The following is a 288,358-nucleotide window of genomic DNA, read 5'->3' as shown; positions in this document are numbered from 1 at the left end:
ACCAGGTACTTCATATGTTTTTAGGCTAAGAATTTTCTACATTCATGCATTTTCAAACGGAAATAATTGAAAAAATTTTAGACTGATCTCGAAGTAATCTTTAGCATAAGACATTCAGTTTTGGGTATCGGTACCCAGTTCTGTTTTGCAGAAAAAAATTTAGGTTAAAAATGTAACAAATATTAAAATAAACAGTGAGGCAATATGTTTAACGTTAAACTAAGAGAGAGTAAATTGCGCTGCGTCTCTCTATCAACACTCTCTCTATCAGCACCCTCTCTATCAACACTCTTTCTCTCTATCAACACTCTCTCTATCAACACTCTCTCTATCAACACTCTATCAACTCTCTCTCTATCAACATTCTCTCTATCAACTCTCTCTCTATCAACACTCTCTCTATCAACACTCTCTCTATCAACACTCTCTATCAACACTCTCTCTATCAACACTCTCTCTATCAACACTCTCTCTATCAACACTCTCTCTATCAACACTCTCTCTATCAACACTCTCTCTATCAACACTCTCTCTATCAACACACTCTCTCTATCAACACTCTCTCTATCGACACTCTCTCTATCGACACTCTCTCTATCGACACTCTCTCTATCGACACTCTCTCTATCGACACTCTCTCTATCGACACTCTCTCTATCAACACTCTCTCTATCAACACTCTCTCTCATTCAATTCTCTCTCTATCGACACTCTCTATCGGCACTCTCTATCGACACTCTCTATCGGCACTCTCTATCGACACTCTCTATCGACACTCTCTATCAACACTCTTTATCAACATTTGTATATCTAGGAACCATCAATCTCTTTCTTTGAGGTAAAGTCGTAATAGTCACCTCGTTTGTTCATTAATTTGGTTGTTTTTAAGCATCTCCATGTAATGTGTTTGTTTCATCGCCATGTGCAGCCAATTATCTGCGGTATTTATTCCGGAGTTTTTTTTATGTTTTCTTTGTAGAATGACTTGAGGAATCCTAGCATATTTTTGTAGGATTGTTTGGTCTAACAGAAAACATGTATTTAACTGAATAAGGCTCATATGTAGAGGTTCCGATATGTTAAACACTACCGATATAAACACTTTCCTAAAAATCATAAGGACATCTAATATAAACTGTGAGGCAATTTGCCTACAAACAGTAATTCTGTTATAATGTTTAGAAACTGCAGATGAGTCTTATGATATCACAGCTCAGAGGTAGATTTGAGCGATCAGAAGTCATGTTTTTTGACTACAGATAACATAATATAACCTACAACAGCAGGTTGTAGCAGGTTCACTTTGATTGTCTCTTTAGTGGTGGCTCCAATTCCTAGGATAAAAACAATGAATCCCGTTTAGCTAATCTTCGATTTCCTTGAATTTACCAAGAGGAGATAACTCTCCAAGATTCAGAATTTTAGAGAGTTATTTTTATTCAAGCTAAGCTTCATCTGTTATATGTGTTGCTATGTGTATCTAGTAATTTTCTATATATGCTATATGTATCGAGTAATTAGCTATCTATGCTATATTTATTTGTTTGCTAGTCAACACTGAGCACCGTTCAAGAGGCTGAGGGCTCATCAGAACTCGTTACCCCGTCCTTCTCGCAATACACACTCTACTTTGCTGTCGTACCGGTCGTCACTTTGTTGATCGTTGCTCTTGTCGCTCTTTTGGTAAGTTCCTGCAGACGTATTGAGCTTGGGGAGGGATTAGGGAGGTTACTGTAGCCCTAGTCTATCACTGGGTTTCCATGCTTTGAATTGATTTGGAGTTGACCGCTTTGCATCTTACCTTTCCAACAATTCAGGTTGCACTTCATCGATTGTTCTTAGACTAGCGATGTACTCCTCAAAATAGAAATTATTAAAGTAGACTCACTTTCAGTTCATGGTCACTAAACAATTCACATTTCGTACAATTGTCACACTATCTCAGTCATGATTCCTGCTGAGTATTTTCTTTTTGTTTTCTTTATTTTTGTCTATATTACAAAACAGTAAGAGAATTTACTACTTACTATACAGTTATTACTTCAGAGGTCAGAGGTCACATGAATGATAGTCTTTTTTATGATGATGAGTTTTATATTGAATTGAATAGGACAAAAGCCTTTATTTGAAAACAAGATGAAAGAGTGATCTACATACCGTAAAACCTGTATTTGAACGCCACCTTTATTTGAAAAGTTTTGCTTTGCTAAAAAATTATTTGGACACTAATATTGACTAGCTTAACTGTGCAGATGACGGGTTGAGGTCAGAAAACACCGTGGAAGCGATGGAACAGTCAGAAGGTTTCACGGAAGGTTTCAGAAGGAAGGTTTCAATAAAGGTTTCACGATAGATACATTAGTCAAAACAAATAAATACATCACAGGATGTTGTAACCACAAACTATAATAAAATAATGTACATAAAAAAGTAATTACCTCATCATTGTCATATGAACAATCTGTCATAGGCAATAGTAGTTGGAAAAGTAGTGTGATGAAACGCGCTGAACTTTTTTGCCTCCACTGGAGAGAGCTTTTTACTGGGTATTATCGATTCGAAACCATCTGCAGTGAGCATTTCTGTCCGTCGAATTCTAGATAGTCTCACTGCGAATGCCTTCACACAGATTTTACCGTTTCTATGACCCAGGAAACCCACTACATGTAGTCCGGTGTGTGGCAGTAGCTGGACTGTTCGTGTTTTGTGTTTCTGATCTACTAGCAATTTTAATCATACAGTTGTTGTATATTATCATTCAGTATCTCCTTGCAAGCCTTATTGTCTATAGTAAAGCCTTATTGTCTATAGTAAAGCCGTATTGTCTATAGTAAAGCCTTATTGTCTATAGTAAAGCCTTATTGTCTATAGTAAAGCCTTATTGTCTATAGTAGTCTTATTGTCTATAGTAAAGCCTTATTGTTTATAGTAAAGCTTTATTGTCTATAGTAAAGCCTTATTGTCTATAGTAAAGCCTTATTGTCTATAGTAAAGCCTTATTGTCTATAGTAACGCCTTATTGTCTATAGTAAAGCCTTATTGTCTATAGTAAAGCCTTATTGTCTATAGTAAAGCCTGATTGTCTATGGTAAAGCCTTATTGTCTATAGTAAAGCCTTATTGTCTATAGTAAAGCCTTATTGTCTATAGTAAAGCCTTATTGTCTATAATAAAGCCTTATTGTCTATAGTAAAGCCTTATTGTCTCTAGTAAAGCCTTATTGTCTATAGTAAAGCCTTATTGTCTATAATAAAGCCTTATTGTCTATAGTAAAGCCTTATTGTCTTTAGTAAAGCCTTATTGTCTATTATAGTAAAGCCTTATTGTCTATAGTAAAGCCTTATTGTCTATAGTAAAGCCTTATTGTTTATAGTAAAGCCTTATTGTCTATAGTAAAGCCTTATTGTCTATAGTAAAGCCTGATTGTCTATGGTAAAGCCGTATTGTCTATAGTAAAGCCTTATTGTCTATAGTAAAGCCTTATTGTCTGTAGTAAAGTCTTATTGTCTATAGTAAAGCCTTATTGTCTTTAGTAAAGCCTTATTGTTTATAGTAAAGCCTTATTGTCTATAGTGAAGCCTGATTGTCTATAGTGAAGCCTGATTGTCTATGGTAAAGCCTTATTGTCTATAGTAAAGCCTTATTGTCTATAGTACAGCCTTATTGTCCATAGTAAAGCAGTATTGTCTATAGTAAAGCCTTATTGGCATATAGTAAAGCCTTATTGTCTATAGTAAAGTCTTATTGTCTATAGTAAAGCCTTATTGTCTATAGTAAAGCCTTATTGTCTATAGTAAAGCCTTATTGTCTATAGTAAAGCCTTATTGTCTATAGTAAAGCATCGTATAACAAGAGAATTTGATCGTTTGTCTTTAATTAAATAGATCTTAGTAAATTTTACTGTCCCTAATTACAATAAATGTGTTTTACCAACTTCACTGAGCAGATAACTCCTTGAATATACATGTACATGGTAAGATGAGGACCTTGTTGCGCGCAAAGTTTGCCCAAAATAGGATTGAACATTTACTATAAAATGTTTTTGAATTCTCTGTATCTAATGAAATTACACCATGAGTTCATGTGTGGTTACATATTGTTTAGTAGAAAAGACAGTTTGAGCTTTTTTACAAAGTAATTGCATGCATTGGTATGGAAAGGGAAATTTTCATCATTTACATAAAAGGAAAATTGCATTATCAAGTTGGACCATTTACAAATGAGCTGCCTTTTTGACCAATCACTGGTGTAGTCATAGATATATAAACCTTTTATATATCTATGGTTTATATATCTATGGTTTATATATCTATGGTTTATATATCTATGGGTTTAGCGCTCTCTTCTAATAAGGTACACCAACTATGCAGAGTTTTATTGTGGAGCTTGTTTAAATACAAGGCTATTTGTACTGTGTATTACCTAATATAACTCTGACATGTCATATGACAGTGTCGACGTCGAGCACTCCGATCAGGACAGTGTTGTAATAAACTGGGTTCAATGAAGATTCCTCTGATCAGAGGGAACGTTGAATATAGGAATATCTATACTTGATCGGTTTATTTTTATTATCTGCTAAAATGACAGCGTGGCCATATTTACAAGTCCATTGAAGCCTTTTTTCTGCAGGTTCATCTGGTCGTACGCAAATATCGAGCAGCATATGCCCATCGGCTTATGCCCACCTTTCAATTTCACTCAGACGAAGTTGGCTGGGAATCTGATCTGCTCGACGATACGGACCCACCATTTGTTAGAGATAACCAGCGACCAATCGTTAGAGGAACATTAAACATAGATGGTAGCGGAGGGTCGGATCGAAATGCTTTAGCGATCTGACTCGACCAAGGGAGGCAACTCTCACACCGAGACATTATAAATGTCCTTTTTATATTCTTTTACATGAAAATGAAAATCTCAAATTCTCCTTTTTATTGCTCTTTCACATTTCTCTCACAAAATCTCACCAATTGCTACAGTATTGTGTTGTTTGAATTGGCCATGTTATTTCTTGCTTTTATCTATGTTTGCCATCAATGAGTTTTATTTCTAGACAAAATCTTACTCTATACCATTTCAAGATGTTTACCTACAGTCTATGGACATATGTAGTCTCTAGTCACTGAGATATCTCTGTAGTTGGCCTCTCAGTTTTACAATACTAATATCGCCTACTAGACATTCTCTCATTCCATTGACATCGAATATGCTGCCAGTCTGATGAATGATTTTTTACTAACTAGATTGCATCTTTAACTAAAAGTGCTGAATAATAGAAAATTCTGAGCTACATTGCACTGCGTGACTTTAGAGTAAATGTATTTCACTTGACCTTGACATTGCATTATTTTTCATAGAATGGTTGTTTGCTTCCTTTCTTAAGCAAACAGTAGGACAGTACAACAAAACAACAAAATGAATATTGTGAATGACCTTTTGTTACTGGTTATTTCCTACTATTGTTAAACACGCTGCAGCCTGGACTTATGGGTAATAGATCCATCTTGCAGCCCATTTCTGTGAGATATTGGAAAGGTAGCTTCTCTGGAATAATAAAGTTAGTTCTTTGCAATGCCTGAGTTTCTATCTAATAACTTCAAGGAATGCATCTATACTACAGTCAGGCGAAAAGGTACTGATGTCTGAGTGCAGTTCTAACATGTAAACCATGTTGTATAACCGTTTTTAGATTATGATTCTGAGTTCAAATAATATTTTATTACAATAATTTCAAAGTGCATCTGCCATATCAGATGAGAAAAGAATACATAGAGTGAGCTGACAGGGACAATATTGAAAGAGTAATATGGTCATACTAACCACCAGTACTAGCGACTAAAAACAAACTGCACTCAGATTATGAGAGCAGCAATTGTGGCAGCCTAACTTATGACTGTTGGATAAGATCTATCCAAGTACACCTTGTGGATGTGTCATAGTTATGGTTGCCTGACTGTTATCCAGTCAAAGATTCTGTTCCAGAAGCCCTTGGCAGGTTCCCATTGATGGATACCATCAGCCACAGCTACAACATAGTATGATGTGAGGGGTTGTGCAGGTGATAGAGAAACTAGAAGATTAATAGAGTATTAATGCGTGCATGAAATGATCAACCATTGTAAAACTATCGGCTTCAGAAAAATGAAACCTTGCAAGTTCAGATTAATCTCAAATATTTTTACCTTTTTATCCAAATATCTAAAAGGCAACCTTACTAGGGCACAATAATTATAAAATGAGTCGCTTTCCGTACATACAAATATACCCAACTTGTTTAGAGCTCATCTGATAAAAATCTACGAATTAGTATCAGCTCTGCCATTCCCTCAATACTTCATAGCAAATGTTGAGGTTTTTCACTCCGGAATGACAAAGAGGTAAAAAAATAAACGGCAGTAGCCGCAGCCTAAACTGCAAGACTCTTGCTAGAAAGTAAGGAGCTTACCAGCAAAAGTATAGCTAGCCGTGGACTGTCGGTAGGGAGAGCTGCCGGCATCAGTAGGTAGAGAGTCTGTCCATGGCACATCCTCAGGCTGAACATCCTTGGCAAACTGCAAAGAGCCACAGAATGTTGAAACAAAATCAGTGAATGATAACAGCGGCAATTATTATTCGACCTTGTCTGCTGTGAATACACAATATGATACAAGCTTATGCTTACAGCTTTAATTTCACGAACTGATGACTCCTTACTATAATAAGAACTGTGTATGTCTGTCCGTCCAAAGCCACCCTAAGAGCTTTATGAAAAAAACAGATTGCACTGCATGAGACTCCAACCCGGTTACTCAGATTCAAAGCCAAGTGCACTGCCACTGCACCACCCGATCACCTTTCCATATACGTGTCTATATTACATACATATTACATACAATGATCTTTTATGGCACACAGGCCTGCCAGCGTACTAGCATTTAACAATAATAATTTGTCTGCTTTCATTACTTTCGTTTCAGAAAACATCATTTTCAATTTTCAACACACTTATATTTGTGGTGGTCTGTCTATAAACTATTTGATAAACAGGAATTGAGAGGTTGTAAAAATTAAATTATCACTAACCAATCCAAATGATTGTGGACTGATGAAGCTCCAGGCTTTCCCTCCGTTCTGTGACAGCATATACGTCCCAGTGCGACTCACGCCAAAGACATAATTCTTCTCAGTGTTGAATCCTATCAGGTTCCAGAGCCTCTCATCCATAGCTAGATAGAAGAGTTCAGAATTACTAACACATCACCTATACAGTGGTATCCTCTCAGTTGATGGTAGAATTACTAACGCAAACATGCCTGAATAATATGAACCAAACTATCTTTCCTGAAAAGACAAGCATGTATATTTTTGAGTGAGCGGTAGCATTACTGAGGGATCCCATATTTGACAGCAAAATGACTAACATGTCAATATTTACATGGTAAGTCTTGGTAATGACTAACATGTCAATATTTACATGGCAAGTCTTGGTAATGACTAACATGTCAATATTTACATGGTAAGTCTTGGTAATGACTAACATGTCTATATTTACATGGTAAGTCTCTGTAATGACTAGCATGTCAATATTTACATGGTAAGTCTTGGTAATGACTAACATGTCAATATTTCCATGGTCAAGTCTTGGTAATGACTAACATGTCAATATTTACATAATACAGCGCACCCTCAAAATACGATTTTGATTTGTTCCAAGGTTGGTATCATATGGTGAAAGATTTGTGTGTAGGGGTATAGAAACCATAGTAATGATATAATGCCGCTGTCCCCTGGTAAAAATCGTCAAAATTTTATGTAAGTGCTGTACATATTAAAAATTAATAACAAAATATTATGTTAACTTTAGTAACTATATTTACCTACAGTAACTTTATTGTATTTAGTGGTTATGATCTGCAATAAAATGGAACATTATAATGTATCATAGGGAGTTCTTCCTTTCAAGAAAGACGTATGTATAACATCAACTTTGAAATCGCCTCAAATAAGTTTAACTTACTACGCATGCACACACACGCACACAGACAGGTTTTAGTATGTATTTTCAATTATTTACTGAATTTCAACTTTTTATACCTGAAATTTTATCACCTATCAGTTTCTGTCTTCGCTTTCACTGTAACTTTCAGCAAACCTGTTTAAAACGTTTTTCAGCCTAATTCGACAAGAAAACCCGAACAATGCTGTTTTAGTAATGAAGTGAATTTTTGTTCGCAGATTAATGGAAGTTGTATGACCAGTAGACCTTGGGTACAAAAGGATTGCGACTTCAACTTTGCTACTGGTTTCATAGAAAAAATATTATCGTTTTACACACAAAAATTGCTCAATTCAGAGGAATCAGTCATCGCGTCTCTTTCCGGTGCTGTGAAAATATTTTCGGCGACCAGCATTTTATCGTCTTTCTTATTTTAACGTGAGTAATAACACCGACTGCCAAATTTGAACTCGGATAAAAAGTTTGCTGAATTTGTATAATGAAGAAAGATTCGAATGGTAAGGTGAAAAATCATCACGCTTCACTTCGTAAGGTAAAAAATCATATATCAGGGTAATCATATCCTGAGGGTGCACTGTATATCAGGGTAATCATATCCTGAGGGTGCACTGTATATCAGGGTAATCATATCCTGAGGGTGCACTGTATATCAGAGTAATCATATCCTGAGGGTGCACTGTATATCAGAGTAATCATATCCTGAGGGTGCACTGTATATCAGAGTAATCATATCCTGAGGGTGCACTGTATATCAGGGTAATCATATCCTGAGGGTGCACTGTATATCAGGGTAATCATATCCTGAGGGTGCACTGTATATCAGAGTAATCATATCCTGAGGGTGCACTGTATATCAGGGTAATCATATCCTGAGGGTGCACTGTATATCAGGGTAATCATATCCTGAGGGTGCACTGTATATCAGGGTAATCATATCCTGAGGGTGCACTGTATATCAGGGTAATCATATCCTGAGGGTGCACTGTATATCAGAGTAATCATATCCTGAGGGTGCACTGTATATCAGGGTAATCATATCCTGAGGGTGCACTGTATATCAGAGTAATCATATCCTGAGGGTGCACTGTATATCAGAGTAATCATATCCTGAGGGTGCACTGTAATTCCTGATAATGAATAACGTGTCAGTTTTAAGAAGATATTGCGAACTTAACTAGTGTATCGATAGATACACTAATAACCTGTATAGATGCATTTGCCGTTTAAAAAAGATCAAATAGTCTGCACACATCGGCTACACCATCCATGCTTACCAAATAACAAGCTAATTCAGTGAGACTTTAGCTATTACCACAGACTCACCTTTCCACAGGCCAGAGTGTAGGTCCTTGACATGGCAGTTTGAGGGCAGTTTAGTCTGAGGCTTACAATCGCAGATGAACAAATACTGAGTGGTAGCTAAGAACTGCCTCGGCGTAACCTCATACTCTGTGAAAATTGAAGGCATATATTGGCATGTTGAGAGAGAAGCCAATCAGAGTGAAAAGCAGTAATGACTATAATTTACTTCTCAACACAAACTTGAATAACAAAATAGATAAATTATTTGAATAAAAAAATCTCTAGAATTCAGAGTAAACAAACTAAGCTTGCTTAAGTCTATTCCTTTCCAATTAGTAATATCTAAATTATTATTTACTACCTGGCACCTTGGCCTCAACAGTTCGTCTCAGGGAGTCCTTGTAGCACCCATATATTTCCAGATTTACTTTTATAGATGCCGGAGAGGGAAAGTTGATCCTAGAGGTGGAACAATAACAGTATTTTAAAAGCTGTTTTGTCTGAACCACATTTTCTGCTATACAAGTGCCAAAAATTGACTGGCTAAAAGCCTGTTCTTAGCTGAGAGGTAAAAGGAATGATGACAGTAGCAATCGTCGCATTGCGCAAAAAGGTTTTTAAGAGAAACAACTTTATTCTGATCAGTAAGTTAAGTATTAAATTTCACTCTATTTATTCGTCTGTACGCAAATAGTAGCAAAGGTCAAAGACAAACCTAAATTATTATCATCATTGCTAAGCAGCTGACTACCAACTCAGCTAATAGAAAACTTCATGTATTCTGTTAGTAATGTGTTGTTACTGCTATTACTACTACTTTCATAGTCAGAGTTTTTATTCAAGACAAACTAATATTATAAGTTAATTAAAAAACAAATTCTGTTTACTAATCATATCAATTTTATTAAGCATTTGTAAAGATATCAGGTCAATCATGCTGTGCTGTCTCTTACCACCTACCTTGTCATACTGCAGGTAAAATTGTTAATGCCAGCTAAGTCCATCGCTAAGAGACATTAATTTGCTTTTATAGAACATATTGAATATCTGATAAATGACTGCAAAATTTTATAATGTTGGCATAAAAACAGCCAATTTTGTTTTAAAACTAAAACTACAGTATTGTATCAGCAGCTGTGGAATGCATAGTCAGCAGAGCTTGAAAGTTCCAGGTCAAAGATAGCAGACCATGGAAAGAAAATTCCAATTTTGCGTTGCATAAATTATGAGTTTTTAGTCATATAAGTTTTTTTAAATATCTTGTTTCATTGGCCTATGATACAACAGACAAATAGATTTGGCCAATCAGAATGCGGTGAATCTGATTATCCGATTTGTTTGTTAAAAACTCTCTGAGTAAATGATCCGTTTTGTATCTGAGGTTCCCATTTACTGAGACCAAGTCTGTTAGTTATGAGATTTCATGCACAGACTGTAAAATTCTTGTTCACAATGGAACACTCAGAGTATGATGCATCCTCAGATCTGAAGGATGAGCTCACCTGAGGTGACTGGCCCTTTTATGAACAATGATTCGAGCTCCTGATGAGTAAGGAAAGGCGACTACCTCTCCTCGGATAGGTCGTGAATTCAATCCAACAGGGCTCCAAGCAATTCCATCTCGACTTGTATAAACGGCAGCGGTGAAGTTGGCAGCTGCTGCCACATTGATAGCAACAGAAGTGATGAAGTGCATAGCTAGCAAGTCAACCTCGACATATCTCTCAGGGTGATAGCTGTCATGTGGCTGCCTGGTACCCAGAGCCACAACTGTGATGTAAACAATAACATTAATGCAATGCGCGATAACTCCAGACAGAGTATAATCGATATTTAAACAAGATAGATAAAAATATGTATTTTGTCATTTCAAGAACTTGCTGCATCCTGTTTCACCTAGTCGTTCTTGTCAAAGTAGTTGTGTTGTGACAATACAAATCTAATGCTTTATTAGGAGAAGTGCTTACACGAAGGAGGTCGGATGTCTTCGATCAACGCTCCATCTGCTAAAGGAGAGATTTTAATTTGTTCCGTTTCTATTCTATTCCTGCTGCCTAGCTTCACTCCTAGTGGTTCGATAGCCAGCCCACAATCTGCAATCAACCCTGGTGAAGTGAAGAAAGTGGCTAAGTAATATTATGAAATGGCTTCGGCAGTTGCCATTCACATAGCAATTGAAATGTTTAAAATGGCTGTGGAAATATTCAGTGAATATGGTGATTAAATCAAGAATAACTACTGAGAATTTTATACGTTCAATTTTAATCATAAATGAGTCATTTTAGGGCCTCTAACCGGAGTTTGACTGGGAGGCTATTTACGTCACTAGACTAGAACATAAATCTAGAAAGACTATTTATATGTCGTGTAAGAATACGCCGGTGGACTGCCTCCTATTACCACTTTGGATCCAGCTCCTATTTCAGTATACATCACAAAAACAAGATTCGCATAAAATACAACAAGCAAGGCTACTGCTGAACAATAGGGTAGAAGTGAGCAATTTAGTCATCTTCCAACCTCTCATCTGCCGCGGGAATTGAGATGTAAGATAGGCAGAGCACGGTGTAGCACGCATGGGTGGACTACTACCCTCGTAAGAGTTGTTTTCTCTTGCATATGATGTGTATGTGACGGTCCACGGGATCTCAATTTTACTTGTGTTGAAAGTCATATTCATGTAGGGAATTATCTCCACGAGAACAGACAACTCTATTGCTGAATAACAAGTGAGCTCGGCCACCTACAAACATGATGGTAACATTTAAAAAAAAAAAAAATGTGTACAGCACATGGTAATGTTTATCAACAAATTTTTTTCTTTGTGCAGTAATTATAGCTGGTATGAGTAGCTGGTATGAGTTGCTGGTATGAGTTGCTAGTATGAGTGGCTGGTATGAGTGGCTGGTATGAGTAGCTGATATGAGTGGCTGGTATGAGTGGCTGGTATGAGTGGCTGGTATGAGTAGCTGATATGAGTGGCTGGTATGAGTGGCTGGTATGAGTGGCTGGTATGAGTAGCTGATATGAGTGGCTGGTATGAGTGGCTGGTATACTTACTGTCACTGTGACAGTGTGCTCTTGCTTTTCTATCCCGGGTGACAGGACTGCAGGTGCTCCAAACTGCTGTGCATCCGCTAAACCAATGAATCCCACAAAAGGTGGTAAGAATGTTGTGAGCTGCAACAAATTGAATTAGTGATTGAGAGTTATCTTCACCACCATGGGGTTACTCTGGCAGAAGAAGTCAAGAGTTAAACCGAACTGGCATATAATAAGAACTCTTACCTTGATGGAGGTAGCGATGGCTGAGGAGTGGTTGGAGTGGCTGATAGGATAAGAGATGAGCAGATAGTCGCTGAAAGTAACACCATGATGGCAGTGTAATAACCAGCAGTGACTAGAGATAAATATATACTATGTTATTGCATAATATGTATTAGTGAGTCACATTCACAGCATGTATAAGTTTTTATTGGCAAAAGAATGAATTTTGTTGTAGCACGAAAAAAAGAGGAAAATGAAAAGACAAAAATCAGGAACTATTAAGTGAATTGAGCAGACATGTTTTAAAAGTTGGTAATCTAACAGTATTGCTGAGAAGTTGTAATAATGAATTGAAGGTTGTAGTAACAGAAAGTTTGTAAACTGAAACATACGACTGTTGATGCATGTAACAGTAACACCGATTACTAGTTAATTATTAGCATTAGCAACCTTGTCATTGATCTTGAAAAAGTTTCAATTGATGCATAACAAACCTAAAACTTGTGCTAAGGAAGACTTCAATCATTAAATATCAACCCTAAGAATAACCTACCCATTGGTTAGAGGAGCGGAGCAGTTGGATGTAGAATCTACATGTAAGTCGGGCTTCTCCGTACCGAGCCGCAGTGTAGGTACACTTATCTGACTACCGGCCGTATTCTGATTAATATTGTACGTGATAGCGGTGACAATGACATCACTGGAAGTCACGGAATCGACTAGCCGAGCATGCAGTCGAAATCTGATAAGGTCATCGGATATGTCAGGGCTTGTGCCTAAGACAGATAGGATGATTCCCTATTCGTATATCAGTAGCAACAGAAATAGTTTGACTTGGTGACTAGGGGATAACGTACCGATGTTGCTGGTTGCTCCAATGTTAAATACAACACTCTTCGTTTGCACAGAGCCAGGAATGTATATCACTTCACCTTCTATGACTCCACCATCTAGCATAACGTCATCGACATTTGTGCCTATAATTGTTTTTCATTATGTCATAAACAGAAGACGCAGCAGCTCAGCATAGTGTGATGTTAACAACTTACTGCAGGTGTGGAGTGATATCAGAGTTTAAACTCACGAAAAGCAACAATGATTGGAGTTTGAACCAAAGCAATAAATGGTTGATCTTTTTGTGACTCACCAGCTGACTCTATGGAAAGGTGGAGGAAGTGAAAGCTAGAGCCAAGCTGGTCTACTTCCACCTGCAGGTAAACGGTAGAGGAGGGAGGCACAACTCCAATGATATCCACGCTAAATGTATCACCAACATTGACTCCAGCTGCTGCCTGGCCTGCATCTTCTGTCATATTCACCTGTTAACACGTGTCAAATGTGTTCGTATTCGAACAGTAAAGATAAAAGCTATAGCAGATGATACAGTTGCTGTGAATTAAGCTCCATGTATTTACTTGGTGGCGCTCCACTGACATTCCTAATGTCTGTATACAACATACTTGTATAATAGGTAAGTGTACTTGTGGCAGTGAGGTTCTTAGTAGGTACGACAGTTACACAGCCAATAAGAAATCACAGGAAAATCAGAGGCAGAGGTAAGTTCTGGAAGTAAGAATTGAATCTAGAAAGTTACTTGAGACGAAGGTATAAAGCTACCCAAATCTATGTACTTTGCTAAATTGTAACAAAAACACCAGTTTAACGTAAAGTAATGTGCTAGAAGAGGTGGTAGTAATGGATGTGGTAGTAATCACTATTATTTTTTATCCTATGTGTTCATGTTTATGACTAGGTTACACCAGGTTAGTAAATAGCATCAACTAAGAATACAGATTCAAACACTTTCTAAGTCAAGACTTTGGGTCTGTTGTGTCTTGTAGCACTTGTACCGGGTGTTATCAACTGTTGCAATGTTTGAACTGCTGTTGTTAACAGTTATTGCCAAACTTCAAAGCACCTTGAATGTCCTGTCAGAATGTCCTGTCAGAATGTCCTGTCAGAATGTCACTTTGAACTTTATAGTTACTCTATAAAGCATCTTTAAATATTTCAAAAGTGAAAAGATTAACTTCTTATTTTTGCCTAATTTAAAGGTATAACAAAATTCTACCATTTTTGCTATATTGGATTATATCAACTTGCATGCAAATAAAACAAAAATTTATGCTTCGTTGCAGCGTAAATTTCATGAAAAACATTTTGCTTTTTAAAGATGGTAGCAACTTTGAAGATGAACAGCCTATGCATTTTTTGATGAGCAGTCCCTGTTACAAAGGTATAAGGAAGTCTCTAGTTGTAATCTCATCAACTATTAGAAACAATAGTGCTACAGATATGAATTACAATAAAATATCCAACAACAATTTGAGATCGGAAGCAAGTAATACCGAAAGCCCGGTCACATTGGAGAGACAGCAATAGGCAGCAGGATTTGTAACTCGAGTCAGATTGATTGCTGTCGCCACAATCTCAATACCATCTACTTCTACAGACAGAATGAAACTGGAGAGGTTGGCAGAAGAGGAATGTCTCATTCTAGCCTCTCCCTCTAAGGAGATCTACAACAGCGTATGCACTGATTGGCTGTTGTAAAGTTCTATCTTCGTCATGCATTCTTGTACAATGAGAATTTTCTCGACTAGCATACTACTAGAAATTCCCCTGTCATACAGCCCAAAACGAAAATGATATTGGAAAAAAGAAAGGGTACTACTGGTTGAGCAATATTGTTGTTGTTGTTGGTTGCGATATTGGGCACAGCCGTAGCATCATTAACAAAATCTGATGACAATGACGATTACTTGTCAGTACTACTACGTTAATTACAGAAACCTTCGGCAATTGGACAATGCCATAGACTGGTGAAATGTGCACATTTTTCTCGTGAAATGCGCACGACTTAATGGCTCTACTCTCTGTCGCACGACTTTATCGGCGTTTCTTTGGCTGGTCTTAATTTTGATTAAAAAAAGCTTGTGAGGTTTTGATGACAATTTTAGGCCAAATTTATCTGTCTATTCGTGTATTATCCGATCAGATGGGTAAGTTTTAGGATATTGTCTAAACTTTTCAAAGACTTAGTAACATATTTGAATAGGTTTAGATGTGTTTTGTATCGTTATTATACTTAAACGACTCCATAGAAAAATTGTTAAATTTGTTGATGAGATTTTGGTACAAGGGTTTGGGACGGCAGTAGATGAATAATTTTTGGGAGTTGTGTGCACATATGCATTTATCATAAAGCTCCCAAACACTCGCTTCGCTCGTCTATGGTAGTAAGAAAAAAGCTCACAATAGACAGCTACTTGTTGAACCCAACTTGCCCACATTACCCAAACTTATTGAACAAGAAAAAAAAGAAATATCTCTGCCCAAACAGAACTTCTTCAAAAGATTTTTGTTAAGAGATGAATAGCTCATGAGTTACGGCTAGTAGTTAGTTTTACCCAGTTAAGTCACACTCACCTCAAACACCTCCTGGCTAGTATTGGGAGTAAGGAGGCAGACATATCCTAGATGAAGTGATAGCTCTGTTGTCAAATCTTTACCAAGTGGCCTACAAGAAATCATGCTAACATGATCTGACTGTACAATCTGGTAACTTAGAGCAGCAGTTAGCCAAAGTTCAACAGTGACTATGAGACCATCAGTAATGTTAGAAGTCGCAGCAGGTTAAGAATGCAAGAAGGTAGTTTAGCTATTTATGCTAGAAACTTGAAAAATAGAAACAAATTTGGTTACAAAAACATTTGACAAGAATATGACAAAATAAATTATAAAATTTATAACATGACTGACAATATTAAGTAAAATAAGGGGTCAAGAGGTTAAAAGATTTTCTTAAATAACTGGTCGCAAGTGGATTGGACACCAAAGAATCGCTTACAGCAATTAGTTAAGGGAATGGTGTAAACAAGCTGCTGACAAGAAGGAATACGGTTTGGCAGATCAGTTATCATGGATCCAACAGAAACGTTCTACAATGTTTGAAAACTACCATTATATATCCAGGATTTTGTTTATACTATACAGTGAACCTACTTTGGTAAGACATTGCTCTCCAGCTTTGGTGTGTCTAAACACAAGAAAGCCTCATCAGTATTTGCCAGTTTGAGAGAGAGGATATCCCACAAATCACCAACCGCTCCATCACCTACACTAAACCTGATAGCTAAAATAAACAGAGTCCGTAACTTAGCAAAAAAGGCTGGTTTATATGAGTGGCTATTGTTAAAAAAATAATTACATCTATCTCAATAACACAATCGGCATTTTACATAGCAGAAACAACCAAACCTCGTCTCTTGTAAACAGGTTAGTTGTCTGTGCACCGCAGTTGTCTCCACCATGAGATGATAACTGCAGCTGAATAAATTGTATATAAACAATGCGTGTACTGTTCTTTTAGCAATAATGTTAAACCACATACCTAATAAGTTGAGGATCTAGCAAGAGGTAAAAACATAGGCCTCAATAACAATCTTTAAATGACCTTGGTACCAGCATTTGACTTTGCATAGTATACAACAAATGTGTCAAGCGTGAAACCAAACAAAAAATCTAGCAGCAAAAGGGTGTCGATTACAAAGATTTAATGCTATAAAATTAAACAAACAATGTAAAAAAACACAAAACCTTACAAACAAAAAGCTAATCACAGAAAAACAAACACCTCAAACGTCAGAACATACCAGAGCATGTCAACGTTTGTTTACCTATTCTATATACACATGACAAGAAAACGAAAGTGTATAAAATAAGGGAAATAATGTCTGTTGTCCTTACAGATATTTAAAGCAGTCAGATAGTATCTCTTGTCAAATAGAAGACTCCATCGATACCTCACAGCCTCCCCTGACATAAACTCTGTGCTGGGATGCTCAGTATTTCCTCCTGAAGTAAGCCTCGCAGAACGTATGCTGAGTGGAGCAGGTGAGAGGGTCTGAAACAATATAACTATCACTAGTATTCTAGTTTAGTAGTTTACTATACAAACAGAAAAGTTATAACTTATAACTTGAGGGTAGAACACAGATGATATAGAGATGAACTGTGATGGTAGAACACAGATAATATGGAGATGAACTGTGATGGTAGAACACAGATTATATAGAGATGAATTGTGATGGTAGAACACAGATTATATGGAGATGAACTGTGATGGTAGAACACAGATTATATAGAGATGAACTGTGATGGTAGAACACAGATTATATAGAGATGAACTGTGATGGTAGAACACAGATTATATGGAAATGAACTATGATGGTAGAACACAGATTATATAGAGATGAACTGTGATGGTAGAACACAGATTATATGAAGATGAACTGTGATGGTAGAACACAGTTTATATGGAGATGAACTGTGATGGTAGAAAACAGATTATATGGAGATGAACTGTGATGGTAGAACACAGATTATATGGAGATGCACTCTGATGGTAGAACACAAATTATATAGAGATGAACATTAATGGTAGAACGCAGATTATATAGAGATGAACTGTGATGGTAGAACACAGATTATATAGAGATGAACTGTGATGGTAGAACACAGATTATATAGAGATGAACTATGATGGTAGAACACAGATTATATGGAGATGAACTGTGATGGTACAACACAGATTATATAGAGATGAACTGTGATGGTAGAACGTAGATTATATGGAGATGAACTGTGATGGTAGAACACAGATTATATAGAGATGAACTGTGATGGTAGAACACAGATTATATAGAGATGAACTGTGATGGTAGAATACAGATTATATGGAGATGAACTATGATGGTAGAACACAGATTATATAGAGATGAACATTAATGGTAGAACGCAGATTATATAGAGATGAACTGTGATGGTAGAACACAGATTATATAGAGACGAACTGTGATGGTAGAACACAGATTATATGGAGATGAACTGTGATGGTAGAACACAGATTATATAGAAATGAACTGCGATGGTAGAACACAGATTATATGGAGATGAACTGTGATGGTAGAACACAGATTATATGAAGATGAACTGTGATGGTAGAACACAGTTTATATGGAGATGAACTGTGATGGTAGAACACAGATTATATGGAAATGAACTATGATGGTAGAACACAGATTATATAGAGATGAACTGTGATGGTAGAACACAGATTATATGAAGATGAACTGTGATGGTAGAACACAGTTTATTTGGAGATGAACTGTGATGGTAGAACACAGATTATATGGAAATGAACTATGATGGTAGAACACAGATTATATAGAGATGAACATTAATGGTAGAACGCAGATTATATAGAGATGAACTGTGATGGTAGAACACAGATTATATAGAGATGAACTGTGATGGTAGAACACAGATTATATGGAGATGAACTATGATGGTAGAACACAGATAATATGGAGATGAACTGTGATGGTAGAACACAGATTATATAGAGACGAACTGTGATGGTAGAACACAGATTATATGGAGATGAACTGTGATGGTAGAACACAGATTATATAGAAATGAACTGCGATGGTAGAACACAGATTATATGGAGATGAACTGTGATGGTAGAACACAGATTATATGAAGATGAACTGTGATGGTAGAACACAGATTATATGGAAATGAACTATGATGGTAGAACACAGATTATATAGAGATGAACATTAATGGTAGAACGCAGATTATATAGAGATGAACTGTGATGGTAGAACACAGATTATATAGAGATGAACATTAATGGTAGAACGCAGATTATATAGAGATGAACTGTGATGGTAGAACACAGATTATATAGAGATGAACTGTGATGGTAGAACACAGATTATATGGAGATGAACTATGATGGTAGAACACAGATAATATGGAGATGAACTGTGATGGTAGAACACAGATTATATAGAGATGAACTGTGATGGTAGAACACAGATTATATGGAGATGAACTATGATGGTAGAACACAGATTATATAGAGATGAACATTAATGGTAGAACGCAGATTATATAGAGATGAACTGTGATGGTAGAACACAGATTATATAGAGACGAACTGTGATGGTAGAACACAGATTATATGAAGATGAACTGTGATGGTAGAACACAGATTATATGGAGATGAACTGTGATGGTAGAAAACAGATTATATGGAGATGAACTGTGATGGTAGAACACAGATTATATGGAGATGCACTCTGATGGTAGAACACAGATTATATAGAGATGAACATTAATGGTAGAACGCAGATTATATAGAGATGAACTGTGATGGTAGAACACAGATTATATGGAGATGCACTCTGATGGTAGAACACAGATTATATAGAGATGAACATTAATGGTAGAACGCAGATTATATAGAAATGAACTGCGATGGTAGAACACAGATTATATGGAAATGAACTATGATGGTAGAACACAGATTATATAGAGATGAACTGTGATGGTAGAACACAGATTATATGAAGATGAACTGTGATGGTAGAACACAGTTTATATGGAGATGAACTGTGATGGTAGAAAACAGATTATATGGAGATGAACTGTGATGGTAGAACACAGATTATATGGAGATGCACTCTGATGGTAGAACACAGATTATATAGAGATGAACATTAATGGTAGAACGCAGATTATATAGAGATGAACTGTGATGGTAGAACACAGATTATATGGAGATGCACTCTGATGGTAGAACACAGATTATATAGAGATGAACATTAATGGTAGAACGCAGATTATATAGAAATGAACTGCGATGGTAGAACACAGATTATATGGAAATGAACTATGATGGTAGAACACAGATTATATAGAGATGAACTGTGATGGTAGAACACAGATTATATGAAGATGAACTGTGATGGTAGAACACAGTTTATATGGAGATGAACTGTGATGGTAGAAAACAGATTATATGGAGATGAACTGTGATGGTAGAACACAGATTATATGGAGATGCACTCTGATGGTAGAACACAGATTATATAGAGATGAACATTAATGGTAGAACGCAGATTATATAGAGATGAACTGTGATGGTAGAACACAGATTATATAGAGATGAACTGTGATGGTAGAACACAGATTATATAGAGATGAACAATGATGGTAGAACACAGATTATATGGAGATGAACTTTGATGGTACAACACAGATTATATAGAGATGAACTGTGATGGTAGAACGTAGATTATATGGAGATGAACTGTGATGGTAGAACACAGATTATATAGAGATGAACTGTGATGGTAGAACACAGATTATATAGAGATGAACTGTGATGGTAGAACACAGATTATATGGAGATGAACTATGATGGTAGAACACAGATTATATAGAGATGAACATTAATGGTAGAACGCAGATTATATAGAGATGAACTGTGATGGTAGAACACAGATTATATAGAGACGAACTGTGATGGTAGAACACAGATTATATGGAGATGAACTGTGATGGTAGAACACAGATTATATAGAAATGAACTGCGATGGTAGAACACAGATTATATGGAGATGAACTGTGATGGTAGAACACAGATTATATGAAGATGAACTGTGATGGTAGAACACAGTTTATATGGAGATGAACTGTGATGGTAGAACACAGATTATATGGAAATGAACTATGATGGTAGAACACAGATTATATAGAGATGAACTGTGATGGTAGAACACAGATTATATGAAGATGAACTGTGATGGTAGAACACAGTTTATTTGGAGATGAACTGTGATGGTAGAACACAGATTATATGGAAATGAACTATGATGGTAGAACACAGATTATATAGAGATGAACATTAATGGTAGAACGCAGATTATATAGAGATGAACTGTGATGGTAGAACACAGATTATATAGAGATGAACTGTGATGGTAGAACACAGATTATATGGAGATGAACTATGATGGTAGAACACAGATAATATGGAGATGAACTGTGATGGTAGAACACAGATTATATAGAGATGAACTGTGATGGTAGAACACAGATTATATGGAGATGAACTATGATGGTAGAACACAGATTATATAGAGATGAACATTAATGGTAGAACGCAGATTATATAGAGATGAACTGTGATGGTAGAACACAGATTATATAGAGACGAACTGTGATGGTAGAACACAGATTATATAGAGACGAACTGTGATGGTAGAACACAGATTATATGGAGATGAACTGTGATGGTAGAACACAGATTATATAGAAATGAACTGCGATGGTAGAACACAGATTATATGGAGATGAACTGTGATGGTAGAACACAGATTATATGAAGATGAACTGTGATGGTAGAACACAGATTATATGGAAATGAACTATGATGGTAGAACACAGATTATATAGAGATGAACATTAATGGTAGAACGCAGATTATATAGAGATGAACTGTGATGGTAGAACACAGATTATATAGAGATGAACATTAATGGTAGAACGCAGATTATATAGAGATGAACTGTGATGGTAGAACACAGATTATATAGAGATGAACTGTGATGGTAGAACACAGATTATATGGAGATGAACTATGATGGTAGAACACAGATAATATGGAGATGAACTGTGATGGTAGAACACAGATTATATAGAGATGAACTGTGATGGTAGAACACAGATTATATGGAGATGAACTATGATGGTAGAACACAGATTATATAGAGATGAACATTAATGGTAGAACGCAGATTATATAGAGATGAACTGTGATGGTAGAACACAGATTATATAGAGACGAACTGTGATGGTAGAACACAGATTATATGGAGATGAACTGTGATGGTAGAACACAGATTATATAGAAATGAACTGCGATGGTAGAACACAGATTATATGGAGATGAACTGTGATGGTAGAACACAGATTATATGAAGATGAACTGTGATGGTAGAACACAGTTTATATGGAGATGAACTGTGATGGTAGAACACAGATTATATGGAAATGAACTATGATGGTAGAACACAGATTATATAGAGATGAACTGTGATGGTAGAACACAGATTATATGAAGATGAACTGTGATGGTAGAACACAGTTTATTTGGAGATGAACTGTGATGGTAGAACACAGATTATATGGAAATGAACTATGATGGTAGAACACAGATTATATAGAGATGAACATTAATGGTAGAACGCAGATTATATAGAGATGAACTGTGATGGTAGAACACAGATTATATAGAGATGAACTGTGATGGTAGAACACAGATTATATGGAGATGAACTATGATGGTAGAACACAGATAATATGGAGATGAACTGTGATGGTAGAACACAGATTATATAGAGATGAACTGTGATGGTAGAACACAGATTATATGGAGATGAACTGTGATGGTAGAACGTAGATTATATGGAGATGAACTGTGATGGTAGAACACAGATTATATGGAGATGAACTATGATGGTAGAACACAGATTATATAGAGATGAACTGTGATGGTAGAACACAGATTATATAGAGATGAACTGTGATGGTAGAACGTAGATTATATGGAGATGAACTGTGATGGTAGAACACAGATTATATAGAGATGAACATTAATGGTAGAACGCAGATTATATAGAGGTGAACTGTGATGGTAGAACACAGATTATATAGAGATGAACTGTGATGGTAGAACACAGATTATATGGAGATGAACTATGATGGTAGAACACAGATTATATAGAGATGAACATTAATGGTAGAACGCAGATTATATAGAGATGAACTGTGATGGTAGAACACAGATTATATAAAGACGAACTGTGATGGTAGAACACAGATTATATGGAGATGAACTGTGATGGTAGAACACAGATTATATGGAGATGAACTATGATGGTAGAACACAGATTATATAGAGATGAACTGTGATGGTAGAACGTAGATTATATGGAGATGAACTGTGATGGTAGAACACAGATTATATAGAGATGAACTGTGATGGTAGAACACAGATTATATGGAGATGAACTGTGATGGTAGAACACAGATTATATAGAGATGAACATTAATGGTAGAACGCAGATTATATAGAGATGAACTGTGATGGTAGAACACAGATTATATAAAGACGAACTGTGATGGTAGAACACAGATTATATGGAGATGAACTGTGATGGTAGAACACAGATTATATAGAAATGAACTGCGATGGTAGAACACAGATTATATGGAGATGAACTGTGATGGTAGAACACAGATTATATGAAGATGAACTGTGATGGTAGAACACAGTTTATATGGAGATGAACTGTGATGGTAGAACACAGATTATATGGAAATGAACTATGATGGTAGAACACAGATTATATAGAGATGAACTGTGATGGTAGAACACAGATTATATGAAGATGAACTGTGATGGTAGAACACAGTTTATTTGGAGATGAACTGTGATGGTAGAACACAGATTATATGGAAGTGAACTATGATGGTAGAACACAGATTATATGGAGATGAACTGTGATGGTAGAACACAGATTATATGGAGATGAACTATGATGGTAGAACACAGATTATATAGAGATGAACTGTGATGGTAGAACACCGATTATATAGAGATGAACTGTGATGGTAGAACACAGATTATATGAAGATGAACTATGATGGTAGAACACAGATTATATAGAGATGAACTGTGATGGTAGAACACCGATTATATAGAGATGAACTGTGATGGTAGAACACAGATTATATGGAGATGAACTGTGATGGTAGAACACAGATTATATAGAGATGAACTATGATGGTAGAACACAGATTATATAGAGATGAACTGTAATGGTGGAACACAGATTATATAGAGATGAACTGTGGTGGTAGAACACAGATTATATAGAGATGAACTGTGATGGTAGAACACAGATTATATAGAGATGAACTGTGATGGTAGAACACAGATTATATAGAGATGAACTGTGATGGTAGAACACAGATTATATAGAGATGAACTGTGATGGTAGAACACAGATTATATAGAGATGAACTGTGATGGTAGAACACAGATTATATAGAGATGAACTGTGATGGTAGAACACAGATCAGGTACAAAAGCTTAGTATCTAATCAATTAAGAAATTCTTTTGGCATCACTTTATAGTTCTCAAATACAGGTATAAGGGAAGCATGCTGAGTGCATCATCTCATCTGCTGCCCCTCAACCAATCAAAGAGTAAATGTACTGACACATTTCAAACAGTAAAAATCGTAAATAGTAAAATCTTTGAGAACATGATTGAAACACAAAGTTATAAGAAAGATTCATAAACCACCTACTCCGTGCGGTGGAGCTGAGGTAATAGTGAGTGGTAGACTAGAGACTTTAGTCGCATTGCTATTGGTCAGTCGGAAAGCAAGGTTGTACAAATCAGCAATGCCAGCTGTTTCCTGTATGTAGAAGGTCACTTCAAGGCCATCCGAGTCAGCAGCCACAGCGTCGGAGGGTGCTAGTAGTAAATAGATTACTACAATTATTCTCATGCATAATAAGTCTATAGAATGGAGTACCAGTGTAGACGATAATCACTTTTCGACCAATACAAATGCAGGAAACATAGAAGTACCTATGAGGCAATATAACTACCCTAGTTAGCACACTTGGGAATAGACTCTAAAGTCTCTTCAGAAACTTTGCTCAAGTAACAAGCTTGCTGATTGGTTGCACTTTGTGTAGAATGACAATGAATGATGCACAAGCATGTGTACAAGCTTGTTTATTAACTTATAACCTACAATAATAGGGTATCTAAGAGGTTGTCTCCTCTTTAAATACTTACTTTGCTCAAACTGATCACTCAGTTGTACACTCAGAAGGCGTCCGTCTGCACTAGTAGTCTTGTTAACTATCCTCACACCACAAGCATTGTTGAGTGCTCCGATCATGCTGACTTTAGCATCGCAAACCTTAAGGTGATCCGTCTGGGTGCTCAGGCTTATTGTATAGCTCACCCTCCCTCCAACCACTGGTTCTAGCCTCAGAACTAAAGCTTTCAGCTGACCACCAACACCCACTGGAGAAGTTGGCAGTGACATCTCGGGTAAAGGAAACTGAAAAGAGAGCATACTGTGTTTACCGGAGGTATTTCAAAATCATAGTCTTCAGTTTGCTTCTACTCATTCTGGTTTCGCTGCTAGTATGCCAAAGCACTCTAAGGTCACTTTAAGGTCACTCTAAGGTCAATTTAAGGTCACTCTAAACACCAATCTCCAATGCAGATGATCTCGGATTATGTTTAATTGCGCTTTCTATGATGCTATGCCAGGTAAAATCATTTGAATTTACAAAAGAGGTATGAGAGAGAGCACCTAGGAAGTTACCTCCTCATGATGTACTCACCACTCAACTTTCTACTACGTATATCTGGTGTCTGGTGAGAATATCCTTTAAAACTATAAGACTTATCATCAACAGAGCAATGAGACAAGAAATAATAAACAAATGGAACCAATAAAACAGCTGAATTTATGAGAAAAAGCTGGTGTGTGCCATACATAGAGAAATGGTTATACTTTAAATGTATAAAAATGTATAAACACAGGTCTGAGAGAAGCCAAAAAAAGCAATTGGATTCTGCTCTGTGTAGCAAACCAACAGTGCAAAGTGTTAGCAGTACAAAGTTCACATCAGTCTTCATTGGAAATATTCGTCAATTCTTACTACCTACATGGACATTGGTAAATCTTGCTGAAGTACTAAACTGGATGTTACTAAAAACTAGCAGTGCGAGTTGGAATATTCACGTTCTAGAACATTCTGATGAACATGGTTTTAATGGGTATTATCAGAACATGTAGCTAACTGTAAAAGCTAGAAGATTCATATTCTAGAACATTCCGACAAAAAGCTTTCGATTGGTTAATGTCAAATGAATTCTGGAAACTAGCGAACAAACAAAAAGAGCTGCAATTACTAAAAATTAAAAACATAAATATGTCAAAAAAAAAGAAAAAAACTGTCACTTTAGCTTGCAAAAGATGCCTGTTCATTCCGTTCTTTGCCATAGAAGAGAGAAAGCACAGTGATTTATACAAAGTTTACTAAAGCACAGCAGATGTCTACTCACATTGTCACCAGTTACGCTGTCGATTGAGGTCAAGCCGACCCACATTTGACTGTTGGAAATTGAGAGTCCTACGTAGGAGAAGTATTTGTTACTGCTGTTGAACTGATGATCGCATGACATTTTATAGCGCGCTTCAAACTCTATCATGTTGTCCGGATCATAATCGAAGGACTTTGAGCCAAGTTCTCCAAGATTATACAACGTATGGAGACGTACGGATGTTCCAGTCATACTACAAGTGTAAGTCAAAACTGTGTAAGTACAAGTGTAAGTCGAAACTGTGTAAGTACAAGCGTAAGTCGGAACTGACATCGCAATCAGCACTCAATTACTTGTTTTGGACCATCAACCTTGTTTTTGTTTAGAACAGCGTATGTTCTTTCACTGCCAGACATATCAACTCATTTGACTAACTTTACTAGATGCTGAATGGTTCAACTCCTTCATGTATCCCTGATATGTTTCAATTCTCAAGAACCAGATATCCACATCGTGATGATTGTATTTAGTACTTACCAACAGATACACTTAACAATTATATTGCTAATTCCTTTAATCTTTAATCTTTAGTCAAAAGAGATAAGATGTAGTTTATTAGTGATATTATGTAATATTAGTTTCAAGCCTTCCTTGTACAAATTGTTGTGTTTATGTCACCCGATACTGATAGGTTTTTATTTATTCAGTTCTTCAGCACCATATGTAAAACATTTTTTCTATAAAAATAATTATGGACTACCTAAAAAAAGTACATATATACATTATACTTTCATATATACTTACATATAAAAAATATATATACTTATATATAACTTATGTGATAGGAACAAATTGCATACAAGCAATAACAATTATTTTGAAAATATCATTGCCAGCTGCTTTAACAATCATCCACCTAATATCCATTTTCTTAGCAGAGAAAGGCATTTTAAACACTATTCGTCAAACTATTTATTCAATTTTAATGGCTAACTGTTGCCTTTTTTCCATTTTTTTGTTTTTGTTTTACTATCATTGTATGGCCTAATTTGAAAAACATTTCTATTTTTGAAATGAAATTATTGCCAATAAAGTACTATATATATAAATAACAGAAATAAATTATAACTATTACTTTACTAGCAACTAACCCGCTATCATTGGTTTTGCTGCGTATCACTGAGTCATTGGAGAGGCAGACATAGTTGTCTCCGATGCTGACAACCTCAACCCTGCATTATAAACTTACAGAGTGATCAAGGTTACACTAAGTAGCAACATTAACTCTCGCTCATGAAATACTCCTCTTCTCAAGTAGTTTCTGGCATATTCCAAGTAGCATCGGTGTACGCCCACTAGTTTTGATAAATGTCAGCTGATATATCACATCACATTTAACACGTGCCAAATAGTATCTGACACATGCTACATGACATTTGACACAGGCTACCTATTGTCTGACAAAGATCACACAGTATCTGACATATGTCATATGGCATCTGACATATGTCAAATGACATTTGACAAATATCATGTGACACATGACATCTGACATATGGCATGTGACATATGATAGGTGTTATAACACATTATAAAAGAAAGGCAGTGATTGTTCTCTACATCCCCTGCAATTTTCTAAGACTTGAAACTGCTATTTAAAATATTAAGACCATATTCTTGGTAATGACCACACAATTACTACCCAATGATATAGCATTGAAGTTTTAGTAAAACCAACCTCTTACTAGCAAGTACCTGAAAGGGTACATTAAATACGAAACAAGAAGAGCAAGCGAAGCAACATACGATTTGACACTAAAGATGGACCCGTTGCTGGTGATGCCGTCGTCTTGAATCTCTAACGTAAGATTAGCAAAGTTCATTCGAGGATGAATGAAAAGACTAAAAGGTACGGTAAACTGCTGTCCTGGCTCTGCTAAGACTGATCCATTCGCAGGTAACTTTACTTTGATATTCTCCCCCTACAAGAGGCCATGAATTTGTGACTTGAAGCCTGAGAATAGCTACTAGCTATAGTTATTATATTTATTATAGTAATTATAATATAATTATTATAATAATACTGATATACTATACTATATAAACTAGTATATATACTGTATATACTAGTAGTATATATTATATATATTATATACTATTATATACCAATAGTGTATAATATATACTGATAATACTCTAGTATTATTAGTATATATTATATATTATATAATACTATATACTATAATATATTATATTAAATATAATAATTATTACATTTTTATAACTATTACAGTTGTTATAGTTATCATAGTTATTACATTTATTATATTTATTGTAGTTAACATATTTATTATAATACATATTAGGTTTACACTGATTTTGTATGAAAGTCACACCAAGTTACATCAGTTAAAAAGGTGAACAATAACCTTACATGAAACTTTAAAAATGACTGCAAAAACTCTTAAAAGCAAATTTGACTTCTCATGATATCTAAAATATGATTATGTTTATAGAACATACACATTTCTTTTCTTACAGCTGCAGCCACTATCCTGGGATTGCAATTTTTTGTAGCTAAGACTCTAATGAAGTCAGAATTAACACTGACTAATGAGCTCTAAGGAACACAGATCATATATCTTAATACGCAGAGCAAACGATTCCCAACAATGTGGGAATATTACTAGACTTGGCCCCACGGATGTTCAGTTAGGATACTGACTAGCACAGGTAAATAGTTGGAAGTATGGATGGCGTCAGCAACTATTTCAATAGACTCCTGTGAAACCCAGATGCTGTATTCAGCAATGTTGATGCCGGTGTAAATGGTTGCATTAGATGGCACCACATTTTTCTCTAGCAGCTTGTAATACATCTCCATTCTGTAGAATGAAAAGATAAAATATACAATACAGGCAGAATATATGTACATGTAAATACAGCTTGATGAGTGGAGACACTTTTTAATGATTGCACAGACTCGTCAGAAAGTAGAGACACATGTAGATGAATAGAGATGCGTGTTGACATGTGTCAACACATGTCAACACTCGTCAACACATGTCCACACTCGTCGAGACATGTCAACACTTGTCAACACATGTCTACACTCGTTGACACATGTCAACACTCGTCAACACATGTCCACACTCGTTGCCACATGTCCACACTTGTCGACACATGTCAACACTCGTCAACACATGTCCACTATCGTTGACACATATCAACACTTGTTGACATGTGATAGCTTTATTTTAGCAAAAATAAAAAACTGAAAACAGCTGTTCACAGTGCTTTTTAAAACTATAAAAAGTGAAATGGGTAACCACTATCATACTAAGGATTTCAGCAAAAATACTCTCTCACCTAACACTGTTGGACACATTTATGTCAGTATAGAAGCCGGTATTGAGGACTAAACCAAGGTCCTGCTGCAGCTGATTGACATATTCATCCTGATTATCATAGAATTTGACAGGAGTAACAGGTGCTATTCCACAAGGTATGTTATCTCCACACTCCAAGACTTTTGCACCGCACACTTCCAGCCTGTGGTACAGATATTCGAAAGACTGAAAGGCGTGTATTGAATAACACTCAGTTTTAGTGATGACATCAAAATACTATCCATATTTCAATAACTACGTGCTAGAGACGACTATTTCAGCAAAATGAATGTGTAAAGCCAGGAACAGATAACTTCAAAAACTTTTGTGTTTATTGAGCAGTTGATAAACTGATAGGATGTAAAAGAGGGGTTAGAGATGGATGACATAGACGGATGACATAGACGTATGACATAAACGTATGACATAGACGGATGACATAGACGGATGACATAGACGTATGACATAGACGGATGTTTCAATCGATGGGAGGGCATGAAAAGGAAGGAGTCACACAAATGATGTAATGCAGAGAAAGCAATGAACATCCATAAACCAGCATGTAGCAATTGTTTCAGTCCGTACTTGGGTATGTTGTCTTTGTTAGACGTGTTCAGGCTAGTCATTGTCTCGATGATATAGTGAAAGTTTGTAGACTTGACCGTATCAAACTGTAAAGACTGTACAAGTACATCGCTGGGTGACAATGTCTCCATAGAAAATGATGAACTTGCGTGTGGAAATCCAGGCTATGAAATATAAATCAGTTACATTACATTAGAAATATTACATTAGAAACTAAGCATTTTACTACTGACTGAAATTCACAAAGTTTGCAGAAATGCAGAAGTGTTAAATCAGTAAAAATTTGCTCTATAGATGTTAGTACTCAGTATTTAGACTCGTGTATGCTGATCATAATATCCTAGAGCCTTTGGAACAGGTTCAGAAAGTTGTGCCACATTTTCAATTGCTTAGTAAATACCATCAAATATTATTATTTGTTATCGTTATCCTGCTAATAATAAATCCAGTTACTTCTCTAAAACTGATCAGAGGAGACTGTAATAATTGTAATGTACTGCCACACATTGTGCCAACTAAATTAGCATGGGATAAAATGAACACAGTGCAAGAGAAACAAAACCATAACCTTTTCATAGTCAGCACAATAAAGCAGCTAATAAAGATCACATGTGACTTGTTTTCTGCTGTCGAATGCTTCCTTTGTGATGTAATTAAAGTGAAACTATTCCTATACATTGAATTGCTTAACTAAAGAAATAAATTGAGATCAACACGCCCAAAATGCTGTCCAAAATTTTAACAAAACTTATCACCGTGCAAACCTATTGAGAAAGAACCCAGCCTAATGTAGCTCTGATTAGACAGACCAATGCTATCCTGTTATTAGAAATATGATATTATTAGTGGAATGGCCACGTTGCACGGGTATTAAAAGTCAGCTTATAAGCAGTGCCAGCAATGCCACACTTATAAACTCAGCTTATAAATAATGCCACTTGCCATTAGCCTGGCACAATGTCAATGGCTAATTTAAGTAAGCTAGTTATCTACGGCTCTTACTAATACATAGAATGACGTTGCGTCGTAATGGAGAGCGGTAGCATATTTTCACCCACATAGCGACATATATCGCCCAATGAATTCATCAATCCAGCGTGGCTCATTTGTTTAGCATATTGTCTGTGAAAAGGAGGTTCCGAGATCAAATCTTCTGCGACACGGACTCTTCATTCCACGATTTTAATAGCTATAACTGGACATACCAAAGAACAGATACACAAACTTGGAGATTTATATAGATGGGTTTCAGATGAAATGAGGTCAACATACCCCATAAAGCACACTAAAACTAGGCAATATTATTAATTAGCTAAAGAACCTCCATACTACATAATGAGTTACTTTATATGACAGGAAGTAATGACGAGGATTCAACTACAGATATCGCTACAAACCTTGACCACTTATTAAAGAAAGAGATACACTTACGAAGGTGCCGGACCCATTGCTCGAGCTGGTGATGTTGGTGATACTGATTTCTAACTCAGCAAGGAATGACCAGGTATGCATCTGTGTAGATATGCATAGCATCGTTGACTCGCCAATGAAACTCGTTTCATTGGCAACCTTGACAGCTATCAGAAGCCTTATAAGGTTTTCTGGATCAGTCTCGTTTCCAGTGAAGTCTGTGATAAAAGCCAAGCGACACAGAAATAACTACACTGAATAACTAGGCCATACTTTGCAAGAACAGGATGTTTTAAAAGTGAACAGACACCAAATTCTAGTAGATTCTATTAGAAAGTGTCAGTATTTTTCTATCATATGCAATTATGTTTGATGTTTGAGGTGATCTGACTGGAGGCATGTCTGAGGTGATCTGACTGGCAGCATGTCTAAGGTGATCTGACTGGCAGCATGTTTCAGGAATAAAATCGACAAAACTTGATTGCGGTTGAAATACTCAGATGAGGTGAAAGTGCAATCATGATGTCTATATTTGGAAAAAGGCCGGCAAAGAAATGGCTCCAACAATCAGCTACATTTTGCATGAAGATTCTCCAATTTAATCTTTCCAAGCTCGATAGACAGTCAGACAGGGCAATACAACTCTTTAAAGAATGATAGCGGTAGTCACCATTTTAACAGAAATTATCAAAGGCGCAATGGTTAGTGGTAAATGGTGATTATATAGATTATCCATGGATTATCAGAGTTGATTCTATATTTACTCGAATCTTTATACTTTGATCTGATATCAAATGTAGACTTGATTTTATTTTGAAAGTTGAAAGAGTTTCATAGCTTGAAATGGAACTAGACAACTGGTAAAAGATGACCTCAACTTCAGTAAATTTACAGGAAGAACAGCGTGTACAATTCCACTCTCATACAGTTTAGAAAGAGATTATACCATGCGCTTAGCTAAATGATATTATTATCTTCAAACAAATACTTGATGAACAGGCTGATCATACCTGGGCCAACATTGAGAACGTCATGTAAAGTGAAAACAATATCATGTGTAGCATTTTCTGGTTTCCCTGTCATCTCAGTTATATTCGCAGATTTGAAGTTCACGAATCGGTAGTTTTCTCCCATGGAAGCAATGCTCATGTTGCAGATGTATAAAATGGACTGAGTAAAGTTGCCATCTGGAGGGCAAGCACCCACTCCCCGAGAAGTTGATACTTTGAACTCAAGCTATATTATAGATAAACAACATCTGTGTGAAACAGTTGATACACTGTACTATGAGTGATATAAAACCAGTACAACTATTGGTACAACTAGTATACTGTACAATTGATGGAACTACAGTAACAGTTATGTGTGGATCAACTAGTATACTGTACAATTGATAGAAATATAGTAACAGCTATGTGTGGCTCAACTAGTATACGGTAAAACTGATAGAAATATAGTAACAGCTATGTATGTATACCAGTTGATGGGTTGATCAACTGGTTATACAGTCATACCTCAACATGCAAGCTTAATGTGCTCCAGGAATGAGCTCGTATGTCAGCTGTCTTGAACTCAAATCAATTTTTCCTATATAAAATAAGTAACTACAAATTGATTGATTGCCATCTTCTAAAAAAACCCTTCAACGACAAAATATTACTATGGAAAAATATGTTTTTAATTGTGCTAACACACAACCTACGCCCACAAAGTAACAAATACTTATTTAGTGGCTATGATCTGCGACAAAATGTAAAATTTATGTACTGTTTGGAGTTCTTACTTGTGAAAAAAGGTGGTAGCGGCTAACGGTGGTGTAGCAGAGGCTTCATGGCAAAACATTTGGTACCCTTATGTGAAGCCACGCAACATAATACATATATTAATACTAATTCAGATAAATGTAGCTTACTATGCACACACTTAAAAATGCATTTTGATTTTACACCTTACTAAATTCTAATATTGTCTTCATGTTAATTTTTTATTATCTTCTACCGGCTTTCAAATCCTTTTTAATCTGACAAAAAAGACCAAACGATGCTGTTCAAACCTGCCCAAATATCTGTTAGTCTGCCGAACCCGCTCAAATCTGTCTCGCATCTCAAGGAAAAAATTTGCTCGCAATTTGTCTCATTTCTTGAAATTTTTGTATGTTGGGACACTCGCGTGTCGAGGTATGACTGTACTACGACTGATAAGAATGCAGTAAGAATTCTCAAACAGATACTTATATCATTCAATAATCTAAAATATCTTAAAACTATAAATAAAAAACTCAACATGTTGCCGAAACTCCAATAGAACTTTCTATCAGCTGAGTTAATTACATAGTCTTAACAGCCATATTAGGATATGTACTAATATAATCATTTGCTAGAACCTTCTAGAAAGGGCCAAAATGTTAATAATTTAACCATTTATACAGGATGATAAACTCCGAGCTTTCATTCGAGGAGGCGTATAGATCTCTCATAGCTGCTAAAACTGTTAATGATAATATGTATTTCTCAGTGAATGTTAGTTTTAACAAATCACTGGCATCTTATGGGTGGACTACAATAGCACCCAAACTTACATCAAACAGTCTCACTTAGAGATGGACTACAATAGCACTCAAACTTACATCAAACAGTCTCACATAGGGATGGACTACAATAGCACCCAAACTTACATCAAACAGTCTCACTTAGGGGTGGACTACAGTAGCACCCAAACTTACATCAAACAGTCTCACTTAGGGGTGGACTACAGTAGCACCCAAACTTACATCAAACAGTCTCACTTAGGGATGGACTACAATAGCACCCAAACTTACATCAAACAGTCTTGCTGGAATGTAACAGTCAACAGTGATTGCAGCAGAGTCTCCGATCCCAATGGAGTCTGGAGCAGTTACATTAACTGTAGCCTGTTGGTCTGTTGAAGTCTGCATAACATAAATTGATCTTTATATTTGAATTTAAATACCTCAAAAGGTATATTAATTTCAACTTCAAGTTTCAAATACCTTAAAAGGTATATTAACTTCAACTTTAAGTTGCAAATACCTTAAAAGGTATATTAATTTCAACTTCAAGTTTCAAATACTTAATATACAAGACAGATTATTGTATAATAAAATCACAAGATATCTGCTAGAGCCTCATTCAAATATATACAAACAGAGCGTCTATCACGATATATATAAATACTGTACATACATTCACACTAAATAAAGTGTCAGGCTTTAAATTTAGCCTATATTATTCTTGCCTTCACTAGATATACTGTACACGTATATATGTACACCTTCACTAGATACACTTTACATGTATATATGTACACCTTCACTAGATATACCACACACGTATATATGTACACCTATACTAGATATACTGTACACGTACATATGTACACCTTCACTAGATACACTTTACATGTATATATGTACACCTTCACTAGATATAGCATACATGTATATATGTACACCATCCCTTGATGTACCGTATACTTATATATGTACATGTATACCTTCACTAGATATAGCATACATGTATATATGTACACCTTCCCTTAATATACAGTATACTTATATATGTACACCTCAACTAAATATACCACAAACATATATATGTACACCTTCCCTTGATATACCGTATACTTGTATACGCACACTTTCACTAGATATACCACACACATATATATATATGTACACCTTCACTAGATATACTGTTAACGTATATATGTACACCTTCACTAGAAATATCATACATGTATATATGTACAACTTCACTAAATATACTGTACAGGTATATATGTGCACCTCCACTTGATATGCTGTACATATATATATGTACACCTTCACTTGATTTTCCCTGTATAGTCATATATGTCCACCGGCACTAGATATATCGTACATGTATATATGTACACCAGCACTAGATATATCGTACATGTATCTTGTATAAAGCGCTGTGAGAAGTAAACATCATTTAATGTTATATGCCGCTGTGATTGGCTGAACAACTACATTATAAAGTTTCACACAGAATACACAGCACAGCACGTCGTTAATGTATTGAGCTTTCTTTTGAAATCACATTTACTATTTAAGCATTGCTAATTATATTCTACTTACCTTTATAAAGTATACACTGTACTTACTATTCTAAAGTTCACGCTAGAGGACATCAAAGTGATAGTACTGACATATATAATACACAGAGACATCTTTTACAGCACACAATCTGTACAAATTATTAGACCCTTAAAACAGTATTAACTTTTGTATACTGATGTATAAGTATGAGTGAAAGTGGTGGTAACTGCTACAGCAGGTAGAAAAATTTAAATATAAAATGGCAGAAGAACAGGATATAGAGATTCATCATGATACGAAAATTCCCAACGACGCAACTTACAAGAGGAAATATAATTTACAAGAAATACAAAATACACGTACATACAATATAATATACATCAAGGAGCAATACGCTGTTTAAGCCAGCAGAGCGAGACAACGCCCACCTTATTGGGAATAGAGGTAAGAACAGTGTATGGGTCAGCAGTAAGCCAGATCTTTGTTTCATTATCAAAGAGCAGACCGCAGACAGCACTACAAACAGTAACAAGCACCTGTGCCACCCGTAAAGAGTCAGCAGTATGGTGAACATATAATATGCATAAAGTGGGCACCCTGCTACCCGCTGCACCACTTTCTCTGCGGTCTCATTAAGAACGAAGTGAGCAACTTCCTTAGATAGTCATACAAGCAGGTCTATTCACTGATCAAACTCCCTAAGAGAGAGTCGCCTGCTCGTTGTACTATGATACTATCGGCATAATAGGAAATGAACACACATAAATAAGAACTGTACAGATTCCCGAACTACCTTGCGTGTGAATTATCTATATTATATATATAACGTTATGCAATACCTATATAACATATATAACGTTATGCAATACCTATATAACATATATAACGTTATGCAATACCTATATAACATATATAACGTTATGCAATACCTATATAACATATATAACGTTATGCAATACCTATATAACATACATATATAACGTTATGCAATACCTATATAACATATATAACGTTATGCAATACCTATATAACATATCAAGGACTTACACGACTTCATTGTCCTCCATGTTGTTTGGCAGATTAATTGCTAGGATATCATAATGGATAGAGAGGCTGACATCCTCTATAGCAGTGTTATTACAAGCATTCGTCACAGTTCCGAGGTTTATGCTCACCGACTCATCCTAGAGATAAGAGAAATATGTTATCTTTAGGACTTATCTGTTAGGAGTTAGCTATGTCAGACTTCAGAATAGGCCAGGAATAATGTACGCAATGAATTAGATAGGAATATAGAGTTAGTTACCAGCAGGTCATTGGCTTGTAAGGAAGCGAAGACTGAGTTCTTGTTGACATCCTCCACAGGTCCAGAGGAGAGGGATAAGCAGCTACCGAGACTTGTCACTGTAGCCTGACTTATGCCCATATATGACGTATCATTGCCCAGCAAAAATATCTATGAAAATGTGAGCATAAATTGTTATCTTTCTATTAAGACTAGTGAGCATCTTCTCATGTTTACCCTTAATCATAGATGCCTTGCTTGGAGTTATCCTTTTTATGTTACTTTCACTTGGATTTATTCTCTATATGTTATTTTTACTTAAGAGTCTATCTTCTATGTATCATTTTCACTGATATGCAAATGGTTAGACAACTCCTCTATTAACTAGAAGATGATCTGCAGACAAATCTAGTGAGGTAATTTAAGCATTTATTAAACCCATTTGTTACAGAAACATAGAATATTTACGAAAACTTCATGTCACAGTTATCAACACTAGTACCCTGGTAGTCACAGTTATCAACACTAGTACCCTGGTAGTCTATTGTGTCACAGTTATCAACACTAGTACCCTGGTAGTCACAGTTATCAACACTAGTACCCTGGTAGTCTATTGTGTCAGAGTTATCAACACTAGTACCCTGGTAGTCACAGTTATCAACACTAATACCCTGGTAGTCTATTGTGTCACATTTATCAACACTAGTACCCTGGTAGTCACAGTTATCAACACTTATACCCTGGTAGTCACAGTTATCAACACTAGTACCCTGGTAGTCACAGTTATCAACACTAGTACCCTGGTAGTCACAGTTATCAACACTAGTACCCTGGTAGTCTATTGTGTCACATTTATCAACACTAGTACCCTGATAGTCACAGTTATCAACACTAATACCCTGGTAGTCACAGTTATCAACACTAGTACCCTGGTAGTCACAGTTATCAACACTAGTACCCTGGTAGTCTATTGTGCCGTGTCACAGTTATCAACACTAGTACCCTGGTAATCTATTGTGCCGTGTAAGATCAGCAGGTGTGTCGATAAAGCACAGAGAATAAGTATGTGTACAACTATTCTGAAATACCGAAAGGTGGTTGATTAGCGCAGGTTTAAGAGTGTCTGGCTACAAGCTGAATGTTGTAAGTTCGAGTCATGCACAAGTTATCTTTCATCCTAACCTTTAACCCTGGTTTCGGACCAACAGACACGATTTGCATTATAGTGAAAATTGCAAGATTGACTGAAAATTCAAGCCCGCTATTAACAAGGCCTCTATTACTATGTTACCACGTACCATTTTGTACACTAATTACCATTCAAGCTACCATAACTCTTCTACATAGTAGCATATGTGCCCCAAATGCAAACCCCTTGCAAAAAGGGTACCTAAAGTGCCCTTAAACCGCCACAATAAAACAGCAAATGCAAGGAGAAAAGGCTAGCTTGCAGCTAGTATCACAAAACAACCAACTAAAAACAAATAGATACAAATGGCTCGTGAACAACACATTAACAGGATATCTTTTCTGGGTGCTCTGTCAGACGTAGAACAAGGCAGTAGAGTTAAAGGATGAGATTATGGTTACAAACGAACCTCAGCTGTGATTTGAGTCGTGTTTAAAGGAGGAAATGTCACGGTTATTACAGCCTGATGAATTTCTCCGAGTCTCAACTCTGTCTTGTTGTTAGTCAACACGGCTATGGTGAGGTCATCGACTGGTGCAGATCCTGCTGCCTGGATAATGATCAAAGTCATCAGAACTCGGAAAAAAGAGTAACACAGTCTTGTAATGAACTCACAACAAACTAGCAGTAGAAACGGTCAAACTAGTAGTAGAAAAACTCAAACTAGTAGTAGAAACACTCAAACTAGTAGTAGAAAGACACACCCTCTTTTGTCTGCTGTGAACATCAGAGGGTTCCACAAGATCTTCCTGCGAAGTATAACCTCCGATAATCTCATTGTCAAAAGACTTCAGCCTGCCGTCCACTCTTGGAGGGTCCTGAAAACAATTATAATATCTCCACATCTAGTCCATGTCTTAGCATCCATCACGTTACACAAGAATTAATCTGGTTCAAACACACAAGAGGTCAACAAGGGGTCGCAATGGTTGAACATCGTGATATGTTGTACATTATGCAGAAAAGATTGTCTCACAGTTTGTGCCTTCTGAAACACTGCTAGATAAAACTAAATGCTGCGATACAAGTTACTTGACATCGTGGCGAGACTGTACTTAATGGTGCCATTTTGTTGAGTCAAAATAAACACGAAATTGGCTGTTTAAAATTGAGTATGACATATATGTAATATATGTTTTTAATACAATAATTATCAATATTAAACAAAATATTCAATTCAATTACACTTTTATGTTATCAAAATAAAACTTTATATCCAAGTCAGTAAATAGAAAAAACGAAACAAATAATAACACTCATTTTCATACAACAATCTACCTTAAATACAGATACCCCTCTTAAACCATTATTTAAAATAATGCATATTTGAAAAATTTATTTACATGTAGAACACTACATCATTCAGTCTCAGAATATATATGGTTATTAAAGTTTTTTCCCAAAATACTAAAAAAGGGTGTATATAAAGTTTATATTCTATGAGACGTCAAATAGACCAAGAGCAGTCCAAACACAGTTTTTGAACTGTTCCAAGTTCAAAAAACAGATTCAAGATTTGTTGCTTCCAAAGCTGGTTAAACAATTTTTACTCGAACGTACAGCGAGATCAGCCGAGGAAACCTGATGATGTGACAGATTATTTACTATCAGTTAATTTATATTTAGAAAGCTGATGCTATTGCTGATGCTAGTCCTATGATAGCGCTATGCTAGCGCTATGCTAGCGCTATGCTAGCATAGCGCTAGCATAGCGCTATCATAGGACTAGCATCATAGGACTAGCATAGCGCTAACATAGCGCTATGTTAGCGCTATGCTAGCGATATGCTAGTGATATGCTTCATTATATTTAGTATTCTACCATCGCACGCACACGTGTTCACTGTGTGGTTTACAAAATACAGACAATATCATGTTTGCTGTTTACAGGTAGCATATTATTACATGTTCATTTTTTAGTAGACTAAAACACCGGCTATTTCTACACTTTTCTATTTGACACTAAAATCTGAAGAAACTAAACTAAGATGTGAAGTGCTACAGATATGACAACTCCCTAGATATGACAACTCCCTAGTCCAGCATTATCTTTTGATAGAGCATCGAAAAATATCACTAATTTATATATTACCTGCTCTCTTGATATACAGCTTGCGGAATAGAATAAATTGTTGCCAAATATTCATTTTCTTGTCTTACAACGATCAAAAACTGTTTACATTAATTGTAATGAGAGTATTGTTTCATATATTGAGCAAACTGCCTTTCAAACAGACCTTTGGAGCGAATTGGAGACCATAACCAAGGCTATACTGTATTCAGATTTCTGTACAAACCCACTTGCTCACCTCATCATTAAACTGAGTGGAGATTACAACGATCTCTAGTGTCATCGTATTAAACAGAGAGCTTTGGAAAGTCGAATTGGAGTCGTGGTCCCTGTTAGCTGCAGCCACAATGATGTCTACAATCAGTTAATGTTATGGTATCTACTCTGGATTATATTATAGCCTTATTGAACATAATATCATTCAGGTCTTTGTGCAATAGATAATCATTACCACCTGCTATCAAGCTTCATGAAGGATGGATGGTTCGACTGACTTACCATAGCTGACACTCGCAGCAGGTGCTTTTAGAAAGCTGATTATTCCCGTGCCTTCATCTATTTTAAGAGGAATACTGTTTGCATCTAACATGTAGTATTCAATTTCTCCGCAAAGACAAGGACCATCAAGAGCGCATATGTCAAGGTCAAACGCGGTGACCTGATAGATGTTGTCAAGATTAGAATGTTCGTCAACATAAACCGTCACATGTGATTCGTCAAACATTGGGACATGATCATTCTCTAGAAATAGATCAAAAGTCAATGAATTCAAAGTAATACTCAGATGGAGGTGTGCATATAGGTCATGCGAGGTCATAAAGGTCACGGCTCGCAACTGACTTCCAATAGATCACAGACTCATAGACGTAGAACAGATATTCAACTATGATTGCTGAAGCTGGTTGTTAAGCCAGTCAAGGCCATTCAGCATGATTACTATTGATATCATTGAAACATGTGTAAGTTCAAGGTTACCAGTCACCCTCAGTGCTCTTCATTGTATCACATGTTCACCATCAACTAATCGTAATGCCTACCTTTGATATTGTTAAACTCTATGATTTTAGATCTATTTGTATCTTATGATAATCGAGTTAGCTCTATGCCATGCTAGGGTCTAATGAATACAACCCTAAAACTATACACACTCTCACTCTGCGTTGGACAAGCAGATTTCAGTGTTAAATAACGAGGTTAAGATATAAAGTTTTAGAATTCAAGGAAGACAACCCCTAAAAGGCTTGTGATACTGGTTACTACTAAACTGATAGCCTAAGAAGACGTACTGTAGGTGCTGCACTGCTCATCAGTATAACAGTTGTCACAGAGGCAGCCTTCTCCAGCCTCAGAGCATACACCATGAATACATGCCACATTCCTACAATGCAAAGACATTCTGTGCAAAGTGCTTGTTTTAGTATATTGAAGCCGATAAGCATTATCAATAAGTCACGATTCGAATTATAAACCAAACTTCAATTCAACACTATACTAGTATGTCTCAGAGCAAATGCTAGCCCTACTTGTCAATACTTGCCATTATTGACAGGTGTCTTATGGTTCATATAGAGCATATATGAGTTCCATACCTTAGACAAAGGTCACGAGAGCAGCTGTATGCAAGTAGACACGTGATTGGCTCATCGTGTTCTTGATTTTTCCCTGCAAGTAGAATGAACCCTGATTTATGAATAATACTAAAAACGCTATAAGTTGTACAAAAAGGTAAGAAAGCATCTTAAAATTTTAAAAAATTTAAAAGATGGTTTTCCATAATTAAAATCAACTAGCAGAACTTCTGATATTGACCAATAGAAGTGGGAAGATTCTAATAATCACCAACTAGAGTGACCATCATAAGCCTACAGGAAATAATCACCAACTAGAGTGACCATCATAAGCCTACAGGAAATACGCATCGCTGTCAAATAAATGCCTCTGTTCATCAGTATATTAACTCTAAGTTAGTTAGTAGCTTAATTTTCCCCATTTAACCCTTCTATGTCATAGACATCAACCCTTCTATGTCATAGACATCAACCCTTCTATGTCATAGATGTCAACCCTTCCATGCCATAGATGTCAATTATCAAGAATTGATTCAATTTGACTGCTAAAATATTCCTAAAGTACATGTAAATTATAATAAACAATTATTTCCATTTATACAGATAACCTCGTAGTACCAAACGCAGAGAAGAGAGAGACACTAGGCTCTACTGTAATTATCCAAATTAGGATAGCAGGTTCAGCTAAAGCCTACGATGCCATTACAAACAGGTAAAGTATGGATAAGATAAACCAAAGCACTGACTCACCTTGGTAACCCTTCAGCAGCAAACAGAATATCAAAGCTAACCATAGTTTCTCCATCTGCAAGAACAAAAGAAATACATATCACATGCTATTTTTGAAAGTGAGTGATTTTAGGCAGTAGCAATAGCGTGTTGTACAAGGCCTACCTTGAGTCTAGGATCACGAGTTGCGACCAGCACAGATGCCTACCTGAAGTCATCTGACTCTCAACAATTTCACTCGAATAAGTATAGTTGCTAAACGGATATTGATCAGTTTCTATGCCATGAAAGAAAATGAATCGATGACCTCATCAAGTGAGATTTCCATTTCAGACTAATCGACTAAAGCTCAACCGTTACTTGATTAAAATGGAAGCAATTTCAGAGATGAGAGAACTTACCAGAAATTTAAAACAAAGGTTTTCTTTTGTTGTTGTAGATGAAATGTCTTGCTCGAGCTATAGCTGCTTGGATACCGTACAATGCATTTACTGGAGCCACCATTTTGTCATCAGCATCTCATCAGCCTATTACGTGGCGTGTAACGCTCATGAATCGATATAGCAGAAACATTTTATTTCTTGCTGATACAAAATAACAGCAAAGAGCATCAATTTGTGCCGCAATTTGACTCACCTTATTCACTGTATTGATAATCCTCGAAAAAAGCCATGCATATAATTTACTGATCATGGATAGGCTGAGGAGCTTTACTTACTAGCTAGTTTAACCCTGTAGCAACAGAAATGGCCAGCTGACAATAACAAGTTAGTTCAACTGATTTGTAGACTAAGAATTTGTTACAGAATTTATATTCAAGCTGCAAGTGAATGATAACGTAACTGTTGAACTAACAAAATCAAAAACTGACAACGAATCAGCAGACAGCAAACATATAACCTAATTAGGATAATATATAACTTTGTTATTATTTGGAAAGCGTACTAAGAATATTTATCAATCCATAATAGACTGTGTTCCTCAAATCAGGAACAAATCTATGTAACTTTAAGTTACTAGTCAACAATCACAACTTTCTGGCCAGCTAAACTTTAATCATAACCTTGGTATATGGGCTCTGCATGAGGGCTGCGTGAGGGCTGCATATTTGCTCCTGGCAGTCCTGAGGCTAATGAAGTGTTTTTAATTCTCTCTCTCTAAACAGTTAAAAATACGTACACAACATAAAGATACGCAAATGTAAAAACAGGAGGCCGAAAACTCATTAAAAAATAGGTACTGTTGGATATTTGATTTTAATCAATAGAAAAATGAATAGGGAAATTTACACTATTACCAAGAGGATGCAACTCGTAACTAAAGAAAGAACAAATTAAACCTGAGCCACTTCAGCAGCTCTAGGCCCACTGTGCCGGGTGGGAGGGGTACACCATTGAACCTCACCAAACAGATCAAAACCAGCAGTCACGCTAGACTAGAGTCTGATTGCAGTTACACTTCTAAATAGATAGTGACAGCAGTATCGAGTAATGACACCATTTGCTAGGTTCCGACACTTCTAGACAGGTGGTGACAACGATGCGCAAGTGTCCAGTTATCACAGATGAAGCGGTCAGAAACATCAGCTGGACATAGATGAAGCGGATGAAGTGAATTGAAGCAGAAAGGTTAGGGTGTTGGGTGTCGTGACATCAGCTACAAGAATCTGCTGCCCAGAGACCAGTTCCAGCTCTATAAGTAAACGTATTAAGGCATACAGGAAATTACAAGTGCAATGATAACTGTGGAAACCTCGAGTGAACTTCCCAGCATTCCCTGCAAGTAACAAATTCACAAAGCCAAGAACAGGTTTGCCGATACGCATGGTAGCAAATATCAACTTGAGTAATTTTTAAATGTGGGAATGTCTGAAATTCATGAAAGGTTCTCAAAGCATTTAAATCAAAGGAAACTAATCAAGGATTGTCGCCTAGAATAAATTTACATAAACGAGAGTGTGACTAGCTAGTGAAAACATTGGCAGTAAAACTTTCTTAAATATTCATTACTAATTGCCTTCTTCTCGCTAAGATAACAGACTGTGTGGAGTTGTCAACCAGCAGAATAGTTTGGCATTGGCAAATTGGCATTAACCATGAACTTACACAAAACTGTAGTAGATTCTATCAGACAGTTTTGGTACTTTTCTATCATTTGTGATTGTTTTTGATGTTTGAGATGATCTGACTGCCAGGATGTTTCAAAATTAAAATTGATAAAACTTGGTAGCAGTTAAAACACCCAAATCAAGCGAAAGTGCGATTATGACGCCTGTAGTTACAAATAGACCTACAGAATAGATACTCATAAAGCTGCATTTGAACGCAATAGCCTATTTCAATTCTAGCAACGATAGCAGCTAGTCACATCATTTCAGCACGTATTTTAATGTTGAAACATCCTGGCAGTCAGATCACCTCAAATATCAACAACAACCGCAAATGATAAAAATGCTGACAGTTTCTGATAAAATCTGCTAAAATGTTGTGTGAATTCATTTTTAACTTTAAAGCAATAATTTTATTGGCAGGAGCAGGTGGCCGCATGTTTGGATCTCTACTCGTACGGTAAGGGCTGATCTGTAGCTCATAGGGGCAACCTGTAGTTCAGAGGGCCAACCTGTAGTTCAGAGGACAAACCTGTAGTTCAGAGGACAAACCTGTAGTTCAGAGGACAAACCTGTAGTTCAGAGGGTCAACCTGTAGTTAGGAGGTGCAACCTGTAGTTTAGAGAGACAACCTGTAGTTCAGAGAGTCAACCTGTAGTTCGGAGGCCAACCTGTAGTTCAGAGGGCCAACCTGTAGTTCAGATGACCAACCTGTAGTTCAGAGAGTCAACCTGTAGTTCAGAGGACCAACCTGTAGTTCAGAGGGTCAACCTGTAGTTCAGAGGGTCAACCTGCAGTTCAGAGGGTCAACCTGTAGTTCAGAGGGTCAACCTGTAGTTCAGATGACAACCTGTCGTTCGGAGGCCAACCTGTAGTTCAGAGGGCCAACCTGTAGTTCAGATGACCAACCTGTAGTTCAGAGAGTCAACCTGTAGTTCAGAGGACCAACCTGTAGTTCAGAGGGTCAACCTGTAGTTCAGAGGGTCAACCTGCAGTTCAGAGGGTCAACCTGCAGTTCAGAGGGTCAACCTGTAGTTCAGAGGGTCAACCTGTAGTTCAGATGACAACCTGTCGTTCGGGGGCCAACCTGTAGTTCAGAGGGTCAACCTGTAGATCAGAGGGTCAACCTGTAGTTCAGAGTGTCAACCTGTAGTTCAGAGGGCCAACCTGTAGTTAAGACCTAGTTTAGCATGTGGTTTAGCAATGCATGAGAAGGGTGATGCAAAGTAGCTCTTTGGCAGCATACTCACTATACAACTAGCTATAGACATGTGTTGCTATTCCATACCTTGGAGAGTCTTTTTCAGGTTTGGTTTGGTGGCCATCTTGAGTGAGGGAACCGTTTGCATGTAGAGAGTCTTTGGCTTGCCGTTGACTATTGTTCGTAAACCTGGTGCCTTCATTTGGCTTCAAGTAAAAACATAAAAAATAGACATAGCCATGGCAATGAGTAAACAAAGCAGAGATCACTATGTATTACTGGTTAGTAACTAGTAATATTTCCACCGCTATAAATAACTTTGAAACACTAGAAGGATATGGAAGAGTAACAGCTGAGACTACTTCCTCTTTGGAAGCAAACACTTTTATTCATTTATGAGTGCATTAAAAGTAATGCGTACAAAATCCTTTTAAAGAAGACATATAGGATACTGACAATTTTATGTTTTAGTAAGATTGTATTATGGTATAAGCTCTATAATTAGTCCAGGACAACTATAATTAGACCAGGACAACTATAATTAGACCAGGACAACTATAATTAGACAAGGACAACTATAATTAGACCAGGACAACTATAATTAGACCAGGACAACTATAATTAGACAAGGACAACTATAATTAGACCAGGACAACTATAATTAGACCAGGACAACTATAATTAGACCAGGACAACTATAATTAGACCAGGACAACTATAATTAGACAAGGACAACTATAATCAGACCAGGACAACTATAATTAGACCAGGACAACTATAATTAGACCAGGACAACTATAATTAGACCAGGACAACTATAATTAGACCAGGACAACTATAATTAGACAAGGGCAACTATAATTAGACCAGGACAACTATAATTAGACCAGGACAACTATAATTAGACCAGGACAACTATAATTAGACCAGGACAACTATAATTAGACCAGGACAACTATAATTAGACCAGGACAACTATAATTAGACAAGGGCAACTATAATTAGACCAGGACAACTATAATTAGACCAGGGCAACTATAATTAGACCAGGACAACTATAATTAGACCAGGACAACTATAATTAGACCAGGACAACTATAATTAGACCAGGACAACTATAATTAGACCAGGACAACTATAATTAGACCAGGACAACTATAATTAGACCAGGACAACTATAATTAGACCAGGACAACTATAATTGGACCAGGACTATAATTAGACCAGGACAACTATAATTAGACCAGGACAACTATAATTAGACAAGGACAACTATAATTAGACCAGGACAACTATAATTAGACCAGGACAACTATAATTAGACCAGGACAACTAGAGAGGGGTTGAGCCATGATAAAGCATCAAAGAAATCACTGATCATACTTTTTGTACAAAATGAATAGTCTCACATTGATAAAAATATATATATATATTTTTATATATATAACTTATGAGATTCTTTATGGTGAGATTATGACCTCAATTGATTAATCATTTGCAGTATTTTTATATGGGTATTTTTATATTTTATACATTTTCTTTAAAAAAAAATATAAATATAGATATATTTTTACAAAAATATATATGTTTCTATATATATATATAGATATATTTTTACAAAAATATATATGTTTCTATATATATATATATATATTTTTATAAAAATGTATATGTCTCTATATATATATATATATATATATATATATATATATATATATATATATATATATATATACAGTCAAACATGGATAACTCGAACTTCAAGGGACCGAGCAAAAGTGTTCGAATTATCAGAGCGTTCAAGTTATCAGAGCACTGTCACAAGTCCATATATTTACTTATTTATTAGTAGATACATGTACATATACAAACTATAATATAAATCAAAAGCACAAATGGCTTGTTTCAAATTAAATGCTTCTAATGTAAAGTTTAAAACGTTTTTATCAAAAAGTATAGAGATTTTTCTATCACTTGAGATTGGTTTGTTGTTTGAGGTGATGTTATTGCCAGGACGTTTTTTTAGATTGACATTGGCAAAACTTGATCGTTGTTGAAATGCTCAAAAGAAAAGACATCTTTTTCTTTTGAGCGTTTTACCCACGATCAATTTTGCCGACTTTTCTTGAAGTTTATGCAACTTCAAGAAAAAGTTACCAAAGAAAAATCCCTTAGTTTACCTGGGATTCGTTAAGAGCAACACTCCGAGGCAGTTCAATTAAAAGTTTTACGAGGCTTAACGGTACATTGTATATCACTCACGCTTTTTGAATGGATACTTATTGAATGTACACACGTATTCTGTGTTTAGGTCAAACGATGAATAGTTTTTTTTAGCTAAGACAACGTATACGTTTAATAAAAACAATTTTAAGACGTTTTAAACATTCAACATTCCAACGTTGATTCAACACGGAATCAACGTCGGAAAACTATTCGTCACGGGCTAGCCGGGTCACGCACTGAAGGATTTTCGCCACGCACATACAAAACAACATGCTGTTTTTGTTTTGTATGCGCGTGGCGAATATCCTTGCGCGCGTGACCCGGCAAGCCCGTGCTATTATTCGTATAGCAGTATAAATCAAATTTGACCAAACCATTAGAAAAGTCGTTGACAAAATTATTTTGCCGATGGTGGTAATAACAACGCTTATGAATTACGAAAATATGAGGTTTACCTCTATGGCTTTGAATAAAGTTATTTTCTAAAGCGATAACAACCGTTTCGGTAGCCGTTGGGCAAAAAAACAGTTCGAATTAACAGTGTTGAGTTCGAGTTATCTATAGCAATTTATCATTACGTGGGAACGGACCAAAGAAACTGTTCGAATTAACCATGTTTTCGAGCTATCCGTGGCCGAGTTATCCATGTTTGACTGTATATATATATATATATATATATATAGAAATTTATATATATATATAGAAATTTATATATATATATAGAAATTTATATATATATAGAAATTTATATATTTTTGTAAAAATATATATCTATATTTATATATATATTTTTATAAAAAAAATATATAAAATACCCATATAAAACTACTGCAAATGATTAATCAATGTGAGGTCATAATCTCACCATAAAGAACCTCATAAGTTCTTGCACATATCTAGCAGGTAAGTTTACCAGTGACCACACGATTGGTACGTTACTATTGGCTACTTACTAAGTAGGACTCTCTATGAGAAAGTCCACAATTTCCTGAAGTTTTGTCTGACCAGAAAAATGCAGAGGCACTGGCTTGTTTGAGCAGACGAGACAATCTGATTTCTTCTCCGCCTCAAATTTATGAGTGTAGACGCCGGAGAGGTCATTGAAGTTCAGATAGTTGTTCAAGGGAAGACGACAGCTGAATTACATTATAAAAAGTGGATACAGATGCAAATGACAGAGGAAAATTACTAAGATATTTAATAACTATATAAAAATGAAGAAATGTTAGAAATTTTACAAAAACAACTGTCTGTTATGTTACGGCTCTTAATCCAGTCAAACTGTTAGCTCTGACACCTGTCTTAACCTGTCTTAAGCTCTGACACCACGATTGTCTTAAACAACTCAAGGAGAGACCCTGGTGCATGCGACCAAATGTTGCTGATGCTGATATTTTTTGAGCCAAAGGTAAGATATGCCAAATAAACCTGACAAAAAGAAAAAGGCAGAAAGAATCGGAAAAAAATCATTAAAGATACATAAGAATCACGATAGAGAACTGTTAAAGGGGAAGCAATACGTACTTTGTAGATATTTTGAGCACTTCTGTTGTACACGCCGCCGCAATAACAGCATTAGTCGAGGCCACCGCTGGAATAATCCTTTTTACTACTCCTATAAAAGTAGGCAGTGTCAGACAACTCCGACAATTCAGTATATACTAAGATACGTGTAAAACTTTTAGCAATTGTGTAATTTGAGTAATTATGAGTAGGAACAATGAACAAAATTAAAAAACATTGAAAGAGAGATAAAGAGATAAAATAGCAAATAGGAAGGCATGTATATTAAAAACCATTTTCTGAAGTGAAAGATAGAGCTTTATATCAGTAGAGTGATCTCAACAAGGAACCTTGGGTTAAACGATGAGTGACTCCCGTAATGTTGAATTCATCAGCTCTCTGTTTAGACTTTTCCAAAATCCATAAAATGTGATCAGGGTTATCACCGTCTATACCCACATTCTCTCCAAACGGTTTCTCTTGTGGCCAGAGCAGCACTTTGACATATTCAATGCAATGCACTGGTAACCTAGGTGTGTGGGCTATGGTGCACATTGGGTAGTTGACCTGTAAATACCATGTAGTGCACATTGGTTAGTTGACCTGTAAATACCATGTAGTGCACATTGGTTAGTTGACCTGTAAACACCATGTAGTGTATATTGGGTAGTTGGAGTTGAAGAGGATATTGCAGTTGTACCTGGGGAGGATATAGATCTAGTGTACATTCGAGACAGGCAGAAATTCCTGGAAGAACGACTCGGATATTCCCCTTAAAACCCTCTGTTCCACCGTCTACCATCGGTATAATAGATGTCATGTCAAGAGTACCAGAGTCATCATATCGCAGCAGACCGACCTGCATATGAAATATGCAGCACTATCACATGACATACCGAGTATTATCAGATAGTAAAATGAGTAGCACCAGGGAGCATATAGAGTACTACCAGAGAGTGCATAGAGTGCTAGCAGATAGTATATAGAGTACTAGCAGATAGTATATATAGTACTATCAGAGAGTATATAGATTACTACCAGAGAGTATATAGAGTACTAGCAGATAGTATATAGAGTACCAGCAGATAGTATATAGAGTACTACCAGAGAGTGCATAGAGTACTAGCAGATAGTATATATAGTACTATCAGAGAGTATATAGAGTACTAGCAGATAGTATACAAAGTATTACTAGAGAGTATATAGAGTACTACCAGAGAGTATATAGAGTACTACCAGAGAGTATATAGAGTACTAGCAGAGAGTATATAGAGTACTACTAGAGAGTATATAGAGTACTAGCAGAGAGTATATAGAGTATTACTAGAGAGTATATAGAGTACTAGCAGAGAGTATATACAGTACTGACGGATAGTAGCAAGATTGCTAACGCAGAGTACGTGTACATGAAGGGTTTTCCGAGAGCATATAGATTGTGACCATACAGTTGATAAAGAACTAGGATAGAGAATGTAACTTATGGCTCAACTCACCAGCATACTGTTCAGCCACCGTCGAGCCACTATAGAGTCAAGACCGCAGACGACGATATGAAACTCTGGGAAAAGAACCAGGAATAATGTTCTGGAGAGGTATAATGCAATAAAATGCCATAAACGCTGGATGATTAATACCGTCGCCTGTAGTCGGAGTTAAAACTCAAAAATCAACTAAACTAAGCAAATATTTTAGGTCCTTATTCTGTGCTAACAAAAATAGACCTGGTAAATCAAATCACTTTTTTATTTTTTACGAATGAGGTAAACAAAACATAAAAATTAAATTTGCAAACATCTCATATATCTACCATCTCATAGCTGGTCCAATATGAAGAGACGTGAAATCAGCTACAGCTAACGTAAATTGATTTTTGCCAACTGGTTCAGCTTATTCCATCTCTGAGGTCTACTAAAGGTCAACTAAACCATATCATTACGTGTTTCATACCAAACAATCATTAACAAAATATTATTTCAACACAATCACCTAAACACATAGAATTGATATGAACAATATAATAAATAATGAAGTTAACTATGCCGAAAAGTAATGCTCAATTTTTATTAAAAGAATTATCCCCAAAACAGGTTTAGTCACCATTACTTTTAAAAAAGAAAAAAATTGATTGGTGATAATTATTACTATTATTATGGTGATAACTATTACTATTATTACTACCAATATAACTATATCCTACTATGACTAGAAATTACATAGCAAACAGTGAATTTTAAACGCTTGACACAAAAAGATATATACTTTAAATTAGTTATAAAACTTTTAGGTTAAAAGTAGTGATGCTCCCGTTTTAGATGAGAAAACTGTTTTATGCCTTATGGCCATGCATTATGGCAGCAGCCCATCACTGGCATGCATGGCCTTGACTAGTCCCACTTACGACTGTAAAAGCTTTCATCAAAGTCTTCAATCCTATTACAATGTGCTTTCACCTGACAGCCCTCTACTCTACCATTGACGAAAGCAGCTGCTACATCCGCTTTAGCCTTCCCAACATCTTCCTTCCTGTGTAGAAAAACAGCAGGGTCAAGGTCAGGAATATACACCACATCACTACATTGAAGTAGGCATTTTACTGGAAGACTAAAGCATCTCTTGTTGGAAAATCAGCTGCTAGCCTTCTATGGTGAAGTTTCGGTTGAATGACAAATGTAGCGAGGTGATATAAGAATAATTATAGCTCATGAAGTGAGCCCTGGTAAGTTCTAGAGATCACAGCGATTACAATCCACAGCTGTGTATGCTAGGATGTTATTACTATTAGTTACCACTGAGTACTAGTAGTTACTACCGATTACTAGTAGTTACTACCGATTACTAGTAGTTGCTACCGAGTACTAGTAGTTACTACCGATTACTAGTAGTTACTACCGATTACTAATAGTTACTACCGATTACTAGAAGTTACTACCGATTACTTGTAGTTATTACCGATTACTAGTAGTTACTACCGATTACTAGTAGTTACTACCGATTACTAGAAGTTACTACCGATTACTTGTAGTTACTGCTGATTACTAACTGTTACTACAGATTACCAGTAATCACTATCGAATACTAGTAATTACTACCGATTAATAGTAGTTACTACCAATTACAAGTAGTTATTACTGATTACTAGTAGTTACTATCAAGTACCAATAATAACTAACCAATTACTAGTAGTTAGTACCGTAGACTAATATTTACTACCGATTATTAGTAGTTACTGTTACTATTGATCACAGCTGGCTACTGGTAATCACTACAGACTAATGATTATTACTATTAAGCTAAATAATAGTGTATATCATGAGCCACTACAACTGTCAAGTCTACCAGTTGTATATCAGCTGCTACTAACTTAATATGATATGTATTATATCAGGCTCCTATCTATAGCTAGGTAACCTCGGCTGTGGTAACTGGCAGTCCAGCCCACTTTTATCTGAACAGCAACATTAGTAGTATGGCAACTAGTAACGTTGAATTAATTAACTTCATGGCAATAGACCTAAACAAAAACTGTCTGTTGAGGTTGGAAAGATCTATGGTGTCCATATCTATGACGGATATGTCTGTGAAACCAGACAAAGCCAAATCTTTGAGCAGTTCACAACCAAGACCTCCTGCTCCGATGACAAGAACCTTGCAATTGCTCTGCAAGAAAGGGAGTGTTTCTGAAGATGGCTCAAAGTCTGGATGTACAAATGGAGAATTTCTTTCCAGGAGTTTGCTAATGTCTCGCCACCGCCCTGTCATTGTCTCAGGCTACAATAGATAAACTGTATATTATGCCTCAGGCTACAATAAATAATCTAGATATTGTACCTCAAGCTACAATAGATAAACTGTATATTATACCACAGGCTACAATAAATAATCTAGATATTGTACCTCAAGCTACAATAGATCATCTGGATATGACACCTCAGGCTAAAATAGACAAACTGGATATTAAACCTTTGTGAAATAAAGGTTAACCATTTTGTCGTGCTTCATTTTCATGGTACTAGAAGGGTCACCATTGCTTCCAAAAATGTACTCAGGCGTACACTTGTCTAATACTATAGCTTCATCATTCTCTTCATAAAAGGGTCTTCTTTGGAGACAGTCATGTGTTTTTCTAACAACTAATTTTAGCATAAGCTAGAATCCCTAAGAAATGTGGTCGTTGCTGTCAGAATTTTATACTCTCGTTCAGTTTCTTTTTCATTCACACTTTCTTATTTATTTTGCTTGGCAAACACTAGTTTTAAACTTTTGGGGTTTGCTTATAAATAGTAGTTACATGTACGACTAATTAAAATCAGAAACATGTTACTAACATCACTATATGTTAAAATCAATAGACAAGCCATGATCTCGGTAGACGTTAGAGATTGTACTTTTTAGTACAAACAAAGATTATTAGAATAAAATCGAAATCCAGATTTAGCTTAAGACGGCTTAATCTAATATATATAGACTATATTTGACTCTAAACGAACTGAAAGTACTCTGTTGTACGGAAATACTGCGAAAACAACATACCGATAGGGAATGCAGCCAAACCACAGGATAAGCATATAATACGTACAAGCAGCCAGACACCTAGAAGATGTCAAAAGATCCAATAATTGGAAACGTCAAAAAAAATTAGAAACTTCAGAATTGGAAGAAATCAGCCATGGAAACTGCATCAACACCGCCTGTGAAAACCGCCAAAGGGAAGTGGAAGAAATTAAACCTATCAACCACCATCACCAGAAAACCATCAAAGAAACATTAGAAACGAATCAAATGAGTACACACATCAGATTATAGATCTGCCACCCCTGTCAAACATGACCTAGATACCAGGAGTAAGTCACGAGCTCCACCCTACATGTCAACACCATGTGCACCAGCTGAAGACTTCACAACGCGAACAAGATATCTTCACACTTTTGGCGTAAAGCATTGAATCTTAACACTCAACCTACACCCACAGGCTAGCCATCCCACATGCCAGACTTCTATAAAAGAGGACAGCTCCAATGACTCAGAGCTCTAGCTTGAGCTCTGGCTCTCTCTCTCTCTCTCTTCCCAAAGGCCTCCTTGGACACTTTCCCATCTGCCTGTTGAGGAGTCTCCCTCTCTCTCCTCCCCCCTCTAGAGCCTCATTATCCTCCACCAGCTGAGCCTCTTCTACGCCACTATCTCAACTGCTGACACTCTCTACCTATGGCCTCTCACGACTCTCGTTTGACTGTCAAAACTCACAGCTGTACAGGACTGATCAACAAGCATACACGACCGTTCGAGTAAGGATGTAACTTTTATTAGCTCTTTTAACATTTTGTCATTAATATTATTGTTTTAGAATTTTGTTAGTTATGTATTTCATTGTTTGACTTATAGAATAAAAAAGTAACTTTGACTGGTAAATATTAATATTGCTTACAATAGCTCTACACCTTCACTTGTACCTGAACCAGTAATAATCAAATTAGTTCCCATAAGCTAAGCAAAAGTGCACAAACTAAACATAGTCAAAATAGAATAATATGACAAAGCAATTCAACACTGATGTTGTGTGTGTATTCAGATTAGTTATGCATAACATAATTTCTCCACAACCACACATAACAACTTTTCCAGAATAGTAAAACAAAATAGAAACGCATATATGGCCACGAATATTGAAAAAGAAAGAACAAACTTGAAAAATAGACAAAAAATTAATTTGCTCTCTCAGAGAATAAAATACAAGGCTGGTCACAAAAGGTTTAGTAGTTGGTAGTACATTTAATATCACAGGTGTCCTTTAGCGGGATATTGCCGAAGCCGAGGCCGGGCCGTAGTCTACACACACAAAAAACAACATGTTGTTTTTTGTGTGTAGACTACGGCCCGGCCTCGGCTACATCCCGCTAAAGGACACCTGTGATCAATATACATGTACAATGATAATGTGAAAAGAATTATTAAACCTGATATCGTCTCCGATATACAAAACAAAATTTCTAACATGCATTGTTATTAAATATTCAATATGCACTTGAAATTGTAAACTAACTTGTGTGTTGTATGAATTATTAGTATAAACTATGATGTAAATGGCCTTCGCTGATACATTAAGAAAAAAAGGTTTATAATGGAAACGCTAAAATTAGTTTATTTACTTTTGCATTAAAACGGAGAATACGCAAAACCCCTATAAGCTCCTAAAGACACACCTTGTCGGTCTAACGCTAAATAAGCTTTTTCATTGGTGCGGCACTGTTTAGACACATTCCTATATTACAGGTTTTGCTTCTAATTTGGTAGGTCTGTGTAGCGTTTTATAGGAAACTCTAAAACTTCTGTTATTGTGGAAATAGACAAAGAGGGAGGATAACTTTACTGATGTGCTTTTTGTTTGCTTTATTCCTTTCTTTATTGCAATATTCAAGCCTGAAAATAGGCCTAGAAATAGGCTAAATACGTTTAAAACCTAACATGAGAAAGAAATTGCATTCACAGTGATACAAACATTACTTGCTGATATAATACTATATATGAGATAGGAAAGCTTATGAGTGTTCGAAACTTCAAACATACAATGTGTAAATAGCATACTGTAAACAAAGGGAAATTGTCCACTTAAAAGATAATCGTGAAACAATTATATCTCAAAAGTATATAATATAAAACTGGCCTGTGCTCTCTCTCATCTATATTTTCCGATTACCTCATGTATATTGTTACTAATTGCTCTTTTATTGTTGACAATAGTTTTCTGTTACTTATTGCTGCCAAATATGGTCATAAGTTGCTAATTTCACTACATCCTAGTAGTATTCTGTTTGTCAGTTGCTGACCTAAATTCAGTTGATTCTTCTTCTTCTTTCCTTGTCACAGAAAAACTAAAGCACATGTCAAAAAATACCACCCAGAATTAGTCTCTCAGTATTACGATTGGATAACCTCATGGTACCATACTCCAACCCGGCCAATCAGACTGACCAAGGGTCAGCAGCTAGATAGGCATTCGGAGCAATTGGTCAGGGCACAGCTAGGTAACTGTGAAATAGATTTCATAGTGAAGCTAGTTGATGAGTCAAACATTTTTGTGGTCTACAATTCTTTTACCTCTGGCAGCTCTAGTCGTTGCTACTAAATTCATCTACACTCCCACCTAAATTTATCTCAAAATTAACAACACTGTTTTGGTTCAAGTTTGTGATTATATATTTACAGGCATAATATAATTACATGTGATTATATAATATTTTATAATATGTGATTATAATAGCTCATAAACTATCAGCAACGAAACAAAAGCATTCTAACATCTATAATATATATAAACTGAATGCTAAACACGATTAACTTAAGGATGTTGTGAAGACATTGTCTCTTGTTTCAGTAGAACGACGACCTTGTTAACTGGTCGGCGGAGAACAGTCGGTTCCGTTATTCTCTTTCCCATGCTGTCCACAAATATGTTTGATAACTGCACCTCAATGTTCCTAACCAATCCATCAGTGCCCAGTAAGGTAGAAATGATCCTTCCTGCCTTTCAGTCACATCGAGCAGCCTGATTGTCAACTAACATCACTATGTTTCCTGTCTTCAAGTTTTCCCTTTCCTTAGTCCATTTTGGTTTTTGCGTGACAAAGTCCTAAATACTCCGACTTCCACATTGGCCAAAATTCTTGAGCAATAGCCTGAGCAACTTTCCACCGCTTGTTCCCATACACTGCTTCTTTTGGAAACTCGGCTGGAGGTAGTGCTCCCTCATTGCCCTTCATGTTGAGTAGAAGGTTAGGAGTGATAATCTGTTCATCTGGGGAGTTTATTAAAGTGGCCGTCAGAGGACGGCTATTGATAACATTGGCAGCTTCATGAAAAGCTGTTTGAAGTGTCTTTGTATGCATTCGCCCCTTGTACTTCAGAGCGATTGCTGAAAGTACTGCTCGAGCGGACCTGATCATCCGCTCCGTGGCACCTCCCTGGTTACTAGCAAGTGGTGCATTAAATTTCCATTCGATGTTGCTGGTGAGCAGATAATTTTGGAGATTACCCGCATTCCATTCCTTTTCCAATTCATTACTAGCGCCAACAAAATTGGTTCCATTATCAGATGTGATGGTTTTAATTGGTCCGCGAATGGCAATGATACATCTCAAGGCTTGAATCAGGTTGTCAGTTGAGAGATCATCAAGTACTTCAATGTGCACAGCCCTTGAATACATGCATGTCACCATCAGACCCCATCGCTTCAACTCTGTTCTTCTTTCCCTTATATTAAGAGGTCCGCATACATCCAACCCAACATGAGTGAATGGAGGCGTGGCCTCTACCCTTTCCAGGGTAATTGTCCCATCAGCTGTGGCTGGGGGAGCTTTTTTAGTCTGTTTACTGCAAAGAAAATAATACAAAATTAAAAGTTTTTTTCCGTTTTTAGATTCATGTTTGCGAAATTGTGTTTAGTTCTGTTTTTATTTTAAGATTGGCTTGTATTTATTTTTGAAACTCAAAAAAGTAAAGCTATTTGGTTGTATAATACACGTAGGTTTAGTTTTATACGAAGCAAAAGTATGTATGCACTATATTTATTGTGGAACTGTTGAAATAATAAATTGTGGAACTGTTGAAATAATAAATTGTGGAGCTGTTGAAATAATAAACCATCAAAATTGCAAAGATATTAACTCGAAAACTAGCTTAATATGTTATGAGAGTTGTTTACAAGTGGGTTGCATAAGCTTGTTGGTGGCTATGAATAAGTGTATAATAATAAAAGGGTGCTGGAAAAGACTGTTCCTCTGTCCTTCAGGATAATAAGCCACGTAATATAGAATAATATAGTAAAATATACACTTTTTATAGATGATGGTGTCAGTTGGTTGATCGTAGAGCATAGTGAGAATTCAAAGTTACCCATTCAAGCAGGCATACTGTATTCTGTCGGTAGGCTTTAAAATGGACATAGCACATTTTGTATTGTTCCTAGCATGCGCGTTTGTGACAAAATTATTTGGAGCACCTACAAGTCATGATCAAATGTAGGTGGTTTGTTTAGACAAGAAATGATGAGCATCAAAGAGGATTTCCCAATTTACCCAGACAGCGCATCCCAGCAGAAAAGAAGATACATGTAATAAGAAAGATAATGAAAGCTAATGGTGTAATATATTTTGATATATCTATACATAAAAACTTCATGCACTGACATGTGATTTTCTTTTACCAACAATGCGATGGCTAGTAGAAAAACCCAAATGCTTTTTTGACAACAACAATATAGAACATTTTACAATCTTAAGTTTACAGTAGCAAATAGGCGGTTTTGTGGAAAAACTGAAGTCAAAATTTAATATATTGAACTATGCCTTTTCTACCCACATTCTACATGTCATGAAAATAGCAACTAAGTTGCAGAATGATAATTATTGTAACAATGACAACTATTGTCATGTCATTGCTTTTCACATACATTGATGCAGCCAGTGTTGTCCTTTACCAGATAGAAAATTGAAAACTCTAAGGCTTAGTATTTCTAAACGATATGATCGTGTGTATCAATCTTTAGCTGGTCAGATGAAGAGCTCTAACAAATTGGTTCTGATTTAATGAGTACAATTATTAAATTTACATATACAAAGTTCATGAGTTAATTGTCACGTAGATATTCATAATGTTGTTCTTTTTTATATATGCATTATATGAGTATTATATGTTATATATTTATGTATTATATAAGTATTGTATTTTATATATTTTCATTCAGGTGGTCTATCATTTACCCTCTAGCATCTGTCATGGTCAACAGTGCTATGGAGATCAGAATGAGTCGCAGAGGCGCAATCTCTCCTTTAGAGTTTCTCAAAATTTATAACGTTCTATTGTTGGTGCATTATTATTGGCCCACTCTCGTAGTAGGTGTCCAAAACATTGCCCACTTGTTTTGTAATCACATAGTTTAGTAAGTGCCAATGCTTGGCCTTGGATGGATCCCTGTCGTCTTAGGATAATCCATGTACTTGAGGATGGTGTCGATGATAATGACTTCATGCTCTGAGTAGAAAGCAAGTAGAAGTTTGCCGTTAGAGTTAAATTTTCTTTGACCTTGATATCTGATAACTCTGCCAACTCCGGTGATTACACCAACCCTCGCATCATAGTCACCTGCAATAAACGGCTTATCTGTGTCAGGGATGGTTTTTATCCCATGTCTCAACTGATTGTAAAATTCTTCCTTGAATTCGTGAGCATTGCTCATAATGGAAGCATAGGTGCTTATGACAGACAAGTATGCATTTTTCTTTAGTGGCAGCCACAAAGCCATGATCCTGTCTCTCACTGCGATTGGGTCTTGTTCCATCTCCTTGGTTATGTCATTTCAGATGGCAAAGCCACCCTCAGTCTCTTCGTTCATGTTCTTTTCTGTTACTTTAGTAGAATGTGTAGACTGTTCACCAAACTCCCTGAGATCGTTAGACAAGTCTTGCAAAGTACTGAGGAATCAATCTGATATCGTTAAAGTTTTCTCGCCTGTCATTATTTTTTGGCGGTTTGAGCGATTTCTGTCAAGAAGTATCCTTACATTCCATTCTACAATTTTTAAGATGGGCTTGTCATTTTTCTGTTTGCTTTTTAGCTTGTTTTTCAATGGGTGCCGGAGTGAGAGTACCACAGCGCCAACATTTTTAAGCCGGGTGTCATTCGAGCCATTATGATTAGTATCGAATTGAGTCATTTCCATTGAAACTGCGTGTAAAAAAGTATTAAGGAACACAGATTTTGCATTACCAGAGTCCCTCTCTTGGCAGTACAGAGATGTAATTTAGCGGACAGAAACAGGTCCAGATCTGTTTCTGGACCTGTTTCTGGCATCTTTGGTCTGATGCAGTAGCTAGCCAAATGATAAGTTTATCTATTGTGTTTATCTATATGAGTGTGACGACAACACACTTTCTGAGAAGTCTAGTCATTCTTTGTTGGGTATTTTACTTCGTTCCAACAGGATGCTCAGATTCCAAATCCAACTTTGAGCTGGTGTTGCCAGTTTAGTCACCGTAAATCCATGATGCAGGTTGTATTGGGCTTCATGAATATCTGAAAGCAGGTACAAGGACCTCACCACTCAACTGATAAATAATATGTAATAGATGACTGTTAGCTCAGCCAGTCAATGGACACTCATAATATAGCAGCCTTAGCCGAGAATTTCAAGAAATCAACAATTGGAATAATTTCTTTTTTCAGACATTTATGTCATGTCATTATAATCATTTTATTGCATTATATTATATGCCATTTTATCAGTGAATCCTATTCACTGGAATAATATTATCTTTAGTTTGTACAAACATGAAATAGCGTTTGTGCTTTCACCTCTATACTCAAGTCATAGTTCATATAGAATGTAAATGATAGCTGGACATCAAGTTGTATACTCAAGTCATAGTTCATATAGAATGTAAATATGATAGCTGTACATCAAGTTGTATACTCAAGTCATAGTTCATATAGAATGTAAATATGATAGCTGTACATCAAGTTGTATACTCAAGTCATAGTTCATATAGAATGTAAATGATAGCTGCACATCAAGTTGTATACTCAAGTCATAGTTCATATAGAATGGAAATGATAGCTGTACATCAAGTTGTATACTCAAGTCATAGTTCATATAGAATGTAAATATGATAGCTGTACATCAAGTTGTATACTCAAGTCATAGTTCATATAGAATGTAAATATGATAGCTGTACATCAAGTTGTATACTCAAGTCATAGTTCATATAGAATGTAAATATGATAGCTGTACATCAAGTTGTATACTCAAGTCATAGTTCATATAGAATGTAAATGATAGCTGTACATCAAGTTGTATACTCAAGTCATAGTTCATATAGAATGTAAATATGATAGCTGTACATCAAGTTGCTATATTTTAGCAGAACAGCTGGTGCATCGTGATCACAGCATCATACAGCAGGAAATGATCGAACTAGCGGGAAATATCCTAGAAGGGGTGAGTGAGCAAAGAATAACTTGAAGCTTACATGTTGAGAACATAATAGCTCGTATCTTCATCGCATATGATATTTATTACATTGCATTCAGGGGGGACAAATCTTAAGGAATGCTACTGCTCTGAGTTGCATTCTGGGAAAGCCTATTAAAATCACAGATATCAGAGCCAATAGATCAAAACCAGGCCTGCGGTGGGTATCATTTAGTTGTTTCCTTACATGTTGTTGAGTTATATAGACAGCTCTATCACTGCATCCGCCTATAAAAACAGCTACGCAGTCTACTTTTCTTCTATTGGTAATAGACAGATATCTGATCATTATACCAAAGCAGATATTCATGATCTAGATACCTATGCAGATATCAAAGCATTATATTAATGCTTTGAGCATGCTGTTAGTAGTCTACTACTTTGTCAGGCCCCAACACCTCTGTGGCATACAGCTGTTGGGTGATATGAGTCATGCAAAACTGTCAGGAGACCAAGTCAACTCATGTGTTGTCGAACTACAGCCATCGGGCCAAGTACATGGAGGTATTTACTCGAAGGAAGTCGGCACTGCAGGGTGAGTTGTCTTTGTTTGCCAAGTAACTTTGACCTTCACATATTGCTGCAGATTGAATGTTACTTAAACAAGCTTCTATCTTGGAAACTTTGTACTATCATTCTTCTTTACTGAGGTCTGTAACTCTAAGGCAGAGTTACAAACCTCCATCTTCAGTAGTGGCAGACTAAGACAAGTACTTGTTAAACTGACAAGTAAGACATCCTTGTTTGAGAAGATTTGGATACATACATATTCCATGTATTACATACATAATACATATTCCTATAGTATTTGAATAAAAACCACAGGTTTTAGAATTTTACTCTTTATATTTTATTCTTAAAACTAATTCGCAAGTGGAATGCTTATATTATTAGCTATATTTCAGTCAGCCACCATTATCACTTGTTAATCATCTATAATACATACTGCATCGCTTTTGCAGGAGTCTTGTTCTCTTGCTGCAATCATCTTTACCCGTAGCCCTGTTCTCTGACCAAGCCTGTGATTTAACCTTGGGTGGGGGAACTAATGCGGAAAGTGCCCCTCCCATAGACTACTTCACCACTGTATTTCTTCCAATAGCACAGCAAATAGGACTGCGTGTTGACTGTCAGCTACTCAAAAGGTATTCCTTCGTGTGATTGTCTCCCTTGCCTAGCAGTTAATTGCTACACTCACCGGTTTCTTATCTCCTTCTCATTCGCCTTACAGAGGATTTTATCCCAAAGGAGGTGGAAAAGTTCGAGTTTGTATTGAGCCTATCAAATGTCTCAAGCCAATAGTTCTTCTTGATCGTGGGGAGATAATCAAAGTAGAAGGAATTTCTTATGTGTCTGGACAACTCCCAGTTAAGGTATGACTTTTCTTTTTATCCAGATTAGAAAAGTCTATGGTTAATTGGAGCTAAAGCTTTGTGCTGGGGTATTTCAGCTGGTGCTGCGTTCTTGGGGCCCTCCTAGTATGACTATCTGATGACCTATCCTGTAGGTTGAATAATATCAATCATTACTATAATAGGAGCGTTATTAGAAAAGATTACATCACTCAGGAATTGAACTCGGATTCTTGGATTACTATCTAACCGTTCTACCAACTGTGCTACCCTGCAACCTGTGTATGTCTAAGAATAATTGTGCACATAGCTATTACATGTGGCAATGACTGCCAGCACACTAATATGGTTAACTATGGTTAGCAACTAATTATTGAAGTTTTCTTAACAATAGACATAATTTTTGGCGTTACCTAAATTAACTGCGAGCTAAAGCAGTGGTAAGCTGGTAATGTTGCCTGTATGTGGAGACAACTACCAACATGCCTTATATTTCAAAAGTTGGTCATGTTCTTTGAGGACATCACATTAGAAAAATGTTTTATTTTTATTATTTGGGCGCACCTGTCCAGTCATGCCACTGTCAAACATTATGCTCATGCTATGTTTTAAACTGTCAACAGTAAACAATGGTCTGCATTTAGTAGCACCAAAAATCATCATTCCTTTGAAATGTTTCATTTTAACCATGTGTTAGTTCACCATTTGAAATACTTTGTTTCAACTTGCCTTGCATGAACTTATGGTATACAAAAATATCTACTTTCTACCCATTCATAGAACATTCTAGTAGCCTTAGTCTGAACTGCACGGGATTCTACGTTTCACATGGTTTGTGCATGTTCTACAGCTCATTTCATTTGATTCACCTCATAAATTCATATCGTTGCAGAGTGAGACTTGTCTACAAGTATATCGAGCTTCATTTTAAATTTTCATTTTAAGACTCATATTATGTTCACCGTTTCTACAAATTCTGGTTTATAAAAACTGCATGGAGATGTTTTGAAGACTATACGAAGGTCAGAGGGACAGCAAAAAATCATTTTATGACAGCACAAGTTGATCGAGCTTGATTTTTCTGATTTATAAACGGGACAAATATGAAAGCTCTTTAGTAATTCTAATGTGTACTTAAGATGGTGGTTTTCAATTTTTCGCTGACTTCTTTATTTTTTGTAATACAAAGAAGTTATATTGAAAACACTCTTTGGCTAGGTTCTACGATGGCTATCGGGGTTTATGGCAACTCTATTGAGACCCATTATTCTACAGTATCCATATTTATCTGTGACATTGTAATGTTCTACCACTCCTGTTCCGGTAGTACTGCAAACTCCTCTATATATTGTTGATAAGCTTGTCACCCAAGTGTCAGTTATCAAACGAGTGACACAATTCATCTCCATGACACTCTTCTACAGGTAGCTCAGCAATCAGCCGCTGCAGCCAGCAAGCACCTGCAGAAGCATCTGCCGAAGAGTGTGTCGATATCAGTAGCTGCTAGATATGAGTCGGCGTCTCAAGCAACAGCGACTGGCAGCGGTGTTTTCCTTGCTGCCTACACAACAACTGGTTGTATTTTTGGTGGAACAAGCATCGGGAAACGAGGAAAGGCTGCTGAACAAGTAGCCAGAGAAGCTGCCGATGAGCTGCTGGTTGCAGTTCAGCAGCTCGGCTGTGTTGATGAGCACCTGCAGGATCAAGTGAGTGCAGTTGCTTTCTGTGTAGGCGTATAGCTAAGAGTTGTATTTAGTTTAGATCTTCTGAAGACTAGGAGAGTTATCCACTCTCTTTAACATTCCTTGAGAAAGGGAAAAATTTGCTTTATAACATTTATGTCTAAGGATTATTCTAGTTTTGCTAAGATTTTTAAATTTATTACTTAATTTACTATACATGTATTAGTGTGTCTATTTTGCTGTATTACAAGTATAAATTTATTAATTTATTTTGTTCATATTGTCTTTGATTTGTATTTCATTAAAATGTTTATCCGTTGCTTGTGCTGTTAGGCTAATGACACGGTAAAAGCGGGAAAATATTTTTTAATTTTAATTGATATATTAATTGATTTTAGTTGATATTAAAATCAATTAATATTGATATAGTAATTGATTTTAGTTTATATTTTAATATCAATTTTTAAAATCTTTTTAATAACTCTTTTAATAATAATTGAGATATTAATTGATTCCCTTTATTAATACACAAATATATTCTTCTCTATATCGTTCTAGAAACCTTTTCTACTTTCAGACTGAGAGTTGGTTATTGTGTCTTGTGATATAAAGTCTGGTCTACCAAACTTGGAGCTAGTCAACCGCTAGTTTGTTTACCGATAAAAGAATAATCAACTTTTTGCATTTTATTAATCAATTGATAATTCTAATCTGAATATTACGTGTATAAAATGATTTCTATGCCTTTCAAAAAACAATTACTGTGGTGTTGCTAGTATCACTTACATCGCAGGAGCAGGCAACTTTCTTCAGAGGTGACATGATGTGATACATATTATGAATGCCAGTCTCTATAAATTGCCTTCTAAGGTTATCAACCTAGTCATTCACCTTCTTTTATACGTTTCATTCTCTCTTCAGTGTAATCATTTGAATTGAATTTGAATCATTTGAATTGATTTTATGACTTTTACCAACCGTCAGCAGTTTAGTGTCTGATATTACTGAGCTCCAAATTATGCCGGTTATAGGCCCAGATTTACCTTCTAGTTGACTGCATATAGCTATAATTATGGCTACATAGTTTGCCCATCAAACATGCCTGATTCATATGTTTTATTCACCTCATAAATTCATATCATTGCAAAGTTAGACTAGTGTACAAGTATATTGAGCTTGTATTATAATCTTTCATTTTAAAACTGATATTAGGAGATGATTTGAAGGCTATATGAAGGTCAAAGGAGCAGCAAATAAATCACTCAATGTTAGCACAGGTTGATTAAGCTTGCTTTTTCTGATTTATAAAAGGAACAAATCCTAGAGAAATTCTGCTCTTCCTTCTCTTATCCTTGTCAATCCTTGATCATTCACAGTGGCGCTACTACTACTACAGTAGCTCTACTATGTGCTGCCTGAAGTGGCGCTACTATGTGCTGCCTGAAGCAATTCTGTAACTAACCAGCTTGTCATCTATTCATTTTAGCTGATAATCTTCATGGCTCTAGCCTCAGGTCAATCAAAGGTGAGGTGTGGGCCACTCACGCTTCACACGGAGACAGCCATTCATATAGCTAAAAAGCTAACAGGGGTAAGGATTTGATATGTAACTGAGATGTAAGTCATTATTTCCTGACAAATTAATAATATTGATATTTAGGAAGCTTCCACCAGACTATTCATTTTTCATTCACGCTGCAGACTTTTTAGTGTCCGCATATGTTCCGCTAACATGACTGTGTTTCATGGGTGGATAATTCCTGTTAGCATGGTTATGTTCTCTAAGTAGATATCTCCTGTTACCATGGTTATGTTGTGTAGGTAATATCTTTTGTTAATGTGGTTATGTTGTGTAGTTAGTATCTTCTGTTAATGTGGTTATGTTGTGTAGGTGGATAGCTCATATTAACATGGTTATGTTCTGTAAGGTAAATATCTTCTATTAACGTGGTTGTGTTCTGTAAGGTAGATATCTTCTGTTAACGTGGTTGTGTTCTGTAAGTTAGACATCTTCTGTTAACGTGGTTGTGTTCTGTAAGGTAGATATCTCCTGTTAACGTGTTTGTGTTCGGTAAGGTAGATATCTTCTGTTAACGTGGTTGTGTTTTGTAAGGTAGATATCTTCTGTTAACGTGGTTGTGTTCTGTAAGGTAGACATCTTCTGTTAACGTGGTTGAGTTCTGTATGATAGATATCTTCTGTTAACGTGGTTGTGTTCTGTAAGGTAGACATCTTCTGTTAATGTAGTTGTGTTCTGTAAGGTAGACATCTTCTGTTAACGTGGTTGTGTTCTGTAAGGTAGACATCTTCCGTTAATGTGGTTGTGTTCTGTAAGGTAGATATCTTCTATTAACATGGTTGTGTTCTGTAAGGTAGATATCTTCTATTAACGTGGTTGTGTTCTGTAAGGTAGATATTTTCTGTTAACGTGGTTGTGTTCTGTAAGGTAGATATTTTCTGTTAACGTGGTTGTGTTCTGTATGATAAATATCTTCTGTTAACGTGGTTGTGTTCTGTATGGTAGACATCTTCTGTTAACGTAGTTGTGTTCTGTAAGGTAGACATCTTCTGTTAACGTGGTTGTGTTCTGTAAGGTAGATATCTTCTGCTAACGTGTTTGTGTAGGTGGATATCTTTTTGCACCATATTTGAGCTATTTACACTCAGTTTAGTTGTTACTGTACCAATTAATCATGCTCGGTAGTGATGCTTTTTAAAATGTTCGGCGTTTAAACTTCCTAGGCTATTACATTTACATAGCGTATAGGCGATGTTTACCGTATGTTTGAGTCAGTAGACTGCACTGCAAGTAACACACGATTGGCCAGTGATGTGTAGGTATGTATAAACTATTGCTGATGTAAGTTACCACAGTGTGAATATTTTACTGTAGGTGGAGTTTGAGATTGCACCTCAAGAAGATGGCACAGTGGTAATTAGCTGTGATGGTATCGCTTTTCAAAACTCTCACCTTTGACCTATATAACACCGGCGAGTCGAATATAAGTTATTTTATCAAGTATGTACTTTGCCTTTCAAACTGTTTTGCATCGAATTATTTTTAAAGCGCAAAAATTAGATTAGTACGTAGTTTCAACTAGGAGGTTCTTATCCCTGCTTGGTAAGAGGTTTTCATCTTTGCTAGCGGCCAGTGACTACTGGATATTCAACCAGTTGTATGCCAGTGACTGTCAGTCATATTGTAGGTGATTACACCTGCTACTACTTATTAATAGCTACTATTGCGAGTTACTAGTATAGTAGGTAGATAGCAGTAACTAGCAGTACTGGTAATTATCGGTACTACTAATGACTATCGGTACTACTGGTAACTATTGGTACTACTAATAACTATCAGTACTACTGGTAACTATTGGTACTACTAATAACTATCGGTACTACTAGTAGCTATCGGTACTACTAGTAACTATCGGTACTACTGCTCACACTGCACATGCTACTAATGTAATGTGAGGTGGCAAAGCTTAGTATGTGGATAGGTTGAATTTAGACAGAAAAGTCTGCCATCAGCCCCTTTTTAATTAATTAAGATATAAAGAAGCTATCAAGACTGAAACCTCCACTTTTACACATACAACATAAAATCGGAGCAAATATTTAGTATATTTTTTAGTATATTTTTTTTTTATTTAGTATATTTTTTAGTATATGACCTTTGAAATCTACTAAAGCATGGCAGTTTTTTATGGAAAAGTAAAGAGGTTGGTGCAAATTAATAATACATGTAAAAAGAAAATGAATGATAGAAAATGTACATGTATACGGACTAAATTAATTTCAACTAATAAGTTATGAACTTCTGGTTATCTATATCTAACATCGAACCCGCTCACTGGCAAACCTAAACCTCCATTATATGTTTATCTAACATAAGCTAGCACGAAGAGGTCTTTTGTTGATTATAACTCTATTAATTTAGTTTTTACATTTAGTTTTGTATAATCTTATACAAGTTTATATAATATAATCTTTTATTTTTTTTGCTATCTGTGATTTGCTTTAGTATTAATTGTTATGATAGCGTTTTAAACTGAAGAGTTAATTAAACACACTAAAATGTATTGATTGAACATGAAAGATTGATTGAAGGATATAAGTTTACTGTACGCGGTATAAATGTATGATTAGTAAGACCATTGTTGCCTTAACTAAGGTATGTATAAAGCTACCGAAGGCACACTCTTTTTTTGGCGCCTTCTCAGGCAGATCGGTTTATTTTGTGATTTAATAGCGTGTTGTTTGCTTTTTTACCTTACTATCTCTTACAGGTACTGGACGGAGTTGTCTGCTCTTTGATCTCTAACCTAAATGAGCATGAAATAGTCAAACTTCTTCAAATCAATGTGGAAGATAGTAACTCGATTGATAGTAATTCCATTGTATCTGATACCGTCCTTGCATCACTCACTATTAACCAAAGGAATATCTGAGCTAACTGTCATCTACATATAATGTATTGGTTAAGTGGTGAAGTACTTGTACCTGCTATCAGAGTCATGAAGAACAATACAAACTGCATCATGGGTCAGTTATTGACTAATTGCTGTTGTATGTTTTTCTTCTTTCTATTTTTATCCGTAAGACTCAAACACTGTAATTGCTATTCTATTTCTATATGCATAACATTTCTCAGGGCTATGACGTATTGTCATATGTACGAATATGACAAAGAAGCAAGTTCAGTATAGATATAGGAGTTGTATACACTTGAAAGTTTCTATGTTTGAGTTTAGTACATGGTGCATTCATTGTAATGCTATGTTTGAGATTTGTAAGATTTTAGGTATGACCACCATAAATTTTTTCCATTTAGAATGAGTCACTAACAATCAACAATCTTGGTGTTTAGTTACACTAGTGCTTGCAGGTAAAATGAAGCCATCTTCTACGTGTTGTAATATATTTTCTGATTTGTGCGCCAAAGATTTTTTTGGTAAATTGCAAATACATTCAAAATGTGTCATCCACTCATTTTTTACTCAACTTTGTATTTCAACCATAGATGTTGGCTATTGTAAAGTAATCCACTGCGACCCTCCATTACTCCAAGGAACCACACCAGTTTGAGTATGTAAGGCAAATATATTTAATAGATACAGTTACAAGTTCGTATACAATAAGCTGCATAGAAAAGCCTTCCTCATGCTCTGGCTTGCTTCGCTCATCCACACTGTTTTATACAAATGTTGTAAATAGGCTCCGAACCTTTTCCCAGGGAACATGACTCCGTTAACAGGTCAGCCTTCTCAGAGCCAGCTCGGTAGCAAATGATTGATGCATCTGCCAGGTCGGTCTTTTATCTGCCAACTCGGTCATAGGTCTGTCTTCATCTCTGCCAGCTCGGAGATCGGCCCGGCGTGCCCTCCAACCAATGTGGCTGTACTTCTGGCCAAATCGTGGGCTGCCTCGGTAACTCTTTGGCTTGGCCTGTCGAGGCCTATTTGAGTCTCTAGCTGCTTTGAGGGGCCGAGCCAGCTTCTGCATCCTCAGCCGGTCGCGATGGCTCTCTTCCGTCCTGGGCCCAGCTATCGCCTGCTGTTACATTCTCCTCCCCATTAGAGGCCATGGGGACCTCTAAGTCACAGCCAGGAGGAGTGATAGCTGCCTGGCTGCTAATGGTGCCTGGCCCAGTACTCTAGCCTGCGGACCTCCTGCTCGACAAAGTCCCTGTCATCTGGGCCAAACCTCCGAGTCCGAATCAGGTTAGCCATCACCCTGGCCAACTCACTCCAGTGTCAGCTTTCCTCCCGTAATTGCCAGGCCTTCCTTTCTTGCCCATTATATAGCAACTGGTCAGCTGTCTGACAGCCCAGAATCCAGGCGGGCCTGCCCTGAGATGGGCCTGGCATTGATGGTAGACTGACTGGCGTGGCTGGTTCAGCAATTATTGGCTCCTCTGCTGACAACCGAGTCGGTGGAGACATGTAAGCTGTTGCAAATGAGTCCGCTACAACCCTCTACTACTCTACAAGGAACAACACCACTTCGACTGTGAAAGGCAAATATATATTTTTCCAAATAATATGTATGTAACTAATATAATGCCCCCGGTGTTGCACGGGTATTAAAAATTAGCTTATAAACAGTGAGAGGTAAGGTAGTAGTTGCCATTAGACTGGTGCATTGCCAATGGCTAATTTGAGTAAGCTTACTAATAGGAGCTGTGAGAGCAAACATAAAATTATGTTGCGCTGTAATGGAGAGCACTAGCGTATTTTCACTCACATAGCGACATATATTGCCCAATGAAACCATCAATCTTGTGTAGCCTAATTGGTAAGGTATTTGCCTAGTGAATGGGAGGTTCTGACATCGAATCCTCTGCGCTACAGATTCTTCATTCTAATATTTTTCTAGCTATAGCTGGACAAACTGAAGTACACACAGACAAACAAACTTTGAAATTCATGTGAATAAATACATTTAGCAGCATGAATACAATAAATGCATGTAGTGAGTCTTTTCAGTGCTCTGATTTGCTTGGCTAATCCCCAGGGTTGATACTCCCCCAAAAGGCCCATGAGGTTCGGCCCAAAATCACGTTTTAGGGGGGGTTTTCAGATCATGGGAAGCTGTCAGTGAATTGCTACTTTAGGGAGGGGTTTTCACAGCCAAGCCAGTGAATGGGCCCGTAAAAAATATTTATATAGCTTCTGAATCATATTGGATGTTTAGCGGGGCGTGGAACCTGGGCGCCCCCTAGGGAACTCCCAGTGTTTAGGGGGTGTATTTCAAATTGACCAACCAGGTGATTGGGTGTACAATATCCAAGTCTGGGCCTAGCCAGGTGGGTGTTTCTTTCAGAGTATCAGCCCTGGGGCTAATCCAGGCAAATCAGAGGCTACGCCTTGAAAGGCCGACTCGGTAACAGATCATCCCTTTGAGAGAATGTTGGTCTCTCATCTACGGTCTACGGACGGGTATAACTGGAGTATCTCAGAACCTACATGCAACCTCAGAACCTCTATGTATGCATGCATACATAGAGGTTCTGAGGTTGCATGTAGGTTCTGAGATACACCAGTTATACCCGTCCCTCATCTACCGGCTTGGTCGTAGGTCGTCTTTCATTTGCACGCCCGGCCGTAGGTCGTCTTTCATTTGCAGGCCCGGTCGTAGGTCGTCTTTCATTTGCAGGCCCGGTCGTAGGTCGTCTTTCATTTGCAGGCCCGGTCGTAGGTCAGTCTTCATTTGTGTCGGCTGTACTTTTTGACTAGGTCGTTGGCCGTCTTGGTCTCTTCTTGCCTCAGCCCTGCGGTCAGATCTAAAAAAGATAACGATTTGTGAGTTTCTAGCCGCAATTCCTAACTCGGTTGCGGAATGTACACAAAAATAAATTTTGGCGCTAACAATATACCTGCACGTTGACAAGGTCGTTTCTACGGAACTACAAAACTGCTAATGCTAGTTGTACTGCCTAGTTGTAGTAGGCTGTTGTTGCAAATGGTTTTTAGTATACTCTTGAATAGAGCTTGTACATTGATAATATTATTACAAACTATTACGTATGTACTACATTGCAAAGCAGTTATTTTATATGACTACAGCAAGTTTTGGCTTGCCCACAAAACAGTTATACTTTTTCTTCTAATTACAATACAAATAGGAACCTGACTTTTCAGCAATTATTAGCCTAGCTACAAAACAGTTATATTTCTATTAAATACATATTGGAACCTGACTTTACAGCAAATATTATCCCAGCTACAAAACAGTTATATTTCTATTTAATACATGTTAGAACCTGACTTTTCAGCAATTATTAGCCCAGCTACAAAACAGTTATATTTTTATTAAATGCATATTGGAACCTGACTTTTCAGCAATTATTAGCCTAGCTACAAAGCAGTTATATTTCTATTAAATACATGTTAGAGCCTGACTTTTCAGCAATTATTAGCCTAGCTACAAAACAGTTATATTTCTATTAAATATATATTGGAACCTGACTTTTCAGCAAATATTAGCCTAGCTACAAAACAGTTATATTTCTATTAAATACATGTTAGAGCCTGACTTAGCAATTATTAGCCCGGCTACAAAAGTTATATTTCTATTAAATACATATTGGAACCTGAATTTTCAGCAAATATTAGCCTAGCTACAAAACAGTTATATTTCTATTAAATACGTTAGAACCTAACTTTTCAGCAATTATTAGCCTCGCTACAAAACAGTTATCTTATTTCAACTTCATGGACTTGAACAGCAAGTATTAGCCTGGCTAAATAAGAGTTATGACTTCATACAAACTAAAGCTTAGAGTTATGAGAAGGTATTATCATTGTATGTTGTATGTAAAAGTTATATATTGTTTAGATTTACATAGCATCTCTCAACGAAATACAATATGTACCAAATAGAAAAACCGTTGAAAAAGTTGAATACACTAAGTTGCAAAATTGTATAACGAAAAGGTACACACTGAGTACAGCTGAGTGCACACTGCCTTGATGTAGATTCCACTAATGCAAACAAACTGACTAGAAATACAGGATGGCTAAACTATATACATGTAAATGTATGCAACATAAAAGCTAATAAAACAGTAGTTACTATTGGATCAGGGCATCAAATACCAGGGAATACACTATAATAGTCCGGTGTGAACAAACAATAAAATTTTGTTTTAAAACATATTGAAGATATGCCAGTTATCCGCATACATATGTACATTGGAAAGCATAACAGAAAAACATGTTTAGCTATGCATAATGGATTTGTCCGTACCATAATATGCTGGAGATGGCCTACTATTGTCATCTTCTTCAGTCAACTTCTTACACCATGACTCGTAAGCTTCTAGTAGAGCTGGACTCAGTCTAATGAGTTGCCGACTAATGACCTGATAATCAGAGCTAGTCTCTTTAAGATAATATAAAATGGTCTCATTTACCATCTGAATACCATCATACATTCCAGATATATGCTCCTGTCGACAATGTTCGTAATCTTCGGCTGGAACTACATTAAATACACCATAACTAGTATGGTGTGTTTTATAGCGCTTCAGGTACTTGATTTTATAATACATAAGCTGAGCATCTAGTGAGACAGCAGAAAATTCCACAGGGTTTTCTGTAAGCTTCTTGCCATTCCAGTTAGTAGCTTCATCATCTTCTGTTGTCATGAAACAATTCACTGCTCTTTCTCTGGTGGATTCTTCCTTGGCTATTACACAAATAAATAGAGAAAGTTGCGGACTACTTCACAAAGTTTTGATCTAGTTAACCCTTTGCTTACGAAATCCGTAAAAGCCTGGAATACGAGCATTGTCTCAGCGTACGGATCCCGAAAATCCCGAAATAATCCGGCCTTCGATAGACCTTTTTAAAATATATTATTTATTAAAAAAGCAGCATTAAAATTTAAAATTAGTAATTTGATCAATTTCCGTTGGCTTTGTAATACTGTTGTGAGGCTATAAGTAATCCCTAATACGCATGTGCAAGCAATACACTCTGCAAAGATGTGATCTTTTATGGAAATCTATTCATCATGAACGCACGCGGTTGTTCAAGCTCTGCTAAAAAAAGTTTGTTTAGAGGAAGACATCGACTGGTTTCGAAGTGAAGAAGAGGATATCAGGTCGGAAGAATGTGGGGAAGGCGATGAAAGTGAAAAATAAGATCAACAGGGTGAATTGGATTGCGAAAGTGAGAGTGAAACGGCCGGTGATGAAACCGGGAGTATTTACGGATTTTAAAGAGGAGCTGACTTAAAACCCCAAAAATTACATTTTGCTGACAGCTTGGCAGGAGTAAGTTCGAATTTTTAAACAGGTAAGTATTGTTAATATTTAAAGCTTTCTATAACATCGGCCATTATAAATGTTATATTTAACGAAACGAATAAATATGGCCTCCAAAAACATTGCGATGCTTCGGAGCCTGTTGATGGTAAAGATATTTGGCGAGTTATTTATTTAGTTTTGCATATAAGTATTTTCAAAAAGCCTACTCTGTTGTCTTACTGGTCCACAATCCTTTATTATTTACGCTGACTTTTAATAAAATTAAAAATGGAAAGAAAAATAGAAGCAAGTTTACTTGCTACTGTGCATTTTGCTGACAATTTTGAACAGCCTGCTAGCAATAAATTTTTCAAGTTAGAAGATGTTTGTGCCATGATATGCGACCGGTTATATTCTGTTTTGCTGCCTAATAAATTCATATCTATAGCTGAAAGCTTGCTGGCTTGGAAAGGACGACTTAGACAACCAGTTTCTTTGCAAACTCTTGCAAACATATGACACCGTGCAGATGCTTATCATAAACCATGTTCACAGAGTTATTGCTTCCAAAAATGTATTTGTTATCAATGTTTTATGATAGAAAGGTGGCAACTTTGACACATCACAATTTTGATAGAAATATTCAGACGTATTATTTATACAACATTGTCAATTACCTTTATCAATAGGAAAATACAATTGAAAATGGTGTATAAAAAGAAATTAATAGCTTCAACAAATTGAGACTTTTGCTGGAAAGCATTTGCAAGCTATCTGCATAGAAAAAATATCAGCTTGTAGAGAAATTTCTCAGCTTTCATATTATGCAGTTTTTATGCAGTCATGTCGAAGGCTCAAATCGCCCTAATAATTGCCTCTGTACGCTGGTATTTTCCCGGCCGTAAGCGCGCCGTAGCCAAAGGGTTAAGAACATGCATTAGATATATATAAAGCAGGTAATGTCTGTTACAGACATTACCTGTACAAATAGTATAGTGTTGGTATCTACAGTAGATACCAACACTATCCTATTTAAAGATATCAGAATAGTATTCTCATGCTCTAGATTGGTGAACACAGTAAAATAATTTTTATGTATTAACATGATACAAATATAAAACTTGTTAGCCTGTATGTGGCTTACATCTTCAACCTACCTGCTTCAATAGAGAGCCTGATACCCGCCAATGCTCGACCATCTTCCTAACATAAATAAAGACAACTGGTTAAAAACGAAATTCAATGCAAAAATGTTAAAAAGTTGTTAGTTCAGGTGGAGAAAATTAAACCAAATAAGTGAGGAAGTATCTTAACATATATTTACATACAAGATATACAGATGTGCTAAATCTGCTGGGAATAGTTATTGTTTCACATACCTTTATACTTGCCAATAATTCTTTACGGTATGTGGAACGATTTAAAGACATATCACCATCTTTTCTATTTTTTAGCTCAGAACGATTCAACCTATCGTTGCGCATGCTGAAAATATTAATAACATTATAAAAATACAGATTCTTAGAATTATTTTTTAATAAGTTTACAACAACAAAAATGTGCCGAATATCTAGAAAGTTCAAGATTATTGCATAACCCCCTACAAGGAATCACACTAATTTTGCTGAAAAAACATTGTGGTTAACAGTGAAAATTGACAGAATAGGACTAGGTTTCCTAGTAATAGTTAATGTGTAGGAAAATAATCCAACCAGACGTTTCCTGCTGATAATTGTTGAAGTCTTGAGACCTCTACGAATGAGAGTGTCACTCACCTTGATAACATACAGTCCACAGCTTACACAATCTTTCTGTTGCATGGCCGCCATCTCACTATCTGTCACAGCATAATCAGCAAACCTCTCATCAACAGAAACAAGCTTCCTGCAAATATTGTTGCTAACAGTGAGTTTTTGGATTAAACCATTTATGCTAGAATGCAAAGGCAATAACTGTTGCTTTTTGTAAGATTTACTGACAAACCTAGTGAAGTATTTCATGCTCACCTTTTTTCAATGGTCTGTTGTCCTTTGTAAGAAAGAGAGTCCATTAAATGAATTTTCCCAAGTTTCCTATCTACCAGCTGCAAACAGAGTACCATATACAACTTGTATATAAAGCTATGCAGGCTAATGCAAGTTGCATGTTATAGATACACGCAGAGCCAGTATTCCTGTGCCAGCTATGCCAGCTGTTACACGCTATATAAAAGATGTCCTGTTTTAAATTTTTAAAACAATTATAATAACTATGCACAGCCATGCAACACTAATTGTTCTCAAAATTAATATCTTGACATAGTCTTTTAGTATAAAAGTGCAGCATAAGAATGCTAAGCATTATGGAGTAGTGACTTTGCTCAGAATCATGTCTTGGTACTATAACAATGTCAGCAGGCTGGTCTAATGCGTTAGTGAGACTATCATAGATTAGTAGAGCATAAAACTGAAAATAAACATTTGATACACATAAAAAAGTTAACGAATAATACAATATGGCAAGATCTTTTTTACTGCGTTAAGCGTTGCATAATAAGTTTATAAAATATATATTTTGTTGATGTAACAAAAATTATGATAAAATTAATCCCATGATGAACTTTTACTGCTGATTAAATAAAATAGAGGTATTTGGACAGCATCACGTCACATCAACTTTAGATCACAACCTCAGAAAGACATACCTTGATTGTTGATTTCGACTTGGAAATCGCCAGTTTTATGCCAACATCTAACACCTAAAATAAGTAAAAGAAAATCTAAAACAGTCCAATATTTCGAAGGAAAATTACAATTAGAAATTTAACAAACTGCACTAGAAGACACTGTTGCAACACAAACTGTCATCAAGAACGTAGTTGCTTATAAAACATCTGTCTAGGATCATATTTTTTCAATGTATTATGTTTTTATCACTCTTTTATATATATACCTTATATTTCTAGTATCTAAAATAAATCTAGGCCTTTCCAGCACCAGCAAAACACCAGTAACCATTCTTTAATGCCAGTAATCATTCTTAATTTTCAAGAAGAAGAATTTTGACTGTAAGCATGTAGCACGTTGCTGGCCCCACGATGCCGCTTGCTTTAGAAATGCAAAAAAGAAACAAATATTGCCCGCTAGAGCAGGACGTTTAACACTGATGTCAAAGGTTTGTTTTAAAAGCTATACAAAACTATTTTTTCACGTCCATGGTACTACTGATTACTTATAATCGCCAACACAGCTACACAGTTTTCAAACCGAGTTAGGAACTGCGAGCTAGAAACTCACAAATCGTTATCTTTTTTAGATCTGACCCAGCCCTGCAGGGCCTATCCGAGTGTTTAGCGGAGCTAAAAAGTTAGAACCTAAGTAGCCGAGCCGGCCTCAGCATCGCTATCTCCTACCGTTACACTGTTACCACTTCTTCAAAGTAACAGTCTTACTACTAGCAACAACTGAAAACTTTGTACGTATCATATTGTGATGAAGCTATAAATGCATATACAGAAACTGAGCACGTCTAGAAAGTATGAAGTAGTTACCTAGACTTATTACGTAGTATTAGAAACGTATTTTTATTCGCGAGCTCTAGCTTTTGACCTTATTACACTTGCCGAACGAAGACTGGCGTTGAAGGCGCATGAGCCGGGTTTTCGAGTTGTTAACGGTGTAGATAACTCCTAGGGTAGCGTTGTTGCTCACGATTGCGACATTCGCTGTTCCAATTGAGTTGTGTTTTTGTCCTGAAGAGGGCGTTTTATTTCCGAGAAGCTACATGTAGGTGGACTTCATTCTTGAAATCGATATAATTTGCATTTCATGAACAACATTTATCTAATTCGTTTGCAAGCTTCAATCTGGAATTGCATAAACCAGACGTACATCGTGATAACTTTTCCCATAGCTATTGCATTACTAGGTTTTGTTGAATGTAGGCCTACACGTTTTTACATTCAGAAACAAAATAGTGAACAAAAATTTGCTGGCTTTAGTTTCACAATTTAACGGTCATTTATACCTCTAATGCAATATGAACGGATTATTATATGTCGTTCACTTGTCAAGGTTGTGTTTAGGCTGGGTCTACACAGGCTTGGTATCGTTACCTGTAAGTGGAATTCGGTTGCTCACCGATTGCTTGCGTAACTAGTTTCGTGATAAATTTTGTTGTACGGGTATAAGTATAGATGTTAGTGTCAGTTTAGTAGTTCAGTAACTTTAAGACTGTTAAGTGAACCGTGTTAGCAGTCCTAGAGATACATGAACCTGTATTGTGTCACAGCAACGCTATACACTTTATTATCATTGCATTAAAATTCCCCACTAAACTCATACAGCACAAATATACGAGAGAAAGGAAACAAAAGCTATGCAATCGTACAAAGAGAACCCAGAGAGAGGGTTACCCATCACAGTTACTCAAAGTATCTATCTATGCAAAGAAACAATTACAATGCACGGAAACCATGACGACTTACACAACACATTCATTCACAGATATATCTCAAGCCCAAGTGATAATAACTTATTCAGTTCAGAAAAGAGTGTAATAAAAAAGTGGATGATAAGTACGACACTGAGTTTCCACCATTGTCGTTGCAGGACAAAACCCTTAAAATGGAAATGATAGCCCTGAAAAGGGCCGAGGTGGTTGGTGGGACTACTGGCACTCAGGAATCAGTTTTCACTGGTGAGACTAGTGGCCCGAGAGGGTAACTGTTGTCCCCGATTTGGTCTACCGGTGGGCAGACGATCTTGGGCTCCATTTCATGCCGTGGAGTAGGGCAGGCGTCACGGGCTGGCCTCCAGTACGGCCGTCAGTCCTGCCGTGGCCTTGTGTAGCGTTGCCCTCAATGATGGTGTTGGCGACGGAGTGAACACGCCCTCGGTCTCTAGGGGTTTGGTTTGGGTGGACTGTGTTTTTCGGTGCTCAGCAGAGACGTGTGCTTGCAGGAGAGGCTGGGTGGTGAACACCTCATCACGAGAGGAGCGGCGGTGTCTGTGTACGCAGGCGTGCCTCTGTAGGTCACGCTCCTTGTTGCAAGAAAGATTGCAGAAAGTACACGAGTGCTTTATGCTTGTAAGAGCGAATGAACTGTCAATCAGTGTGTGCCCGTATTTATAGACAGTCAGCATGCGTAAGAGAGTTGATGACGTTTTTTCTAAGCCTATAATCCGGCAGCTTCAAATTGCTGACTCAATGGATCTATATTACGTTCGTCGCAATTCAGACAAATTTGAATAGTCATTTATAAGGCGCACGCTTAACACTTGTCCACTGTAGAGTATATGTATGTGTTATACTAGCAATTTTTTATGTTAACCATTTATTACCATATTGTTCTAAGATTTGCATGTTATTATACAAACACTAAAAAAATTATTAATACTCGTATTGCGTGATTAGTTAGTGACAAATGTTATCGTTTTTGTATTCGAAATATGTTATTGTGGAATTGGTTGACCTGATTACTGTGCAGCCAATCAATTGTAGATTTTTCCCTGAGATTGCTATATAACCTGTCAGTTTTATCATTTCTGGTGTGTTACTGCGTGGTACTGAGAGATATAACACCAATAAAGATACTGCGTTCTTTACAATAAGCTCTGCTTGAGTTTCAAAAGCAAATACATTTGTAGTGTATAACATTCTTTTGACTGTTTCTGACTTTAGCATTGTGATATTAGCCAGCGTATCATAGCTGCATTCACTATAAGTGCTATTGACCGAACATCAAGAATTATTGCGCTTGGCTTGCTAGGGTGTAATGGTTGAGAAAAGACACCATCGAGTCTGTTTATCGGCTCACTCTTGAGTCTGTTTATCGACTCACTCTCGAGTCTGTTTATCGGCTCACTCTCGAGTCTGTTTATCGGCTCACCCACGAGTCTGTTATCGGCTCACCATCGTGTCTGTTCATCGGCTCACCCACGAGTTTGTCTATCGGCTCACCATCGAGTCTGTTTATCGGCTCACTCTTGAGCCTGTTTATCGGCTCACCCGCGAGTCTGTGTATCGGCTCACCCACGAGTCTGTTTATTGGCTCACCCACGAGTCTGTTTATCAACTCATCGAGTTTGCGTAAACTCGTTCTTGAGTTGGGAGTTGTCTATCCTTGTCGAGTAAAATTTACTTTAAGAGTACGACAACAACAATAAGACAAAAACACAATTATAATATGACACACTCACTCAATTATAAATACATTTAACTACAGTATATGATTTAGCTGTTTACAGCTACAAATTGAGGGAAGAACACCCTAACTCGTAAGTATCTCGCAAGTTAAAATGGAAAATATAGCCGCAAATATTGATAAACTATGCAGGAAGTTTATTTTTATCTTGATAATGCCAGACATAGCAAGAGGCGGTTGTTAAAAGTACAGGTCAGCTTAACGAGGCATTTAGTTGGTTTGTAAACCACAGCCTAGCCACTATTCCACATGTCACAGAAACTACTGCTGATGTTGCATGTTACAGCAATTATGACCTAATACTAATAATGACTTACTGTAACTTGAACCAAAGATCAATCACAGGCATGTTGGTCTACAAAGCCTATTCTTTACAGTGAACTGTATGCTTGGTAGCTTGAAAGTTACTTTTAATTTTGAAGTAAAATATGGAGTGTCTGTTAATGTATTATCATGACTAATACATGAACAAAAGAGGAAATCAGTTTTGTTATGAAGGTTTGTTAAAATATTATGCTAGGACAGATTAATAGAATCATGCACAAAGGACAGATGTACTGTTAGTCATAGTCCAGCATATACTAGACTTCAGCTCATCACCTTTCCACTGATGCAATACATAGTTAGCTAATGACATGTATTGTAGGTACCTCAGCACAATTAAATAGAACTTCCATTTTGCTATGTTTACGGTGACTGTGCAGAAGGTGTCCAAGTCAAATAAATTTATTCTGTTGAGAATTAGCAATAATGCATATCAACTACCCAAATTCTTCTTGCAACTATAAAAATACGATATAATGAAAAAACAATAGATAACTAGACATTCACACTCATGATAGAATACATTTGGTACCCATGTTTATTGTCATGCAAAAGTTTAAGCAAATTCACTCCACCAACTCTCTTTTTTGCTGCTGCCTTTCCAAAATATAAAATTGTCAAGGCTGTCAGCATTCATCATTTAAATAGAGCACATTTTTAAAGTACATAAGCCCATAGTAATTCACAATTTATAATATTTATCTTGAAATAATAAAGATTCTCAACATTATTTAAATAGAAATATCATGGCTTGCGCGCATTATCTAGCGATTTGGAATCAGCAGTTGATGAAACTCCAACAACCCATGCGAAATATGTGATTATTATCAGAAAATAAGTCTAAGCATGAAAATATACGTATATCGGTCACACTCCATATTCCAATCAGACAAGTGTTTAGTAGATGTGTCGCCTAACATCGAAACCCAGATTTTTTTTATGCAGTCTGATCTTAGGACAACTTTTACAGTCTAACTGGGTCTTTCCAGTTCCACGTGACAAAGACTCCTCTGACATCACTGCTAGCCAAAGGAATATCTTTGTTTTAACAGTAGTTTTCAGTAAGCTATCTCACTAAAAAATATAACTACCTGGTTATACATGCATTTGTTCACGAACTTGTTAACAAATTGTTATAGAAGTCATTGTACCAAATCATGTCTGAGCTTCTGTACTAGAATATCGAAGTGCGTAGTTTTGAGAAATGGAACTATTCCTCCTAGTCAAGTAACGCAACTTTGTACACTAGTATAATTGCCTTTACTAGTTTTGTTGTGTTTAGAGCAAATACCTGGAACAAGCGGTGCTCTAGTATTAGATTTATACCAAAGGTTTCAAGTGCACATGTATATTCAACATATTAGTTTGTGGGTGGGCACAATGTTTCAGGCTTACTGTTTTATGCTAGTTACCACTTTGATCTAATTCAAAGTTGTGTATGTTTTACTTTGCTACACAACGGTAAACTCTTCACCGTTCAATACACAAGGTGCTGCTCAATGCATAAAACCTTTTAAAAATGATCTTTCATAATGCTGATCATTTGGCATGGCCCCAGCACTTCAGTGATCAGTGGCGTCTGATTTAGACTTACTTTTAGTAGTGTTATAATTTGTTGTTCAAGTACACACTCTAGTATATGTGCTTAGTTTTATACATTCTTACATACTTTTATATTTATATTTGCTAAAAACTCATTGTGCTCGTTTAGGAGCTGTAAAGTGAATGTGAGCAGTAAAGAATCACTAGTTACTACTACTGTTTTAGCAGGGAGCTGTACGCAGTAAAGGAGGTCAAGATGAGTTGGTAAATATGGGAGCAAAGTCTAGCAAAGATGGCTGCGGTTATACACCAGTTGAAGATGAGAGCAGTTTTAAATACTCACATCGGTCTGGTAGTTTAAAGTCTAAAGATGGCAGCCATATCAACTCTACAGGTACGCAGTTTCTCTTTCTTTATATTCTATCAAGTCTATAGGGACGCAGTTTCTCTTTCTTTATATTCTATCAAGTCTATAGGTACGCAGTTTCTCTTTCTTTATATTCTATCAAGTCTATAGGTACACAGTTTTTCTTTCTTCTATATTCTATCAAGTCTACAGGTACAGTATTTCAGTTGTGCAACAGGGGCCATAGACTATTTAATAGAACTCACTCTAGTTACCCATTTGTGTACTTATCTATGGTAGGAAGTGCTCTCAGGGTCTGGTACCGACACACCGGAGAAGCCGAGGTGAGTCGTGTGCCTCGTACCAAAGACACTGTGTTTAAGACGTACAATGACTGGCAAGAGATCCAGAAAGAGATCGGAGACCACTGCATCACACACATGTACATATGGAGTGGAGTCGTGCCCTCATTTCCTGACTTAGCTCCTAAGCTTGAGCAGCTTAACATTTATGGGTTGACAGATTCTTCTCAGCTTGACAGGTACACAGTCTAGTATCATCAACTATTTGGTAACGTAGTAGCGCATAGACTGATCGTGTATGTACCCCATGTCATAGCACTCTATAGGCTGCTCCTGCTGACATAAAACAAGTGGAGTGTAGGCCAAACACTTATGTGAATTGCAGTTTCACTGACTAGTTCTGTTAGTCAGTCACCAAAATTCTTATGCTACCCGCTTAATTCTATTTCTAGTTGTTTGTAGTACCGTAGTACTGTGACAGTCCGGTGGGCCGTGAGAGATTGACGTGGGTAACGTCTGCAGAATTATTGCCAGTTGTAGCAAGGTGATAGAGTGCCTGGCTGATAAGCTGAGTACCTGAGTTTGACTCCTGTCGGATGAATGTTTTTCCTAACGTTAGAGCGTTGTTTCAGACAGACAAATGCGGTTCTTATTATAGTAAAGAGTCCAATATGACCAAAAATATAATATTTTAGGGCTGTCTTTTTTGAAAATTACTTAGTCAACAAGGGAGACATTCTTCACTGGGGGGCTTTTAAAACAATATCTGTACCATACTTACATTAACATGAAAAACATTTAATTCTTAGGTTTATGCATATATTAATCTATATATACATTATATATATATAGATTACATATATAGTGTATATATACACTATATATACACTATATAGTGTATATATAGTGTATATGTATATAAATCTCTGTGTTTGTCTGCTAGTTATGTTGTGTATTCAGATATAACGATAACGTTTGAGGAACGGAAAATTTGCCACCCACCGGATTCGAACTCTCATCCTCCAGGTCTGCGCAGTCAGGCGTTTTATCCACTAAACGAAGTGGCTGCATTGCAATAAAAAGGAATAATTGTGGTGCTACTTATTACATCGGGAAAAAACACAAGCTTGAACGTTACACTAGCACGTAACGTAACACAAGCTGGTTTCACGGCTCTTATTATAGTAACATTTCTAGCTTACAAGCTGAAGTTACTAGCTCAAGTTACTCAAATTAGTCAAACAGGTAATTTTCCCATTGGCTAATTAGTCAACTCAGCCAATGGCCACCACATTACCTGCCACTGGGCATTCATCTAGTTTTACTATGTAAATCGGTAGCGTGTGTTGGACTAGTCATCAAGAATATGCACAACATCTATCAATAATTTCAAAGACCTTTTTTCCAGTTGAAATAAAATGTGTACAAAATGAATAAACACGCAAGACTGATGAGTGTGTAACGTAATATTAGTAATAATAAATGTAATATTAGTAATAATAAATGTAATAGCTATGCAAATAATTTAATGATTTAATAATCATTGACAGCGAGATTGTGTCGCATAGATGTTTTTGTCAAGTAATGTTTTTGTCAAGTAATGTTTTTGTCCTTTGAGAAATTGTTTCAATTTTCTTGTAGACAGTTTGCAGCGATTGATTATTTTATCAGTGTCTGTAAGTGCAACATTATGGTATTTCGACCTTGAATTCACCATCTGTCTGTTTGTGTTGTAGTCTCACTGAGCTGGAGCATTTGCATGTGCTAAACCTGAGTGATAGTAACTTCTCTGCTGGCCTTCCAGAGGTCATTTCACAGTTGACTGGCCTCACTCAGCTCTATCTGAATAGCTGTAAGCTGACAAATCTGCCACGCAGGTAATGGATTGTTTTCCTTGGCAGTTTTATAATAAGGCATTGTCAGGTTTAGTTGGGTGAAACCAAATGTTAGAGCTGTAATTCATTCTTATGTTTCAACGCTTCCCGTGGTACACAGGCTAAACATATCTCCATCTTTATTTTCACTGTAAAATAGCATGGTCAATGTGTGGGATCAAATTGAACATTACCACCCTTACAGAACCAATTATGGTAAATGTAGGTGAGAGCAGCAGGTAAATTAAGACTAGCTGAGATGAATGACTTCAAGTGATAATTGTAAGCGATGATGTGAAGTGATGGTGAGGCACAACTTTGCAGCTATTTTGGTTGTGTTTTTGCTAAGTAAATCAATCATCATAGGCATATGATGGTTGGATTACATTTGTGAAACTAGTAAAAGCTACTATCAAGAAACAAAAGGAATTATTAATTTATTTAATTGTCTTCAAATAGTTGACACGCTGATCTACTAGAGTTGAAATAGTTGATACACTGCTTTACTAGAGTTGAAATAGTTGATACTCTGCTATGCTAGAGTTGAAATAGTTGATACACTGCTCTACTAGAGTTGAAATAGTTGTACACTGCTCTACTAGAGTTGAAATAGTTGGTACACTGCTCTACTAGAGCTGAAATAGTTGTACACTGATCTACTAGAGTTGAAATAGTTGATACACTGCTCTACTAGAGTTGAAATAGTTGATACACTGCCCTACTAGAGTTGAAATAGTTGTACACTGCTCTACTAGAGTTGAAATAGTTGATACACTGCTCTACTAGAGTTGAAATAGTTGTACACTGCTCTACTAGAGTTGAAATAGTTGGTACACTGCTCTACTAGAGCTGAAATAGTTGTACACTGATCTACTAGAGTTGAAATAGTTGATACACTGCTCTACTAGAGTTGAAATAGTTGGTACACTGCTCTACTAGAGTTGAAATAGTTGTACACTGATCTACTAGAGTTGAAATAGTTGTACACTGATCTACTAGAGTTGAAATAGTTGATACACTGCTCTACTAGAGTTGAAATAGTTGATACACTGCTCTACTAGAGTTGAAATAATTGTACACTGCTCTACTAGAGTTGAAATAATTGTACACTGCTCTACCAGAGTTGAAATAGTTGTACACTGCTCTACTAGAGTTGAAATAGCTGTACACTGCTCTACTTGAGTTGAAATAGTTGTACACTGCTCTACTAGAGTTGAAATAGTTGTACACTGCTCTACTAGAGTTGAAATAATTGTACACTGCTCTACCAGAGTTGAAATAGTTGATACACTGCTCTACTAGAGTAGAAATAGTTGATACACTGCTCTACTAGAGTTGAAATAGTTGATACATTGCTCTACTAGAGTTGAAATAGTTGATACACTGCTCTACTAGAGTTGAAATAGTTGATACACTGCTCTACTAGAGTTGAAATAGTTGATACACTGCTCTACTAGAGTAGAAATAGTTGATACACTGCTCTACTAGAGTTGAAATAGTTGATACATTGCTCTACTAGAGTTGAAATAGTTGATACACTGCTCTACTAGAGTTGAAATAGTTGATACACTGCTCTACCAGAGTTGAAATAGTTGAGCTGCAAAACGATATTGAACACATCTATGGTATACAGTGGCACTATAGTGGCATGTGTTGATATCTATGGTATACAGTGGCACTATAGTGGCATGTGTTGATATCTATGGTACACAGTGGCTCTATGGTGGCATGTGTTGATATCTATGGTACACAGTGGCTCTATGGTGGCATGTGTTGATATCTATGGTACACAGTGGCTCTATGGTGGCATGTGTTGATATCTATGGTACACAGTGGCACTATGGTGGCATGTGTTGATATCTGTGGTACACAGTGGCTCTATGGTGGCATGTGTTGACATCTATGGTACACAGTGGCACTATGGTGACAGCTATTTGCATCAAAAAAAAATTTCAACTTTATACGGGGACTTATTATTTTTACTATTGAAATATAATTAGAATGGATGAAACTGGTGTTGCAGTAGCCATGTTTTCTATATTATCTCACAATTAGCGATGAAGGTCAAATGTGTGTTTTGATGATAGTCACTCGTAACACGATTTCATGGAAGCTTCTCGTATGGCAGGTTTCTATAATACTATTTAATTCCATCTCATAGAATGAAGGCGCTGAACAAGTTGGAAGTTCTGAGTCTAGAATACAACAACTTTTCTAAGGGGATACCTCCTGTTATATCTCAGCTCACAACTCTCAGGAAACTCTATCTTAGCGGTTGTCTCCTCACGAGTCTACCACAAAGGTAACCTGTTATAACAGCAATTAACAGTATTGTATGAGGTTATATCTATTTTCTGTTAACTATAACTTTATATAATCTTAAGTATCTTTCATCATCCATTAGGATGAGTAATTGGGGCTAGATTATAGCATGATATTCATCAACAAGAATTCTATTTCGATGTGAAAATGGCTGACAAAGATTGGCAGATACAAAGATTGTATCTGCCAATCTTTGTAACTGTCAATCTTTGTATCAAGATTGGCAGTTACAAAGATTGTAACTGTAGTATATTGGAGCAAATATTGTACACATATTGTAGCCATAGTGTATTGGAGCAAATATTGTACACATACTGTAACTGTAGTCGATTGAAGCAAATATTGTACACATATGAAAACCGTAGTATATTAGAGCAAATATTGTACACATATTGTAACCGTAGTATATTTTAGACCAGCTTAACAATTATTACTCGTAATGGTTAACAGTGCTAGTTATTAACCCCAAGCAAGCGTTTTCAGTGTGAGTATATTAACCAATGTAATGACTATTTACTCAATGAATCTATTGTATTGCGCGTAGCTTAATGGTTAAGTTTGCTGCTTCTCGATCTGGAGAGCCCGAGATCAAATCCAGTGCTGTGTGAATTTTTCATTGTTAGATTTTAATTACTATAACCGGACACACGGTTTAACAGAAATATATAAAAACAAACAGTGAGATTTATATCTATAGATGTAAAAGACTAAATGCATATGTAATAATTAAGTTAATAAATTAATAATCAAAGGAAAACAGCTGTGGTTTCTACCTTTCAGACACGCACGGGAATGTAAGTGTAGGGTTGGCAATGCCATACGTTCATATGATCTGTACTATTTTATTTTCACTTATTGATTCCTATCAGCTTTTTTACATACAAAATGTTTACGCATCAAGAAATTTCAGATGTCATATGTTACTATGTATGTCAAGACAAGCGCTTGCTAAAGTTTTATGTATGTCTACAAAATCATATATAAGGTCAATGATAAGTTGGGGTTTGATTGTATTTTATCATTTTGTAGTGCCAGTATTTGCATTTTCACAGTATAGAGCACTAAATGGCGGCGATTTTATATTCTGTACGCTGCAATCTTTTACGAAACAGTCTTGGTTAGTACGGTGGCATACAATCAGTAGGTCAGTGGTTCGAATCACAGAAGGACCATCGGTGGTGTTAGGAAAGGCATTCAGCCACAAATGCTCTTGTGCCAAATCTCACTCGCAATTGGTCACAATATATTCTGTACCAGGATACACCATTTACGGTGGTGACCTCTAAATGGGAAATGCCGAAAGAACAAGAAAGAAATAGCACAACTTTCAAGTTTTATACACAAAACCAACTGATCTCCCCTCTCCAATTTCCTGTTAGTAAGAGTCAGTGACTGAGTAGGGCATAAAATCACTCACAGAGGTTAATGAATTTCTTGTTACAGTCTGCTAGAGCGATTCTTGACATCCGTCAGCGTTGAGGTAATACTACAAGTACCTGCTTATACCTTTCTGCTTGAGCTAAAGCCTTTAATCTCACTCACCTCACTGCAGCCTTGAGAGCACACCATTGCCTTAAAATCATCCCATAAACATAAAGCCCTCTGACATTCATGCAATCATCCTACGACCACGAAACCATGTGACAACCGTGAGGATCTTATCCCACTATAAAAACATACCACAGCTGTGTTTTTAAATTACAGCCATACATTTACTCAACAGTTATAAAACCGTATTGCAGCCAAGTCATGAAATCACACCCTGGTCAAGCGATTACACCCTAATCATGTTATCACACCCTAGTCATCTGATCATACCCTAACCATGTGGTCACACCTTAGTCGAGCGATCACACCCTAATCATGTGATCACACCTTAATTATGGTACGAAACCCTAGTCATGCGATCTCATCTTAGTCATGTGATCACAAGATGACACCTTAGTCATGAGATCAAACTTAGTCATGAGATCAAACCTAGTCATGAGATCACGCCTAGTCATGAGATCACATCTTAGTCATGCGGTCACACAACTGTCACAAGACTGTACCTTCATAATCAGGCTTTTATACTGCTATTGTGTTCAGGTTTCCGCTACCCAAAGCTTAGCTCGTGTTATGTATTACCATTAGCTGATATATTGCAGCCTCTCTCAAGTCACACAACTCCGGCTGCTCAAGTTAAGTGGAAATTTTTTCCGCAAAAAACTTCCGAGTGTTGTCGGTGAGCTGGTGAATCTACAGCAGCTCTACGCTGGATCTAACGAAATGCAAGATTTACCAAACAAGTGAGTAGAGTGAGTAGATGCAGTCAGCCACTGCATTACAGGAAACCTAGAAACATACATGTAGGTATTCATTTCTAGATGAAATCTCAAGTCGTACAAATGTTACCTTGAACATGAAAGTAAACATTCGCCCTTGAATAGACTATTGAATATTTCAGTGGGTACAGACTTGTCAGATTACCGCAAGCAATCGTTTTTTGACGTCATCAAGCCGTTTGCACATGCGCTCGTTCACGAAAAAGCCGCCATATTCGTAGAAAACGATCATTAATTTTTTATTTAATAGTACTTTTTGGTGTTGTTTTTATACTATCATTAAAAAATTGCAAACAAAAGCATCGTTTTCAAACATTTATTGCAAAAGCTTCATGTTTTTAACGATAAAATTGTCTATAAAAATGGCCGACAACGATAAAATGACGTCACGAAAAAACGAAGGATACTTGCTGCATTTCGTTATGCAAATGAATAGGCTGTAAGGGCTGATAATAGTTTAATAGTCCTCTAATAGTTTTTCTAATAAATTTTTTATTACAAGGTTGCAATAATAATGTTTTCATAGTTTACTCGGTTTCTGGCTATGAAATGTATACATGTGCACATTTTACTGCACACAGTGGTTCATAAATCAATACTTTTTTTAATTTGACAAAAATTCATAAATCTTATTGATTGCATCTCCTTACTGGTCTCGTTAGGTCATGTTCAATATGTCAACATCGTGTTGTTAAACAGATTCTTATGGAGAATCACCAAATTTCAGATCATTTAGAGCAGAAGTTTGCAATTTGCTAAATGTACATGTGTATTTAGTGTCAGCTAGAAAAACAACTACAGTTTTGACCAGTCATTTAATGAGATATAAAAATAATTAGTTTAAAAAATGTTATTCCTAGTTCCTAAATGGGTCAACCAATCACGATCTATTTCTGGAGTAATGATCTTTTGCTCTCAGTGCGTGCAGAACAATTTAGTGGTAGATTTGTGCACAGACGTCGATACATTGGGACTTACTCAAGATTGGACTGGAATGGCAAACACCGCGCGCACACTGCGAGAATATTTCAATTTTGGAAGTCTACAAATTATTAGAAATGATCAGAGGAGATGCAGGGAAAATTAGTCCTTTACGTGGCATGGCAATGATATAGCCTTATTCATTAGGATAACTGGGAACTTCAGCTATCAGTTTCACACAAAAGTTCTGTACATAAGGTTTAAACAATGTTAATTTATTGGTTAGTTACCCTAAACATAGACACCCAAATATTTTTATGCGTCAGATCATTAGTAGAGTAGTTATGCTGATGCCTAGTTTGCAGTCGTCCTTTGCTTTCAGTTGGATATTTGAACCTCGCATGTGGTAGTCTTTCAATCATAGAACCACTTCAGGCCGTGCTTACCGCCAGTGCTAAGAGGTTGCGGGTAGTGCTTATGGTTTCCTTATATTGTAGTTTGGCAGCGCTGACACAACTAGAAGTTCTCAGTCTAAACACCTGCTCTTTCTCTCAAGGCATTCCGCCTGTAATCGGTCAGCTCTGTTCTCTCAGAAAACTTTTTCTAAAGAACAACAATCTAAGAGATCTGCCCTCAAGGTTGGCTCATCTGTAACTTGTACGAATTGTTTTCTGTTCAACCTAACACAGGTTCATATATTTACAGAATATAAAATGCTTGGCTTGTGTTAAAACAGTCTTTTATTTTAGCTTTTCTGCCCTCAAAAAATTGGAGTTCTTAGCGCTTAACAGGAATATCTTCTCTTCCGGTTTACCTAGCGTGATAGAAAAACTCCAAAGTTTACGGGAATTGCAGCTTGATCGTTGTTTGTTGAAAGATATGCCAAATGGGTAAGCATATTTCTCCTTGTCTGTATGAGTCAGTATTATGTTATATATCAATTTGGAATGCAGTCACACTCAACTGTACTCTAAATGTTTTAGCATATGAAATGCTATTCTTTGAACACCAATTTTGGACTGCTGCCATGCTTGACTGTTGTAGTCTTGAAGGACACGACAAGTTGAAATGTCTGTACCTGAAGGACAACCACTTCAGAAGTGTGCCGGAAGTGCTCTACAAACTGAAAGCCCTCGAGACGCTGGACTTGTCACATAACGTCTGGCTCAGGACGATAGATGATGCCATCGCACTGCTGCCAAATTTGACCAAATTGTTGGTTCAGAGGTGTGATCGGTTGGAGTATCCTCCATACGCTGTCTGTAGACAAGGTCTGTCAGCCATAAAAACCTACTTCACAGACCTACATACAGCCGCTGGATCTGCGGTTGCTGCAATACCTGTAGCCATTGTTGGAAATCCTCTCTCTGGAAAAACCAGCATTGTAAGAAGTCTGCAGACAAGCAAGCGATGTTTAACATTCCGTCAGGAGAGCTCTTTGTTAGATGAGGCAACAAAAGTCTTCAAGATTGAGGATTTAGATTTGCAGAGCTCTCAAGTGAAATTGATAGACTATGGTGGGCATGAAGTGTACCATATGGCATATCAATTAATCATACAGGAGCGTTGTTTGCCTCTCATAGTTGTCAACATGCAAGAGTTCTCCCAGTTGCTCTCCCATCGAGGCCCTCATGAGGCTACTAAACGGGTCTGTTTTGACTGGTTGTCCCATTTGTATCTTGCTTGTCCCCGACTCGGTTCTCCCCTCCTTGTTCTCACTCACTTAGATCAACTTCAAGATGGAGAAGCTGATCTGCTCACAAGCCTTCTTCTGGAAACTTCCGAATCGCTTCGAGCTGAGTTGCTCGAAGAAGAGAGCCAGTACTCGAGTGATTTTAAGGGTGGTTTGCGCGAGATCTCATACTTATTTGATGTAGATCAGGCTATGTTTAACACAGAGGAAATTTTTACTTTTGATAATGATCTCGACCAAGCTTCTAACATCGCATGTTTGAAAACTCAAATAGATTCTCGTTGTACAGCATTTCAAATTGTCATACCTCATTCATGGGCACTGCTAGCAGAGTTTATTGAGAGAGAAGGCGATCAACCATATCTGCTGTTGTCGAGTATCCAGTCAGAGTTTGAGTCTCTCGATTGCTTTGTGATCCTCAGATACATGCACAATGCCGGCAAAATTTTATGGTTTGAAAATCTTACGGGTCTCTCACAGTATATCTTTCATAGGATCTCAGAAATCACAGACATGATCGCCGTGTTGTTTCATCATGCTTCTGAGGACCTTTGGAAAGAAGATGTCGCCAAGTTTACTATGTTTTCTCATAAGGGTCAAGTGATCAGAAAGCATAAATATGAAACACTGATTCAAAACTTATCGGAGAGTGGCATGTTGGATGAGGCTCTGCTTGCTCATTTGTTGCATTGTCACACTCAGTTTCCTTTCGATGTAGCCCTTCAGCTTCTAAAATGTTTCTACATTGTTCATGGGCCGATCAAGAAAGATGACAGAGAGACGTATGTTGTTCCGTATTTTGCACACAACTTTCTAGACAAATCATGGAAAACTGACGGTGACATACAGTTGCGATTGGACATCGTACTAGCTGGGTTAACTCTACCCAAGTACGTTTATCAGCTGATGAGTGTAGCGGTGTTAAACTCTAACCTAGAGCAGTTCGATACCTTGATTGTAGCCAAGAATGGCGTCACCGTGCAGCAAGAGGTTTGTGCCACACATATGGTTCACAACTACAATACTAAGAAAGTAACCCTTCAGGTGTCAACCTCAGTCGAACTTCTTGCAGTGTCTTGGAATCGTCTGATCATTACTGCTAAGAAAGTAATTCAGCTGCTTTTCCGTGTCTGGAAGGCGTCTCATGTCGAGGTTTTAGTATACTGTGCTCACTGTCTATTCGTAAGAGACCCAAACCCTTCTTTTGAGGTAGATCCAGACTGGTTTCTACCGATTGAAGAAGTGAATGAGGTCACGACCTTTGCTGGCACAGAGCTTTTGGCTTGCAGACGCTGTGCTACCTCCGGGGCTAAGGTTATCAAGCGCACTGTTCCAAAGCCTCTCAAACTACCGTGTAAGTTGAACTAGCTAATGCAGAGCTTTACTATTAGTAACTGTAATGTTCTAGTTGAAATATCTGTCAGGGAGTATATTCATTCTGGAATGAAAATATACTCGACAACCTTTTATCAGAGGGACAATTACATAATTAACATAAAACTAACAAGTGGCAGCATATGAAAAAATAGTACTGAAATAATGTATAATCATAGTTGGTTGCGTTTAACTTTGGTTTAATCTTTATAGAAAGTCAGGTATAAGATACATGTAGTTAAAAAAGCAGTTGTCTTTTAAGGCATATTTGGTCTTTTGTTTGAACATCAATTCCAGTTTCATGACTTGTGACAGACAGCCCTCAAGTGACTGATGTATGTATTTGAACAGCTGCATATGATAAGTACCCGACCTTATGAACTTGAGAGTCTGTAATTACAAGAGTAACCAACACAAGCCAAAAACCTATTTCATGAATTCAACTTACTCTTATAGGTTTCCAACTGCACAAAGATGAAGTGGAAATGCTGAAGAGTTATTTAGCTGATCTTAAAACTCAACGCTATGATTGCTATGAGGGTAGGTTCCTTTTACACCCATTTCATTCATTTGCTGTGAAGTTAACGCTTTTTAGGGAATCTTGAATTAACTGTCTAATTGTTTCCATTCCTTTAGAAGTCTTCAGAAAAGTCGATGGGCCAGATGGAAATGGTGATGAAACGGACAGTGATCTGTCAGATGTTGAAGAAGAGGGTTACTGCGATCACTCATCACCGGTGCAGATGTCTATGAGGCTCGCCATTGTTAGAAAGGCTTCTATCAAACAGCTCTATTATGACACAGAGAAGGTACTTTTCACTTTGGTTCTAATGTTTTTCTGTTCTAACTTGTAGACAGTTAGTATTGTTCATGGTTGTTTGTGGTATGCTTTTCTGTTGCGCAATGTATGACAAGAAGTCGGTGAGCTCAATGCTACTAACTACGGTGTTAGATCCTGATTGGATCTAAAAACACTTTAATATTTGCCAATCACAGCATGATCCTTTTTGCTGTTAAACCTCTGAGAACATCGTAACACAGCTTGCCAATGATTTCACCTAATACTTTTACTACCTTGTCAATAGAGCTAATTATATTCGTCTCCTTTTTAAACTCTATTGTTGGATGGCAAAAATGAGCGAACAAATTTTTAACTTGAGTCACTAAAATTTAGTTGCTATTTTTTATTGGTTGAAGAGGATAAGTCAAACATGAGAGACTTATCAAGTAAACTAACAAAGTGCCAAACATCTCTCTGAACTAATATACTACTCGTGGTCCATTTCCCTACATCTCTCTGAACTAATATACTACTCGTGGTCCATTTCCCTACATCTCTCTGAACTAATATACTACTCGTGGTCCATTTCCCTACATCTCTCTGAACTAATATACTACTCATGGTCCATTTCCCTACATCTCTCTGAACTAGTATACTACTCGTGGTCCATTTCCCTACATCTTTCTGAACTAATATACTACTCGTGGTCCATTTCCCTACATCTCTCTGAACTAATATACTACTCGTGGTCCATTTCCCTACATCTCTCTGAACTAGTATACTACTCGTGGTCCATTTCCCTACATCTCTCTGAACTAATATACTACTCGTGGTCCATTTCCCTACATCTCTCTGAACTAATATACTACTCGTGGTCCATTTCCCTACATCTCTCTGAACTAATATACTATTCGTGGTCCATTTTCCTACATCTTTCTGAACTAATATACTATTCGTGGTCCATTTCCCTACATCTCTCTGAACTAATATACTATTCGTGGTCCATTTCCCTACATCTCTCTGAACTAATATACTACTCGTGGTCCATTTCCCTACATCTCTCTGAACTAATATACTACTCGTGGTCCATTTCCCTACATCTCTCTGAACTAATATACTACTCGTGGTCCATTTCCTTACATCTCTCTGAACTAATATACTATTCGTGGTCCATTTCCCTACATCTCTCTGAACTAATATACTACTCGTGGTCCATTTCCCTACATCTCTCTGAACTAATATACTATTCGTGGTCCATTTCCCTACATCTTTCTGAACTAATATGCTATTCGTGGTCCATTTCCCTACATCTCTCTGAACTAATATACTATTCGTGGTCCATTTCCCTACATCTTTCTGAACTAATATACTATTCGTGGTCCATTTCCCTACATCTCTCTGAACTAATATACTACTCGTGGTCCATTTCCCTACATCTCTCTGAACTAATATACTACTCGTGGTCCATTTCCCTACATCTCTCTGAACTAGTATACTACTCGTGGTCCATTTCCCTACATCTCTCTGAACTAATATACTACTCGTGGTCCATTTCCCTACATCTCTCTGAACTAGTATACTACTCGTGGTCCATTTCCCTACATCTCTCTGAACTAATATACTACTCGTGGTCCATTTCCCTACATCTCTCTGAACTAATATACTACTCGTGGTCCATTTCCCTACATCTCTCTGAACTAGTATACTACTCGTGGTCCATTTCCCTACATCTCTCTGAACTAATATACTATTCGTGGTCCATTTCCCTACATCTCTCTGAACTAATATACTACTCGTGGTCCATTTCCCTACATCTCTCTGAACTAATATACTATTCGTGGTCCATTTCCCTACATCTTTCTGAACTAATGTGCTATTCGGGGTCCATTTCCCTACATCTCTCTGAACTAATATACTATTCGTGGTCCATTTCCCTACATCTTTCTGAACTAATATACTATTCGTGGTCCATTTCCCTACATCTCTCTGAACTAATATACTACTCGTGGTCCATTTCCCTACATCTCTCTGAACTAATATACTACTCGTGGTCCATTTCCCTACATCTCTCTGAACTAGTATACTACTCGTGGTCCATTTCCCTACATCTCTCTGAACTAATATACTACTCGTGGTCCATTTCCCTACATCTCTCTGAACTAGTATACTATTCGTGGTCCATTTCCCTACATCTTTCTGAACTAATATGCTATTCGGGGTCCATTTCCCTACATCTCTCTGAACTAATATACTATTCGTGGTCCATTTCCCTACATCTTTCTGAACTAATATACTATTCGTGGTCCATTTCCCTACATCTCTCTGAACTAATATACTACTCGTGGTCCATTTCCCTACATCTCTCTGAACTAATATACTACTCGTGGTCCATTTCCCTACATCTCTCTGAACTAGTATACTACTCGTGGTCCATTTCCCTACATCTCTCTGAACTAATATACTACTCGTGGTCCATTTCCCTACATCTCTCTGAACTAATATACTACTCGTGGTCCATTTCCCTACATCTCTCTGAACTAATATACTACTCGTGGTCCATTTCCCTACCTCTCTCTGAACTAATATACTACTCGTGGTCCATTTCCCTACATCTCTCTGAACTAATATACTACTCGTGGTCCATTTCCCTACACCTCTCTGAACTAATATACTACTCGTGGTCCATTACCCTACACCTCTCTGAACTAATATACTACTCGTGGTCCATTTCCCTACACCTCTCTGAACTAATATACTACTCGTGGTCCATTACCCTACACCTCTCTGAACTAATATACTACTCGTGGTCCATTTGTCTACATTTCTCTGAACTAATATACTACTCGTGGTCCATTTCCCTACACCTCTCTGAACTAATATACTACTCGTGGTCCATTTCCCTACCTCTCTCTGAACTAATATACTACTCGTGGTCCATTTCCCTACATCTCTCTGAACTAATATACTACTCGTGGTCCATTTCCCTACACCTCTCTGAACTAATATACTACTCGTGGTCCATTACCCTACAGGATGAAATTATTCGTGGAGTTAAATTTCATAAGAATTGTTTGTTCCAGCATATTCGCGAATAAATTAATCCGTGAATGCAGCTAGCAATAGAGTAAAACCTTCGCGTGCGTATACCATGTCTTTAGGTTTCTATTTAGCTGAGAAATTTATGTCGATCATGTTAAGCTATAAATTTTTGACTGAAGTCAGAGGTTTTCCTGAATATTCATCGATTTGGAGGCCTTTGGTGAACAGACAACTTGTGGTAAATTATGAGTTTTTTCAACGTAAAGAACTGCAAGAGAGATTTTTGCGATGATGACGCCGTGCCGAATTCCGAGTAACTTGTGACAACCCTGAATAATTTTGTAAAGAAGTGTGATGCATTGGCAATGAGCTTAACTCAAAATCCTGACGATTATTTTAATAGAGTGTGGAATTCAGCTGCGTATACTAGCTCTACCTAGCAACTAGTTTCTAATTTGAGGTAGTTATTCTCCCTTGTGTTGAAAATAAAACCAATTATTCGCGGATTTTAATATATCGCGGAATTGACAGTACGCGAATTAGCTAACTATCACATTCATCGAATAATTTCATCCTGTAGGGTATGTCATTTTACCAGATAGCGCCTATCGAACCTTGAGGTTGAGATCGGCCTACAATGTTTTGGAATGTTTCCATGTGCTTTTTCTGATTAAGCAGGAGTAAATAACTCATTAGTGTAGAACATAAGGTTGAATTAGACAGTGATGAGAGTTGAGTTTAGCTGATTCTCTCTGTTTTGAGATTCAAGTTTATGTTTGCATTGAATTAATTTGCATTGAAGAAATTTGTGTGTTCTTTTATTTTGCATTATTCTTATTTCACAGCGATGCAGTCGATTCGGGTAAGATCTGATGAGTTGTGTTCTCATGCGTGTTTTGTATTCAACTTTTCTCTCCCATTAGCTTCTTATTCATTCTACTATTCATCCTTCGCTCAGCTTTAGCTTTACGCACAATAATACCCCCCTCCTCGTGATGTGAATACTAAGGTACTGAGGCTGAGTGAAGAGATGAATATGATGTTAACTTTATATGCAGTTCATGAATACGTTACGCAGCGTTAAGTACTATGGGTCAGCGACCTTCAGTATACCTTAGACCAGTCTCTCACTTCTTCGTTCAATCACTGTACTTGATCAGGCTTCATCTCTATAGTTTCAAGCTTTCATATCTATTTATATTAATGCAATTCGCACCAGTTATCTACTTGCACATTGCTATACCAAGAAGAGGCCATCTGCAGAAAATTTTGTTTAACGTGTAAGATAGTTCCTGCTAAGTTCTTGTCCATCAATGTTCGTATTGTGACATTTCTGTTACTTGAGAATAATAATTCTGACAGTTTTTCGGCACCTGTCTATAGTTTCAGTGTCTATCAATCAGTAGACAGCCAATCAATCTAGATTTAACTCCGTATTCTCTTAGTAGCTTCAGTATATAATGTACATGTAGATATCGAAGCCTCATAGACAGCATGTATGGTTATACAGATCTAATCAAAGTTAGTATTTAGAGCAAGTGTATGTAGATGTTCTGATGGCGCACTTCCACCTCCAGAGTACTCGCTCTGTATTAACACAGTTTTGAGGGTGTTGCTTTGTAAGCGGTGTGATTTGTTGAGTCTTTCTATGTCCTGTACAAGTGCGTCCAATTCGCGTCTCGTGTACGTTTTACCACTGCCTTACCAGGTGTACCAGATGAGTGACAGGTGCCGAGGAAGAGTTCTCATTATAAACATTCATACTTTCCGTGACACGCAGCAGACAAGAGCTGGCTCACAGGTCGATTATGACAACATCAGCAGGTTGTTCAAAGATATGAAGTTTGATATAGCCAAGTCGAGACCTGAACTCACAGATTTGACAGCGCAGGTACTCTATGGGCATATATAGGTGTTGTACTACTACTCATGGCTTTATCTGATCAATACAGTAGACATCCCCTACAACATGAATAATCCATTTCGGGAATGTCTACGTTGTAGAGAATTTACGTTATATGAACAGTAAAATATATGTAAATGATCTAATCCGTTTTAAGATGATTTCAAACTTACTCTTTTGACTTTTCAAAAAGAAAAGACTACACTTAACATTTTAATTTAATGACTGTACCATAACTATAGTATTATTGGTTTGTATCGACAACTTTTTTTCTTTGTATGATCACTTTCACTTGGTTTAGGATTCATGATTACACTAGCTTCACGTCAAGTTAAGGGAGCCTTAAATTGACCTTCAATGTCAATTTAAATCGATTTTTCATCTTTTTTCTATACAGCAAGGTCAAAGTCCAAGTTGCAAAGAAAAAAATTGTCCATGCCTAAAATAAATTCAAGCAAAAATGCATCTTTACTGTAATAAAAGGGGTGTCTGTCTGTCTGTCCATCCGTTCATCCGAAGTTAGAGTTTATGATAAAAAATGGCTTTCGACAAGACTCCAGCTCATGACATTCAGCTGGTAGACTAATATTACCACCTGCACCAATCAATCACCTTTAGGTATTTCTGAATAATTGCACAGCTACTTATTATATGTACTTTATTGGTTCATCTGACAATCTCTCACGGCGCACCAGAATTTCTTGGTACTACTGAAAATAATAGAAATCAGTTGTTTTCTCTCCCAAGCGTGGCTAAAGAGAAAATGATACATTTAAGGCTACTCTAAGACTCACTATTCTGAACGAGTTTGATAACTTGCACAGACTAGACTCTTTACGTTAAATATGTAGAATTTCTGACGCATTACGAAACAAAAACTATAAATAAATTTTTTACGTCAAGTTTAATTCACTTAAAAGGAGCATTTACTGTACACATAGATTAGGCTGACTGAGTTTTAGACTGAGCTGTTATGATTGTGTGACGAGATGGCTTGGCAAGGTCATAGGGTTATGCGAGGCCGAATAACTGTGTGGGTTCACAACTACATGTCAATGTACTGCGAGACTATAACTGCGCTGCACAACTGTACAACAACCTTATTATAGCCGAGTACAGTAATTCCCCACTTGTCCTTGTGAACCGAGACAGCCATTCCTTGTAATAACTTACCACTTATCATAGATAAGTTGAAACTTGCAAAATATAAACTAATTTTTTAAGTCTTGTTTTCATTAATTGTAAGCATTTCTCTTTTCTAGTAAATTCAGTAGATTGTGTGACTGTGTCAAAATATGAGAGAGATTTATGTATTTTCATATTTCTATTTTTATTTGTTAATAAATAGTTTTCACCTCATGAAGTGCTGAATCCACCAAAGGTGAGCCGCGATAGATAAGCCGCGAAGTAGCTGTGGATTGCTGTATATCCAATAACTTTGTAACCTCAAATAAACACTCAACTAACTGTTCAAGTTTATGAATATAATAACCTTTTTGGTAGGAGATTTACAAAGAGGTGAGAGAAGAAACGAAGCGAGAAGAGCACAGCGCTTTCGGAATGTTTGTACTGGTGATAATGAGCCACGGTGCTAGAGGTCATGTGATCATCGACTGTGACAGTCAGCCTGTCGACCTCATCGCTATCAAAGACTTACTGTCTCCTCGCAATTTTCCCAGAATGAAGGGCAAACCCAAGCTGATCATTGTGCAGGCCTGTTCCGGAGGTAGGAGTACTTGTGGTTTCACCATCCCAGTTCTATTAGTTAGTGGCATCACTCTAATATCGTTAGTTATAGTCATCACTCTAGTATTATTAGTTATAGTCATCACTCTAGCATTATTAGTTATTGTCATCACTCTAGCATTATTAGTTATAGTCATCACTTTAGTATTATTAGTTATAGTCATCACTCTAATATTATTAGTTATAGTCATCACTCCAGTATTATTAGTTATATTCATCCCTCTAATATTGTTAGTTATAGTCATCACTCTAATATTGTTAGTTATAGTCATCACTCTAGTATTATTAGTTATAGTCATCACTTTAGTATTATTAGTTATACTCATCACTCTAGTATTATTAGTTATAGTCATCACTTTAGTATTATTAGTTATAGTCATCACTCTAGTATTATTAGTTATAGTCATCACTCTAGTATTATTAGTTATAGTCATCACTTTAGTATTATTAGTTATAATCATCACTCTAGTATTATTAGTTATAGTCATCACTCTAGTATTATTAGTTATAGTATGTTGTTTGCTAACTAGAGTTAGCAATCTGAATGCATGTACAGTGGATGGCTCTCTGCAATGTTCAAAGGTTTTGTACGGTACAACAGTCAAATTACCTTTGTTAGTGTTGAGACAGCATCTAGCAGTATCTTAGCCCCATACGTTGAATAGGAAAACTCTAGAACTAAATTGACCAGCAACAAGCTGCGCTCTTTATGCTACGTTTTCCGTTGGTCCTTCATATGGCGGAGCCAAAATATTTCATATTAAAAATAAAAGTAGTAATGACGGTGACACTACTAATGAAGAGACAGTCAGGTTCAACAGGCTTCAATAAATACCAGCTTGCATGGTGATTGCATGGTTCTCATGTAAGCAACAGCCATGAAATTTCTGCTGAGTACACCTTGTGGTAGTAGAATCTCTGTGCCTATGTTTACTCCCATTTAATAATCTTCTCAGGCTCAAATTACTAAATGCAGCAGCGTATTGATTTTGGTCTCTCAGATCGGGCTGACTTTGGTGACCAGGAGGCCCCACCAGTGGTGGACGCTGAACCACAAGCAACGACACAAAGCCATAATTTTAGCTCACAAGATTTTGCTCCGGAGTCTATGGCTGTTCCTGTCGCTAGTGCAACTCTGAACACCCTCAATGCAGATGACTTCTTCATAATGAAAGCAAGCAGTGAGTGTAAGTATACCAATGTGTAAGTACATATTTCAAGGTGTAAAATCATCAAAGTTTAAATACTCCAAAACAAACAAACTAAAGTATATCTACACAGAGTAATAAGTATATTCACACTATAAGTACATTATAGTGGATGTACACTGTATTCTAAATGTATCCAAGTGTAAGTCATTCAATTTCTTCCATAGTATTGTCTCTTGATGGTTGTCAGTTTTTATTTTGCTAGCCTTTAGCAGGTGTTTTCAAGTGTCATATTTCTTATATTAAAGATAGGATGTCAAATTTTCACAACTCTTGTAATTTCTAATTTGACAACTCTACCTAATATAACTCTTGAATTGCATATCTAGGTGAAGGAAGATAATTCTTCATATTACTGACTGACTAAGTCATTGTTTTTTAGATATTCAAGTATTGACTTAGTGAATTTTGTTTTTAGCATTTCTGGCTATCAGATCTCGAACCCATGGTTCTTGGTTCATCCGAGTTCTTGTGGCGACATTTTACAAGCACTCGTGTCACCGAGATGTTGAGAGTCTGTTTAAAATCGTAAGTTATCATCTATTTACTGTACATTCTTTTTCTGTAACGTTCTACATATCTACAGGACAGGAAGTCGGCAGTAGGTCTGTGAGTTCTAGCTAGATGCTGTCCGGCGATGTAGCTAGAAGTCTACTTGAGAATAGTTTCTGGTTTAGATCAACAAATCTATGTTTTTATGCTATCATCAAGATTCTTTATATGGGACAATAAATAGAAACCAGAGGTTTATGATAAGGTGATAGCTGACACTTGTCAATAGGTAAATAGGTCAATAGATTAGTGAGACAAAAGCTATCGATAAATGTATAGAGAATATACATTCATCATACATATTCATTTAGTGAATATAATAGTGAATTTATATTGTTGGTACAATTACGGATGCAATAGGGAAACTTGGGTACTAGTTAGCGGACAACCTTGACCTTTAGAAATTTTCCACACTCCGTAGATAGCTTGAGTTCCTGCAGCAATGATGTTAGTTACTGTATATTAATTATTGTCAGTTGTCTGGGGCAGTGTTCATGTCATCAGCAGACAGGCAGTGATTAACATGTTTAGTGTGGCTCAAATAGTTATGTACGCGTCTATCGCTGTGTTTCCTGTTTAGAAACACTAGTGTTTGATTGGCCAGCGCTGGCTTCAACTTGTTGTCAATGAATGACAGGTGCAGGAGAGGGTGAGGAAGGCGAGTGTCAGAGAAAACAGCTATCTGGGTGGAAGTGTGCCAACAAGTGTCTGTACATTCACCAATTACAGAAAGCTCTACTTCTTTCCTGGATTTCCAGCCCGCTAACCGGTTACATTGACATATGATTTCAAAGTCCCTTGTAATGTATCTATATTGTAGATAAACATCGAGATGTGTATATAATATACATGTATAAACCATTTAAATACACGGTTTTGTTTTTTCGTATGCTGTCAACTAAATATGCCAAAGTGAACATCTTTGTCACCAGCATTTGCTCAAGGTCACCACAAGATTTTCAAACACCTGTGATTGGCTGTCACAACGTTTATTACCCACAATATATATAATTCTGGTGAATATCAATAGGTAATTCAAGATGAGATTGAATAACAATATCTGGTCGACTAGCAACTATCGGTTGTTGTCTTCTCAATGTTTATTCATTTCGTTTACTGATACCTTATCCATTATTCGTGCTGAACATTGTATTTGCTCACAATACAGAATAATTAAGACTTAAATACTAATCGATGGGAATAGAAATACAAATGTGTAGAAATGAAGGTAAGAATGGTTGGGCAGTGCAAATTATTTCTTTTTCGCCGCCTGTGGGTCTCCAATCAGCATTAGCAATATCTTCCGGAAATCTCCACTTGTGTCGTCCTAGAGAATACATTAGTCGCGTTTATTATGGCTACTAGACAGGTTAACTCTACTGTAAACTTTCATTACTGGTATGAATGGTTTAAACTAGTCAAAAATAATGACACCTCAAGCAGATGCTTCACCATCCTATGTAGCACTAATGGCACTATACATGTAGTACTGATCTGTTGAGAGCTCAGCTACCCTTTGAACTTCTGTCAGCTGTGACAGCATTCTACTAATGTACAACCGCTCGTTCATTTGGCTTTGCCTTCTTCACAGGCATTTTTTAGCAAAATTTCATTTTCAGACAATACTTGATTTTTTAAGAGCATTTACTATCAAGATTTCTGAAGCATGTTTGCCCCATTGTGTGGATCTAAGGAGCAGGTGCCTGCATTTAGCGCTAGTGCACAAGGGACTCGCAACTAGTCATACAGGCTACAAAACATCTAATCACAATACAAATTCACAGTCTAGTAGTATCTCTCACTATCCAGCCAAAGATATGCTTGCCACAGTTTGTTTGCCTATGAAACATTCTCATGAAATGTTCACTTACAACGATCCACTGTCCTAGGGACTGCTTGTAGTCTCGCTGGAAGGCTTCCTTGATCTGCACCATGTCGACCTCACACCGACTAATAATGACACGGAGAAGAGACTCATCATCTGTTCCCAGACCCTTCATGCTCTTCTGCAGAACCTTAGCAAACACTGTAGGCTTGTCTTTGATGCACCGGACTGCAATGGTACAAAACACTAAAAGACATCGGTGATAGTTCAACTTTGTTTCTTTAGACACACAATATACCTGCAATATGTCGAGAAGGCTGCATAGGTAGATTACTTGAAAAGTATATGTGGTGAAGGTAGATGAACACGCCAAGTGTTGGTTTACGAATATATGCATCAATTTATAGTTCACCAATGATGGCCAAATTGGGACTACTTAAATCTTACCGATTGACAGCATTCCATTCGCAAGATCCCCAGACATCTCACTCTTTATTGACTCCTCTATGTCCTTTCCAGCGATCCTAGAATACGCTTCAAAGACAGCGCGCAAGTGGGCATAACTCCTAGACACTAATATCACGTTAAATCTCGATTCATCAGTTCCAAACTTCTTTTGCTCTCCAGCATCATAGAGCTTGGTAGCATCTTGTTCTACCTATGGTAAGATTATAATATTGTCAAAATCTTATCACGATGGGTGAGAGACGGTGTCATGAAAATACTGACTATTCCTTACAGAAATATTCTCTATGTCTATGCTGTTTGTATGGACCTTACAGAGCTAATAGCGCATAAGGGGTGCTTGTTCTACCTCCCCATGAAGCTTTGTTTTTTGTTGAGGAAAAGGTATTCAGGACTATTTGATTCAGATTTTTCTGGCTTGTCTTGTATGAGTATAGGAGAAAATTCTATATTGTTGAGTTCTGAAGCCTTGCTAATATAAATTCATACAGGAGAGAATAACTCTTCTTTCATAAGCATAGAGCCCAATAAAACCTATATGGCTCCATCTGATTGCACCAAAAGTAGAAAATGGCTGATAGTACCAAAACGAGTCAAAGTGAAACTAACCTTTATTTGGCTGATGTTACTAAAGCTAGTTCAAGTGAAACAAACCTTTGTTTGGTCAAATTCTTTGCTTTCGTCTCTGCTGGCCATTAGAAGTGCAACAAGCATTCTCTGAAAATGGCCAGATGTGTCTCCTATAATATCTTTTTCTAACTCCTTGTTGAACATTTTCTTGTAAGCTTCTTTGCATGCCGCTATCTGTGCATTGGTTCTCGTACATAACACTTCGACTAAAGCTTGCTCATCGGTACCCAGGCCCTGCAGGAGGAAATATCATGGCAATGCTATGATAGATCGGTAGCTGGCCATGGTTAATGATTTAATGCTCATCAGCTATATACCTCAACTGCCTCAATGAGTGGGCAAGATGCGAGATGACCGTCCAACCAAAAGCTAAGATGCAAGAAAATCATCCAATCATAAATCGAGGTGCAAGAAAACCATCCAATCATAAGGCAAGATGCAAAAAAGATCATCCAATAATAAGGCAAGATGTGTGATGACCATCCAATCAAAACTTACTATAATTAGCCAGACATTACTGGTTTCCCTGGTGCGCAGTAAACAAACTTGTACATAATGAGATGGAGTGTAATGTCACGCATATAGAGCAGGACACCTGCATCTAGTGTCACACAGTTCAGCTAGCCAGTGTTTCTCCTTAATTATGGCAGCCATTAACTTGGTTTTTATCAAATCTTTAAATTGTAATAAACTGCTGCTCATCTTAGAACTTACCGCAAGTTACTTCACAGGCAGTGCATAGAGTGAGTATTACATACCTTCACAGGCAATGCATAGAGTGAGCATTACATACCTTCACAGGCGATGCATAGAGTGAGCATTACATACCTTCACAGGCGATGCATAGAGTGAGCATTACATACCTTCACAGGCGATGCATAGAGTGAGCATTACATACCTTCACAGGCGATGCATAGAGTGAGCATTACATACCTTCAAAGGCAGTGCATAGAGTGAGCATTACATACCTTCACAGGCAATGCATAGAGTGAGCATTACATACCTTCACAGGCGATGCATAGAGTGAGCATTACATACCTTCACAGGCAATGCATAGAGTGAGCATTACATACCTTCACAGGCGATGCATAGAGTGAGCATTACATACCTTCACAGGCGATGCATAGAGTGAGCATTACATACCTTCACAGGCGATGCATAGAGTGAGCATTACATACCTTCACAGGCGATGCATAGAGTGAGCATTACATAACTTCACAGGCGATGCATAGAGTGAGCATTACATACCTTCACAGGCGATGCATAGAGTGAGCATTACATACCTTCACAGGCGATGCATAGAGTGAGCATTACATACCTTCAAAGGCAGTGCATAGAGTGAGCATTACATACCTTCACAGGCAATGCATAGAGTGAGCATTACATACCTTCACAGGCGATGCATAGAGTGAGCATTACATACCTTCACAGGCGATGCATAGAGTGAGCATTACATACCTTCACAGGCGATGCATGAAGTGAGCATTACATACCTTCACAGGCGATGCATAGAGTGAGCATTACATACCTTGATGGCATTGTTCAGGGCTCTTGCGTCAAAGTCAGCAGCGGAGAGACAAAGGCCGGTGCAGACAGTCAGATAGTTACCACTCAACTCTGACTTCAGCTCTTTTATCAGGTCCTGTAAAAACAAGCTCACCTTTATTCACCTTTATTCACCTTTATTCACCTTTACTCAGCTTTATTCACCTTTATTCACCTTTATTCACCTTTATTCACCTTTATTCACCTCTATTCACCTTTATTCACCTTTATTCACCTTTATTCACCTTTACTCAGCTTTATTCACCTTTATTCACCTTTATTCACCTCTATTCACCTTTATTCACCTTTATTCACCTTTATTCACCTTTATTCACCTTTACTCAGCTTTATTCACCTTTATTCACCTTTATTCACCTCTATTCACCTTTATTCACCTTTATTCACCTTTATTCACCTTTATTCACCTTTATTCACCTCTATTCACCTCTATTCACCTTTATTCACCTTTATTCAATTTTATTTACCTTTATTCACCTTTATTCACCTTTATTCACCTCTATTCACCTTTATTCACCTTTATTCAGTTTTACTCAGCTTTATTCACCTTTATTCACCTTTATTCACCTTTATTCACCTTTACTCAGCTTTATTCACCTTTATTCACCTCTATTCACCTCTATTCACCTTTATTCACCTTTATTCACCTTTACTCAGCTTTATTCACCTTTATTCACCTTTATTCACCTCTATTCACCTCTATTCACCTTTATTCAGCTTTATTCACCTTTATTCACCTTTATTTACCTTTATTCACCTTTAGTCACCTTTATTCACCTTTATTCAACTTTATTCACCTTTAGTCACCTTTATTCACCTTTACTCAGCTTTATTCACCTTTATTCACCTCTATTCACCTCTATTCACCTTTATTCAGCTTTATTCACCTTTATTCACCTTTATTTATCTTTATTCACCTTTAGTCACCTTTATTCACCTTTATTCAACTTTATTCACCTTTAGTCACCTTTATTCACCTTTACTCAGCTTTATTCACCTTTATTCACCTTTAGTCACCTTTATTCACCTTTATTCACCTTTATTCACCTTTATTCACCTTTATTCACCTTTATTCAGTTTTACTCAGCTTTATTCACCTTTATTCACCTTTATTCACCTTTATTTACCTTTATTCACCTTTATTCAACTTTATTCAACTTTATTCACCTTTATTCAACTTTATTCACCTGGTCAGATGTATAAACCTTTATTCACCGGGTCAGATGTATAAACCTTTATTCAACTCGTGCGATGTATAAACCATTATTCACCTGGTCAGATGTATAAACTATGCTTATTATTTGCTTCGTAGTACTGATTATCAGAAGACTGGATCTTTCATTGTAATCCGCCTCCTTTTCTGCGCGATTGTGTTTATGTCTTTGTTTATAAGGATAACGTCAGCGTCAGTCAGAAACAATACAGACTGCGAAGGTGACATATTGTTTTGCAACCATGCATACCTGGCATGTCTGAGATAATATCCCAAAAAGACAAGCTCAAAAGCTATGCATGGCTTTTAAGGTTTTCATTCTTTGACCACAAAAAGTAATGGATCAGCCCACTCACTTTCAAATCGTGCAAACAACGTAAGTGAAGTGTTGCTCATTCAGAGCTCAGAACAGACAACTCCTTGGTTACAATCACACGATCCTACTGTACATTGTATATATACATATAAGTAAATTACTCATATAATTCTACTGTATATATACAATAGGTACAGTACTCATATAATTCTACTGTATATATACACATAGGTACAGTATTCATGTAATTCTACTGTATATATACACATAGGTACAGTACTCATGTAATTCTACTGTATATATACCCATAGGTACAGTACTCACATGATGCTACTGTATATATATACACATAGGTACAGTACTCACATGATGCTACTGTATATATACACATAGGTACAGTACTCACATGATGCTACTGTATATATATACACATAGGTACAGTACTCACATGATGCTACTGTATATATACACATAGGTACAGTACTCACATGATGCTACTGTATATATACACATAGGTACAGTATTCACATGATGCTACTGTATATATACACATAGGTACAGTATTCACATGATGCTACTGTATATATACACATAGGTACAGTACTCACATGACTCATACGAATGAATGTTTGCTAAAAGTATTTTAAGTAGTAAAAAAATTTATTTCACTCACTAAAAGTAATGGATACAAAATGCGCGAGTCAAGCTTGGAACTCAAGCACGTTTGTTTTAATAAAAAAAGTCTGGGGTTTTTACATTTAACAAAACTATTTCAACACCAAATTTTATTATACGCTTTATATTTAACAAGAAACGCATGAAAGTTTGTTGTTCAAGATTACAGTAAAGGGTGTCTCTAGTAGCACTAGAAACTATATCAAACATATCACAGCTAGCATATATGATTGGTCAAGAAGAAAAGCATAAGTGATGTCGGGCTGAAAACTCTACGCTACTTTTAGATATATACGTACACGCCTTCATTTGTTTGTTAGAAATTAGAAAGATCTATATAACTATACAAACCTTTCCAAACATGGTCTTAAATGTCCTCGCTATTTCTACTCGTTGCGATACTGATCTTGCCCCTAGGACATTTGTGATAGCATCCTCATTGGTGCCAAGGCCTTTCATGGCTTTGCGCAGCTGCTCGGCGTCAGCCTCCGCATCAAAGTTGGCATACGGTTTCAGTGTTCCCTCTTGCTGCAATCAGAAGACAGAATTTAAGACTATGAATAATGCAAATCATATAGCAAGTTTTGAATGATATCATCTGTTTTCCATGATCTACACAATTATTTGTAATTCATTTAAAGTTGTTTTCACATTTGATAATAAGATATTCTCTAGGAATGAAAAACTTGTCTGACTTGGAATTGTATAAGTTAAACTGTATGAATGATACCAGACATCTAGTATCGCTGTTGTAAGGTTGTGTTGTTATATTTTCTGAAAGGTACCAATGAATAGGTGGTGAAAGGAAGTAACTAGTTTATATACATCGAATGACTGTCATATAAGTTTGTGCATGAGAGGATAACTCTGCAATGACTAAGTGTTTAAAAAGGGAGGACAAGTGATGGAGATACATGCACGGAAGTTTACACTTTTTTACTTACCTACTTTCTAAGGAGTAGAAATTACTTAGATGACCCAAATGAGCGACTTTAAAGTATTGTCCTGCCTAGCTCCAACTTACTACTTGGAATAAAGGTACCCCCCCTCCAACCCATACAATGTACTGAACCTACACTAGCTAAGTGATGGGCAGGTTGCAAGAAGATCAGCAGTAATAATAAGAAAATTTAATGGCATATTGGTATGTGTACATCTAATAGACTTAGAGAAAGTAAGTCTATGTATTCACTCAAAACAGCAAGTAAGTCATCAGTTGTGTTATTACTGTTCCTATTCAGGTGTGTTATTAGTGTTCCTATTCCAGAGAAAGTAAGTCATCAGATGTGTTATTATTGTTCCTATTCCAGAGAAAGTAAGTCATCAGATGTGTTATTAGTGTTCCTATTCCAGAGAAAGTAAGTCATCAGATGTGTTATTACTGTTCCTATTCCAGAGAAAGTAAGTCATCAGATGTGTTATTATTGTTCCTATTCCAGAGAAAGTAAGTCATCAGATGTGTTATTAGTGTTCCTATTCCAGAGAAAGTAAGTCATCAGATGTGTGATTAGTGTTCCTATCATAGAGGAAGTAAGTCATCGGCTGTGTTGTTAGTGTTCCTATTCCAGAGAAAGTAAGTCATCAGTTGTGTTATTAGTGTTTCTATTACAGAGAAAGTAAGTCATTGGCTGTTTTATTAGTGTTTCCATTACAATGAAAGTAAGTCATCGATTGTGTAATAAGAATTTCCAATCATTTTTTGTACCAAAGCATTCAGGTTTTGGCAAAGATGTTTTGTCTCTATCAAATAGTAGAAGAAACTGTTAGACTTACAGGATAATCCTCAGTAGAGGGAACTATTAGACTTACAAGATAATCCTCAGTAGAGGGAACTATTAGATTTACAGGGTAATCCTCAGTAGAGGGAACTATTAGACTTACAGGGTAATCCTCAGTAGAGGGAACTATTAGACTTACAAGATAATCCTCAGTAGAGGGAACTATTAGATTTACAGGGTAATCCTCAGTAGAGGGAACTATTAGACTTACAGGGTAATCCTCAGTAGAGGGAACTACCTATTAGACTTACAGGATAATCCTCAGTAGAGGGAACTATTAGACTTACAGGATAATCCTCAGTAGAGGGAACTATTAGACTTACAGGATAATCCTCAGTAGAGGGAACTATTATACTTACAGGATAATCCTCAGTAACAAAGTAAGGATCGGGATCTCTTTCTGGTACGGGCTCTGGAGGTGGAGGAGGTGGTGTTGGTGTCGGGTCAGGTTGCTTTGAAGGTCGCCTAGAGGCTGGTTTGGATGGTGGCGGTGTGGCTACTGGCGGCTCCACCCGTTTGGGTGTCGGTTTGCTAACGGGCTTGACGACCTTTGCTACCACTGCCTTTGGTTTAGGTTTGCGAGTTCGGCCATAACGAGCTATGGTAACTGTGAGTGTCATCGTCTCCTCTTCTTCTCCATCCATGAACTCTGCCTCTATTATCTGTAATATAAATATACGGGTAATATTTTATTCTTTCAAACTATTATAGGAGATACTGCAAGTTTGATGAGCTCATGATGTAACATATTAAGTTTAAATGTTTCCTAATTGTTACCAAACAGGAATGTTTTCCTTTTTACGGTAAAAACTTCCATTTATTATTTTGTGTCTAGAATAGTTAGGAAGCTGTTAAAAATCTGATAATTTGCTAATTTTCATGCTAAAAATGGTAAAAAAAGTGTTGATACCCTTAACTAGTGTTGAGAGTCAAAACCGAAGATTTTCGCTCCATACACTTATTCTTGTTTTTAACTAACTGAAAAAAATAAAATTTTGTTGATTACAAATTTTCTAGGCTTGTCAAGTAACTGTGTTGGTCTTGTAAGCGGCACATTCATATATTCACCAATTTGATGTGCTAAGAAATTATCTTACCCTTCCCATTTTGGGTTCTCCTAAAGGGATCCTGAAGTCAGGATCAACCTGTGCATGCTCAATGAGGTGTGCATAAACATGCTCAAGCTGCTCCCTCCAGTTACCGTTGCCTGGTGAGCAGGCCTTTGGCTCTGGAAACCTTGGAGGAACATACTCTACTGCCGGAGGTGCTGCCGGCCTTGGTGACTGCAAGTCTTTGACTGCTTCTCTCACATCCGCCATTGTCATTTGTCTCTGCGCTTCCAATTGCTAAAAACATCAACATTATAACAACGTCAGTCGACAAACAATGTGAGAGTAGACAACTACTCATGTGTAAAATGTCCACGTTCATCGGTTGATGCTGTTTGCAGAATTACTGGATTCATGGCTTTCCTCAAATTTTGTATACGTTTGATAGTTTGTACGAGGATTAGATTTAAAATTAATTAAATTTAAAATGCAAATTAGACAATTTCTAACATTAAAGAAATTTTGATACCTGACTAAGTTACCGCTAACCATTTTATGTCCGAAATGCATTACTTTTTGTTGCGGTACCTAGTTGTCGAGTTTAAATGTACCTTAATCTTTAATTTAAATTTGAATATAAATTAAATTTACTTAAGCGTGAATCATTGCTAGATGAGTCGGCCAACAGGCCAGAGGACTGATTGTCCTCTACATTGATTCTCAGATGAACCAATACAATAAGAACGTACATCTTAGAACAGGGCAATATTTTAAAAAGTTAAAAACTGTTCAAATAGTACATAATTAGCAGCATCAAGCAATCGACAGCTTACCTTGACCATCTTTCTAGTAAGGAATCCCATATCTGGTTCTGGACTATACGATCTGTTGTTTACGGACGGATAAAAGACCGTGCCCGCGGTTACCGGCTGGTTGTAGGATGCTCTTGGATTCTCTCCCCAGGGTACAAACTGAGATGATTGGTAACCGTTGCCTCTCGGCTCTGGTTCCCATGCATTCCTTGGTGTTCTTGGAGATTTACTGCGGGATTTGCTGCGAGACTTACTCCTCGCCTTTCGCTCCTTTCTTGTTTTAACTTTTTTGCCAACCTGAGTGAGACAAACAATGAAGATGAACGATGAAGCGAATGTAGCCCAGTGTTTAAAACTGTTTAGCATATTCTCTGCATTGTTGGCATCTATTATAGTATAATTGTATTTGCTAGCTAAAAATGGATTGAGAACTGTAAATCTTTTAGTCATATTTCAAGTGAGAAAATTAAAGGCTCTTTGAACAGGCTCTAAAATGTAAACTATATCCAAAACTCATTTGTTGCTAAAAATTGACTAATTGAATTGCTTAATTTTACACCTTTTTGTGCTTTGCTAAATGGGACAAAGTCCTCACATTATATTGCTCAAATTTCATAGCGTTTGCGGTTTAAAAATCCTTTATATTATAATAGAGCAACCACTATAACTATAGCATTCAATAGATAATATATGATAGTATATTATATTTATATGATAAATTATATATAATATATATACATTACATATCAGTATTTTATTATATAGGCTATAATATAGTAGTATATTAGTAGTATATTATATATATATAAATATTTACAATATTTATATATTATTATATATATAAATATTTACAATATTTATATATATAATATATATTATGTTATTAGTCATTATATATATTATATAACATTATATATAATATATATAACATTATATATAATATTATATTATACAACAGGTATATATATAATGATGATTCATATAATATTTTTAATAAATGTTCAAGAAACTTTTTAATAGTACTTGTAATTTACAGCATTTTAGTTTAGTAAACAATTTAATCGCCATCAAATTAAAACCAGATTGACATACAAATTTGCACAAAACCAAATGCTAGTTTATGTCAGAGCACCTGAAGCCGCTTGTCTTTCCTATATTTGTCACGTTTAGCGTGTCTAACAGTGCTGGCAGTGCTTGCGCTGGTAGAAGTCACCGTTGACATGGTGTCATAACTCTCTATAAAAGAGTATCCATCATCTGAGTCATATCTTGCGCTATCGACTTGAAATGTTTTTGAGACAACAGCGCTTTCCTGAAGGCCATCCCTGCAACATGTAAGACAAGTTCCCATAACTCCCATAACAAGCATAATTTCTTCAACTTCTACAAGTTTTTTCTCATCAGAGTTCCATGCTATGAGGGACAGATCTCTTTGCAACATCATCCAATGACCTGTTAATGGAGAGTGCTTGGGTGAGATCTTTAGATTATATATCTTGTTTATTGTAATCTGTATGAAAAAGAGCTACCAACATCTTAAACTTGATATCTGTTATGGGCTTTTCCAAAAAATGCAATAAAACATCTTAAAGCCCTGATTGATGACAAACTTTAACAGTGTTTGACTCACCGCGAGATTGCAATGACTTTGATATTACGTTTGCCTTCTTTCAGTTGAAATGGAGCTTTGTACTTAAATGTGCTTTCTCGTCCAGACACTCCTATTTGAAAAGGGTTAGGCTTTGTTCCATCAGTGGTGAAAAATATTTTTGTGTAGGGAGTGTCTACAGAAAAAACAATTCAACTTATTACTGCACCATGCAGCCAAACAAATAAATCTATATAATATTCAATGTTGAAATCATTGAGATGGCTAAACAATTACCAAATGTCAGCAATAACATAAACTGTCAAAAAGTTCAGGATTAGGAGTAGTCTATTAAGTTTATTTAAAAACCTCCACATATTCTAACACAATTCTAAAATTGTGTTAGAATTCTAAACTATTCTTCACAATTATTCTAACATATGTGGCTAACAGTTTAGTTGTTACTCAACTTTGTTTTTTGAGAACACCCAAATTTGTTTTAAAGTTGCAACAGTACATTTTCTATGGCTTTTGAAATTAGACAATAGAAAAGTACATTCAACGTATATTAAATTATTATTATGGATAAGCATATATCATACCACATGAAAGTTCTACAAATGTCTCTGAGTCAATTTTATTTCCTGCTGTAGCTATTCCTGGATCTCGTAGAACCACAATTCTTGGGGTTACAATAGCCCCAGCGCTTGGCATTCTCGGTAGGTCTGAAACAACAAAAATAAATGTTCAAATTGTTGCTTTAAAAGCAAGAAAACATAAGGCAAAACTTTTGCTGCAAATAAATTGATTCATTGTCTACTGCTCACATTAGACCTTACATTGTTCTACAAAGTTTATTATGCGCGGATAATCATATAGAATAGATTGAACTTGCTGCTATCCTTTTGTATTTTATGCTTACAAAATTTTAAAACAAATTTGATTTATTTTAGGTTTTAAAATTTATTAGCAAATTACTGCTAGATTTAACTGAAAGCACAAAAACAATGGAGCGTGTATATACTTAACAAAAACTACTGACATAATTTTGCTCCTTTTTTTTCTTTCTAATATTTTAGGCTATATTCACTAAATTTATAATTGCAATATACACTTTTTTGTTTAAAAACAATTGTGGTTAATGTTTACCAAAAAGATATAAGCCAGAGAGCACTGACGATTTGCTATAGTATTGTGTTACCGCTAGCTTCACACCGGATTTGCAAAATAAAAAGCTGATCGTTAGCGATAAGAACGTTGTTTACATTGACGATGTGTAGTTAAGGACTTTCTTGCCTCTTTTAACCGTGCGCTATGCGAGCAGTTTTTATCGGCGATAGGATGGTCACTCGTAACAACGAACCAATTTTTAGAAAACTGCTGCAATGCTTATTTAGGTCAAGGTGGCAATTTCCTTTCAATTCGGCGTCAAACTCATTGTTTGTTGACTACGTTGTGTTAATTTTAAATCCTCCAGAATCTGCTAAAGTGAGTGGTATAATCATGTTTACTTCAATCTCTGTAATTGTTTGATTTTGTACGATTTTTATGCCTTCAAGAACATTGTTAGTGGGACTCGATTTTTTATCTAATGGCGTGTCAGATCTAGGACTATTTTTGTCCTCCATACATCATGTCCTTTATTTCTGTCGTCACTAGATCTGTTTTAGCTGCAGTCCTAGATTGCTACCTGCGTATGTAAAATGAGTTACATGATTTGCTACATGTAGTTGTCGTCACCATTACTCTGTAAAACGATTACACCGCTGCAACCAATTTCCTCTTAGCCCATTTCTCAATGAACCAACATTGCTCAGTTCGATGGCTCTTAGTAGGGAATAACTTTTCTGTATTGTGTTTTTGGGTCTTTTTGATTGATAGTTATTATACAACGGAAGCTACGTAAATTTCCTGTATAGATTTTTAATTGCAACATGTGGTTATATAGCTGGCAATTTCTGTACATGCTACATCAACTAGTTGCACATTCTGCAATGGTTGTTTTTATCATAATTCTTACAGATATTTAGGCATTTAGCTGGTGTTCATGTAAGTGTTGTTTTAAGTTGTTTTTGAAAGAATTCATATCTAGATGTGCTGGTCAGAGCACAAGTGTCCTTTAGCGGGATACTGCCCAGGCCGGGCCGTAGTCTACACACACAAAAAAACAAAGGTCCACGTAGTTATGAGCAAAAACAAAAGTATCCACCCAAATATCTCACCAATCCGTTGAGCAGCACACACAAAAACTAAACCAATCGACAGAGCCACCCATCATGTCAACATATTCCAAGTTTCAAGTCATGTCTTGCACAACTCACCTTATGGTTTCTCAAAACTTGTTCCAAAGTCCCTATTAATTTGAGACTGTCCGATTGCTGTTTAGAAATAGTCGCCGCTAGCCTAGCCTAACATTCTAATTCAACATCTCAGTAACTATCGGGGCATTGCTGAGTGCTCCGGAACTTTTTGATTCCTTCTTTTAGCAGTGCCCCGATAGTTAGTGAGTTGTTGAATCAGGACGTTAGGTTAGGCTAGCGGCGACCATTTCTAAAACAGCAATCGGACAGTCTCAAATTAATAGGGACTTTGGGACAAGTTTTAAGAAACCATAAGGTGAGTTGTGCAAGACATGACTTGGAATATTTTGACATGATGGGTGGCTCTGTCGATTGGTTTAGTTATTGTGTGTGCTGCTCGTCGGATTGGTGAGATATTTGGGTGGATACTTTTGTTTTTGCTCATAACTACGTGGACCTTTTTTGTGTATGTAGACTACGGCCCGGCCTCGACAATATCCCGCTAAAGGACACCTGTGGGTCAGAGGTAATGCATTCATATCTCAACAAATAGTTATATCTGCCTTTAGGACTGTTCAATAGAAGCAAATGCAGCTGAGAAATGGATTTACAAATGCTACTATTTTTCCATCTCATAAAAACCTTGATATTGGTGCCAGGGTATGCATTACGTTACTCTAGTTAGGGATACTTTTATGTGAATTGCTTATGATTATTCACTTTGCTTCTTCTAGCTTTCTATAAAATGACTAAGGCAGAGCTCCTAAAGGCTGAACAAGGAAAAGTTGAAGTGGAAGATGTCAATTCTGAATCTGAATCGGAAAGTGGAGATGAAGAGGGAGAGGAGAACACCCAGGTTAGTCTGCAGCCAAGATAGGAACTTGTTTACCCTCAGAGTCGCCGTTTTATGTTTCCGCCATCATAGAAACACGGATGATCACTAAGAATTAATGCGAATAAAAATCATATTATATGGCCTCATCTTCTAACCTGTTTTAAATTTAAAAATGTTTCTCATGTGCATGATAATAGTTCAAGCATTTAGAGCATATGTTTGTCTATTGTCTAATGATCGCCGTCGAGCAAGAAGTCCATTTAGTATTTACATGTTCAAGATCCTCAAACTTTAATAACCTGTTGAGTCAAAAGTTTCCCTAGTTTGTTGTGGCTGTTTTGCCAAAAAATCTTTTGAAACGAAGATGGTATTAAAATTTAAGGCGCTGGTGTTCATTTTGAAATGTCTTGAAACATCAATGGGTTTCAAAAATTTTATATTGTCTTGCAGGTATGTTTTATTTAGTGAATAGTTTGCTACTAGCTGTATGAATGAACTCCTCGTGCAAGACTCTAGTATTGTCAATAGGGTGGAGATTCGACCAAAGGAGGAAAGCAAAGTCGTAGTGAGAAGAAGGCACGGAAAGCCATGTCAAAACTGGGACTGAAGGGCATTCCCGGAGTGAGCAGAGTTACCATTAGAAAATCTAAAAACATTTTGTTTGTTATCAACAGGCCAGATGTGTACAAGAGTCCGGCATCCGACACCTACATTGTCTTTGGAGAAGCCAAGGTTAGTGTTGCATCAAATAAATTATACTTGCTAACATTTGTATCATTGGATGAAAACCTACTGGTGCCGTAGTTGCACATCTATCACGGTTTGTTGCAGATATAGCTTTGTCAATAGTAGTTTTGTGGTTCTGTTGTTCATTGCGTCAGCCTCCATCTTTCCGTTCTGCTCCCATAACTCCTCGTGTATAAGCCACCACACATGTGAACCTGAAATTTTGTTTAAAAGTTGGACAGGTTAAAAAGTTATACGCGGCTTATATACAGATACAAAAATTACATCTGTAAACTTCTCACTACGTTCGGAGTTAAGGTGCCTTGTAATATGTGTAATTGCTAAAAATAATTTATTCAACAATAAGATGCTAGGAAATATTCAGCACTTCTGCAATCACGTAATGAGGTCATTTACCATGCAACATATCCAACACTCGGTTCTATTCATCGAGTTGCTTTTCGTTGATGCCAAAAACTGCATCATCATTTCATTTAGTAGTGTCCAAAGCTACGTACGTTTACAACTTTAAATTTGAACTCTGCATCATTTTGTGCCCCTGTTGACATGGGTTAAAAATGTACTTGTTTGCTGAAGGCATGACACTTTTTCCACGTAAAGGGAGAACATTTATTGGTCGATTGCCATCCCATCGCATGCTTGTGGCGGGAGACAGACTTTAGTCTTGCCTAATTACCTGGTTAAGCTAGATCAGAGCCGTATAGTTTCACAGAGTTCCGCGACCAACAGAAGCGTATATGGGAGCTCGCTCGATTCCAAACAAACAGGCCACGCCTACTATTTTTATATAAGTTACAATGGAGAGGCCGCGACATTTATCAACAAAAACTACTCCCGTTAGCAGTCGTTTTAAAATTGAATGTTGTATCATGAACCATTTGAAAGAAAACAAAATTTCCTACAAAAAGCCACTAACAACGTTTTTGTAAAAACAAAGTAAATGCAAAAAAGAGCGGTATTGAGAGCGAGGTATGAATATTCCATCAGAGATCAGTATGTCGATCGGGTTTGTTGGGAATCGGACGTTTTTGTTTCCGGTTTTGGTCGCAAGACTTTGTAAAGCTATATGACTCTGACAGTACAGAGCTGTATAACATCACAGAGTTTCGCTGTTAACGGATGCGTATATCGGAGCTCTCACGGCTCCAAACAAACAAGCTGCGCCCACTATTGTTTTATATAAGTTATAATGGAGAGGCCGCAACACTAATCAACAAAAGTTTCTCCCATTAGCAGTCGCTCTGAAATTGATTGTTGTATTATACACCATTTGAAAAAAAAAAAACTTTCCACAATAAACTATACATTATTTTTTGTAATAAGGTAAAGTAAATGCAAAAGAGTGAGATGTTGAGAGCGAGTTAAAAATATTCCATTAGAGATCAGTATGTCGATCGGGTTTGGTTGGAATCAAGCGTTTTTATTTCCGGTTTTTGGTCACGGGACTCTGTGAAACTATACGGCACTGGGCTAGATTAGTGTGTTAACGATTGGAAAAACAGTGGGTGTGGCTTATACACACTCTACACCTTGAGCTCTAAGAAACCGCCTTCAAAGTTTGTTGGAACTGCTTATACATGGTGATTGATTATAAATGAGGATTTACGATACTGATTGTAATTGTTTTCATCAGATTGAAGATCTCAGCCAGCAAGCGCAGATAGATGCTGCAGAGAAGTTCAAATCAACCGAACCGGTGGCTAGCCAGCCAGCTAGCAGCGTGGCAGCAACGATAGCAGAAGAATCTGATGAGGAGGAAGAAGAGTTGGATGATGGCGGAGTAGAAGCCAAGGACATTGAGCTGGTCATGTCTCAGGCTAGCGTCAGTCGAAATAAGGCCGTCAAGGCACTCAAAAATAATAACAACGACATCGTAAATGCAATTATGGTAAGTTTTTATTCTGCATTTCCCTATTTTGACTAATCTCTTCAACGGGTCCTTTTCAACACTTTGAATAAGCCTATTTATGTTTCATGCGCATACCAGATGTAACAAGCTAAACTACACTGTAGACCTCTTAGCCCCTACAATTTTCATTTGAACATACAGACCAGTCAAATAGCTCAATTGAAGTGCATGTCAATCTAGGTATGTCAGACCTAGATTTGTGAACGTCTCAACATGCAAGTTTTCCAAAATGTGATGTGGCATTTGAAAAAAATATTTAGTCTTCTCTCAGTTGTTATCAACAAATCACATTTAAGTTTCTCAAAGCATCATTTTGTACACCAGTGATTACATCAGACCTTTGTACGGTTTGTACTTGGTCCAATTCATTTATAAAAGTTCAATGTATTTTGTACATATTTTAACTTGTGGATACCAAAAAGACTACTAGTGTACGTAATAAATGAAACGGAATTGTAATGCTCTACATTTCTCATAATTTTGTTTTTAAAATTGCACCCAAAAATGTATGGAGCCGTTATTTGAAGTTAATTACTAGCAGCAGAATTCTGAAGTATCCAAAGTTTCATCTTTAGCAACGATATGTTTACTACAATATCAGCCGTTAAGTATGCGGCCAAACTTGACACTGTGTGTATCAGGAACTGGACTCATATCTTTGATTTCAGTTGCACCACATAAAGTTGTTAAATGATATAGACTATATGGATAGCCTAAAATTGTCATTCTTAGCCTGTTGTGTATGATTTGGCTGGATGTAAATTATGGTTAAATAATGGTTTAAATATGTAACATTTTAATCTTGATCTTTTGTAGGAATTGACGCTGTAGCACACGTGGATACAACCTGGAGTCTGAACAATGAATGCATTTTGATAGGCTGAACCAGTAAACGCAGTAAACATTTACTTGTTTATGACATTAAGCTTGGTTCATCCCTGTCTTTACCACTTTTTTGTTTTTACACTGTTCTGTACCTTAATAGGTCTGAGCAATATATATATCAACAAAACACTAAGTTGTCTTATTGCTGCAGGTGTGAGGTCATATGGTCAAATCTCTCTCTATTGTTTATTGCCTTTGCCCTGATAAGAGACCCGTTTGCTTCTTGCTGTTTCTGTCAGTATGCTTTCACTCGCATCAAGAAGAGGGTGAACCAAGCCTCCAACTCAAGAATGTCTTGCACCAAAACTCATTCACGATTGCCAAGCATTGGCTCGCATACATTTACATGCTCACTCGTGCAACACATTTTATGGGAGCTTGTTCTGGTTGTACGCCTCAACTGGCTAGAATCCTTCAAGTATAGGTCAAATACCCTTCAAATATATTCAAGTATGCTTGCCCGCTAATATTCGTACTGGGTGTTGCGATTATTTTTATGCAGGTTTTCTTGTAATCTAGCATTGCGGTTCTAGCCAGCTGTGTACAACCATTACATGTGTGACAGAGCTGCTTTCTGTTTGTAAATGCAGATATGTAAGTTATTTTTATTTGGATCTTGTTTTTTGTGCATCGGATTTTTCAAATTTTGTCTTCAATATGTGTCTGCTTCTATTTTAAATGCTTCGAGTAAGCCTGTGGAAATCCACTTGTCATATTTCTCGTCTTCTAGAGGAATATGTGATAAGTAAGACTTGATCAGCAGTCTAACACGTGTAGTGAGTGACAAGAGATATTTGATGATTTGAAGTCAAGAGATCCTTTAAAGTTGTCTGTCTGTTAGCTCTACCATACTGTTTATGTTTAATTAATGATGAAAATATTATTATACATTACTTGATTAGCAATCATTTTATTTCAAACAGGTTTTTTTTTCAAATCAAGCCAAACAAGAATAGAACAAAAAAAGGAAGCAACAGCCATTTAAATCAAATGAAGTGTTTGAAATACACCGTTAAATTTTTTTGATTGGCGCTTTGAGTCATGCCGTTGTTCTGGCAGCCCCAATGTCATAATTCTAGTTGAAATGTTTTAGTTGCCATGTTTACTTGCAATAGCAAGAAATCAGTGTTGGACTGTTTTGGAGATTCACATGATACAGAGATTTGAGGACCTAATGGTCTCCGAGAAGGCTTTGCTATGAATATAGTGTGAACTGATGCCAGCAGCCCATTTGAGACAGCTCATTGCTAAACCTACATTCTTGCTATGCTAGATGTAATGCAATGTGGTTTGGCATGTTATATTAGAGTTATTGTATCTTGAATATCCTTGTTAGCTGTGGAAAGGTAGTAGAACATAAAAACTAGATCAAAGAGTTGCTACTTGCGTCTATGATCAGTAAAATTTGGAGAACAAAAGTTCATTTTTCCTGAATTTGGCTGCGTGACATGCTCTAGAGGCAAAACTAATTTTTTTATAAATGTTTTGCATTGAATTCATTGACAGATTAGTAGTTACATCAAATCATTCAGTACAACTGTTGAATCTTTTTACATGTAAAAGCCTTTACTGGCAGCTCTGTAGTTTCATCCCTAGTTTTTGATCTCTACTGTTAATTTTAGTTTATTGCAGTAAAACACAGATAGTCACATTACTGGAAATTAACACATTGCTGTCATAGTTCTCAGATTATGCTTGTTGGCAGGATGCAGAGGTCAAAGTTGAAAGTTTGAATACACCCTCTTTGTTAGGCATAGAGAATTATCAGCTGTACAGAGGCTCCTGCAGAATTAAGACTAGACTAGCGCCGGCTAAGCAAAATCAATAGATTTATACCCACACGAGTATAGTCAAAAACCAGTTGAGTACAGTCAACTACCAGCTGGTTACAGACACCTACCAGCTGAGCGCAGTCAACTACTAGCTGGTTACAGATACCTACCAGCTGAGTACAGTAAACACCAGTTAAGTACAGGCAGATACCAAAAGCCAATGATATTCGGTCCAATCATTTGCTTTACATACTTGCCTTACACTGTTTCCCCCTAATTATAAATTTCTACAATTGAGTGTTGTCAGCTATTGCATGCTAAGAGTGGATGACTGCCAATGCTTTTGTTACATGTCCAGTAAAGTTTTATATTGTTGCTGTTATATTAACTGCCCACTCTGGCAGTTATGTAACAAACTTTAGTTGACAGGGATCGGCCTCCACGCATATTTTAACATAAGGTGCTTTGCGTCAGCGGAAAACATCAATATCGTGTAAATTACAAATAAAATTGCCATTTCTGTAGTTAGTTTTAAATGATATTATGTAAAGATCTTTCTTCTTCATTATCTTGTTAAATCTGTGGATTTTTCATGCACAGTGCACAGTGATAGCTTAAAATTTTTTGACAGGTTTCCAGTGACAATGCTGTTGGCAGCTAGCTTTGTTATACATGTATTTGCATATAACAAGTGGACACAACTCTTCTGCATCCTTTAGTGAGTAGTCTGTTTGAAATGATGCTGATCTTTTTTCTAATTGACCTTGATTGTTTCAATGTACTGCACTGTTATGTACTGTACTGCTGTATCTGTAGCAACTTTTAATCCAGCCTTGTTTACTCAGTCTTGTGTATTCAAGTATAGCACTCTGCATACTTTTTACTGTTCCAATACACAACTAACCATAGCATATGTTTACATAAGTGATTCTAACTACAGTCAAACCTCGAAGTTAATCGGTAAACATTCTTACAAGAATACATTTTTTGTATTCTTGATTTATTAGTCTCAGAACCTGAAACAATGATAAATACCTAATGTAATTAGGTATAGCATTAAAGCAAACCCATTATATGAAGTTATGTAAAAATGAAATACCAAAACCTAATTTACCTGCCAACATTTTTCATCAACTGTCACGAAAAAATTCTGCTTAGACGAGGTTTGACTGTACTCAGTGCTGCTACTTAAACAAAGATAATCACCTTTTAAGCTGCAAAGAGCTAACAAAGCCTAACTTCTACATTAATATTTAAGATCTTAGGCTATTGGTAGGCATTAGCTGTTCTCTCCATCAGCTGTGTCAAGTCCTAATAGGAAGAATGTTGCAAGTTGGGCCTGATTGGTTGTCATATTGAAACAAGACAAGGTGTGGTGACAACAGAAGTTATTTGAATCGTTCTGGATGCCTACTTTGCCATAATATATGTGCAAGGTTCTTTTTATAGTTGTATTAAAAACACAACATCCAGATGGAGTTTATTTGTAACCAGCAGCTATCTTTTCTCTACTCAGTTGGCAGTTACCTCGTGCTAAATATCGACCTAATTTGGGAGAACTTGATGCTAGAAGCAATCCCCTGCTTGTAGGCTTCTACTCAACAAATACGAGCAAGAAGATTCAAACCACCCGATTTGCAAACCGAGTGTTTGTTGCCGATCCTCTGAAGGACTTTATGGGAGCTATCGACCAGATTTTGTTTGTTCACACCAAGCCGAGTTTGAAACAAGAGGGCGATTTTGTCAGCTTTTGTTTACAGGGTCAGATAACTTGAGCTGATACACTTTTATTGAGTCATGCTTTGCATTTTGTTGACTGTTTTATACCATGTTTCTCGAGAAAGTTTTTCGCAAGTTGACTAATTATTTTGCACTGTCCAGCTCATCACTAATAAGGAATAGCTATAGTGATGACGATCTTTTGCTAACTGCATATGCTAAACTATTACAGCATAATAATTGCAGCAGACACTTTAATTGTTATGCTGTTGCTATAATAATTGAACCTAAGCAATTATTCTGTTGATACCCTTCAGGGGTGCTCTTAATAGAATCATTACTGGAGGGTAAAGCTATAATAAAAACCTACATGTGAAGACAAATATGGTGTTCACTTTAAATGATCATGTGTGACTCGCTGTAAAAATGGATTCATTACCTACTCAGAATCGGCCATTGATCGAGCACTGCCCAATAAAATTTGGATTTGACGAAATCGGGTTTATTTTCCTTCTTTCACACGATGCGATTCTTGGTCAGTGGGAAAATCGGCCAGTAAATTGGCCTGAAATCCAGAAAAATGCAGCTTTAAGTGGGCATTGATATACTTCCTAATGCTGGGTGGCCATTTTACTAAGACTTTTAAGAAACTAGCGGGGGTGATGACTCCATAAAAGACTTTTTCAGAAGTAATGACTCTAATAGAAGTTTTTGACTTTCGCCTAACAAGGGAAAAATTTGCCTATTATTTTTACAACCTGCAACAACCTTGACCTTTCTATCAAAGGTCAAACTGTCAGTGAAAGTATGATCATAAAAAATGCATTCATGACAACCAGTCTTAACATTACCTGCTCTTACTCCACCATTTGAGACCAGCCGCACTTCTACATGTATATAGCTTTCGATTTTATTGGCCTTCGTTCTGCGCCCTCTGCTTCCTTATCAAGTTGTCTCAGCAGTCTTTTATACCGAGTTTGCCACAGATTTCTATTAACAATACTTTTGCCGACTCTGATTCTCCTATTTGCATCTAAGTGTAGTTTCATTTACTAATTCTTTTATTAATTCCTACTGACAATTCGGGGTGAAAGTTAAGTGCATAAGTTGTCTTAATACCTATGATGTCAGGTTGAATGGGCAGTAGGAAGTAATAATCACAGGTTTGTAAACGCATGTTTATGCGATTGACTGCATGTGTTGATGAAAAAGCTAAATCTATTTGTTGAAACAGCTTTTTTCAAGCTGAACTTCATGATCATAGCCACTAAAGCCGAGTCTATAAAAGATACCATACAAAGTACATCAGTCAGAAGGTCTTCACTGTGTGGAATGAAAAATTTATTGACAATCATAAAAAGTACAGCGATGATAGGTTGTTGACGGATAAATAAAAACAAGATTGTCATACAAAAATGATGTTAGAGGTTCATTAAGGAATACAGCGAGATGAGTATATTAATACATTCAACGAATGGCCTTATGTACACTATGATTCATAGATAAATATAAATTTGTAGCAAACATCAATGGCTAGCACCCTTTCAATAATATACTGTCTATAATGCATCAGTGCATACATATATATGTTGCATCGGTGATATAGAGACCCTGCTTTATATCGGATCTAAAAGAAAACCATTTTCAAGCAAGTCTCCAGTCAGCAAAGGTTTCTCAGAAGGTTCTGAAAGCGAGTGGAGACGCTGAGCCGGTTTTGGCGGAACTGTGTGAACCGACGTCGCACTGTTCAAAGTTTCGTTGACAGCTGTATGATATGGAGTCTCAGGTGAGATTTTACGTGGCGCGGGCGAAGGTGGGGTCAGTTTTCGCTGTCCCACAGAAGGCTGTGTATCGCAAGACTCAGACTGGTGAAAGGGTTTAGGAGGGCAAGATGAATGTGACCAACTGTTCGATAGTGCTGGCAGTCCTGTCAATGTCGCACTTGGACTTGAATTAGAATCAAGAGGTACATTATCTATAGAAACTTGTCTAAGGAGAGCTTTGTTATCAGGGTCATAATTTTTCCTGTTAACATATTCTACCTTGCGCGTTGGTCGACGACCAGACTGAACCGGTAACGATACATTTGAGGCAGCTATCGCTAGGTCCACATTTGAGTGTTTACTCCTAACAGGTACAGGTACCTTCCGGTTCTCAGCGTTGTCACCAAACGGTGAAGCAGTCTCTGATAAATTGGCATAGGCAGGTGTCTCGTAAGTACGCCTACCAGCCGCCCTACTAGCCCTCTCTGTCTCATTGGATGAGTAACTACGAGACAAGCGTGCCTGCCTTGCTTGGTTGAGACACTGCTTCATCTCGGGCGTATCAGAGTCCTGTCCAAACTGTGTTAACAAAAACTGGTCACCAGGACTTCTTTCCCTTACAAGAGCAGGTGAAACGGGGCCAGTACATTCAATACCAGTAGACGTATGGCCTGGCACCAGTGACCTGATTGGTGATGGTTTAGCCTCAAGATTTTCTGAATGTTCAGTGTGAGAGGGCGAATGCTGGTACAGCCCACTATTTACGAAGTGCTGAGGAGGTTGCTGGAGAGGGTGCTGGGGATGGCGCTGAGGAGGGTGCTGGAGATTGTGCTGAGGACTCAAGGCAAGCTTTGAAGGTCCAACAGGTGCGTATACGAGTCCCCCAGTTTTGATACTCTGTTGCTTTAGATGAGTGCTAGAGGCAGGATTGCTATCCAGTGTTTTATTTGTAGGAAAATTGATTGCATTGGCTGGTGGATTCTGACTCCGGGCCATGAATTTTGGAGAACGGGGAATCACCTCTTCATAAATATGTTCATCCTCTTCCCCAAATCGCGAAGAATTATAATCCCGAGGCACTGGTGAGAGCCTGTCCTGTAAACCAAAGTTAGACATGCATCAATCGTACCAATATACGTGACCATGATCCAATTCAACATGCTATGTATCCACCTCTTCTTTCGCTATGTCCAATCGGCAATATGTAGCATGTCTACAACACAATTTTTATTAAGATTCTAGTAAAATTCCTATCCGCAGTACTATTTACTTTACTAAAAAAAGTTATTCTTTGCAATGCTAATAGTAATTTTCCAATTGCTATTTCACTCTGGCACGTGAATGGTACAAAGTACTGTATAATAATACAACATTTTCACTTGGTATTATACAGAGGTGGCATCGATATGAACGGTTTAAACGACTGACAATGGTCAGTACTGAATGGTCTGAAGAGGGACCGGCGATATCCTTTGATAAAATCGTTATTATCAATCCTTATCAAATTATTGACCAGTTGACCCATTAGTTAAAAATAAAAATATTTATTGATTTATTTACACTACTTCATGTATTTGTTATATTCAAATTAATTTGGATAAATAATTAATCGGCCACATAGGCCACACATTCAAGTTCTGGTTACATATGATAGTCACAGATTATTGGACTGCTTTTAAGAATGTATTTTTTGTGCGAACCGAAGGAAACTTTATGGAACATGCCATTGCAGCCGTACCATATACATATACATGGTGGGAAAGACAAATATACCGCAGTTGACACGACTGCTACAAGTTGGTTTGACATAGTCGACATGTATAGGTGCAATGCTATTTTACTCACCCTATCACCAAGGCTTCGACATGTATAGATGTAATGCTATTTTACTCACCCTGTCACCAAGGCTTCAACATGTATAGATGCAATGCTATTTTACTCACCCTATCACCAAGGCTTCGACATGTATAGATGTAATGCTATTTTACTCACTCTGTCACCAAGGCATCGACATGTATAGATGTAATGCAATTTTACTCACCCTGTCACCAAGGCTTCGACATGTATAGATGTACAGACGGTTCCCAACCTACGAACGAGTTACGTTCCGAACGATTGTTCGTAAGGTGAATTTGTTCGTAAGTTGCTTCAGTGCTATATTAGTAGGGTAACCAATAAAGTAAAGGCCGGCAAATTCCTTTACAATACGTACAGTAAAAATAAAAAAGTTCTTTGCGCACTGGAGATACGTTCACGCACTTATGCGCTGCAACGAACTGGGCAGAGAAAGGTGGATGCTGGATTGGGCTTCTGAGTAGTGCCTATTTCCGCCGCTAATACGTCGGTAATACCGTCGGTATTAGCGGCGGACATACGCGCAGACCTGTTCGTATGTACGGGTTGTTCGTAACTCGAATGTTCGTAAGTAGGGAACCGTCTGTAATGCTATTTTACTCACCCTGTCACCAAGGCTTCGACATGTATAGATGCAATGCTATTTTACTCACCCTATCACCAAGGCTTCGACATGTATAGATGTAATGCTATTTTACTCACCCTATCACCAAGGCTTCGACATGTATAGATGTAATGCTATTTTTCTCACCCTGTCACCAAGGCTTCGACATGTATAGATGCAATGCTATTTTACTCACCCTGTCACCAAGGCTTCGACATGTATAGATGCAATGCTATTTTACTCACCCTGTCACCAAGGCTTCGACATGTATAGATGCAATGCTATTTTACTCACCCTATCACCAAGGCTTCGACATGTATAGATGTAATGCTATTTTACTCACCCTATCACCAAGGCTTCGACATGTATAGATGTAATGCTATTTTACTCACCCTGTCACCAAGGCTTCGACATGTATAGATGTAATGCTATTTCACTCACCCTGTCACCAATGCTTCGACATGTATAGATGCAATGCTATTTTACTCACCCTATCACCAAGGCTTCGACATGTATAGATGTAATGCTATTTTACTCACCCTGTCACCAAGGCTTCGACATGTATAGATGTAATGCTATTTCACTCACCCTGTCACCAAGGCTTCGACATGTATAGATGTAATGCTATTTTACTCACCCTGTCACCAAGGCTTCGACATGTATAGATGTAATGCTATTTTACTCACCCTGTCACCAAGGCTTCGACATGTATAGATGTAATGCTATTTTACTCACCCTGTCACCAAGGTTTCGACCAGCTAATGCAGGGAGGAACTGAGGAATGTGTTGGGTAGACCGGTGCATTGTGGGTATATTTGAGTGTGGGTTATACTCCTCAGCTACGTGGTTCATAGATTGTTTCCAAGTAGCCTTTGGTGTTGCAACTATCTCATTTGCACCCTTTGTATAGGCCGGTCTAAACACCGCCCCTACACAAGAAAAAAAGAGGAAAAGAAATGGGTGCTCGAGCTACATTCACAGGGTCCGTGTCACACTAAGGAAAAGGGAACATGTAGACACACATGTGTGGCCCAAGCTGACATACCTGATGTCAGATGTGTTTTGATTCCATCACTCATTGGACTCGGAGAGATCGCAGGCTTCAATGTTGGAGAGTTTCCAGTACTCGGAGTCAAGGTTGCTGCCGAGGACCGTGCAGGTGAAGAGTCCTTTGCAGGGGGCAAGGGTAGAGTATTTGAATGAGGCAGAGGTGATGTCTGCACACTGATGTCAAAAAATGATTCATGAGATGCAGCTCTCACTAGCAATCCTTCATCTACAGTAAATAGACACTCGACCTTTGAACCTTGGCAGCACTTTTGTGGTCAGAAGTGGCAATGATCCTAGTCACTGCTCATAACACACATTTGATCGATACGGAAGATCAATAAATATATAATATCAATTTATTTATTGAACAGGAAACAACACATGACTGAATTTCTGTTAAAAAAGAGCAACAAAAGAACTCCTGTCGCAAAGGAACTCATTAGACATAGTTTCACTTTACTCAACATACTTCAGGTCTAGAGGTCATACTTAAGGTCAAGAGCTCCGTTCCTGAATGAGTAATGCCCAAGATTTGAGGCTCAAACAAATTGTTTATTCAACAAAATGAATACTTACAATAATTATATAATCGCTGTGACTTTAACCAAGTAAATTCTGCTCCTAAATACGATATGGACTAAAAGCGCGGTACAGCATTTACTCTTCACTATGGCTATGGCAAAGCACCAGCTCCATTTAAAAATACAGGCAAAGTCGGATAACTCGCCCTCGGATAGCTCGAACACATAGTTAACTCAAATGGAATTGTTTGGTCCGTTCCCACGCAATGATAAATTGCTTTATATAACTCGACCTCAACATCATTACCTCGAACAGTTTTTGCCCAACGGCTACAGAGAAGGTTGTTATTACTTTAGAATATCACTTTATTCCGAGCAATAGAGATAAACATCAACATTTAGTGGTTTACAGGCATCGTTATTACCATCATAGGCAAAATATTTTCGCTAACGACTTTTTCAAAGGTTTGCAAAAAATCAAATTTTACCAAACATCCGCTTTGCAAGGAAAGGCGAGGTAACCTTGTATAAACTTTAAGTAAAATTGGCAAAATGGATCTTGGTTAAAGTGCTCAAGAAACAGATGTCATTTTTCTGAGCGTTTTAATAGTGATCAAGTTTTGCCAATTAATCTGAAAATGTCCTGGCAGCCACATCACATAAAACAACAAACAAATATCAAGTGATAGAAAAATATCAATACTTTCTGATAAAATTTTTATTAAACTTTACATGAGAAGCCCTTTAACTTGCAACAAGCATTCTATGCTTTTGATTTATATATATTTTGTATATGTACATGTATCTACTGATAAACACATGCACTTTTGACAGTGCTTTGGTAATTTGAACGCTCTGATAACTCGAACACTTTCGCTCGGTCCCGTGAAGTTTGAGTTATCCGAGTTTCACTTTACATATAAAATATAGTGAGCGTTGAAAGAATATTAAACTAGGATTATTGGACACACCAGACTGGCCTGAGATGGAAATGTTGTCACCATCAGTAAGCGGTCTGTTAGTAAGATTGCTCGTGCTGAGACTCGACTCCAACTTGCGCGAGAGGTGACCTATCTCATTCTCGGTGATGTCATCTCCTTCCTCAAGAGACTGACCCTTTGACAACAGCGTATACTCTACAAAAGAGTCAATGCATACTTGTAATTGTCTGCTCCACCACATAAAATGTAGACTTTAAGGTAAGAGTGAACGATATAGACGATTATCAGACTGGAAGAGAAGACAATTCCATCAAAAGAATTCTATCAATTGTATTCTCAGTGAATAAGACAGAAGTTACAATAAATGCCAGAACGCGGTTGGTGTGTGTAGCATTTCTAAAGAGGAGACATTTATGGACAGGCATAACGCGTAATTATGCCAACACATAACACATAATTATGCCAACTAGCGATTGATAATGGGAATGAGTACCCCTGAAATTAACAAGCACCGAATCACTCCTGCCAACACATGCCGCTACAACCACCAGAAATCACCACCGATGAGACAGCTAAAGTAACTCTGCCATAAAGAACAATCAGTTGGGTGCAAGCGATTATACAAGGAAAGTATGACCAAAATCCCACTAAAGTTGAACAAGTGCCTCACCCATCTCTGCGTAAGACATCCACTTGCTAGCGTCTACTGTAATTCAGTGCAAAGATGTGATGCAGAATATTAAGGTAGAAAGAGTATGATACAGTATATAATATGATAGAGTATAATACAGTATATAATATGATAGAGTGTAATACAGTATGTAATATGATACAGTATAATATGGTATGTAATATGATAGAGTATAATACGGTATGTAATATGATAGAGTATAATACAGTATGTAATATGATAGAGTATAATACAGTATGTAATATGATAGAGTATAATACAGTATGTAATATGATAGAGTATAATACGGTATGTAATATGATAGAGTATAATACGGTATGTAATATGATAGAGTATAATACAGTATGTAATATGATAGAGTATAATATGGTATGTAATATGAAAAAGTATAATACAGTATGTAATATGATAGAGTATAATACGGTATGTAATATAATAAAGCATAATATGGTATGTAATATAATAGAGTATAATACAGTATGTAATATGATAGAGTATAATACGGTATGTAATATGATAGAGTATAATACGATATGTAATATGATAGAGTATAATACGGTATGTAATATGATAGAGTATAATACGGTATGTAATATGATAGAGTATAATACGGTATGTAATATGATAAAGTATAATACAGTATGTAATATGATAGAGTATAATACAGTATGTAATATAATAGAGTATAATACGGTATGTAATATGATAGAGTATAATACAGTATGTAATATGATAGAGTATAATATGGTATGTAATATGATAGAATATAATACCGAATGTAATATGATAGAGTATAATACAGTATATAATATAATAGACTATAATACGGTATGTAATATGATAGAGTATAATACGGTATGTAATATGATAGAGTATGATACAGTATGTAATATAATAGAGTATAATACAGTATATAATATAATAGAGTATAATACAGTATGTAATATGATAGAGTATAATACGGTATGTAATATGATAGAGTATGATACAGTATGTAATATAATAGAGTATAATACGGTATATAATATGATAGAGTATAATACGGTATGTAATATGACAGAGTATAATACGGTATGTAATATGATAGAGTATGATACAGTATGTAATATGATAGAGTATAATACGGTATGTAATATGATAGAGTATAATACGGTATGTAATATGATAGAGTATAATACAGTATGTAATATGATAGAGTAAACAGTGCACCCTCGAGATACGATTACCCTGATATACGATTTTTTCACCTTACGAAGTCAAACATTGTGATATCTTCACCTCGCTATACGAATTTTATTTCACCATACGAATTTGAGAAAAGTTTCGCCCGAGCTAAAATTTGGCCGTCGGTGTGCTCATAACACACATCGAAAAAAAAAAAGACACTGAAATATAGTTCTTAGAAAACATTCTTAGAACGTTTAGAAGAGACACAATGATCGACTTCTCTCATGTCCGCGTGGAAAATTTGGTGTAAAATACACAAGCGAGAGCAAATATTCCTTTGTAGTATTGTTATATCATACCCCTACATACGATTTTTTCACCATACGATGCCAACTCTGGAACGAATTAACATCGTATCTCGAGGGTGCACTGTAATAGGTATGTAATATGATAGAGTATAATACAGTATGTAATATGATAGAGTATGATACAGTATGTAATATGATAGAGTATAATACGGTATGTAATATGATAGAGTATAATACGGTATGTAATATGATAGAGTATAATACGGTATGTAATATGATAAAGTATAATACAGTATGTAATATGATAGAGTATAATACAGTATGTAATATGATAGAGTATAATACAGTATGTAATATGATAGAGTATGATACAAAAGCCGAGCATATACATGTAGTATGCTATGTAATTGTAATAACAATAATTTATGTTCACCATTTACATGTACCTTCTTTACCGAAGGTGTGCAAATATGTCAAATGATTTTATATTATTCTATGAAAAATTACAATAGAGTACTTGGCTATGTAACAACTTGACAACTCAAACTAGAGGAATAAGCCACTAGCTAAAAGGAAGCAAAGATAGACAGACTGTGTTGCACAATGTAGCATGACACGATGCAACAGGTGCCATGAGCTACTCACTGCGCCTGTGTGACTTGACTGATGGTACTTTGGGTTTGTGAGAGAAAGGCCACCACTTTGGCACAACATCTTTGATGTGTGTGTTAGTGCCAACAGCAGGGTCACTGTGCCTCGCCTGCACAGACTGACTACGTCTGGTGCGGTTATCGGACTTCTTATCGTCGCTGTAAACAGAAGCAGTCAATGCCAGAGATGACACCTAACAATGCTCTATATGTTGATGTAAACAAAGAAAAATAATTCTTTTCTGACCTGTGAAGTTCAGGGTGCATTTACATCTATGATTTCAGATTGTGGACCAATGCATCTATGAAATTTGACTATGAACTTAGATAGACAGGAGTTGCGTCTTCATTAAGTACCTTGCAATAAAAGACTGGGCTTTGAAGTTGATAGCTGTGTGAAATACAGGAACGACGTCGGTACCATCCTGTATGTAGGAGTTGGCGTCTCGCTTTGGTCTGTGTTCTTCAGACGCTCTGCTCTGCGCTTCGGAGAGGGTGAGGAGCCTGTTCACTGAACTGCCAGCTATGGAATTCGGTCGAGATTTTGTGTTTACTAAAACCAATATAAGCTAGACATCAAATGAACAAGCCTATGTGTCAACATATCCCAACCCATATATTGATGTCTAGACTGTTGAACAACCCAGTTGCATCGCTAGGCTAACTCCCTGTGAACCTGTAATACAAAGAGAGGTACTACGAAAGGTATCAGATATCCACCATGACAGGCACATCGAGTAGAGATAAGTGCTACTTGAACCAACATACCATCTACTGGCTGTGAGATGTCATCGTCAGCAAATATGGTAAGACAAGAAGAGATGAGGGCCTCCACCAAGGTTGTCTGTATGCTGACGCTACGTAACATGTCCACGCCTGTCACATTCCCTGCATCTACCACCTTTGACCTGCGCGCAAACCAAGCAGGCTATATAGGAACATACTCTCTCCCATACCTGACAGCCGACCTTTAGATGATAGCCTAATAAACAGCTTAAATAGCCTTTTTTCCTTGTGTTTGAGCCAATTGCGTGAATTGGACAGGATTTGTGACTTTAAAAATAATCAGGAAGTGACTAAAGTATTTGCGTTACTATATTAACGCTCTGTGAAGTCAGCATTCAACTACATGTACTAATAACCAGGATAGGTCAGTGTTAATGTATAGGGTTAATATATAGGGTTAATGTATAGTCACTTGATTGTGTTATGATGATGATATTGTAAACTGGGCTCAAGGAATAGCATAATTTTACAAATTAACGAGCATCAAAGATATAAAAAACATTTGCGACCCCTTTAAGTCTCACTTTTATGCAGTTAAAATAACCTCATCATAAAATAACATAGAACACACAAGACAAAAGCATAGTATACTTTATGGTGGTTGTTTGTATAAAGATTGAACATACCTAGAAACTTACCTCATAAGATTTGGGGACCAGACGATTGCCAAGTTTTTAGAGTCCATTCCTGTTTGGGATGAATGCCCAGCCATTCTATTAAGGTGGTTAAACAGATATTTTGCAGTCCTACAACAGATTGCCAGACAACATGTCTAAGATCAGTTCCTGGTGTGTTTGCATGGTAAAGCCTACAGGTAAATGCGTATGTCTACCTGTAGTGAGGGGGAGGAAGCCTTTTTATACACTCCTTTATTTTGTTTATTCTGTTGCTTCCTGTCAACTCAACAGCCTCCTTCAAGAGAAATATAGCTGCTGGTAAACAATGATATTATAGATCAACTACATAATCAATAGAGGGAGCTCATAGAGGTACTCTACCACTAGCCTTTTGATATAAACAGCTCATAGAAGTAGCCTACCACACTACTGATTCAAAATGAGCAATTCATAGAAGTACCCTACTATACTATTTATTCAATATGAACAGCTCATAGAGGTACCCAAACACTGCCCTTTCGAAATATACAGCTCATAGAGATATCCTACCAAACTACACGTGCAGACATACCAAGAACCTTTATGTCAAGACTGTATACTTCAAGGAACCTAAGACAATGTGAATACTCAATCTCTTGTAAATAAAAAGCAAAAAGAACCCCATGTGTGCGTCTAACAATTTAGAGCACAATTACATATTGAGCAGGGTGCAGTGCAACTTGTACCTACGTAACAATATAAATGGAATGCATTATCTATTTAGCACTAGTAAAACGCTTGGGTGCGTGTAAACATATTAAATGAAAACATAAATATATCTGAGAACACGAGAAGAAAACACGGATATATGTAAGAGCGCTACAAGAAAACACGGATATATGTAAGAGGACTACAAGATAACACGGATATATGTAAGAGCGCTACAAGAAAACACGGATATATGTAAGAGCGCTACAAGAAAACACGGATATATGTAAGAGCGCTACAAGAAAACACGGATATATGTAAGAGCGCTACAAGAAAACACGGATATATGTAAGAGCGCTACAAGAAAACACGGATATATGTAAGAGCGCTACAAGAAAACACGGATATATGTAAGAGCGCTACAAGAAAATAGGGATATATGTAAGAGCGCTACAAAAAAACACGGATATATGTAAGGATATATGTAAGAGCTCTACAAGATAACACGGAGATATGTAAGAGCGCTACAAGAAAACACGGATATATGTAAAAGCGCTACAAGAAAACACGGTTATATGTAAGAGCGTTACAAGAAAACACGGATATATGTAAGAGCGCTACAAGAAAACACGGATATATGTAAGAGCGCTACAAGAAAACATGGATATATGTAAGAGCGCTACAAGAAAACACGGATATATGTAAGAGCGCTACAAGAAAACACGGATATATGTAAGAGCGCTACAAGAAAATAGGGATATATGTAAGAGCGCTACAAAAAAACACGGATATATGTAAGAGTGCTACAGGAAAACACGGATATATGTAAGAGCTCTACAAGATAACACGGAGATATGTAAGAGCGCTACAAGAAAACACGGATATATGTAAAAGCGCTACAAGAAAACACGGTTATATGTAAGAGCGTTACAAGAAAACACGGATATATGTAAGAGCGCTACAAGAAAACACGGATATATGTAAGAGCGCTACAAGAAAACATGGATATATGTAAGAGCGCTACAAGAAAACACGGATATATGTAAGAGCGCTACAAGAAAACATGGATATATGTAAGAGCGCTACAAGAAAACACGGATATATGGAAGAGCGCTACAAGAAAACACGGATATATGTAAGAGCGCTACAAGAAAACACGGATATATGTAAGAGCGCTACAAGAAAACACGGATATATGCAAGAGCGCTACAAGAAAACACGGATATATGTAAGAGCGCTACAAGAAAAATAAATATATCTAAAAGCACTACAAGAAAACACGGATATACATAAGAGCGCTACAAGAAAATGACGACACACGTAAAATACTGAGAAACAACATAAATAGGACAGACTCACAGAGAAGGAATCATAGAGTTGGTACGTAAGAAGAGGATTGGGTAACTCCCTAAAATATGTCTTGAGAACAGTAGTGATAGTGTGGGTGTCCTGCCTGTACTTCCCCTCATCCAGGTCAACAGCGACACCCTCATCAAACGCAGCTCTGCAACGGCAGCATATTAACTATTCAGTCTAATCTGTAGTCCAACATACTCAAACAGTCTATTGTATAGCCTCGTGTGAGCAGATGGGCATATATTCTGCTGCGTAACGTTCAACATATCATTTATACAGCTTAACACATTGTCTGTCACAGAGCTTTGTGTATTTTCTGTCATATAACTTAACACACTGTCTGCCATATAGTTCAGTATAGTTCATGTAGTTTGGCGTATCATCTGAATGACAACATATACTTACAGACATGTCCCAGCTCAGTTTAAGGATTAAACATCAAGAGTTCCTTAAATACACACAACAGAATATTGTATACCTGTACAATTAGTAAGCAATCCATCTCACATATAGTAGCTATGGGACACACAGCCATGACACCCGTATTAGAGCACAGACAGCAGGGCAGTTATGTCTACAGGCATTGCAAAAGAAACAATAGCTAAATCACACAGTGGTAGCCCGGGGAGTGAGAGTTATGCCCTCTCAACCAAATTACCTGAGCTGCTGTACACTCGACGCAACTCCAGACAACCTGTATATTCCATTTATTTGTCCGTGTTGCTCGACAGTTTCACAACAGCTCGTCAGTACCAATGGCACTGCAAAGTTGACAATTGACATATCAAAGGCGTTGTAACAATCATACTGAGAAGTATGCCTACTCAAACTATGCTGAGAGTAAATCTAGCCTCAAATTTAAAGCTGGTACACGCTGTATCGAGGTACACGAGAGTTGTCCTCTCGGCGAGTATTCATAGACTATGCACACTGTAGACTGATGGCATCACCGAGGCAATGCAGATATGCTGGTAAACATTGCAGCTGCCAAACTTTGCAGATATTTTGACATGCATCCACAACAGTCTATCTAATGTACACCGCTCCGACGATGGTGATTGGCTGCTGCAGAATGCTTGATCTATATTTCTCTGATAGTTGCAGGACTAGTAATTCACCGATCACCTTGTATAACAAGACCTCTAGTGCACAAACTATTCACTAATATAAATGTAAATGTAGATAGATTTGTGATAGTGGGAACAATATCATCACCAAGGATCACCGATGTATTGCTGGATTACTGCCGATATCCTGCGCTACAATGTATACCGGCCTTTAATATATCATCAAACTTACGGCCATGTAAACGCGAGGACGTTTTGAAACACGACGTAACACACTTTAGTAAGCATCTGAAGTAATGCCATAACTATACCTAAAGTATTTACATCAAGTTATTGATCTGTGGAATGAACCAAACAAAACAGGGTATTTATATAACAATATTTGCTCTGACAGACAGGAGTTTCTACATCTGAATAACAGATTGGAACTGATCAAGTTTATACGTAGAGGTTTGACTGTACTTGTCATATGCATACAACTTATATGTAGAGGTTTGACTGTACTTGTCATACGCATACAGCTCATACGTAGAGGTTTAACTGTAATTGTCATACGCATACAACTCATACGTAAAGGTTTGACTGTAATTGTCATACGCATACAACTCATACGTAGAGGTTTGACTGTACTTGTCATATGCATATAACTCATATGCAAAGGTTTGACTGTACTTGTCATACGCATACAACTCATACATAAAGGTTTGACTGTACTTGTCATTTGCATATAACTCATATGTAAAGGTCTGACTGTACTTGTCATTTGCATACAACTCATATGTAAAGGTTTGACTGTACTTGTCATACGCATATAACTCATATGTAAAGGTTTGACTGTACTTGTCATATGCATACAACTCATATGTAAAGGTTTGACTGTACTTGTCATATGCATACAACCACTATGTAGAGGTTTGACTGTACTTGTCATATGCATACAACTCATATGTAAAGGTTTGACTGTACTTGTCATATGCATACAACTCATACGTAGAGGTTTGACTGTACTTGTCATATGCATACAACCCATATGTAAAGGTCTGACTGTACTTGTCATTTGCATACAACTCATATGTAAAGGTTTGACTGTACTTGTCATACGCATATAACTCATATGTAAAGGTTTGACTGTACTTGTCATATGCATACAACTCATATGTAAAGGTTTGACTGTACTTGTCATACGCATACAACTCATTTGTAGAGGTTTGACTGTACTTGTCATATGCATACAACTAATATGTAAAGGTTTGACTGTACTTGTCATATGCATACAACTCATACATAGAGGTTTGACTGTAATTGTCATATGAGTGCGTACAGCTCGTATCTGAAGTCCTGACTACACACGCCGATGAAATGCATAGCTGACAAGGAGTGTAGATACCTGATACCAGTACATACGCGTTGCAAAATAGATTGACCAATGAGAATCGACCTCAATCATGTGGAGCCAATGACATCCTTGCTGAGTTATCCAGGACATTTATCAAAGTATTATCAGGATCTTTATTATCTAATATGGATAATCAAAGATTCGTGACAAGAATAACGGTTGTGCAGCTATTTGCACCGCTGCAAATTGTACGAGGAAAAAGTGTTACATGTCAACACTTCAAATCGTAAAGTAAAAAAACACTTTGAATTATATAAAATAAATCAAACCATAGAATAAATTTTTCAACAGATCTAATTACTGACAGAAATGTTTGAAATGTTTTGGAAACAGTTCAAATTTATACTCGTGGCTTCCGTTTATTTGTTACGAGTAAGAATACCTTTGTCCATATATAAATAGTTGTTTATGTGAGGTTGTTTTGTCGTCATTTAAAAGCCAATCTTGGATGGAAATAGCCTCTGTTAGAAAATGTCTATCTCAGCCAATCATAGACACGATGGTTTTAGCTGTACTAATGTAAACCAACATGTTCATTTTGAAACAATGCATTGCCATTTTATTGGCAACATAAATGATGCATTTCTCGGTGTTTGTGCGGGCGCGCGTGTAGCCAAGTCTCAACACAGCAATAAAAATGTAATTATCATATGGAACAAACACATACTACAAATGTGGTTAAATACAAGACATACAGTACAAGTGAGAATTTTCAAGTAAATTTCAAGACTACTAGAAGAAACACGGCAGATATATTCATATGAAAGGAAGTACTCCATGGGGACTACCAAATCGTCACAGGAGCAAGGGAGACAACTACTAGGACAAGTGACTGAGGTAGACAAAACATCTACAGGCAAATGTTTTTTTTAAAGAAAACTAAGCCAATTGTCTACCGATAAATGATCGACATACATGTGTGGGAAGTGTTGGTGAGATGCTCGGCTAGGTCACAGCCAAATACTCTTTCTTTCACAATTCCCTCTTGCTTTAGGGTTGCCCTATTAGGTCGGTTGAAGACGAATGTAAGTAGATAGGTGATGAACTTATCTTTGCCACTCAGCACTGTAAGTTACAACAAACATTGTAATCTATTACAGCATACCCGGTGGATCTGACAATGTGATCAGTGGGACTGACGCATTAGACTGTCACTGTTTAAAGACTGCATTAGACTGTCACTGTTTAAAGACTGCATTAGACTGTCACTGTTTAAAGACTGCATTAGACTGTCACTGTTTGAATACCTCAAGACTGAAATACTAAAAGGAAAAGCAATACCGTTAGAAACAGAAACACGGAGAGAACTCAGTAGCGAGAGTGAGTGACATTTATCAAGAATGACTGAATGTTCTTGTACATTTTAAGATATTCCATCCTTTCTATGCTGGTCACAGCAATCAACCATCTTACTCGAGTAACCTCATGAGAATACGATCCCAAAGCACTCCACCAATAGGAACAACTCAAGAAAGCACTCTACCAATAGGAAACAACTCAAGAAAGCACTCCACCAATAGGAAACAAGAAGCCATCTTTTCAGCAGCTCCCAAACAGAATTACAAATTGAGTTCACTAGAGGAGCCTCAGCTGCCACCTTCGTACCACTGACCACGCTCCATCGACCAGATATAGTTAGATAAGACCTGGTAGAGTTTAAGACAGACCCTGTTGATGACCAAAGCATACAGCAGTGTTAAACCATTACGCTAGTGACAACTCGCGACTATTGTACATGTACAAGTATCAATCAATGAAAGCCATTGAAAGCCTGGCCTTCAAACAAACTTAAGGATGATCGCAGCATGCCCTCAATCAACAATACCACAAGGTAAACAAGCTAGTCCCTCAAGACTCATCTCCCCTTGTTCTACACCGATCAATAGGACACACGCCAGCTAGCAGGCTTCAGATCTCCAGCTAGCAGAAAACAAGGCACTCTTAACCATGTATATTGCATGACAGAGCTTGTTTACAGTAAAATCATTTTACTAGGATCGTTAAATCTATTCTTACAACGTTGATTACGAACAAAAAGCAACAGCTTTTTAACCTGAAAAGCAAAAGCATTAGCTAATGTCATCCACCACCCTGGTGTGAACTACATGGGCTAAAAGTGAGCCGGAGGGTTACCCTATCACGGCATACACGGTAGTGGGGTCCAAACATTTCATGCAACAACCATGCTGGTCACAAGTCTACACACTTTATCAAGCTCATCACAGACAGACAATTCTATTTCAATCAAGACTAATCACATCATAGAACTCCATTTATAATAATTTATCTTGCTTGGGCACGAGCTGTTTAACAGGTTAATGATAAATGGGGCTTATCACCGTCATCATTTTGGAGATGAGTATTAATTCAGCCGACTAAAATAACTTTATGCAATAGACACTATCATCATCATTATTATTATCATCATGTCGATCTCTTTTCTCTGAGGATTCTCTATAGCCTCATCCTGTAAACTAACCCTACTACCCTAGGACACTTATATTTCGCTAGTATTTAGTTTCGCGAGTAGCATACAGAGTAAAATTTCGCTGCAACTTAATTTCGCATCTCTGATGAGTGCCAAAATATAGTGATGTGAAAATAAATGCAGTGGAACAAACATAATTGGATTCCTCAGATTCGGTTCACCAGTAAGAAAAGATTTTTCAATTTGGAACTAGTTTGTAATTGTAAACCGCAGGTAGAATTGTGTGGACGAGATCGATAATGCAATTTGATCGCTTGATGCCATTTGTTTCTTGGACTATCAATGAATAAAGCTATTTAATTCCGCGTTTTCGCTCGTTCGTTATGATAGTTTAGTTTCACTCATGAAATTTTCGCGAGAGGATGACTTCGCGAAAACGCGAAAGTTAGATGAGGTGAATACATAAGTGTCCTAGGGTACAAAAATAATTAAGGGTATCTAGCTACAACACCTAGTATATTGGAAATGCACTGCAGATAACTGCATGTTTATTAGACGCTGCTGTCTAACAGTACCAACATTATTATACTCCATTAGTTCACAAGTCAGCTAAGTTCATTAATTCTTAAATTTCTCATTGTTTTATCAGAACTGCCTGAATATTCCAATCAAAACACTATTTTAGCTGTTCGAGGAATAAGAAAACTGATTAGTTTTCAATTTTCACTTATATATGCTTATATACATACATGTAGCTACATAAACACTTGTAAGAGCAAGCAGGGGAACATAAACCTAAAATGGTCTTAACAAAATAAATAGTGAGAAAATTACTACTGCAAAAGTTTTGTAGAATTCTCATGTCACACCTTAAAAATTATCACACTTCGGCTAATATTACCACTAATGGCTGCGACTATTGACTGTGATTAATGACTGCGACTATTGACTGTGACTAATGACTGTGACTAATGACTGAGTCTAATGACTGCAACTCTCATGACACGCAGTTTACATCTCTTCAATGTCACGTATCAGTTGCGAGCCTGTTAAGCTCCGCTATTCAGATGTTTTAGCAAGGGAGCACAGCAAGGCAATAGAATACAAACAATCAAACAATGTAGTGTTCCATATTGTTGTCGAGACAGTCGGACACTAGCTGGCTGCTCTTACTGACTGTTACAACAAACGTACAAAGCTTAGAAATTAAACTATTCCGTACTCAATGAACTCTCATTGGGCAAATAGAAATATTGGGAGCTTGAAGCAATGCAGAGATAAAATCAATGGTAAGTCATTAATACTAGGTATATCTGACTAACCAAAATCAGTTGATCAATCAGAAGTGCAGATGACTCACCACACCACGCATTATACATTGACATTCTACACAACTGTGAATGGATTCTATATAGAATTTAAAGCCCTGAACAAACAGCTATCGCCTACATAAGATACCCTAGTAGGAGTAAACTTTGAGAAACCTTAAAACACAGCTAAAAGGTTAACAGAATAATTTCTATGTGATTCACCAGAAGAGGGTCTAGACGTCTAGTGTCTATGAATTGTTTAACATCACAAGGATGCTAAAAGATCTCATCATCTTCATGCGCAGACACATGCAGAAACATTGAAACTTTAAATATATAGAACGGTGTTACTAACAACAGACACATGCAGAAACATTGAAACTTTAAATATTTTAGAGATGAAAGAGTAAGGTGTCAGCTGGTGAAAACAATATTTCCTCTACTTGATGAAAAATTGGCTAAAATAACACACCATCAGTGAAAATGTGCAAACCAACACCGAAGATGTCTAACAAGCCCAGCACGTAGTCTAAAGGGGTAACTCTAACAAGCCCAGCAAGTGGTCTAAAGGGGCAACTCTAACAAGCCCAGCAAGTAGTCTAAAGGAGTAACTCTAACAAGCCTAGCAAGTGGTCTAAAGGGGCAACTCTAACAAGCACTGCAGGTAGTCTAGAGGGGTAACTCTAACAGGCCCAGCAGGTGGTCTAAAGGGGTAAATCTAACAAGCCCAGCAGGTAGTTTAGAGGGGCAACTGTAACAAGCACTGCAGGTGGTCTACAGGGGTAACTCTAACAAGCCCAGCAGGTGGTCTAATGAAGTAACTCTAACAAGAACAGCGGGTGGTCTAAAGAAGTAACTCTAACAAGCACTGCAGATAGTCTAAAGGGGTAACTCTAACATGCCCAGCAGGTGGTCTAAAGGGGTAACTCTAACAAACACATCAGGTGGTTTAGAGGGGCAACTCTAACAAGCACAGCATGTGGTATGGAGGGGTAACTCTAACAAACACATCAGCATACGTTAAGCCAAACAAAGATTTCAGCGATGGTACAGAGATCACCCAACACAGCCCAAGTTGAAAAGTTCAAGTGGAGCAGGTTAAGTCATGTTAAGTCATGTTCAGTTATGCAGGCACCTTGTGTTTTAATAGATGATATGTTATAGGACACACCATTGTTCTTTAGTCTATTTTGTCTATTTAATTCTATTTCATGAACTTAAAAAAAAATAGCAAAAATTTTACTTTTTCAGACGACATTCTTTTTTGATCAGTGTGATTGGGTGACTCATCATAATCAGTAAAAATATTCGCTATTTATCGACTGTTGCTGTTTGTTCGCTAAGAATGTTCTTCAAGGCTGGTTCAGACTATATCGCTGCATGTCGGCATTGATACCACAATACTTTGGTGATCGTCGGCGATAACAATGTTCACACCATCATAAATCCCTTCGCGTTTGCATCAGCACATACTCTGTGGTGTAGGGTTTTCATTTTTCTTTTTAATTTTTCACAAAAAAACCCATTGTTTTCACACGCTTGAATCAAATACTAGTCCCGCGATAAACAGAAATAAATAAATTACTACCCACCATCTAAATGGTTCAAATTGTACAGGCGGTCATTGATGCTCAGCCAAATATCGGGAAAGTTTGACAGCTGCAAACTTTCCCAACGTGGCCGCGTTGATTCGTCGATGCCATCGGCTTACGGTTCACCTAGTCGATGATGAACGCAGAAAGCAAAACGTCAACAAATGGCGATTTAGGGTGAACCAGTCGTTTGTTTATATTCATGAGACAACTCATCACAAATTTTGGTCTAGACATATAACTTCTGAAGGCTGCCTTGTTTAATCGCTGAGGTATAGTCAGATGAGCTGATTGTGAAGCAGATTTAGCTGCTATGCAAGGCACTTAACACTAGACTTGTGAAAGCACAGGCTAGTCTTTCTTAGTCGACCATACAGCGACCCACCGGGTTTGGTGTTGGCAGGATAGGACAATGCACGGTTGTCTCCTCCTATCAATTCAACACACTCGGAAGGAAAGAATCCAACCTAAAAGAATACACAACACTTTTTGCACAAGCTACACAACACATTACAGGCTGACCAATCACACTCATCAGCTTACTGAGACACACACGTACCTCAAATTTCTTCTTGCCCCTCCACCATGAGGACTCGCGGGGCTCCGGTTTGTCTATGACAGAGAGCATGTCACCAACCTGCGAGAAACAGATGACAGCTGCAAGAGCTGAACAGGTCTAACACTCATGCATGCAAGGCATGATGAAACAAATGGCCTTTCCTTCCCATCGTCTTCACTTACATTTTGATATTCAGTTAATCATCAAACACACATTGCTATTTCAAATTTTTGAATAAACATACAATGCATCTTCGGGTTACGATGTCCCTGATAATAAACATACAGTGCATCTTCGGGTTACGATGTCCCTGATAATAAACATACAGTGCATCTTTGGGTTACGATGTCCCTGATATACAGTTTTGCTGTTTTACTATGTCACACTCGATGGCTTTTTGTTCCCGAAATTTTTTCGCCATACTTCATCAACAAGTTTCTCTCCAAATTCAAATTTGGCAGTCGATGCGCTAATTACGTCTGAATAACGAAGATGCCAATATGCTACTCGCCGAAATTTCTCCCATAACGCCTGAAAGAGAAACGATGCTCGCTCTCTCTCAGTTCAGCTTATTATTTATAAGTTAGAGTGACAACAAAACTGGAAACAGGTGATAAAATTTTAGACGACAAAATTAAGGTTTAGTTTAGTGAAAATATACTAAAACTTAGCTTTAAGTGTGTGTTTATTAAGTATGTGTTTAGTAAGCTAAATTCAGTTAAGTTAAACTCAAAGTTTATGTTATACGTCTGTCTCGAAGGTAAGACCTCCCTACGGAATGTTCTGCACATAATACATTGTAATATTACATTTTATTGCAGATCATAACCAATAAATACACTAAAGTTATTGTAGGTAACTATAGTTACAAAGGTTAACGTACTATTTTCTTACTACTTTTCAATACGTACAGTATGTATATAAAATTTTGATGTTTTTTACCAGATGTTTGCATTAGATAATTACTGTGGGTTTCTATACCCCTCTATATGACATTTTCGCCTTACGGTGCCAACATTGAAACGAGTTAATGTTGTATGGCGGGGCCCAAACTTTTAGTTAATGAAAATAAGCCAGAAGCAAAAATTAGCATATCAGGAAAAGCTTATGATCCTTCAGAGTCAACACTATGAGCAACAAACTAACTGATGATTGGTCTGTATCATCGTGTTGGCTAAAACTAACCTGTATTAATAACTAGCCAACTGCTCGGCGTTGCATGGGTATTAAAAACTTCTTATAAAAAACAGTAGGCAATGTAGTTGCCTGCCACTTGCCATTAGCCTGGCACATTGCCAATGACTAATTTGAGTACGCTACTATCCATATCACTCATCTTACTAATAAGAGCCGTGAGAGCAAGCTTTAGTGACGTTGTTGCGTAACACAGAGTGCTATGCACAATTTAACTGACATTATGACTCATATTGCCTAATGAATTCATTGCATCTCGAGTAGTTTAATTGGTTCGGCAATCGCCTGGTAAATTGGGAGGTTCCTAGATGAAATCCAGCTTAAAGCGAATCTTTCATGTTTAGATATTACTAGCTGTGCTACCTGGCGTTGCACGGGTATTAAAAATCAGCTTATAACAATAAACAATGAGAGGTAATAAGAGTTGCCTGCCACTTGCTATTAGCCTGCCACATTGCTAATGGATAATTTGAGTAAGCTTACTAATAAGAGCTTTGCTTCTCATGACGTTACGCCATCACTTCGTGACCGAAAGTGGTGGACGGGTATAACTGGAGTGTCTCAGAACCTGCATGCAACCTCAGAACTTCTATGCATGCATGTATGCATACATGCATGCATAGAAGTTCTGAGGTTGCATGCAGGTTCTGAGACACTCCAGTTATACCTGTCCGAAAGTGGTAGCCTATTTGCTCCCATATACAACATATATCGCCTAATGAATTCATCAAGCTTGTGTGGCTGAATTGGTAAGGCGCCGGACTGGCGAGTCGGAAGGTCCGAAATAAAACCTGCGATACGATTCTTTATTCCAAGATATTCATAGCTATAGCTGAAATGCCACACACACCAACTTTGAGATATATATATATATATATATAGAATAGCTATAGCTGGACACACCGAATGGCGAACTTTGAGATTTATGTATATAGAAAAGAAGACTGAATGATCTGAAACGTGAACCAAGTGTAAGAGGGTGACCTCTTGTCAGCAGGCAGCTATCACCTTCTTGTCGATGAAAACTAACAACACAAACAAAATGGTTGCAACAACACAGCACCTATCTCTTTTTCTGCAAAGAATTATGAAGGACAAAAGAAGAGAGAATAAAGACCTCAAGGTTGAGCTCATCAGAAGCTTGGCTCGTGTAGCCCTTGATAGTGCGGGCGGCAGCTATAGCAGGTATATTGATGGCTGAGCCCTCCTCAGTTCCAATAAGTCTTTGCCCCTTTCCATCGACCTATGCAATCATATTTAATATGTTACCAAAATAATAATCATAGCTGTTAGTGTCTACAACTAGAATAACCAATAATAAATGTGCTACGAATAATGGACTACAGTGGTAGAGAATCAGAAGATGGGCTAGTCAGGTGTCGCAGCATGGAGCAACGATATTCAGCGTTACAAACAGCTAATGAAAATTAACTTTACAACAACTGCGTGTGCCAAGTAAGCAGCTCAAACCACAGAAACGGTTCACTGATTCTGAGATATACTCTAACAAAATGGCAGCGGACTTCCTGCCTGCTGCCAACAATCCCTCATAGAATAATTCATCTACTTAGTTAGAGAGATAGAGACAAAGTTATAAAGTTTGAGCAAGCTTATAAACAGATAAATAAAACAGAAATAATAGATATGACAACTCATTACCTCTACTGTGAACAGACACTTCCTTTGTTTCAAATGTTTAATCTGCAATCAGGGCCAGCGTAGATGGATTTATAGAACATACTACATTTAGATGTGATACTCACACCTCTTCTGACTGCCTACACTTGTGTTTACAGCACACAAAGTCGCAGTTGTAAATTGCCTGACAAAAGCTACAAGTGTTCAACGGACTGTTTACACACACTGATAAACAGCAGTATAGATATAAGCAGCTGCTAAAACACCAGCTGAATGATGTGTCGTGGTAGATAGATTAGCTAGTAATAACTAGCCTCAGTCGAGTGAAAGGACGTGACACCCTTGCCGGAGTTTCATTATTATTGAAGTATATGCACTATTATATTTTGATTCTCAATGACAAAACATGTTAACGATGAAAACAGCCAAATGAAAAATACTTTAGATTCACAACACGAATTCAACTGTTGAAGATTGGATTTCAACAGAATTATCTGAAAGACATCACAAGCTGTTCCAAGTTATACTAGTTACTAGTGGTTCCATGTATAGTTGGTGTGAAGACCTGTTGTGGGATTTTGAAAGTGAAATGCAGCTTACACCAACAACGAATAAAATATAATTAAGGTTACATGAGTTCTGGTCAGAATGAATTATTTTATCCAATCACAGATGCGGCGGTTTTATCTCTGCTGACGTGGACTGAGATGTTTGTTTCGACATGATGCACCGACAACATATCGGTCTCTGTGTGCAATCTTCTCATTGATTAAAGTGATACAGTGAACGGTTAACTCATTAATATTTAATTTTGAAAAGAAAAGTCTATTACTACAACCGTAATGAATTCTATCGCCTAATCTATTACTACATTGAATTGAAAAATCTATTACTACAAGCCAATCCATTATGAATTCTATTGATGATGTCATCAAATCATCGATTACAAAGTTTGGTGGAAAGTAGTGATCTCATGAGATTTGACTCCACCTCAGTAACAGGCCACAATCAGCTAACATACATTTATATAAACATGCCAAAATAATGCGCTGACATCGTACATACCGTAAAACCTCTAATTTAATGCCGCCTTTATTTGGCCACCACTTTGACTTCTTGGATCTTTATGAAACCATAATTAGAAAATGATCAGTAGAAAAGTGTAGACAAAATTGTACTAATAATGACTCGGTTGTATCAATAGCAATCAAATTTTGCTCTACACTACGTTGTTGCTGTAGTGGTTGCCATGATTTAAACCATAACTGCCACGAACAACTTTTATCATATTTACTAGGTAAATCAGACATGCTGATTCCGATTTTGTAATCAAAATAAAGATTAGGCCACTAACTTTCAGAGTAATGAAGAACTTTTTATAGCGTTTTAATATCGGTCTCGAAAACAACACGATCGGCATAACAAGCTCCGCCCATAGATACTTGACGTAACCTAGCTTTTTAGGAACAGAAGTTACGTAGGGATGTTTAACCGATTTAGAATAATAGAGATGGGTGTTTTAAAATCCATTAATATCTAAATTCAGCCTTAAAAATAATATCAGTCTTTTCTGAAAGGTAGATAAGCTATTTAGCATTGCATATTTAAAAAGCGCAATAACAACGCTAGCTCGTGATAAAACCGCGCTTTTTGAGCTCATTTTTCTCGGCGTCCAGCCCATTTAAACGTCGTGTAACAAGCTGCGAGCAATTTTAAATAGTTTATATCCGTTTCATAAAAAAACTGAAACTATTTTACAGGCTGGATTTAGATAATAATGGGTTTTAAGACACCCATCTCTATTATTCTAAATCGGACTAAACATTCCCAACTTCCGTTTCTGAAAAAGCTAGGTTTCGTCACATATTTATGGGCGGAGCTTGTAATGCCGATTGTGTTGTTTTTGAAACGGATATTGAAACGCTTTAAAAAAGCTTAAATGACTTTGAAGGTTAGTGGACTAATCTTTATTTTGAGTACAAAATCGGAATCAGCGTGTCTGATTTACCTAGAAAATACGATAAAAGTTGTTCGTGACAGTTATGGTTTAAGTTATGGCGTACATGAGAAGATCAATTGTCACAATCAACGAAATTAAACTCCGATTCATGTCACCAAGGTCTAAATCATATCCATTGTTTTTAGATTCGCCCATAATGTGTTTTACGATCTTACCTGAAGACTTTAAAGCGTTTTGATGAACGATGAGAATACTCTTCATTAACACCATACAACGTAATAATAGTCATTGTTTTTACGTATCAGAGTCCTTTTTCTAACTCCGAAGCTTTACAATTATTTTTTGGAAACTTGCTTTAAAGATTATAATAATTACAATAATAAAACTTTAAAAGCGACACATTATTGACATAATTAATTTGGTCTGATGGTTCAATGTATATGAAAAACGAATCAATTCTGTTTCTTTCACATTTAACATTGTACAATGACTTAATAATTAATAACTAAGTACTGGTCAGGATTGAACAATAGAAACTTACTATATCTATAAATACAACTGCCACTCTAAAATAGAATAGCACTTAGCAAATCAGCTTGACTGAACATCCCCTATAATCTCTACATATACACTACTTCCCAACATATTCAAGGTTACACGCAAGAAGGACACAATTATGTTTCTTTCACATTTAACATTGTACAACTACTTTGAATTTGTAACTGCGTGTTTATGCATTTAGTACTATGTAATCCTAGAGCCTCGGAGCAAAGTTAAACATTGCCTCAGATCAAAGCGCGACTAACCTCGAAGAAGTTGAGTATAGTACCACAATATAAGAGGTGTCCGGTGCAGAGGCGAGTAAACTGGTCAAGATAGGTTGCGATGACTCTCTTTCTTTCCTACATGTACATTCATGTGAAATTACAACAAAATGAACACGACAGACGATGACTTGTCAATGAGTGACGAATATGTTTAATAAACATCAACAAATATTAGCGATGCTCTAACTAACAGATCTGGTTTAGATAAATGAAAATAGATGATGTGGATATGACAGACACGGCAGAAAAGAATGTAATTATGTAATGACAGGTAAAGATAAACATATATGATGATATGGCATCAAGCAAAAACAGCTGTTTTACCTCTACACTTTCTGGCATGAACTGCAAATCGATCAGATTACTCGTTGTTCTCATGAAAGTGCAGATATGTATCTGATAGTCGAGCGTGTTGAAGTGATCGTATGACCGACGTACAACCCACGTCTTTTCATTAACAACCACCCTGATGCTGTACATCTCATCGTCCCTAGCGACACTCTGAAGAGATGCTTCTATCCTGTCAAACTCCACACGCTCGTAATGGAAGTGGTTGCCTAGCTTGGAAAGTGAGTACTGAGAACACTCCAACCTGTAGACAGACATGAACACTCGTCAAGGTGAAACAACTCGAGGGAGCAGCAAGTAGGATAGTGCCCGAAAGTAACATCCCCAAAACAGAGCCATATAGTACTGACCTTGGCACTGACAATTATTAACAATATGAGAGTCTAAAAGCAACTTAACCACTACTAATTACAACCTTTTCAACATCCTCTACAGATCAGCGCTATAATTTACTCACTGTACACAGGAGACGGGAGAGGTAATAAGCTCTCACGCACAAATTGAATTAGTAATAACAGAACAAGGGTGATGTGATCACTTTATATATTAGTAACATTCCTATACTTGAAACTGACTCAAATTCTGTTAAGGCAAGGCAATGCGGAGCAACTGGATGGAGGTGCTCAGATATGCAGGGAATATAATTGCCTTGAATGCCACAGAAATACTCATACAATAGATATCTAGTACACTGAGAAAGAGTAGAGCCATTATTGAGAAGATAACTACAGTGAATAGTGTGAGAACCTAATCAAAAGTAGGTCTAAAACAAACTACTACACAAATCAATAGATATCTAGTACACTGAGAAAGAGTAGAGCCATTATTGAGAAGATAACTACAGTGAATAGTGTGAGAACCTAATCAAAGTAGGTCTAAAACAAACTACTACACAAATGATTTAAAAAAAGAGAACACTCAAAACTCACATCTTTTTAAGTCAAGAAGCTCCTCCGCTGATTGGACACGATACGATCAAGTGAACAAACTATGGTGGACTAACAGAACTAAATTATATTAATTAAAGACTGATGACTATAAACCTTGAGAATGTCGGAATGTCGATATGACATAGGAACGTAGGAGTAACTGTATATTAATCATACGAAACTCAAGGTGGTTAGTTTAAGAGATACATATTAAAGAGAAGTACGATGCAGCGCGGTGGAAGTCTATAAGTAAACACTTGCAGAGCCTAGCTAGACACTATTGTGGCCTTAGATCCACACGATGACTAAAAGGTCAGTTCTAGAAGGTTCTCTCGTAATTGCGTGAAAGGCAAACAATACAGCTAAACCCATAAACCAGGTTTTAGCCAACAAAACTAGGGTGAAAATAAATCAGGATGTATCCTAGATAGGCCTTATAACCTTGGAGGGTGAATGAGGCCTGCAATGTCACTCCTTGACTAAGAAGGCCAGGTTCCAAGGCATGTTCTATCATAGAGTCACTGACTAATCAGGTGACCATAACTTCTTACCCATAGTTAGTAAAGAGAAGCTTCTTTGAATTGAGAAAATCTAAGACTGCATTAGGTCGTCAAGTACTTTTACCAACAAAATGATGCAAAAAGAGTCATCTTCTCTTGTTCGACAACAATAGTATGACAATAGAATGACATGCTATGACAGGTTAAACAGACATGTTGCCAGTAGTAGTGTACATATTAGGGAGATATGAGAGATCGTTGCGCTTTACCTTGAGAGAGATGGAGTAGAGGATATATCAATTCCGATTTTCTCAATTGTGGGCCTTCTCGACATACCTCCCTAAAAGAGATGCAGATGCCATGTTGCTTATTGGATAGCCATGAGTCAGCTGAAATTTTACTGTCCAATAGCATTAGGATTAAAGCTTTATATTCACCATCACGTCAACATGTGACTTTTCCAAACACAATATGGCACTAGAGTACATACTGGACTCTGCACTTGCACTAATTTCCAATATATGACAATCGGTATTTGATATACTAGTATTTGATATACTAGTATTTGATATAACTAGTATTTGATATACTAGTATTTGATATAACTAATATTTGATATAATTAGTATTTGATATAATTAGTATTTGATATAACTAGTGTATCAAATAATATTTGATATACAAATTGTATCAAATACTGTATATATATTTTAAATAATTAGTATTACAAAAAATTAGTAAATACAAAAAAGAATATAAAAATTATGTTAAATGTATAAGGCAAGTTAGTTTAAACTTACCCTAGAACAAAATAAAGTAGTTGTATCATGTATCTCAATTACTATCTTTGCTACATCTAAACCTACAATTCTATTCGCAGATCTACCATGTTAAGCGTCAACAAAAGCCCCTTTGATCAGGTATGTTATTTAGTTCATTGAAAATAATTTAGTTTTTCGCATAATTATATAATGCATTTGTTTTAATAATACATGTATGTATCTGTAGCACTTACATGTATCAATATACTGTATGTATATATACAGTCAAACATGGATAACTCGAACTTCACGGGACCGAGCAAAAGTGTTCGAATTATCAGAGCGTTCAAATTATCAGAGCACTGTCACAAGTCCATGTATTTACTTATTTATTAGTAGATACATGTACATATACAAACTATAATATAAATCAAAAGCACAAATGGCTTGTTTCAAATTAAATGCTTCTAATGTAAAGTTTAAAACGTTTTTATCAAAAAGTATAGAGATTTTGCTATCACATGAGATTGGTTTGTTGTTTGAGGTGATGTTATTGCCAGGACGTTTTTTAGATTGACATTGGCAAAACTTGATCGTTGTTGAAATGCTCAAAAGAAAGGACATCTTTTTCTTTTGAGCGTTTTACCCACGATCAATTTTGCCGATTTTTTTAAAGTTTATGCAAAGATTACCTTACATTACCTAGGATTTGTTAAGAGCAACACTCCGAGGCAGTTCAATTAGAAGTTTTACGAGGTTTTACGGTACATTGTATATCACTCACGCTTTTTGAATGGATACTTATTGAATGTACACACGAAAATTCTGTGTTTAGGTCAAACGATGAATAGTTTCTTTTAGCTAAGACAACGTATACGTTTAATTACAACAATTTTTAAGACGTTTTAAACATTCAACATTCCGACGTTGATTCAACACGGAATCAACGTCGGAAAACTATTCATCACGGGCTAGCCGGGTCACGCACTCAAGGATTTTCGCCACGCACATACAAAACAAAAACAACATGCTGTTTTTGTTTTCTATGTGCGTGGCGAAAATCCTTGCACGCGTGACCCGGCTAGCCCGTCCTATTCATCGTATAGCAGTATAAATCAAATTTCACCAAACCTTTAGAAAAGTCGTTGACAAAAATATTTTGCCGATGGTGGTAATAACGACGCTTATGAATTATGAAAAGATGAGGTTTACCTCTATGGCTTTGAATAAAGTGATTTTCTAAAGTGATAACAACCGTTTCGGTAGCCGTTGGGCAAAAAAACAGTGTTGAGTTAACAGTGTTGAGTTCGAGTTATCTATAGCAATTTATCATTACATGGGAACGGACCAAAGAAACCATTCGAATTAACCATGTGTTCGAGCTATCCGTGGGCGAGTTATCCATGTTTGACTGTATATTCTTTGGTTCAAATAAAATACAGTTTACTCTAATGAAGCTATTAGCTCCAACGAACAATGGCTTTAACATAGAGGGCGAACTGTTTAGAGAAGTTATTTAGTAAAAATTGTCAATTATAAGTCTATAACCCATCCTCAATCCATGAGACTAAATAACACAACCATAAGGATGGTTTAACTGTAACGAGGAACCCAGTCAGACTAGCGTAATGCCTCTACAAGATCAGAAACTGCATTCTTTTCATAACTCGGAGAAGCACTGTTCTTTAAACAGTAGATAAATCAGTAATTTTGATTATTATTAGTACTTGGCACGAGTACTTCTGGCCAACAAGTTTAGACCGTCTCTCATCCCCTTCTGTTCAAGTTTTTCGAAAATCGGGTAGATGGTAGTGCTTGGCACGTGTACTTCTTGGCCAACGGGTTTTTCGGGTATCGGGTTTGTTGATACGGGTTTTATGTCTAAAATTTCCAAACATCACACATGTTTTAAAATTTACAATGAAATTATAATTCTACTCAATTTATTTATTGTTTTTTACTAAATTCTAACGACCGATATTCGTGCTCGAAGCCTTAACACTTTGAAGTTAGAACCCCTACTGTCAGTTTTCAGGCATGGCGTAGGGTGTGTCAGAATCTCTATCAAACGGAATTCCGGCATTCATGGCAATACATATACATGGCTTTGTTTACAAAAGCCGTTTCTGAATAACAGCGCAAACCAATCAAATTAATTTTTGCACAAGATATTAGACCAGAAATTTTACTCCCATTTGTAAGTTTTCAAATATCTTCACTTACTTCCTTCGTTTTAATAACAAACTTTTATTTGAATATCGCGAAAAAATTGACATAACTCGCTTGTTGGTAGATCATGAATGATTGTGATGCAAATAAAGAACCATATAATAATAATTACAATTTTCCAGTATATTTTGAGTCATAAAATAATGATGAACATGTGCTCAATGGATATGATGCTACTGTAAATGTTTTTACGAGTCTTTTTAAATCGTACAAACTTTTATAGTTTTAGCCCGAATAATGATAAAGTACTATTTTTTCTGTTTGATGACATTTGCTGTGGGTGCCCGACTTTTTTTTACTAGTGTTATACCAAATATTGTATTATGAGCACATTCAGATATATATATATATATATATATAAAAGTATAAGAACTTTGGATTGTTGGACAGATTGCCCAGGTTACTGACACGCGATGACACAAAAGGTCAGAATTCAAAGGGTTAACAGGCGGGTTATCAAACAGTGTTTAGAGAGCAGGGCGCAATAGACTGAGTTTTTGTCCACTCTACTCGACGGATCCGTGTAACAAAACCCGAACCCGGAAGACCGAAATGCTCCAAATCTCTATTAACCGATACTCGAGAGAAGATAAACCGATGACCAGATAACCGTGCCCAGCACTAGTTATTATCATGTTCAAATACCATATAGTTTAAGCGAGTGACTCCTTGGGAAATTTATTGAGTATGTCTTTAGCTTCCTTAGCAACTGTTGCTGATTTTAGCTTTCTTAACAACTATTGCTTATTTTAGCTTGCTTGGCAACTGTTGCTGATTTTAGGTTCCTTAGCAACTCTTGCATACTTTACCTTCCTTAGTAACTGTTGCTGATTTTAGCTTCCTTAGCAACTATTGCTTGTTAGCTTCCTTAGTAACTGTTGCTGATTTTAGCTTCCTTAGCAACTCTTGCATACTTTACCTTCCTTAGCAACTGTTGCTGATTTTAGTTTCCTTAGCAACTATTGCTGATTTTAGCGTCCTTAGCAACTGTTGCTGATTTTAGCTTCGAGAGAAATGATTACGGCTTTTGAAAACAAAATATCAGTACTGTAAATTGTTTGAAACTTTTACAGTATCATATGTAGCTAAAACTCCATCCAAGCACCTGAGATAACCATGTTAGTTGAGAAACCACTTTACAGTTTCCTGCATGAGTACTCCCATTACTAACCATTGTCAGTGTGATCTTATGTAATAGCTGTTGGTCAGCAATCATTCGCTTATTGTTGGCATGGCAGGAATAGGATAATGTACACGGCGCGTTTGCCACAGTTCATTTCATTGCCATTAATTTCATCAATAAACAAGTTGATCAGTCATTTAGGCAAGAAGAGACATTTTTGAAAAAAATGTCAAAAAATCTTTGCACATACTAAATTGTTGCAGTTTTAATGTCTTCAACTAAAAGTGTGTGACCAAAGCTCTAGCTGTGCCATAAAATGGTCGACAGTCTTACAGATGAACTTAAACAAAATTGTAGTTGATTTTATAAGCAAGTATTGGTATTTTTCTATAATTTGAAATTGTTTTTAATTTTTGAGATGATCTGACTGCCAGGATGTTGCAAGATCAAAATCGATAAAACTTGATCACAGTTAAAATGCTCAGATCAAGCGAAAGTGTGATTATGATGTCTATAGTTGCGAAGAGACTGACGGAATAGAGACGCGTAACGCTGCAACTTGAACGCAATAGCTGATATCAACTATAGCAATGATAGCAACTAGTGATGTCATTGTGCATGTACTTTTCATCTGAACATTTCAACTGCGATGAAGTTTTGTCGATTTTAATTTTGAAACATTCTGGCAGTCAGATCACCTCAAACATAAAAAACAACCGCAAACGGTAGAAAAATAACATTATTTTCTGTTAAAGTCTACTAAAATTTCATGCAAGTTTATCTTCAAGGTCACAGAGAAGTTAAGATAGTACACAGTTTACAAGTTACGACCAATCAACGCAAAGCATACATCTAGCAGAGAATATCATTAATGAACTTTATCTGCCATCATGTACATATTGACTAAATTTTAGTCAATAGATAAGGCAATGGCTACAGAAGCTTTGATAACATGAAAAGGTTGTTAACATAATGCCACTTCAGAGTTTTTGCTGTATTTCAGGTCTACAAAGGAGCATTATCTGAAGGAAAATAGGACCAGTTTGTTAGTATAAAGTTGATGCTGCTATCATGGCCCATATATAATGGCCCATACTATGAATTTCTCAAAACAAAGGGCTGAAGAAAGCAACTGCCAAATAAATTCAATAAATAATAAACACTCTTATATACGTAGTCTGTACCCTTTCTCGCTATGTTGCAGCCGCGGCGTTACTCAGTGTATAATGTAAAACATTCCAAATCAAAGGTCAGCCAAATTCAACTCGCTTTCATCCACCAGCTTCCTGTCGGACAAGAAGGAAGGCGACTAATATACAGCCTCTATGTGTAACGAAATAGCTACATACCTTATGGACCTCTGAATCCATGGCTGCTGGCGTGAGTTACATAGCAGTACTGATTTGGCAGGAAGCAGCAGCTACAGCCATGCTAACAAGTAGAAAGATAACAAACCAATGTTTAGAAGGAAGTCTGTGATTTCAATTAACATCAAGAGCTAAAGCTACCACTTGCGCTGTACTAACTACACCATGCTATCAATATAGAGTTGATCAAGTTCTGAGATGAGGGTTTATTTATGGATAATTTAGGTTCACAGGCTTACTGATGACAACTCAACTCGTGTGTCTCACATAAATGGCTTTTAAAATGCTTTGTCTAATGCCTCAAGGACTATTATTGCAGGCAATAAAATAGTCAATAATTTTAGGGAAGGGGTATCTACATACGTAGTCATGTATCTGCTATTCATATTATAATACCCTGACAAAAACTAAAGGAAAAATGAATAGCAAAGGAGATTAAAAGAGAGAAAGCTCAATAGATTTGAATAGCATTCAATTGAACAAAGAGTCAAAGACCCATGAACTACGCTTTTGTTTAAAACATTGAGATGGAGAGTAGACTCAACATAAGTCTAGAGATAAGACATTGAACATACGAACATACGAAGTCTCATCAATGAGCCATTCAAGAAACCTTCAAAATCACTTTTATATAACATGTAACCTTTTTTATACAATGTGCAATCGCGTTCATATAACTTGTAGACACTTTCATATAAGATGCAATTACTTCCAGATAACATATGATGACTGTCAGACAACTTGTATTCACTTTAATACAAGATGTGATCACTTTCAGATAACATATGATCACTATCAGATAACATGTCAAAACCTTCATAAAATTTGTAATCTCTTTTATATACCATGTAATTTTTTCGTACACCATACAATTGTTTTTTATAACATGTAATCGGTTTCCTATAGCATGTAACCACTTTTATATAACATGTAACTGATTTCATATAACATGTAACCATTTTCATATATGTAGGGGAGGGTGGGCACATTGCATTTTTTGGTATAACGCCTTCCTAAAATATTGGCATATAATTTAGATAATCACAAATGATGCAGAAATATGTTTTACATATGCATGCCAAATGCCAATTCTGGTGGTTGTATACTTTGGAAAATATCACAAAAGTACTAACTGCATAATTGGTGTCAACGTGACCCGGTAGAGGGTATGTTGAAACACCCTATGGGGCGGATTGAAGCAACCTTGATTTTCGTAGTAAACTTTAGTTTTAGAATTGTGTTTTCTTGAATTTATTTTTAGCCAAACAATTCAAATTTCCACTAATTATCTGAGCAAGAAAAACTTGAAAAGAGTTTGCTATGAACTTCAAAACACTGTGTACAACACAACAATCACGACAAACAAACTTCCACATTAAGGCAAAACATATACACATGTTGATAAAAAGATCAAACTTTTTTTGCTATATGTAAGCATTTGCAGTTATGATGTCAATGTTGACCAAAAATGTAAGGGTTCATCCTGAGGATTAATTTTTAGCTACGTCATCAAGGGTTCTATCAAACAACAGTTTCAATGCTACTCGAACTGTTCCCTCTATGAGAAGAACAGAGGGGCAAGTTGCGACATGTCGCAACTTGCCCCTCTATTCTTATCATTAAAACGTGTTGCAACTTGTCCTATACCCTCTGTGTTTTAAAGTGTCCCAAATGCCTCCGAGTAACCAAAATGTTCATCCCAACTCAGGATGATGTAACATCGTGGATTTGGTGGGTGCATTGAGAAGAAAACATGTCTATAGCGGCCTCCACTGACTTTTGTTAACATGGAATGATGTACAAAAGATATGCAATTTTCTAAATTTAGATATAAAAATAGGAGGGTAAAAAATTACCGATAATCTTTACAAAATCACGGCTCACCTAAATTGTTCTTTTCATATCATGCAATCACGATATCTCATAAAATGACCTAGATAGCTCTTTAATTAATGAGGTAAAAATTTAAAATGATGTAAACAAGCAAGAAAATTGAGGAGTGCTTCAACGCGCCCCGTGTTGCAATGTGCCCTATTTCCCTCTAATCACTTTAAATATGTTATATGTAACATATCCATGTAACGCACCTAACCACAAGGCTAAGCCGTTCATTATCGCTAAATGGGTATGTGCTTGTTAATTAATATTACCTTCTGCATTTGTTATGCTTTTTAAAAGCCATTTCAAGATTTATCAACTGTTCTTTTAATTTTCAAATGTTGTGTTTCAATTTCACATGTTCCATTACCAACTTCAATTTCCAGTTCTTCCTCATGGCGATGGCTAAGAACTATTAAACTTAAACCTTTTCCATGTTGTATTATTTCAAGTGGGAATTGCATCTACGTTCTCCACCCAATCGGTCAGACAAAATTTTAATTCCAATCTACGGCGGTTCCGTGATGGCTGCAATTAACTGTTCATTTTTGAGCTTTTAAGAGCTTGTAATCACATTTCCACATATTTTGCACCTAGAACACAGCAGAGTAAGACATGGTAAACCTTTTGATACCAAATAACTGTAATGTGAATTTTGTTGCAAGTCAACCTTTAAGGTCATACAGCACACGCAAGGATTGTTAGAAAAAAGCTTGTCATGCATAAATTTACAACTGTATTCTATGGATCAATGATAATAAAAACAACTGAAAAACGTTGACAAAAAAACAAAAACGATGATGAAGTGTATGGATATTTCCCAAGTGTAAACACTTGACCTAATGGATATAAGTTACTAACAGGGATGCTCTGCAAAACCCAGAGAAGCAGGAGTTTGTTGATAGATGTTAGATGAAGTATGCATAATGAAAAAAGTAGCGATGCTATAAACATACTGGTCTCGAATACCTTAAAGATACATTCAAAGTTTATTTGCTTATGAAGCAAACATTAGTATTTCAGGCTCCACACGTAACTTTAAATCAATAGAAAAAACAACAATCATTGAACTAAAATTTTTATGGGTACAGCATTATGAAATCGCAATTCTATAACATATAGTGATTGGCAAGCTACCATACTTATGTCAGAAGCCGATTCATTTGATCAATACGCCAAAACAGTGATCTTTAGCATTCAATAGTGAAACTTCATTTATTAACTCTAGTATACGAGTTTATTGTAAAGAAGGTAATTACATGGCAGTGATCTGCCAATAATTAGACAAAACAAGCAGTTTAAACATTGCCAATGAATTGTTACTAACAACTACCTGCATTGAAAAACAATAGAAACTACAGAAACTTATAAAGTAGACAGACGTATATTCGTTAACTCGCGTAGAGCTTTTTTGAAAATGCCTTAAGCTAAATGCAGCTGTTAAGAAAAAAAACTTGCAGCATTATTAACATTTTCTGACACATATTCGCAATGGTAACTATCAGTTACTTGAGTATTAGCGTCGAACGCCAGTTGCGAGTTTTTGAAAGTTAAAAGCCATGTTTGTGTTGATGATGAACCCACAGACTACGAACTACGACTAACTACCTCGTTATGCGTAGCCTATATTTGCACTGCGCAACAGCCATTGCTAAGCTTGCAGTATTGCAGCGAAGGTTTGATATCGAGAATTGAAAATAGTTTAGCCGATGCAGATTGCCGACGGGCTAAAACTTATACCGCTCACGCTATCATGCACTACGCTACAACGGCGTACATATATGCATAGATTATCGGAAACAAACCATTTTCTAACGTGAAAGCCAATTGGCTGGAGAAGTCAAATCGTTTTCTTCGCGAGCCCGCTCCTATCCTTTTCCGGTTTTGCATTGGTAAGGGTCAAAAGCCTGTCGCATATCATTTTGTTTATTAAATTTTAGCATGTGGTATAAATAAGTGTTTTGAAAACCCAAGCTGTGGAAATTGAATTTTTACTAGCATAATTATTTGCATGTTTTTTGTTATTTGTTACTTCAACGCTTAATAATGTCACATGTAAATGCATAGGCTATGCGTTTCTTTCGTAAATGTTCACTCCGATATGGGCTGTATTCTGTACTGTCTTCTTAGTATATGATAATATTTGCCCTGTATAACTTGTTTTAGAGGGAGGGAACCATGCAAATCTTTGTAAAGACCCTTACGGGGAAGACCATCACTTTAGAAGTCGAGGCATCCGATACAATTGAAAACGTGAAGGCCAAAATTCAAGACAAAGAAGGTAGTATTAGTCGAATAGACTTTGAAATCAAGGCTTTGCATTGTTATTTCTTGAGAAAATGTTCTATTTTACTAGTAAGTGCCAATCTTACATCGTTTTGTGCACAGGAATTCCACCAGATCAACAAAGATTGATATTTGCGGGCAAGCAATTGGAGGATGGCCGTACTTTGTCTGACTATAACATTCAAAAAGAATCTACGCTTCATTTGGTTCTGCGTTTGAGAGGCGGTATCATTGAACCTTCCCTAAGGATGTTAGCCCAGAAGTACAACTGTGATAAGATGATCTGCCGCAAGTATGTGCCATTTGTGTAGCCAATCATATTTTGTTTTTACCAAAATAGTTAGTGCGGTGGCTGCCTATTTGTTCCCATCATTGAGAGTCAAGCGTTAACTATGAGCCTCTTCTTTAAGAGCCTAATTTGAATGTACCTTTCATCTGTAAAGTTTGCCTGATTATTTCAAGTTTTGGCAGTCCATCCTGTAGTACCAGTTTGCAAGAATAATGAAATATTTTTGCCGCAGGCGCCTAAATTGCAGTTTGTTGCATCGCCACAGAAAATGGGTTTCTGTGGCCAAAAGTTTGCTGCAATATTTTCAAATGGTAGTCATTCATCATTTGGCAAAGGCTAATAAATCATTTCCTAGTAATATCAGTTGGCTTGAAATATCATTTTCAATCAAAACAGGTGTGATAATGACAATATCAAGGTCGGCACATTGATTTTTCTTTAGATCAAAACTTAAATTTAGCTCTTTCGCTACTGAGCACACATGGCTCGCAAGCGCCACATAAAGGATGCTATTTAGTAGCCAAGTTTAGACTTGAAGCATTGCTACAAAAAGTTATCTCTAAATGAAGCATTGCTACAAAAAGTTATCTCTAAATCATTGTAGATACTTGAATAAAGAAACAGGCTGGTTGATCATTTTTGTTAACATATGAAGATCACATAATCTGAGTTGCACTTTTTGGGAGCTATGAATTTTCTTTTCAATATTCTAAATTTGAACGCATTTTTGAAATCTATTTATTACAAGGCCAATTTAGATAATAGTCTTGGAGTTATCAAACGATAGGGTACAAATCGGCAAGTTTATAAATAATAATACTCTATCAAATATTAAAAAATATAAAACATGTTACATAACAATGCATGTAATGCTTGCAGAAACCAAATAACAGTATTTGAAAACAATATTTTAGCATTCTTGGCTGTCGGTACCAGTTACAATGTCAATATCGTTTTCCTTTGAGCTTCCAATTTCATCTTCGCACTGTTCTAAAATCTAAAAATCTCACAATCTAAAATAGTTTTCTGCGCTGCTGAACCAGTCGATATCAGCATCAAAACAAATATTTTTCTATTTTGAATTATTTTACGGAAAAATGGAGACATTAACGAACATTGCTTGCACATTCGTGAGAGAGAAACAAAAGTTAGTGAAAAGTAAGGTTAAATTTGCTGCATATTTTAGTGTGGAATATAATTTTTACTATTAACTTTAGCTTATTATATGTTTATAACTACATATGTACCTTCAATTCGTTAGCCATGGGTTCTAAGATTGATAGCGTCGTTAACAGAAGAAGTAAGACTTATGAACAGATCATAACTGCTAAATGCACTAAAATTACTTAATTAGTTGCTAAGATTGACATATTATTTTGTTACTAATTTTTAATATGTATAGTACGTATAAAATAAGTTTGATGGTTTTTACCATGGGTGTTTGCATTAGATATTCACTATGGGTTTCTATATCCCTCTATATGAAATTTGGAACGATTTAAAATCTTATGGCGAGGGTATACTACTTACAAAAAACATTTTTATGCTGGCGAAATCTGTTCACATGCAGTTTGTAAACCAGTCTCTCTTGTGAACACCAGAATACTGCTAATCACATGTTTGGTATCCTTTTGCAGGTGCTACGCGCGACTTCACCCACGTGCTACTAACTGTCGCAAGAAAAAGTGTGGTCACACGAGTAACATCAGGCCTAAGAAGAAGATCAAGTAGAGAAGTCCTTGCACAACCTGTACAACTTGTTTGTGTCTCACTAGATGATAATGACAATAATTTCAGATGTTTATTGAGGATTCAGTGAGATTCAAATATAATATGCGTCCCTTGAAAAGAAGTGGTATATCATTCACACAATGTTCTACGTGTATACACAAGTTACATGCACATCACACACCGGTTGGAACAGAAATGTAAACATAAAATGCGTACGAGTAAAATGCGTGTAAAGTTATATGGAATGCTAGTATATAGGTAGAATTATGTTTGTCCACTGAAGAGTTGTCCTCACTCCTCATTTCCTTCCATCTTCGCGATGAAGTTGAGTATATCTATCCTCGTCGCGATGCCAAAGATCATGGTCTTGACAGTTTCATGTTGACTTGAAGTTACTACAAAAAGTGTTTTCACTTGACATCAGGTTTTAGGTGAAGAGTGTTGGAATGGCGTGTAGGCATATTCAGACAGAAAACTCAGTTTGAATACTCACGAATTCAGTTCGTTCGAGTAAGTAGAATCTTAGTGTTGTGTAATCAAATAACTATCAAGTTTTGTAGTGATCCGAACAATGTAATACTCATTTTAGAATAAACTCAAATAATCTGTCGTGTCACCGTTGTTTTTAACCAATATGCCAAGGTCACATAAAACAGCAAATTGCAAACAATCGTGAAAGTCTGTTATACAGCCGAAAATGCAAGTTTACCGTGTCGAAACGCTTGCCAATCTACAATAAAAGAGGAGGTGTGGAACAGCAGCGAGAAAATAATTTCTAGAGACTGAGGAGAACGAGTACATACCGTTCCTCTGGCTGTGCACAACCAGAACAAAGTGATCCGTGTCCATAAGGTTGGAGACCTGTCCGAGAGGGGTGTCAAGGCTCACTTGCTGAAACTGCTTGTACATGACAACTTTGACAGGATCCCCCATCTTCACTTTGCTCTTCATCACTTGGGCCATTATGTGGCCAGTGGTGGCCATGCCAAGAATTTCCCTGCAACATCGACCAGTTTTACTAATTGTAAACAATAGCTGAAGCTTTATGATTGTTACACAGACGTTGTCTGTTCGCAGCACAGTCATTCTAAACCATTTTTAATTGCATTTACAATTTGCAAACTACATCTTAACTAGTGAATATCTATACTAACATGTAAGTAAGCAGTATCACAGTTTAACGACTGCATTTAGACGATGTAAAAATAACAAACTGATTTGTTTTACACTCTTCTTGGCCTATACTTTGTTTCTAAGATGGATCTTTGAAAAAAGGGATGTAATTAGATAAACTCACCCAGTCTCATCTAGTACGGGCACCTGGTCATACCCTTCTTTGTTGAGTAATTCCAATACTTCGCTGATCTGCATGTCCGGTGAGACAGTAAGCGGCACAGAAAGGTTGAGCGCGCTCACTGGCAGTGTTGACCATCTATTAACAGAATAGTAAAGGGTACTACTAATCCAGATGTACATCGATTTGTAAGGTGATCGCGAACCAAGAATTGCAAGAGGTACCATTTTCTGCAAGGTCATAACAAAGAACGTTTGCGAGGAAAAGGTTAAAAAATGTGGCCCATAAAAACGCGAACTATGTTGCCAAAGTTCTCTCATTAAATCACATGGGTTACATAAAAAATATCTAAAGATTCAAATGCTATTGTGTGCATTGTAATGTGATAACCTGATCTGTGGTCTGCTCGAGCATTATCATAATCTAACAACAAATTCCACATAGATAGTTAAACTGTAATGCATTGACATTCAACTCCAAGTTAATCATTGGCTATGCGCATCTTCAGCCAAACACAATGACTTATTTGCAACTCTAATAAATAGGAAAAAGGAGGAAATAATCGTATATTAGATTTTTTTTAAATGAACTAATTAAAGTAAAGAGTTAACAATTTTTATATGAAAAAACGAAAACTAAATCCTGCATACGGAAATGGAAAATATTTTCATTTTTGATTGTGAACGGCTTATTTAGTTCAAATCTAAATAGAAAATAAAACTGAAACAAGTGTAAACAACTACCCAAACTGCAGGAAAAAGTGTAAGCAACTCTTAATGTGAAAAATGTGAGAGCAGCTACCAAGTTTGAAGCAAAAAGCTTGAAATTGTGTCATACGTGATTAAGCAGAACAAGATCAGACAACTCCTTATTAATTTATTAATGTAAATTAGCAATATTATCAGTTGAGGTGAAATGTGAATTCAGCCATGTCTATAGAATCCCCTTAGTAGCCCACCTAGGCCCGAGCAGGCCTAGGTCTAACCCTTATACAGATGAACATAAGCCTTAGGATTTACTGTCCAAGTAACAAAAACTGCTTGGCAATACAATAACACTGTGTGTAACGTAAACACATCAAATCATTCAGAACAAACAAAGCACACTTTTCATACCACACTAAAGGGGAGTACAAAAAACAGAGAGATACTTACGCATTGCTGAAAGCACATAAGCCAATAATGTGAGTGAACAAACAGCTTGTAAAGTACCTGAACAAGTGCTTTGAACACATCAAGTTCTAAGATAGAATATAATGTAGTAGCCTGAAATTCATGCCTGGGTAAAGTGGCTTTAGCCCAAATGACAATCTTTCGACTGATTCTATGGTACATTTATGATGAGCTAGTTGAAAACGGGACAGCGTATTAGTAATATTGTCGACATCATTCACTACCAATACCATGGTCCGAGCTACTCCTATCTGTACTTATAAAATGCAAAAGTATTTAGTTACTAGACTGTACTATCAACTGCATTCCGCTGTTACTTGTAACAGATTTGAGACTTTCATGGGTATGCATAACAAAGTCTGGTTACCAATGGTTACGAGTAACAAGTGATGAGCTATCCCTTTATCAAAGTATATAGAGGTACACCCACACCTCAACTTATTATCACTTGTATGAATACGATGTTCAAAGTTTATTAAAAAACCGTAGGTTTCGTAGGTGATGGTTAAATAGTTGGGTTAAAAAACAAACACGTGTAAAAATATACAACAATATATATAACAATTTAAACTGTATCTAGTGTAAGTTCGAGTAAGCTATTTCTATCACACATTTTACCTCCAAACCCTCTCATTGCTGGGCCTACATTTACACCCTCTTCTCTCTCTAAGGTAAACAATAAGAAAGACTGTTTTACTGATTATCATTTTATTTATTTAGTTTCTACACAGTTTTGTATAAAAATCATTTTAATATGACATGTAATATTACTTGAGGCAGTTAGAGTTATTCTTGAGAGTTTGGGTAGAACAAATAATCAAAACACCATATTCCTACTGTAGTATATACTAGTATACTGTATATACATGTACAACAAATATGCTAGTATATTACAAAATTAAAAACTAAATACAGTTAAAATTAACAAATAAGCTAAAAGTAAACAAAATGCCACTTATTAATATGCAAGTATTTGCTCTAACATACGATGGTTACACCATATGAAACGAATACCATAACATATTAACTCGTATGTATGTACGCAGCCAAATACAGGCTACTACAATGGAAGACTTTTAGTCACAGGATTTTGAACTAAATATGTAAACAAATATTGCCATATAATATTGAGCAGGTTTTTAATGAACTTTGTTACTAAATGTAACATTTTTTTACTAAATATTTAAATTAGAGTATTTTTTAAAATATTTTAACCAATTTCACAATCAATAATTGGAACCCTAACAGACAAAGGTTTTTTGAAATAGTACTTGCAAAAACTGTTGTAAGTTAGGGTGTAAACACTTGTATTTATGCGTTTACAGTTATGATGCATAAAGGAAGCTTCATATTACTGTCCATTTTCGGTTTAGCAGATTATTTTTCAAAACACTATTTTGGTTTCTGTAATAGAATAGGATAATATGAGTCTCTGTATGAAGATATTATATACAGTGAAACATGGATAATTCGCCCTCAGATATAGCGAACACATGGTTAACTCGAATGGATTTGCTTGGTCCGTTCCCACGCAATGATAAATGGCTCTATATAACTCGAACTCAACACTGTTATAACGAACAGTTTTTTGCCCAAAGGCTACCGAAACAGTTGCTATCGCTTTAGAAAATCACTTTATTCCAAGCCATAGAGGTAAACCTCAACTTTTCGTAATTCATAAGCGTCGTTATTACCACCATCGGCAAAATATTTTTGTCAACGACTTTTCTAAAGGTTTGGTGAAATTTGATTTATACCAAACATCCGCGTAGCGATCGCCCTTCGGAAGCGAGGTGAAGTGAGGTAATCTTTGCATAAACTTCAAGAAAAATCGGCAAAATTGGTCGTTGGTAAAACGCTCAAAAGAAAATGATGTCTTTTCTTTTGAGCATTTCAACAACGATCAAGTTTTGCCAATGTCAATCTAAAAAATGCCCTGGCAATAACATCACCTCAAACAACGAACCAATCTCAAGTGATAGAAAAATCTCTATACTTTTTGATAAAAACGTTTTAAACTTTACATTAGAAGCATTTAATTTGAAACAAGCCATTTGTGCTTTTGATTTATATTATAGATTGTATATGTACATGTATCTACTAATAAAAAAGTAAATACATGGACTTGTGACAGTGCTCTGATAACTTGAACGCTCTGATAATTCGAACACTTTTGCTCGGTCCTTGAAGTTTGAGTTATCCGAGTTTCACTGTATATATGAATATGCAGAAATTTCATGGGAGTGAAAAAGGAAAGTCAGTTTTGTTAATTTTGCCTAGTATAGATGAACAGTAATTAAACTCAGGTTTGAGTACTTTTGTGTTATGAGTAATTGAAAAAGGGATTTCCTTGACGAGAGAGACCATCATAACAGGCAAAATCTTTTTTACACTTTTACCTTGTCAAAATCTTTTTACAGATACATTCAGAAAATGCCTGTACGTAACTTGACAATTGATTGACAGGTTTCGTGTTCGTATTATTGTCGATTATAGCCTAAACATCCGTGAAAATTGACATGGTGACTTACTTCTTTTCAAACTCATTCTTAGAGAGAGGCTCAATGAAGTGCCTGGCTATCATCCACTCATCGGCAAGGTGTTTCGTCCTAAAACATCATTGCATCATCCATTGATCAGTAATCTTGTGCCCTACGATTGCGGTCATAGCGCAGATATACTATATCAATAGTATGTCAGTTATGTTAGATAAAGACCTGTTTATTGAACATTGTCATTACGTGAATTTTCAAACCAAGTTTAGACAAGCATCCACAACGGTTTCTGATAATAAAATAGGACTATGTGAGACAAAGCATTGTTAGCTCTTATACTATTTACATGAAAGAGCACACAACTCCTAATCGAGTATGTTGTAGATGATAATAATAGCGAGTGTTTGCAATAACTTCGTGGACCCTTTACTAAATGGCTGCGTAAATTTGCTACAGTAGTAGATGCGCATTTTACTATAGAATGGCATACTTTTAGAATTCTATAGACTGCCTATAGAAGTCTTTTGAACGTCTGTCTATAAACTGCTTATAGAATGTTAATAAAATGCCTATAAAAAGTTTATAGAATGCTATAGAATGTCTAAAAAATGACTATAGGATGACTATAGAATGGTACAATGTCTCTTCTTCAACACATAAACTCACTCCTAATTCCCTACTGTTTTAATAAGAAAAACTACAGCAAGACTTCAAGAAGAACATGTATATGACGAATCTTCATGTTTAGTTAAATGCAATCCAGATTAATACACAAACACTGACCAAGCTTAGATGTGAGGGTCTAGTAGTGACTACTAACTCCGTTGGTATATCTACTTTTGAATTTGAAGTCACACGGTAGACTCTGCTCCTACTGTACTCCAGACTCATTTGTACTGGTTATTCACAACAATGGCACACAGGCTTCTCATAAACAACATGAAATGATTTGGTATCTGCTACCTGCTTAATGATATTACAAACAGATGAATCAATTAAAAAGCTAAAGATAGCTTAGAGACTTGTTGACAGCAGGAACCTTTTGTACAAATGCCAACAGAAATTCCCATTTTGCGCAACCAGTACAAACCCTGATAGCCTTTCTATGAAGAATTACAGTACACAAGGAACTTTAAAGTAAATTCCACTAAACGTAAATAGTTCATTCAAAGCTTTTGCATCATATTATGTAATAAATTCCATATGATGTAATTGTAAAGCATCACGTCAGTGTTTGTTCTCAAATTTCATTTGATTAATGAGAGTCTCATAGTTAGCCTAAAAGTATCATAGCTTGAAAGTTTCATTTTCTCTCTTGCCACACTTTGAAGAGAAAACAAGGGAGATATATCTATATTTATTTATTATTTTGCTATACTAATAAATGCAGAATAAATTTGTAGCATTTTAAATGCTTGAAAACGTATTTATAAGTGGGTACTAGCATAGCATTTCCTATAGTTTACAGCCTACATAAACTCCACTGGTTATTGAAACAGATTAAAGGTAAAATACTATTCACAGAAGAGTCCATCCGACAAAGGAATATTTACGGTATGCAGGTTTTACAAATATAGCAACAAGTCTCATAGCACGATATATACAGCAGGCTAATTTGCTATAAGACTACACCAAAAATCCATGCGGACTAGCTGTAGGATTTCTGGTTGCAAACAAAGACTGCTAATTGTGAAGAATATGTCACTGTGATGATCTTGACCTACACAAACTTTGTACCAGATTTATTTTTAGCACCGAGGCGTAAACTGTGATGTGAATATTTAGTGGTAGACGCCTTGAGATTACAAGTACTTATTGGTTATGAATAATCATCGTTATGTAACCACACGCTGTTTTGCTAGCCTATATTATTTGCTTTTGTCTTTGTACTGTAACCATGTCTTTGTGCTGTAACCACATATATTATCTGTTGTTAGCGCTGATGAATAACTGGGCAGTCAGTTGTAAATTTGCTTGACTAGTTTATAGTAATGTTGAGTCTTATGAGTAAATAAAGAGTTGAGTTGAATATTCTGACGCTGCATAAACTAGACTAAACCTAGACAGTCACATGATTAACTAGGGATGTATGCAGAAGAACATGGCATCCTGAAGAAATAGACGTACGCTTAGCTTGAATATGGCACAAATCAGGGTCAGAGTGAAGTGAACAGAGCTGCACCAAATTCATGCACTGAAGCATGTCAAGGTCAATTATAGACAGCTCTTCTATGAGGTAGTAAAACTGCACAAATAATATTACTGACTTACATGTAGTTTCTGATCGAATCGGGCAGAAGAACGACACACGTCTGATCCTCAGTAAGATTGAAGTCCTTGCAAGCTTGCATGGCGATGTAGGAAGACGTGCCACTGCTCGCCCCTGCAGCCCAGACATATTACGCTCATCAAACAGGTATCATACAGCCAAGGCATAACACAGTATTCATGTATATCATAGCATCAAAGCATACCAATAGTGCCTAGGTATACCATAGCATCCAGGAACAATATTGCAGCTTCCAGGGATATGATACGTAGCATCCATGATCGACCAGGCTTAACCATGCATACCATAGTAACCAGGTACACCACAGAACCCAGTCGCGCCAACCACGTATGCCATAGAAAAGGCCATAGAAACCGAAGCACGTTATTAGATTTAAGCAGGCAGTAAAGACGGCTCAACTCATCAAAGCATGCAACAAGAAAAACTTAAAACGCTTGCTTTACAACTGTTGTACGCATGCCAGCAGGTGTCCTTGAATATAGTGACAGGCTAAGTGAATATCAATTAAGTACGCTAACACTATTTATGTGTGTGCAACCAGGTATGAAGGTTCGAATGCAATGACCTGTCCATAATTGAAGAAAGACCGTACTGATTTATGTAGTGTTTTCATAAGGAAGACGGGATTAAGCATAAAGCAGTTTTTTAGAAGTGGTTGACCACTGAATAAGAGCAAGGTCATAAGGTCACACTAAGGTCACACATAAGACTAAAGAACGTCCATTCAGTAGAGTGTAGCGCTTACCGCAAAGGAGACCTTCAGATTTCATAAGTCTCCGGGCCATGAGCACTGAAGGTCTGTCAATACTCTTGTACCACTTGTCGACGCCTGTCACATCGCATACGGTCGGAACAAAGTCATAGCCTATTCCCTCTACTTCGTAGTACGTAACATCAGTCTTGTTGAGGCTAGTAGGGACGGCGATGCTAGAGCCCTCAGGATCCACTCCAATAACCTATAAAACCCAAGCAATGGATGCACTGACTATTCGTAGTCCTTTTGTGCCTTATTGATTCCTCTAGAGTCCTATACTATCAGAGGACAAAAACAGAAACAGTAAACCTCAACACGTCAAGTTGTTCCAGCCCGACATTGGCTTCATATGTAAACCTTTACATGTTGGAATAAATATGCTTATTGTATTTTGTTTAGTTCATTTCAAAGCTCCAAAAATTATAATAAATATTTTAAGCATTACATAAGAATTAAAAAAGTTATATAAAACTGAAAAATGGTGCAAAAACCTTGATTATACATAAAAACTAAATAATTAAAACCCACTTTTTATTTTTACTTTATCCGAAAGACAGGTGAGTGGGAATGTAGTAAGTAAAGTGTTGTAGCAGAGAGATACAAGTACACAGCGAGGATAGAAGTACACAGCGGAGATAGAAGTACACAGCGGAGATAGAAGTACACAACGGAGATATAAGTACACAGCGGAGATAGAAGTACACAGCGGAGATAGAAGTACACAGCGGAGATAGAAGTACACAGCGGAGATAGAAGTACACAGCGGAGATAGAAGTACACAACGGAGATATAAGTACACAGCGGAGATACAAGTACACAGCGGAGGTACAAGTACACAGCGGAGATACAAGTACACAGCGGAGGTACAAGTACACATCGGAGATAGAAGTACACAGCGGAGATACAAGTACACAGCGGAGGTACAAGTACACAGCGGAGATACAAGTACACAGTGGAGGTACAAGTACACAGCGGAGATACAAGTACACAGCGGAGATACAAGTACACAGCGGAGATAGAAGTACACAACAGAGATATAAGTACACAGCGGAGATAGAAGTACACAGCGGAGATACAAGTACACAGCGGAGATAGAAGTACACAACAGAGATATAAGTACACAGCGGAGATAGAAGTACACAGCGGAGATAGAAGTACACAGCGGAGATAGAAGTACACAGCGGAGATAGAAGTACACAGCGGAGATAGAAGTACACAACAGAGATATAAGTACACAGCGGAGATAGAAGTACACAGCGGAGATACAAGTACACAGCGGAGATACAAGTACACAGTGGAGATACAAGTACACAGCGGAGATAGAAGTACACAGCGGAGATACAAGTACACAGCGGAGATACAAGTACACAGCGGAGATACAAGTACACAGCGGAGATAGAAGTACACAGCGGAGATACAAGTACACAGCGGAGATAGAAGTACACAGCGGAGATACAAGTACACAGCGGAGGTACAAGTACACAGCGGAGATACAAGTACACAGTGGAGGTACAAGTACACAGCGGAGATACAAGTACACAGCGGAGATACAAGTACACAGCGAAGATACAAGTACACAGCGGAGATACAAGTACACAGCGGAGACACAAGTACACAGCGGAGATACAAGTACACAGCGAAGATACAAGTACACAGCGGAGATACAAGTACACAGTGGAGGTACAAGTACACAGCGGAGATACAAGTACACAGCGGAGATACAAGTACACAGCGGAGATACAAGTACACAGCGGAGATACAAGTACACAGCGGAGATACAAGTACACAGCGGAGATACAAGTACACAGCGGAGATACAAGTACACAGCGGAGATACAAGTACACAGCGGAGATACAAGTACACAGCGGAGATACAAGTACACAGCGGAGATACAAGTACACAGCGGAGATACAAGTACACAGCGGAGATACAAGTACACAGCGGAGATACAAGTACACAGCGCAACTCACTGAAATTTACACCAGATAGTTTAAACTAAGTCAATTTATATAACTTATGCTACTATTATGTTCTATTTACCTTCAGTTTCAAAACTCATGTTTTGAGAAAGTTAATTAATATGTCGATACAAATATCTGCGCAAGTTTTACACCAATATAGCGACAAATTTGTACATAGAGGTGACCATAGAGGTGACCATAGAGGTGACCATAGAGGTGACCATAGAGGTGACCATAGAGGTGACCATAGAGGTGACCATAGAGGTGACCATAAGTCAATGCTTGACTGTATACAGCAGATGCTCCTACAACGTAAATATGTTATAGGTATTTACGATATAGAAACAGTAAAATACATGTAAATTGCTAATCCGTTCCAAGGTTTCCAAGATGTTCTCACACTCACCCTTTTGGCCATACAAAAAGAGTTACAAAAAAACTAGGCTCAACTTTTTAATTTGTTGGCTGTATCGCAACTGTAATATCATTAGCTTACATCGACAACTTGTCTCCTTTTTCTGATCAATTTCGCTGGTTTTATAGACTATGACTGTGGTAATTCTACAATAAGTTGATGGGAAATGCACATCTTCGACGCCCATTTACAAAGATTTGTTTATTTCTTCTAGACAGCAGTCTATTCTGCAAAGTAAAACTGATAACAAATATTTTATACGTCTACACTAAAGCAAAACACAAATATATTTCACAATAAAAAGAGCGGTATCTACTGGTTCATCATCTATCTGATCCAAGGGGTCAAGGTTAGGATAAAAGATAACTTTCGGCAATGCTCCCAACTCGAGACAATCAGATTGGTAGACCTAAGCTGTAACACCTGCACCAATCGATCGCCTCTAAGTATTTATTAACATTTGCGCAGCTACCTATTCTCTGTTTTGTTGACACATCTGACCATATATCACGACGAACTAGAATGTCATGGAAGTTGTGTTTATAATAGATGTAATTGCATACATACATGATTTTTTCTCATAAATGCGACAATATACATGTATGTTACCATTGAAACCGAATTTGAGAAGTTGCCCCCTACATGACACTTGACGTTATGTGGAAGTTTTTATGCAGTACGAAGCAAAAACTTTGCACAATCTTTTTTACGTTATCTGGAATTTACGCTATTTGAAATTAATGTTATTTGGAATAAACGTTATCTGGAATTAACGTTATCTGGAATTAACGTTATCTATAATTAATGTTATCTAGAATTAACGTTATTTGGAATTAACGTTTAAGGTGTACCTTATAGGAGCGTGTACCGTGTACATAGTATTCTGTGGAAAAAGGAAGAAGAAACACAAGTTATATCACCTAATGGAAACTCCTTGGCTATCACTTAATGGAAAATCCTTGGCTATCACCTAATGGAAACTCCTTGGCTATCACCTAATGGAAAATCCTTGGCTATCACAAAATGGAGACTCCTTGGCTACTTGTTCATACTTTGAGGCCAAGATGCACACTGACCTTGCAATTTGGGCATTTCTCCTTAATCTTCCTGCTTATGCCTGTTACGGTGCCTCCGGTACCCGCCCCGCATACCACCATGTCTACCTTCCCTCCGCAAGCTTCCAAGATTTCTTCAGCAGTTCCGTCATAATGAGCCAATGGGTTGCTTGCATTACAGTACTGTTAGAGAATTATACAATATGTCTATATGACATGGAAGTGACACATACGATTATTATGTGTACATACCAATATGTATATCAATGTTAAACCTACATATACCAATATGTATATCAATGTAAAACATACAGTGGTGTGAAAATTAAACGGGGCCCCCAAAAGAATATCCCCTTTGTTGACGTTGCAGCACTCACTACGTTTAATCTCTCTTTTAAGTATTGTTCTTGATCTGTCCCGCATACAACTTATACATCAGAAGAAAACTCAAAAGGAGTAGAGTTTGATGAAACTAATTATACTTCTAAAAACATTATTGAGTAACTCTTATAGTGATTCAAACATAACATTTATTTCTGACACTTTTACTCATTTTGATTTCAAGTAAAGCCATTTTCTATTTGCTAATAACTTTGAGCAGTTGAGTTACTCAAATCCAAGATTTTATGCAAAATAATCCTCAAGTCTTTCTGTTTTTGTGAATAAAAGAAAAATTCTTTTGAAGTTGTTGTAATGCTATAAATGCTATAAAAGTGGACGTGTAACATTAGTAAATTTATTAAACATTCATGACGACATGAAATAGAACGAATTTAGGAGGGTTTGATCAGTGTTAACATGTGCTCAAATGATTTGCAAAGGTGGATAACTGTGAAAACTATTATTTTCTAGAATTTATCAGACAAGAGTATAGCCATGTTTGTTGCTGCTGTGAAATGGAAGCTTGTGTGACATTCATGGTTATATACTTGAAATAGAATCTTCTGACCAACTAAATGTCAAGCAGCTGTTAAAAAAAAAAAGGTGAAGTTCAATAAATTTGATACATTTTCCAGGGACCTGAATACAAGGGGTTGCTAGCGGTCAGACAACATCTGTTGCGAATTAAGGAGCTGAACGCCATCACGTAAGCAGATACCGGCATGTCAAGTAACAAAAACCATTGAATTCACCTTGACAAGCTATGAGCAGTAATGAAGGTTGAGCCAATACAAATTGAGAATGATTCCTGTCATGAACTTGGTGACAGACTGATAGATTGAGTTGCACCATCTGACAAACGGTGTCGCGCTTGAATGCTCAGCGATGGCAACCATCAGCATGGATAGACCAAACCATGCAAGTGTTGATGATCACAACAGAAAGCTTCAAATGAGGCTCCATACTATGAGCAGACGGCCATTCAATTTTAATGAGAACCTACTTACAATCTTTAAAAAATTGGTAAGATGTCAGACATGCATGATGAAATTGAACCTCAAATACTGACTGCTGGCACTCATATCTAGTCTAATACTGAGTACTGTCACTCATATCTAGTCTAATACTGACTACTGTCACTCATATCTAGTCTAATACTGACTACTGTCACTCATATCTAGTCTAATACTGACTACTGTCACTCATATCTAGTCTAATACTGACTACTGTCACTCATATCTAGTACTGAGTACTGTCACTCATATCTAATACTGACTACTGTCACTCATATCTAATACTGACTACTGTCACTCATACCTAGTACTGAGTACTGTCACTCATATCTAGTCTAGTACTGACTACTGTCACTCATATCTAGTCTAATACTGACTACTGTTACTCATATCTAGTCTAGTACTGACTACCGTCATTCATATCTAGTCTAATACTGACTGCTGTCACTCATATCTAGTCTAGTACTGACTGCTGTCACTCATATCTAGTCTAGTACTGACTGCTGTCACTCATATCTAGTCTAGTACTGACTGCTGTCACTCATATCTAGTCTAGTACTGACTGCTGTCACTCATATCTAGTTTAGTACTGACTACTGTCACTCATATCTAGTCTAATACTGACTGCTGTCACTCATATCTAGTCTAATACTGACTACTGTCACGCATATCTAGTCTAATACTGACTACTGTCACTCATATCTAGTCTAATACTGACTGCTGTCACTCATATCTAGTCTAGTACTGACTACTGTCACTCATATCTAGTCTAGTACTGACTACTGTCACTAATATCTAGTCTAGTACTGAGTACCGTCACTCATATCTAGTCTAGTAGTGACTACTGTCACTCATATCTAATACTGACTACTGTCACTCATATCTACTCAAGCGAGGTTTGAATTCAGTTATATTAAACGTTTAACTTATCAGATTCCAGAAACTTCAGTTTGTGTTTGAAACCGACAATGCATTGGCAGTGAAAAAAATCTGAGAACTTGACCTGTGAAACTTCATGGAAGGTAATTAGACTTGGGCCATTATTTTTACAAAAGCTAACTGTGACTAGAACAGTTAACAGCAAGAGCTTTGTAAAGAATAGATATAAGTAAGTTATTTAGTGGACACGTAAGTAGATATAATCACAGGGTGGGTATGACTGTTGAATGTAAGGCTAGACAAGGAACCTGGTCAAGAATGTGCGAGTTTGGAATCTCCTCCTTTAATCTCCAAGCGACACCAATATGGGACTCTGGGGAGTCAAAGCTTGCACTAGTTGGTGTTCTCACAATCTCAGCTCCCAGTCCTTTTAGCACATTCACCTGTGAGTACAGAAATGTATCTCATAGCCTGATCTGCCTGACAATACAACAAGACTCGAGGTAACGCTAACAGTACAATCTATTTTCTTGCCTTCTCCGAGCTCATTTTCTCTGGCATGACGATGATACACCGATATCCTTTGACAGCAGCGGAGAGAGCCAATCCAATACCTGGAAAAGAGTCGCAGGAACGCAAAATGAGGCAGATGTGAAGGCAGAGCAACAGACATCTTGGCCATAGCAGAGGAAAGCATGTGTCACACTGACCAGTATTCCCAGAGGTTGGCTCTATAATCGTGTCTCCCGGTTTAAGGATACCTTTCCTCTCGGCATCTTCTACCATCCTCACAGCTATTCTGTCCTTGACACTGCCACCAGCATTAAAGTACTCACACTTGGCCACTGACAAAATAAAAGACAAGTAAAACCCCAGCAAACAAGCTCAAGTCTTGGCACTCAAAATGCCAATAGAATTGTTACTGATCATTTTTTGCAAATTTCACAAAAAATTTGCATAAAAGGAATAAATTATCACTGTATAATTTCAAATGATCTTTTGTGACTGGCAAAATTTCTTTTTTAGAGGACAAAGTTAAAACGGACAAGTGAAATTTTATTACAAAATAATCGTTAATAATAGTTAATAAACAATTAGTTGAAAAATGTGTAACAAAAAGCAATGAGCTAACAAAGGGTTATGTAGCAACTAATTACAACATCGCCGAAACATAATATTGCCTTCCAAACTTTACTAAACAACTTTATAGAAAGTATGCAAATGTTTGAGGATATTACAGGTGAACTACCAACAACTAACTAACTCTAACTACTCACAGACTCTGCACTTAACTCCTTCTTCTTTTGGTATAACATTAAGCTGTACCATTGGGGTATTGCCTATAGCGCCGAGAATATTCTTCAAAACCTTGGGCCTTTCCTTGCTGCAATCAAACTATGAAACATGAGAACTGGTTCTTAATGCGTTTCAACTATAAGTTAAGAACCACGATGCAACACACATAGCTGTACTATGTCACCGTATTATGTGTTCATGGGGGTCTTTTTCTTTAGTCCCCGGCTTCCATGTACATTTGGAAGGCAGGTCTGGACGTGTCCACTGACGGTCCGTTAACGACGAAGTCCGATGTAGGTTCCGAGAGCCTGTATGTCCATTAGGTTGACTCCTTTCTGTCATCTCCAAGTAAATCTCTAAAACGCCAATTAACGCATTGTTGTGTTGCATGTAAAAGGTAACATTTAAAAATCGCTCAACGTAATGTGTAAACCAGTAGCTACATTCTAAGTGATAGAGAGAAAATGCATCAGTAAATATTCTAAAAACATATATGCAATAAATAATAAATTCACAGAACCGGCTTGTAGCCGTGTAAAATACACCAACTCCGGCTTGTAGCCGTGTAAAATACACTAACTGTATTTTGCAAAGGAAAACTGTCAAAAATATTTTCGCACGGTAGCCACAACAAGAGCGCGTCGGTAAACACAGACGAGCAAAACGAAACTAAATCGCTTGTCGAGTGTGCCAATAAATTAGCCGCAACAGCCGACCATAGCAGCTTGTTTCTATTACGGCAGTTCAATAGCCAATCAACTCTGATTAGGTATATTAATGAAAGAATAAAAAGGGAGAACAACCCCTGACTATACGGTGATTTCTTCCTCGCATACTACGAGATTCACGAACATACAGGAAAAACAGAAATGGCTTCGGTCGTAAAATCAGAAAGTGATCCTTCAGGAGATGAAGCTTTATATCCAATTGCAGTTCTTATTGATGAACTTAGAAACGAAGATGTTCAGGTACTGCTACAAAGCAGCTGGGTTTATGAAAAACAGCATCATGAAATTGTTAAAAAATTGTTCTTTTTTAAAATCGCATTTACCTGGTTAATGATATTTCTCAACCGAGGTTGCTATAGTTATCAACGTAGTCAAAGATGAATTCACCAAAATTACTCAATTCTATCACTCTTCTATTGAATTGTATTCTAATCACTTTGACATCAGCGAGCTGTGTGAGGCTAAATACGGCAAAGATGTCTAGAGCTACTAGGATATTATTAGGAGACGTTTGTTCAGTATTTAAACCCGACGGTCTACAATTATTTCTAATAGGAAAAATATGGATTTAGGTATTTCGATAATCAACATGCATAGCACGAGCCTTGCTTGTTTAGAAACAAAGCTGAACCTTTTATGCACACGTATGTACTCTGTGTTAGTTTATTCTAATATGTTATTTTAATTCACTTTTGCATGGATATTTGTCGAATGATGTTTTAATTTTTTCAACATCTTTCATCTTGCTAATAATTTATTGTAGCTGAGACTAAACAGTATCAGAAAGCTATCAACTATAGCCTTAGCACTTGGTGTGGAACGAACTCGTAGTGAATTGATCCCATTTTTAACAGGTAAGTTCGGGTTTTCCTTCATCTTAACGTCTGTTTCTATTTTTTGATGACAATCGTAAATTACTATTGTATAATGTTTTTTGCTTTCCATAGAGACTATATATGATGAAGATGAAGTGTTGTTGGCACTAGCAGAGCAACTAGGCAACTTTACACCTTTGGTTGGTGGAGCAGAATATGTGCACTGTTTACTAGTAAGTCATACAGTGATAAAGAGTTTTCAACTCGGTCATGCTGCAGAGCATAAGATAATTCAAATGTTAGATTAAATAAAATAAAAAGGTCATATTAGATTTTACTTGTGTTGTACATAGGAATGCCAATTGCTTGTTTGAGAATGGAATTCTGTAAGTAAAAATTACCTTCTAAATTTACTTTTGCGACAAATGTTTTGGAAGTATAGATTGTTACTGTATCTTTCAGTCTAGCTTTGCATCCAGATACATGGCCAATATAACTTCAATGCTTTTTGGTCGAATCGGATGAGTTGCGACGCAGTGTTTGTGCTTTGCTTATAGCAACCGCTTGAGAGTCTCGCGACAGTCGAAGAGACAGTCGTGAGGGACAAGGCGGTCGAGTCTCTCAGGCAAGTAGCTGCCCTCCATTCTCCACACGACCTCGAACATCATTTTGTACCATTAGTCAAGCGATTAGCCATTGGTGACTGGTTCACATCCCGTACATCAGCGTGTGGTCTCTTCAGCGTTTCTTACCCACGGGTGTCCAGCTCTATTAAATCGGAGCTTAGATCGTAAGTTATTCCATGTATTTTGTTTTGGTTTCTTTTCAAACCATCAAATTGTTAGGAGTGTAGAGAAACTATTAGCATAATTTTGTTCATCCTGTTCTTCTTAACGTCCATCATATCTAGACATTTCCGAAATCTTTGCGGAGATGACACACCTATGGTCCGACGAGCAGCCGCTGCCAAATTGGGAGAGTTTGCCAAAGTGATGGAATTAGACTATGTTAAATCAGATCTCATACCTCTCTTCTCTCACCTCGCCCAAGATGAACAGGACTCTGTTAGACTTCTCGCCATAGAAGCCTGTGTTCAGGTAGTTCTGTCAACGATTCCATCCTTTGCTCTGTGCATTATATAGTAAGCACTATATCATGCATATTTTAGTCCACTTCTCACAGTTGCATTACTAAACAAATTTCTCATCACCCAAAAATGTTTTTAACAAATCATTGTCTGAGGTTTGCTTGAAGCAACGCACTTTCATAAGTGATTTCTAAGTGTAAAACTCGTTATTTCCATTGCTGGCAGATTGCACAGGTGCTGTCAAATGAAGACACTGAACAACTGGTGATGCCAACGCTGCGGCAGGCTGCCGATGATAAGTCATGGCGGGTGCGCTACATGGTCGCTGATAAATTCACAGAACTGCAGAAAGCAGTTGGACCAACGATAACCAACAATGACTTAGTACCAGCTTTTCAAAATCTTCTCAAAGACTGTGAGGCTGAGGTCAGGGCCGCTGCTTGCTCCAAAATGAAAGGTAAGTTGTTGCCATATCTTTAGCAAATCGTATATGTTTGCGAAGTTAGATGCCGAGCTCCCCTAGTTATTACAGGGAGGCTGTTCAGTTTTGCTAACATGTTTTCCTTATTTGGACATTTGTTGCCCAACTCGCTCCCTTTATTGAGTGGCAGGTTTTACAGGTGCCATGTGTTGGATCACTCGACTTGCATTGATGATTTCATTCCCAGCAGTTCCAAACTCTACTATCTTTTCAAGGGTAGAATTTCCTTCCACTTTACAGATTTTTCTAATGCGCTGCCAACGGAGACAAGAGAACAAGTGATCATGACCTACGTGCTGCCTTGCGTGAAGGAGCTTGTGAATGACACCAACATGCATGTCAAGTCTGCACTCGCATCTGTTATCATGGGACTATCACCTATTCTTGGCAAAGATAAGTAAGTGTTGACTTCATCTATCTCCAATTATTTTAGATATACACATGCCTGCTCAAAGGTAGGTACTCGAGATGCTCGAATAATACACATTGTACACATTTTCTCTTATGTAAAATGCTGTATCCTGATCTTGTACTTAACAACTTGAAGTAAAATTACCAACTCGCTGCATTGCTTTGTGACACCAAAAAAGCTTATTTCTATACACTCCCTACCAATGAAGCTTATTTCTATACACTCCCTACCAATGAAGCTTATTTCTATACACTCCCTACCAATGAAGCTTATTTCTATACACTCCCTACCAATGAAGCTTATTTCTATACACTCCCTACCAATGAAGCTTATTTCTATACACTCCCTACCAATGAAGCTTATTTCTGTACACTCCCTACCAATGAAGCTTATTTCTATACACTCCCTACCAATGAAGCTTATTTCTATACACTCCCTACCAATGAAGCTTATTTCTATACACTCCCTACCAATGAAGCTTATTTCTATACACTCCCTACCAATGAAGCTTATTTCTATACACTCCCTACCAATGAAGCTTATTTCTATACACTCCCTACCAATGAAGCTTATTTCTATACACTCCCTACCAATGAAGCTTATTTCTATACACTCCCTACCAATGAAGCTTATTTCTATACACTCCCTACCAATGAAGCTTATTTCTATACACTCCCTACCAATGAAGCTTATTTCTATACACTCCCTACCAATGAAGCTTATTTCTATACACTCCCTACCAATGAAGCTTATTTCTATACACTCCCTACCAATGAAGCTTATTTCTATACACTCCCTACCAATGAAGCTTATTTCTATACACTCCCTACCAATGAAGCTTATTTCTATACACTCCCTACCAATGAAGCTTATTTCTATACACTCCCTACCAATGAAGCTTATTTCTATACACTCCCTACCAATGAAGCTTATTTCTATACACTCCCTACCAATGAAGCTTATTTCTATACACTCCCTACCAATGAAGCTTATTTCTATACACTCCCTACCAATGAAGCTTATTTCTATACACTCCCTACCAATGAAGCTTATTTCTATACACTCCCTACCAATGAAGCTTATTTCTATACACTCCCTACCAATGAAGCTTATTTCTATACACTCCCTACCAATGAAGCTTATTTCTATACACTCCCTACCAATGAAGCTTATTTCTATACACTCCCTACCAATGAAGCTTATTTCTGTACACTCCCTACCAATGAAGCTTATTTCTGTACACTCCCTACCAATGAAGCTTATTTCTATACACTCCCTACCAATGCAACTTTTAAATACCGTCATACCTCGACATACGAGCTTATTGCATTTTGGACTAAGTTTGTATTTCAATTTTCTCATATCGCGAGACAAAATTCCACGTATAAAATAATTAAATGCAAATTGATCCGTTCCCATCTGGAAAAACACCTAAAAATAAGATGTTACTTCTGGAGATATTGCTTTCACTGGATATTATTTTTAGTTCTAATTCTCTACCTATGTTCACAGAGTAACAAATACTTATGTAGTGGTTATGACCAGCGATTAACCGTAACGTGTTTAGTACTGCATAGAGTTCTTCAAGACAGACTTGCTGCTAATAGTGGTGTGGGAGAGAGACTTCACAGCAACACGTTCAGTTCGCCCCACTTGTGATGCTATGTAACATAACATAAACTTTAAATGTAACTTATGACTTTAGCTTGCAAAACACACACTGGAATATAGGTTTTAATCTTAAACTAAAGTAAATTCTAATTGTCATCGTTTTTATTTTTTTATTGTCATCCGGTTTTGCGTTTTTGCCTCACTATCACTCTTAGCCGGTTTTTCAAACTGATCCGTCAAGAAAGGCTGAGCGATGTTGATCTCGAAAGCGGCCTCGAGCATACTGGCCCACCTAGCGGCCCCCACACATACGCTCGTATCTCAAGCTTGTTCCACATATACGGCAAAATCTTTGCTCTGCTTTTGCTTGTATCTCAAATTCGTATTCCAAACCTGTACATGCTAACCTTCAAGTATACTACAAATGTCAAATTTTTGCAAATATTTAACTGTACACCTCAAGTGAATTGACTGTACACCTCAAGTGAATTGACTGTACACCTCAAGTGAATTGACTGTACACCTACAGTGAATTGACTGTACACCTCAAGTTAATTGACTGTACACCGCAAGTGAATTGCAAAATACTACATTGGAATTTTCTTTAAACAAAACTGTTTCATTAGGAAAAGTCAAGTAGCTGGTGAAAATTAGCATACAACAAAATAATAAAATGTTAAGCCAAGTTCATTTAGATATTATCTGATCAAAGGTAAAGTAGCATTATAAACATTTTCACTAAATATAATAACTTGGTTACTTTGATTTCTTATATATAGTCTTTTATTTAGTTTTATATGATGCATTTGTTTATGTTTTGTCTATGTAATTACCTTAAGTTTTTTTATGGTTATTCTAAATTGTTGTATTGTTGTGCCCTAGAACAAATTGACGGTAATAAAGTGTATTCATATAGTAATATTTGCCCATGCTATGATTTTGATATAGGAAGCAAGTTCCACAAGTAATTAATTTTGGATGTCGAGGTCTGACAGTGCAGCGCACTCTCAGGTTACGATGGCCCTGTTATACGATTTTTTCATTCTGTGATGCAGAACTCGTTGATTTTTTATCCTTTATACGAAATATTTTTCGTCATACGAAGTTAACAAAAATCTTTTCCGAAATTCAAATTTGGCAGTCGATGTGCTGATTACGTCGGAATAACAAACGTTCCGATATGCTATTCACCGAAATCCCTCAATCAATGAAGGAGAGAGCTGCGGTGCTTGATTTTGCTCCGTTCGGCGTTATTAGTTACTGTGAAAATGAAATCGAAACAGATGGTGATAAAGAAATTGTAGCAATGAAAAAGTTGAAGTTCACTAAAATAGTTGAAAGTTAAATCCAACATTTATGTTATACGTCTGTACATTACATTGTAACATTACATTTTACTAACTATACTAAAGTTATTGTAGGTAACTATAGTTACCAGGGTTAACATTATTTTGTTACTAATTTGTAATATGTACAGTATAGTAAATATATAAAATTTTGATGATTTTTACCAGGGAAGTGTATGCTTTAAATATTTACTATGGGTTTTTATACCCCTGTATACAAAATCTTTGCTTTATGATGCAACCAATGGAATAAATTAAATCATATGGCGTCCACTGTATATCAACCGAGATTATGGCATTACCCTAGGATACTTATGTATTCGCCTCATCTAACTTTCGCGTTTTCGCGGAGTCATCCTCTCGCGAAAATTTCATACGCGACACTAAACTATCATAATGAACGAGCGAAAACGCGAAATTAAATAGCTTTGTTCATTGATAGTCCAAGAAACAAATGGCAGCAAGCGATCAAATTGCGTCATCGATCTCGCCCACACCATTTTACCTGCTGTTCACAATTACAAACAAGTCCCAAATTGAAATTTTTTTTAGTCGGTGAATTGAACCTGAAGAATCTAATTATGTTTGTTCCACTGCATTTATTTTCACATCACTATATTGTTGCACTTATTAAAGCTGCGAAATCAAGTTGCAGCGAAATTTTACTCTGTATGCGACTCACGAAACTAAGTATTAGCGCAATATAAGTGTCCTAGGGTATACACTCTTGTGACCATTGAGACTGCTTATTTATCGGGCATAGGCTGACCCGAGCTGTTTTGAAAGTTCAAACAAAAGCTGGCTAGGAACGATTGGTGTTATATCAGTGTTATACCAATGTCCATCAGTTGTCAGGTGTGTTGTTGCAGTTTCCTTTTAGTGATGATTGGTGTATGTTTGCAGTACAATAGAGCATTTGCTGCCTATGTTCCTCACTCAACTCAAAGATGAGGTGCCCGAGGTGCGTCTCAACATCATCTCCAACCTAGACTGCGTTAATGAGGTGATCGGAATCAAGCAGTTATCACAGAGTCTACTGCCAGCGATAGTTGACCTGGCCGAAGACAACAAATGGCGGGTGCGTCTTGCTATCATAGAATATATGCCTCTACTCGCCGGTCAGCTTGGAAAGGAGTTCTTTGATGAGAAACTAAACAGTCTATGTATGGCTTGGCTCATCGATCATGGTTAGTCACATTTGTGCATGATGGTACACAGCGTTATCAACTGTGATTATAATCACTGTGTTATCAACTATAATATAATATAGTACACAGTGTTATCAACTATGATATAATAGAGTACACAGTGTTATCAACTATGATACAATAGAGTACACAGTGTTATCAACTATGATATATAAATAAATCTCAAAGTCTGTCATTTGGTGTCTGTCCAGCTATAGCGATTACAATCTAGGAATAAACAATGCGCTTCATACTGGATTTAAACTCATGAAGATTGCAACCACAAGTTTGCAAATAAGTTTTGCACAAGGCTAAGTCATTCTTACCATTCCCACTGCTCTTACCATATACTGTATACCCTTTTCGCGATTGCACATGGTAAATTATTATTTAATACATTTCGTCCACGGGTTTTGATGCCCCTGCTATAAGATTTTTTCGCCTTGCTCTATAAAGCGCAATGCTTTTTGTCCTCGCCATACTCAGGCGAATTTGTTTTCCGCTGTACGATCTCAACGAAAATTTTTCCAAGTCAAAATTTGGTAGTTGGTGTACTGTACTGATTACAACGACAATGCAGATACGTTATTCGCCGAAATCCCTCCCACAACGCCTGAAATAGATATACGATGCTTTCTATCTCAGTTCGGCATTATTCGTTATAAGTTATAGTAAAAACGAATTAAAAAACGAAAGCAATAAAATTTTAGCCTTTGACAAAGTTTAAGTTTAGTAAAGTACGTAATAAAACGTAGCTTCAACTATGTGTTAATAAGCCATATTCGTTTAAGTTGAATTCAACGTTTATGTTATACGTCTGTCTCGAAGGTATGAACTCCCCACAGTCCGCATTGTATGTAGTTCATACCTTCTCCACAGTAGTACATGGTAATATTACATTTTTTGCAGATCATAACCACGAAATACAACAAAGTTACTGTAGGTAGCTACAGTAACACATTTACATTTAAACACCTTTACAGTTGTTTCATTTTTTTCCTAATTTATTTCAACTGCACAAAACACTTTTTTCATGATATGAAGTTTAAAAATGAGAAAAGAAGTTTTCTTGGCAAATACTTTTTTTTTCATTACCCGAGCAACGCCGGGCATTCATCTAATGATATAATACACGGTGTTATCAACTATGATATAATGTAGTGCATATATATTGGCTCAATCAGTATTAATGTTTAGTACCAGAACAGTTGGGCGTCAAGAAAGTGTTTTAGATCAAAACTGTTAAATACTCTCTAGAACTTAATATGAAGTTTGCTTGTAAAATGACATCTGACTATGAATGGGCAATAATGTTATCGAGTTGTTACCTTTACAGTATATGCCATCAGAGAGGCTGCAACCGCTAACCTAAAAAAACTGGTAGAGAAGTTTGGTGTCGATTGGGCGCAGCAGACGATCATTCCAAAGGTTCTTCAGATGTCTCGGGATCAAAACTACCTTCATCGCATGACCTGTCTTTTCTGCGTTAACGTAAGTCATTGAAAGCTTTAGGTCTACTTACTGCTTATCTTAAGTTGTTAACGTAAGTCATTGAAAGCTTTATGTCTACCTACTGCATATCTTAAGTTGTTAACGTAAGTCATTGAAAGCTTTATGTCTGTCTACTGCCTATCTTAAGTTATTAACGTAAGTCATTGAAAGCTTTATGTCTGCCTACTGCATATCTTAAGTTGTTAACGTAAGTCATTGAAAGCTTTATGTCTACCTACTACATATCTTAAGTTGTTAAGGTAAGTCATTGTAAGCTTTATGTCTACCTACTGCCTATCTTAAGTTGTTAAGGTAAGTCATTGTAAGCTTTATGTCTACCTACTGCCTATCTTAAGTTGTTAAGGTAAGTCATTGTAAGCTTTATGTCTACCTACTGCCTATCTTAAGTTAAAACTTTGTTCTAGAAATTGGCAATAAATATATCAGAAAATAGAAAGAGGTTAAACTTGGGTATTGTTTATTTTAATGAGCCAAATTAATTTCAATAAGGATAACAGATAATAATTGGGCATTTGTATATCCATTAATTTTCATACATTTACTAAAGAATTGCTTTTCTTGGTTTTCCATTGTCCTAATAGATGCGTGATCTATTTTAGACACTTGCCGAGGGTTGTCAGAAGGAGTCGGCTACCAAACTTATGATGCCCACTGTCATTGGTCTCGCTTCTGATCCTGTCCCAAATGTTAAATTCAACGTTGCCAAGACATTCATTCGTATAGGTCAGTGGTTGGACCAGGCTACCATACAGCAGCAGGTCAAACCTGTTCTTGAAAAACTTAAACAGGATTCAGATGCAGATGTGCAGTTTTTCGCTATGGAAGCTATTGAACGTAAGTCGGTTTGCCCCGTTTCCTTTTGTATTTCCATTTCTGCTTAATGTCCTCTAGCCATTATTTCTGGTGCATTGTTCGCCTATGATTTCTCACAAAGGTCAGTGATGGTGTCAGAAAAGCACACTAAATGCTGTTGTGTTATATTAGTAGCTTGCTATGTTCTAGGCATAGTGTGTATGAAGTAGTGCTGCACAATATCTTTGCATATGCGTTTGATTATTTATTTGGTCACTAAATATATTGAATATTGAAAAATATCGAACATAGGAGTTGTCTTCTATTGATATGTAGTGTTAGGCTTTAACGTAAACAATATAAAAAAATATTGAAGTTGATTGAAAAACAGGAGTTGTTCCCTCTTTACAATAAGGAGTGTGGACAACTCGAGTTTTCGGGTGAATAAATGAGTGATATAACGATAAAATATCGGCTTCGAATTTCATATCGATTAGAAAACTGACCAAAAATAAAATCACCCACTGAAATATATCGTCACATCGAGTGATATCGTTTTATCGTGTAGCACTAGTATGAAGGGAAAATTATGTACAGTTGTAAAATTTGCACTGCAATTCTTTCAAAATATCAACCTCCCACCTCTTTTGGTTGTCACTCTGTCTGCCTTTGACTCTGTGTTTGTATAGGTTACACTATTTACCTGTTGTTGTTTGTCAAGTTTCTACATGGCAATATAATATTCATCAGATACACGTCCTTATGCTTTTTGTTTGTTTGTAACCCTTTGACAATTCCTAACCATATATCAATGTTTCCCATGACTCACTTTGCTATCTTTGCATTCAGCACCTTTCTTTCAACATTCTTTTGCACGGCGTTTTCTATGTTTTTACCTGCATCTGATTTCTAATGTCTTTACCCTTGCAGATCCAATGTTTAGGCCATACTTTTCCTCTCGCAGGTACAATACAGCTTCATTCCATTTGGAATTCTGCTCTCCATTGCTCTTGTTTTTAGCTTCTCGTTCGTTACAACTATTTGTGCTTTTCTACTAGATCAGCTAGACATGTATTCAGCTTGTTCATCTGTGCCTGTTTGTTAGCTCTGGTTATGTATAGATTATATGCCTACCTACATGTATATCTGAAATGATGGCAGCATATAGAACTGTAGTTAGGGTATATCAGCCTTCCAGCATGCCAACTGATCAATTGGTTTCCTTTAGCGTTGTACTCACTCAGCATGGCTACTGTTTTACTTGCAGTCCTAAACGTTAAGTGAAGAAGATGATGCTCTCTCCATGGTCAACAAGTGTCAACATTTTTAACTGTCCGCAAATCGCCATTTAGATAATTTTGACACTAGTTGTCGATCCATTGCGCATGTCTTTCCTTGTATACACGTCGCCTCGCTGGTTATAGCTTTGTGCTAACAACAATTATGTCTGGTTTGTGTCTCCACGTTGTTTTCAATAATTATTATATTATTATTTGCTAGTATTGGTTGGAAATTTTTTTTTCTAATCGCTGACTGTTTTCTTAACTCAGTAGCTCGTTTCCAAATAAATTATTTTAGTAAACTGTTCTGAAACAACTTGGATGTCATTTAGCTGAGTACTCTAGATTATGCATTTGTTGCATTCTAAGGGTTTATGTAGGTAAGATTTGTAAGTAAGAATTCAAAATGATGTAAGACCTTTTATACATGACAGCTAATAAACATAGCAAAGGTATTATAAACCATTACATACAATATGTTGCGATGATTTGTATAGTAACAAGGCTGTTTTCTTGCTAGCTTTTCTATTATTATGTCTCGCAGATTGGTTTTGTGTGATAAATGTGTTACTGAGAAAAGATGGAGTCACACAGAATTCAAAAGTTATGATAATAAAGTTACCGTATGTTGGAGACAAAGTAATAACAGAAATATATGTTGTTATAAAAAAGGAATAATATCAAGGATCACAATTTAAATATCACAGTAAATTTAATATCAGACAATAGTCTGAAAGCTCAAATAATGGAAAACAAATGAATATTATTTATTCTAAGAATATTCAAAAATAAGCTAACAATAAATTTAAAAGTTTAAGAAACCTGATCGTCTGAATACGTAAAGGTAGACGAAGTCTAATGGTAGACTAACATTAACTAATGGTAGACAACAATGGAGGCTAGAAATTATTATAAAATGTAAACTAAAAGTGTTCTGAACTGGGGAGAGGACGTCTCCCACGCAAACCGGCTGACCTAAGTGCTGGCAGGCCTTGCTGTCGATCAAAATCAAGCGGTGGCAATGACTGCTTCTTTCTCATAGATTTTGGCCTGTGAAAGATGTAAATATGCTATATTTTTAGCAAGATTACTGTCACTACATGACTTAGTTTTAAATGAGATATTAAGTGATGACATTAGCGTTTTATCCTCGACTTAGTACTAAAACAATAGAACACAGCCTTCCAGTAGCTTCACAAACGCATTCATTGAATCACTCTATGAAGACTACAGCATGCCATGTCAAGGCCACAAGGAACTGGGTGGATCAGAATGTCTGCTCATTTAGAAAGGTCATGCATAGGCTGTCATAAGCAACGTAACTGTACACCAGCGATAGATATCCCAACTGACCATGTTAAATTTTATATAGTTTGCCACTGAACTTTAAAATTTGCTAATGTTAAGAGATTCTTGGAAATATTGATCTGTATAATGAGTATTACAGCGATCTCTTCAAATCGGATATGAGCTGTATTAGAAAAGTTAGCTGATCTAGAAAAGGGGGAATATTGCAGTCCAAGCTGAATAAGTTTCATCAATCAGAAAAGTCAATCTAATGACAGATGAGAAGAAAGGAAATGAAAGAATACTCCAATCTCAGAGTACTTGTCCAATATTTTCATTTCCAAAATACAAGCGTGTTTAAATTATTTACTCTCAACCCAAAACATCTTAGCTATGATAAGAGCCGTGGATTGCCAGGATAGTAGTAGGTATAAAACATTCCCTTTGAGATTAGCATAAAACAAGGCAAACTAGTAGCAAAGGCGCAGAGAGCTCTTGAGCAGCCTTTTGTTTAAACAGAGCGACTGAACAAGTTATACCGCAGACAAACAGCGTGTGTACAACAGCAAATGTACATAAAGGAATTTTTTCACTCTCAATGAAAGTGGTACAAGAGATTGGATTAGTCATGTGAATGTTAAAGTGTACAGGACAACAAGCAACACTTCACACCTATATGTCTACATACACTGTTTTGTTCTACTCAGCACTACAAAAATATATTGTGAAAGTACAAATGCAACCGCAAATAGTCAGAGTATTAGTGAAGACAACAAGATCTGTATTCAAGGAGTCAAGGTCTAAAGACTCGCGATATTTGTCACAAAAGGCAATCTCAAGAGCTTCCTGGGTTATGAGAGACACCCGAGCATGAAAAATGTGGTGACAGGTGACACACAGCTGAGATAAAATCAAATGTTTTTATTATGTTGATGTTCTGGAGTCGAAGCGTGAAATTAATATGATTTATTACCACACTTTGAATGATATAAATTGAGCTGCTATTTTCAACGCCCTTTGTTAGCTAGTAGCCAACTCCTTTACTTCAGCAACTGATGGTGTTTATTGCACTGCCCAACAGCAGCTATAATCAAATTTACTGTTTTAATTTATGTACATGTAATTTATATAATAATTGTATTTAGGCCAATTTTGAAAATATATTTTGCAAGGATTTTTATCTTGTCAATGTTTCACAGGCGAGGAGATGAAAAAATGGTTTTAGCGTTCCATTGGGTCAGCCTGAGTCATCCTCTCCTGCCACCTACCTTGAATTCATAGTTAAAGGCTCTTCCTGTATTACACCAGGATGTTCTTTCTGATACATGGATACTGATCGAGCGATTCGCTCTTTGAGCATACTTGCTGATCCTCCATCAAGCCTGTCAACAGTGAGTACATGTTCCCAGCATGCAGTTGCTATTTGTGAAGCACTCTATAGCCCAAGATACCGATAACATGTGTAACACAGATCAACATTCTAATAGACGCAAAGTCGGTGACTCATCATGGTGAGCGCCACAACCTGAAAACTGGAACAACAAGCAGATTTTAGAGAATGACAGCAGAAAGAGAAGCTCATTACTAAAAGTTGGTGAACTTACAGGTCATTCTCTTCCTCAGCAACTGTTGCTGTTGGATCATGGAGGGTGTTAATAAGTGACTCTAATTGCTTATCAGTCCTAGTCGGAAAGAGCAGCTTTAAACTGTCCTTCAACTCTGACCTTTTAAGTTTGCCTTGCTGTACCTGTGTATTCAATTCACATGTCTGTGACATGTCAACTTGCGCAATAAGGTTTGTGTAACCTAGCATTTACATGTAACAAGCATCTACACTTATCGTACTGCAGATACTATGAGTTCAGCAACTTCCAAAGTTATTAATGAAAACGCCTGCAACCATTTTCATGGTACATAGACTATGTAGTTATCCGTCCATAGAGGTTCAGCGACGAATTACATTCAAACTTGACAGCTAATGACCTTACCAGGCTAGCGATAAATCGCAACTCCAACTCTTGCATGAGTTTGGCCTTTTTCACGCTGTGCTCTCTACGCATCTCTTCCAATGATTGACTTATCTCCTTCTCCATGCGCAGCCTGAATACAACCAGCAGAGTGTTTAGTTATGATAACTTGAAAAGAGTGAAATATACCAAGCGTTTTCTAAAAAATCTGGGTGATTGATTGGTGGATACATTAACACATATTCTCAATTGTTAAAAACTAACAACACAGCACAATCAATTACTGAGTAGGAGTTTGTATGCCTAGCAACAACAAACAAAAAGGGTCTTGGGTGCGTACTTGAACTCTTCGATAGCGGTGGCTCTCTTGTGCAATATGGCCGCTTTCTTAAGCTTGGCAGCAAGCTTATTCTTGGGTGTCTGATCGATGACTTCCTTCAGCCTGTCCTCGTAGCTGTCCATTAGTGTTTTTTCTCTCGCCCCCAGACGGTCTGCGAGCTTTTTCTTCAGCATCTGTTGATAAGAAAAGGAAATTGTTTTGACAGGAATCGTGTCACAGTATGCTTGACTTATTTCATACAATGTACTGGATTTAATATCTCAAATTGTACAACGTAGAGCTTGTATGACACAGTGTGCCCGTCATAATATAAGATAAGATGTAAGAGATAATATATAAGGTATAATATATAGAGTCTAATTTATAATATATAAAATATAATACATAAAATATAACAGGGTATTATACTCTATATATAGTGTATATTATATAGAGTATAATACATAGAACATAATATATAATTTATAGAGCACACAAAATATTTAAAATGAAAATATATAGAACATAATATATAGAGTGTAATATAAAGTATAAAATATATATACATATAACATAATGGTTAGTAAGTAGCTTAAGTAGAGACATTTGTTAAATAATGAAACAAAGCTTTGTTTCAAACATAAATTAGGACGGACGTCAGCCGTAACCGCCTCTCCCAACATACATGTAGCGTTTTTCTGTACAAAGGGTTATGTCAAGGTTTAATCTATTCCAAAGCTAAACAAAAACAAGACCTAAAAGTCACAAAAACTCCTACAAACTTGTATGACCTCGTATGACCTCGTTTGACCCTCGCAAGAGAAACAAATGTAGAATAGCCTGACAAAGCACAAAAACACGAACCCTCTCTTGTTTTTCTCTCTCGTTGTTGAGCTTGTTAGTAAGTTTTGTCTGCTGCGCCTTGTGCTGCTCTAGACACATCTCAGCCTCTCCATCTGACATGACTCCTCTCTCACTCAGATCGTCTATAAGGTTTGCCTTGAGCTCATTGATGGCCCTCTGCTTCTCGTCAATCTCCGTCAACTAATAATAAATGAGTGGGTAGGAAAAGACAACAAAACTCACAAGTGAAAGGTATTGCAGCTTGATTGGTTCAGAGCAATATATCCTATTAGTGGCAGCCGTGGACACGTAGCCTATGCTCTCTGTTAATCTTATAGATAATAAAATTCAATTGCTTTTAAGTTTAACATGAAGATACCTGCAAAGGGCAAACAATATGACTGCTCAGTATCAACTCTAACTAAGCAGAGAGCACAGTCTAGTAATCATATCATACTCATGACATATAGACTTCAGTGTATAGACTTAACGTATAGACTTAAAGTATAGACTTCATGTGTAGGCTTAACGTATAGACTTCATGTATAGAATTCATGGATAGACTTTGTGACATCGGATGCACACAAGGTAGCATTACTGTTCTTATTACAATTACGAACATACAAATTTTAAAAGTCATCTTCCCCTGCTCATGTTAATGAATGCATGAGAAAATCTAGAGCAGAATCAGATCGTAGAGATGCAATTACAGCCTCCTATTAGTCATATCAAACTGTTCTCACAGTATGCAATCTGCACAAATGAAAAAAACTTTGCTCCCTTGTATTTTTATGAAAATGTTCGAGTATTGTATGTATGAATATAATTATAATTTTTTATTGGCACTGAAAATCAATCAATAACGCGATGTTTTTCATTGCATACCAAAAGAAACAAAGACTGAGTATTGAAAAGTACTGACTAAATAAACAGCTCAATGGGACATAAGATTGTGATTTGTGATTCCATCATGATAAAATATCACGATGACTCACCTCTTTAGCCTTGTTGATCTGAAGCTGGGCCACCATGCTGCCGAGCCTATCTTCTTGCTCTCTCAGAGCTGCCGCTCTTTGCTGCAGCATTTCCAATTTTACTTTTTCCATCTCTTCATCCAAATTTATCTGTTAAAAAGAGGCACACGTGTGTGAAAGAGAAGCAACAGTGCTGGACTGTAAAGTTATTAAGATCAGATTGAGTGAGGGTTCAGTTTGTCGATGACTTGATCCAATCGGAGTTGTCTTACTCTCACAACCTTATCTGGTCAAAGCTTCCACAACTCCTGCACATTTTAAGCTACACAAACCGAAATTCTACTCATGGTGGTCAATACAGTCAGGAGAAAGTCATAAATTTTGACTACTGAAATTCAAACAAAAAACAACATAGAACCAACAAAATGCATTCTCAAAAAGTGCCTCTGATGTGGCAGACAAATAGATATAGATCTGACTCTAACCTCCGTATCTTCGTCTGTTAGCATGGCCACCCTTTCCTCTGCCTGCGTTTTCAGCAGCTCTAGAGCTGCCGTTTGTTGGTCATCTTCATCCTCATTCGCGTACTTTTTCTCTGTTTTCTGCTCAGTTTAAACGACTAGATTTAAAAGCAGGCTGTTGGATTACAGTTTTATATCTTGGAAACTCTATTGGTAACTCTATTGGTAACTCTATTGGTAACTCTATTGGTAACTCTATTGGTAACTCTATTTATTTCATCTCATCTGATATGGTGGCAGAAGACGAAGGTAGAAAATAAGAGGTCTACTAAGATAGCCCAACTATTATCAATACGGTGCACTAGTGAAATGCTTCACCCCTTGTAAATAATAGCGAGGGGATCATACCTTGACAGCGGCAGTCTGGGAAACCTCAAGGGCCTGGAGACGTTTTGCTTTCCTCTCCGCCAGCTTCTCCTCGAGAATCTGACGCTGTTTGAGCTTGTTTAGGGTGAGACTGTTTTCCAGACGCATCATATCCTTCTCATGCTCCCGCATTATCTTCTCTCGTTCATCCGCTGACATTGTGAACTGCACGAGAGAGAGAACCATGTGTCAGACAATCCCTAGCCATATAGAAAGACGTAAGACTATGGCTCAAGATGAACTCATTCCACAACTAAAAGGCTTGTTGTGTAACCTTTGGCTTCAGTGTTGTCACATACCCTAGGACACTTATGTATTCGCCTCATCTAATTTTCCCGTTTTCGCGGAGTCATCCTCTCGCGAAAATGCGAAAACGCAGAATTAAATAGCTTTGTTCATTGATAGTCCAAGAAACAAATAGCAGCAAGCGATCAAATTGCATTATCGATCTTGGCCACTTAATTCTACCTGCGGTTCACAATTGCAAACTAGTTCCAAATTGAAAATTGTTTTCCTAACGTTGAACCGAACCTGAGGAATCTAATTGTTTGTTCCACTGCATTTATTTTCACATTACTATATTTTCGCACTCATCAGAGCTGCGAAATCAAGTTGCAGCGAAATTTCACTCTGTTTGCTACTCACGAAACTAAATACTAGCGAAAAATATAAGTGTCCTAGGGTACATGTACTTCTGACCATAGACTGAGAACCACCTGAACACACTTTCAGTCTCAGATGAGGTAGGATGAGTTACAAGTAGTTGCTACATACTTCTGAACATAGACTGAGGACCAACTGAAGACACTTTCAGTCTCAGATACGGTAGGATGAGTTACAAGTAGTTGCTACATACTTCTGAACATAGACTGAGGACCAACTGAAGACACTTTCAGTCTCTGATACGGTAGGATGAGTTACAAGTAGTTGCTACACACTTCTGAACATAGACTGAGGACCATCTGAACACACTTTCAGTCTCAGATACGGTAGGATGAGTTACAAGTAGTTGCTACATACTTCTGAACATAGACTGAGGACCAACTGAACACACTTTCAGTCTCTGATACGGTAGGATGAGTTACAAGTAGTTGCTACATACTTCTGAACATAGACTGAGGACCAACTGAACACACTTTCAGTCTCAGATACAATAGGATGAGATACAAGTAGTTGCTACATACTTCTGAACATAGACTGAGGACCAACTGAACACACTTTCAGTCTCAGATACAGTAGGATGAGATTCAAATAGTTGCTACACACTTCTGAACATAGACTGAGGACCATCTGAACACACTTTCAGTCTCAGATACAGTAGGATGAGTTACAAGTAGTTGCTACACACTTCTGACTATAGACTGAGGACCAACTGAACACACTTTCAGTCTCAGATACAGTAGGATGAGTTAGTAGTTGCTACATACTCCCAACCATAGACTGAGGACCAACTTAACACACTTTCAGTCTCAGATACGATAGGATGAGTTACTAGTTGCTACATACTTCTGGCCATAGACTGAGGACCAACTTAACATACCTTCAGTGTCAGATACGGTAAGATGAATTACAAGTAGAGCAAACCTGGCTGTCGATGATTTGGCCAACCACTGCATTTTCTTGTTCTCTGAGCTGCGCTTTCTCAGCTTTTTCCTCTTCCATCCTCTTTTCCCAGTCTCGTCTACGTTTCTTTAGTTTCATCTACAGTTGACAGCATGTACTCATATCTACACCTAACTAACCAAGTCAATGAGCATGAGAACTACTTTTTATAAGTCTAAAGTTAGTAGAACCAACTCTATACTAGCTGGAGACAAACATAGAAGTTTTTCTACATGCCAGAGACTGACAAACAGTCATAGAAGCATTTCTACTTCAGATACTTACAATCATCATAGACTTCTGGTTCTGTGGTTTTGCTATCAACCAGAGATTTACAGAGGCAAGTGAATACTTTTATGAACCAGGGTTAATGCTTGCATATTTCTGTTGATTTATATATACATAAATGTACCAGTTCAGTATGCAGCGATTTAGGCAGGTCATGTGACAGGCAGGTTAGTAAAAGAACTAGGACATACCTTGAGGTTCTCATCCTGTTGCTTGTATTGATGATTCTGTTTTGACTCAAGATTATCAACATTAGAGCTGTGTTCATGTAGGATGGCTTGCACCTGATCGTCGTTCAGCCCTGAAGAGGCAAGCATAGCATGAGAGTAACAAGAGGAAGGACAGGTGATTCAACCCTGAGGAAGACAAGCTTAACATGAGAGCAACAAGAGGAAGGACAGGTAATTCAACCCTGAGGAAGGCAAGCATAGCATGAGAGCAACAAGAGGAAGGACAGGTGATTCAACCCTGAAGAAGACAAGCATAACATGAGAGCAACAAGAGGAAGGACAGGTGATTCAACCCTGAGGAAGGCAAGCATAGCATGAGAGCAACAAAAGAAAAGACAAGTGTCTAGGTCTTCAGATAGCCATGCCATGTAAGCTCAAAGGAATTATTTCTTCATAGCAAAAACTTGTACAGATCAATCTGAGTAGACAACTCCCCATAAGGTATTCCATATTATGAGGCATCAGACCATATTATGGGGCATCAGACCATAATATAGGACATCAGACTATATTATGGGGCATCAGACCATATTATGGGACATCAGACCACATTATGGGGCATCAAACTATATTATGGGGCAACAGACCATATTATGAGGCATCAGACCATATTATGGGACATCAGACCATATTATGGGGCATCAGACTATATTATGAGACATCAGACCATATTATGGGGCATCAGACTATATTATGGGGCATCAGACCATATTATGGGACATCAGACCATATTATGGGGCATCAGACCATATTATGGGGCATCAGACCATACTATGGGACATCAGACCATATTATGGGGCATCAGACTATATTATCAGGCATCAGACCATATTATGGGGCATCAGATCATATTATGGGTGATTGATCAGTTGAAAATAAGGCTACTAAAAAGTCTGACACTTGATGCAAAATGTACGTATAAAACAGATTGTAGATCAGCAAATCAGAGACAATAAATAATCGCTTTGTGATGAACTTTGAACTTGTTAAACACATCATATCATGAAGGGAAATCGTGAGTGTTTGGTCCAAAGCCAACTGTGAGTTGCAAACGAAGAACGGTCAGGATAATAACAGATGACATCAGTAAGCTACAAATGTAAGTCATCTCTCAGCCACTCACCATCATCCTTCAACTCATCGAGGAGTTTTCTCTCCCTCTCCAAAAGTTTGCCTTTGTAAGTTTGACTCATCTGATCTCTCAACTCTGTCAACTCAGTTGCATTCTCCTGGTCCACCTGCAACCACCATAACAACTTTATCTACCCTGTAGTTCTTTTGTATAATGATTTTTGATATATCGATAAACACAGGTTGCCAGCGGCACAGAGTTGTGCCAAGTAACGGGGTTATTATAGATGTTTAGGATGTGATGCTGACAGTTGCAAATATGCTTCTGGGTATCCGCATAAGGAGTTATCCTCTTCTGATTATTTTTCTGGTTTTCACTCATTTGTCTCAACCTGCCTTAACAAGAGAATATAAAACACTAAGACCGAGGAGTGCAACTAAAAATGTGAGAGAAGAGATACTGAGCAAGCCAACCTGAATCTCTGTGTCAGCCAGATCGATCTCTTGTTCGGCTACTATTTGAAGTCTCCTCTCTGCGACAGCGATCGGGCTGAGAGGAGCGGCAGTCATCTGGTGCTGCTGATACTCTTTATCAAAGTCAGCGAGTTCCTTTTCATGCTCTTTGGCCTGGAAGGAAACAAAAGTCACGTTTGCATGATCGGATATATAGCATGGTTTGTTGTTACTACTGCAGTTGATTTGAATACGCTCTGTACATGATCACTGCATGAGTGATGGGTCATGCAGTGATCATGATTGTGCAATTGCTGTGGAATGGGCGTGTCCAATCAAAAACTTTCTGTAAGTTTTGTTTTTGTGTGTACTCGTACTCTGTACTCTTGTACTCTGTTTGTTGCCCGTACTCCGCAATAAGAATTAATCATATTTCAAAACTTACTCGATCAGGTTACTTAATGTTTGCTGAGACGCCATGTGTAAATAAATTAAGTTATATTCCAACAACAGATCAAGGCTGTTCATCCTACCTAACTGGTGACAATATACATACATGAAGTGAAACCTCTACATACGAGCTCATGGCATAACAGAACTACCAAAACTGTTATGGTTTATCTCCCTTGAATTTTATAGGTAAGCAGTTGATTTCACCATAATAGAATTTGGAATGAAATATGCCTATCAAAAGACTCGACAAACTCTAGTTTGATAACGTCTACAGCCACAGAGAAGGGGTGTATCTCCACTTCAAGTGCAAGCATGGCAATTTTTCATGAAAAAAGCAACAACCACTCAGATAGGTTTCATTTAGCCTCTGCTCCCACCTTAGCAGCCAGCTTTTTCTTCTTGGCTTCACTTAATCGTTTATGAAGAGCTGATTCCTGCTTGCTTATGTCTTCCTCCATTGACTGCTTGTAGGTCATCAGCTCTCTCATGATGTCATCACTCATTGCACGCGCCTCATCAGCACTTAGAACCTTGTGTCTGTCAATGGAGCGATGGCAACGATACAGAGATAGCGGAAAAAGCAGACAAGAAGGCTGAGAAAGGGAAGACAACTTATTAATAGAGGGGTGAAAAAAGAGGAGTGATGAAGGAGGAGGGAAAGGGGGAGGTGAAGGAAAAACAAGAACAAAGAGGGAGGTGCGGGAGAAGGTGATGAGAGAAGGAGGAAGAAGATAAGAAGAAGGGGAGTCCGTTAAAAATCAGAAAGTGGTAAAAAAGGAGCAGAAGGACGGACGAGAGATCAGCATTTTATAGAACTGAATAACAGATTATTATGTATGCAGTTGTACAACCAAATAAAAGGAGGGGTGAGACCTATCTAAAACACTCATCCAGCCGGCTTCCACCTTCACCAATAAGAGCCTAACGGGAACTAATAACTTTCGTGCTGTAATTGGTTGGTTGTCTCCTGTTATTGGTCAATAGATAAATGAATATTTGAATATACAAGAACTTACTTTTTGGCTTTTTTGAGAATATCCATTTGGCCACCAGCGATTGTATTGAGCAGGTCACTCTGGCCTCTCTCTTGCAAATCCTGTAACGGCATAAAATTCTAGGAAATGATATCTACCGACACTCACGCCTACCTTATTATCTACTTACTACCTACTAACACTTACACCTACCTTATTATCTACTCACTACCTACAAACACTCACACCTACCTTATAATCTACTTACTACCTACAAACACTCACACCTCCCTTATTATCTACTTACTACCTACAAACACTCACACCTACCTTATTATCTACTTACTACCTACTAACACTTACACCTACCTTATTATTTACTTACTACCTACAAACACTTACACCTACCTTATTATCTACTTACTACCTACAAACATTCACACCTACCTTATTATCTACGTACTACCTACAAACACTCACACCTACCTTATTATCTACTCACTACCTACAAACACTTACACCTACCTTATTATCTACTTACTACCTACAAACATTCACACCTACCTTATTATCTACGTACTACCTACAAACACTCACACCTACCTTATTATCTACTCCCTACCTACAAATACTCACACCTACCTTATTATCTACTTACTACCTACAAACACTCACACCTACCTTATTATCTACTTACTACCTACTAACACTTACACCTACCTTATTATCTACTCACTACCTACAAACACTTACACCTACCTTATTATCTACTTACTACCTACAAACATTCACACCTACCTTATTATCTACTTACTACCTACAAACATTCACACCTACCTTATTATCTACTTACTACCTACAAACACTCACACCTACCTTATTATCTACTCACTACCTACAAACACTCGCACCTAGGTACCTTATTATCTACTTACTACCTACAAACACTCGCACCTACCTTATTATCTACTTACTACCTACAAACACTCACACCTACCTTATTATCTACGTACTACCTACAAACACTCACACCTACCTTATTATCTACGTACTACCTACAAACACTTACACCTACCTTATTATCTACTCACTACCTACAAACACTTACACCTACCTTATTATCTACTTACTACCTACAAACATTCACACCTACCTTATTATCTACGTACTACCTACAAACACTCACACCTACCTTATTATCTACTCACTACCTACAAACACTTACACCTACCTTATTATCTACTTACTACCTACAAACATTCACACCTACCTTATTATCTACGTACTACCTACAAACACTCACACCTACCTTATTATCTACTCACTACCTACAAACACTCACACCTACCTTATTATCTACTTACTACCTACAAACACTCACACCTACCTTATTATCTACGTACTACCTACAAACACTCGCACCTACCTTATTATCTACTTACTACCTACAAACATTCACACCTACCTTATTATCTACTCACTACCTACAAACATTCACACCTACCTTATTATCTACTTACTACCTACAAACACTCACACCTACCTTATTATCTACTTACTACCTACAAACACTCGCACCTACCTTATTATCTACTTACTACCTACAAACACTCACACCTACCTTATTATCTACGTACTACCTACAAACACTCACACCTACCTTATTATCTACTCACTACCTACAAACACTTACACCTACCTTATTATCTACTTACTACCTACAAACATTCACACCTACCTTATTATCTACGTACTACCTACAAACACTCACACCTACCTTATTATCTACTCACTACCTACAAACACTCACACCTACCTTATTATCTACTTACTACCTACAAACACTCACACCTACCTTATTATCTACGTACTACCTACAAACACTCGCACCTACCTTATTATCTACTTACTACCTACAAACATTCACACCTACCTTATTATCTACTCACTACCTACAAACATTCACACCTACCTTATTATCTACTTACTACCTACAAACACTCACACCTACCTTATTATCTACTTACTACCTACAAACACTCACACCTACCTTATTATCTACTCACTACCTACAAACACTCGCACCTAGGTACCTTATTATCTACTTACTACCTACAAACACTCGCACCTACCTTATTATCTACTTACTACCTACAAACACTCACACCTACCTTATTATCTACGTACTACCTACAAACACTCACACCTACCTTATTATCTACTCACTACCTACAAACACTTACACCTACCTTATTATCTACTTACTACCTACAAACATTCACACCTACCTTATTATCTACGTACTACCTACAAACACTCACACCTACCTTATTATCTACTCACTACCTACAAACACTCACACCTACCTTATTATCTACTTACTACCTACAAACACTCACACCTACCTTATTATCTACGTACTACCTACAAACACTCGCACCTACCTTATTATCTACTTACTACCTACAAACATTCACACCTACCTTATTATCTACTCACTACCTACAAACATTCACACCTACCTTATTATCTATTTACTACCTACAAACATTCACACCTACCTTATTATCCACTTACTACCTACTAAAGTTCAGTCCCTTATTAACAACTTACACTCAATTCTGCCAATGCTCTTCTTTTAGCCAACTTTTCCTCCAGCACCAATTTCTGTCTGCACAACTCATCATCATGAATCCTCTCCAATTTATGGACATTCTGAGCGTGTTCTTTCAGCAACCAGGCTGCCTGCTTCTCAGGCATATTAGATTTAGTCTTGAGATCATTCAGTACATTCTGTTGTATTTCCTTGGTTTGAATTCTCTTCTTTAAAGAGAACTCCTTCAAAACAATATTATATTAAACAATACCATACTTCTGTTAGAATACATGCTCTCAATTTTGGATAAACCGTAAGTGTCAGAATTTGTTAAAATTGAAAGTTGTTCTTGTAGCATTGCTGTAGATAGTCATTTTCAGTCATGACAAAACAAACCAGCTTCATTAACAATACAACTATTTTATAGAAAGCACGCAGTGCTATTAAATAAGAAATTTACTGAAAATTAATTTATGAAGCCCACCATTTACGGTTAAGAGTTTTTTAGAGTAAATCACAACCGTGTTGAGTATTTATTACGGGCTGCTTAATCTGCAGGACTGAACTCATTATGAAGGCTTACTTGCATACGTAACATAATTTTTAACAGAGTTCTTGCAGTCAATTAATACCGATATTAAATACTACTTTGTATGAGTGTTATGGTTTCACAAGACTCCGCCCACCTTTCTAAGCTTTTCAGTTTCTTCATCCTGCTCAAGCTTGAGGCGGTAGGAGAGGTCATCCTGCTCGATCTGACATTGAGCATCAATTTGCTGCACCAACTCTTGCCTGTCTTCCTCACTCATACCTGACACCTTCGCCAACTGAGCATGCTTCACTTCTCTCTGCTTGTCTATGAGGTTGCCCAAAGCGCTCTATAACGGTGGGCAAGTTGTATACATAAATCTTATTACTGGCAGTGTTGAGAGTAATGTGAAGATAACAGTGGATAAAAATAGTTGTGCATGGGCATGTTGTTAGTAGATGATAAAGTTAGTAATGTATGGAGCTAATAGTGGGTGGAGTTAGTAGTGGGTGGAGTTATTAGTGGGTGGAGTTAATAATGGGTAGAGGTAATAGTGGGTGGAGTTATCAGTGGGTGGATTTGTGAAGTCGTTAGTGCGTTGAGTTAAGAGTAGGTAGAGTTATAGAGTTAATAGTGGGTGAAGTCAGTAGTGAATAAAATTAGTAGAGTTAGTAGTTGTTCAAAATACTCTTTAAAAAAGCTCCAAAGAGAGACCAAAGTCAAAGACAACTCCTGAAATAAAACCTAAAGTTACTCACCCTATTATGCATGGCCTGGCGTTGAGTAAATTCAGTGATAGCTACAGAATATTCCATCGACAGCTTCACATCCAATTCCTTGGAAGACCTTTGCAGGAGTATGATTGTCTGTTCATACTGCTGTCTTCAAGGATAACAAGTCATTCAGTAATAATAATAATAATAAATAATAATACTGTTATTCAAAATACAAACAAGTCTACATCTGCAGTAGGATAGGAAATACCTACTTGGTAATGTCTCCATTCTTCACCATGCTAAGAAGGAGAGAAGTGAGTACAGAGTACATAGACTTTAGTCTTTCCTCTTCCATCCGCTTGTCCACTTCAACAGTGCCTTGAATGTCTAGACTGAAACATATTATTATTTAATTTGAGTCAGTCACTCTAGACCCTTTCATTTAGTAACATTGCGCAAATAAGGTATAAGGTAAAGAGACATAGGTTATGGGGTAAAAAAGACTTACTTGTCAAGCTCCCTGTTAGTAGTGAATTTGTCTCTGAGAGAAAGCACTGCAACGATGCTGTCATCAACATCAACCATGGCAGAATTGAGTCCTTGCTTTAACTTCTGATCGGCATCCAACAGCAAGTTGTTGTTAGTTTGTTTTGACATCTGTATAACAAACAACTGACAGGGTAGCTAATGAAAGACTCGGTGTCATCAGATTCTTTCAGCTTATGAACTTTCTGTTAACCAGAAAGGTCGCTGTTAATCCTCAAGGACTCTTATGTGTATCACACATAGTAATCAGTTGCGGTCTAGATTAATTCGGTTACCAGTTAACTAGAATAACTAAAGTCTTAAATAGAACAACTAGTTAATAGTTCAATTGGCTAATAGCAGAGCTGCAAATGGTTATGCAATAAACTGGCCAATAGCAGAGCTAGTTAAGGAATCATTTGGCCAATAATAAAGTCATTAAAATATAAACTGGCCAATAGTAAAGCTAAAAGAATAAAATGGCCAATGGCAGAGCTAGCTAGAGGATCAATTGACCAATAGTGAAGCTTATTAAGGATTTTTTTAAGATTTGCGGGGAACGCTTCATTGGCTCACTAGAGAACACCCTATGTAAAGTTATAGGATGACACATACACTAAATGCTTTGGATGCTCACCATTCCATAGTCAGTTGCGGAAGGCTGAATGCTCGTTCCAAACCCTGGCCTGGTTTTCTTAAGAATTAACACGACTATAGCGATGATGATAGGAACGAGGATGATGCCGAGAAAGAAGCCAGCAATGATAACTCCTGCTGTGATGCCATGCTTATAAAGAAAGCTTTCTTCGTAGATATCATTGCGGTTAGTGCAGCTGTAGCTGTAAAGGCTGTCGATCACAGGCCCAGCCTGCAACATCGACGCACAAGCTTTACACCACAAACACAAGTGAATGAAGTATCTCCCTTTCATAATCCTTAAGTTTGGTTCACACTACATGGCCATATGTTGGAGTTGTCCTCTCAGTGATTATTCATAGACTTTGTGCACCGTAACTGATGGTATCGTCCAGTTAATGCGGATACGTCAGAAAATATTGCTGCTGTCAAACTTTACAGATGTTCACCGAGCAGCTACAACAGCCTGTGCAATGTTCACCGATTCAAGGATGGTGATTGACTGTTACGGATTGCTAGATTTATATTTTCCTTCATGATAGTTACTGCAGAACTAGAAGTTCATTGTTTCCGTCACCACATTTTATATTGAGAACGCTATACCAAGGACTATTCGCTGATGTAAAAGCTGATGGATTCGTGAAAAGGTTATTAGCGATGACCACCGAGATACGTGATTAACACCTACATACCGCGATATAGTGGGACCCAACCTATAATATTAGCTGAGAGGAGTATACATACATACATATATACATACATATATATGTACCGTACATATGGCGGTTATACCTACCAGAGCTGATTTCCACTGAAGACTCGCAGTGTTGTTATGAGTACCGTGAGGAAAGAAGCCATCACCCCTTGACACAGCTCTATATGTTAGTATGAAGGGATCGGTTGTCAGACTGAACTGGCTCATCTTGAACAATATGGAACCCTCACCAGTGAAAATGATTTGATCACCAGCCACTGCATTCCAACCAAAACCTGAACAATACGAGAACCAAAAAGATTCTACAACATGTAAGATGAGGAATGATATTTGTGCATTGCCTATGCTTTTTTACAGTTGTCATATAATTTGTTGGAAAGCTTAAAGAGCTTATGCCAGGTTGTCAGAGTGTCAGCTTGTCAGAGTGTCAGGTTGTCAGAGTGTCAGCCTGTCAGAGTGTCAGCTTGTCAGAGTGTCAGCTTGTCAGAGTGTCAGAGTGTCAGCTTGTCAGAGTGTCAGCTTGTCAGAGTGTCAGCATGTCAGAGTGTCAGCTTGTCAGAGTGTCAGCTTGTCAGGATGTCAGAGTGTCAGTTACTCTATAAATGAGAGTAAAGAGCTTGTACAGTTTTAGGTGTGACTAACAATTAAATATAATTACAATACATTGTTAGAAATTTTATTGTATTTTTCTTTTCTTTTATTGCAATTGTGTTTTAGAGACATCTCTATAACTGTGTTTTAGAAATATTTAAAACATCAACTACACAGCAGATCACTTAAGCAAATGATCTATCACCTAATAACTTTAAATGGTCAAGTGATGTCCGTGTATCAATGATGTTCAAACAAGATTTTCCCATTAAATGTAAGAAATATGCATGACGTTTAAACAAACCACCGAGCTGGTACAATACACTAGAAAGCTCATGATTAAACATGCATTAGATTTTTCTCATGCAAGATGAGATAATCCGCTTTACAAATAAGTATTATTTGCTTATTTTATGGATGACAAAAGCTATTCCACCATTCACAAGATAAACAGCAGTCCATCTGCCAATCATAGCTCAAATAACAATCTCTCCAACATACGCACTCGCCTCAATAGCATATCATGATTATATGCTCGTTGTAAGGTATTAACTTGTATTACCAAGCCTGGTGCATGCAAGAGCCGCGGTTAACATGGAGCCGTAAGCGGAATGGAAATATTACTAGAAGCAATAGAAAGAGCAGCACGGTACATCTACATGCAACATGTACATACCACCCTTGGCGACAGCTATAAAATAGAATATACACAGGCATGAACAAACCAAGGAGACATGTTCTCTCTTTAAAGAAAAACACAAAAAATATTTGTTTGTGCGTAAAAAAAATCTGTTATACAGGTTGCTTGAATTATAATTAATTTTCAAAAACTTCACGCACTACAAACAGATGGGCTTGTTACGGAATTAGTCAAAATAAACCAATCAAAACCATTATTTTAGCAACTCCAAATTTAAACCATTCAGAGCCCTCATAGTCTCATCTGATTTTGGGTACCATAAACATTCAAACTCACTTGAGCCAACAATGGTGAAGCCATCCTCTGCGTCCGCCAAATTCACATCTACTGCTGCACCGGTCGAATTCGCTGCGTGATAGCCCGTAATATTTACCAATATTGTTTGGGTATCGATTTGCTACAGCGACAAATAAACACGCGCTATAAAATTTACTACTCATAGACAAGCTACTAGTTTCCTATTATAAGAAAATTTTCCAATACAAATCATCGTTAAATGTGACCTACCTGAGTAATTTTGGAAAAAGTTAAAAGTGGACTCGCTGTTGAAGAAGAAAAACTTCCAAATGGTGTCGTAACTCCTGCATAAATTAGAGATGCTGAGGTGTTGATGGAAGCTGAGGGTGGCGATGTAAATGTTGGTCGAAACTTGGCCTACATAAAAAGACAGAAAATCTGCTAGCCAAGTCTAAATCGATCCCGTAAGCAGTTTTTAAACTTAAAACTGAATACAATTATATTTTGCTTTGTAAGTCTAATAAAGCAAAATTATTTTAAAATAATTATTAAAACTTATTAAAAATTCCATTTATTTGACTAATTCAAGGAAAGATTTTTATAACTCTGATGCAGGTGTGTCAAATATGATTGGTCAATTGTGATTGGTCAATTGTGATTGGTCAATTGTGATTGGTCAATTGTGATTGGTCAATTGTGATTGGTCAATTGTGATTGGTCAATTGTGATTTTTCAATTGTGGTTGGTCAATTTTTGAGTGTTCAACTGTGATTAGTCAATTGTGGTTGGTCAATTGTGGTTGGTTCAATTGTGATTAGTGAGTAAGAAAGTCAAAGAGCACTAAAGGTAAATATACATGTATAATGCGTTTCAGACCCGATTTAAAGATGGATAGAAGACATGCATTAGGTAGAAGGCATCTAATTACAAACAGAGAAAAATGTGTTCATATCAAACAACACAAATACTAAGCACAAGAGAGAAGCGCTCCTAACATTTTTCCGAGTAACATAGTCTGCTCTATTCCTATGAAAAAGCCATGAAAGAGTCATTTGTAGTCAAAAATAAATTATGGCGCAACTTACTGCAACGACAACGGTAGCAGGACCACCCGGGTTGGCAGGGTTGGTTATTGGACCAATAGAAATTGTTTGGTAAGATACAGATCGCTTTTTCCTCCTGTATACAATTCGTCGTGGGTGGCTTACCACGACTAATGGATGTGAAGTTTCCACTGTACTCTCGACCATTTCTAAACCTACTTCTGATTGGTCGGATTCAAACTCTATAAATAAAAATCAGTATTCCCTGAAATCTGTAAACGAACTATCAAATAAACATTTGAAAGTAGTTAATCTGAACTCTTTTAAAGACCCTATTTGGGAATGGTTAACCATTATCATATGTTACTTTCAAAGAACGGATGTTAAATTTGCTAATACTACAGAGTAAGACTATATAGTATATATATATGTACATATAATATATACATATATATATATATATTATACATATTAATACGAAGATACGAAGATTGTTACGAAAGATTGTTATGAAGATTGTTAAACCTCACACTAATGTACATCTGCAGACTAATGTACATCTGCAGACTAGTGTACATCTCCGACTAGTGTACATCTGCAGACTAGTGTACATCTCCGACTAGTGTACATCTGCAGACTAGTGTACATCTCCGACTAGTGTACATCTGCAGACTAGTGTACATCTCAGACTAATGTACATCTCAAGCTAGTGTATTTCAGACTAGCGTAATCTCAGACCAGCGTACATCTCAGACTAGTGTACATCACAGACTAGTGTACATCTCAGACTAGTGTACATCTCAGACTAATGTAATGTACATCTGCAGACTAGTGTACATCTGCAGACTAGTGTACATTTCAGACTAGTGTACATCTCAGACTAATGTAATGTACATCTGCAGACTAGTGTACATCTCAGACTAATGTAATGTACATCTCAGACTAGTGTACATCTGCAGACTAGTGTACATCTCAGACTAATGTAATGTACATCTCAGACTAGTGTACATCTGCAGACTAGTGTACATCTGCAGACTAGTGTACATCTGCAGACTAGTGTACATCTCAGACTAGTGTACATCTCAGACTAATGTAATGTACATCTCAGACTAGTGTACATCTGCAGACTAGTGTACATCTGCAGACTAGTGTACATCTCAGACTAATGTAATGTACATCTGCAGACTAGTGTACATCTCAGACTAATGTAATGTACATCTGCAGACTAGTGTACATCTGCAGACTAGTGTACATTTCAGACTAGTGTACACCTCAGACTAATGTAATGTACATCTGCAGACTAGTGTACATCTCAGACTAATGTAATGTACATCTCAGACTAGTGTACATCTGCAGACTAGTGTACATCTCAGACTAATGTAATGTACATCTCAGACTAGTGTACATCTGCAGACTAGTGTACATCTGCAGACTAGTGTACATCTCAGACTAGTGTACATCTCAGACTAATGTAATGTACATCTCAGACTAGTGTACATCTGCAGACTAGTGTACATCTGCAGACTAGTGTACATCTGCAGACTAGTGTACATCTCAGACTAGTGTACATCTCAGACTAATGTAATGTACATCTCAGACTAGTGTACATCTGCAGACTAGTGTACATCTGCAGACTAGTGTACATCTGCAGACAAGTGTACATCTCAGACTAGTGTACATCTCAGACTAGTGTACATCTCAGACTAGTGTACATCACAGACTAGTGTACATCTCCGACTAATGTACATCACAGACTAGCGTACATCTCAGACTAGTGTACATTACAGAATAGTGTACATCTCACACTAGCGTACACCACAGACTAGTGTACATCACAGACTAGTGTACACCTCAGACTAGTGTACATCTCAGACTAGTGTACACCTCAGACTAGTGTACATCTCAGACTAGTGTAGATCACAGACTAGTGTACATCTCAGGCTAGTGTATATCACAGACTAGTGTACATCTCAGACTAGTGTACATCTCAGACTAGTGTACATCACAGACTAGTGTACATCTCCGACTAATGTACATCACAGACTAGCGTACATCTCAGACTAGTGTACATCTCAGACTAGTGTACATCTCAGACTAGTGTACATCACAGACTAGTGTACATCTCCGACTAATGTACATCACAGATTAGCGTACATCTCAGACTAGTGTGCATCTCAGACTAAGGTATAATAAAAATAGGTACATAGACATTGATAGAAAACTCACCAAGGCGCATGAAGACCTCATCAACTGTGCCGGGAGGCAAGGTGATGGTAGCAATGGCCTCAGCTTCTTGCCCAACATTCCAGACTTCCGGAATGTTCAAGTATGAGCCATTTGCATTAAGACTTGCAACATCTGTTTTGTACCACGTATTGCAATAATTCGTGAGGAACAAACCGTTAGCTAAAACAACATCATCTAGATATGAATAGCTGTACTTGCGCACTACTTTATACGTTATTCTTAAATCAATGTATAACCTATCATCTGCGCATTAGTTCATGTGTTATTCTGTAATGCCTTCTATACCTTTAGTACACTAATAGATATCCTATAAGTGTACTACTAGATATCCTATAAGTGTACTACTAGATATGCTATAAGTGTACTACTAGATATGCTATAAGTGTACTACTAGATATGCTATAAGTGTACTACTAGATATGCTATTAATGTACTACTAGATATGCTATAAGTGTACTACTAGATATGCTATTAATGTACTACTAGATATGCTATTAGTGTACTACTAGATATGCTATTAGTGTACTACTAGATATGCTATTAGTGTACTACTAGATATGCTATTAGTGTACTACTAGATATGCTATTAGTGTACTACTAGATATGCTATTAGTGTACTACTAGATATGCTATAAGTGTACTACTAGATATGCTATTAGTGTACTACTAGATATGCTATTAGTGTACTACTAGATATGGTATTAGTGTACTACTAGATATGCTATTAATGTACTACTAGATATCCTATTAGTGTACTACTAGATATGCTATTAATGTACTACTAGATATGCTATAAGTGTACTACTAGATATGCTATTAGTGTACTACTAGATATGCTATTAGTGTACTATTTTAGGCAAAATTATTACACTACTCTATATGTCATTAATGCATTATTACACCATGCAGTTATTGCGCCATGTAGCTATTGCGCCATGTAGCTATTGCGCCATGTAGCTATTGCGTTATGTAGCTATTGCGCCATGTAGCTATTGCGCCATGTAGCTATTGCGCCATGTAGCTATTGCGCCATGTAGCTATTGCGCCATGTAGCTATTGCGCCATGTAGCTATTGCGTCATGTAGCTATTGCGCCATGTAGCTATTGCGCCATGTAGCTATTGCGCCATGTAGCTATTGCGCCATGTAGCTATTGCGCCATGTAGCTATTGCGCCATTTAGCTATTGCGCCATGTAGTCAATGCACAATGCAGTTATTAATATTGCATGTTATATGCAATATGCATATAACATGCAATATTGGTTAGTATTGCATGGCATATTTAACTTCACCTGAGTCACTGGTCCAGTCTAGCCTTAGCGTCATATATTGCCTCCGGTCATCAAGGGGAAGGGTGTCTTTGAACACTGCCGACGTACTGATCAACATAGATGAGGCTTCAGTGAAGTTGGAGACATCAATAACCCAAGCATTTGTACCCACCACCGGGCTAAGGCTAACACTTCCATTTGCATCAGATAAAAAGGCTTGCATAGAAATGACCTGCGCATGATTTCCTACATCCACCTCAACCTTCAATAAACAACAAAGATTAGCCCAGGATGCTCAGCTTACATATAAAGGCTAAGGGACGCTTGAGAGGCTCTATAATGCACATTTAAGACCTCAGGCCTTTTGACATTTATACAAATACATGTTGATTGTTATGATTGTAATAAAAATCATATATTGCTCTATCAGTCAGCGCTGGCACTAGTCACAGATGGAACCAGTCACAGGTGGCACTAATCACATCTGGCACTAGTCACAGCTGGCACTAGTCACAGGTGGCACTAGCCACAGGTGACACTAGTCACAGCCGGTACTAGTCACAGGTGGCACTAGTCACAAGTGGCACTAGTCACAGCTGGCACTAGTCACAGCTGGCACTAGTCACAGGTGGCACTAGTCACAGCTGGCACTAGCCACAGCTGGCACTAGTCACAGCTGGTACTAGTCACAAGTGGCACTAGTCACAGCCGGCACTAGTCACAACTGGCACTAGTCAAAGCTAGCACTAGTCACAGCTGGCACTAGTCACAGCTGGCACTAATCACAGCTGGCACTAGTCACAGCTGGCTCTAATCACAGCTGGCACTAGTCACAGCTGGTACTAGTCACAGCTGGCACTAACCACAGGTGGCACTAGTCACAGCCGCCACTAGTCACAGCTGGTACTAGTCACAGGTGGCACTAGCCACAGGTGGCACTAGTCACAGCTGGCACTAGTCACAGCACTAATGACTGCGAGTTTGCTACAGACTCAACCAATATTTGTATTATTTTGTATTATAGTTCACTAACTCAAACTATCTTCATCCTTTCAGGTTGGTAAAAGTTACTGAAACATGTTAATTTAAAGGTAAACAAAATATCGAAAAAATATTTATTGCATCAATGGGCAATAAGCATTTATTTAGTGCTAGATGTATCCATAAACTTGGAGTTGTCTTACACACATTGTATCCACTGATATATGACAGACACGGTGATACCTCTATTAAATACTTGAGTATAAATCCAATAAAACATTTTTCCACCGCGTGAGCTCGTAATAAATCAAGATTTCAGTTGTCCTAGCCTAAAATCACTAAAATACTTTTAAAGATTTTTGGCAACAGCTTTTACTGACGCATTATACACATCTACTCCTATCCACATCTATTATACACATCTACTGCTCCTATACACATCTATTATACACATCTACTGCTCCTATACACATCTATTATACACATCTACTGCTCCTATACACATCTATTATACACATCTACTGCTCCTATACACATCTATTATACACATCTACTGCTCCTATCCACATCTATTATACACATCTACTGCTCCTATACACATCTATTATACACATCTACTGCTCCTATACACATCTATTATACACATCTACTGCTCCTATACACATCCATTATACACATCTACTGCTCCTATACACATCTATTATACACATCTGCTCCTATCCACCGCCAACAGACCCCACCCGACTCTGTTATTCTACCCTAATCAAAGCAAAACTGTGCAATTTTTTGAAAATTGGGGAAAAATACGTGAATAGAATTCAAATGCCGCGCAAGTACCCAACCGTGTATCCCCCTCGCATAGGTAGTCAAGAAGCACCTTGAGACAAATACAACCGACTGAAATTTTCATTAACTTTTTGATACAGTATTTGCTATGTAGGAGTATTCTAGGGAACTATACTCAATCATGCTATGTAGGAGTATTCTAGGAAACTATACTCAATCAATTGTTGCTATGTAGGAGTATTCTAGGGAACTATACTCAATCAATTGTTGCTATGTAGGAGTATTCTAGGGAACTATACTCAATCAATCGTTGCTATGTAGGAGTATTCTAGGAAACTACACTCAATCAATCGTTGCTATGTAGGAGTATTCTAGGGAACTACACTCAATCATGCTATGTAGGAGTATTCTAGGGAACTACACTCAATCAATCGTTGCTATGTAGGAGTATTCTAGGGAACTACACTCAATCAATTGTTGATGTTTCTGAAAGTTTCAGTTGATGGAACGCTGATGAGTTGTAATGCAAACACAACCCTGTAGACTGGCTGCTCACCTTGAGGATGCTTGCTGACTCCGTCGAAAAAGGATTATGTGAAATTGTAAAGTTGAAGGTCACTTCTTCACCGGCTGTGTAGCCATCAAGTGAAGGCAGGACGTCAGTAGAACTGCAGTCAAGCGCTGCCCCGTACTGCACGAGGTGTACTGTGACAGCATCCGTGATGGAATACTAAAATATGAGCGCTGAGCTGAATAACCTTTCCAATAATAACATAATTTAGGAACAAATGGGAAATGCAGCACTTGCATCATCGAGTCAACAAAACAGACAGTTTCGATATAAGTGAACCTCAGGCTTTCTACGCAGCATTTAATTTTGTCTATGGGAAAAACCATTCAAGTGTCTAGACTAGTTGGAAACAGCATGAAGATTTGGCCAGCAGCTGTTATTTCAGTTTGCAATTACCTCTTTACTAAGACCTAGTTTACAGGAGAATGAGACTTCAATGACACCTGCATGTAAGATGAAATGAATCATCAGTTTCCTCCGAGCAGTCAAACTTTAGCAAAACTTGTCCGGCCATTTTATATAACTCACAATTCAGCAAATGATGAAGTTTAGCTGTATAATCTGGGCAAGCCTGAACATCATCAATTTCTAATAATCAATTGATCTAAAGCTCCATCCAATAGAAATACAACAAAACTTATAACTACCCAATCACCTTGACCTTCCCTAACGGTTTTATTAAACCTGTCATTGCTTGAAGGCCAGAAAACCTAACAGACTCGTCATTTTGGCCCAAATGAATTTCCCGACGAGGTTTCATAGCAAGTTTTGTTGAGATTCATTCTTGTGTAAACTAGAAATAAAGCTGTCGACATTAAATATAGGGGACTGGAAAAAGTTCACTGCTACTCAACCTAAAGACCAGCTTTAGATGATTTTAAGCATAGCATAATGGGCAACTTTGTTTCATGTGGCATTCTTAAACATTTCATGTGAAACAATCTGTTAAGACCGTTGTATGCAGCAGAGCCTTTACACGCAATCACTAAATTTCAGCCTATTTGAAGCTTCAGACTTCTTGGAACTTGATAAAATGTACATGCATGTCTGGTAACAATTTGGTAAGGACCGACAATCTGAACCAATCATTCGATGCCGTTCGCATAGCTTCTTGTGTTATCGTTTATTGCAGTTGACCAATGAATCGGTAGCATACCAACATTATAATTACAAGCATTGTTTATCCAAATAATGTTAAATTACTACCCAAGCAGTCTAGTGCATCATGGGATATAATCAGGTGTAATAACTATCAGCTTAGTTATTCTAAAGCAGGGAAAAAATTAAGGAGGTCGATTGGTGCAGGTGGAAGTGTTGGTCTACCAAGCCTAACATTCTGGGTTCAAATCCCGTTTAAAGCAATATTTTTTCCTCACCTCTAAAAGTGGCTTTAGACAGATGGACTGGTTATTACAGCAAAGATTGTCGAAGAGGTGGATAAGCGACCGCCTTCACTAATACTTTTGTTCGAAATTGTAAATAATAGCACACTTTCAATGAGGTGACGGATGTTCAAAAATTGAGCTTTTCTTGCAATGGATAGAAGAAGCTGGTCATTCCAACTCAAATCTCACACTCATTCCACTACATCACATATGGAGTGAAATCTTGTTTTACTATGCCATCATGGTCGTTAAATTATGGCTGCTCTGTTCGTACAAGCAACTCTCAACATGCAGAGAGATACAACAACATGTAACAGCAAAAAGAGTCAAAATAGAAAGTGATAAAAGTTAAGAATAACAATCATATTAGTTGTTTGATTTAACAGCCAATCATATTAGGTAGCCATCATTTAACAGCCAATCATATTAGGTAGCTATCATTTGCCGACCAATTAACTGGGGTAGTTATCATTTGGCAGCCAATCATATTAGGTAGCTATCATTCGGTAGCCAATCATATTAAATAATTACCATTTGACAGCCAATCATATTAAGTAGCTGCTGCTGAGAGCCACTTACCTCATTATTAAGCTCAACACAAGATGAGCAGTTGAGCTGGCCACTATTTGTAATTATGGAGGGGGTATCATTGGAGATCTCACAACTCTCCTCAAACACCACTGAGCTGAGGTTCACCGATACTGTGTCAAAAGTCATATTAGAGTAAAGCCAGCTTGAGTTTCTCTCCATGTCTGTAGAGCTCCAATCGAAGGGGGTGAGGATTGTCACCACTTCCACCAGCCAGGAACCTGGACTATAGTCAAGGAACTCCCACTTGTATGGTACGAGTATACTCATTCTTTGCTGTCAACACAAACAGAGTGGCGCATGAGAGACAAGTAAGGATGAAAGCTAAAGCCTCATTATACGTGAGAAGTTTCTCTTAGTACCTGAGCAAACTATCTGTTAGTGACATGTTAGTCAACTCCCTAAATGACATGGTAGTCAACTCCCTAAGTGACATGTTTTAGTCAACTCCTTGAGTGACATGTTTTAGTACACTCCCTAAGTGAAATGTTTTAGTCAACTCCCTAAGTGACATGCTTTAGTCAACTCCCTATGTGACATGTTTTAGTCAACTCCCTAAGTGACATGCTTTAGTCAACTCCCTAAGTGACATGTTTTAGTCAACTCCCTAAGTGACATGTTTTAGTCAATCCCCTAAGTGACATGTTTTAGTCAACCTCCTAAGTGACATGTTTTAGTCAACTCCTTAAGTGACATGTTTAGTCAACTCCTTAAGTGACATGTTTTAGTCAACTCCTTAAGTGACATGTTTAGTCAACTCCTTAAGTGACATGTTAGTCAACGCAGCCTCAGTTGCTGATTAGTCATCCTTCTTCTATAGGTACTAGTCAGGGGTGATAGAGGGGGTTATAGACGGAGTGATAGAGGGGGTGATAGAGGGAGTGATAGAGGGGGTTATAGAGGGGGTTATAGAGGGGGTTATAGAGAGGGTGATAGAGGGGTTATAGAGGGGGGATGATAGAGGGTTTGCAGTGTAATTTACTTTAACTTGAACTAGGAGAGATTTAAACTAGTAAAACTTACATATTGTTTACTATTTCTCCTGTTTTTTTTCTTTGTTTTTACCAAGCGTTTCACTTTTGTTCACGGAACTGCAATGCTTCAAGACACTTGGAACGTTGTGTAGAAAAAATATTTGAGATGCAGTGTCAAATATTAGCCAAAGTTTTATGTCAATGTAAGTTAAAAAAAAATGAACGCTGAAGGAATTTTAAGAAAAAGTGACAGTGTGTGAATTGCTCTCCAGCTATGACATGTTAGTCAACGTTGCATGACATGCTAGTCCACATTGTATAAATTGTCCACAATAAAACATACTTCAGCAATAATTCTAGCCGTGTGACAGTTCCTTACGCCACTCTTCATAACCGCCCGCGTTCAGTGAGATGCCACAGTACGTCTGCTGTAACCAGCCTCTGAGTAGACATAAATTTAAGCCTATATCTCAACAGGAAGTGACTGCAGATTGTCTACTATTATACTAAGCTACTACCGGTATATTGTTACATGATTAATTTGGCTTCAGTTATAACCCTATGGCAGCAAACTCGAGCTATTGAACTAGGGAAGAGACAAGAGGTAAGAAGGGATTGCGTGTATGGGTGGGCATCTTCAATACAACAATTTTTACAAGTAAATAAAAATTGCATATAAAGAAAATATAATCAAACAAAAAGCAGTAGCTTACATGAAGACAGTAGATGTAATATAATTTTATTATTTACCTGCTACACGCAAACACTCAACTAAATCCCTTTTTTCTGTTGCCATAAACAGATTACACAGAGATGTACAGGAAAGACTCACCCCATCCAGCAAGGAAGCATTGATGGTGAAGTCCATGTAATCATCTGAGAGGAGCCTTAATGAAGACATGGTACTGTTTGATGTTATGTTCCATGGTTGAATAGCAGGGTGCAAAGTGGCATTCTCCCAGGCTATATAAACTCCAAAATCTTGAGTTGTATAAAAGGAGAGCCTGCCACAAAAACATATCCATTAACAGAGAATGGGTTCAACTAAGTAATTGTGAGAGTTGTGTTCACCTAGACCAATGAAAGAGTTGTGTTCACAAACCTATCGGATTTGTGCAATCAAATAAACAAAGAAAGGAAACTGCAGACATCCACATAATGTTGTAGTATATCATATATAGAAACAAATCATCTATGGAATGGAAACCTTTCAAAGGTATTTGCAAGCATGGGCCAAAGTACAACTATTCACATGGGTCTTAATCACCATTAGACTTCTTTGGTGTGTAAAGCAAATTGTAGAAAAACTTTGCAAGAAATATTTTCAAATAAAAATTACAATCGTGATATGATTGTTGGTTTGAGATAGGTCTACACAGCATTATAGTCTTTGTAAATGGAGCAGCTCAGAAGCCCACAACTAGCTCGAGGCCGCTGCTGTTTTGAAGTGAAGCGAAGGATTATGGTCAATGTCACAGGATGCTGTCACCTCTCTGTTAAAAGGACTCTATTGATAGACACAAGGACTCTCTATTCACTACTTTACAGCCCATATAATAGCTCGCTATTGATTTGTGTAGGCCTGTAATACAGTCCATGTAGCGGTACTCCCTTTATCAGCGAATCAAAAGTCAAGGTCAATGTGACTGAGAGTTGTCTGCTCAAATGTTCTGCAAACTTACTTGACACTGTTACTAAGACAATTCAGAATATCACCACTCGGTATTCGTCTACTTGTAGTAGGTTAGTTATCTATTTAGACACAGCTAAACTTTGGAGCGATTTGCGGGAGAAACAATTGATGAGCAAATAATATATTTGCATACAAAGAATACATATGAACGTTACTTTGGTTGACAAGTTTAAGCACTCGCATGTATAAGGAATATTACAATTACAAAATCAATAAAAATAGCCAACAATAGAGTAAGAGTAAAATTTTGGATAATCGAATTTTATATTATATTACGTTATATTACATTTGTTCTTCAATATTCTCGGAATGATCTTGTTTTAAACTTAATTCTAGTACTACTAATGTTCCAGTTGCTCCACTAGAACGCTTGTAAAACACTAGAAATGTAAGGTGATCCCCGACTAAGGATATTATATCTCACCTGTATGCATATTCTGACAACGAAATATTTTGCTCCAGATAACTTGTGTCCAGCCATTCACCGGTTACATTCCACGAAAAGGATTCCAGACTGAGTTCTTGAGGCAGGGTGACATTAATAAAACCCTGGCTAAGATTTGTGTCCGCATAGCGCGCTCCTTGCACTCCACTTACACTGAACGTGCCAGTACATTCATTTGAGATATCCAAAACATTAGTTAGCAAGCTTGAGAGAACTGCAAACTCGGAGCAAAGCATGTTCTGAAGTTGTTCCTTTATTTATCAGTCATCGATGATCTGTCCAACCCACCAACACCTGTGGACAAACAACAATGCAACTAGTAGAAGCTAGACGTGTATAAATTTTAAACAAGCATAAAAATGAAAGGCTCTAGGTTTGTGCCTCTCTGCAACATTTCATTAAAACTTCGTAACGCCAGCTAAATATTTTTACATTTTGCTAACTAGTCATTTATATTTTCACAGCTGCTCAAAAGATTTTCAGTCGGTTAAACAGAAAAAATAAAAATGGCCAGACTCAACTGTAAAAAACATTACGAGTTTCAATGACTACAGTAAATCGAGTAATGTTGCTAATGTAAGGCTAAGTTAAAAATGGCTATTAAATGTGAGTGAAAAAAGTTGGTGTTGATATACTTACTTACAATGTAGGTACTAATTGCAATTTTATATTAGATGGAAGAGAGCTTGGGAGTTAAGAGTAAATTTAAAGCACGATCGTAGCAGCGCGGTACTAGCGCGAACAAACAGGATCTGGATGAGCCTATGACAACCAAAAGCTTAGACAACAACGTGCTTTATAGTACTACATCCGTTTGGGTAGCCTATTGGTCGAAATAAAGCGATCGCTCAGCAACGACAAAATATTTCGGTGACGTCAAGGCATGGCGCCTAAGTAAGCAGGTGCTTTACTAAAACGGGAGTCAAACAGGTCAAAGGAATGAGTAGATAAATAGTCCATAGTACGAGCGGATAAACTTATTTTTTGTTCAGACTCGTCCACTCTACTGCCTACAAACGAAGGTAAGCCCTAATTCAGGTTATATTCAAATATACTTAACTATAGTTCTATGAAGTTTTAGACATCTACTTGCACCCTGCATACTGTTTGATATCTTTGAGTTGCAAGCTCTATTTTATGGACAGAGTTTTTTTGTGGCAAAAAACTATTTAGTAACACAAACTCACCTACATCTACTAAACTGAAAGTTAATCGCTACTGTCTGTGGGGGCTGGCAGCAGCCGACCTTATGAATGTTTGCAATGGTGGCCAATCCCAGGGTTGATACTCCCCCTCAAAAGGCCCATTAGGCTCGGCCCAAATCACGTTTTAGGGAGAGATTTCAGACTATGGGGCACCGTCAGTGAATTTGCTACTTTAGGGAGAGGGGGGTTTCAAGTCCCTTTCACAGTCAAACCAGTGAAAGGGCCCATGTTTCTTATAGCTTTCTTCACACTGTTCAATGGTGATTTTAAGCTAAACTCACCAGCAGGCTGATTTATGTGGATACATAAATGTGGATACATCTAGACACATAGAGGATACATATGCTATAGGCCTAGTGGAAATTCTTTTTATAGCTTCTGAATCATATTGGATGTTTAGTAGGGCGTGGAATCTGGGCACCCCTAGGGAGTTCCCAGTGTTTACGGGGTGTACTTCAAATTGACCAACCAGGTGATTGGGGGTACAATATCTAAGTCTAGGCCTAGGCAGGTGAGTGTTTCTTTTAGAGTATCAACCCTGGGTGGCCAATGGTGTATGTTTGTGTGATTTGCATTATTTTCATGGTTGATGAATCGCTAGATTCTGCAATCGCAGGGCTTATAGCAGCACCGGTTTTTAAACATCTAGTGTTTAAATAGGCAGGCTTAGCAGTAGTACTGTATATATTGATTCTTCAAACTGTTCAAAGTTGTTACATAAACACTAACACAGAGACATGATCTTGGAGTTGCTCTCCAGATATCTTTTAAACTATTATTCTAGCATTAATGAGAAAAACAAAAATACAGCTGGGTATGTTAGTGAGCTGTCAGTTAACACACAGATAATGATATAGCATCAAACAAAGCTCTGAAAACCATGGGAAGGTCTGCATGGTTGAATGTATTTATTGATATAGGATGTTGCGTGATGTTTCAAGTCAGTCAGTGTAACAAAAAGTCGATTGGGTTAATCAATTGGCTACCGTATTAATTTTTCACATTCTGCGTTTGCGGAGCAAACATTTTAAAACTTTTTGAAGCAGCAAAGTTTACTCTTTTGAGAACAGTTACATATAGTGGTAAAAATATGATAAAAGGGTGGATAAGCTTTTTGCGTATCGGTGATTTAGTACATACACAAAATTGAGTGATTAGACCAGTTTTCAATTCGGATGCATATGAGTTCCCAAATGAGTTAAAATTTCTGCAGTTTCTGCTTTTGTAATATATCTTTAAACATCAACTCCTTTTTCCTTTTTAATTAGTGAGGGCAGTTATTAGTAGTCACCTTCTCCTGTCATACAATTTTTGTTGCATAGATTTAGAAACATAAAGTCCTTACACAATCGTCAAGGAGCCCTTGTTCTATAAAATCGTATCTTCTTTGAATTTGTACAGAGAAGAAGATGAGTTCTTGGGTTTCCTTCCCAGAATGCATCACTATTGATGTACTCGTTCGAGAAACATTTAGGATTCCTGACCCGCTATGGCCGGGGCTTGGCTTTATTATAACGTTCATCGTTGGCGGAGTTCTTGGGGCACTGCTGGCGAGGATGTGCTTGCATGATTACATGAGAAAGAAGGTGAGACTAGAGTTTAGACACTGTGGTTTCTGAATTTAAGATGCTCATAAAATATTTAATTATATTAGTCTGGTGGTATAACAGATGGATATTGTTGGTAAGCATTAAGGTTGTAGGTTTGGTGTATTTCTGCTACCGCAGAGTCAAGATGCAGAAGTAGCAACTCTAATAGCTCAAGGAGTTCCCATGCATATGAGAGGAAGAAAAAGTATATTTCCAACACCAAGCTATTCAGATGCAGAGCCTCTGGTAGGTCTCTTAGAACTACAAATTTATTTGCTTTATTAGCTGGAGCGATATACCTATTTGTAAAACTTACCGCAAGAGAGTTAAAAGTCTTTGCTCACTCACAGTGTCGTTGCTACGGCCAGTACTGCATGCATGACAACACTATTTTGTGAGATATCTTAAATCAGCGATTATTCGTTGGCTAGCCAGGGATTTGAGAGAATGAGCCACTTGAAGATGCTTGAGGGTTGATATTCATTGAGTTAAAATAAGCTCATTTCAATAGCTAATAACTGAATATTATTGTATGACTTCTGGAAGCTTTTAAACTTGATCGTGTTGTTGAGCCACTTGTGGTTGGTACTAGCCATGAGACCATGTTGGATTTATAAATTTACATACCTATATTTATAGATATAGATTTATATATATACCTTAGATTTATTGGACACCATTTTATAGATGAGTTAATAGAAAACTAGAGAAGATTAGGCTAACTTGTCACACATATTTTGCTGACACAGCACAATATGTGTGCTGTGTCACATATAAGATAAATCTATATCTATAAATCTACATCTATAAATCTATATCTATAAATCTATATATAAATCTATATCTATGTCTTTAAATCTATATCTATAAATCTATAAATCTCATGTAACATGCTGGCACAGCCCAATGCTGGTCTGACATCGTTTAGCACAGTATTTGTGTTTTTGCATAACCATCATGTCCACAGAAATAGCATATCTCATGCTTCATATTTAGCAGTAAAACTGTAACTCAGACTAGAACTTAAGCACTTTCTACCGAGCACAGTAAAATAGTTTCTAATTAATAGGCACTTATACCTTATGGCTTATTATGGGAGTTATCCTCTCTTAACTTTTAATTATTAAGGTTTTTATATTTGCTTCAATCTGAATGCTTATATAAATAGTTACACTCTAGTGCAGTAGAAAAAACAGTAAAAAAAACTTTTTGAAACTATTTCAAAAAAACTTTGGATTTCCAAAAAGCATAATATTGGGAGTTGTCTGTGCTTGAAGCCTAAGTCTTTTAAAACCGCATTATTGTAAGCAGTATGATTTGGTTACTGCTTTTTCGAATAAAATTTTAGCTGCCTAAATCTACACTTGAAAGGAATTGTAGCCAATGATCAGAGATGCCAGTATGCTGGCAGTTGAGAATGGAAGTATCTAGCATTTATTTCCCTCCATCACCTTCATATTTCTTGCACTCGGAAAGATCTGCTCACAGACCAAAGCTAAAAAAATTATTATTGATCTGTTTAATAGAAACCAAGTGAAATGGGCTCACCAGAAAAATGTATAGTTTCTCCTAGAGGTGGTGCGACAACTCCTTCAAACATTGCGATTGAAGCTGATACAACAAGTGGTCTATCAGATGCTCTGATTAAGCCTACAGGAGACAGCGCTGTCGCCGAGATCAGCCATCAAGATGTCAGTTACTTCTTGTTACTTGAAGAACAAATGAGAACAGAACGAGTGGAGGTGAGAAGTATCATAGGGTCTTGCGGGGGTCAAGGTCAGCAGCATCAAAAGTACTGCAAGTTGTGGCAGATACAATTATTGGATTTTCTAAACAGAAATATATGCAAACTGTTTAATTTGACTTGGCAGGCATAACATAGCATTGTTAATACTATAAAAGAGTTTATTGTTTACTCATTATTATATTATATAATGTTTTAGTACATTATATAATATTATGTTATAGTACATTATATAATAGTACATGGTATTATATTTGTTTGTTATAGCGTTCATTTAAAATAGAAGGGCGTAATAATGAGTGTTCTTATGACACTAATGCCTCAAATTAAAATTTTCATACTTTCTTGATATCAAGCATGTCCTTGTTAGTGAAATTTGCATCACTTTTTTCACTTGTTTTATCCTAGCTGTACTTAGACTTGTACAGCCGACAACAATGGAGAACCGTTGCATCTTATAATCGGGATTACTAATGCATGTTGTCTCTGTATAGGGACTACTCTATCTTGTGAGAATCCATCTGAACAAACTCGTCGTTTCCAACAAGATTGCTGAAGAAGACGCTGAACGAGTCGTATCGGGATTAAAGAAAAAATGTGCAGACATCATCGAGCATAACGGCAGCAGCGAAAAAGCTGCCATTGCGGTAAGAGCTGCTCGCTCTGAGGCTACAAGTGTTAAGACTAGATGTAGCGGTTGCATATTCCTTAGACATCTAGTGATTATGTTATTTGCTCTCGCTAGCACTTGTCTCATGACCACCAGGTCTAGTTTAAACTTGACTAATAAAGGAGTAAAATAAATTTTAACGTATTGTCTCTAAACTTTTATGAAGCATTATGAAGCATTATGAAGCATTATGAAGCATTGGCATAACTTGACCAGTTTAAAAGTTGAAATAGGAAAATGGATTACTAACTAAATCCGCATACATGTACGTCACTTTATGAATCCTCCGACTTCAAAGCGTTTGCTTCTGTTAGATACTAGACAGCTTGTGGCCCTCTGCCGTTTTTTGTCACTTGCAATGCTTGAAACTTATGTGCACTTCCTTCTTATCTGTTAAGAGCAGGCAACTACTTATTTTCATTAAATTTATGTATCCCAGCACATCAATATATGGCAAACCTGGGCAATATCTTTGTTATTATTACTCTGTGGCAATGTCTCATGGTAGCTGATTTTAAAATTGTCATGGCACCTTTTGACATCTTCAGTCTCTCCGATTGTTTAAGCATGATGTTCATTTCAAGGCATATTAGTGTAAGGTGACTTTCTCCAACCTGCTACAGGCTGTCACTAATGATCCCAAGATGCAACAGAATAGTGTGGCTATGCAGACTGAGATCGACCGGTTGCACTCCAGTGCTGTACAAAAAACAGTAAGAAAATCTTTTGGCAATTATTCATAGAAATTTTGGATTTTTATGAAGAACTTAATCTTTTAAAATTGTCTGTTTTTTAAGTTTAAACCGTTTAAAACCGCAGCATTGTTTTTCATTTAACTTAAAAATAACATTGTGCCTGCAGAACTGGGACTTATCAACTGTTGAGTCTGACATTCCTCACCTGCTGGCATCTGTCGACGGCTTTTCTGATGAGGATATTGATGGCCTGATGAAAAAACTGAAACATCAGCTAGCAACGAGAGAGCACAAAGTAAATGATGAGACGAGACGCCAAGTACAGGTATCAACACTCTTGTAGCCTTTGATTCTGTGATGTCTTTGAAGTCTTTGCTAACAGTAAACATAAGTTGTTGGACTTAGCCTGAGGTGTCTTAATTTTACTTCAATTATATAACTTAGCTATAACATAACCATTCAAAGATTTTCTCAAACAAAATTTGTTTTTTACATGTAAATGGTAGTAGTGTTACAACAGCCAATAAAAATTTCACATAACGCTGATCCCTTATTTATCCATTTTACTTTAATATTTCATAAACCCTGAAACTCAAACATAAATAAAATTAAAAGATTTTTCTTGCGTCGGTAAAACCTAAAGATTCTACTAACAAATTCCAGACTCATTTATCTAGAAGTGATTGGCCGATTGCAATATATAACCTTGAAGTAGAGCCGATGCACCGTAAAGTGAAATCGCGTAATGATACTCTTCGGATTACAACAGTAAAGTAATTTGCAATGTATAGCCTGTGATCCAAGGAATTTCTGCTGGCAAGTGACCAATCATATACTAGTTGACATCCTCCAAAGTTGAATGAGATGAATGAGAATTACTTTATGATTGGACTGGCCATGACCAATCACTGGCAGTAAAAGAGATGTTGTGCAATTGTACTTGCACTGATGCTACAAGTAGTAAACTTTCGATATAGCGGACATACATCCATGTAATATGGCAGTTCTTGGCTCAGCGTTGCTGAGTGTTATAATATGCTACCCTTCTGCAATATAACTCACACCTTGTTTATTATTGTTGGCTGTGTTTGTACTTCTACATGAATAAAATTTCTCTAAAAGTAATCTTTACAGGGTTCAGTTGGTTAGATGTGACTGCATCTTGTAATAAAGAAAAGCATTTGAATCACGATCAAGTTTTTTTCGATTTCAATCTTAAAAAATTTTGGCAATCAGGTAACGTAAAGGAACAAACAAAATCTCAGCTGATAGAGAAATATCTATTTTTCTGATGAAATTTTTTTAAATTTTAAGTGGCTGAGTCTTTAATAGTACTGTGTGATTCTGCGTAGCCTAACCTCCACCCGTTTAATAAAAACATGTGTGTAAGCTATGCGAGTATAACGCTTGTCGTGAACACAGTCTTTAGAAGAAAGGCTGGCCAGGAGGAGAGAGCTAGCAGAACAAAATCGTCTCAATAAGCAGACGACTACAGATTTAGTGAAAGCTAAATTGGAAAAGCAAAAGAACAGCTTACAACTCCTGGTCAACAATTCAACCATAACTGAGAAAGAGAAGGATGAAATCATGGAGCAATACGAAAAGGACCTCTGGACTGTTCACAACAACAATGAACGAGGCAAGGCTGCAAACATATAGGATAGCATTGCTTTATCAGTTTGGTTTGTTTTGTCAATGAGTACATCAGATGGATTATCTGTACTACCTTATCATAAGCATGAACATATCATACACATTTCGTGTTATAACAAACCATCTACATATCATAAACTTATTGTAAACATATCCTAAATGTATGGTAAGCATATCATCAACACATTTTTAACATGTCATAAACATGTTGTACATTTATCCTAAACAAATAGTAAGCATATCATGAACCTATCATTAGCATATCGTAAACATATCATAAACTTATTCCAAATGTATAGTAAACATACTGTCAACATATCATTAACACATCATAAACAAACTTAGATTTATTGTAGACATATAATAGGCATATCATGAACTCCCATTAACATATCTTAAGCATATTGTAAGTTTATCCTAAATGCATAGTGAGCCTACCATCAACATCTCATATCAATAACACATCGTAAAAGTATTGCAAATTTAGGCTAAACATATAGTGAACATATCATAAACCTACCATTAACATATTATAACTATGTTGTAGACATATCACAAGCGTACCAAAATGGCGCACTTTAAAACATTTGATCAAATTATTTAAGCAATGAACTCTGATGGACAGACCTAATTTGAACTGATTGATGCTAACTCTACTCATATATCTTTTGTATGAATTAGAGATATTCATATATATTGGTTTATGTCTATGTAATCCGGTGCTTTGAATTAGTTGATTGGCACCTGTTAAGTATCACCTCAACGACCCAACATTGCAAAGCCAAAAGTCTTTTGCTTCGTAATTTGCTTAAAAACTTGTTTTTTGTACAGATTATTACTTTGGCTTTTCAAAGAATATGAAACTTTTTTATTTAACTCATCTGGTAAAAAATTGATAAGGGCAGACACAGTAAGCAAAAAATAACACTTTTTAAATCCGTCAGCTAAACATTGTCCTTTTGTAGGTAAGGTACTCTGTGCATTGAAATGAAAAATAGCTTGTGATCCTATCGGTTCTCCCCAGAACAAACTTTTTAAAATTGTTTTTTTAGAGAGAGCTGAACAAGAGCAACTTATGCATGAAAAGTTGGCTAAAAAAAGGCGAAACCGACTCAAGAAGTTGGCCACTCAACAGAATAAAACTAAGAATGAGCTTCATGGAAAGTTTGTCAGGTCTTCCAACCAGTCTGATATAAACGTAAGTAACTCTGATATAAACGTAAGTGACTCTGATATAAACGTAAGTGACTCTGATATAAACGTAAGTGATTCTGATATAAACGTAAGTGACTCTGATATAAACGTAAGTGACTCTGATATAAACGTAAGTGATTCTGATATAAACATAAATGACTCTGATATAAACATAAGTGATTCTGATATAAACGTAAGTGATTCTGATATAAACTTAAGTGACTCTGATATAAACATAAGTGATTCTGATATAAACATAAGTGACTCTGATATAAACGTAAGTGACTCTGATATAAACGTAAGTGACTCTGATATAAATGTAAGAGATTCTGATATAAACATAAGTGACTCTGATATAAACGTAAGTGACTCTGATATAAACGTAAGTGACTCCGATATAAAGGTAAGGGACTCTGATATAAGCGTAGGTGACTCTGATATAAACGTAAGTGACTCAGATATAAATGCAAGTGACTCTGATATAAATGTAAGGGACTCTGATATAAGCGTAAGTGACTCTGATATAAACGTAAGTGACTCAGATATAAATGCAAGTGACTCTGATATAAACGTAAGTGACTCTGATATAAACGTAAGTGACTCTGATATAAACATAAGTGATTCTGATATAAACGTAAGTGACTCTGATATAAACGTAAGTGACTCTGATATAAACGTAAGTGGCTCCGATATAAAGGTAAGTGACTCTGATATAAATGTAAGGGACTCTGATATAAGCGTAAGTGACTCTGATATAAACGTAAGTGACTCCGATATAAAGGTAAGTGACTCTGATATAAATGTAAGGGACTCAGATATAAATGCAAGTGACTCTGATATAAACGTAAGTGACTCTGATATAAACGTAAGTGACTCTGATATAAACATAAGTGATTCTGATATAAACATAAGTGACTCTGATATAAACGTAAGTGACTCTGATATAAACGTAAGTGACTCCGATATAAATGTAAGTGACTCTGGTATAAATATAAATGACTCTGATATAAACGCAAGTGAATCTGATATAAACGTAAATGACTCTGATATTAATGTAAGTGATCCTGATATAAACATAAGTGACTCTGATATAAACGTAAGTGACTCTGATATAGATGTAAGGCTAATCTGCATAGTTTATTTGGCAGTGAAGGCAATTTAATTTCAGATCAAGGGCATTAAAAAGTTGGGGCAACAAGTGTCGGGTTTAATACCTATATTATCACCAGGGTGATAATATAGAAATTAAATCCTGACCTGCTGCTGTTCACAGGTCAAGCTATCTAAACCATGGCTGCTCCCAATTATGATAATAATAATTGTGGGCAAGATTTATTATAAATGTAGGCGATATGTAGACATATGCAATATATTTACAGAAACAGTAGCAGTGTATGAACTGTATTTACAGATATGTACATATATACTCGTATATATAACATGTGCAATATATTTGCACGTGTTATATATATACTCGTATATATATAACACGTGCAATATATTTGCACGTGTTATATATACGAGTATATATAACACGTGCAATATATATTGCACGTGTTATATATATTCGTATATATAACACGTGCAATATATTTGCACGTGTTATATATATACTCGTATATATAACACGTGCAATATATTTGCACATGTTATATATACTCGTATATATAACACGTGCAATATATTTGCACGTGTTATATATACTCGTATATATAACACGTGCAATATATTTGCACATGTTATATATACTCGTATATATAACACGTGCAATATATTTGCAGGAATATGATCTGTACATGGAACAACTGCACGATGAACTTGCGAACACTGTTGCTGAGTTGGATGAGGAAGAAGCAAAGCAGCTAAATGGAGTCGCTGTAACTGCAGGAAAAGACTTTGCGTCGCAACTAGAGGATGTTGATAACCAACTATGTGACACGCTAGCAAACAATCCATCCATAGATGAAGATACAGTTAGCAAGCTGATAAAAATACACAAGGCTGAGATGAAAGAATTTAACGGTATGTGATTTCAGGGATGACTCCCTTTCCTTTAGTACACATTTTACTTGTAAGAACCAACTAAATGATTTTGCCCATTTGTTGTGACAAATGGCAATGGTCAGGACTAACAGTGCATTGCTTACAGGCTTACGAGTGTAAAAAAAATTGAGATAGAAATATAATTATTGTTAATAGATATGTACAGGATGTGAAACGGTAAGGTAATGCCAGCAAGCGTGAACAAGAATTGAAATATTTAGGGCTTGCAAACATGAGTACAGGAAGAGATAGAGTGTGTACTGGAAGTGAAAGAGTGTGTATTGGAGGTAAAGAGTGATGGAATGTCAACAAGTGTGTACAGGAAGTGAGCCATGATGGAATGTCAACAAGTGTATACAGGAAGTGAGCCATGATGGAATGTCAACGAGTATTCACAGGAAGTGAACAAGCGATGTAATGAGAATAAGTAAAAACAGAAATTGAAATGTCAAAGCTTTGTCACAAATTTGCACAGAAATTAGATTGGTTAAGTACTGCCAACATATTACCTTCAGTGAACAAGCAGAATGAACGACAAAAAATGGAAGCAAAGCTGCAGCTGAAGTTGGCTGAGAGGAAGCAGCAGCGAGAGGAGAGCGCTAAGGAAAGTCAGGTGGCCTTCCAGTCGATAAAGGCTCAGCAGGAGGAAATGGTGCACAAGGTTTTACAGAACCAGGCTGATTTGACAGAGGAGTAAGTCTACCATTGTTCTACTTGCTGATGCTTTATGGCAGCAGCTGGCATTTTTCCAGTAAATGTTTCAGTAAACTCATTTTTGTATTCTTAAACACTGTTTCAACTCTGTCATATTGCCTGATCTGAGGAAATCTGTGATGCATGCTGCTGTATACGCAGAGCTGCTGCCAGGATTATGGAAGAGCACAAGAGAAATATGGAAACAATCAACAGCCAGCTTTCTATCAGTAAAATCCGGCAAGAGAAACAGTAAGTGTTGTTTTGCTATTATGGGTTGTCCCTTCTTGTTTATTTTAGCAGCATAGGAAGCTCATGTTTTGACTGGTTGTGTAATAGCAAGTACTCCTGACTGCTAGGTTGGAAGAGCGATTGGCCCAACGTAAGGCACGACTCGCTGAAAAGGAGCAGGAGCGTCAGAAGGCTGGTGCTGCTATGGCTGAGAAGTTACAGCGAGAGTTAGAGGAGGAGAAACAGAAGATCCGAAAGGTTCGACAGCAAATCATTTACTTAAATTGCATAATAACCTCATTAAAGTATTTGTAAGAACACCCCCCCCCCCCCAGTGCAGTGGCTGAAAAAGAGTAGAGTTGGTTAAATGTTCAACCTAGCCGTAGTTTTTGGATTGGCTTGACAAAAACTAAAGAACACAGTCTACAAGGCTAATAAGGCCTACAAGATGTTGGTGGGATTTAAGGCATCGTCTTTGCAGTTGATAAGATGCTTCTAGCCCACACTGTGATGCTGGGTTGCTTGGCCATGAGAACCATTCAGACATGTCAAGAAGAGAAAATGAGGCTGTACATCTGGGCTGGTCAGTTTGTCACAAAAGGAGAAAAGTTACGGTTGTTTGATTAGTAAAAGAGATTTGGGGAAACCTTACTAGCTAGGGAGACATTACTAGCTAAGGAGACCTTACTAGCTAAGGAGACCTTACTAGCTAAGGAGACCTTACTAGCTAAGGAGACCTTACTAGCTAAGGAGACCTTACTAGCTAAGGAGACCTTACTAGCTAAGGAGACCTTACTAGCTAAGGAGACCTTACTAGCTAAGGAGACCTTACTAGCTAAGGAGACCTTACTAGCTAAGGAGATCTTACTAGCTAAGGAGACCTTACTAGCTAAGGAGATCTTACTAGCTAGAGAGACCTTACTAGGTAGAGAGACCTTACTAGCTAAGGAGACCTTGCTAGTTAGTGAGACTTTATCTATAGAACAATAATTGTTTGGTTTACTGATAGTTAGTTGGTACTGTAGTTAGCTAGTACCATAGTAAGTTAGTACTTGTAGGGAAGAAATGAGTTTTAGAAAAACACTATCAAATGTGCTTATCTAGAGGAGATAAAAACGTACCCAAAAGAATGATTTTGAATTGTTGAAACAGGAACACATTGCAGAACTGCAAGAGCATAGTTAATTTTACAAAAAAGTTTGTTTCTACGTTAGCTATATTACTAACATTGAAGAAATATTATGCAAAGCTGATATTCTGATGGTGGTGATATATGATGTGATTCTGATGGTGGTGCTGAATATTGAGTGGTATCCTGTTGGATGCAATGAGGGTGGCTCTATGGCTGTTACGGAACAGGAACAAAACAGTGTAATGAGGGTAGCTCTATGTCTGTTACAGGATCATGCGAGAGACTGTAGAATGTAATGAGGGTAGCTCTATGTCTGTTACAGGAGCATGGGAGAGACTGTAGAATGTGAGGGTAGCTCTATGACTGTTACAGGATCATGGGAGAGACTGTAGAATGTAATGAGGGTAGCTCTATGACTGTTACAGGATCATGAGAGGGAACTCGAATCTCTAAAAAACAATCTTCAAGAAGAAACTCAACAGGCCTTGAATGCTCAAGAACTTCAAATCAGCCAAATGATTGGCCAACTAGAAGTCGGTCAGGCGAGGCGTAAGAACATTCTTCAGAAACAGGATAAACTGATCAGTGAGCTTGAGAACCAACTAGCCAACAAGGTTGGTTCACATAAGCAGGCCCCAACTGTATGGGTTTAGCTTTAGAACCAGCTAGCCAACACCGTTAGTTAACAAGAGCTGGTTGACTCACAAGAATTACCCCCCTGGCATGGGCGCAGTCTGAAAGTCAGCTAGCTAGCAAAATGGATTTACAAAAGCAACCCCCCAACTGCGCTGGCTTAGTAAGGGAAAATGATTGGTCTACAAATAAAAGTGATTCGAAGACATAAAGCACAAAGTTGCTCGATGTCTAAAGTGTGATAGTCTTCGTGTCACATTTTAAAACTATATATGTTGTTGCAGATGACCAAGCCGGTAAATATATGTGCTTTATATTGAAGCCAGCATTGATTGTTGTTTCTACTATGCTCTGTAGCTCCCTCTTCTGGCTCTATTTACGCTGCCACAAAATAGTGATTTATCATGAAAATATCAGATGGTGAATTTTCAAAAGTCAGCAATTATCTAAGGTTTATAAGAGCATCAATCTTATCCTAAGATTAGCTGAATGGTGAGATGCACATGAGAACATAACTCCAATATTAATGTTGAACAGGCTTTTAATACTCTGACATGCTGACTATGGCATCTGCTGTCTAGTTCTTCTGTTGCTTGCCTTATGAATCCTTCTCAATTAAAGCTTTATTTAAAAACTTCTTTACCATAGAATAAGTTCCTCGCATTGACTGTTTATGTTCTTTTTATCATAGTTCTTTGTATTTCAATAAAGGTCACTCAGTCTATCTATGCTGACTTAGACTAAAGTTTTTGCTGTTGGTAGCTAGTAGTAGCAGATTATTCACAATTTTGTGAGATACAGAAAAGACTGATGGAACTCTTTGTACATTCCTCTACAATTTTGATTAGTTTGGAGAGAATCCCAAAGGATACACGACGACTACAGAGCTCATGCAGAAGCACTATGGTCAGGTTGAAACCCTCAACAGCTCACTGCAAGCCACGAGGGAGCGGCAAGAACAAGCCCTGCAGGAGAAACTTGAACAGAAGCGTCTGATCAGGGAGAGGTAGGTCCCATGGTGGCGACTGGGTCTCACGGTGGCGACTGGGTCTCATGGTGCGACTGGGGTCTCATGGTGGCGACTGGGTCCTAATGGCTGCCTGTTAAAAACACATGTTGTAGGTTGTTAAAATGCTGGACTGTTTCTAGTATTTTTTTACCTTCTAACTTAAGGTTTTCAAGGTTATTAAAGTACAGCCATAGTTCTATTTGCGACAATCTCAACATGCCATGTTTGATGATGATGAACTCTTTATTGATTAAAAATAATACAAAAACAGAAAAACACCCTTTTTTGCGAGCCAAGATGAAAGGTTAATATTTGAGAGTGTATAAATACATTCTACAGTGTAATTGTTCCTGTACAGATTTTTACAGGGTTATAATGGTATAATATTGTAACGATAATATAATAATATATACAGAATGATACTTGAAAATAAAGATTGTATGAGTATTAGATTGGCAATTCTTGAGGTTTATTTTCTATCATCTAGATTAAGTATTGTTAGAACATCAGTCTTTTCGTGAGATTAAGGAGCGAGATGACTGATTTCCAGTTTTCTGTCGAAGGGTTAGTATGGGCTCTGGCAACATCATAGTCTGCACAGAGGTTTCAACGTCGGGTGCCATGTTTTCAACGTCGGATGTAAAACGGATGAAGTCCACACCTAAAATAATTTTGAAAATTTCTATAAATATCTTATATTTCTTTAAATATTTTAGCTTTGTGAAAATAAAGACCCTGAAAAAAATGCAAAGAACACAAATATTGAAATAGTAATATATAAAGGCTATATTAGCTTTCGCGTTTACCAAATCAGAATTGAGTGAGTCACTCCTTACATTGCTGCCATAACCTCTATCTCTGAGCATTGCTGACTCTGCTAGTGACTGAAGTAACCATAAAAACCTCTTTTTAATGATTATTATTTAATTCATTTAGTTTTTACGTGTAATTTAGCATTTTGCAAATTTTTTTTTTGTGATGTTCCTATATTACTCCTTTTTGCAATTGTAGGCTTTTAGTCAATGAAGGAGTTCTTTACAGTGTAATGTTATGGGAGTATTTCCTGCTGTGTGCTACAGTTTAACACATGTAGCAGATCTAAGAACAAATCACTCTCATACGTAGAGGTCCAGACTGCGTATTTGTGGTCACTCGTTCAGTCCTACAACTATGCTAAATGTTATCATGGTGAGAGTAGCATCACAGTTACATGATACGCTAGATCTTTCTATATGCGGTATAAAAAGACTAATCCTGTTTGCGTAAGTTTTTTATGACAAATGTTATAATTACAGTCAGATTCGTGAACAGATGAAGGCAGAAGCCCAAAAGGAGATGGCAAATATGAGAGCACGAGGTGCAGGGTAAGGAAAGTTTGGTATTGCACGCTGTTCTGTTTAAACAAAACAGGTAGTTTTGGAATATATAGATATATAAGTCTATAAATATATAAAAAATAAGACAAAAAGGCAAACACTGAGATTTATATATAATATGTATTATTAGGTAGTTATATGTACTATGTTTACTATGTTTATGTTTAAAAGTAATTCTATGACTAAATATAAATAAGATAAAGTAAAATTCAAAGAAACGGAAGAACTTTACACTAATATTAGTAAGTGGAGCAATTGTTTAGACTAAAACTTATTGGGAAGGTTGAATCTTTCTTCTGTTTTGCGGTGTTGCTCATCAGGAATCTTTTTTCAACCAAAAACACCTGATGAGCAGTACTAGGAAACTGATTTGTAGTGGAAAAAATTTGACTTCCCGAATAAGTTTTAGCCCATATATATACGTATTATATATACAGATGCAGGGTGTCAGGGTGGCCTAGTGGTAATGCCTTTGACTATCAACCATGATGTTGGTAGTTTGAGTCTTGCTTAATGCTGATCTGACAAACAGCTGCTAAATTGCTGGGTCTTTCGGATCTACACCATAACTTGGAGGCCCTGTGTTAGCTTTTTTGATCTAAAATCACATCCTATGTCAATTCAATAATGCTGTCACTGCCCTAAAAAGGATCTCACAAAAGACCAAAGAAAAATTGAATGATACATGATCAAAAATTTAACAAGGTCAAAAGACTTTCCATGCATGAGAAACAAATATTATTTTGTAGTTTGCATGTATTTGTTTAAAAAGACAAGTCAAAGATGTGAAGTTGTAGAGATTACACTGAGTGAGTGCTCATAGGATTTAAAACATACTGAAAACTTTAGAAATTATAAACAAAATCATGTTTGTAAAATTTGCAAGATACACAACAGAAAATTACACAAAGTGATACATTTGAGTTACATTATTCGCTACATAATATAATACATAATGTTTAAAATACATAAACTGTATTAGGTTCCCTGAGATACTTTTTAGGAGACAGAAAGAGCATGTGTATTTTCGTATTAAATTATATAACTGAATGAAATTTATTAACAAAGTGAACTGCCTACCTTACACATAAAATACCATAACAAGATGTTTCCAAGATGTCTACCCAATACTTATTTATAGCAGTCTAAGCTAACACGCCTAAATGCCTAATCGGATTGGTCCTTTTAATAGAACCGCATCAGACATCTTGGTCGACATGATGCTGCAACAAAGGCATGAAAAGGCCATGGAAGATTTGGAGAAGGAAATGAAGGTTGAGATGCAGAGGTCTAGAGACCAGATGAACGAACAGTTACATGCGGAAATGATGGCAGCACTCAGTGTAAGTACTGACAGTACACCAGGGTATCAGTATGTAGTATAAGTACTGACAGTGCACGAGGTATCAGTATGTAGTATAAATACAGACAGTACACGAGGTATCAGTATGTAGTATAAGTACTGACAGTACACAGAGTATCAGTATGTAGTATAAGTACTGACAGTACACCAGGTATCAGTATGTAGTATAAGTACTGACAGTACACCAGGTATCAGTATGTAGTATTGCGAAGGACGAGAAAGACATTGTTTAAGAGTTTATCTTGTAGGATGAAGGGAAGAATTTCATGGCAGAGATGGCTGCCAACAGTGGACTTACCAACAGTGACCTGACTGAGGCCATGGAAAATGCTGCCAAATGTATGTGAATGAAAGTAGTAGAAAGTCAGTAACATCTAATCTGAATTTGCTCTGAACTTCAGCTAAAAATTGATGATATTGCTATCCTAGCTTTAAATATGAAAAGAAGGGAAATAAATGTGGCAAATCAGAGCGAAGTAATCTATTACTTCATTTTGTTCCTGAAAACTACCCATGATCGTATGTTTTTCTAAAATCCAGTTACATATGAGTATCATCTAATCTAATAGCTGTAAATTATGTGATTGAAGCAAGAAGTGTAAGTAGCGAGATTATCAGGTGAAACAGTAAGTAACTGGACTTACATAGTAAGTGAGTTGAAGTAAGACATGAATGACATTTTCCTAGTTTGTCTTCAACTTTTATTTACCTCAATAATCATCTGATGATGACCAAAATGTGTACAGACTCAACTCTGACTCAACTGTGACATGACTACTAGAGACTATTAATTGATGGCTAAACAAGCAAACTCTTTCTTTATCTACATTGCGTGCATCTAGCTTAACATGTGCCTCTGGTGATGATGTTCATTCCTACTTGTGTTGGTCTGTTAAAAGTTACTTCTCTCGAGTCACTGTCGTTGGTATTTTCTGTCAAAATTAGAGAAGACTAACTGTTAAGTGCTCTTCAGTTGTGAGTTACTACGAGTCCCTATAAGAACAGGCATTCATCTACAGGCCTGTTTATGAAGTCTCCATAGCAAAAACTTGACTGTGTCTGGGCCAAGATTTTGTTTATATGTGGTATCAATAATGTTACACCAATAATGTTACACCTGTTACAACATCATGTTACCATAGCTACTAAACATACAATATCGGTAATAAACAGAAACCATGATAACACATGTCTCTAAATACTCAAGATTACCTTAATGGTTGTGGGTTCTTTTATGAATAATAATACATCAGATCAAGTTTAATGTTTTTTTGTGAAATTATAAAGATTTTTGATGTTATGAACTAAACCACCTTTCTCTTTCACCTCTTCAGTTTTTATATTGTTGCTGCTGCTGTTTCTGTTGTTATTCAATCTAAGCCAAACATATTAGTCATTACCAAAAATAAAATGTCTTATAAAATAATTTGTGAATTAAAAGAAATGACTTGAAAAAGTTTCAAACCTTGCTTTGATGTATTTTTGTTCCAGCATGTAATTTTGTCAAAGTTAACCTCAACTGCGTGTAGCACCTTATAGATACTTCTGTGTGTCTCCGTATTTCCAACCTACCTTACTACATGTAATCTTCACCCAACCCTACCTTGGTCTTCCTCACAGCTATTCAAGCCAATGATCAAACTGTCAAGAAACTCGCGAAAGAGATGAAAGTTAGAGTGAAGACAGCGAAAGGTGAAAGGTCATATGGTGGCTTTTAAAGAGTTGTCCTACTAACCTGCCTCCTAGGTAACAGCTGTGCAACTAACTCAATAAAGTTACTCTTGCTATCTAGCTGCACGCATGCATTTTAACACATTAAATTCTAAAACAATATTTTATTAAACACACTGCACAGTAGAGTCAGATTTTAGAGAATTCCAGCTTTGCACAAAAAAATCCCAAAACATGAACTTAGCATCAATGAGCCAAAATGCCACACTTCTAACAGTTTTTTTAACAGCCTGTGTTTTTATGTTTGTTTGTGAAATCAGGTAAGGGATGCCCACTAGCCAATCTAGCCATAAGAGCTATATTACCTACTAGGTGTTAGTCTAAACTTTAAATCTATAACACAAAACTCTACCGAGGCTTAGTTACTGCTGAGTGTTATGATAGAATGCATGCATCTTCTGATTGGCACAATAAAAAATACGCATAAACGAGTTGAATTGTCTCAAATACTGTATTAAGTCTATTATTATTAATAGTTACAAGAACTGCTACAAGTCGAAACAAGAGCTCCTCAGTTTTCTTATGACTACTTGCGCCATTGAAACTAACCTAACGGCTTATAAATTATTTAGAGAAAATTGAGTTCTATAAAGACGTTCCCAACGTCATATATACATACAAATACCGTTTGATGACATCAACCTAGCTTGCTTGTTAACAGAGCTGTTTAATACAAGCCATGGTAACCTTTGCTAGCAACATGTGAACTTGCATAACATACAGTTGAGATCGGTGCCGTGGATAACATAAGTACCAATATAACGTGCTTTATATAACACAAGCACTTACCAACCAGCTTGTCACATATAATGTAAGCACCTGCCCTTGATGATTATAACAAGTGCCTCTATTTAAAATTAATGGTGTCAACGTTACTAGTAAATTGCCAGCTATTTCAAAAGCACTTCCAAATATCGATAAAATTTTGTAAATCATACTTTAAATGTGGAATACATCTGTTGAAAACTTTGTATCTAATTCCTTCATTCTGTGAGACCGTTAGTTCCTCTGTCTATTCCATGGTCAGTTTTTGTTGGATTCTTGGTCCTGTAACCATTTCAAATCTGGCCCAATGCATCGTGACCATTTCCTGTCTGGTACCAATATGCCATGACCATGTCCTATCTGGTACTAATGTGCTGTGACCATTTCATGTCTGGTCCAAATATGACATACCATTTCATACCTGGTACCAATGTGCTGTGACCATTTCATGTCTGGTTTAAACATGCCGAGATCATTTCTTATCTGGCCCTATTGTTCTGTAACTCAATTAGACATTCTAGCAATGTCAAAAAATTCTTTCTACTGAATGACAAATGTTACTAGTTCCTATATTAACAAACCCTTACAGAGATTGTTCATCGCTGTAGGAGGCCGAACAGATTCAAGGGCAAGGCTAATTAGCGAAGATTTGAACCCGGTAGAGGTCCACCACGCCTCTCGAAATCTCATGAAGCAGCTGAAGATGCAACAGCAACAGCTTAACCTTGATGTCCCGTATTAGTATTACTAGCTGTACTAGTCGCCTCCTGTTGACTCATCTCTAATAAGCCTGAGAGAAGCTCGATGAGCCTTAGCTCCGAGCTTAGCCTGCCCACCCTCCATCACTATATATGACTAATATTTACATCATTCCGTCACACAGCTATATAAATAGCTAGACCCAACAGCTTTACGGTGATGACCAGCATTCACTATTCTTAACATACAATTCATTGTGTGAAAATGTCCGCTAAGAGAGAGCTCACCGACCTTGGGTTCACTTTCGATTCTGACAAAATTATTTTTAAAACTAGTATTGTTGAATTTTTCAGATTTGAAAACTTTTTCTTTTAGATGTTTTCTATTATGTATCCTGGTCAAAAATGAGATTAAATTAACATAAATAATTAATGTGAATTTATTATAATAGGAAAGATCATGCACTGCACATAAATAAAAAACAACTACTGTCTAAGAGGCATCATTGTGTAGGTGTTGCTATGGTTACAAGCAGGCCTGAATATTAAAGAATGCTACAAGTGTAATTAATACTATTGGACAGGATATTTTGCACATGTCCCTCCTAGGTGTGAGGAGCTAAGGCTTTCATCAATAGCTGCTCAGCAAACTGATAGCCTCTGCTGCCTTACTTCTCACTTCAGGGTTCTCTCTATCTCTCAGCAGAGCTAGCAGCGCTGCAACAGATGCAAAAAAATGTAACGAACGCTTTATTTTTACTAGCCAAACGTTAAAATATTTTTTATGGATTCTGCCTCTAGGGAGCAACTGGTTAAAGATTTTCAACGGCAACGGAACATTTTCATCCAAAAATTATTTTTTGCACATTTTTGGTACTAGAAATGCTTGCGGCAGCACAGGAGTAGGTAAAAGCTAGTTCCAGCTATATACCCACATGTCAGAGTTGTCCTCTCGGCGATTATTTATAGACTATATGCACCGTAACTGACGGCATTGTCAAGACAATACGAATATGTCGGGGAAAGTTTGACAGCTGTCAAACTTTCCTGTTAGTTTCCCATCCCAATACAATGTGCCCCGCTTTGGCGATGATGATTGGTCGTCGCGGATTGCTCGACCTATATTTTCTTTCATGATAGTTTCTCCAGAGCTGGCATTTCATCATTTCCGTGACCACATTGTATAATTGTATAATGCTCTACCATGGACTATTTGCTGATGTAAACGCTGATGGGTTTGTGATAGTGAACATTGTTATCACAGACGACCACAGAACTATTGTGTGATTAACACTGACATACGGCAATACATTTGTACCAGCCTTAAATCATAAGCAAGTCTTCATAATTTTTGAGTTGCCTGCTCATTGGCTAGCATGTTTCAAATTGAAATTTAATTGGCTACCATGCAGGATTCAGAAAACATTTAAAGTGACTGCCTGTAGTGTTTTAAATAGTTGAAGCAGGTAAAACTTGCATAGACGGCTGATCGTATATGAAATGGAGAAGGAAGCTTGTTGTAGAACCTAGAAGTTATTAGCTGTGGATTTCTCATGATAACTAGAAATTCCACTGTCATACAGCCCACGACCAAAGAGATATTGGAAAAAAGGAAAAGGTACTGATGGTTGAGAAATGCAATATTAGCAGTCAAATGGCACTGCAGTGCAATAGGATAACTGCAATGGTAGCTGTAATGTACTGGGTGTGGGTGTTATTATATACAACAAAAAGCAATAATGAAAGGAAAAGATTATATGTTTATATCTCTCCCCCTGCAATAAGAGAAATGCAATATTGGCCAATATTAGAAGTAAAATGCACTGATATTATTAGAATAACCAATATTATTAATATAGTAATAATATAAAACCAATACACAATTTTGTTTACATTTAAAAACGTCATAGTTTTTATAATCTCATAAGTATAATCTCTTAATCTTAAAATCTCATAAGAATCGTTAGAAAAAAATATCATCGTCATTTCCTTTACTTACACTGCGTTGTACATCAGTTAGAATACCGAAGTACTCAAAAGTCTAAAATGTCAGTTACTTTGAAATCGGCAGAATAAAACGATTTCAGTACTCCTACGTTAATTACAGAAACCTTCGACAATGCTATAGACTGGTGAAATGTGCACGTTATTTTTTCACGAAATGCGCACGACTTTATCGTTCTATTCTCTGTCGCTCGGCGTTTCAATTTCCGGTCTTAACTTTGATAAAAGTGAGGCTTAGCAAGTTTTAATAACGATTTTCGTCCAAATAAATCTGTCTATTTGTGCATAATCCGATCGGATGGGTAAGTTTTAAAATAATAACGACGGTTTACAAAGACTTGGTAACATATTTAAATAGGCTTATATGTGTTTTGTATCGTTATTATACTTTAACGACTCTACAAAACGATGATTAAATTTTTTGATGAAATTTTGAGACAAAGGTTTGTCTCATTGTTGATGAATAATTTTCGTAAGTTGTGTGCACATGCATTTATCATAAAAACTCTCAAACTTCGCTTCTGCTCGTTTGTTCGTGGGATAAGACCACCGAATAGTTAAACCCCAAAGTACAACTCGCCTCAACTTGTCTTTAAAGTTAGAGATCAGGGTACTCGAGCGCTCAGTTTTTATTATAATACTTATAGACATTATAACAAAGTTTATGAATGCTAGAGTATATTATATATAATACACTATATATATACCATCATCATATATATTATATAGCATATATTATATATAGTATACTATATATATATAGCATCATGATATATATTATATAGCAGATATTATATATAGTATACTATATATATATAGCATCATGATATATATTATATAGAGTATTTTATCTCCACTTACCATTACAAACATGATCCTGATTGATGATATTACTGGAACCTTCCGGAAGAGCACTCATAAGAAAACCTACAGATAAGGCAAACAACTTACAAGGAATGTGATGATCGATGCACTAAATCTACGGCTAGCAGTTGTAATACATGAGAACCCCTTTACAAGCCTAGCATGATGAGATTTTTGACAAGTGCATACAAGTTCATCCTATGGTATCGGGTCGAGTCAAGGTCAAACTTCAAAAGGAGACGCACAGTTATCCACACATGGCTCCGAGCGTGTTAAAAATTATAAATTAATTAAATGCTATCAGAAGCAAGTTGATATTTAAAAATGAGATTTTTTATCTATGCTTATTATAAATGAGTGAAAGCACAGGATATCCCATGTTCCTCGGTCATAACCAAGTCTGTCTCGATTTACATAAGCTGATAGATCTATTGTAACTTCCACTCTATTCAGTGATTCGCCTGAAGGTGAATATTTAAGTGACTCATATCAAGATTTATGATCAAATAATTTATCTTGATGTATAAGTGAAACCAAGAACTAAATATTTCAAAAGTGCACTACATTTGTAAATGCCAATAATAAGTGCTAAACAACCAAAAAACAACCTTAACTAATTACAATAGTCATTTATGTGATGTCTTGCTAACATTATCACTGGACTGGAAATGATAGAAAATTATTGCTGCATGATTTAACTTCAAACCGACCATGAAACTGGCACCAGGAGCACAAAATCAGAAAATGCTCTATTGTTAGAAATACTTCCTCAAATGGAAATGTTAGCAAACAAACCACGATAGTTTGTAGTCAGATACGAACCCAAATAAATAGCTGCGTTGCACCGAATAGCAGCCCACTGACTCTTGAAGTATGTGACATTTGTGATGACAAAAAATGGAATCTTATCCTTAAGATCATGCACCTGCAACGATGTCAAGCACCTGTCAACGATTGACATTTCCTGTAGAAATTCAAAGGTGAGCACACACATTTAACGACAAGATGTGTCACTAATAGCAGCCATGACATACTGATAGACGGTGCAGGTGATAGGTTAGTCAAATTATCCACTAATATGTGCTGATATGTAAAGTGACACATGTCAGACTATCAGCTGACACGTGCCACAGAAATCTGAAAGCAACATGTAATAAGAATATATATCCAGTACGTGCTCTTAGTAGAGGTTACACACACTAGTTCCCAATGTCAAGAACATACTTATGAACTCACTAGGATCTTGCAGAGGTCATTTAAGAACTCTCCATAATGAAGCTGTGCTGATTCCAAAAGATACTTTTGAAACATCTCGTTTACTCCATCAGAATTTAACAGTGGTCCAACCATCTTCAAGGAATGCTTACACGCCTGTAACACATAAGTTATACAAGCTCATCTACAGCTGTGACTACTGTAGTACCTGGTAATCTGGTGTGCTGTGAGAGATCAGCAGGGATGCCAATAAAGCACAGATAATAAATATAACTATGCACAATAATTCAAAATCACACAAGGTGGATCCTTGGTGCAGGTGGTAGTTTACCAGGTAAGGAAACGCACTATCATGGGTTCAAGTCCCATACAGTACCATATTTTCCCAAACGTGAATTGTGGTTCTGGAAAGACAGACACAGACACAGACAACTCCTATTATAGTGATGATTATAATCCAGTCTGCAAGAAATGCGTATTGGATGACAGGTTATAATCACCTTGTAGACACTCAGATAAATAAGAGCAAGTTTTGAAAAGCTGGTCATTGTTAATTCACTCATTCATATAGCATCTATAATATATGTCTACTGCAAGCAATATTTGGTAGAGAGAACAACTCCTTTAAAGAGTTGCGGGCCTCCAACAAATAGCCACACTAGAGTAACACCAACAAATCTAGCAAGTAGAAGGGTATGAGAGGGTAACTCACTAATACAACTTCCTCTTCGTGGTCATTCAGATGCAGGAGTAGAACTGTAAGGTTGTTGTGTATCTGCTCCAGAAAGGGCTTAGCTGATGGTCCATTGCCAAACTTAGCAAGAGTTCCAAAGAGCCTAAAGGCTGCAGCTCTCACAGACGTTTGATTCTATAAAACAAGAGCACTTGTCATGATTGGTCTTCTTTGTGCCATATAAACTATAAATTTATGTTCCATTCAAAATGAAGCATATATATTGCTGCGGAAAATGACGGAAACCTGTACCATTTAGCAATTTATTGAACATATTGGTAATATACAAAAAGAAAGCAGAACACCAGAAATCAAACACAGAAATGAAATGATACCGAGTAATATACAGTGACTTCAGGGGAACATTACATGTAGTTCAAAGCCTTTAATCAATAACTGTAAGTTTATGAATTGGTTAATGACATGCATAACTAGTTGTAAATTCAACTGGTAAAACTAGTAAAAATCAGTTTGACTATATCCTAGAATTATCTCCCCCTAGAGTGATAACTCTATGGACTATATCAGCTTTAGTTTTGGAGACATTCTAAAAAAACTGATAGTAACTTTTCCTCGTAATCAATCTGCTTCCTGGCATACAAAGTTCCAGATTTGATGCGGTGACAGCAAACCAAATACATTTGCATAAATCTTGACATTTCTTTCCTCCAAGCTCCAAGAGTTTTAGAGATATCAGTCGCTGAACAACATGACATCCTAATAGAAGACTCGGAATGTTACCTTGGCAAAGCAGGGTCTGATCTTGAGGGCAATGTTGATAAGAATTGGTCTGACATGTGACTCGTCTGCTGAGATGGTAAGAATCTTGGACAGACCTGTCATGGCCTCTCCTGTCACTTCATCCTCGAAATCATCCTTGTCATCCATAGCCGACACAAGAGCTGATATCACAGTTGTTGAGTATTTTTGTACCTGACAACCGAATATCAGAATTTTGCAGATAAGCGGTTGTAATTTTAAATGAAATAAAAAATTGATTCTTGCAGTCAAACCCCAACATATGAAACTTCCAACAAATGATGTAAAACTGCAGCAAACATTCAGTAAAAAATCAAAAAGCAAAATATATAATAATTTTGTTGCCCCGAACATATAAAAATTGACGGTTGTTGATATATTGTGGTAAAGGTGAAAAAGCCGACAAACATTAAATAATGGCAAAAATATAAAACTTTGAAAACATAAAATCAGTTAATCTAAATTAAAGTAGGTGATTTGGAGTTGCACCCTCACAACTAGAGATGCCATACTCCACCTATAATTGTGAGGGTGTCCCTCCAAACCATCTACAAACCTACGCATCACTTAACCTGCACTTACATGGTAAAAAATGATAACTTATTTTGTTAGTTATTATTATTATTACTTTAGTAATTTAGTTATTTAAATGAGTTTTATATAATAAAGTTGTTTAATATATTGTGTGATTAGTTTAAATATTTATCAGCTTCTTGTTCTATAGAACAAATTAATTTAAACACAATATATTTTTATGGAAATATTTGATTCAACGTACAATGGTTTTAGTATACGAATCAGGTTCTGAAGCTGATTATCGTCTCTATATCGGTATCTGTCACTTACAATATCTATATCGCTATCTGTCACTTACCATCTCTATACCGGTATCTGTCACTTACAATATCTATATCGGTATCTGTCACTTACAATATCTATACCGGTATATGTCACTTACAATATCTATACCGGTATCTGTCACTTACAATCTCTATACCAGTATCTGCCACTTACCATCTCTATACCGGTATCTGCCACTTACAATCTCTATATCGGTATCTGTCACTTACAATATCTATACCGGTATCTGTCACTTACAATATCTATACCGGTATCTGTCACTTACAATATCTATACCAGTATCTGCCACTTACAATCTCTATACCAGTATCTGTCACTTACAATCTCTATACCGGTATCTGTCGCTTACAATCTCTATACCAGTATCTGTCACTTACAATCTCTATACCGGTATCTGCCACTTACCATCTCTATACCAGTATCTGTCACTTACAATCTCTATACCAGTATCTGCCACTTACAATCTCTATACCAGTATCTGCCACTTACCATCTCTATACCGGTATCTGCCACTTACCATCTCTATACCGGTATCTGCCACTTACCATCTCTATACCGGTATCTGCCACTTACAATCTCTATACCGGTATCTGCCACTTACCATGTCTGTACCAGTATCTGTCACTTACAATCTCTATACCAGTATCTGCCACTTACCATCTCTATACTGGTATCTGTCACTTACAATCTCTATACCGGTATCTGCCACTTACCATCTCTATACCGGTATCTGTCACTTACAATCTCTATACCAGTATCTGCCACTTACCATCTCTATACCAGTATCTGTCACTTACAATCTCTATAACAGTATCTGTCACTTACCATCTCTATACCGGTATCTGTCACTTACCATCTCTATACCGGTATCTGCCACGTTGCCGAGGCCCTTCACACATCGCTGCCTCACTATGATGCATGAATCGACGAGACGGCCCATTAGACTTCCAATGAGGACCTCCACTAGGGCCATGTTGCCTCCGCAACGACAGTGGATCAGCTACAAGCAGGTGTTCAACGTTTATTACCTTGACCTTGACTAACTGCTACAGTGGAGATCTGTGAGCATTACTGACATTTATTCAGATTCCCTACTTCTTACCCATAAAGGGGTACATAGAGATACATGGGGGTACATATGGGATACATAGAAAGTACATAGGGGGTAGATAGCGGGAACCTAGGAGGTACACCCTCACAACTACAGGCGAATGATGGCAGTTATTGGGAGACATGATGGTACATAATAATGAAGTCAAGCAGAGCCCACTGACAGTAGATAAGCGCACAGAGGGCAATGTAACGTTAACAGCTGCAGTCTGAGAACACGATCAATATTTTAATGTTTAGGCTACAATAACAGACCACTGGTCTTATAGCAAACAGTATGAGAGGATAACTCCAAGTTTATAGTCTTATAACAAGCATATTCCTTCTATGTTTCATTGGATTTATTTACAGGTCATTGATAGAGTAATTACTGTGTCAGTCACAGATCACTAATAGCAGTATGGAGAGGATAATTCCAAGTTTATGGATATTAATAGGACTAAATGTTGCTTATCACATATCCTACTCCAAGATAGATATTTTGCGACATGCTGTCAGTAAGGTATGCATATGGAATCTAATAGTGCCATAAATAGCAGGTCTTTAACTACCAAGCTGATCAGCTGCCTCAGAGTTCCTTATTTAGAAGATAACTCCAAGTTTATGCTCACACAATACTAAATGAATGCTTATCATATGCTCCACGATAGATATTATTTGACGTTTGGTCTCGCGTACCTCTCTAGATAAAGCTCACCAAAAGCATCTTATACCGCAGCTTAAATTATACATCAGCCAATCAGCTCTCTGAGCTAGTTCAAACTAATGAATAAAATGGAAGCGTGTTTAAACTTGTCTAGAGGCTGTCATCCACAGCATAGCCATAGTCAAAGCCTGTTTTATACATCTAAACATTTATCAGAGGGGGGTGCGATCAAGATAGAGAGAGGCAGCGGGGTGAGCTAGCAGTAAGAGTAAATACCTGGCTAAAGAAAGCTGTTGATACTATTCTGTCAGACTCAAAGAGACCAGAAAGTGAGGGGGTGAGACTCTCCACAATCGCTGGCACCAGGTCAGTTTGGTATTTGGCTACGATCCTAGCACAAGTACATGATGGAGTAATAATTAAATAGTAGAAGGCACTAAAGAGCAACTATTTCTATTGTAATGTGTCATGAAGCTCGGTGCATCCGAACCAACCTGAGTTTAGGTGCATAAGCAGAGCTGACCATAGAAAGCAGTGGAGCATGAGCCGATAACTCAATGTATAAAGGCTAGTTCACACTATATCACCGTATTTCGGCGTTGATGCCACAATACTGTGTGATCGTCGATGATAACAATGTTCACACTATCACAAACATATCCGTGTTTGCATCAGCAAGTACTCTGTGACATTTATCTTTTTAAATTTTCGCAAAGAAACCTTTTTGTTTTCGCATGTGGGGATTAAAAACTAGTCCCTTAGCGACTACCATAAATGGATATGAATAAATCATGCTGTCCACGACTGTGAATTACCATCGCCGAAATGGTTCACATTTGAAATGTGGTCGTCGATGCTCGGTGAAGCATCGGTAAAGTTTGACAGCTGCAAACTTTACCGATGTGTCCGCGATGCTCCGTCGATGCCATCAATTCACGATTCACATAATCGATAATGAACGCCGAAAGGGAAACGCTGACAAATGGCGACATATTGTGAACCAGCCTTAAACCTTAGAACTAGTCAATACTCAATATCTCTGGTCCAGAACTAACTGAAGCCACAGGAGTTGTTCACCCCAAACATTACAGCTTAGTATCCTCTGAATTAACACTATGGCACTGCCAAGCTAACGGCTGCTGCACTAGGTTGGAAGGCACTCACTTTTGAAAAAGAAACAAGTTAATGAAGACCATCCTCTGTTGACCTTTGACACTTTGTTGGCAGCAGCACCTCGTTAGAATGTATGCTTTATATAAAGCCAATTTGCTTTCTATAAAGCCCATTCGCTAAGGCAAGATTGTGGTTAATTTTAGCATTTTATGTGCAAGCCCGTTAGTAGTCTGAGACAATGTACAGTGCACTATGCTCCGCTGATTTTTCATGGACAACATACTTTTCTTTTGCAACAAAGGAAGTAAACCAGACTACTGACATTGATGTCAGGTTACATAGACATGACTGTTTAAATACAATTACATAATATATTTCTTGCCCGGCACTGCAATCACTACAGAGCAAGAGAACACAGTTGTAGGCATCAGAGGGGCTCACAGGAAACAGCAGAGTTCCTCTTGTCAGATAAAATTTCAGTGTTTTTAGAGTACCTTAGTCTCTCATTTCACTAAAACAACAGACCAAATTACACCCGCACCGAAGTAACTAATACATACAGGGCGAGCTGCTCAATGGCCGATATATAGTCTGTATGGGAGCACAGCTTGGACCAGATGTCTTTATCATTCATATAGTTGAGCATATCTTCACTGGCTGTTAACTGCAGCAAGGACAGCATAGCCTCAGCGCTTGTCCTATGAAGTGTGATGGTAAAATGGAGGCATATTATATGGAAGTAGGTCTATCTCCATGCAGTCGGTAATTTAAAAAACAAACCAGAAAAACCATCATTTCTACCAGCTCGGTGCGTACAGTTAGTAAATCACTAAAACCCATTCAAACCTTAATATTTAAAGTTAATCTGTTCCAATGCTTGCTTCGCATGTCATAAACGTCATATGTTGGAGCAAATATTCTTATAGAAATACACTCCATTTTGCTTAATTCGTCCACAGCATAAAACAATGATAAATGATTCAAGTAGCTACATATAGCATTAAAACAAATGCATTATATAAGAGCACGCTAAAACTTAGTGTAGAAACTAAATTAATAGAGTAACAATTTTTAAAGAGAGATTTTTATAGATACTTCAGAGACATAAGCAGAAGTAAACTTGGTGCTAGAGTGCCTGATACAAACACTTACTCTAACTTACTATAACTTACACTATGTATATCTTAAATTATTTTGATTTATATGCTTTATTTTTAATTTCATTTTTAATTTTACCCAGTTTTTCACCTTTACTTATAAACCATAAGTTTTATAAGGTGTCGAGTACTTTCAAACGTCGTATGTTGAAAATTACTTTGTATGCCAAAACAAACATTTGTTCATATTTTACATTGAAAAATCCATAAGTCAAGGTTTGCCTCTGGTGTATGTTGTAATTTAGACAATTCCCAGATTTCTCAAGTCAGCATGAGAAATATGCTCTACTTTGGAATGGCCTTGACCTAGGAACAGATGCCAAACTTACTGAAGAGGAATGACAACGGGAGCAGGTGGAGCTTTTGACTAGGAACAGATGCCAGACTTACTGAAGAGGAATGACAACGGGAGCAGGTGGAGTCTTTGACTAGGAACAGATGCCAGACTTACTGAAGAGGAATGATAACGGGAGCAGGTGGAGTCTTTGACTAGGAACAGATGCCAGACTTACTGAAGAGGAATGACAACGGGAGCAGGTGGAGTCTTTGACTTTTGCTGCTGTTGTTTAGCTGAGGCTTTGCTAGTTTCAGAGGCTGGCTTGGGTTCCTCAGGCTTGAGCGGGGCGATTGCACCACTATATGAGCCCATTTTGAGAAGTAGTGCAGTCAAGAGATTATGATAGAGTTTAGCTACGACTTCTTTAGTCTCCGGTACAAGCATGTGTTTCATAGCCATCACAATCTATTATAATGAAAAAAAACAACTTGCTATAAAAATACACAGGCCATCTGTGCTATTTAACAAACATATAGACTTCACTGTAGCGAGTCAGTATTACCTGGGCTCACTAGCCTGCGTTTAATCTGGGATTTTGGAGAAGAATTCATCCATGTAAACTCTTAGAGTACAATAATCATGGCATGAATTTTAATGTAAAATGGCACCCAGAATATTCCATTGCTGCATTGGATAAGAAAAACAATGACCTATTTATTACAGCCAATCATTCATTTGAAACCCTATCTAGCTTGAACATAGCTGCAAGTCAGACTTAACTTCAGGATGTTATTCTTAAAAATCTACTAAATTAACAATCTGATAATATACAATGTTAATCCTAGCTGTATTCACAAACAAAAGGAGTTATCAGCACCTGCTGACATCGGATAGATATCCAAGGATACGAACCGCTAAAGGCAGTGGAGTTGCAATTTTTTCAATCACTTTTCTATCAACAGAGCTTGTTCTCTCCTCATATGGCATGTTCTGCTTAAGAAGGTCAAGGAAAATGTTGAATGTCTGCTCGCACAGAGCCGGGTCTTTCCCAATCACCTCCCAGTATTGAGCCAGAACGCTGTAATATATTCAGCATGCTATGTCAATAGACACCTACTAGTCGCAGACTCCGCTAGGACTCTCCAATACTTAACATGCTAATGCAATTTTTATACTACAAGCATCAGGCTCATTAAACCATAAAATCAATGGCAAACCCTAATTTGAATTAATGTTGCACAGAGTTATTTGGCAAGAGAAAGAAGACAACTCCATACCATGTGAAATTAATGCAGCATTAAGCTAGTTTATTTGCAAAGGCCGGAAGGAGTTGATTTTTGTTAGTAGAATGCTCAGATTATGCCAAACTAGCGGCATATGAAGTTAACTCTTAGAAACGTATTGTCTATTTTGTCTTGCTGCAAGATGACAACTTAGAAATGGCAATTAACCATGGAGACACTCAAATATTATGTCAGCTAGTGCTCCTGCACACATACCTGTCATAAGGAAGAGGATATTTGAGCAAAGCCTGAATGACAGGTTGAAGGTGGTGACCAGCCAGAGCGAGTACACATCTGAGGGCTCCTGTAGTTGTTGCCTCAACGCAATGAGGAATCTTAACGTGCAATTTGCTTAGGAAACTGCTGACCTGTGCATTGCAGTGCATAGTAGGAGTGACTCATATAGTAGGAGTGACTCATATAGTAGGAGTTACTTATATAGTAGGAGTGACTCATATAGTAGGAGTGACTCATATAGTAGGAGTAACTCATATAGTAGGAGTGACTCAAATAGTAGGAGTGACTCATATAGTAGGAGTGACTCATATAGTAGGAGTTACTTATATAGTAGGAGTGACTCATATAGTAGGAGTGACTCATATAGTAGGAGTAACTTATATAGTAGGAGTGACTCATATAGTAGGAGTGACTCATATAGTAAGAGTGACTCATATAGTAGGAGTGACTCATATAGTAGGAGTGACTCAAATAGTAGGAGTGACTCATATAGTAGGAGTAACTCATATAGTAGGAGTTACTTATATAGTAGGAGTGACTCATATAGTAGAAGTAACTCACATAGTAGGAGTGACTCATATAGTAGGAGTAACTCACTCAGCAGTCACCAACAGAAAATGAAGAAAATCAACTTTAAAAATTGACTACATATTAGTCAGTACTATTTTGATCTTGCATTAATATCAGAAAAGAATGCCAAACATCTAAAATCAAATCATCCAATAATGGTTTTGATCAAAATTGTGTCAAGCTGAAGGACAAATCTAATCTTGTGTCAACAGGTGCTCTAAGGAGAGAACGCTGGTAGCAATTAGTACAACTTTAGACATTCAATTCAACAGGAGTGAAGCAGCAATATAAACCTTCCGTAGTCTTCGATGCAGACTTGAATTCAACTGGTCAAAGAGGTAGATATGAAAAGAGCTTATAGCATGCCAATCTATAACAGAAAGAAAAGCACGGACCTCATATTTGAGTTCCTCTCCCCGTTGTTTAATGAGACTGTTGAGAACCACACAGGCTCCGTTAGAACATAAGGGCTGGACATCACATAGCCCCTCAACCAGCACATCAATGAGGGTAAGAAACTGGTCAGTAGATGGAATTTTCTTAATCAGCACCTAAAATAGCAAAAATAAGTATTTCCTGTGTGGTGCACACAACTCCACCAACTTCTAGTGTTCCTGAAGTGACCTGATAAGAATGCTTGTTCATGCCAACTATAAAATGGTGAGAATCGCCGCCATAGTAATGACTAGATTTTATCTCTCTTACAATCTTATTATAATCCATTTATGTATGTCTATGTCCATGTTCATGTCTATTTCCATGTTCATATCTATGTTTATACTTATGTGTGTGTCTATGTTCAAATGTATGTCTATGTAAATGCCTACAGTGGTGTGCAGAGTTATGGCAACCCTAAACAATAGCAATGTTATGTTTTATAGAAGGTTGCTGTGCCGAAATCACCAGAATTAAAAAACTCTATATCTATCTTAACCCAGAGTTTGTGAAAAGTTCAAATACACGATTGAAACTTTATATACAGGTAGTTCTCGTTATATGAGGTACTCAGCCAAAAGGTTATAGCAAGAGTTCTTTTGATTGATGAACTAGAAGATATCATTGGCAGACTCATACATGTATGTCTATGTTTATACCTATGTCTAAATCTATGTTTCAAATGAGCGCAGAATACAACTCAAAGTTTGTTTTAACAAAAACACTAAAATGCGTTGAGAAAGTTTCAGCACACAAATAAGCCTTTACAATTTCTGAAGATAAAAATTTTACCTCCTACAAGAGCTTTATGAAAGATTTTCATACATGATTCGAGATTAGAATAAAAAGCATAAGTATGGTTTACAGTGCCGACTCAATATGAAAGCCAGTGACCTCAGGACAGTGTAACTGATTATAAAATTAGACATTAGTAGATTATAACATCTGGTTGAACACTATATAAGATGGACCCCAACTTAGATCAAACTGGTATCACACGAGCTATATCGCTCCACCATTAATGGCAGCCATCACTGGCAGCCATCATTAGCAACAATCACTGGTAGTTATAACAAAAACCATGCCAATGATATCAGCCAACAAAGTATTAATAGTTGGCTGAAATGGTTTTAACTCTGAAATTCTTGATTTCAGATACAATGAGTTTAAAGTTGTACACAGAATCCGGTGAGCTCTCTCAGATACAATGAGTGTACAGTTGTACACAGAATCCGGTGAGCTCTCTCAGATACAATGAGTTTAAAGTTGTACACAGAATCCGGTGAGCTCTCTCAGATACAATGAGTGTACAGTTGTACACAGAATCCGGTGAGCTCTCTCAGATACAATGAGTGTACAGTTGTACACAGAATCCGGTGAGCTCTCTCAGATACAATGAGTGTACAGTTGTACACAGAATCCGGTGAGCTCTCTCAGATACAATGAGTGTACAGTTGTACACAGAATCCGGTGCGCTCTCTCAGATACAATGAGTGTACAGTTGTACACAGAATCCGGTGAGCTCTCTCAGATACAATGAGTGTACAGTTGTACACAGAATCCGGTGAGCTCTCTCAGATACAATGAGTGTACAGTTGTACACAGAATCCGGTGAGCTCTCTCAGATACAATGAGTGTACAGTTGTACACAGAATCCGGTGAGCTCTCTCAGATACAATGAGTGTACAGTTGTACACAGAATCCAGTGAGCTCTCTAAACAATCATGCAAATCAGTTCAAGTAGCCCATGAGAAGAGTAAAAAAATAATTTAAGAGCTTTTTAGTGGCAAAAATGGCGTCTTTTATTCCGCAGTGTTTGCTTCCTCAAATAAATATGCTGTGCAGGATTGAGGTTTTCATCTCAAATACCATATATACCATGATCTCCATGCAAGCAATGTTCATGAATTAAGGAGGCAAGACTAGGATTAGATTGAGATACCTTTGCAAGATCTTTGACAGCGCTGAACAGTATCGTAGATTCACTCTTGTGCAGTCTCTCATTGAGGATGGGTAGAGCATCGAGCATCTTATCCGTAGCACCTGCCTCACCACCTGTGATCGACCACAAACAAGTTATATCAATGCTGTTATACTGTAGCACCTGCCTCACCACCTGTGATCGACCACAAACAAGTTATATCAATGCTGTTATACTGTAGCACCTGCCTCACCACCTGTGATCGACCACAAATAAGTTATATCAATGTTGTTATGCTGTAGCACCTGCCTCACCTCCTGTGATCGACCATAAACAAATTATATCAATGCTGTTATACTGTAGCACCTGCCTCACCTCCTGTGATCGACCATAAACAAGTTATATCAATGTTGTTATACTATACTCTTCCTTCCACACAATCCTTGAGATACGTGAGAATAGTTCTATCTTTACATTTATGAGAAACTTTTATAAACATTTGAGAAACTACTAAAAATAATTTACTAAAAATTACATACAGTAGAGGCTCCTATAACAGAAACCACTTTTTATGCAAATTCTACTTTAATGTAAAAATTTTGTAAAGTTTTTGCATCATATTACGTCAGAAATTCTATACAACATGAAGTGTCAAGTCGGTGCAAGTTCGCAAATTTTATTTGACTAATGAGAGTCCCAAAGTTAGCCTTAACAATATACTTTCTTTCTTACAGCACTTCAGAGAGAAAATGAGTTATAGTGGTATCTCTAGTACCCTGATAGTCTAGTGTGCGGTGAGAGATTGTCAGGAGTATTAATAAAGCACAGATAATAAGTAATAATAAGTAGGTGCACAATTATTCAGAAATACCTAAATGCTGTCGATCGATGCAGGTGTTATGTCAGGAGTGTCAGTCTACCAAACTAAATGTGACGGGTTGGAGTCTTGTTGAAATCAGTCTTTAATCGTGACCTCTAACCTTTAACCTCTAACCCTCGCTTCAGACAGGCTGACAGACACCGCTCTTATTATAGTAAGAATATATTTTTCTTTTACTTTATTTAAATCACATACAATAATTTTTCTTTTTTCCAGCATAGACCTTGTTGTTAGAAAAAAAGTGAAAAAATTGATTGAAGTTGACATTCAAGGTTTGCGCTTCCCTTAACGTAAAATTACCGTAATCATGGACCTTTAAGCAAATGAAAGTGATAAGCAAAAAGGGAAAAGGTGTTGATACAGACAATAATACCACAGCTACTGTACAAGTTACTGTACAAGTTACTGTACAAGTTACTGTACAAGTTACTGTACAAGTTACTGTACAAGTTACTGTACAAGTTACTGTACAAGTTACTGTACAAGTTACTGTACAAGTTACTGTACAAGTTACTGTACAAGTTACTGTACAAGTTACTGTACAAGTTACTGTACAAGTTACTGTACAAGTTACTGTACAAGTTACTGTACAAGTTACTGTACAAGTTACTGTACAAGTTACTGTACAAGTTACTGTACAAGTTACTGTACAAGTTACTGTACAAGTTACTGTACAAGTTACTGTACAAGTTACTGTACAAGTTACTGTACAAGCTACTGTACAAGTTACTGTACAAGTTACTGTACAAGTTACTGTACAAGTTACTGTACAAGTTACTGTACAAGTTACTGTACAAGTTACTGTACAGTCATTAAATTCAAATGTTAAGTTTAGCTTTTTCCTTTTTGAAAGCCAAAGGGGTAAGTTTGGGTAGATCTTGAAATGGATCAGGCAATTTACATGTATTTTACTGTTCGTATAACATAATATCCCTATAACATAAACGTTCGCGGAATGGATTATGTATGTTGTAAAAACGCCTAGAGTACTGAAATTTTGCATGTTCCACTACGGCTTTGACTATTATTACACCTCATGACTGGTTGGACAAAGATATGTTTTACTCAGATATGTGTGTTGTATAAACATTTATACAACATAAAAAAACAACGAAATTGCCTTTCCATACAAAGTCTGGACTCCGAGAGACATCCAGCAATGTTTGAGTTGAATCTATAATCATTTTTCAAACATAAGTCAGGATTTTCTTCTAAACCAGTGAGAGACTGTGTTAAAAATATTGTTATTTTATGGTCAAGGTCATTGCTCAAATTGTGAGAACAAATTGATATTCAGTTGAAATTACCGGAAACAGTGTTGATTGAGACTTCTTTCAAAATTCTCAAAAACATTCGTTAGTTAAAAATATTACTGGCACCATGAGACTGAATTTATGTATGATTCTATAACTCAGCAAAAACGAAGAGCAATAGAGAGCATTATCTGGCCTAAACCTAGCAAGAGAAGTGAATACACATCAGAGCAGGCAGAGCAGACAATTCATAAGCAAACCTTCATAAATAAGCTGAATTCTGAGCAAAGACTGAATCGTGAAGATGGCATCCTCTCTTACTTCTATAGATGGATCGGTGCAGCGAGGGACAAGCCTCCCGATTAGATCACCCAACACCGTAAACGGCTCGGAAGTCTACAGTCATATATGACTAGATAAGCCACATAGCTTGCTTGAGAATGATTTAAATGACTCATTTTCAGAGTACAAGTGTAACCAGAAAAACCATTAGTCAGGTACAAATAGTCATTAGTGTAAAAAATGTTGTAAATATAAAGCACTATATTCTACCTACAGACTTGAAACTCTCTTCAACTGAGAAGATCTATTCAAGAAGCAAGCCTCAGATTCAAGAGAGTCATATAACAAGTTGATCATTTCACAGGCTAGTTAATTAAATAATTTCACACTCTTTTATTAGATACCGTAGCAGATAATTATATATAAACCTACTAACATTACATGACTCTATATTAGATAAGTATATATAAACCTACTCACATTACATGACTCTATGTTAGATAAGTATATATAAACCTACTCACATTACATGACTCTATGTTAGATAAGTATATATAAACCTACTCACATTACACGATTCTATGTTAGATAATTATATATAAACCTACTCACATTACATGACTCTATGTTAGATAATTATATATAAACCTACTCACATTACATGACTCTATGTTAGATAAGTATATATAAACCTACTCACATTACACGATTCTATGTTAGATAAGTATATATAAACCTACTCACATTACACGATTCTATGTTAGATAAGTATATACAAACATACTCACATTACATGACTCTATGTTAGATAAGTATATATAAACCTACTCACATTACATGACTCTATGTTAGATAAGTATATATAAACCTACTAACATTACATGACTCTATATTAGATAAGTATATATAAACCTACTCACATTACACGACTCTATGTTAGTCAGGTATATATAAACCTAATCACATTACATGACTCTATATTAGATAAGTATATATAAACCTACTCACATTACACGACTCTATGTTAGTCAAGTATATATAAACCTAATCACATTACATGACTCTATATTAGATAAGTATATATAAACATACTCACATTACATGACTCTATGTTAGATAAGTATATATAAACCTACTCACATTACATGACTCTATGTTAGATAAGTATATATAAACATACTCACATTACATGACTCTATGTTAGATAAGTATATATAAACCTACTCACATTACATGACTCTACGTTAGATAAGTATATATAAACATACTCACATTACATGACTATATGTTAGATAAGTATATATAAACATACTCACATTACATGACTCTATGTTAGATAATTATATATAAATCTACTCACATTACATGACTCTATATTAGATAAGTTTATATAAACCTACTCACATTACATGACTCTATGTTAGATAAGTATATATAAACCTACTCACATTACATGACTCTATGTTAGATAAGTATATATAAACAGACTCACATTACACGACTATATGTTAGATAAGTATATATAAACATACTCACATTACATGACTCTATGTTAGTCAAGTAGTATGTTATTAGAGATCGGAGAATGTTGGTTGTCCTCTCCCTCTCATTATCCTTCTCAGAGTTGATCCAAGTATTGATATACTGCAATGTGCAAAGAATAAATTTAGTATTAAATTAGATCAAATGCATCGTACTAACAACTATGAACTACTTATGTATTGGACTCTTACATTGCTACAAGCAGAGCTTTCGCCCACATTAAGGAGAGTATTTTCCCACATTAAGGAGAATATTCGCCCACATTAAGGAGAGTATCTGCCCACATTAGGAGAGTATTTGCTCACAATAAGGAGAATATTCGCTCACATTAAGGAGAGTACTTGCCCACATTAGGAGAGTATTTGCACACATTCAGGAGAGTATTTGTCCACTGTTAAAAAGAGTATTCGGCCACATTAAGGAAAGTATTCGGCCACATTAAGGAAAGTATTCGGCCACATTAAGGAAAGTATTCGGCCACATTAAGCCACTGATTTGTATGCGCTAACATGGACTCACTATACAGTCTCAATAATATTGTAGGACAAAACTGATCATGTAGCATGGATAACTGGTAAGTGTAGATTTATTAATAACCTTTAGTTGAAACATCACTCAACTCTCTGCCTTTGTTTTTAGTTAAGTCTTTTTAGCTCTGCTACTCGAAAACCTTCTTTCTCTTCTATGTCCTTCCTATTTTTCCTAATTATGTCTTTGTTCTGTCCTCCCCTTAACCCTTCCCACTCCCTACAGACTAACTCCCTCAGACTATCTACTATCTCCCTCAGACCATATACTATCTTCCTCAGACTATCTGCTATCTCTCTCAGACTATCTGCTATCTCCCTCAGACTATCTCCCTCAGACTATCTACTATCTCCCTCAGACTGTCTACTATCTCCCTCAGACCATATACTATCTTCCTCAGACTATCTGCTATCTCCCTCAGACTATCTACTATCTCCCTCAGACTATCTGCTATCTCTCTCAGACGATCTGCTATCTCCCTCAGACTATCTGCTATCTCCCTCAGACTATCTCCCTCAGACTATCTACTATCTCCCTTTGACTGTCTACTATCTCCCTCAGACCATATACTATCTTCCTCAGACTATCTGCTATCTCCCTCAGACTATCTACTATCTCTCTCAGACCATATACTATCTTCCTCAGACTACCTGCTATCTCCCTCAGACTATCTCCCTCAAACTATCTACTATCTCCCTCAGACTATCTGCTATCTCTCTCAGACGATCTGCTATCTCCCTCAGACTACCTGCTATCTCCCTCAGACTATCTCCCTCAAACTATCTACTATCTCCCTCAGACTATCTACTATCTCCCTCAGACCATATACTATCTTCCTCAGACTATCTGCTATCTCTCTCAGACTATCTCCCTTAGACTATCTACTATCTCCCTCAGACTATCTGCTATCTCTCTCAGACTATCTCCCTCAGACTATCTACTATCTCCCTCAGACTATCTGCTATCTCCCTCAGACTATCTTCCAACTCCCTGAGACTATTGCTTACCGAGACCATATTCTCGAGTCCAGTTCCAGAAAAGTTCTTGACCAGCAGTTCCTGCATAAGAGTCTCCAGAGAAGCCAAGGTTGATTTCATGAGGTCTTCCTGCGCTACCTGCTGATCATATGTGTCAGCCTTACCCTTTCTCGCCCCTATAGTATGCAGTGACAGCACGCTACGCAAAGAGACGGTTAGCATCTCCAGACTGTCAGCGGGTGGCAGGGCTGGATCCAGCTGACTATCATAACTTAGTTAAAGAATTGACAACAACTGACTTGCGTACAGACGAGGAATCTAGGTAACAGTCATAGCATATATAGACATGGGATAGCAAACTATTAATATATGTAGAATTTGACAAAAACAAAGAAAAGAAAAACAAATTACTGTATTTATCATATTACTTAATAAATCTAGAATGTTAACCACTTGGGGAGGTCAAGATTAATGCATGCCACTGCGCTTACGTGTGAGTAGACCAATTTTCAACTCGCTCTCTAGGATACACCACAGTCAACAAACTGCGAGTAGCTCTGTAGGTGCTAAGGCAATTTTCTCCACGCTACCATTACAGTTATGAACTGGTTTCTGATCAGCAGCAAAAAACTAACGGCAATGCTTTATTGTGAAAGAAGGCAAGCTAAAATGCATCAGTACTGAAAGTCAAGGTCTCTGAATAAATAGCTCAGCCTCATTCAGAGGCCAATAAGAAAATTTAACAATGAATTTGTGAAACTTTAATATACATTTGTAGATGGCGGTTGATTCATGATGAATGGAACAAGCAGCCATCTTGATGGAAGAGAAGAACAAATGAGAAAGTTTTATTGTGGAAAGTCATCAGCAGTAACTACACAATCAGGTCTTAAGAACCCTTAAGCTTATAGACACTTTCTGTGAGGTCCTCAAATTTCATTTCAAATAACATGAGCACACAACTACACAAAATTCATAACCATCCTTTCTATTAATTTGGTCATTTTATAACTTCCCTAATTAGCAACCAAGCCCTGCTAGCAAATGCGTCCGGAAAAGTTCCTAGTAGCAATGGTAGTACCTCAAGATGGCTTTACAACAAGCTTATTCAGCTTGTGACAAATGCTAAGTTTTTGAAACTCCCCAAACAGTTATGCAGAGTTAGAGGTTAACAGCAATTTTAGTAACCTCTGACTGCGCTTATGGCTTCAGCATGCAAAGCTGTTTTTTTACTGTTCAGGAAAAAAAAACACTGAAGGAGATAATAGACATCTGGGTGTAAACCTGCTTCAAGGCCACTGATGACGTTCAACATTCTAGGACTAGACTGTAGAAGAGAAAGGATACACAAGAGACGCGCAGGCATCAAATACTGCCCTCTTGATGCCATTCGCTAGCTTATCCTTTGGCTCTTGCTCTAGGCAGCTCTACAAGGATAAACTCAGAGTGAGGCTAGATAGGAGCTTTATGAGAGCCAGTCTCTGTTGAGAAGTAACTGTCCTGTTAGGGCTGGTCAATAGTACATCTGCTGCACAGTCATGTGATGATGCAGCGACATGAGAGGGAAAGCTGTATAGAAATAGTGAGTGTCAAGGACACCTTGTAGAGTTATCTGCTCAGGAAGCAAATCAACAGGATAAATTCTTTAAATAATAGCTGGGATAAGTAGTAAGATAGGATGTTATACGCAGGATGGCATGAAGATGCAGTGACCAACACAGCTGTTTGATATCATCAACACATTCACAGACTTACCATCCAAAGATGCACGAACTTAACATACCCATACAGAACTACCAACAACACAAGCACACACCTACATGTACCATCAACAAGCAAACAGACCTAGCAATGACAGGCATACATACATGTACCTACCATCAACACGCACAGACCTACCACCAACAAGCAAACAGACCTAGCAATGACAGGCATACATACCTACCATCAACACGCACAGACCTACCACCAACAAGCAAACAGACCTAGCAATGACAGGCATACAGACCTACCATTAACACGCACAGACCTACCAGAAACAAGCAAACGGACCTAGCAATGACAGGCATACAGACCTAACATCAACACGCACAGACCTACCACCAACAAGCAAACAGACCTAGCAATGACAAGCGCACAGACCTACCATTAAATAGGTGATAAACTGAGAACGCTGGCTCAGATTGTGTGTCTTCTGTATATGTAGAGGGTGAACTGACTTCCCAATGAGCTCTATGGTGAGAATCAGATTCATCTTCAGTACCAGATCCTATGGAAAAAATATTAGCAACCTACAGTACAATCACTCAGACAACCTTAATGTAGCCTGCAACCTTACAGCATTAGTTTTAGGTGGCTGATGACTATCGACAATTACCCAACTAGAATGATTATTAAATTGTATTTAATGTTTAAAAAAGAAACCACTTGGTTAGCTGCGCTTACAATGAAACATGACTCCCCTGTTTATGTCTATCAGCTCTTGAAGTATGTACATGGCTCCTGCTGAGCAGACGAAAGGGAAACGGCGGAAATCAAACGAGTAAGTTTACCAACGTACTTACAGCTAGTTTGACCTACCTTCTGATTGGGAAAATACGGTGAAATGTTTCTAAAAACAACAGCTTCAATCCTGGAAGTGACAAGAGAGATTGGTGCATAGAAACAAGCGTAGCCATAAGCCAACATGATAGTCCGTTTAGAAGGAGTCGCCTCCATCACGTTGTCTGTAGTGTTCACCTTCTCCTGTAGGACACAAATGAGCAGCAGTCAGCCATATCAGTAGCCGATCAGTCTCATAATACAAGCTTACAGATTCAAATACGTATTAATATAGCATATATGGTCTGAGTGAAAGGTCTGTCTGCTTTAATGACAAGAAAGTACAATAATTGGTCTATTGCGGTGTGGCACTGTCCAATCCAGCATTTAGTTATGATATAGAAGAATAACCATACTACTATGTTTTGTCTATTATTCGTTTTGGCTATTTACACAAAGAATACTTATGCCAACTTATTTGATAGTGTTAAAACAACATAATGTTCTTAACCGTGTCTTGCATCCAACAAACAGCGCCATAGTAGCATTATGCAGGAAGCTAGGATTATGAAACTATTTGCAGAATTTTAAAATATTCTTGACCGTTCTGAAACTTTGAACTCAAGAGAACTTCAGCCTGCTCTTCAGCAATATCAATAGTAGATGTATTGAAATGACTCAAGAGAAATCAACTCCAAAAACTCAAGTGAAGCACTAAACATGAACAGGTCGTATGAGTTATGGGATATGGGATATGTGTAAATATAGATATCCTCATAGTATAATATAATAGAAAACTATCATAGTAGCTTAAGCAGAAAAACATGTATGAGTAGGTTAAACATTGGTCAATATATATAAATACATTAATGTCTCAGAACTAGGTCAATATATGTTGATACATGAGTGCCACAGAACTAGGTCAATATATATAGGTACATGATTCTCGCAAAACTAGGCTAATATATGTAGATACATACATGTAAGTGCCACAGAACTAGGTCACTGTATGTAGATACAGAAGTGCCACAGAACTAGGTCAATATAAGTGGAAATTGCAGATATATAAGTACCACAAAACTACGGCAAAATGTGTGGGTATATGAGAACCTAGAAATTAGGTCAATAATGCAGATATAACGGTATGACATAATTAGGTCAAAATACGCAGACAAGTACAGTGCACCCCCGGGTTACGGCATCCCTGTTTTACAGTTTTTTCGCCTTACGATGTGGAGCAGGATGTTTTTTCATCCTCTTGTTACAGCAAATTTGACAGTCGGTGTGCAGAATACATCGCAATCACGAAGATACCGATATGCTATGTGCTGAAATTCCTCCCACAGTGTCTGAAAGAGATATGATGCTCGCCCTCCCTCAGTTCATCGTTGTGCCGTAAATGCTATAGTATTTACTGTGAAATTTAATTCGCTAGCCATGGGTCCTAAGATTGATGTTGGCGTTAAGGAAAGAAGGAAATGATTACCATGGCAATGAAGCTAGAGTTACTAGGTTAACTATAGGTTAACTATAGGTTAACTATAGGTTAACTATAAGTTAACTATAGTTACTAAGGTTAATATACCATTATGTTACTAATTTTTAAAATGTACAGTACCTATATAAAATTTTGATGTTTTTCACCAGGTATGTGTTTGGATTATATAATTACTATAGGTTTCTACATCCCTCTACACGACATTTTCGCCTTACAATGCCAACACCGGAATGAATTAATGTCACATGGTGGGGTCCACTGTAACTATAAACTATATAACTAATATCCTAATATAACTACAGTGGGGTCCACTGTAAGCGCCACAGAACTAGGGAGATACTGTATATACAGATATAATACTTCTCAAACTAGGTCAATGTATCTAAATATACAATTGCCACAGCAGTCGGGCAACATAAAAATTTATCCTTTTACAATTAACAGAAGTTTCTCATTGTTAATAAATATACTTATGAGATATCTTTACTTAAGCCTAACTACAGTTTGTGGCAATGCTTTCACAGTAGCATATTAGCACACATACTCACACACTCACAATAAGGTGTACAAATACGTTTGTATAACTCGATGATGATCCATCTATTTAAATAGTTGATGAGTTTATTTTAAGACAAATTATTCTATTTTACCGTATATCAATAATTTTGATTTTTGATTTATTTTCATTAACAATAGTAATTAAACAAAAAAAAGCTGGAAGAGTGATCAAGCCCATAATAAAGATCAATTTTTATGAGTAATTAGGTTTTATTCATTTGGTAAAAAATGTAATTTAAGTTTTCTCCTGAAACTGGCCACCTACACTTTGTTTTTTTATAGTATCAGGGAGTTGGTTCCAAAAAATTGCCTGTTGGCAATCCACCCTGCGATGGCCCGCACGGGAAAAAGATTCTGGCAGATTTAGACAGAAATTTGAGAATCGAGTTTGATATATTGTGCGAGAGATGTAATTACAATAAAATTCATGATGGGCTAAAAGTGTAATGCAGTATGAATATAGTGAACTAAAGAGTAGTATGGATGATGGTTTGAAAAGAGGTTTGGTGTGGGTGAAGCAGGGATTTAAGCATTGAGTCTTATTATCATAGACCTATTAACTACACTTAATTACTATACGTCTAGTTAATAGGTCTACACTTATTATGAACCAGTGTCTACCTTTAGAAATCCAATAATTCCAGATGATTTCTTGCTCCCGTCACTCTTGGTTTTCAGTTCAAGTTTCGTCAGCACCACATCGAAATGTGCGGCAGCAGTATAGCCATAGGCAATTGCCAGCCCTTCCTGCTCTGACTATGTATAGAAAATTGAGATAGATGTTTATTTGCAGTCAAAGCTAGAAATATTTTAAGAATTCAGTGAACTCAAAGAACACCGGAGGACAAGGTTATAAGAGAACTACATACCGTGTTCGTATGATCAACTTCACTGAACATCAACTCAAGTTGTGACTGAATGAAGTCTTTGTGTTGGACTTTCCTTAAAACTATTCCCATGCACTTGAGACAGAAACTCTGTAACACGAGTGATGGCATGTGTAAAAGAGACACTTGAGTACAGCGAGTCACACGAGTGATGGCATGTGTAGAGGAGACACTTGAGTACAGCGAGTCACACGAGTGATGGCATGTGTAAAGGAGACACTTGAGTACAGCGAGTCACACGAGTGATGGCATGTGTAAAGGAGACACTTGAGTACAGCGAGTCACACGAGTGATGATATGTGTAAAGGAGACACTTGGGTACAGCGAGTCACACGAGTGATGATATGTGTAAAGGAGACACTTGAGTACAGCGAGTCATACGAGTGATGACATGTGTAAAGGAGGCACTTGAGTACAGGGAGTCACACTAGTGATGACATGTGTAAAGGAGACACTTGAGTACAGCGAGTCATATGAGTGATGACATGTGTAAAGGAGGCACTTGAGTACAGCGAGTCACACTAGTGACATATGTAAAGGAGACACTTGAGTACAGTGAGTCACACTAGTGACATATGTAAAGGAGACACTTGAGTACAGTGAGTCATACGAGTGATGACATGTGTAAAGGAGACACTTGAGTACAGCGAGTCACACGAGTGATGGCATGTGTAAAGGAGACACTTGAGTACAGCGAGTCACACGAGTGATGGCATGTGTAAAGGAGACACTTGAGTACAGCGAGTCACACGAGTGATGATATGTGTAAAGGAGACACTTGAGTACAGCGAGTCACACTAGTGACATATGTAAAGGAGACACTTGAGTACAGTGAGTCATACGAGTGATGACATGTGTAAAGGAGACACTTGAGTACAGTGAGTCACACTAGTGACATATGTAAAGGAGACACTTGAGTACAGTGAGTCACACGAGTGATGGCTTGTGTAAAGGAGACACTTGAGTACAGCGAGTCACACGAGCGATGACATGTGTAAAGGAGACACTTGAGTACAGCGAGTCACACGAGTGATGATATGTGTAAAGGAGACACTTGGGTACAGCGAGTCACACTAGTGACATGTGTCAAGGAGCCACTTGAGTACAGTGAGTCATACGAGTGATGACATGTGTAAAGGAGACCCTTGAGTACAGTAAATCAGGGATATCTAACAGAAGTACAAGCCATGCTGAAATACAATTAAGTAAATATTGATTTACAGATTTAAAATAATTACAAATCTGTAAAATAAATTACAGATTTTATAGTTTTGTGACTAAATGTAGAATATACAGGATGCTACTAAAACCATTTGTTGAAACTGTATGCAACTGCCAGGTTGAGTCTAAACTGGAGACTGAACAACTAAAGCAGAATTATTCATAATTTAAATAATATTTACAGACAAAGGTTTAAAGGTGTAAGATAGCTACAGATTTGTGCGAAGTGGTGAACATTGCTTACAGAAACAATATATATATATAGCAGTTTTAAATCTGCCAAACCACTTACATACTAGGCATTGAAATAGAAGGCTAGGTTAGAGAAAATAATGATATTGTAGGGTAAATCATCTGATGTGATCATCTCATGTGTGCAACTAGCATACATGGCATGAAGCGCAGCTCTTAAGACCAAAGGAATACACTATTTGTAGCACCATACGCATCGAGAGGACAACCCATTAGGTTTTCTGCTCACCAAATCAAGAGTTAGTTGCCTGACTAGATGAGCGGGTGAACTTTGGAAAGACCTATAGCAACATGAGTTGGAGTACAACTATAGTTACCTTCTCAAGAGGGTACTTCTTGTAGAGTGCCAGTTGTTTGCCGAATGACTCACCAAGCTTGATAGTCCACTGGTCACAATCGACTGTGTTCAATGAGGTGGACAAGAGCTACAAGTCAGACTTAGAGTAGAGTAAAAAGTAGCATAAACATGTTGAGTGCTGACTACACTCCATGGATGTATAGTTCAGATACAGCAACATGCACTTGGATTGGGTATATAGTCCAGATACAGCAACATGCACTTGGATTGGGTATATAGTCCAGATACAGCAACATGCACTTGGATTCTCAAATACACATTTGTATAAAATAGCATAATCATGCAGCCTGTGCAGCTAGACAAGCCAGCCAGATAATTTCTTCAACTGATTGAACAAATCGGTTTGTTTTTACTTCTAAGTTCTAAATATGTTGAGCAGGTGATTTTGGTTGCCAAAGTAGGCGACATGCAGTATAAATGACCAAGTTGACGTAAATACTTGTGACAGTGTGGATGACAAGGTATGAGAGATGTTGTTGCACGTATATTATTCATTAAGCTGTGCTAATTTTTTATTTAATCCAGAAAGCTCCAAACGAAAGGGTACACAGAAATCTGCTGCATTATGGGAAAAATAGAGCTGAGCACATGGGAATTAAGCAGACAACTACAAATGTGAACAGCATGAAAATTAATGAAAGAGCATAAAACTGTATATACATGTAAAACAACAGCGAGGAGCAGGTGACAGGAGGAATAGCAGTGTTTGGTAGTGGCAGGCGACAGAGAGAATAGCAGTGTGTGTGGTGGCAAGTGACAGAAGGAATAGCAGTGTGTGGTGGTGCAAGTAACAGGAAGTATAGCGGTGTGTGGTAGTGGCAGGTTACAGGAGGAATAACAGTATCTGGTAGTAGCGGGTGACAAAAAATAGCAATCTGCGTGATAGTGACAGGCAGAGGATGGAGGAATGGCATTGTCAGGTAGTGGCAGGTGGCGGAAAAATAGCAGTGTGTGGTAGTGACAAGCGACAGAAGGAATAGCAGTGTTTGTGGTGGTGACAGGTGACAAAAGAAATAGCAATCTGCGTGATAGTGACAGGCAGAGGATGAAGGAATGGCATTGTCTGGTAGTGGCAGGTGACAAAAGAATATTAGTGTGAATATTAGTGCTTGTAAAGTGTCAAGAACACAGCGAAACTAGGTAAAAAAGACTTACGCGAAGGAGCAGGTCATCCCACTTCTTCTGTTTGAAAGAATCTTCTTCCTGCAGTTCTATAAAATCACAAAAGTGAATATTAAAGACCTGTGACACCTGACCCACTTCTCAGCACGGATGTGTGCCGGTACAGAAATAAGTAATCATTTGTTTTAAGCATATAAATTTCAATTTTAGGAGAGGAATGTCAGCCCTCAACTCGTCAGCTTCGATGACACCACTTGTCTATATGTCAATAACAATGCGTATATGGCTATTATAAGGCTGTGCATGCTGTTGACTGAGATGCAGTAGTCTTCCATAAAGGCAGCCGATGTTTTGTCAATGAGTCCACCAGCCTAATAGAGACACACCACTCACCCTCCACCTAATAGAGACACACCTAATAGAGACACACCCAATAGAGACACACCTAATAGAGACACACCTAATAGAGACACACCTAATAGAGACCACCTAATAGAGACACACCTAATAGAGACACACCACTCACCCTCCACCTAATAGAGACACACCTAATAGAGACACACCTAATAGAGACACACCTAATAGAGACACACCTAATAGAGACCACCTAATAGAGACACACCTAATAGAGACCCACCTAATAGAGACACACCACTCACCCTCCACCTAATAGAGACACACCTAATAGAGACACACCACTCACCCTCCACCTAATAGAGACATGCTACTCACCCTCCAACTTGCTGAGGAGTTTAGGAATGACATCATCCCAAACACTGATTAAATCTTGATGAAGATTGGGTACTAGGGCCATCATAGCCTTTAGAACATGCTCTCCCCTTTGAGGGCTACGGGAGCTCATGGGTATGCCCGCAATTACAAACATTCGTGTCAAAAGAGACTCTGGATTAGGAAGGTTGGCTGAAAAAGCGATAGCTATGTTATACTCTATAAACAGGTGATAAATACAATAACATATATATGCAACAACTGTAAGGCTACAGTCTATAGAGGAGATTGCTATCTGACAAACTAATTCTATGACTATATAAATCTATGGAACTATAGAAGACTATAGACACGGGTACGACGATAAAATTGTACAACAATATATGTCAGATTATATGATTACGCAAAACTAGGTGGCTATGTATGGATATGACCAAGTAAAAGTATAATAATATTACTATGTAAGCCTAAAAAGCTACTATGTCAAGCTGTATGACTATACAAAGCTATATGACCATCTAAAGCTATATGACCGTGTAAATCTCTATGACTATGTGAAGCTATATAACTATATAAAGCTATATAACTATGTAAAGCTATATTACTATGTAAAGCTATACACACTTGTAATACCAGGTGCAACACATGCTCACCTTCATCCTCGTAATCTATAAGATAGTCAGCATCATTCCTCTCCCTCTTACGTTCAGCCAGCACTGTCAGGCTTTTACAAATAACAGAAAAAGCATCCGTGTACTGAACAGGAATGATAAACTCTAGCAGGTAAGGCCAGAGCACCTGCTCCATGATGTCAATAGTAGTGACAATAAGCTGCAGGACGCTCTCACACATAGAGCGCAAGGCCTGAGATGTCACATAGTCTGGATCTACTGGTTTCTTCAGAGACTGAGAGTCAGCAAGAGTGCATTGACGAATGATGAACTCTATCATCAGTTCTCCACCGTCTAGCTCCAGATAGCCGTGGTGGGCCATGGATATAATAGTCTGAGCAAACACCCTTCTTACCTACAGATAATCAACATTACTTAAGCTAAGCTTTACTTAATGATAGTAACCGACTTTACCTCACCTGCAGGTTATAGCTAACAGGAAATAGTCACCTCCATGACATCAGCAACTACCTACTAAGAAAGACATGATTGTCTTTTCATTGAGCAAAGCTAGCTTGTGTGTTACCTTATTCAGATCTCTTAAAAATTCTGGTTTAACTTTTACCTACAAATGAAGAGAAAACTGCTTTGTGCCTGAGACCAACCCAAAGTGCATCAATTTTAAAATCACTCTTAAATATTTGAAGGCCAATCTTCTAATATTATAAATATTAGAAAAATATTTATAATATTAGAAATTTACAAAAGAATATTTTATAAAAGAATATTTATAATATTCTTTTATAAAATGAAACTTGATAATCTAATTCAGAACTAGTAAGTCATAAATGGTCAGAAAATACTTTACACTGATTGAAAACAGAGTGGTCGACTACCACTTCTTTACACTCAACTAAATTTCGCAAGCTTCACATTTAGTGCCATCTTAGGGATGATGGCCATAGATCGATGCTAAACAACACAATTTAGAGTTGTCTTCTCATTATTGCTCACAACTATCACTGTTAACTTCAATAACCCCAAGCTTTTTACTGGGTATTCAAATGCAAAGCCAAACGCTGTTAAAGTATATCTACAAAGAAGTCTGAGCTAACCAACTGTTCTCAACTGCTATGTACGGCAGAGCTCTAGGGAATGCCTCAGTTGATTTTATAGATCAGTGAGAAAGCAATGCTATCTTTACTTCTTGTGACGTTATGCTATGACCCGCGTTGTACGCAAATCTGTTAGGTAATTGCTCTCATATACTGACGTATATTGGCAGAGTAGCAATTGAATTTCTGTGGTCTAGTGGATAGTGTGTCGGTTTGGCGAATGGCAGAGTCCGAGATCGAATCTTTTTCGACATGGAATCTTCATCCCTAGATTTTAAGATCTATCGCCGGAACGCGTACACACATACTTTGAGAAATATATAGACTAAATAGACCTACAGAAAGCGCCCAAACAACGGCAATCCAGTAAAATGTACCCATGCAACAGCAAGTCAGTAAAATGTACCCATGCAACAGCAAGTCAGTAAAATGTACCCATGTAACAGCTAACCTTTAGGCTCGGCTCTTGACACATAATCCTGAGGCCAGAGATGATAAGAGCTTTTTTCACTTCCATATGAGCACCACCAGAGTTGACTAGGTGCTTAATGACAAGCAGGGCGCCGGCTCTCACCTTCTCATCCTTCACCTCTAACCTCTGAAGAACACTCGCTACTAGCTTGTCTGAGAGCACCCTGTCTGTGATATGCAAACTTGGAGTTGTCCATCCATAGCTATACGCCATCATAGGTCTAACAGCATAACTTTCCACTGTATTTTTTATTTTTACCACTGTTATTTACAATATTTATTATTCTAATGTACTTATTATTGATTTTGGGTGTACAGCAAAGACTTGCTCAAATTAATACATTGAGGTGATGGTACGCAAAGAGTTGACTAGTTGAAAATGTTTTTTTTGTTAATTTAATAGCAAGGCAAGCATCTTGGGGTCAAATCACGGTCATCTGATGTGCCTTCCAACTGTCCCGGAAAGTAACTTGTGCTGCATAAGTGAAAACCTGAGCAGATGATAAAACCTCATGACAGAGATACTAAAGGCATCGAGCGTTTGCCCCAATAATTGGCATAACAACTAAATCTGTAACAACCTTTCTGTAACTAAACTAAACAAAGCTACAGTCATAAAAAATAGAACTTTACTGACTGTCATTTCAAGTTGGTTTAGAACGAGTTTGTCAATTGAGCCAACAAGTTTGTAAGAAGGCTGTTAACTCAGAGCACAAGTCTTCTAAATGAAAGACGTTTGTATGACTGCCAGTCATCCTGTTTGTTATCAGAGAAAGCTAGTAGTAACAGCGGTAACACAATCACCCCTTTATTGTAAGCTGATAGCAAAGTTGACTTACTTATCATCGCAAAGCAACGCAGTAGTTCATTTTGGTTTATGACTTGTTCCTTTTTGTTGCAATCTATAGGCATACAGATAAATGTGTGAAGTGGATTCGTTATATTCTCAAAGAATGGATCAGGAGGACAGTAATCGTCTTGCGTTACTGCATCCAGCATCATACAGAGTGTCTACAAAAATAAAAAACAATGCCACCTGTTGCACGGTGCCAACTATTTTGTTTCTTGACACTACACTCCCACCCCTATACTCTGAGATGTAGGTACGTAACAGATAACTAATGTCAAAGTAAAGAGGAGGTAACTCTTGATATATCATGATGCAAAGTTGCTGCTGTTACTTCTAAACAGGACACGAGCCTAGAGCTAAAGTAAATCAAGAGAGACAACGACTAAACGAAACTGTAACTGGACTAAGTACATCCTTGATAGTTATGTTACATGTAGTTACAGAACAGACAGCCAATAGGAAGAGCAGAGAGCCAATGGGGAGAACAGACAGCCAATGGGGAAAGAACAGACAGCCAATGGGAAGAGGAAACTCACTAGTAGAACTTAACAAGAGATCATACTGAGTACTTGCAGCATGATGGACAAGGTTACATGCATATTGTCAACTTAGTCAGTAAATGCTCCTCTTATGGTAAAGTAGAGAAGTAGCAGAAAGCAAGTGATGACAACCCTTCCTTGCAATCTCTCCAAGATATATAGTAGAAGGAATAAAGGTGTTTAGTTTTGATGAATTTGCTTACAGCGAGCCATAAACCAAAACAAAAAGACATGAAATACAAAAAATCCATTGGGTCAATTCAACAAACAGAAGATTGTGTGTTATGTTAACGAAATTCGTATGATAGTTTTTCACTGAGTAGAGACTGTGACTGTAGCCTGTGACACTAAGTTGAGAGTGTAGCCTGTGACACTAAGTTGAGAGTGTAGCCTGTGACACTGAGTTAAGACTGCGACTGTAGCCTGTGACACTAAATTAAGGCTGTGACTGTAGTCTGTGACACTGAGTTAAGGCTGTGACTGTAGCCTGTGACACCGAATTAGGACTATGGCCTGTCATACCGAGTTAAGACTATGACTTTAGCCTGTGAAACTGAGGTAAGATTGTGACCTCACAATTATTTACTAATATAGACAACATACAGTAGTACCTACCTCTGTAAACACCAAGTGGTCTGTAAGCGGGTGTTTCCTGTAAAGACTGATGGTACAGGGAATAAGGCGTCCAATTTCCTTCCTCAAGTTGTCTTTGCTTATCACATAAGATACGTGACCCAACGCCCTTACTACCATCACTCTGAGCTGAAAACATTTCATAGGCAAAGTTGAGCCTCTAACACTTGATTCTATTTCTAACATTTTTAAAACTTTAAAGAAGAAACTGAAGGAAATCGGTTTTCAAAATTTCTCCTAATCTTCAATAGATAGGCAGTTGCTCAAGAGCGTATCACTCTTTTTCCCTGATCTAAGGCTATAAAGTTCTAGTGAGCCGACCTATTTGATATTAAGCTAAGAACAAGCATATATTCATAGACTTCATAGCCCTGACTCTGGTGCATACAGCCACCAAATAACACCCTAACCCATCATCTACATCTGAGGTGAACTAACAGTATACATTATGGCACCACCTTGTCCTTGCTCTGGGGTAACCAGACACTGAAGAGCATGTCGTAAGCTGAATAGAACTCGCTGTAGAAAGCGGATATAGTCACGTTCTTGTCAGGTGCTTGGTCTAAATTTTCCACGTAATACAGAATTGACTCAGCGAACTTGGATATTGCTGTAAGCGCAATAAAATAGAATAAGGAGAACATAACTCTTGACAGCATTGAGAACACCTAGAAAAGGTCATTGTTAATACAAGCTGTGTACAGTATAAAGGTTGACACAAGCTGTGTACAGTATAAAGGTTGATACAAGCTGTGTACAGTATAAAGGTTGATACAAGCTGTGTACAGTATAAAGGTTGATACAAGCTGTGTATAGTATAAAGGTTGATACAAGCTGTGTACAGTATAAAGGTTGATACAAGCTGTGTACAGTATAAAGGTTAATATAAGCTGTGTACAGAATAAAGGTTGATACAAGCTGTGTACAGTTTAAAGGTTGATACAAGCTGTGTACAGTATAAAGGTTGATACAAGCTGTGTACAGTATAAAGGTTGATACAAGCTGTGTACAGTATAAAGGTTGATACAAGCTGTGTACAGTATAAAGGTTGATACAAACTGTGTACAGTATAAAGGTTGATACAAGCTGTGTACAGTATAAAGGTTGATGCATGCTGTGTACAGTATAAAGGTTGATACAAGCTGTGTACAGTATAAAGGCTAATACAAGCTGTGTACAGTATAAAGGTTGATACAAGCTGTGTACAGTATAAAGGTTGATACAAACTGTGTACAGTATAAAGGTTGATACAAGCTGTGTACAGTATAAAGGTTGATACAAGCTGCATACAGTATAAAGGCTGATACAAGCTGTGTACAGAATAAAGGTTGATGCATGCTGTGTACAGTATAAAAGTAGATAGAAGCTGTGTACAGTATAAAGGTTGATACAAGCTGTGTACAGCATAAAGGTTGATACAAGCTGTGTACAGTTTAAAGGTTGATACAAGCTGTGTACAGCATAAAGGTTGATACAAGCTGTGTACAGTATAAAGGTTGATACAAGCTGTGTACAGTATAAAGGCTGATACAAGCTGTGTACAGTATAAAGGTTGATGCATGCTGTGTACAGTATAAAGGCTGATACAAGCTGTGTACAGTATAAAGGCTGATACAAGCTGTGTACAGTATAAAGGTTGATACAAACTGTGTACAGTATAAAGGTTCATACAAGCTGTGTACAGTATAAAGGTTGATATAAGCTGTGTACAATTTAAAGGTTGATACAAGCTGTGTACAGTGTAAAGGCTGATACAAGCTGTGTACAGTATAAAGGCTGATACAAGCTGTGTACAGTATAAAGCCTGATACAAGCTGTGTACAGTTTAAAGGTTGATACAAGCTGTGTACAGTATAAAGGTTGATACAAGCTGTGTACAGTTTAAAGGTTGATACAAGCTGTGTACAGTATAAAGGCTGATACAAGCTGTGTACAGTATAAAGCCTGATACAAGCTGTGTACAGTTTAAAGGTTGATACAAGCTGTGTACAGTATAAAGGCTGATACAGGCTGTGTACAGTGTAAAGGCTGATACAAGCTGTCTACAGTTTAAAGGTTAATACAAGCTGTGTACAGTATAAAGGCTGATACAAGCTGTGTACAGTGTAAAGGCTGATACAATCTGTGTACAGTATAAAGGTTGATACAAGCTGTGTACAGTATAAAGGTTGATACATGCTGTGTACAGTTTAAAGGTTGATACAAGCTGTGTACAGTATAAAGGCTGATACACGCTGTGTACAGTATAAAGGCTGATACAAGCGGTGTACAGTATAAAGGCTGATACAAGCTGTGTACAGTATAAAGGTTGATACAAACTGTGTACAGTATAAAGGCTGATACAAGCTGTGTACAGTATAAAGGTTGATACAAGCTGTGTACAGTATAAAGGTTGACACAAGCTGTATACAGTATAAAGGTTGATGCATGCTGTGTACAGTATAAAGGCTAATACAAGCTGTGTACAGTATAAAGGTTGATACAAGCTGTGTACAGTATAAAGGTTGATACAAGCTGTATACAGTATAAAGGTTGATGCATGCTGTGTACAGTATAAAGGCTGATACAAGCTGTGTACAGTATAAAGGCTGATGCAAGCTGTGTACAGTGTAAAGGCTGATACAAGCTGTGTACAGTTTAAAGGTTGATACAAGCTGTGTACAGTATAAAGGCTGATACAAGCTGTGTACAGTGTAAAGGCTGATACAAGCTGTGTACAGTTTAAAGGTTGATACAAGCTGTGTACAGTATAAAGGTTGATACAAGCTGTGTACAGTGTAAAGGCTGATACAAGCTGTGTACAGTATAAAGGTTGATACAAACTGTGTACAGTATAAAGGTTGATACAAGCTGTGTACAGTTTAAAGGTTGATACAAGCTGTGTACAGTATAAAGGCTGATACAAGCTGTGTACAGTATAAAGGCTGATACAAGCGGTGTACAGTATAAAGGCTGATACAAGCTGTGTACAATATAAAGGTTGATACAAGCTGTGTACAGTATAAAGGCTGATACAAGCTGTGTACAGTATAAAGGTTGATACAAGCTGTGTACAGTACAAAGCAAACGAAAACAGAGAGTTGTCAAACTAAATAATTGGGGAGAAAGTAACTCCATATCGAGGGTCTATACTTTAGGTAGGGTTAATGATTAGCAAGTAAACAGCCAACTCGCCACCTCGCCCATAAAAACTTTCCACACATGAACTAAAGCTTGCTTAAAGCCTGAGCGCACAAGCACGAATTGTGTAAAAACAACTTTTCATGTTGCGATAAAAGTGTAATTTTGAACAGCCGAATGAAAAGAACAGAGAAGTGAAAATAATGAAAAACTTACTGTGAGCAAAAACCCATCTGAGGTTGTCCTGTTTGGCAAGACCAAGCATGGGCAACATTGTACCCATAACTCCTGTGATAAATGGAACCATCTCGTATGCTGCAAAGTGTATCTAGTGCATCATATAACATATTTTGTGTCTCATATGACATATCTAGTGTATCATATAACATATCTAGCATATCGTATAACATATCTAGTATATCATATAACATATCTAGTGTATCGTATAACATATCTAGTGTATCATATAACATATCTAGTGTATCGTATAACATATCTAGTGTATCATATAATATATCTAGTGTATCGTATAACATATCTAGCATATCATAACATGTCTAGTGTATCATATAACATATCTCGTGCATCATATAACATATCTAATGTATCGTATAACATATCTACTGTGTCATATAGCATATCTAATGTATCATATAACATATTTAGTGTATTATATAATATATGTAGTGCATCATATAACTGAATGGGTAGAGGTAGGGTGCATGTATCTGGGATTTCCCTAGGGATGATGTCATATGATATTGGCTGAACAGAGAGAGTTGAAAATATACAGAGACAATGCACGTCCAATTACAGTTCCTATACAACTAGGTCAAGAGCAAATACTCGTTTAGATTACTTGATTAACACCGTTACATCAAATATAAAAATACTTGTACTAACAGGTTGCTATAGTTACTAGTGAGAACAAAATCTTACTGAAGTAGAGAAACACAAGTTTAAAAGTAGGAAAACCAGCGAAATGGCCTGTTATAAGCTCTGGCAAAAGATTCTCTGAAGCAAGGAAGAGGAAGAACAATTGCTTGCAGAAGGTGTTATTCCATCACAAACCAGCTAGACTATAAAAAAGGTTTCTGCCCCTGTGATTCTAACTTTGGATAACCTATAATAATATAATTACAATGTGTTTAAGATAACTTATAATAATATAAATACAAGGTGTTTAAGATAACCTATTATAATATAATTACAATGCGTTTAAGATAACCTATAATAATATAAATACAATGTGTTTAAGATAACCTATAACAATATATATACGTATATCTCAAAGTATGTCCGTGTGCCGTATGTCTGTCTGCATTCCGGCTATGGCTATTATTAGAATAGCCTAGCTGAGCAACAATGCTGACGCAATGTGATTGCCTACCAGCATTTTAAGCTTACTAACTAGGTTAGTGGAATTTTCCATTGGCAATGTGCCAGGCCACTTGGCAATGGCCTGCCACTTGCTGGAGAGTTGCCAGCAAGTGGTAAGCAAATCTCGTCACTTCTCCTTGTTTATATGCTGATTTTTAATACCCGGGCAACACCGTTAGGCACAGCTAGCAAAAATATAATTACTGTGTGTTTAAGTACAATTGAGCTAAAAATATTGTTGCAAAATAGGTTTCTCACAATTGGTCCAATCAGAGCAGCCTATTGCCAGATTAGCTGAGTGATAGAAACCATATAAATACAGCGGGTTGGCAGTGTGAAGCTACCACATACCGTTGGCGACAGCGAGTTTGCCTAGTGTGAGGATCACAAAGTAATGGGGCAGCACTCCTGGATTGAGATGTAGCATGAGCTCCTCCATAATTTTGTGAGTGTATTTGTTACCCGCTGCCACTATGAGGTCACTCGCCGCTGTCTGCCACTCAGGCATCATATCCTATAATATTGTACAAAATATGCAATCTTTTGCCAGTAATAACAAAAAAAGAATCTACAACCTTGGCCACCAGAGAAGATGATTCTCCCTAATTTCTGCACACAAAGCACTCTAATAAGCAAATTGACTATGTAGTACTAGTACTAGTAATTGTACTAGGAGAATATTAGTCAATGTTTGAATAATGACTGAAAGATAAGCAGCATTGTCTAGTTTGATTGCAATGATGTGATAACATGATGGATATTTCGATACGCAGTGCAGTCAGGTCTATGCAGTGATAGATGCCACATAATAATTGTCACTAAGAGCGTGTTTAGCTACCCAGTTAATAGTTCACAAATTATTAGGACCACTAAAAAGGTCAAGAACTTTTTATATTGAAACTGTCCTTTATTTTTAGCCAACACAAATTATGTTCGGGAATGAAATTTTAAATTGTTATTAATATTTAACTGCACATTCAATTAATATTGTTAGATTACGAGGAGTGGGAGGCCAAAGATATTTTTACAATACCTTGGAAGAGATCATTTCAGCAGCAGCCCGCTTAACAAGACTCGCAGCGATTCCATCATCCATCTCCTCAACCATCTCTTTAACGACCCTTTCCATCATGCGTAGCACAGTCACCCGGTGCTCCTGCGTCAAGTCCTAGCGGAAACAAGCAGTGCCTTTACCAAATAGTCTCCTGATTTATTACCGGTGTATGTATAACCTGGTAACTATCGTTAATAGGTGGAATGTAGAAAAAGAAATAATATGGTTCTTCAATACAAGGCAGATAATTACATATTTTAAAACTTTTATGGAAATGTAAAGTTTATTAGAAGTAGTTACGTTGGACAAACTCTAAAAAACTGTTAATTTGATATTATAAGTAGCATTCGGTATTGGCTAACTATGAGAATAGAAAATAGAAAATGTAAAATTGTTTTTCTCTGTAAGTCCTCTTCTAAAAACGATATTAAATTAGATATTGAATTCCAAACCAATAAACCGCATACACATAGTCACCTAAGTAGTAGGTGAACACAGAACAATTTTTGTAATTCGTTATTTTTAACGACACAACTTTTGATAGTTACAGTGTAATTACGAATAAGTTAAAACTGGAAGGTTGCTTGCAACAATAAACAACAAAGCAAAATATGTTTGTGTCATAAACTATTTTTTTACTTGTAGGAAAACAAAATGATCAAACATATAGCACAACTTTATTTTCATAAGTTGACATGTAGTTCTGCAATAGCAAATACACGCTGATCCTATCTTCCCAGTAGGACTTCAACACACATCTAATCTCAGTGAACACATCAGATAGGTGCTGGCAAACAGAGAAATGCACAGATATGATTGTAGAAAAGTACTATAACGCATCACATATCAAGTACCAGACACTGACAGATAGTGACAGGCAGACACTAATAGATGATAAGAACCAGGTGTAGACAGACATCAAAAGATAGACACTGACATATGTCAATAGATAAACACTGACACATGTCAATAAATTGATACTGACACATGTCAATATATAACCAGTGACATGGCAACAGACAGACAGTGACACATGCCAATAGAGAGACACTGATATGAGTCAATAGATAAACAGTGACAGGTGTCAATAAATAGACACTGACACATGTCAGCAGATAGACACTGACACATGTCTAAACATGGGCACAGGCTGAGATCTAGCAAGTGACAGAAACTAATCAATATTAAAAGATATGCGTTGAGCAAACATAAAAGAAGAATCTGACAGTAGAAAACGTGAAAGACATCAACAGATGGACAAATGCAAACACCGACAGATATAGATTGGTGATTCATCAGAATTTGCTTACCCTGAGGTTACTGACGATGTAATTGAGGCAAGAGCTGAGCACAAGGTTAACATGTTGTTTGCTGAGTCGCAAAAGAGCATTGCTGATGGCATCAAGCACCTCTTGGTTCTTGTCATCTGCACTTTCTATTAGGCCTTGGACTAACACTGCAATACATGACTTCAGTAGCAACCACAGAAATGGCCTCTCATAGAACAGAAACTCTGGTCAGTAAGAACTGAGCAAAATAAAGTTATGATGATAGATAGTGTTAATATTTCATATACAGCGATGCAAACCATGGGCACACAACTGCTATATCCCTTAGAACACTTGGTCAATAAAGTGCGAATGAATGTAAAGATTAGCAAACGTTCTGCTTGTATAAAAACCCATTTAGTAGTTCACAGAGAAGCATTTTTCATGCTAGTCACTGAGAGTTTAACTCAATTAGGAAGAAGGCCTAACATTAAGTATGGCAGCAAAATAATTCGTTGTTATCCTCTCATTTGCAAATACTATACGACAATCATGTGCAAACTAAAAAGGATGTAGCAAGAGAATAAAGAGTGAGGGAGTTTGATTACTTACAGTCAACATGTTTCCCTGTTTTTTGTATCTCTATACTATCCATGGCACATCCTTAGCCAAACTGTGTAATAAAACCATACATAGACTTAGTTTCAAAAAGTGCCCTGGAGAAGGTGTGACAATTTGAGATGAACATAAGCTGCAAGGCAAAACTGTTGGAGATCTTGAAGGAGCGCAGCTAGTCTTTATATCAGTCGGTTGTGATCATCCAATCAGTACACAGGACCATCCAACCAGTACACAGGACCATCTGATCAGTACACAGGACCATCCAATCAGTACACAAGGATCTTTCAATCAGAACCCAAGGACCATTCAATCAGTACACAGGACCATCCAATCAGTACACAAGGATCTTTCAATCAGAACCCAAGGACCATTCAATCAGTACACAGGACCATCCAATCAGTACACAAGACCATCCAATCAGTACACAAGGACGATCCAATCAGTACACAGGACCATCCAATCAGTACACAAGGATCTTTCAATCAGTACCCAAGGACCATCCAATCAGTACACAGGACCATCCAATCAGTACACAAGGACCATCCAATCAGTACACAGGACCATCCGATCAGTACACAGGACCATCCAATCAGTGCACAAGGATCTTTCAATCAGTACCCAAGGACCATCCAATCAGTACACAGGACCATCCAATCTGTACACAGGACCATCCAATCAGTACACAAAGACCTTCTGGATATATCATACTCAAGTCTTTAACTGAAGTTGCTAATTCCAGTTTTTTTATATAGTCATGTTCTATATATAGTTTTTCTACAGTTACTCCTTATGGCTTTTCATTAGAAACTGAAATATAAAAACACTGAGAACATCGTACAATTATATGCATAAAAGAGAAAAAAAAGTTGCTAAGAGCAACATTTTCATGTCGCTTATGTGATTTAATAAAAAAATAGATGGATTGTTAAAATCACCATATAAAGAGACCTGCATGTATCATACACATGAACTAAAACTTCACTAGGTTATATTCAGCATTTACTTGTTTTTTCAGTTGTTTGAAAATAGTGTTTATATAATCATTACTTATCTTAATATTTTTGAAATAAATCTATTTATAATTTACAAAGAATGCTAAGGAGAAAAATGTTTGCATGGTATATTTGATTGCATTAATAATGCTAACTGCTCAACTTACAAGTAGTTTAGATAATCTAATATTATTAATAGCATTTTATTAATTATTTTATATATAATAATTATATATATAATAATTATAAATATATATATTATTAATAGCATTTTATGATCTCATCGTTTAGTGAGTCAGACATTGTACTAGCCAAGAAAGAAGCCATCAAACGGGGAAAAAAGCAAACAAGAAGTAACTTGAAAATAATAATACCTACAGTCATTTAGCTCAAATATAAGAGAAATTCCATGCAAAACAGAGATAAAGAAGTTGCTAAAGGACCCGAAACAACATTTAATAGACAAAGACCCCCTCTTGTACTGCTACAACTTTTTACAAACCTGAAGAAAGTATAACTTTCAGAGTCTACTCTCTACTTACACAGTAAAACATGTGCGTCAACATAAGCTTTTTATATGTTGTTTTTTGTATGTATGCTTTCACAATGTGAGCAATTCTCCTTTCGTAGTAACTCATCATCAAGTACTGCAGATATGTGCAATACACAGTTTACAACTAGGTGCAGTCATACAGCATGTACGTACCACACATAAAACCTTCATCAACATAGACACCATTTGCTAAAAGTTTCATTAACTAGTCAATTAACGTTTTATTGGCACTAAAAATTAAACTAAAGAAACTAGGTGCAAAGCTTCAACATCTATAATTAAATTTACTACAGCTACTACAACAATTTTTTCATGCTTTTGCAACAATCAACTTTTTAAACAGAAAAAAGCGAGCAGGTAGACTGCAATAGCGCTTACGTGCAGGTAGACTACAGTAGCGCTTACGAGCATAAACTTGTCCTAACAATAATAGCATTAATCAGTATAACGTTGTCTCTGCAAAAGATTTTCATTCAACCTTTCATTGATATTGAGAGTTATATATGCAAGTAACTTAAACAAACGCAAATAAATACCATAAAATAACAGTACACTACAAAAATTAACACGAGCTAGGCATAGCAAGCTTCCATACTATGAAAGGTTTCCTAAAGAACACTTTGTAGCAAGGAAATACATTTAGAGGCCGTCTCGTGACTAGGTTGGGAATCGCCAGATCATAGAGCATATTCTAACGAATAATTTGCGGGTCATCCAATAAGCCCGCATCAATAGTAAGGCCAAAAGTCTTAGAACTTCAATCTATTTACCGTGATTGTTATCGAAAGATTATTACCTTACAGTCTATGGTCACATGGTGTAAATGGTTATTGATCACGTGATAGAACACGTGAACAGAAAACTGCGGGTAAATCCAAGTCGTAAAGTTCATGTGCCGTGAAAGAACTAATCAAAGGAGACTTCCTATGAGCGCCGATAAAAGTCGTGAATGAAAATCAAAAATACAAGCTGTTTTATGGTGGTGACATTATCTGACTTTTGAATGACTAAATACAGCCGAACTAGCATACGATATGCGTATTTTAACCAATGTAATGAGTATCTTCACCAGTATTAACCACTCTGCTAGGTTGAACGCAGTAATCTAATGGATATATGAGCAATCTTTATTGTGGTAATCAATAGTCATATTTTACAACATGTTTTGATTGTTTACACCAGGTATCGCAGCAAGTAAACTAACTAAACAGCAATGTACAAAAAACGAACACAAAAAGAAACTAAAGTCTAACTAAAAAACTAATGAACAGTCTGACTAATATAATAATGTTGGAACTGAAAGCATAAAATTTGTAAAAAGCAAGCTTGATGATTGATATGGGTTAAACAAGAAATAGAAAAATTAAAACTCTGTTGAGAATAGTTATGCATATCGATGACAACAAATTTCTAGTTATGAAAACAACGTATAATATAAAAATGCTAAGATAGGTAAGGCTATATGGTGAATGGTAGTATTGGTCAGAGGATAGTAGGCGTAGTTTGAGTTTTGTTTCAAAAGATTGCAGAGGAAGAGTTCTTAAATAAGTGCAGAGGTTATTAAATGAATTTAGCAGATTACTGTTGAGTTTGTTATGGTTTATGGCACTAGACAATTTAAATCTAGTCCTGATTTTGTGATCATAGTTTACGGTTTGAAAGCTATAGCTGAGATATTTAGGACAGTTATTGTGGAGTATTGAATGAGCAATGAGGCAGGTAAAGTACTGTGATAGCTTACGTCAAGGAAGACCTAAGCTAAGCTTTAATAGACAAAGACCAGTAGTGCTTCTTATTAAGTTGGTAGGTGGTAAGCGATAGTTTTTATGAGGTACGATTAGGTCTTTGCATATAATTCGCAAAGCTTTTTTGTAACATAAATAGAGTGTTGGTATATTTTACAGTTGTTGTAGGGTAGAACACATGTAGGCCATATATAAGATAGGAGTGAATAAGGATGGATAGGAATGGATAAACTCGTCGCCTCCAGAACTTGAGATTCCACATTGAGATCACATCCTCTGCAAAGCTTTAAAATTACTCTGCAAATCTACTCAAATAGTGTCGCTATAACTGGGCGAGCACTGATATATATATATATATCCTAGACGGATGCGTGGCGTAGGACAGGTAATAAAAACAATCTATTAACAGTGGCAGGTAATGTAGGCTGTAAGCCACTAGTCTGGCACATTCCCACTGCCTAATTTAAGTAAGCTAGTATCCTTATTGCTAAACTTACTAATAAGAGCCGTGAGAGCAAGCTTTAGTGGCGTTGAGTAATGCAGAGTGCTATGAGTATTTTAACTGAGTTTAGCCTCATATTGCCTAATGAATCAATTGCATCTCGTTTAATTGGTTAGTTTATCGCCTGGTCGTGAGAAGTTCCGACTAACTGGAAAGACCGAACAACAGACTGAGATTTCTATAGATTTGGTTTT

General features: G+C 37.0%; 19 protein-coding genes across 22 annotated transcripts in view; 9 read left to right on the top strand and 10 right to left on the bottom strand.

Moving 5' to 3' along the window:
• LOC137394678 (uncharacterized) overlaps nucleotides 1–5,536 on the top strand; it is a 9,311-nt gene extending 3,775 nt beyond the window's left edge. The window contains exons 3-4 of the mRNA XM_068081435.1: nucleotides 1,552–1,683; nucleotides 4,632–5,536. Coding sequence (XP_067937536.1) covers nucleotides 1,552–1,683; nucleotides 4,632–4,841 — 342 coding nt within the window. The 3' untranslated portion in view covers nucleotides 4,842–5,536. The remainder of the gene's footprint in view (nucleotides 1–1,551; nucleotides 1,684–4,631) is intronic.
• A 398-nt stretch (nucleotides 5,537–5,934) lies between these two features.
• LOC137394512 (uncharacterized) lies at nucleotides 5,935–43,092 on the bottom strand. The gene is made up of 38 exons (XM_068081235.1): nucleotides 43,083–43,092; nucleotides 42,896–42,950; nucleotides 41,864–41,955; nucleotides 41,076–41,318; nucleotides 40,816–40,931; nucleotides 39,211–39,324; nucleotides 38,916–39,056; nucleotides 37,339–37,488; nucleotides 37,080–37,216; nucleotides 36,461–36,548; nucleotides 34,770–34,880; nucleotides 32,962–33,187; nucleotides 31,973–32,169; nucleotides 30,542–30,705; nucleotides 29,937–30,119; nucleotides 29,293–29,452; nucleotides 28,374–28,549; nucleotides 27,719–27,799; nucleotides 26,589–26,820; nucleotides 25,302–25,572; nucleotides 24,802–24,971; nucleotides 17,317–17,473; nucleotides 16,573–16,702; nucleotides 15,997–16,087; nucleotides 14,916–15,086; nucleotides 13,715–13,886; nucleotides 13,425–13,544; nucleotides 13,121–13,343; nucleotides 12,589–12,658; nucleotides 12,361–12,480; nucleotides 11,821–12,043; nucleotides 11,268–11,405; nucleotides 10,803–11,070; nucleotides 9,662–9,759; nucleotides 9,322–9,447; nucleotides 7,065–7,207; nucleotides 6,448–6,553; nucleotides 5,935–6,027 (listed from the first exon to the last, which is right to left on the bottom strand). Exons 1-38 carry the CDS (start codon nucleotides 43,090–43,092, stop codon nucleotides 5,942–5,944), a joined length of 5,559 nt encoding a protein of 1,852 aa, XP_067937336.1. The 3' UTR covers nucleotides 5,935–5,941.
• Nucleotides 43,093–43,676: 584 nt separating this feature from the next.
• LOC137395048 (NEDD8-activating enzyme E1 catalytic subunit-like) lies at nucleotides 43,677–53,672 on the bottom strand. Its single transcript, XM_068081835.1, has 9 exons — nucleotides 53,423–53,672; nucleotides 52,310–52,434; nucleotides 51,405–51,469; nucleotides 50,612–50,770; nucleotides 50,262–50,478; nucleotides 49,933–50,023; nucleotides 49,362–49,544; nucleotides 46,270–46,388; nucleotides 43,677–44,566 (listed from the first exon to the last, which is right to left on the bottom strand). The coding sequence occupies exons 1-9, from the start codon at nucleotides 53,668–53,670 to the stop codon at nucleotides 44,457–44,459; spliced, it is 1,317 nt and encodes a 438-aa protein (XP_067937936.1). The 5' UTR covers nucleotides 53,671–53,672; the 3' UTR covers nucleotides 43,677–44,456.
• A 2,487-nt stretch (nucleotides 53,673–56,159) lies between these two features.
• Nucleotides 56,160–69,946, top strand: LOC137395049 (RNA 3'-terminal phosphate cyclase-like). 2 transcript variants are annotated; one of them, XM_068081837.1, is made up of 10 exons: nucleotides 56,160–56,195; nucleotides 61,824–61,897; nucleotides 61,990–62,090; nucleotides 62,319–62,465; nucleotides 62,893–63,075; nucleotides 63,162–63,303; nucleotides 64,707–64,988; nucleotides 66,451–66,555; nucleotides 67,858–67,983; nucleotides 69,254–69,946. In XM_068081837.1, the coding sequence occupies exons 2-9, from the start codon at nucleotides 61,865–61,867 to the stop codon at nucleotides 67,939–67,941; spliced, it is 1,077 nt and encodes a 358-aa protein (XP_067937938.1). In that variant the 5' UTR covers nucleotides 56,160–56,195; nucleotides 61,824–61,864; the 3' UTR covers nucleotides 67,942–67,983; nucleotides 69,254–69,946. The 2 variants fall into 2 exon arrangements, with proteins under 2 accessions (XP_067937938.1, XP_067937937.1); XM_068081836.1 differs by having other exon boundaries at nucleotides 56,167–56,195; nucleotides 61,821–61,897.
• On the bottom strand, nucleotides 57,504–59,680 carry LOC137394511 (uncharacterized). The gene is made up of 2 exons (XM_068081234.1): nucleotides 59,664–59,680; nucleotides 57,504–58,275 (listed from the first exon to the last, which is right to left on the bottom strand). The coding sequence occupies exons 1-2, from the start codon at nucleotides 59,678–59,680 to the stop codon at nucleotides 57,504–57,506; spliced, it is 789 nt and encodes a 262-aa protein (XP_067937335.1).
• On the bottom strand, nucleotides 59,840–60,241 carry LOC137394510 (uncharacterized). Its single transcript, XM_068081233.1, has one exon. It carries the CDS (start codon nucleotides 60,239–60,241, stop codon nucleotides 59,840–59,842), a length of 402 nt encoding a protein of 133 aa, XP_067937334.1.
• A 3,417-nt stretch (nucleotides 69,947–73,363) lies between the features above and the next one.
• LOC137394915 (uncharacterized) lies at nucleotides 73,364–76,512 on the bottom strand. Its single transcript, XM_068081696.1, has 4 exons — nucleotides 76,494–76,512; nucleotides 76,098–76,203; nucleotides 75,876–75,921; nucleotides 73,364–74,156 (listed from the first exon to the last, which is right to left on the bottom strand). The coding sequence occupies exons 1-4, from the start codon at nucleotides 76,502–76,504 to the stop codon at nucleotides 73,687–73,689; spliced, it is 633 nt and encodes a 210-aa protein (XP_067937797.1). The 5' UTR covers nucleotides 76,505–76,512; the 3' UTR covers nucleotides 73,364–73,686.
• A 1,953-nt stretch (nucleotides 76,513–78,465) lies between these two features.
• On the top strand, nucleotides 78,466–104,039 carry LOC137392754 (malignant fibrous histiocytoma-amplified sequence 1-like). The gene is made up of 16 exons (XM_068079077.1): nucleotides 78,466–78,482; nucleotides 82,994–83,162; nucleotides 83,415–83,655; nucleotides 85,153–85,293; nucleotides 87,452–87,592; nucleotides 89,760–89,900; nucleotides 91,355–91,495; nucleotides 91,607–91,747; nucleotides 91,902–93,904; nucleotides 94,381–94,464; nucleotides 94,561–94,733; nucleotides 99,453–99,635; nucleotides 101,151–101,373; nucleotides 102,395–102,580; nucleotides 103,020–103,129; nucleotides 103,791–104,039. Exons 2-16 carry the CDS (start codon nucleotides 83,039–83,041, stop codon nucleotides 103,917–103,919), a joined length of 4,161 nt encoding a protein of 1,386 aa, XP_067935178.1. The 5' UTR covers nucleotides 78,466–78,482; nucleotides 82,994–83,038; the 3' UTR covers nucleotides 103,920–104,039.
• Nucleotides 104,040–104,168: 129 nt separating this feature from the next.
• LOC137392756 (uncharacterized) lies at nucleotides 104,169–116,278 on the bottom strand. Its single transcript, XM_068079078.1, has 13 exons — nucleotides 116,217–116,278; nucleotides 115,670–115,792; nucleotides 115,110–115,263; nucleotides 114,612–114,804; nucleotides 113,501–113,776; nucleotides 112,716–112,964; nucleotides 111,978–112,280; nucleotides 110,192–110,368; nucleotides 107,602–107,715; nucleotides 106,098–106,307; nucleotides 105,426–105,636; nucleotides 105,025–105,206; nucleotides 104,169–104,480 (listed from the first exon to the last, which is right to left on the bottom strand). The coding sequence occupies exons 2-13, from the start codon at nucleotides 115,779–115,781 to the stop codon at nucleotides 104,406–104,408; spliced, it is 2,256 nt and encodes a 751-aa protein (XP_067935179.1). The 5' UTR covers nucleotides 115,782–115,792; nucleotides 116,217–116,278; the 3' UTR covers nucleotides 104,169–104,405.
• A 148-nt stretch (nucleotides 116,279–116,426) lies between these two features.
• LOC137392822 (nascent polypeptide-associated complex subunit alpha-like) lies at nucleotides 116,427–121,872 on the top strand. Its single transcript, XM_068079152.1, has 5 exons — nucleotides 116,427–116,555; nucleotides 118,102–118,223; nucleotides 118,731–118,934; nucleotides 120,583–120,837; nucleotides 121,675–121,872. The coding sequence occupies exons 2-5, from the start codon at nucleotides 118,113–118,115 to the stop codon at nucleotides 121,687–121,689; spliced, it is 585 nt and encodes a 194-aa protein (XP_067935253.1). The 5' UTR covers nucleotides 116,427–116,555; nucleotides 118,102–118,112; the 3' UTR covers nucleotides 121,690–121,872.
• A 4,688-nt stretch (nucleotides 121,873–126,560) lies between these two features.
• Nucleotides 126,561–162,981, bottom strand: LOC137393262 (GTPase-activating protein CdGAPr-like). Of its 3 annotated transcripts, XM_068079726.1 has the most exons (22): nucleotides 162,943–162,981; nucleotides 159,439–159,520; nucleotides 154,247–154,317; nucleotides 152,525–152,792; nucleotides 152,180–152,275; nucleotides 149,435–149,476; nucleotides 148,893–149,018; nucleotides 146,582–146,659; nucleotides 146,408–146,489; nucleotides 141,608–141,757; nucleotides 138,888–138,990; nucleotides 138,233–138,377; nucleotides 136,402–136,481; nucleotides 136,208–136,315; nucleotides 135,552–135,691; nucleotides 135,141–135,336; nucleotides 134,779–134,942; nucleotides 132,638–132,673; nucleotides 131,998–132,162; nucleotides 130,501–130,731; nucleotides 130,191–130,384; nucleotides 126,561–128,092 (listed from the first exon to the last, which is right to left on the bottom strand). In XM_068079726.1, exons 2-22 carry the CDS (start codon nucleotides 159,457–159,459, stop codon nucleotides 126,851–126,853), a joined length of 3,738 nt encoding a protein of 1,245 aa, XP_067935827.1. In that variant the 5' UTR covers nucleotides 159,460–159,520; nucleotides 162,943–162,981; the 3' UTR covers nucleotides 126,561–126,850. The 3 variants fall into 3 exon arrangements, with proteins under 3 accessions (XP_067935827.1, XP_067935829.1, XP_067935828.1); XM_068079728.1 differs by lacking the exon at nucleotides 149,435–149,476 and having other exon boundaries at nucleotides 162,943–162,980; XM_068079727.1 differs by lacking the exon at nucleotides 132,638–132,673 and having other exon boundaries at nucleotides 162,943–162,979.
• A 496-nt stretch (nucleotides 162,982–163,477) lies between these two features.
• On the top strand, nucleotides 163,478–165,761 carry LOC137395089 (ubiquitin-ribosomal protein eL40 fusion protein). Its single transcript, XM_068081880.1, has 3 exons — nucleotides 163,478–163,615; nucleotides 163,723–163,912; nucleotides 165,547–165,761. The coding sequence occupies exons 1-3, from the start codon at nucleotides 163,513–163,515 to the stop codon at nucleotides 165,638–165,640; spliced, it is 387 nt and encodes a 128-aa protein (XP_067937981.1). The 5' UTR covers nucleotides 163,478–163,512; the 3' UTR covers nucleotides 165,641–165,761.
• LOC137395087 (cystathionine beta-synthase-like) lies at nucleotides 165,692–181,347 on the bottom strand. Its single transcript, XM_068081878.1, has 13 exons — nucleotides 181,226–181,347; nucleotides 180,830–181,001; nucleotides 180,627–180,733; nucleotides 180,060–180,194; nucleotides 179,884–179,963; nucleotides 179,658–179,792; nucleotides 177,098–177,259; nucleotides 173,637–173,847; nucleotides 172,873–172,984; nucleotides 170,638–170,715; nucleotides 166,938–167,072; nucleotides 166,444–166,637; nucleotides 165,692–166,035 (listed from the first exon to the last, which is right to left on the bottom strand). Exons 2-13 carry the CDS (start codon nucleotides 180,985–180,987, stop codon nucleotides 165,932–165,934), a joined length of 1,611 nt encoding a protein of 536 aa, XP_067937979.1. The 5' UTR covers nucleotides 180,988–181,001; nucleotides 181,226–181,347; the 3' UTR covers nucleotides 165,692–165,931.
• Nucleotides 181,348–181,462: 115 nt separating this feature from the next.
• Nucleotides 181,463–192,203, top strand: LOC137395086 (serine/threonine-protein phosphatase 2A 65 kDa regulatory subunit A alpha isoform-like). The gene is made up of 11 exons (XM_068081877.1): nucleotides 181,463–181,613; nucleotides 182,137–182,227; nucleotides 182,321–182,421; nucleotides 182,746–182,978; nucleotides 183,099–183,285; nucleotides 183,501–183,732; nucleotides 183,997–184,153; nucleotides 188,029–188,312; nucleotides 189,649–189,803; nucleotides 190,424–190,658; nucleotides 191,884–192,203. Exons 1-11 carry the CDS (start codon nucleotides 181,515–181,517, stop codon nucleotides 191,898–191,900), a joined length of 1,791 nt encoding a protein of 596 aa, XP_067937978.1. The 5' UTR covers nucleotides 181,463–181,514; the 3' UTR covers nucleotides 191,901–192,203.
• A 153-nt stretch (nucleotides 192,204–192,356) lies between these two features.
• LOC137394509 (limbin-like) lies at nucleotides 192,357–221,236 on the bottom strand. The gene is made up of 31 exons (XM_068081232.1): nucleotides 221,168–221,236; nucleotides 219,353–219,637; nucleotides 217,374–217,547; nucleotides 215,072–215,312; nucleotides 213,759–213,938; nucleotides 211,575–211,774; nucleotides 210,760–210,906; nucleotides 210,529–210,649; nucleotides 210,229–210,243; nucleotides 209,043–209,236; nucleotides 208,248–208,478; nucleotides 207,594–207,742; nucleotides 207,358–207,477; nucleotides 207,128–207,251; nucleotides 206,527–206,718; nucleotides 205,858–206,082; nucleotides 203,287–203,366; nucleotides 202,648–202,807; nucleotides 201,839–201,991; nucleotides 201,417–201,531; nucleotides 200,255–200,364; nucleotides 199,758–199,874; nucleotides 198,156–198,338; nucleotides 197,772–197,888; nucleotides 197,308–197,436; nucleotides 196,334–196,513; nucleotides 195,491–195,663; nucleotides 195,167–195,283; nucleotides 194,788–194,865; nucleotides 194,452–194,565; nucleotides 192,357–192,946 (listed from the first exon to the last, which is right to left on the bottom strand). The coding sequence occupies exons 1-31, from the start codon at nucleotides 221,234–221,236 to the stop codon at nucleotides 192,820–192,822; spliced, it is 4,620 nt and encodes a 1,539-aa protein (XP_067937333.1). The 3' UTR covers nucleotides 192,357–192,819.
• Nucleotides 221,237–223,822: 2,586 nt separating this feature from the next.
• Nucleotides 223,823–230,035, top strand: LOC137394508 (putative protein tag-278). The gene is made up of 8 exons (XM_068081231.1): nucleotides 223,823–223,832; nucleotides 225,080–225,264; nucleotides 225,406–225,513; nucleotides 226,794–227,009; nucleotides 227,506–227,658; nucleotides 228,305–228,394; nucleotides 228,543–228,701; nucleotides 229,799–230,035. Exons 1-8 carry the CDS (start codon nucleotides 223,823–223,825, stop codon nucleotides 230,033–230,035), a joined length of 1,158 nt encoding a protein of 385 aa, XP_067937332.1.
• A 1,069-nt stretch (nucleotides 230,036–231,104) lies between these two features.
• LOC137394506 (clumping factor A-like) lies at nucleotides 231,105–232,385 on the top strand. The gene has a single exon (XM_068081230.1). It carries the CDS (start codon nucleotides 231,105–231,107, stop codon nucleotides 232,383–232,385), a length of 1,281 nt encoding a protein of 426 aa, XP_067937331.1.
• Nucleotides 232,386–233,163: 778 nt separating this feature from the next.
• LOC137395088 (trichohyalin-like) lies at nucleotides 233,164–242,935 on the top strand. Its single transcript, XM_068081879.1, has 11 exons — nucleotides 233,164–233,245; nucleotides 233,782–233,959; nucleotides 234,122–234,211; nucleotides 234,319–234,448; nucleotides 235,748–235,963; nucleotides 236,804–236,961; nucleotides 238,260–238,328; nucleotides 239,533–239,683; nucleotides 239,952–240,042; nucleotides 241,324–241,449; nucleotides 242,808–242,935. Exons 1-10 carry the CDS (start codon nucleotides 233,230–233,232, stop codon nucleotides 241,419–241,421), a joined length of 1,197 nt encoding a protein of 398 aa, XP_067937980.1. The 5' UTR covers nucleotides 233,164–233,229; the 3' UTR covers nucleotides 241,422–241,449; nucleotides 242,808–242,935.
• A 384-nt stretch (nucleotides 242,936–243,319) lies between these two features.
• Nucleotides 243,320–284,408, bottom strand: LOC137395085 (maestro heat-like repeat-containing protein family member 1). The gene is made up of 35 exons (XM_068081876.1): nucleotides 284,364–284,408; nucleotides 283,794–283,939; nucleotides 282,463–282,597; nucleotides 281,781–281,943; nucleotides 280,266–280,364; nucleotides 277,388–277,539; nucleotides 276,912–277,058; nucleotides 275,747–275,918; nucleotides 274,888–275,075; nucleotides 273,364–273,736; nucleotides 272,714–272,902; nucleotides 272,015–272,070; nucleotides 270,819–270,926; nucleotides 269,011–269,118; nucleotides 268,763–268,897; nucleotides 266,125–266,289; nucleotides 265,691–265,813; nucleotides 264,892–264,971; nucleotides 263,575–263,806; nucleotides 262,034–262,141; nucleotides 260,476–260,611; nucleotides 258,104–258,216; nucleotides 256,122–256,277; nucleotides 255,136–255,287; nucleotides 254,549–254,714; nucleotides 253,872–254,101; nucleotides 252,763–252,900; nucleotides 251,366–251,480; nucleotides 250,187–250,333; nucleotides 248,455–248,646; nucleotides 247,693–247,848; nucleotides 247,002–247,136; nucleotides 246,588–246,690; nucleotides 245,763–245,828; nucleotides 243,320–243,614 (listed from the first exon to the last, which is right to left on the bottom strand). Exons 1-35 carry the CDS (start codon nucleotides 284,404–284,406, stop codon nucleotides 243,529–243,531), a joined length of 5,013 nt encoding a protein of 1,670 aa, XP_067937977.1. The 5' UTR covers nucleotides 284,407–284,408; the 3' UTR covers nucleotides 243,320–243,528.
• Between the last annotated feature and the right edge of the window lie 3,950 nt (nucleotides 284,409–288,358).

The sequence above is a fragment of the Watersipora subatra genome, chromosome 4 (genome assembly GCF_963576615.1).
Source record: "Watersipora subatra chromosome 4, tzWatSuba1.1, whole genome shotgun sequence".
Lineage (NCBI taxonomy): Eukaryota > Metazoa > Bryozoa > Gymnolaemata > Cheilostomatida > Watersiporidae > Watersipora > Watersipora subatra.
Note: the sequence above shows the minus strand (reverse complement) of the source record. Positions and strands in the feature narration are given on the sequence as shown.

Bases quoted from the DNA above. Each gene is read 5' to 3' on its own strand.
- LOC137395085 (XM_068081876.1), bottom strand. From the start codon at position 284,406: ATGGATAGTATAGAGATACAAAAAACAGGGAAACATGTTGACT. The intron at 277,540-280,265 runs GTAAGTTTTTCA...TTGCGCTTACAG, and splicing joins CAGATGGGTTTTTGCTCACA to CAATATCCAAGTTCGCTGAG. The intron at 264,972-265,690 runs GTAGGTCTGTGC...TTATCCTTGTAG, and splicing joins AGTTTATCACCTATTTAATG to AGCTGCCTAGAGCAAGAGCC.
- LOC137395089 (XM_068081880.1), top strand. From the start codon at position 163,513: ATGCAAATCTTTGTAAAGACCCTTACGGGGAAGACCATCACTTTAGAA. The intron at 163,616-163,722 runs GTAGTATTAGTC...TTTTGTGCACAG, and splicing joins CAAAATTCAAGACAAAGAAG to GAATTCCACCAGATCAACAA. The intron at 163,913-165,546 runs GTATGTGCCATT...ATCCTTTTGCAG, and splicing joins GATAAGATGATCTGCCGCAA to GTGCTACGCGCGACTTCACC.
- LOC137392756 (XM_068079078.1), bottom strand. From the start codon at position 115,781: ATGCCAAGCGCTGGGGCTATTGTAACCCCAAGAATTGTGGTTCTACGA. The intron at 107,716-110,191 runs GTTTGTATAGTT...TTGTTTTTACAG, and splicing joins TTAAGACCATGTTTGGAAAG to GACCTGATAAAAGAGCTGAA. The intron at 106,308-107,601 runs GTATGTAATGCT...TTCCTCCTGCAG, and splicing joins CCCTGAACAATGCCATCAAG to GGCCTGGGTACCGATGAGCA.
- LOC137395086 (XM_068081877.1), top strand. From the start codon at position 181,515: ATGGCTTCGGTCGTAAAATCAGAAAGTGATCCTTCAGGAGATGAAGCT. The intron at 183,286-183,500 runs GTAGTTCTGTCA...CATTGCTGGCAG, and splicing joins CCATAGAAGCCTGTGTTCAG to ATTGCACAGGTGCTGTCAAA. The intron at 189,804-190,423 runs GTAAGTCATTGA...GATCTATTTTAG, and splicing joins CCTGTCTTTTCTGCGTTAAC to ACACTTGCCGAGGGTTGTCA.
- LOC137392754 (XM_068079077.1), top strand. From the start codon at position 83,039: ATGGGAGCAAAGTCTAGCAAAGATGGCTGCGGTTATACACCAGTTGAA. The intron at 91,748-91,901 runs GTAAGCATATTT...TGACTGTTGTAG, and splicing joins TTGAAAGATATGCCAAATGG to TCTTGAAGGACACGACAAGT. The intron at 101,374-102,394 runs GTAGGAGTACTT...TTGGTCTCTCAG, and splicing joins TGTGCAGGCCTGTTCCGGAG to ATCGGGCTGACTTTGGTGAC.
- LOC137392822 (XM_068079152.1), top strand. From the start codon at position 118,113: ATGACTAAGGCAGAGCTCCTAAAGGCTGAACAAGGAAAAGTTGAAGTG. The intron at 118,224-118,730 runs GTTAGTCTGCAG...TATTGTCAATAG, and splicing joins AGGGAGAGGAGAACACCCAG to GGTGGAGATTCGACCAAAGG. The intron at 118,935-120,582 runs GTTAGTGTTGCA...TGTTTTCATCAG, and splicing joins TTGTCTTTGGAGAAGCCAAG to ATTGAAGATCTCAGCCAGCA.
- LOC137394508 (XM_068081231.1), top strand. The intron at 225,514-226,793 runs GTAGGTCTCTTA...TCTGTTTAATAG, and splicing joins ATTCAGATGCAGAGCCTCTG to AAACCAAGTGAAATGGGCTC. The intron at 228,702-229,798 runs GTATCAACACTC...TCGTGAACACAG, and splicing joins AGACGAGACGCCAAGTACAG to TCTTTAGAAGAAAGGCTGGC.
- LOC137393262 (XM_068079726.1), bottom strand. From the start codon at position 159,459: ATGGATTCAGAGGTCCATAAG. The intron at 134,943-135,140 runs GTACTTAATGAA...TTCTGTTTACAG, and splicing joins GCCCAGTCTTTTATTGCAAG to CGACGATAAGAAGTCCGATA. The intron at 132,163-132,637 runs GTGAGGCACTTG...ACTCTTTTGTAG, and splicing joins GATGTCTTACGCAGAGATGG to AGTATACGCTGTTGTCAAAG.
- LOC137395049 (XM_068081837.1), top strand. From the start codon at position 61,865: ATGATCGAACTAGCGGGAAATATCCTAGAAGGG. The intron at 62,466-62,892 runs GTGAGTTGTCTT...TCGCTTTTGCAG, and splicing joins AAGGAAGTCGGCACTGCAGG to GAGTCTTGTTCTCTTGCTGC. The intron at 66,556-67,857 runs GTAAGGATTTGA...ATTTTACTGTAG, and splicing joins TAGCTAAAAAGCTAACAGGG to GTGGAGTTTGAGATTGCACC.
- LOC137395048 (XM_068081835.1), bottom strand. From the start codon at position 53,670: ATGACAGGGCGGTGGCGAGACATTAGCAAACTCCTGGAAAGAAATTCT. The intron at 50,479-50,611 runs GTACAACTGCAA...TGGTATTTACAG, and splicing joins TAGATCTATATCCTCCCCAG to GTCAACTACCCAATGTGCAC. The intron at 44,567-46,269 runs GTATGGAATAGC...GTTTACTTATAG, and splicing joins CCTGAAAAAGACTCTCCAAG to AGCTGGAACTGGTCTCTGGG.
- LOC137394915 (XM_068081696.1), bottom strand. The intron at 75,922-76,097 runs GTATGTGAAACA...TATTTATGTTAG, and splicing joins AATTATTGGCAAGTATAAAG to GAAGATGGTCGAGCATTGGC. The intron at 74,157-75,875 runs GTAGGTTGAAGA...TTTGTGTAATAG, and splicing joins CAGGCTCTCTATTGAAGCAG to CCAAGGAAGAATCCACCAGA.
- LOC137395088 (XM_068081879.1), top strand. The intron at 235,964-236,803 runs GTATGGGTTTAG...AATTTTGATTAG, and splicing joins CACATAAGCAGGCCCCAACT to TTTGGAGAGAATCCCAAAGG. The intron at 236,962-238,259 runs GTAGGTCCCATG...TTATAATTACAG, and splicing joins AAGCGTCTGATCAGGGAGAG to TCAGATTCGTGAACAGATGA.
- LOC137394510 (XM_068081233.1), bottom strand. From the start codon at position 60,241: ATGGAACAAGACCCAATCGCAGTGAGAGACAGGATCATGGCTTTGTGG.
- LOC137394512 (XM_068081235.1), bottom strand. The intron at 16,703-17,316 runs GTAAGGACAACA...TGTTTATTTTAG, and splicing joins TCTGACTGCTTTAAATATCT to CTATCAGGTTTAGTGTAGGT. The intron at 12,044-12,360 runs GTAAGTATACCA...TCATGTTTGTAG, and splicing joins AGCACACTGTCACAGTGACA to GTGGCCGAGCTCACTTGTTA.
- LOC137394509 (XM_068081232.1), bottom strand. From the start codon at position 221,236: ATGTCTTCATTAAGGCTCCTCTCAGATGATTACATGGACTTCACCATC. The intron at 197,437-197,771 runs GTTAGAGTCAGA...TCTTTTTAACAG, and splicing joins TAACAGACGAAGATACGGAG to ATAAATTTGGATGAAGAGAT. The intron at 196,514-197,307 runs GTGAGTCATCGT...ATTTATTATTAG, and splicing joins AGATCAACAAGGCTAAAGAG to TTGACGGAGATTGACGAGAA.
- LOC137394506 (XM_068081230.1), top strand. From the start codon at position 231,105: ATGCATGAAAAGTTGGCTAAAAAAAGGCGAAACCGACTCAAGAAGTTG.
- LOC137395087 (XM_068081878.1), bottom strand. From the start codon at position 180,987: ATGACAGAAAGGAGTCAACCTAATGGACATACAGGCTCTCGGAACCTA. The intron at 172,985-173,636 runs GTAAGCGCTACA...TCTGGGCTGCAG, and splicing joins ATCTGAAGGTCTCCTTTGCG to GGGCGAGCAGTGGCACGTCT. The intron at 166,638-166,937 runs GTGAGTTTATCT...TCGATGTTGCAG, and splicing joins CCCGTACTAGATGAGACTGG to GGAAATTCTTGGCATGGCCA.